Here is a 288,358-nt window from a genome sequence, read left to right on the forward strand (position 1 = left end):
ATTATTACCGACTAGTTCCAGGTCAGTAATGGCATTAGCACATGAAAGTGCTAGCTCGTTCACCACCATCCTTGACGTATACCACCAAAAGGTCAGTCTGTTAGGACAACTTCTCCAGTTCTCTGAACCAGTAGTTATAGACTCCATTCCAAGGGATCCGATTGGCTTCATGAACGTCAGTATTCCAAAGAACATGCATATGGTTAATTTCAAGAAAGAACAACATTATATCATGGTCTAGTGCAGTAGTTCCAAACCTTTGTACTCCTGTGGACCCCCACTTTATCATTACTGGAGCCCGGGGACCCCCACTGAACCTTTACTGGAATCCAGGGACAACCACCCTCCCCCATTGAGCCATTACTGAAAGCTGGGGACCAGATCTGTTAATATTATTTAATCATTTAATTTTCTAAGCAGTTACGGACCCCCTGAGGCTTTGCGGACCCCCAGGGGTTCCAGGACCACTGCTGCTGTACAGAGCCAAACTGTGGAGTCCCAATGAAAGCAAGTGAGGCTTCTGTGCATTTATCTTGCTGTAATAAGACAGCTCAGTGGGTCGCTGTGATTTCTGCAGAGACCTTATGAGTTCCACAACAAGACAAACAAATATGTTGGGTAACAGTTATTCCATGATAAACTCTGCAAAGTTTTACACACCCCTAAAGAACATTTGGATCAATTTAATAGGTACTACTGTTTTTCAAAAATTAAGCACACACGTTAATGCTCTAGTAACTAGGAAGAGGATGTTAATATTTCCAGCTTATTTAAATGGGTACATTCACATAGGTCTGTCTTTTACAGGTGTTTATGTTCTCCAGGGAACAAAAAATATTACTTCATTCCACTCCAAGTAAAGCACGATTTCTCTTCGCAAATGTTCTAAGAAATCCCTGGGTTATGGCAAACAACAATTATTGCAAGGTTAAAGTCAAATGGATTGAATTCCATACAATTTATTTAACTCATAGTTTGCTGTACATTCTTCATTGCAGCTTCAATCTCTTGCATTATTGGCATTGGTCCCTCGTAATTGTTTGTTTCTATAGCCTCCAGCTTCTTCTGATAATCCGCAGGCAAGAGATTCTGCTTTGCACCCATGCAGATAACCTAGCACAAAATTAAAGGAAAAACAGAGTTTATGTGCAATAGAGAGAAAAAAAAAAAAAAAATCCCCATACCTACATTTGTGTTTTAGACTAACCAGTGTACACATTTTTAGGTTGAAGCCTACCTGACAGCGCAGCAGTCTGCTTTGCTAATGACAACTTGGGGACATTTGGAAAGCTTCCCTGGGAATGTATCCCACCCATTACTTACCACTGGCGTTGTGGTTTGTTAGTCACATTTGCTTTCTTTCTATTGACTGGCTATATTTCTTTTAGGCTGTCCAGCTTAAGTTCGTCCCTTCCGTTGTCCAAACCTTTTACTGTATTCTTCCACCAGTGCTCGATTTCTGAAAAAAGGCCTTTACATTGTGTTCTCATCTAGTCACATTTGCTGTGCATTCAAAAACAGAGGTCAAATGTCAGGCTCTGCCTTCTAGATGGCTTGGTTTTCACCTTTCTTTCTCGGACTTCAAAGTGAGAGGATTTATGTGATAATCATGCTTGCTACTGAGGGTGTGCTTCAGGAAGGCTGTACCACGTTATTTCTTTCTAGCAGAAACAACATTTCAATGTCTAAAAATGAACTGAACAGATATTTCAGAATATATCAGAAATAGAAAAGCCCAAATGAAGCACTTTTTTGGTAATTCTGAAACGTAGTGGAAACAAATATTTTAACACGATCAACTATATAAATACTTTACATGATGACATTTCCAGACATTATCATGTGTGTGCTGCATAGTTTTATCAGTAAAACTGTATGTCTGTGCAAATGTAATGATCATTTCAATTGAAGACGTTTTGTCTGTAACTGTAGTATGCTACCACACAATGCATATTTCACTTTATACAACTCCACTCAGCACAACTCCATACCACTGCACACTACTATGCACCACTCCACCATATCCCACTCCACACCTCTCAACATTGCGTCACTGTACTCTACTCGGCACCATTCCACTCTATGCCTCTCTACTCTACACCACTCTACTCCATGGCAATGCACTGTACCCCACACTACTCAACTATGCACCACCGCACTCCTCACTGCACTCTATACCACTGTACTGTATGCCACTCCACCCTATGCCACTCTATGCCACCTGCTTTACCATGCACCACTCCACTCAACTTTGAAACAATCTACACCACTGCACTCTATTCCAGTCTGCACCATTCCACGCCACTGCACTCTACCCAATGCATTAAACACCACTTTACTCAAAACCAAAGCACTCTATGCCACTGCACTCCACACCAACTACTCTGCACCACTGCACTCTGCCACTATACTGTACATCACTATGCCACTGCACACTATGCTGTTTTACACCATTGCACTCTGTGTCACTGCACACTATGCCATTCTATTTCCCACCACTCCGTGCCACTGCACTCTATGCTAATGCACTCTACAACACTCAAATCTACGCCCCTCTATGCACTCTATGCCACTGCATTATACAACAATGAACTCCACCCAACTTTACTCAAAACCAATGAACTCTATGTCACTGCACTCTACACCACTGTACTTTTTCCACTTCACTCTAGGCCATCCTGTGATATTCCACTGTATGACGCTCTATTCCATTAAAATCTACTTCACTCTAACACTATCGTCCACTGTATGCCATGCTATAACACTACTTCCCACTACAAAGCTCTATGCAACCCCCTCAATGCTACTCCATGGCAATTTACTCCACTCTATTCTATGACACACTAGTCCACCCTACTGCACAACTCCACTCTACGCCACTCCGCTCTATGCTACTCCACTCTCCTACAATATAGCATTCTATGTCACTCCACTCTACGGCAATCTGCTCTATGCCACTGTACTCTACAACACTCTACTCCATTCCACACAACACCCTCTATGCGACTCCACTGTGCTCTACACCACTCCACTCTGACACTCTACTCCACTCTGACTCTCTACTCCATGCCCTTCCACTCTCCGACCCTCTACGCCCTCCACAACACTCTTCACCACTCCATGACACTCCACTGAACTCTACTCTAAGGGCCAGATGTATCAAAGGGTTTTTCCCATTCTGTGTCTATGGGAAAACACTGTAGTACATATGGCCATAAATCTCTCTAAGTTAGTTCATAACACTCCCCTCTACACTCCACGCTAATCTCCTTTACCCCTCTAGCTTTCAGACATGCCGAGCAGCAGCCACGTTGGTGTACAACATGGCTAAAACTTATTGGCAAAGCTAATAGCTCTTGCGTGGGTGAAAACTATTGGCTTTGCCAATGCTTTTTTCTTCCTAGGACTTTACTGTTTGCAACTTCCGCCCTTTGGAGCCATCCTCTTTTCAACTATGGTAAGTTTCTTAATCATTTCAACAGAACACAAAACACTACGGTTACCTTACACCTGGTGGTAATTTATGAGTCTTTGGCTAATTCATGCTTACTAAAGAGAAGTAACACTTTAGCAAAATCACCTACCTTCTAAGCTTACCTGCACATGTTGAGAAGAACTTTAAACACAAAATCACCTACAGGACATTCTACACATTAAGGGCCACATGTATAAAGCACTTTTCTAGTCGTAAATGGTCAGATTCCGCGAATCGGCCCGTTTGAGACTAGAAAAATGCGTTTTAGGATGTACAAAGCCCAAACTGCGATTCAGTACTTGTTACCGAATCAGAATTTGGGTTTTGCGATTCGGTATTAGGAAGGGGCGTGTTCAGGGTGTCCCTTCCTAATACCGAATCTAAATGGTATTTATGATTGTTTTGTGACTGTGAATGTGGTTGCAAAACAATCGCAGTGAACACCAATTTCAAATTGGTGCTAACCTATTCACAAAGGGGAGGATGTCCCCAAGGGACCCCCTTCGTGAATGCATGCGAAAACTTTTTTTAAGAGCAGGCAGTGGTCCCATGGACCACTGCTTACTCTTCAAAAATGAAACTGAAACGTTTCATTTCTTTCTTTTTAAACGCATCCTGTTTTCCTTTAAGGAAAACGGGTTGCGTAAAAAAAAAAAAAAGAAGGATTGCTTTATTTAAAAGCAATCACAGACATGGTGGTTTGCTGACCCCAGCAGGCCACCATCCCTGTGATTTTTCTGTGATTCCCAGTCAGTCACAATTTGCAACCTACCTTATTAATATTAATGAGGTAGGTCTATTTGCGACCCACCGGGAATAACAAAAGAAACTCAATGGGGTTTCTTCCATTTGAATTGCGATTTCCTAATTGTGATTCAGATGGAATCACAATTAGTAAATCGCAAATCTAAATGTTCGTACATGTAGCCCTAAATGTTGACAACTACCACTGGGATCACAAGGACAAACAAATTACAGGCCTACTTTTCTATAGCATGGACACATCCCTCTTGACCAAAGTCTCAGATTGCAAAATCCCATGTTGCAGGAAGCAAACTATATCAGCGCTATTTGCAATGAAGGAATTACCACTTGGATACATAAGAATGCAAAAAATCATGGCCCAAGCATCAGCTCATTACATAAAAAGCTTTAACGTTCTTTCCAAAATACTTCTGAACATCAAAGCAATCTAGTTCCAGAGAAACAGGCAGCAACCCCTCCAGCTAGGCCAAAAGAAATTAATAAATTCCACATATAAGAAAGTCCAGCAACATTTCCATATTCCTAGTACACTGTCAACCTGCATTTTAATGATAGCACAACACTCCACATCTCATGCCCTCCCCCTCACACTTCTACACAGCGCCACTACTACCATCTGAAAACCCCCAAACATGACCTGTGTAATGTCCTATGCATCAGATCACCCATCCACACCTTGCCTATCAGATCTTCACTCTCAAACAACCCCTCTCCCTACTACGAAGAGAGAGCCAGTCACCTGAACCTGCTGACATTAACTCCTCTCTTACCATTAAAAGTAAATACCAGGGCTGAACCCCTCTTGCCCCACACTCCCAAAAGTACAAGAGCCCCTCCTTGTATCTCGCTGTTGAAAATGGCCCTTTTTGCAGGATTATCCCAAAACCTTTTGCCATTCTCTTCCTATTTTTTTTACCATCTTTTTGTTGGCTTTAGGACTCCGGGCGCTTTACCACTGCTAATGTACATGTGCTCGCGCCCCTAAAATTTGGTATAATTGGCTTACACCTGTTTGGCATATTTAATTTACATGCAAGTCCCTTATAAAGTGGCATACCATATAGCCAGGACCTGTAAATGAAATACCACTAAGGGGCCTGCAGCGCTGATTGCGCCAACCACAGAAGTAGCCTTGCAAACTTGTCTCCCTTTTTACTACACCCAAGTCACCCCAAGTAGCCCTATAGGCAGTGTGCTGTATATATAAAAGGTAGGACATAGACTTTTATGTGTGACATGTCCTATTAGTGACAAACAGCCTATTTAATTTTTCACTACTGAGAGGGCTGCTCCTTTCATAAGTTAGCATTGGGAATTCCCTTATATAATTTTAAACGGCGATTTCTGATCTGTGAGGAGCAGCGTGGGCATGTTTGGGATGGTAGTGAGAAATCCTGCTTACTGGTGTAGATGGAGTTTTCATTACTAATTTCGAAATGTCACTTTTAGAAAGTTGACATTTCTCTGTGCGTATAACTTTAATGCTTTGCAGCCTGACTCCAAGTGATAGCTACACATGGTGCATACTTTCCAGACCGCCATTCCACAGGAGGGGCTGGGTGTGACAGAAGAGGCATCTGCATACTGATTGTAATCCTGGGCTTCGGAGAGGGAGGGCTGTTCACACCTTACATGTCAATAGACTGAATCCTGTCCTCACACAATGGGCTGATTACCCCTACTGATGTCTAGAGACATGGCTGGGTTGAAAAGGGGTTCCTTTGTAGACACCCCAGGAACAAATAATTTTTTTTAGTATAAATACAGGGGCTCTGACCCCATGATGTTTAGAGCACATTTGGAACTGGGACTCAACCTCTGCCAGAAGGACTGCTGAGCTGCAAAAGGACTCATCTGGACTGTTATCCTGTTGTTGCCCTGGTACCTGCTGCTGCTGGGTGGCCTAAAAGACCCACTGGATTACTTATCTGCTTGTTGCCCGGCTGCCATCTGCTCCCTGACTCTTGGCTCACCCAACATGACCAGGACTGCCAGAAGGAACCGCTACCCTTTATCTTTGATGTGCTGGCCTACTGCATCTCTTGTGCCCTAAATGTTCTCCCAGGGACCCAGCATGTGGAGTGCATTGGTTGTTGCCCATTGGCTTGTCACTATAGCGCTTGGTAACCCTTAGCGTTTGGTGGTTACTTCATTTACCCCTGAGTACTGGACTATGCATGTAGCATGTGGTGAGCACTGTATCTTCAATTGGCCCTCTTCACTAAGAAGGTAGTGCATGCTGAGCACTCCACTTTTGTTTTTCTTGCTGCACCTGCTGGGGGTATTTGCCCTGGACAGCGTGAGGAGTGCCCTCCTATCCACAATGAGGAGGGCACTGGAGCACTTTTCCCTGGGAGCAGAATGGTGCTGGGTGAGCGATGCATGTTTTCTCTCGAGTGAGGTGATTGAACTGCCCCTCACCGGCCACACTGTCAGAAACCCCTTCATGGCCCCCCCACCCACCCCCCCAATCAGCCGGACCGGCATGCTTGATACCGCAATGCCCACAGAAAAGTCCCTCTGTGCGGCCCTCTCCCCGAGAGATGTGCTACCTGCAACGTTGTTGGGTCTATGTTATATACGTATTTTTATGTAATCCTGTGTGGAGTCTATTTTGTGGTGTATTTATTGTGTCACTAGTGTGAATGTGTTATGCAAACACTTTACACATCTCCTCTGGAGATAAGCCTGACTGCTCTGTGCCGAACTACCAGGGGGTGAGCAAAAGTTATCTTTGATGTGTAACTTACTCACCCGGACTAGAGTGGCGAGTTCTGCCTGGCTTAGGTGCATACCCTAACCAACCAGAAAACCCATTTCTAACACTTGCCCATCCACATACTGCCTGATCCAGATTACTTCAGTGCTAAAAGTTCTCGGGATGTCAAATTCTTCCATTCACAAGAGAACACAACTTCACCCTGGGTTTGCAACCCTTGGATCAAATCAGTCTACTCATCTTATCTTCAAGTTTCATCTCATGATCCGCTCTTGTGCGGAAGTGAGTAAACACTTTACAGTTCCTCAAGAATAACCTTGGTATTAGGCACTACAGCTCGCCCTTTCTACCAAAAACATCAGAATGAACTGCTGTGGGTCCTCATCTGGGGTAAAACTTCCCCCTGAATAACAGAGCCTCCTCCCATCTGTCAGAGAGAAAGATACTGATGACTTACTTTACCTATACACTTCAGATGCATCTATTATACACTCACCCCTAAAGATGTCTCAAACATTCTCATTATCTGCGGTATCGGAAACTTTGAAGTTAAACCAATCTGTAGAAGGAGAATCTTAACTCAATTGTGATCCCAAACTCTCTACTCCTTGCTGCAGTCAAACTATACTAAAAATCTAAACTACATCCTACTTAAATGCAGATCAGCAGCCAGTCACAACGTAGAGATTGCAGACCTGTGTCCACCATTGACCTCAATCCAATATGGATTGAGGTCAATGGAAAAAAGTCGTGGAAGAAAGTTTAAATGTGACATGTCACAATGTACTGCTCCTGAATGCTCAACTTATCTACATCACATTGGGAAAATTGATGATACAGTGGCAGTCATCCATAAAAAATTTATTCAGTGCAAAGATGTACCAAACAATCAATTCCCCTCCTTCAAATTTCTTTCTGTAGAGTTGAATCCCTCAACACAATCCTGACCTAATTAAAACCCTCCTGGGTACAATAATTTAATTGTGCACCAATGTACGGACCTGATGACAATGATCTCAAACTCCAACAACAAATTCCTTGGGGGACTTTAAGCTGCAGCGGAATGAGCTGTCAGACCCTGGGGTCTCCCTTCTGTCCTCATCCCTTGTCACTGATCACCACACACAGCACTTCTCTGACCCTACTCACCTGAAAGATTGCACCTTTCTTCTTATAATCTCAAATAAAGCTGCTCTCACGAAAAGTCCTCCCATCCCAGTGGACTTGTCAGATCACATACCGATACTGTTCACATTCATGTCCTCTCAAACTATGATCAAAGGTCATAACATAAGACACATAGTAAAGGTAATAGATTACAAAGATTTCAACCATAAAACCATTGAAAATAAAAACACCAACTACTTTCAACATTCAGAAAGCGACCATGGGGTTTCATCACTTTCTACCTAAAGCTCCACATCTATGAAGTAGATCATGGAAGAATTACCAATCCCAAAACTGAAAAGGAATAAAATGAAGAACTCAGCATCATGGTTTGCATAAGCTTTTAATGTGGTGAGGAAATTGCTTACAGCCACAGTCCATTCACGTGAATATTAGGAGTTAGCAGGTGTGAAAATAGACCCAGCATTCATGCATCCCAGAAGTAGCAGTGAGCAGTATTGGTACTTCCAGATGTGGGAACACGGATGAGGGCACATAGTGTGTACACTGTGTACTCTTATGTAGTTTACATGCACATGTTTCAGGCTTCATAAGTCAATGCACGTTTAAAAAAAACAGATCTTGAATGCTATAAGGGAAGTAACATATTTGAGCAAAATCCGTATTTTGGAAGATACAGACTTGGAAGTACATTTATTTAAAAATAATCATCCAACTAGGGTTATTCTGATGTCTGTCTTTGATAAACCTATAACCTTTGTATTTTTAGTGCATTAAACCTTAACCCCACGACCTACTCTTCGGTATTATCTAGCACACATTATCAAGCCATTTCGGTTTTATTGATTTCACTGACATCTAGATTCATTTAACACTTGCTTTTAGGTGTGAGAGACATCATGCCAACATGGAACTAAGGATGGAAAGAAGGAGTTTCCGATCTGCACCAAGTAACAAAAGCATTTGGCAAACACTCAAATGCAGCCCTGTTATTCCTACAGGCCAGAAGTGGGCAAACTGAACATTAAGCGGAGTAGGCAGTGCGAGTTCTATCCCACATGCTCATCTGACCTCTATGCATGGGGGTATGTTTAGCTCCTTTCACAGAAAAATCAGAACTTCCCAATTTTCCACTGTACTGTTGAGCGTATCAACTGGAGAATAAAAGGATGCGCCTTCTTCACGATGATAGATCATCAGGAAGCCTTATGTACAGTGCCATGTTGAATAATTTGCCTGACGATAGCATCTTACATAAATTTGGGGCCACTAAATTGTTTTTAAAAAGTGCATTTGAAGTGCTTGAAGGCTGTGGCCAAAATGCAGTATGGGGTTAGATCACTCTTGGCGATTCTGTAATACAGCAAATTGTCACTGGTGTGGGATGCACCAGGGACCCCGGAGTGCTTGCAAGACAGCTTGGCAAAACCCCTGTGGGAATCTGGAATCTTGGACTGGGGCAGATGATGGAAGGGAAAAAGGGCCTATCTTCGGATGACCAAAGGAGCTGATTAATGAGGCACTTTCCAGGTTTAGGTTTTACCAAATGAATGCTTGGCTTAGAACTCAGAGGTGGGATGACATTGAGCCGAGCCCCATGGAAACGGATCTTCAGGATCCCAAAGAAAGAAAGAAAGGAGGTATCATGATTGGTACGGGTACCTTCTGGAAGCCGCGCAAGAAAAGAACAAGACCCCCGGCAAAATTAACGCTGAGGAGGTAAAGCAGAAAGAAAGACTATCACATTTTGCGATATAACGGACTTGGAGAAAAGTCACAAAGTACTGAAGCTCTTGCAGTAGAAACATTGTCTCTGGGTTACAAAATGAGACTCACTGCGACAAAACAAAATTAAAAAAGGACTTGAAAGGAATTGGCAAAACTGATGTAAAATGGCAAGAGTAAAAGGAGAGTACCTTCATCCTATAAACCAGGCCAAGCACACTGATCAAGTGTCAAAATAAGTATTTGGAAAAAGGATATCCAGTATTAAATGCAGTGGTTGCTTCCATCATTCAGGTGCCCTTTAAGTGCCAAGCGGGAATGAAAGTTGGAACCAGGCAACACGATTAAAAAAAAAAAAATTAAAAAAAAAGTACAATTCATTTTCCAGCTTTTCAAGAGTCGAGCTTGACTTAGAATAGGATTTAAATTCAAAATCAAGAAGGAGGTTAGCTGGCACAAGATTTCAAAATGTTGGTAGATGGAGGCTATTTTGTTTATGGATGTAGGTGCCTGAGCCAGTGAGAAAATGTTGGAGTTGTGGAGAGTTGGCTGCAGAGTCTTTCTAGCAGTCAGATAGCAAACATGAGGGGAATGTACAGCGTAAAGGTATGATTTAATACCAGTTGTAGGTTAAATTGGCAGTGTATTCCTATGTGGTATCCATTTGCATTCTAAAATTGTACACTGCATTTTATCTTGCAAGTATTGCCACTGGACCAGGGAGCAGAGAGTCTTATTCTGTGTGGTGTGCCGGGAGTATTAGCGATTGTGGCCATCAGGGACGAAATAATCCGTGCATTAAACAATCCATGGGTCATTATAGCTAGGAAAGGGGATACTATCCAATGGCTCACTAAGGCACTGAGGTGGAATTGTGTCCCATGTGGTTTGGGGCGATATAGTGGCCCGAGTGAGTATTGGGAGTGCAAGCTGAAAATTGAGCTTTGGATTTGGAAGAGAATTGTCATGTGGTAAGCAATATATTGAAAATGACTCAAAATGTCTTGTGGAGGGTGGGAGTGATGGTTTTAAGTACTGCCATGGGACAAAAATCTGATTAACCAGACTTAATGTTCGCTAATCCCTTTATGGGATTATCTGTTGAAACCTGCTGCTGGAAGGAGCACCAGGCTCTACTGGTTGTGAAAGGGCTAGATGCTAAGAGGGGAAGTCTTTTCCTACAGAGCTAGCTCATATATTGGGAGAACTCTGACCAGATAAACTGGAGACATAAGAAGGAAGAAGCAAGACTTTCATTTTGGAAAAGAATTCTAATCAGGCGAGACAGAGCTATTTTTCCTGATAGGCTGATGTACAGGGGTGACGTGTTCCCGGAACACTATTTCTTGTTTTCATTTCTTCTATCTACCAGGAATTGTCTTAACAAATAGATCTATTTCACTGGAAACCATACTGGTTCTGGAAAGCTCCCCATATTAGTTACCTGCTGATGGATGATCAAGAATATGTAAAAAGCACACCAGAAGGAAGTCAAGGAGCTGAACGTTTAAGGCTGAATATTCGTAAAGTAGGTCTATGCAAAACAGTTGTTCACATTCAAAACATTATAAATGTTTCAGCTTGTCAAGTATTTACTGGAGGCACCTTAAAATCCCTTTATTTTACAGTTTACAAAAGTTAAAAACTCAATGCTTTCCAGAGCTTTTGGCAAATATTCCATCCATTTCTATTGCTCATTACACTTTGTCAAATGATTCTCCCCACCAACAAGAGGTTTTTCAGAACACCCCCAAGTCCCATCCTCCCTCTGGGAATTATAGGATTTTCATGTGTGAAACAGAGCTCATGCTGTTCTAAATACATAAACTGAAGAATATTGCACTCATTTTCATATCTGTCTCAATCGTATCTTAGCAAGAAGCAGGACATCTTCTTTGCTTCATAAATAAATAAGTAAAATGTGAAAGTGGGTTGCTCAGTGAGTAAGCAGCAGACCAGAGAGGTGGTCTATCCGTTTTTGCTGAGAATCATAAATGAGAAAGGATTCCCTGGGAGAACCTCTACTTTGGTTTGAGCTTGATCTGTTGTAGTCTAGTCTCATGCTGCGCACTCTCCTGCCATCTAGTGTTGGGTTTGGAATATTGCAACATATACATATTTTTTTTAACAAAGCCTTTGTCCCAGTTTCAGATCTGCATTTTTCATTACACTAGAGTACAAATGTGAGGTGGACAAAAGCATGAAAGTAAGTTAGGTGGGCCCCCAAATTTATTTTCAGCTCATGAAGAATGTCAAAGACAATTATGTGACAGGTAATATTGACAGTTTTTAACTACTATTGGCCTTTCAGAGATAACTGAAGATTTTGTAAATTGTGTGTGCATTTGCTGACAGCAGTTTGGTAAGAATCTAAATTCGGATTCTTTGTAAATGTAGTAGATACTCCCAGAGATATAAACGGAGAGTGCACAGGTTGTAAAAGTGAAGAACTTTAAGTAAGTACAGTACAAATCTACAGTTGGCATAAACATCCCCTTCAGAAAAGAAGTTTATCAGCTCTAAAAAGACCTTAAAGGTGATTCAGCAACAGACTAGTACAACCTGCCGTAAAAGAGGATAGTAAGGTTGGCTCAACTAAATATCAGCATGTATTGAAAGGACAAGGATATGATTTGAAAAAAAAACATCAGGAGCAAGAAAGATCACTAGGAATTGATGTTTTGAAAACTATAACTTATTTTTAAAGTTATGTCAGTTGATGATGCTCATAATAATGAAGCCCATTTAACCTACCGATTATGCTGAGTAGCACAGCCGTAAAGGGGGTAAACTGAACAGATTCTGAGTTACATGTGAAGATATGAGTAGCTGTTTTTTTCTCATTGTTATTAATTTCTCAGATAAACTGATGTAGAAAGGTCTTTTGCAGATTCCTAAAGTTTTGTATTAAGCTTTCCTTTGACATACCTAATTATCATAAAAAGGGGTGAGGAACAAAACAGGGTGTTAACATCTAAATCACTTACTGGTAGTGTTCATTTCGCCTAACCCTACTTACGCTTGCCATAGTCCTTAGACCCTGTCCGTTCTCTTGCTACAGGAAACAGACTTTGGTCTAGTGGAGATTAAGGTATTCTCAAAAGGATTTTGGGATTCCAAGCTCAATTTATAATTCCAAGAGTAGGCTGGCTTAGCCGTAGTCTAAGAGAGGAAGAGTAGAATTGGTCAGAGTCACTAGTAAATAATCTGGGCACTAACCACTATTAAGACCAGAAGCTTTTTTGCCAAGAAGGCCATTCGAAGCCACCCTATTCACCTCCTAAGAAGCAAGCCAATTTTAGGTGAATTATCCAAAACAAGCCTAATTTCCACATGAGCTTCATATCCAAATGTGCAGACATATCACAGTAGTTAAATGTAGAGATTTCAAGCTGTCCAACTGGCTAGATAATCTCAGTATTCTTCGTGGAGGTTGTAAACAGTTACTAAGTTGCATCATGTTTGTAATGGTTATCCAACAAATAAAACAATAAGAAAATAATTTCTAATATAGTTAGAGGGGTAAGTATCTCCCCTTGCCTTTTTTAAGACATTACTATAAAATACTGACCTGCTTGTACTGTGGAGATGGAAGACTGAAAACATAGTCATTGAGTTGATAGCATCGACAGGTCAGTTCTTCGCCTGCTTCGTTGTGGACTGTGATCTCGATAGGGATGTAGACGCCACTCATAACACCTTCTTGCCTGCCGAAGATCCACAAATGTATGTGGTTAGTACAATGTTCTCAAATCAGCACTGAAGTAAGTTTTATAATAATTGCATCTTTTCTTTGAATTTATTTTTTGCTTTTCCCCCATAATCATTTCATAAAGCACTCCTGCTACCATCATGGATAGAGCTGATATTGTGTGTAGGATACTTTAACTTTGTAATTCTTTCTGCCTCGCTAACTGTTCAAAGCATAGAAATTGTATTATGTAACATCATATATACACAATCAGAATTTTATTTATGCAATCATGGAAAAAGCAGTTTCAAGTTTCCCAATACTTATAAAATAGAATTGAAGCAGTATTTTTTCCCACCAGGGCCTCCCTTTTTAATAAAATTACCTATTCCTCCCTCTCCATCCCCAAAAAATCATTTTTACTCTGACACCAATGAAAAAGCATAATGCTCATTTGAAAGAGAATGTGACATTTGCATTACTTTACAAATGTTCTTAACCTGGTTCAGTGGGATATATTTTTATAATAGTGTTCCTTCGCAAAACTGAGACTTTATTTAAATCATCAAAAAAGAAATGCATGTCAAACATGCTTTGATAAATGTGCTTCAACTTTATTTTTAATGCATGCCATTAATGAATTAAAGTCTGCAAGCACCTGCTAGCAAAACACTTTCCTCATCCGCTCTTTCCCAATGCAATTTCTGCAACAGCAGGTGGCTGTACTTTTTCTGCACAATCCAGGCTAGTACTCCCTTCATGGTCTTTTTCATTTCCAATTAACTTTCCTTCAAACATGGTCCATATTTTCACTTGAATGCTTCTGAAAGTGAAAATGTTCAAGCAATTCTGAGACTCCTTGCAACAAGGTACAAATGCAAAGATAGGGACCTTCAAGAGACAGCAGAGCTCTATTTCTAGGTTTGGAAAGAGTTGATGCTGCATACTCTTTCCTCCAGGGGGAGTAGCAGAGAGGGCAGATGGCAACATTGGATTGGTGAGCAGTGGTAGGGGTCTTTTCCACTTTTTTCACCTCAGTCTCCCTTTCCCCTACTTTATCTCATTGCGCATTCCATCGAGCCAACCCTACCAACAAGTCAATAAGAACACTACAAACTGAGCAGCTGCGTTCACGTGTCCAGACGTACCTCCATGACCTCGCTTCTACAGGAACCATCGGAGAGCCAGAATGGTGTGTTGAATGGCCACACCTATGGGGATTACTTACATCAATGAGACCTTTATACAAAGTGACTCAACCACTGCTTCTCTATTTTCCAAACACACTGCACCAGAATGATCAGAGTGGGGTGAGGCTACACACGGGCTAAGCACAGGCCAGTGATGGAGAGTTGGATTAATGCGGCAGGGATAGCACTAGATTCATTCAAGGATCTAATGAAAAAAAAAAAAAAAAAAAAAAAAAAAAATGTATACTTAATATTAAACACATCCACTGCTTGAAGTTAGAGCCGGACACAGAATAAGAATAACGTAGTGGATGGGAGTCATCGTCTATTGTGGGGTTGGTTGATGTTTAGTGCATGAGTGAAGATCTGCTCGTTGGGTTTTATTCTCGCCTCCTTTTTGTCTGTTTCTTACATTCATAAAATGGGATCTGAAGTCGGCTGAAATTAACACTATTGTTATTGTCTCGCCAAATTGCCACCCCAGTGGCATTTTGTAAGTGACATGGTACTTTGTGCGTATACATTATATTTGCATTTTGGGGGGATATTATACGAGGGTAATAAAGGCTTTACCGGTCTCCTGCCTAGTCCGGAAGGGGTTTGAGATTAAGAACCAACAGGACATGAGATATTCAGTGATGACTGGGGGAGGGAGTGATGAGGACAGAACGTTTTGCTGGCATGTTCTGTCCCACTGACGTACACTTAGTAGCAAGTGGCACACGGCTAGAGTGGAATATGCAGTGTCCACCTCTCCGATGTCCATGTTTATCATTGGAGGGATTACAAAATGTACACAGTTACTAAATGTTTTGTTTTATAGGAAAGAGCATAACCCGCAACATCAGTTTGAGAAACTCTTGAACAACCAGTTTGATGCAGTGCGCCAAACATAGGACCCTGAAATAGCCACAGTCTTACATGGCTTTGACTATGTTACTGCCATGGTCCGTGGCAACAAATCCAATTCGGAGACCTCTGCATCGCGGCCATTCAGACACCTTGCTGTTAAATTCGTCCAAGATGTTTTCAGCTGTATGTGATTTCTCCATGGCTAACATGGATACTGTTGCATGCTGCTGAATGTTATTAAAACTTTCTTTGGGGCCAAGACCTGAAGATAGCTTTTGCTTTACGCCCGGAAGAGATATCCAGTGTGCATTGATGAATATGTAATCAGTCTCCTGACAACTGGCCCACCCGTCTTTCGTCATGTGGACAGTGTGGATAACACTTTTCTCCAAAGCTCGTGCAACCAATTGTAGCACATCGTGATGCAGTGCTGGAACAGAATCTGGTAAAATAGGTCAGACTTAGAACCTTCCATTTCGGGCAAATGGCTGCACAAATTCTAAGAATCCCACTCCTACCACAAAGGAAAAAGGGAGGAGGTCCACTGCTAAGATTCTTGCCAGCTTCCAATTGCACAAATGTGCTCTTGGGTGGTTATGGTCATAGGGCCCCTCCAGACTATAAAACCCGTAATAGCAGCCTGGATTTCTTTCTTTTCTGGGGCCACTGATGCAGGCAACCTTCGAGAAGTAGGTGGTGATAGACTCAATGTGCATCACGGGGCAGTCACTGTATGCCGTGGTGTCGCCATCTGACTGAGTCTTCTTGTGCCATTGTGAGGTTACTGAGGCGGGTGATTCTGAGGCACTGCTGGGGACAAGATGCTTTGCATGAGGAGGTCACCCTCTCCTTCCTCACCTCCTCCATGATTGGACTAGCTGTAGGTGGTGTTTCCCAGATCTCCTCACCTTCCCCACCACCACCACCACCACCACCACAACCATGTTCAGCAATTGTTTAAAAGGTGCTCCTACCACCAGATTGCATTATGTTTTTTCATATGGGTCGTTTGGCCTCCAGTACCATAATGTGTACCAGGCTTACCTCGATGAACACTTGCGTGGCAAATTGAGCATATTGCAATGTTCTCCTCATGTTTGCTAATCATAAAAAAAATCCCAACCTGGGGAGGGGTACTTTCTTAGTGGGCCACTGCCAATGCCTGATGAAGAACTGGAGGTAGGTGGGTGTGTCATCAATGGCCTCTCTGCAGTGCATTCTTCTACTGAGGTAGGAGTTAGTGCAGGTCTCAGCTGGGGCTTTATAAATATGGGAGCTGGCAGTGCTACCTGTGCCACATCCCTCGGAACAGGTTGAATAGTATTGTCGGACTCCTCTGTGCCAGCTCCCACAATGACTGGCTTATTGTGGTCATCCTCCTCATCATTCCCTTCCATGATTCTAAAGCTTTCAGGAACTTTTATTTTCCCTTGCCTCTCCTGGCATCTCCCAGACTCTGCTGGGGTCCACTCCATGTGCCTATCATCGGCATCAGAAGTGGTGCTTGAAGAAGATCGTGGAGTAGTGCCCTTCCTTTTTCTTGCTGGTGATTTGGCAGACATTTATTCTAAAAGAGGAGGTTCTTGCTCAGCAGGAATCTTGACCTCTTGTTCTGTTCCAACTTCAGGAAGATCTACTATTGCTGGGTGTGGCTGCTGTCCACTTTGCTTCGTTTCCTGAAATGACTGAGTATTACTTTGCGAAAGGGACAAATCCAATTCAGCGTCACTGCTCGTCGCCATGATAGCAGTGGATGCCTCACTGATAGACATGTTCTTGGGTTTAGGATGAGGTGGTGCTGTTGATGCCGGAGTGCTGCTCCCAGGTTCCTCCCCGGAGGCCGGTGTGGCAGGCACACATATCCTGAAAAAGGTTGCGGTCGGCACGCCACCGGTAGAAAGCTGCTTCTTCTCACTGACCACTTTCTTCAGAGCAACTTTCTATGGGGCCATATTAAAGCTCTCAGTGGTACTTAGCTGCACAAGCGGAAGAGATTAGAGGACTGAAATCACTGTACAGGCCTTCTCTTTGGCAGTACGAGTGATGTCTCTTTGTCTCTTGTGCACCTAAAAGCAACCAAGAGAAACATGTAGTTAGTGAAACATGGCATTGTTGCAGGTTGAAATAGTACAGACAAATGCATTATTAGTGTGGTTGGTTAGTTATGTAATAAATACCAATTTATCCAAACATTGTGAAGTCAAACCACCATTCCATAAAAGTTCATTTCAAATCAGGCAACACAACATGCATATATAGCTCATTGCTTTATCTCCATCTATTTTGAACCGACACCTGTGGTACTCAGACAGAGGTGCATGAGTAAATGGAATATTCCTTTAAAAATCTATGACGCAAGGTGGTCCAGGGGAAATTGAATAATCATTACAAAAATGAATCATACTGCTGATGTGTCTGCAGTGCATCACAGCCAGGGTGTCTAGGAGGAAATTGAATTATACACCTAAAGAAACTGAATGCTCTAGCATGGCTGTGCGTCTATAGAGGGTAGATGGATCAAGGTAAAATGCTGAATTAAATAAATAGAAATAATATATATTTTTTAAATCGAATTTTTTTTTAAAAAAAATTAGAAATTAAATGCAGAAAACAATTAAAATGAAAAAATGTAAAAGTACAAATGAAAAAAGTAAAATAAAAAAATTAAATTGAACAAATGATCAACAATTGCCGATGTTTGTATGGGAGGACAAGAAGAAAGAAACCTATTTTGAGGAAAGGAGGTGCAAAATGAAAAATGCAAAAAAGAAAAGAAGGAAATAATATAAGCATTGTTCATCATCATATTCTTTTAGTACACATATACTACAACGATCCCCGAGCATATCATTAAACTGGTATCACATCCATCCGTGCAAGCCTATGGCAAAGGCACACTGGCTGGATGCACAAAATGGCCACCAGCTACATGGTCAAACAACAACAGCGAGCAAGGAGGCATGGGGAACAAAGAACACATGTAAGCCTATGGCAAAAACATACTGGCTGGATCCACAAAATGGAAGCCAGCCCCATGGTCAAACAACAACAGCGAGCAAGGAGGCATGGGGAGCAATGAACACATGCAAGCCTATGGCAAAAACACACTGGCTGGGTGCACAAAATGGCCACCAGACACATGGTCAAACAACACCAGCGAGCAAGGAGGCATGGGGAACAAAGACAACATGCAAGCCTATAGACATAGATTATTAAAAAATGGCCCCTGGCCGCATGGCATGGGGAACAAAGACAAATGGTGGCCGATGACAAACACACACACACACACACACACACACTAGCCAGAAAAAGGAGGCATGGTGGTAACACTGAAGAAAACACTAACATTAATTCAACAATACAAAACACAAAAATTAACTGAGCTATAAAAAAAAATTACAACAGCCCACATCCTCCTATGCCATCAAATATTATCCCACATATACACTTTTTTCAGAAAAAAAATGAAATACAAACAATAGCAAACATTTTAAATTTAATCCAATGCCATCCCTGCCCTAATTGAAGTTTTAAAAACATATCACAGAAACTTTTTTTTCATGCATTGATGACTAGTACTGGGCCTAATGGCTATATGGCTTGTTGGAAGTCTAGGCCACATAGTAAGATAAATGAATATTGTAAATGTAAAACATGGAGAAAAGGTACTGAGCTGTGCAACAATTTTCCTTTACAAAAGATGAAAAAAATCAATGAAATGCAAAAAAATAGCCAGGCCCCTACTTAAACTCCAGGCCACCCACCTCAATGAAATGTAAAAATCAAATTAAAGTACAGAGAAATACTGGTGCATGCCCAAGCAAACAAACAACACCCTTTGTAACTCAATTGTGTGATATCACAAAAACGAAGCCCTTAAATCCAAAGGTATATATCCAGGAGGCAAAGAGTGGTGCTTCCACCTCGAAATCCAAGTGAAAAGTGACCAAGAGATGGACAAAGCACTGGGAGGAGCCTGCTGGACAGGAACAGGAAGTTGAAGACTCTGGGGCACTTCCTTCTTTTGGAATGTTTTTTTCTTTTTTAAAGGCTTCTCACACTAAAAGACAACTGGAAGGCTCTATTGGGAAAGAAAATCCACTCAAAAACCTCTTTTTCACTAGATTTAGCTGCATCTCGAGTAGAAAATCTATTCCAGGTGCGGTCACTGGTGACACTGTTTTTGGCACTGTCGCATCTGGAAGCCGTGTGAGCGGGCGCAAAATCTAGCACACTTGCTAGTGGCCTCAGAGTATTGTGCCACTCGCGAACACCAAAAACAACAGTTTTGGGCACGCGCCATGTGAACGGAACTCTGCTTTGCACCGGATGGCAGACTTTGGGAACTCCGTGCTACTCTGTGTAGCACGAAGTGCCAGAATTCCGAAAACTAGGCCAGCAGAGCTGAGTTTTGCACCCGGGCCTAATTTCAATGTGACACACAATGCTGTGTTCTTTAAAGAAAGGAGATCACCTTAGAAGAGTAGACACAAAAATCAAAATGAGACATGTGAAATGGAGATTTTCTTTAATCCTTTTTGGGAGTACTCATTTGGTCCTCAGAGCAAGAGAGGCTGACAAGCAGAAAGAGACAAGGCCATGGCCAAGTTACTTTTCTGTCGAGAAAGGAACTGTTAAGATACCATTTGCTCAAACACATATCCCTCAAACAGAAACTGGATAACTTTGCTGAAAATCTTGTTTGGGGATGTTTGGCAATTTAAAAAGATTAACGCAGAGGTCTTCACAAATCAAGGGCTAGTTGTAGACTGTACATTGCTGACTATCAGCAGGCAGTGAAGAGGATCTTAAGAATTAAATATTTTCCTGCCTTCTGTTAGAAGACTACTTATTCACCAGGGTTTCCTTACTCCATAAACTGCCCTAGGGTAAAGAAATGTCTATCATGGTAAATGCCCTTTTTGCAACATGCTTTGCCAGTTTAATGTGTCAATGCAAATACTGGGTTGCCATAGAGGAGATTGGGTGGGATACGTTTATTTTTTTATTAATGACATATTAATGTTAATTGATTAATATGTTGATTGTGATCATTCTTCACTGTTATTTTTATTTTTTAATTTATATATTAAATTTAAGTTCAGGTTGTAGAGTTATTTGGGGTATCGGTGGATATTTTTAAAAATTATATATTGATTAATTTCATGGATTAATACGTTAAATTTGAAACGTTTAAATTGTTATTCATTTGTTTAAATGTTTTTATCTTACGGGTTAAAATTTTAATTCTGGGTGTGGTAGTTAATGGAGGAGTGGGTGGATTTTTAAATAAAACAATTTAAAACTTATAACTTTATCATATATTATGTTGATTTTTACATTGTAAATATTTTATGTCACTTCTAAAAATACCTATTTGAGTGGATTGTGCCATATTTAGTGTGTTTGACTGTGTTTTCAATAGTTTGTTATTTAAATATGAATATTTGTTAAAACAGGAACACTTTTTCGAAAATGTATTATATTTTAAGATAGACTTTTCAAATGTTTCTTTTATGGGGAAGTGTCGGTATAATGATTATTTAAAGAAATATTTTTAATAAATTACTTCCATTAAATATTTGTATTCCTACATGTTTGAAAAATGGAATCAATTTTTGTTAAAATATGCCAATGGCCTTTAGTTTTCTCAAATTTATTTTTAACAGGTAATTATATTATTTGGGTGTGGTGACTGTGATTTCCCCCAAATATATGCTCTTTCTGCAATGGTTGTTAAACTGGAGTGCGAATATTAGAAATGCCTTCCTGGCGGTCTGACTGCCAGGGGACTGCCGTCCTTGCCAGGAACATGGCTCCTGGCGGGCTGACGGCGGTCGGACTCATGGTCAGCCACAGTGCAGAGGGTGTTGTAGTGCCCTTAAGGGAGCCAAGACCAATACCGTAGCACTGTTTCCGGCTGACCGGCGGGTATGTCGTAATACGATGTTCCTGCCGGTCAGGCCAGTGGGAACATCATAATCCAACAGGGGTGAGACAGCCATACCCACAAGTTTGCCGGTCAGCTCGTCCAATCACCAAACTCATAATGAGCCCCTAAATCTTACCCCACTGTATGCACTCTCTCTAACGTTTTTTTAGATTGAAGCGAGAATAGCAAATCTGACGCCACCAATGTATGCACTTTCCACAATGTTTATTAGATTAGAGTAAATCTGAGCCCCATCTAATGTATGCACTTTTCTCAAGGTTTGTTGGGCTGGAGTACATTTGACCACAGTGTCTGTTGAATTGGACTTTGAATCTGACGAGTAATTGGTGCCAACCAAACTTTCTGATTTTTTCCTACATTTTGTAGGATTGAAATTACTGTAGTCTTTTTGAATAGTTTTAAAAAAAAAATGTTTTTGATCACAGTTTGGTTACTATTTGTTTTGCAGCATTTTAAGAAATATGTTGACAGTACTTAAAGTAAAACTTTATATTTAAAAAAATATATATATTATTTTGTTTTGATGTATAACAAATATTAATTTTCGTCACTGATTTCTAAAATGTATTTCTAACAGTTTTATAATTATATAGTATATTTTATGTTTTTAAATTAATAGTATATATGGTGTGTTGTATTATTTAAACTATAACTTTTTTTTTTTTTTAAATTTAGAATAATTAGTTTAGAATTAATTTAATATTGTATGTATTAATCTTTTTTAAATGTAGAATTTATTTTTACATTTACCTATATCTTTCTAAAGTTGTATGCATTTGTATAACTTATTTTGTTATAAATGTATTAAATTAATGTTTATGTGCCTTTTTAAAATGTTTTAAATTAATGTTAAATAAATCTAAATATATATACACCTATCTATTTAACGTCAGTATTTTGGGTCAAGATATTTTTGTAGTTGATATTTGTGTACTTTTCATTACAAGTATGTAAATTCAATATTTTGTTTCTTGATTTTCTTCCAACAATGTTAGTATCGCAATAGTGTTTATTCAATATTTGCTCATACACCACTATTAAGACAATCAGCATGTGCAACATGCAATTGGAAGTAAGAGGTTCCATCAATTTGGGGATATGAAATATGTGTTTGCACATATCAGTGCTGGGAATGAAACATGGGTACAGTCAGTGCTATTCTTCTAAAAAGCCTCTGAAAGAAACCCACCCAAAATGTTATAAAGTTACTCAGGACCCTAAATATGCTCTTTCAACATGAACACTAGTAAAGCATTTTTGCTGTTTGTCATTCTGTTCGGTCACAACATCTGACCATTATTCACAAAGGGAGAGTGTTGTCTGCACTCATCACTTATTAGCCAGCAAATGTATTTCTTCCTACGTGTGCTGGCATAGACGTTTGTGAAATTGGTTAAAAATGTGGCACACAAAAATTGCAGGACCACCAAGTGCTCAAAACATGCTAATTCTGCTGCATCACAATCACAGAACAAGGTCTATTAAAAGTTGTTTTTTTAAATTGAAAGATGGCATTTTTTGCATCAGAATATATCAACCCATATAAATTGGTGTAAATGATTACATTAACCATAAGCAATTATTAAGATGGCTGGTGCACTTGCCTGTAGACAATGCAATGTTGGCGGTACCACACAACAACAGTTAAGTGGAAATATGCCACTCCAGGAATCAAATGGCAGTATTTATTTCATAAAGGGATCATGTTACATTAAAAAACCTCCACCATAGTGTTTGTTTATCACTCACAAGTAATAGCAGTTTATGAAAAACACCGGTTCCCAGGGCATGTGAAGAGTAGCAGTACAGGGAGATCTAGGCACTTTAGCAGGCCATCAACTACCTCATATTAGGCTCACCTTTTCAGATCTGCCTATCAACTCAAATTCTACCGTCTTCTTGTGTCCTTCTTCAAAAGGTTGATAGAGGGGGCATTCTCAGGGGGATTAAGGAGGAGATGGCAGGTCACTTCAGAACCTGGGTGCACAGCAAGGAAAATGCTGGTTGCAAGACCGGGCTTTCTTGTTAGCTTTCTGGAATCATGACTAGGAGTAGATAGGCAGACCCATGAAATACCGATTTAGGAAGCATGAGTCTGCTTCACATAGAATACAGTGAGATTTGAATTTGGCAAGGGGAAGGGTGCATGGATTTTTAGAAGAAGGTTTAGCTCATACCATAAAGCTATAAACCTTCATGTTGATATATGTGTTGAATGAGGCAAAAATGTAAATGGACAAGCATTGGACTTCCCTCAATGTAAGAGGATGTGATGTCATGCAGCTTCAGATCAAATAACCAGGTTTGTAATGGAGTTTGGTGGGTTCTGCCACACAAGACAACAATCGTGTACAGTGCCCTCTGCCTTTCGGCTAGGATTGTACTCTGTAAATATCACAAACTTGCATACAGTAAACTGTGTTATGTGGGATTAAACTAAAGGTCACCATTCAGGTTTCGGTGAAGTTGCGAAAAAAATCTAAGGCTGTTGATGTCCAATAGTCTTGATACCCCAAGGTAGAGCTCGGTGTTACTGGAGTATTGATGGACTGGGTTTTCAGGGCTGGTCAACAGAGCACCCAAAGTTTACAAATGTATGTTGAATAAAATGGGTGTTAGGGTGTGTCCTTAAAGATGCCATGAGTGATGATTGAGGGAGTCTAAATGATTCCAATTGAACCAACTGTTAATAAGCAAACAGGAGGAAAAAATATTTAAGTTGGACAGATGCCTCCGCACGGATAGCGGATGGCCATGGCTTGGTAGAGGATAGTGACAAATGGCTACATAATCAGATTCTTGGAAAAAGGATTCTTTCTTTCCTACATCTGTATTGGAGGTTGGGTTGCAAAGAGTGCAGAAAGTTTCATAGTGATTGTGAAATTGCATTTGCAGAGCTATAGCTCTAAACAGGAACAGAAAAATGTCATCATGGGAGGTAGAGTATATGAAAGATATCCTAGAGTGAGAGGTGTGACGATGTGTCCGTTGATTCTGATGGAGTTGGTTTTATTGTTGAGAAAGGGGTTGGTCTCCTATTGACATCTGAACTGAACTATGAAGAATTGAGGTCTGAGATAAAAGTGATGCAGTGATTTACAGTTCTGAAGTGGGCTATATTCTTGTTTCCGGGAAGCAAGATTCTATGGCTTTAGGAATTAGATGTGGCTTTGATTATGACTTTTTTGCAGGTGTTACCAGCTGCTTTAGTGAGATGGGGTATGATACAGTGCCAAATCCTAGGCTTTGGGTAAAATTCTATCTCTATGGCTTAAAAGAGAAGTACACGGGTTTGATGGTTATGGTGCACAGTGACGGCCTTGAGAAATTCAACCATTAAGTGATTGTGAGTAAGTAGTTAACTCATAGGTAAGATCTTGAATAAGAAAGTCATACCGTAGAAGAGCTGGAGATGGCTCTTATGTGATTTAGTGAAGTGTGATATAGCAAAAGAGTTTCAAAGTGATGAATTCTGGGGTTTGAGTATGCGAAGAAGAGAGGCAACGAAAGCACAAGAGGTGATGTAAATTTCTAAACAAGTGGTAGAAGTGACACGATAAAGGATTGAGACATAACTAGAAAGAGGAATGATTCTTTCATTTTGTTAGTGGCTTGGTAACCTAATAGGTGGACATCTCCCGGCTAGGTGTTACATAAATAAACTGTTAAGACGTGCTCAGACTTTGGTGTACTGTGCAACCAAACGTGGGTTAGGGCCCTGAGGTCTGTAAATGAATGGCACTGATTTTGACTGAAAGTGAAAGGTTGGAAGATAGGTTTTAAGGGAGTTGCGCAGAGCGAGAGAGGGACAGCTGGAGAGGAGACAACACCAAGGCGAATATGTTGATGATGGTGAGGCCACCATCAGTATTTCATGATGCAATGTGGCATAGGAAGAACTAACCTTCTTAAATGAGTACATCAAAGACCAGTTCAGAAGTGAAGGGGAGATATTTTTCTGCACCGAAGCTTTAAGTCCAGCAGGTAGTCAGTGATGAGGTCAATGATGGCTGGTTCACGTTTATTCGGAGAGTGGGCAGGGCAGAGTATTACCAGAAGGGGAGGGAGTTAAAGGCGGACTTGGGGTGAGGGATGTGAACAAGACCGGCAGCGTTGAACCTGGAGAGCCTAAAGCAAATAAAGTCAGGTGCATCCATTCTGGACTGGTTTGGGTTTGTTGATGAGGTGAGGATGGTAGTGGCTGGTCCTGTTTTTCCAGAAAGACAACTCCACTTACCATGATGAATAAATGCAAAGGCTGTGGCCCACAGCCCTTCAAGCATCAAATGTAGCCAAATAGGAGAGTCACCACCAACTCTTTATGGTGTTATTCCAATGTCCAGAAAAGAACGTGCGGTGAACTGTGATAAAAAAAAAAGTCATGGTTATCTACAACCTATTGAGTGACGAACCCAAGCCATTCAGCAGGAGACAACTGTGAACGAAGGGAAGTCGAGGCTCGCCCGGGTTGTGGTCTGATCGACAGAGAGAATAATGGTGAAGCCCCTTTCTTAGTCTGGGTGAGCTCTGTTTCCTCAGACCTCGACTCTTTTATTGAACAACAGCTAGATTTGCTGTCGTTAATGCACTTGCAAGATTTTGAAATGATAATTCACCTACTTGTCCAGTGAACTTAAATTTTTAATGTTCATTTTCCAGACCACTCCCCACACTTCATCTCCTGGGCTTTGAAGAATGGTAGCCGAGCCCCCGTGCCAACGTCCATTTTCTCTTCCTCGCCGATTGCCAAAAGCCAGCTTAAAATCCTGCCAATGAAAACAAATGGAATTGCAATGCAATCAGGACTTAGGGAATGCAAGTTACAAACATAACTGAGCTGCAGATACAAAGCCAACTGTGTCACTTCAATTTAGAGGAAAAGAGACAGGCTAGCTAGCCATGGTGATATTTTTCTCCTCCCATGTTTTGTTACAAGGATGCTCTAAATTAAGTGCATACCAAATATACTACAGTGCACAACCTGAGCATTCTGGTGCTTTGTGACTCCAACAACTCAGTAGCAGCTAAAAGGCTCCATATTGGCATTACGTAAAACACCCAAATAAATGCATGTGACCTTTACCTATGAGAGTGATTTTGAGATTGGAGGATTCAGATGTACAATTTTTGAGAGTTCTAAGAGACTGCTAATCTCCCTCATGTCTAATGAGACAGATGCTCTGTATGAGATGGTGAAATAGATACATATGGAGAGTAAACCTTATGATACATACAACACCATTGATCTCATATATACTCCACAGTGTTGAAGTGATTATCATTCTGAAGAACAGGCCCCCAAAATCCAGGCCGGACTGCTCCAGAGATAAACATACCTTTATAGCGCCTCAGTTACTTTAAGTCCTTTTGCATTTTCCCATTTCAAATTGTGGGTATCTCTAACATCTAGACTGATATCTACTTTGTTGTAAAAGCTTTTAATTTAGAGCACTGCAATGGGTATGCAGGTGAAAGTCACAAGCAGGATGCTTACCCTTCCCTGGGTGTATGCCCACTAATGCCTGCTTCCCTCTCGAAACAAGCACTGGCAAAGCCAATAGGTCTTGCCTATCCAAGAGTTATTGGCTTTGCCAATGTGTTTTAGCCATGTTTTTCACCAGCGTGGCTGCTGCTCAGCATGGCTAAGGGTTAGTGGCATAGAGGAGAGGGGCGTGGAGTATCGTAGAGTGGAACGGTGAAGAGTGGAGTAGAGTGTTGTAGAGTGGAGTGGTCAAGAGTATCCTGTATTGGAGTGGCATAGTGTGGAGTCACAGAGTGGCATACACTGTAGTGGCATAGAATAGAGTGGACTGATGTGCAGTGGCATTGAATTCAGTGGTGTACAATGCAGCATCGTAGACTGCAGTGGCATAGATTAGAGTGGTACACAGTAGAGTGTAGTGGCACAGAGTGTAGTGGCACAGAGTGTAGTGGCATAGAGTGCAGTAGAGTGATGATGTAGAGTGCAGTGGCATAGAGTAGAGTAGCATAGAGTGGTGCAGTGTAAAGTGGAGTGATTCAGAAGGCAGTGGAACAGAGTAGAGTCGACTGGCATAAAGGGCAGTGGCGTGGAGTGCAGAGTAGACTTGAGTGGCATAGAGTGCAGTGGCCTAGAGTAGAGTAGCATATAATGGTGCAGAGTACAGTATAGTGCCATAGAGTGTAGTGGCAGAGTGGGGTAATGCAGATTAGGGTGGTGTAAAGTTCGCTGGCAGAGAGTGCAGTGTTGCGAAGCAGAGTGCAGTACAGTGGCGTAGAGAGCAGTGGCGCAAAGTACAGCGATGCAGAGTAGGTTGCAATGGAGTGGAGTGTCGCAGAGTGGAGAAGAGTGGTGTAGAGTAGATTGTTTCAGAGGACAGTGAACTGGCATAGAGCATAGTGATACACGGTAGAGTGCAGTTGCATAGAGTGGCATTGAGTGTAATGGCATAGAGGAAAGTGGTGTAGAGTGCAATAGCATAGAGTGCAGTGGTGCAAAGTAGATTAGAGTGGCGTATAGTGGACTGGCATAGAGTACAGAAGCACAGAGTTGAGTGTTACAGAGGAGTAAAGTGCATTGGTATAGAGTGTATTGGCATAGAATGCAGTGGCACAGAGTACAGTGTTGCAGAGTGATGTAGAGTACAGTGGCGCAGATTGGAGCTGTGCAGAGTAGATTGGTGTTGCCTAGAGTGCAGTGGTGTAGAGTACAGTGGCGAAGACTACATTGGCATAGAGTAGAGTGGTACGGGGTAGAGTAGAAAGGTATAGCATGAAGTGGCATAGAGTGCAGTGGGGTAGAGTGCAGTGTCATGGAGAGGTGCAAAGTGGAGAGGTGCAGAGTAGAGTGCTGTGGTGTAGAGTGGTGCAGAGTAGAGTGGTATAGAGTGGAGTATTCATGGTGTGGTAGCACACTGCCATTACAGACCAGACATTTTCAATTGAAATAACCATTACATTTGCATAGACATACAGTTTTACTAATAAAACTATTCAGTGCACAGACAAAAATGTGTGGAAATAGCATCACCTAGTTTAATGATTTGTTTTGATCATATTAAAGTATTTATTTCCAACACACTTCAGAAATAACAAAAAATGTGCTTCATTTTGGGGTCCATAATTCTGATATCTTCTGAAATACTTACACATAAACATTTTCATGTGCTAGAAAAAACAACTCTTTCTTACGCCCCAGTATCCAGCAAGATTGTCACATAAATACTCTCACTTTGAAGTCAAAGAAAGAAAAGTAAACAAGTGTCCTTGGAAGACAGTGCATGACATTTGACCTCGGTCTTTGAATGCACAGCAAATCTGGCGAAATAAGAACAGGATTTAAAGGCCTGTTAACAGAAACCAAGTTTGCGCAAGGATACAGAAAACAGGGTTTGGGCAATGGGAGGACCAAAATGAACCTGGAGAGCCTAAAGCAAATAAAGTCAGCAAATGGAAAGCTAGAAAGTGTGAGTTACAAACCACAAAGCCAATGGTAACAACGAGTGGAATGCATTTTTAGATCAACTCTTTGAAAGTCCTCAAGACGTCTTTAGCAAACCAGACAGTTGCACTGTCTGGTAGACTGCGACCCAAAAAAGGAGCCACTCATTGAACTTTTGTTAGCTGATACCTGGTTAAAGTCAGATCAGGAAGGAAATGGGGGATGATAATGGAAAAAATCAAAAGGACTAAGAGTGAACGTCACCATTAGGGTAGCTATTTCTTGCTCTGGCAGCCCACTTCATACTTTCAATGTATAGCTATATTCAACAACAATTGACTATAAAAAATGTGAGGGGGGAGGTAGCATCAAACAACATAGACCTAGACAAAAATGTAACATGGATACAACAAGAAGCTCTAAAATAATAAAGACGGAAGAAGGTCTGTAGGTACACTATTTAGCCACCCAGCATATGCTTCTAACAGGCACACGCCTTGAGAATGCCACAGAAGGTGTTTTATTTCTGATGCATGTGCTCATGCAGCATACTGAGGTTCAGCACCATGAAGATGTAGCAAAGGGTCCTACAGAACACAGTTCATGTGGCAACGATGGACTTAGCAAGTGTAAAGTTAGCATTGCTGAGTCCAAAAAATGTTAAGTCAATAGAAAGTGGAGCATTGGGTATGTCGAGATAAAAAAGTAAAGTGTGCCCAATATACAAGTTGTCCACATGCCTCCTCTGGGGAGGAGGAGGCATGTGGACTTGGAAAGAATGCAAGAGGGGGCCTTCTCATTTAAAAGGCACTCTTGCATTATGTTAGACATTGGTAGGGCGAGTCCTCGTGCCCATCTTCTTCTAGCTGAATTACTTGAAGGGTTCTAAAGCATATTGGGCTTACAGACATTGATGCAAATGGACAATGTTTGGACTATGAAAGATGTTGTTGATGGGAAAAACCTTCATGACACATGAGATCAGACCCAAAAGGTTTATGCATCAGTCAGACTAGGACTAGACTGACGACGCATTGTACCTTTTGACTGCCTCCTTGGTTCTGGAGAAGAACTCCCCACATCTGTTGGGGATTACAAAATTGTCACAAATGGGCTACAGTGAAGCCATACAAGAATGTCCCTGCCAAATCCAGCAGAAGGTCTCTCCATAAGTACTTCAGACCCCACTCCATCCAGAAGGTGAACCGGTCACAATAACTGGAATTGTGTTGGAGTGCAACCGAATCTACAACTGGGCAATGGAAGGCTTCAAAGATGGTGTCAACGACCTCCTAGTTTTGTTTCCACAAATGAAGAAGGCGCAGATACAGTCTTAGGCACTCTGCTCTGGTGTTGTTGACCAAGCATTTCGAGGGATTAGCAGAAACATGGTTGTTCTATTGACAGACTGCAGAAATGTAAAGAGTGTGTGCTCCCGTGTTTACTCAAGTAGAAGAGGGCCATGGTGTTGTGTGTGTGTGTGTGTGTCTCATTACCACTCTGGGTGGCATCGCTAATTGAAATGTTTGCTATACTAGAAATATTTCCTTCAGCTCCAACTCCCTCCCATCTTTGAATAGTTGTTTACAACCATAAGCTGCAAGTGGGTCAGGTCAAAAAGGCATCTCACCAAAATATTGAAAGTTGTGCCCACTGTTACAAGGATGGTAGAATTGGGATAGGCTTGTAATGATTGTCCAGCAACAAGTTGTAATTCTCTGCTAGATGATGGTGCTGGGAACAAATGTGTAACTGCATGGGAGACCACTACGTGCAATCCACCTGTAGAACAAGATGCCTCTGGACCCACCAGGCTAATAAGGTGTTCTTGCTGTAGCGGTACACCACCTGACAGTCAGTCATCATACTCTCCATGATGCATGGCATTTGCCAAGCTACAAACCAGAATTACACAAACTAAATGAATCTTATTGGAAAGCAGCTTGGAGGATTAGAGGCAGTCAACACAGAACCAAATTTGATGAGTGTTATGGCAAGACTGGACTCTATTTCCTCCTTTAGCACTGAGCTAATAAAACAGTCTTTCAGGTAGAGATAGCAGTTGTTGGCTACAGATGCAAAACAGCAGCTACCAAGGCTAGATCATGGTAATAAACATTGTGGGCTGTACTGAGATCTAAAGTCGCAGTCTTGTACTTGTACTGATAATGTCACACCCTAGATTGGAGGTGTCTTGTGTGTGAGTCAGCTTATCTCCAGGCAGACCTACAAAGCATTAACATCTGTTTTGATAAGTCTTCTCTGTTCAGACTGGGCTCTAGGCATGATTTATTCTCTAGTGGCAAATGAAGCATTGTAAAACTGCAATAAGGGTGTGACATGAAGCCCCAGGGGCCGCTCTAGAGACAGGAAATCCAAAAAGGTGTTACCATGTGCAGGAGAACTTATTTTTCTTGCAGCTTGTGATGTGTTATCAGATGACACCTATCATACCACAAAACATCGCTGTGCACCAAGAAGATTTAACCAATAGGGGGGGATGTAGGTTTTCTCCCCACTGAGGGCATGGATAAAAGATTCAGATGCCAAACCTGCAGAAAGCTTGGTTTAAGAGGCCATGTGTGGTGGGTACACTAGGATGGCATACCCTATCCAGAACAACCTTGTACCCATCACAGGAACATCAAAGAAAACATGGAGCATCCTCAAAAGAATTGGCACAATAAGATGTATCAGGAAAAAAAAAAGTAGGACAGAGAACAATAGTTTTGTCCAAGCACACAGCTCATATTATGAAATCAGCAAACACAGCAACATCAGCTGGCGTATCCTGACCCAAGCAGGCATACCAATCGCTTTAGACCGCATCCATCTTTCAGTGCTGACACTGAGGTACAGCAAGTCCTACTTTCTCAAGAAAAAGACACCTGTGTGGAATAACAAGCCCTATTGTGAGTGGAAACTGCTTGACGACATTGGCAGCACATTTAAGAGGGTGTCTAATCCCAAACTTGTGACTGATGTTTTAACTCATACAGTACATTTCAGACATTTTGTTTGTTTCAAATGTTAAAGATTAAGTGATGTGAGGTACACACCATTTGAAGTTAATACTTGTGATTAGAGTTGCAGTTTCATTTTTAGGTTGCAGCCTACAAGACAACGCAGCTGTCTGGTTTGCTAAAGACATCTTGGGGACTTTCAGAAGTTGACCTAGTAATGCATTATGCCCACTGATTACCATTGGCTGTGTGGCTTGTAACTCACATTTTCTGGATTTCTATTTGCTGGTTTTATTTGCTTTAGGCTCTTGAGCTTCAATTTGTCTCTCCCATTGCCTAAAGCATATTTACTGTATTCTTCCACAAACGCGCTTTCTGTAAACAGGCCTTTAAATCTTGTTCTTATCTTGTCACATTTGCTGTGCATTCAAAGACACAGGTTAAGTGTCAGGCTGTGTCTATTAGGGAGCTTGGTGTTTATTTTTCTTTCTCTGACTGCAAAGTGAGAGGATTTATGTGACAATCATGCTGGCTATTGGGGTCTGCTTGAGGTTGGTAAATGCCCGATCTGACACGTCTGGACACAGGCCCTAAGACTTGTAATGCAAATTTTATTCATCCATTTAGAATGTGCTCCATTGCATGTTAGAAGTGTATGCCTTTACCTATTATAAAGTCAAGCAACTGGAAGGAAATCTGTCCAAATTATGGAGTTTGTGACACTAATCTTAGGTGGAAAGGGGAAGTAGGTTTTTAAAGACATTACTAGATCTTAGTGCTGAAGAACAGAGAAATCTGAATCAGTATGAAATATGCATCTTAAAATTAGGTAGACACTCTCTTCCTCATATTGCCAGTATTATGGAGATACACTACTTTGGGTTAAAAGGGAATGGTCACAAAGAAGCAGTTGAAGACTATATTACCAGTTTAAGGAAACTTTGGTCAACATGTACATTTGGGGGAGCGGTAGGGAACAGGATTCAAGAACAAATTGTGTTAAAAAGCTGTAATGTTAAGGTAAGGTAGGAGCTCTGGCTAAAAGATGAACTCTCCTTTAGAGGAAGGGATCACTATTGAGTGGGTAAATGATAGGAAAACAAAGATTTCATAAGAAGTTTACAGGTGTGGCAGATCAGGCCGTAGAGCCAATGCTAGTCACGGTCCTGCCTTACATTCCAATTGCAATGTCTGTGCAAAGAAAGGACATTTTGGCTGCAATAGTCGGAATAAAAAAGAGAGAGAGATGGTTGAAGGAGGTTACTTAAGAAATTATTTTCTACGTTGATGGAGTAAGTAACAGTTCAAACAGCAATCACACAAGTGAGATAATGAACATTAATCATTCTGATGAGGTTTGACTCATGTTCTAAGTGGAAAATAATTTTGAAAGCAACATATGAAGAGAAATTTGAGAGTAATGCTACATTATGTGAGTTGGATGAATGTCTCAGAAGATTTGGAGGCATTCTTATCCAAATGATAGGATATTTTGTTGCATGTTTGGTTTTGGGCAACCGTAGCACACTAGGTGAGGGTTATGTTTCTATCAACGTTACAAGCACATAGCACATAGCAACATCAAAGACTACTATGTGTCAAACTCAACCCCAATGCTAATCCACAAGTAAAAATTCAAGAAATCGCAAATCTTCACACCGATTTTGAACATGAATTTAAAAACATTATTTGATGATTCTTCGGGTTGCTTTAAGGGATATAAACATCATATTACACTAAAGAGGTATGCAAGGGTATGCAAGAGAATGTGAACAAAGAATGACAGATGTTAATTGATCTAGACGTAATTGAATCTGTTGAAGCCACTGCGTGATTAGCCCTTACTTTGGTTGTTAATCAATCCAGTGGAGATATACATTTGTGCATTGATTTAAGAGCTCCTAATCACAAAGTTGTAGTGCATAGGTTTCCACTTGCTACTAAAGTTGAGATCGTTATGACGCTCAAGGATGCCAAGCTTTTTACGACGCTTGATCTAGCTTCAGTGTATCATCAAATTGAGCTAGATAGTGACTTACATGAGTTAACTGCTTATGTAACACCCATGACAGCATTTAAGTTCAAATGGATGCCTTTTGGACTCATATCGGCCACGTCTGTTTTTCAGAGGATGATGCCAAAAGTGTTACAGTATTGCAAGGAGTTCACTGCTATGGAGATGATCTCCTTATAACTTGGGAAAGTAAGAAAGAGCATGATTTTAGGGTAGGGTCTGTTTCCTGCTAAACAAGCTAACTGAAGTAAGTCTAACTGAGAAAAGACAAAGGCAAGTGTGGGGTTACTGAGGTCAGCTATCCTGTCATCACATTTCTCGATAATGAGTATCACCCAAGAAGGATCTGCTTGACACCACCATTAATTTGAAAGAACCAAGTAACAGAGAGTTACTTTATTTCTTGATAAAGTTGGAATTTTATAATAAACTTATCAAAGGGTAAAGAGAGAAGTCTGTCTGATTAGGGAAACTGTTGAACAAGAAGATTCAATTTCAGTGATATAAAGAGTGTTTAAAAGAGTTTGATGTCATCAAGGATGATTTTAAGAGTGGCCCTAATTTACAAGCTTTCGTACTTTGTAATAAGACCTTTGCGGTCACTGATGCCATCTCAAAATGCCTGGGTGCTGTCCTACTATAAAAGAGGAAACATGATGAACAATTGATTATGTGTGCTTCTTATTGTCCATAGGGTGCAGAAGTGAATTACTTAGTGATTGAGAGCGAGGCTTTGCCAATTTTGGGGCTTTGAAGAAGCTTTGAAATTTAATATGGGGCATGACTATAAAGGTTTGCACAGATTACAAACCTCAAAGAGCTTTTCTTGAAGAAAGGATTAGGCTCAATTTCCTCAAAAACCGAGGAGGTGATAATCTCTTTACAGAACTTTAATTTGACAGCGGAATATTTACCTGTGATTAAATGAATAAATCATTAGCCTGTTAACTGTTGATACCGTTTCGTTGAACTCGGGTGTGAGAATGTATTGTTTGATGGTGATCAAGATGATTTGGTTGATGAGAAACTAAGAGCCTGATTATGAGTTTGGCGGGCCAACCGTCGACTCGCCAGAGCTGTGGGAGGGAGACCGCCACAGAGCTGGCGGTCTCACCCCCATCCTAATTATGGTCAGCCCAGTGGAAACAGTGTGACAGCATTGGCTTCGGCTCCTCAGGGAGCTGAGGCCAGTACCGTCACACAGAGGGTGACCCCACCACCCCTAGAATGCACAGTGTCTTCTGTAGCAAACAGTGCGCATTCTGAGGCTGCTGGGCTGGGGACCCATGTGGCCCCCAGCAGTGTCTTTCCACCAGCCTTTTCATGGCAGGGACCCCGCCATGAAAAGGCTGGCAGAAAGTGGACTCGTGATCAGCCTGGCAGTGCTGAACTCAGCACCCCTGCGGCTGACCAAAACTCTGACCGCCGCCAACCCATTGGGTTCCACGATCCTGGTGGTGGTGGCAGTCCCTTGGCGTCTGACCACCAGGGTTGCAATCTGGCAGTCGGACCACCAGGAGTGTAGCAGACTGACTGCCACTGCGAGTTTGGCTGTCGCAAGACCGCCAAATACATAATTAGGCCCTAAGTGTGTGTGAGGTAACATATAGGGCAATAGCAGCTGAAAATGGAAGCCAGAATTGTTTAAGGATAACACGTTGAGCTAGGTCATTATTTGATTAGAACAATAAATGTTTTCTCTCTTGATAAGCTGTGGGCTGTGGTAAAAGATTAACTTACTGTTGTAACGGAATGCTGTTTAGGGGTGCCAGACTCATTCCTCCTCAGTTACTCAGGAGTAAACTGGTTTTGTTGGGCCATGAAGGTCACATGGTCATAGTAAAACTAAAGAAAGGTTGAGATTCAACTTTTGGTGACCTGGAATGGACACGGAGGTAGAACGTGCAGTGAGTGCACTGAATGTAGTAATAGTGACAAGATTTTAGTTACATGACACATACCAATGGTGTTTAGAAAACCTCCAATTCTTCCATGGGATGAGGTTGCTATATAGCTGGCCCTTTGAAAAGTAAAGATCACACACCCTCATAGTGTTGCCAGATCTGTATTCCAGGTGAGTTGAAGTGACATATGTATGTGATATTTCGTCATCAAGTGTTATGAGATTTTTAAGAGAAGTTTTCAAGAGAGAGAGTTTACCTAGGTCTGACAATGGACCTCAATTTTGTTCAAGGGAATTTGAACTGTTCATTAAGAAATGTGATAATTTGCACATGAAAAATCTCGATCTCCATTTATCACCCAGAGGTTGATGGAGCCATAGAGAGGTTGAATAAAACCTTAAATGAAAACTATCAATCTTGCTAGAGCTAATGAAATAGATTGGAGAGATGCATTGAAAGAAGGAATCACAGCTTACAGAATGACTCCACTTACTTCTACTTGGAAAATTCCTTTTAAAAACTTTTAAAGGGTAGACCCAATAACTTGCTCTGTCCAGGTTGGATGGTCTGGAATAAAGGTGTGAAGTTTAATGGTCTGGGTGAATGGAGAAAAAAGGAAATTGCTCATCAAAAGAGGAGAATATATTATTTTTGCCAAGATAAAAAGGAGAGAAAAATATCTTAGTTCAGGTGGGTGACTTAGTGAACCTGGACCATTGTGAGCAACCAACAAGTGCTCTCATTTTGACTAATGTACAAAAAGGGTTTTAAGTTCTTCAGTAATGCCATGTAAACAGAGGACGGATGGGCTTAAAATTTGAATTGTGTTGTGGTTGTGAAACAAAAGTAAATTTGTGTTACATCAGGCGAGGATAATAATAATTAAAATGGTTCAGTTACTTCATCTGGTAATGTACAAGACAATGTTGTGCAAAGAAGGAGTCTCAGAATACGCAAGCAGCTGAGCTATATGAACGATTTTGTCAATAAGTGAGTTGTGAAGTGTCAACTTGATCTCTATTGTAATTCTGCATTTTTTAAAATATATAATTACGTATGGTTAATCTTTTAACCAACATTTATCTCTATTTTAATTTATGAGGTTGCATATTGTGTATCATTGCTTAATTGAGGATTCATTTTTCTAGCTTTTATAACCTACATAATATCTATATTTATATACAAACACATATACACTGAAAAACAAAAGGGTAAAGGGATGTTTTACTTAGGAAATAGAGTTTAAAAAAAACATAGAAATTCACTTAAAAAAATAAAAACGGTTACAGGGACGTTATAGTTAGGCTCACATTTTAAACATACAATACCATGGAAATTCACCTGTTCTAGTTAGAGCTATCTCACGTAACTATAATTTGTGCCCTAAGGTAAGTGTAACTCGTGCCCCTGCCATGCAGTTTTTTCGTAAAAAAGTGTACTGCAAATATTACATTTATATTTTTAATGATGCTATCATGAGTGCCGTAATTCCTCTCCAACCGCTCTCAAAGAGTCTACCTCCCTCCTTTTCGCTCAGACCCCACCGAGATCATTTGCGGCATCCCACAAGGCTCCTCGCTCAGCCAGACACTCTTCAATGTCTACATGAGCCCCCTCGCCGACATCGTACGCAAACACAGCATCATCATCACCTCCTACGCCAACGACACTCAACTGATACTCTCCCTCACCAAGGACCCCACCAGCGCAAAGACCAACCTGCAAGATGGAATGAAGGACGTCGCAGAATGGATGAAACTCAGCCGTCTGAAACTGAACTCAGACAAAACGGAAGTCCTCATCCTCGGTAACACCCCGACCGCCTGGGACGACTCCTGGTGGCCCACGGCCCTTGGCACCGCACCGACCCCATCAGACCACACACGCAACCTCGGCTTCATCTTGGACCCACTTCTCACCATGACCAAACAAGTCAACGCCGTATCCTCCTCCTGCTTCCTCACCCTCTGCATGCTCCGGAAGATCTTCTGCTGGATCCCCGCCGACACCAGAAAGACCGTGACCCACGCCCTCGTCACTAGCCGCCTGGACTACGGCAACACCCTTTACGCTGGGACCACCGCAAAACTCCAGAAACGTCTGCAACGAATTCAAAACGCCTCCGCCCGCCTCATCCTCGACATACCCCGCAACAGCCACATCTCCGTCCACCTGAGGCACCTGCACTGGCTTCCCGTCAGCAAAAGGATCACCTTCCGTCTCCTCACCCACGCACACAAAGCCCTCCACAACAAGGGACCAGAATACCTCAACCGTCGCCTCAGCTTCTACGCTCCCACCCGTCTTCTCCGCTCCACCAGCCTCGCTCTCGCCACCGTCCCTCGCATCCGCCGCTCCACGGCGGGTGGGAGGTCCTTTTCCTACCTGGCGGCCAAGAGATGGAACACCCTCCCCACCATCCTCAGGACCACCCAGGACCACTCCGCATTCCGGAGACTCCTCAAGACCTGGCTCTTCGAGCAGCAGTAACCCCTTCCCCCTAGCGCCTTGAGACCCGCACGGGTGAGTAGCGCGCTTTATAAATGTTAATTATTTGATTTGATAATTTGTAGGGTAATTAGCAGTGCATGAAGAGGGTGCGAGTTATAGTTACCTTAGGGAACGAGTTATAGTTACTTGAGATAGATCTAACTATAACAGGTACATTTCTATGGTTCTGTATGTTTAAAATATTAGCCTAGCTATAACGTGCCTATAACCTTTGGCTTTTCAGTGAATTTCTATGGTTTTCTTAACGTAAAGTCATTTTCATGATCCAACCATGATCCAACCACCGCCACGTGCCATGTGCAGTGGCAGTGGGCCGTACGGCCTGGCCTACGGCCAACCACTATAACCACCCAACCATGCAAAGCGGACGGCTTCTGGCTTTGCGCAGCAGGGGTTGCCCACAGGGCCTGATGTGTGGCCAGATGCTGCGGCCAACCCCCTTAACCACGTGCTGCACATGACCTTTGTTGGTACACAGCAGGAGTTGGACACGACCTGTTTCTCTGGGTGTGAGTGTGGCTGTGAGAGTGTCTGTCTGGGTATGAGAGTGGGTATGTCACTATCTTATTGGGTCTGTGAGTGGGTGCTTCAGAGTCTGTGAGTGGGTATCTGAGTGTAAGAAAGATTGAAAGAGAGCAAAAAAGAGAGAGAGAAAGAGTCAGAGGGACAGAGATAGACAGTTTTTTAGGCTTTGATGAATTATATACTTAGAATTATATATTTCAGGACAAATTAAAAATAAAAATGTATTTGTCAATTAAAATGAGTGGGTTCACATTTCAGTATGAACCTTAATCTTTTGAAGTTTAAAAGAAATTAAAGAATGAAAATGACCACAGGCACACCTAGAGTCGAACCCTCACTGAAAAGTGTGAGGGTCTGTGACCTTAACCTTTAGGCCACAGGTGACCCCTTACTGTGATGTTTCCAAGCATACCTATGACAGTCAACTCACGTATGTGATTGTAAACAAATGTGAATGTTCCATCACCAGGAAGGTTTAACCATCAAAACACCAGTAGATAAACAAACACACTGCCAAGTGATACTAGGATTTGAACCTTCAGCCTACTCAGTGACAGCACAAGATCTTGACCATTAGGCAAGAAGTGCCTATGTTCTACTCTGCATCCAAACGTAACTATAGCATTTGTACTGAACATCATCCTAGTCTAATTCTTTGAAGTCAAGGCATTGAGAGACTATTGCAATGACAATCTCTCTCATCCCATGATGGGATGGATGGGATATGAGGGAGAGAGAGAGAGAGAGAGAGAAAAAAAAAAAAACTTTGCGGGGAGCCTCAAGGCCCCTGCGGTCCTAGCTGGCTCCCCACGTCTTGTGGTAGCTGGCATTGCTCCCCAAGCAGGGTGCTGCTTTTAATAGCAGCACCCTGCTTGCGGGAGCAATGTATTCATCTGTCTTCCCCATATGCATATTGGCGTGCAAGGAAAACAGATGAAAACTCTGCTTTCTGGAAGTGAACGCTGTTTGACAGCTCTCACTTGCAGAAAGTGGAGTTTGTTTGCTTTTGCTTGGTGGGAGCAGTCAGCTCCCACCAAGCAATATTAAACAGCTATGTCCTGGGGGTGGGCATCCCAGGACATAGCAGGAGCCGGCCCTGCGGTGGGGCATACCAAGGGAAATCATTGGCTCCTCAAAGGGGCCATGCGGCCCCCCTCCAACTGTGAATTTAGCCCCAGGAAGGTGCCGGTCTAAAACAGACCCCCTTTCTTTTTATTTCTATCTTTGCCCCGGGAGGTGGTCCTTTGGGCTGCAGGGAGTGCTGCACCCCCCTCCCACATTCAAATACAAGGAAGTCCTGGGGAGTTGGCGGTCCCCGGGTCTGGGGGGGCACATCCCCTGCATTAAAATACAATCAAGCCCCAGGGAGCTGGCGGTCCCTGGGGATGCGAGGTGGGGCACACGTCCCCCCTCCCTACAATAAATTTAAAATAAGCCCTGTGTAGGTGGGGTTCCCCGGGGCACTGAGAAGCCCAGGAGGGCGGCCTGTGCACCCCCTCCTCTTTATTTTTTTATGATGCCTCCGGGACCAGGCCCACCTGGGGGATATATAAAAAAAAAAAAAAAACACACAACACACACAACAAGCGCAGTAGCCCGCAATTGGTTTTTTTTTCCATTTTTTTGCCACAAATTTGCGAATTTCACGAATTTGTGGCAAAAAAATGCTAATACTTTTTTGATCTGGTGAGTCCCTCTGGAATCCCAGCCCCAGAGCTAAGGTTCAGGGTGTCTCTACCCTGGCCCCTTTTCTTGTTCATGCTTTTTATGTGGAACTCGGATGAAGCAAAGTCCCAAGATGGCTGCCAACACTTCCTGGTTGTTATGTTGGCTGCCAGTCAGAGCTGTGCATTTTCCTGCAGGAGCTTGTCATTATACGTGAAGTCATCGCTGCCAGATATATACAAATATGGCTTTCTTTAAATTTCTCAAAAACTACTGAACGGATTTACACCAAATAAGTAAAAGCATAATCTGCATACTGAAAGCAAGCTTTCTGCCAAATTAGGGTAATTCAGTCTAGTGGTTTGGGCTGTAGCCTTGTTCAAAGGTCATATGGTTACTAACATAGGAAACATAACTTTTTTGAACCCCCCACCCAGCTTTTTCTTGGCCCGCACTTGACACATCACCTTGAAACAAGAATTACTTGGGCACTTTTTTTGGAAAATTTTGGGAAGATTCGTCAAACGGTGCCAAAGATATAGGCAAGTCAAAAAAAAATTTTCCTACGGAAACACAGGGCCTCATTCCAGGTCCGCAATGGAGGTCGAACCGCCGCCAAAGCAACGGTCCGACCTCCCCATTATGACTGTGGCAGATCTGCCACTGTTGAACTGCCAACACCGCCAGGTTACCGCCAGCCTGGTGGTCTCAATCACTTTATGGAATACTAACAGGTCTGCCTGTATCCCCTGCATTAAAGTGGCTTGCTACTCTGTTGCTCCTCTGAAGCAATATCATGTCTTAGCTTGGGGTGGGCGAAGAATTCTGCTCTGCAGGTGGAGGTACCAGAGTTTTCCCCACTCTGCATGGAGTGTGGAGTTCGGAAAAAATACGCGAAGTGACACAGAGCGGAGATTTTTCTTTTGCTGATGCTCGCCAACGTTAAGTTGGTGAGCGCGAGCAAAATAAATTGCTAAGTTGGAGAGTGCGATTTCTGAATGCGAGCAGTTGTGGTAGGCATGAAAATATACTCAAGCAGCAAAAAAAAGTTAGAGTCCTCTGGTGCTCAGCGTGATGCTGTTTGCACTGATTTTACAGCACAGGAGTTTTTCAGCAGTTCGCAGAGTTCCGCGTAGCAGAACTCTGCAAAATCCACGCCCTAGTCTTAGCATGTCTGCCTGCAACCAGTTCATGTCTGTGAGTTGCACCTCTGTCGCTCCGGGTTACACTCTATGAAACATTAACAAGTATGTCTGTATCCTGTGCATCCTGGTGAATTGCTACTCTGTTTCTTCTCTATAGACTCTCGAGCATTACCATGTGTTACATGTCTGCTTTTAACCAGTGCATCCCTGGTAAAGGCTCTTCTGTCGCTCCTTTTTGGACTTTACACAAGATAACTATGTCTACCTGTATCCTGTGCCAGGAAGGCACTACTGTTGCTAGAATTCTATTTCTAACTCGGGTAGCAACGTAAACAATGCAACCACCAGATTTCCATCCAAAAGAGATTAAGAGGTTGAGGCAGCAGAAAACATGAGTCACAAGAAAGAAAGAAATCCGCATCAAGTTTTGTTAAGTTATGCAGGAAAATACACGAGGGCCCTTACGACAGCAGGCACAAAACGCAGGCAGTCAGGGGGGAGAACAAACACTAGTAGGCAACTAGTCACAGTCACGTCAGGCTAAATACATCTTGTCAAGCAGGATTGTGGTCAAAGGCTTTCAACAGCGACCTAGCAATTCTCTCTAAACAAAGGAAGTTGCAGTTACGAAAACCTCTCTGTACTGGCTTTCTGCACATGCGCTGTCCCAACCCCTTTCAATCCATTTCCTGTGAGATCCATCATGGTAGCCAATCAGATTGTCACCTCTTCAGGTGCCAGTGTGGAAGTCCCTCCTTCTTGCAGCTTTTACAGCAGGGGGTCTTCCGAGGCAAAAACCTACCTCAACCCGTGCCCACTGCCACAAGTTCTGATGCACCCTTCCTCCACCAGCTGCACCAGAACCAGGTGACTGACTACTACAATGCTGGAAGACCTGGATCTGCATGAAAGGGCCTGGTTGAGCCCTAACAATTTCTTACATGATCTCTGGTTGAACGTACAGATCACCTGTCATGGCTGGCAGGGGTTGCGCTCAGCCGCTTCCGGGCAGATGCCAAAGGACGTTTACCATGGTTGCCCGTAAGCCAATGCATTCCTGTGGGTATCTCCTCTGCTGATGAAACTTAACCAAGTGCCTTACCCATTGCCAGTCTAGAATGGTAAGCAATTCCACATGCCTTCTAACCCTTACAACTACTATATTCCGCTTCATGTACAGGCAGAGCTAACGACATAAGAAGCGTGTTCCATTAATCATGCATTACACTAAAATATCTCCTACAAGGGCCACAGACACACACAAAACACCAAAGTATGCACAAAACCCAACCTCTTCACCCACAGACCACACAGCAACTCACTCTTTCAACTGAGCACTCCCCACACCGCTGGATGCTGTGCTCCTGCAAATGCGCATTGGCAGCTTGTCTGAAGAACGTGCCACAATATAAACTCAGTAGCAACTGAAATCCCTTTCCTCGGCCGACTACTAAACTCCCATGTAATATCATTGCTGTAGAAGTCCCACGGTTTCTTTCGCCCGCTACTTTCAGTATTTTTAACATACAGTGGACACATCCCATCCCAATAGAAGGTGGCTACATGGACTGTAGCTGAATGTATTTGGCTGGAGTCACCCGACTCAGGAAAAGCTCACCTGATTTTTGCAAATGCTCAGAACAGGATACAGTATTTGGTTTTGAAAGGGAGACCTATATCTTATTCTCCTGGCAATATCCCACTGATATCTCCGTTACATTAATGGTCTTTGAAGGTCAACAACATTGTGACCGAGGCCCACTGTGATGTTGGCACAACACGATGGGTATATGTTCCCAATGGAATTTGGGGGTATGTGCTGAAAACCCTCATTGTTTTTACACCCCACTTGGTCACAACCAACCAACCAACATGATACTTTTCTAGTCTTCTTTCATTTTATAGAGTTACACACCAACAGTCATGTTTTGATTTGAAGAGTGTTCCGTTGACCAGAACTTGCTAGGGCTCAGCAATAAAGAGACATTGAACTGAGCCTTCTGAGGTCATCTGTTTTTGTCCTTAGCAGGGTTAAAGTAAAGATATGTACGTGCCTGACCGTCACATGCCACAGCTGCAACACGTGTCACCAGAAGTCCCCTTGGTGACATGAGAACGAAGTGACACAGTGGCGACAGTCATTCACCGTTGGCGTAACAGGACCAGAGAGATTATTTATGAATAAATAGGCCCTTCCCTTAGTTACATGGGCAAGCCTCTTGTGTGGGTGTCTTAGATACGCTTCTTAGGCCCCAGGGTGTGAAGCAGGATGAATGAGTACTGTTCCAACAAAGCACAACGAAGCAGCGTCCTTTGCTACGCAATCCCTATCCACTGACGCTACACGGTGCCTGTAGCGTTACGAAAGTGGAAGGCCACCCCCTGCACAGAAAATGCCCTCCCTCCCCAGGCTCCCGGGGCCTTTGTTACGCCCCTGCACTGTGCAACAAACACATGCCCGCATGACAATTCTGGAATAGAGCTCTCCACTCTCATGCATGAGTGGCTGTTGCAGTGAAGACTTTCTCTTGCCCTGCAGTATTTGTGGTGCTGAAATTATAATAAAATAAACAGGATTGCACATACTAGAATTCACAGAAAATACATGTAGCACCTACTCGTGAACAGAATCGGGAAATTCGGGCGCTCTGTAGTAGTAGCAACACTCCGAGCTGAGGAGTCAAGAAACAGACCTCTTTCAGATGAGCTGTCCAGGAGTGGGCACAATTTTACTGACTGAGCCCTGCCTGTGATGTGAAAACCGCACATGGTCTGTGTAGGAGAAGAAAACCAGGATCGATGTACAGGTTGTTTGTTATAATAAATTACCTTGTTAACTTACGTGCCCTCGTTTATTTACAACTGTGAAACTAGTGTGGGCATGCAGCCTGGTGAAGCCAGGACACAACTCTTCCTCGGTGGTAGCGGCTCTGGCCTGCAGTGCAATCTCTGTCACATTACAAGGTGGGTGGGGCACAGATGCAAACTGTCCGCGTGCCACGGAAACGGTGGCACCAGTGCTTAATTTGAGCAGGTGGTTGCGGGGGGTGGGAGTTGGACCTTTGCAGAACCGGAGGAAGAGAAGGAAAAACAAAGAGGAAAGAGGGGACGAGAAAGACTGAAAACCGCCACAAAGGAGGAAAGCTGGAACCCCAAGGGGTGAAATACAGGGATAGTGGGTGTTTGGTGGATTAAAGAGTCACGATGACCACGAGCCTTGGTATTCGGTTTGCAGTGCCCAGTTACACGGCCCGCGGGCTTCGGAGCAGAACTTCAGGAAACGGCACTCTCTCCTTCGCAAATTAAGCCCTGGTTGTTAGACCTGAATTTTGAGCAAAACGCACTCCTCGGGCTGAGATTGTTGAACCTAAGTTAATTGTGCTAGAGGATGAACTGCAACTCCCAGCATGCACCGTGCTGTTGGTCTAAAAGCCAGGACCAGCATCAGAGATCAGATGGCTGCCCCGGTGATGGAGGGATGCCACGAGTTAAGCAGAAGAGGGACATTCTCTCCCGCTAACCCCCTCCCCAGCCCCCTATGAGAGCTACACAAAGGTTACACTTTGACAACAAGGGGGTGTACCTGCAGCCTCCCCGTGCTGTAGAAGGTGGCCGACGGGTTCCTCAGCAGGATCCTCTCCCTCAGCAGGTTACTGCCATAGGCGAAGTACAGGAAGGATCCCTGCCCAGGGCGCAGGCCGGCATCCGATGGGCTCGGAAGGGAGGAGTTGCTGGCCCCCATGTCCATGGCCCCGGGTCGGACGGTGCACAGAGCCACCAGGCTGAGGAAGCACAGAGGATGCATGGCAGGTGCGCGCGCACAGCCCGAGGTCTATCCGCCCTGGCACTGAAGGGTGACTCAGGACCTGAGCTAAGCAGGTAGGCCACGCCCACTGTGAGCGCGCCCCCTGACGCTGCCAGCGTGAGTCAGCATCTTAAATGAAGCCGATTTAGCGAGGACCACATTGTGGGCTGGCTGGAAGCAGCCCCCCCACCCCCTTCTCTCGCTCTCTCTCTCTCTCTCTCTTTTTCTTTCTATTTTTGTGCAGTTTTATATATCACGAACTGTACCCGAAGGTACTGCACCGCTTTACTTGAGCACCAGTTACATTATACAAGGACAGTTTTTTCTACTGCAGTGTTTTAAAAGGTCAGCAGCGAGTTAATGTTTGTACCAGTGCTGAAGTCGGCAGGATCTGAGGGGCACGAAGTTCTCATACTTATTTAGTTCAACAAAAGCAGTTACCCTATGTGAAAAGATAACTATCCCTGGATGGTTAATTCCAGAGTTCAAATGCTTCAGCTGAAATATAAGATGGGGAGCCTTCCCATGTGAGAAATTGAGAGAGGGGCAGACAACTAAAGGAACCACCTTGCCTGGGTGCCTGCTTGCCGGAAAGAAATGTAAATCTGCACCATGGACCAATCTGCAAACGTAAAGGCGGTATTCGCTTTACTTGATGGAATTACTTGAAGCTTCCTGATGGCACAGATTATAATTTTTGAGTGGTATTTCAAGGGAGTTACCAGTTGAGTTGTGAAGTGTGTGCTTTTAAAGCACAGTTATAAAAAATGCACTATGTACAGTCTGGGTATTACTAAAATCTATATTTTGGAAGCACTTTGTTATTTTAAACCTTTTTGTGCATTTTTTAGCACTGTGTGTGTAATGCAAGTTTAAGATGAATTCAGTAGTCACAGTGCTTTATGTCACAGTCAGGGTCTTCTTTGCACTAAACATACACAACTCTCTGTTCTCCACTGCCCCAACCAGGATTCAATTATGTGGCTCTCTGGTTACAGACACAAACCTCTGCAGTGTATTAATTAATAGAGATTTCATAAAGTCTGATCATGCACAGTTCTTGAAATGGAAAAATAGAAGTGCAGGTACTCTCTACAAGAATACCTGCTTGTTTCTGAGAAGTGCACTCTCCAATTAAAAGTATTACATTTTTCTTGAGGAGTACAGATACTCTCCCTCTCAAAATAAAAAAGTGCTGGTACTCAGTACCAGACAGTACCAGCCCATTTAAACCACTGATTACGCATTTCCCACTGATTACCTTAACTTGCACTTAATTGTCATTTAAACTGTGCTGTATTTTATAGGTAATTACCTGAAGGGGAAACACAGAAAGAAGTTACATAATATTTTAGTTTTTTAGCCACACCTTTGACCCTGCCCCCCCATGCTCACTCATCCCCGCCTCTTTGCACACAGCACTACAGTTCCTATACTTTTATTTAATGCAATTTGACTGTTGGTTTGAGCAGAAAACACACAATTTACATTTCTGAACCATGTCCTCCGCCTTCTTACTAAATAGTGATTTATTAATGCAACAGAAATGCAAATGGAATGCTCACTCTTCAAACATAAATCACCTTTCTTGAGTGTTTCAAATGTTTATCAAACAGGCAGCCTCCTCTATTGAAGGGTGGTTAGGTGGAACAGCCCAGTTCTTTTTAGGTTGAGCACGCAAGCGCTCTGACGTGTTTTAATCTATTTGTGGGCTTTTAACCACTCCCACCTCATGCCCATCACTATTACTTTCTCATCGGCTTGCCTTGCAAAAGTCCTTTGTTATCTTTGGTAAATACTTTACGTTTGTCCCTCTTTGGGGCAGTTTTGTTACCACCTTGGCTACCGGCCCTATTACATGGATAATTGCATGTTTGCCGATACATTTGACTGCAAGCGAACTTCTTTTCCCTTTTATTTCCCTCCTTCGCGCTCATGCTCCTGGCGGCCTTGGAGCTTTGAATCGGCTTGCTTATGTCAACTGGTTTACTTTTAATTTTCAATTTATGCGGCAAGAAAAGTCCAGTTAGGAATTTACAACACCAATAGCTCTAACTCAAGCAAATGCAAGACCCATTGCATTCCAATTGCTTGTTTGATTTCTGGTACTTGTAGATCTGCACATTATGCAGCTAAAAGCAAAATCGCAAGTATCAGGATGCAAGTAGGTAATCTTAAAAACATAAACAAAGTTCAAGTCATTCAGTGTTTTTCTCCTGCATTCTCTAACCCAAGCACATGATTCCCCTGAACTTTGGCCTCCAAATTCCTTCTGTCAATGAACAATTTTAAAGTAAGGGTTTGGTGATATTTTCTCCTTTGAAGATTCAGTAATCCAGTACTTAGAAATTATGTCTGGTTTGGATGTTGCACTTGTTTCTGGTTTGTGTTGGTTACTCAAACCGAGCAGGTTGCGACTGGTTGTCGACAGCCCTAGATCTTGACCAAGATCCAGTCAAATACCAGTGACAAGCACAATGACTGATTGCTTCTGCTGCTTGATATAGTTTTAATTGTTTGGCATAGCTGAATAGTGGTCAACAGCTTCAAATAAACATTGATTAAAAATAAACATAAAATGTGACTCGTGGATGGTTCTAGGATTTTTGGGACCCTGGGAAGAAAGGGAAAGTGCTAGACACCGCTAATATGCATTAATGTGACACATTCCGGGATGTTAGCATCTCAATAAATGACCCTAGTCCTGAAGCTTCTTTGTGCAAATCCCCCTCTTAGGCAGCAACAAGCACCTACTCTTTTACAGCTCAGGAAGGGCTGAAGGTGTGAAAGCTGCTTATTATCTGAGAAGGGTAAAACTTCCGGGAGCTAAACTGAAGGACAATGGGCGTCCCCTGGTGCCTCTGAATCAGAAGCCGGCCTGGAGGCCTAATTGCAGGATAAACCTGCAGAATGTGTCTTCTTGCAACAGGGACCAGAGGAGGAAGCACCTTCCTCTAGGCCTTGCTGTGCTACACAGTGCTTAACTTGTAAATAAAAATGTGCCGGTGCCCAAAGCTCTCCTCTCAAACATGCAGCTGCTGCCTTTAAATGTGCAAGCACTGAATGCTGAGGCAGCGTCATTCTAAATCTATCTCGGGCCACTTTAATCTATTTATAGCCATTCCCTGCCCCTTCAGCTCACTCGTGCAGCTTTCTGCTTTCTCCCTTTGTGACGCTTTTTTGTTTATCTCTTCCTCCGTCTTTCCCATGTGTGTCTTTTGCTCGCAGTGAATGCTTGAGGCAGGAAAATAAGTGCCGGCCCTCAAAAATAAGTGCTGGTTCCCCGCACCGGAAACCACCGGCTCAAATTAAGAACTGGTGCTGCACCATGTCTGTGAGGTCCAGGAGAGGAGTCATTTCCCGGAGGGCCCAATTGCAATGAGACACCTTTCTTTCAATTGGATTGGCAAAGGGCAAAAAAGGACCTTTGGTATGCCGCTGTGCCCTGCCTGCGTTGCACTGATGCGGGCACACATGTTGGTGAGCTGAGTTCGAGACCCTGGGCAGCTGCCAGCATTGTCCATGCCTGGCGTTGGCCCTGATGTGACTAACAAATAGAGACACCCTACAATGTACACAAGTGTGAGCAAATGGGTATGAGACACTACTTGGAAAACCAGGATTCTAGCTCCTTCCTTTTGCATACTGGGTGGCCATTACCACAAAGGATTAACAAATGACCTACACTTTTGTTCCTACCAATATGAAAATTCACAAATACACCTAAGCAACACATTTTAATTGGGGAAAAACACACAGAATGTGTGTAATACCCTTCTTTTTTACACAGCATTAGTCTCCAGAACCATCTTTACGCCATTAACCTGTCAGATATCTGTATTTTAGGACCGGTTGACCACTGACTCATACAGCTGCCCCATTTTAATCTCCCTTTCATTAGGTGGGAGCCCTTCTTTAATTGACCACCACCATCCGAGACAGAATTTACCATAAGGCATTGACCACCGCAGTCATCAAAAGGAAGCGACTGAAAAGAAAGTTATTCAGTTTCCTTGAAGGCACCCTCTGGATATTGTTACAAGAGACGTATGAAGAACTGAAATTTCCTGCAACTGAACAAGAACCATAAAGTGGACTTAGAAATGCAATTGCATATCTGAACTTTCAGAAAGTATGGGCCCAATGTACAAACAATTTTGCACTTACAAAAGGTGAATTTCTCCATTTGCAACCGCAAGATGGCCTTGTACAATATACCATCCATATTTTGAAAGTCGGTATCCTGTTACCGACTCACAAGATAAGGGTTGTGATTCACAATTAGGAAGGGACGTTCTGAGAGTGTCCCTTCCTAATTGCGACCTGCAGGCTGATGTATGATTGTATTCTGACTGTGAATGCTGTTGCAAAACAATTGTAGTTAACAACAATTTTAAATTGGTGATAACCCATTCGCAAATGGGAAGGGGTCCCCATGGGACCGCTTCTCCTTTATGAATGGTAGCGAAAATGTTCTGAAAAAATGAAAAGAAAACTTTCCATTTTTATTTTTGAAATTCATCCAGTTTTTCTTTAAAACAGGCTGCATTAAAAAAAATTATTTATTGAAAAAGCAGTCACAGACATGGTGGTCTGCTGACCCCAGCAGGCCACCATCCCTGTGAGTGTGGCCATTCCCAGATAGGTTGCAAATTGTGACCTGCCTCATGAATATTAATGAGGCAGGTCCCTTACGACCCATTTGGGAATCGCTAACAGTATCTCAGGCACTGTTGTACATTACAAATTGCAACTTGCAATTTGTGACTCGCTCTCGTTTAGGTTTAAAAATGTTTCCAGAAATGAGAGGGTTTGTCATTGCCACCACATTCTAAATCTGTCCTGGGGTCTTTTGCAAGACTCCTGATGTGGCGTTTTGTGGTAAATGGACCTATATTAAAACCAATTTAGTACATTCCAATGATGGGATCAGTGTTCTTAGCTGGGCTTAAGCACCCCACGCCTGAGGATGCTCCATTAGCTAGTGAGTGGCGTTTGGGGTTTATCGAAGGGATCCATTTCCATGGAGAGCACTGCAGACTCATGGTCACTTTCAATGTTTCTGTCTAAGTTCAAATCAATAATGCAAACCATTTCCTAACATAAATAAAGTAATAATCAATGAGACGTCCTTCCGCATTACTAAAAAGTAGGACTGTGTAAAATAATGAATTTGTTTTCGAAATTACATGACGTGCTGGGAAAAATATGTGAAAAATTATGTGAGATACGCATTGGGGTATTTTACATGAAAAATTAACACTGGGATATCTAAAGTAGTCCTCCTTTAGTACTGTATAACATACTCTCACATGCATTTGTGTATTGGTCCCAAGACATCTAATTTGGGAGTATCATAGGAATGTTTATGTAGAGTTTGTACAAATAGAAAGGACCCCCTGAGCCGGCTATCAAGGCAGCTCAAGAGACCACTGGCTCTGAGCAGGGGGGGGGCAGGAGGCGCAGAAGCACAGTGCCAAGGAATCAGAGTCAGAGTATAGAGATCAGCGATAAGTAATCGAAGAGCATTATCTCATCATCACTTCCTTACCTCTCTCTCAACATCACCAGGATCTACCAAAGCAGATCGGACCAGCATTGCTTGTCCCACCAAGGCAGCTAATCAATGACATGTCCAGACACAAAGGAGCAAGAACTGAATCCAGAAAAAAGAATGTATATGAGAGTAGGCAAAGCATGCCCAGGGCAGACCAATCACCAAGCCCAACATGGATCACACAGAGAGATCATCCACCAGAACACACATTAAAATGGGTTGCGGGTACTAACAGGCACAGCATGAAACGGCTACATCAACCAGAGGAGCACACCCAGGCACTTCACAGCACCCACATTCCAAGGTCATCAGGCAGCCATGACCACAGGACCCCAGTAGAGCACTGGCAAAGCCACTAGATCTGGTTTTAATGTGCTACTGCATAAATCCATGCCTATGTTTGCATACTTTAGCACATTAAAAACCAGACGTATTGACTTTGGCATAATACCCAGGTCAAACAAATTCTGAAAGGCTGTACTAAATTAAATGCATTATTTATCCATATCAAATTCTCAGATTTTTTTAAAAGTTTGTGTGTTCCTGTTTTTTGTGTGAAATGTGGACAGGCCGGTTCCTATACTATTGATAACTATAAGGCTTCATGTTGCAAATCTAATATGCTTTAATTAAATTGGGTAACATACTTGTATAGTGATGTTTTACAATACCCATAGTACATACATCGAGCAGGCTCCATTATGCATCATGCATTCTTAAATGCACCTTTTGATAGTACAAGTAACAAAGAGATCGGCTACTTTTTATGGGCGCCTCATTGACTTTAAATCAGGCTTTAGATCGTGCAGAGCCATATAATCTAGGCTTCTAAACATTAGGATGCCCTTCTCAACTTGCTATGTCAAGGCATGCCCTGTACCTTACTTCTTCTGGAACTCCCCGCGGCATTCAATACTACTGGCCATTATGTTCTCCTCATTGGTTGAATCTGTCAGCTAGCATCCATGGAACTACACCATAATATCATTCTTCTTTCCTCCTACACCACGGGCATCAGGTCAAATTGAGCCCATTCCTCTCCAGATCTGCTGCAATCACCTGTGAAGTCCCGCCGGCTCCAATCTATCACCTATATTGTTCAACGTTAGCATGATCCTTCTCATCAGGATCCTTGACTCCTAAATCATAGAATATTATGTGTACGCTGATGATATGCAGCCATATAAAGCTTGACTACAACTCTCGGAACTCATTGAAAGACTTTCACTGCTTATCTGTGCTTCATCCTTGGATACAGAAAACCTGGCCATGCTTGAATGGTGAGAAAACCTAAATACTGCCGAGAACCATCTCTGTGATCCATCTTCCTGTCTTCTGCCCTGAGCTCTTGGAAACCAACCACCAGCCAGTGAAAAAAGCCAGCAACTTAAGTGACAGCGGTCTTGATTTTCATTCCTTGTATAAACGCTGTGACTAAGGTTGCCTTCCACCATTTGCCCTACTTTAAGGTGGCCTATCCCTCCATCACCTAACCCAGAAAATCGTTACCATATTCTGAGTGGTTAATTTCCTGCATTGACCATTGTAACAGCTTCTTCCATGGCCTCCAAAATAATAAATCTATATCTGAGATCCAACAGGTTCAGAATCACATACCAGTTTCCTGTTTGGCCTAATTCATTATGATGACATCTCGCCTACAGTAGATTACTTCCATAAGCTCCCAGCGAAGGAAGGAGGTTACGGCAAATAACTACGCCTAATCCACAAAGCATTGCTTGGCCATTCACCAGCCTGCTAGTCTAAGCCGTCCTTCCCTCATCTCCCATCCAGAAGTCTACAATCTGTTGACCACAACTAAACTATCTCTCAATTTAACTGCACTGATGGAAGACGTTTGGAGTCAGGACTCTTCACACACACTGATCATCACTATAGAACTCCCTCCCAAAACACCTAAATCTTTAACCCGACCACAGCAGATTCAGAAAACATCTACAAAAACTCACCTATTAAACCTAAGGGTTTTCACATCGATCTGACCCAGACGGGTTAGACGCCTAAACCCAGCCCAGACCCATAAAAGGTCATCTTCTATGGCTTTGGCATCTGGTTACTATTGTTGGGAGATTGTGGTTTAAGCTAACTTTCACACTCTGCATGTAGATCCACTTCTAATCTTGTACCTAAACCAAAAGCACCCTGAAGCCACCTTGCAAACCAGTGAAAAAGGCGACTCGAGTGCTGTTGACAAACGTGGTGCATAGTGTCACCATAATCAAGTGGAGGACGACATAAACACTTGCTAGTTACAGCTGAGGGAAACGTTTCCCATCCTTCAGACAGAAACAAAAAAGTGTCACCTTCATATGTGCATTCTTTCAGAAACATTGACACTGCTCCCCTCAACTGCTTCAAAAACAATACACGTTCTCCAAATAGCAAAATTAAAACTAAATAGAAACTGTCTCTACTTAGGTCAACAGTCACATTTAATTACTTTTTAAACTCACATAAGATCATATTGGAAACATGCAGCATCCTTTTGTTAAATTACTTAACAAACATGCAGAAGGAATGTTGGACATTAATGTGTAGTGCACAGATTGTGCATTCTACACTAACATCTTAGCAGTAGAATCGCAGTCCTGGGTGGTGAAACTAGAGCAGAGACCCTCATAGCACTTACATGTAAAGAAGAGGAGCTCAGCCTCTAAGAGAAATTATGTTGGCTTATGGGTGCAGAACAACAGCATTATTTGAAAGAAGAAATGTGACGTGCGGCTGCTCCTGTAGTAATTTAAAACTGCTATTTATCTCCCCAACGGCAGTTTAATGCTAAACAAAGCAAAGGGAGGCGGTGTAGCAAAAGTGAAAGACTAGCTTGCCTCCAACACTTACAGAATGAAGTAAACAAGCATTTGCAATGCAATGGGTCTCGCATTTGTTTGACTCAGAGCTATTAGCGTTGCAAATTCCGAAATGGACTTTTCTTGCCACATAAATTGAAAATGAAAAGTAAAACAGTTGACATAAGAAAGCCGATTCAAAGTGCCACAGCACGAAGGAGAGACACAAAAGGAAAAAAAGAAGTTTGCTCGCAGTCAAACGTTTTGGCAATCGCGTAATTATCCATGTAACAGGGTCAATGGCCAAGGCGGTGACAAAAACTGCCCCAAGGTGGGACAAACGTAAAGCATTTACCAATGATGACAAAGGAGTTTTGAAAGGCGAGCCCACGAACGAGTGATAGTGATGGCTGTGCAGTGGGAGTGGTTAAAAGCCCACAGATAGATTACATCAGGCCAGAGTGCTTATGCGCTCAACCTAAAAAACACGTTGCAGAGAGAAAAATAAATACGTAAAGATTACTGTGGGCATTTTGCAGATCCCAAATCTCCATAGCAGACCACTCACCTGCAACTCTGGAATGCAGATTTGGAGAGAAGGTGGCAGAGAAGTGTTTTCAGGAAGCAGAATGCATTGCGCAGCTCTAACCTACACAGCACAGAGAATACTGAATAAAAACCAGAGAAAAATATTGTACATTATCTAGTTATCCAAGTCACTTTAATAGATTTACAATGTCATGTGTGCCCCTGAAAGTTCAACCTAAGCCAGCTGGACAAACAAAAGGATCACAGCTGCATAGAGGGCAAGCACTTTTATGTGGAAACACACAACTTTGCCCAATCACAAAATGTACTCCTTGCTCCCAACATGTGGGGGGATCCAAAGCCCCTCATCTGGTGATACTCACATAATTGTCTGGAGACCACTGCACTGTCAAACCAGACCTTAAAAACTGCACACCTCAGAGTAAAGGACTTAATAATTCTAAAGGTTCTAATATAAAGAGAGGAACACTGGCAAACAGGTCTTCTTCTGCCAAGCATTGGCAATGCCAATAGGCAGGGCCGGACTAGCAAACCAAAGCAGCCCTGGACAATTTTGTCAGACCAGCCCCTATACAGTGCGTAGCACGTGAGGTTGATCACTAGAATGGAGGTGTAGGGTATTCTCCCCCAAGAAATATTGAAAAACAATGGCATAAATAGTGCATTCCACCACATGTTTCATTATATGTTCAATTGTATTAGCTTTTAAAGCATAGTAAATGGTGGCCTTACAGTGCGCCACGATACCTAGCCAGTTAATTATAATTAGGCATTTTTTCACATGTGTGGGTTATAGGTCCAATTAGAAAGTCTGCATATAAAACATCAAAGTGCAGTTAAGACTCGCTTTCAATGAGTCACGCTATCATTGTGCAAAAAAATACTCTGTAAGAAAGTCAAAAAGCAATTTCTGTATGGATGTATTAGCAAGGAAGACAACATTTGTTAATTATGTCATCCTCTGATCACACCACATTATGTACTGCTGTGATTTACAATATAAATATATATATATATATAAATATATATATATATATATTCCTCAATTACCAAATCATTAGGTGAGTAAAACAGGAAAGCCTTATAAGGCAACTTTTTCCTTCACACTGGCCGTTTTTACCCCCAGAGTCTCTGAGGTCTGATCTGGAAGACAACGTCACTGCATGACAATTTGCAGACAGGGGGCTTCTCGCTGAGAGAAGGTCAGGGACAGCTTTAGCCTGATGCAACAATCTTCGTGGAGGACCTTCAGTGATTCCCTCACTATCACCCTCAAACAAAGCATCTCTCTCATCTGTATTTCATTTGTTTTCTAGCACCTCTCATACTAGTGTAGGGTGTCAGCAACGTACATCACACACATATGCAGGAACAATCAGTGTATAGAAAATGTTACATAAGACAAAGGGGAACTGTAAGGAGCAGGGGTCACGTGTCATCCATTCTAGCAGGACATTTTTAAGAGTGCTTAGTCTGGAGAAGCACAAACTCAGGATTTAAAATGTACCAGAGTGATTGGGGTTGCTTTACTATTAAGAATTTATTTCTACCCAAACAAACCCCCTTAAGCAACATTGGGGTAGTGAAAGACTGGGAAAAAACATAACTTTCTAACCTTTTATGCAGTTTGCTTGCAGCTCCTTGATTGCAGATTGTAGCTCCCTGTGCTGTAATCCTCTGTGCTACTTTAGATGAGTCAAAACTGCCACTAGACATAACTCTGATCTCTCTCCAGCAGGAACACTAATCACCACAGGCACCTTAGATATCTTGACATTTTTATTGTTGCCTCAAAACTATTGGCTATACAAAGAACTCTGCACTGCGTGAATTTAAACCCATAGCAACTTTCAAAGCGCAGTTTCCCCAGGAAGCTGGAAGAGTAGGGTATGGGGGCCATATTGTAGCACTACTGAAAAAGTGGCACCCAGTACACAAAACCATTCTCCAGCACACAAAGCCGGCCCTCCACTCTTCCAGTCTCCCAGGCAAATGCCTGATGCTCTGTACGGTCTGTCCAGATGTGCCAATTAGTCTGTCTTATGAATGAAAGTGGGTGTAGGCTCTCAATAAGTCATAATACACACACTCTGTCATTCACATTCACACTCACACATTCATTCATCAGTACTTTGACTCATTCTTCCATTCATCCTCTGACACAACTGCAATAAAGGACACACAAACTCAACAGCACAAGCAAGACAAATTAAAAGAATGCAATTTGAAAAAAGAAAGCATGCTGCCTTCTAAACATGGCAGGCATATGTTTACAATAACAAAGCTAAACATAGCAGCTGGTGTCCATCTTGCAAAGATATTGCAAATAGTCTATTATTGTTTTAAAGTTCAAGCATGACAGCCATATATGGAACCAATGTGTTGGCCAGCTTGGAATGGTAAGTCAATGATACCTCTGGACAACAGCATTCCATAGTGATCACCTGATTTAGAGGAGTGGCTATATTGAATGTGGCTCACTGCAGATAAAATGAGTGGCAAGCAAACTACCCATCAGCACTGCCTGGAGAGCTGTAGTATCCTCTTAGGAAACATTAAAATAAAAAAGAGGAGCAGCAAGGAAATAAAAGGGGAACTATAAAAGGAGAAAATTCAAAACTAAACTGGTAGTTAGACAGCCCTGATACTTGAGTGAGCTCACTTTCACATGGATGTACTCTCCTGATCAGAAAACATTGTCATTTATAGGATAAAAGAGCCAATGACTGATGCAGACTGAACCATTACCCTGGGCGGTGCTATCACACATGGAAGCATAGCTTAAATGACACCCAGACAGACAAATGTCAGAACAGAGTCAACCAAAAGGCCAGTTGGCAGAGCAAAACAGTATCTCAACTAATGGATTACAACACATGCTTTACCATGAATCCTTCGCAACACAATGCCTTTTCCATGCATTACCTTGCATTTACCTTTACCACGCATGCCTTTAAAAGGCAAGGTAAGTCTATATAAGGTAAGCAAAAACCATATACACACACACACATAACCACACACATATATATCTTTGCCACCCAATTCCCTTACCCACTCCTAAACTCTAAAATAAAATAACCCTTACCACCCAATTCCCTTAACCACCCCTAAAAACACCCATACCACCCAATTCCCTTATCTCCCCCTAAACCATAAAAACACCCTTACCACCCAGTTCCCTTACCCACCCCAAACACTAAAAACACCCTTACCCCAATTCCCTTATTCACCTCTAAACACTAAAACACCCTTACCACCCTATTCCCTTACCCATCCCTTATCCCTAAAAACACCCTTACCACTAAATTATATTACCCACCTCTAAACCCTAAAAACACACTTACCACCCAATTCCCTTACCCAATCCTAAACCCTAAAATAAAATAACCCTTACCACCCAATTCCCTTACCCAATCCTAAAGACACCTTTACCATCGAATTCCCTTATCCACCCCTAAATCCTAAACACACACTTATCACCCTATGCCCTTAATCACCCCAAGCCCTTAAAACACCCTTACCTCCCAATTCCCTTACCCACCGTAAACTCTAAAAACACCCTTACTACCGTGCAAATCTTCCATACCAGTGTTAATCAAAGTACGGCCCGGAGGTTGCATGTGGCCCTCCTGACCTTTACATGCGGCCCCCGTGTCACCAACAGCACTAAGCTGCATTTTCTTTACTCAGCACTAACAGCAAAAAGATGTTAAATAAACAGCCAAGTATTTATTTAAAAGTTACTTGAAGTCACAGGAGGAAGTAACTAGGGTGTCCTGCACCACTTAACTTTAGGAACACCTTAATTTAACAAAAAAAAGTCAGTAGGCTTTAAATCGGAATAATAACAATCCATCTTTAAATTCCTATTGACTTTAATACATGCTTTTACCAATCAATGAGTCAGGTCTATTGCCATTATCCTAAATTTTCAGAATAAACATTCAGACATATAGCGTTTATCATTGGCGTGTCACCATTACCAACTTATGCCCATTGTATTGAGCATAATCTTTCCAACAGCTAAATAATCGGCATACAGTTATAAAAGTATTAATTTATAAAAACTTGGATTTGGTGATTTACTAAGCTGTCGTGTAGGCTCTCATTATCCTAATGAGACTACTGGATTTTGAGCAGCAAGATCGCCTGCGGTGTGGGAGACTGAGTCTGACCCACTACGGGTGAGACCTGTCGCTCCAAATCCGGGTTTTGCTCCGGCTAACTAGCAGTGCCTCATCTCTATCACGGGATAGAGATGATTGGGCAGCCGAGCGCATGACATCTTATACTTCTCAGGGAAGTCGTGGCCACTCAGGTCTCAGCCGGTTCTCTCACACACACTTCGGTCTCATATATAAATGACAAGAAAAAGCAGTATAAGTTTTAAGATTGGTTTAATAAAACGACTGCATCTTAGATAGCAAAGCGTGAGCTGCAATAACCAGAATGATACAACATGACAATATTAAAATGGTGACTAGGAGAGTGAAGCACAAGAATAATGCTATCATCTTGTTACTATTATGAGTGGACAACCTCCGGTCTAAATTATAATTTGAGCACAGCGTGGTAAGCTCTAACTCTGCCTTTCAGGGTTCCCCAGGATGACATCGACCCTCATACCTGAGCAAAGGCCTGTAGTTCACGCTAGCATCTGCGGCGAAGCGTTCAGCATTCAGCTCACAGTCGTGGTTCCCTGGCTGGAATCTCCCTCTTGATCTGTGCCGGGACTAGCAAGTGTTTTTATAATAACCCAGCTTACGTCCTGCAGAAATGTTCCTATGTAAGGACATGTAATGTCTACGAGTGTTGGAGACATAACTTCTACCACGTTCACCGACAGCGTACAAAACTATAGCCTTGACTGAAACACAGAGTGAACAAGAATGTCATGTTTGAGAACATGGTGTTGGGCTAGGCTAAACAATAGGATAAACGTAAACTAAAACAAGACCGTGAAACTGGCTATTGTAAAAAAAAATAGGTTAAGCCAAATAAAACATATCTAGGTGAGAGGGCGCAGCTGCTCCAGGTGAAGGTGCACAGCGGCCTAGTGTATTAAACTTAACGCGCAGGGAGATGTAACTAAAATGGCTCCGCAACACCCTCCCCTTTTCGGTTAAAGTGGTTTAAAAGCCAAAAAATATGTATAATTCTAAAAGCAATAGCTATTAAAAACTCAACCTAAGATATATGAAAGCCCAAGCAATTTAGACAAGTTAAAAAGACACAGAAGCATGTTACGTGGCAATTTAAAACATTAGGATGTGACTCCAGACCGAATTCTAAAAAATGTCAATTTAAAATGTTCCAATCTATGGACGTGTCATGGAGAATAGGAGGTCTTCCTATTCGGCAGATGTCAAAACCGGAAAGTCCACGCCAAGCATGTGTGTTCCATAGCCTCAGTACCAACCAAGGCGGCATCCCGTGAAGTGCCCAGTGATGAGTTGTCAGCAACTTCCTCCAGGAAGGGTAACTCATAAGTAGCTTCACGCAGCAAGCGCAGCCTCAGCGCGCACGTCTGGTAATGAACTCTGAGCAAGAACATCAACAGATCAGCGTCAACTGCTGGGGGGGCGGCCGTGAAAGTCAAACTTCTAGTGCAAATTTGAAAGAGCATCATAGACACCGAAACAAAGTAGGACCGGTCTGAATAACAAAGACCAGTCGCACTCCATTTGCTCCAGGAGGGTTGCTCCAAAAAGCTGCATCATACGCTCACGACACAGCTGCGCTGATGGGAGCGCCATCATTACTCCTTGATGTGGTGGGACAGCCATTGCGCATGAACAACAGCAACAGCAACAGCAGGATGCCAGCTAATAAAGCCAAAGTTACTGGCAATCCCCCAAAAATGCTACAGAAAATAGAATGGATAGCTGAAGGTATGAAACCGAATATAGAGGGGAGGGTGTGAATAAAACCAGAACCAACAGCTTTAAAAAAGTGTGCAATTCCAGTCGTGCTGGACGCATTAAATGTTCATCCCACAAGCTCACCAAAGTGTCCTGGAAAGTTCGTATTTAACAGGGACTGTATTTCTGCTGATGACCTTGCCACTTGAAGTGCGTAGGTCTCGCGTGCAGATGTAAGGGCCACATGCTTCTGAAACAACAAAGCCTTCAGTCTACTCATCTCGTCAAAATTAACGTTTGAAGTAGCAATGGAAGGCCAAATATCTGCTACCTCCTTAATTTTAGTAGGGGGAAACAGTGCATTCCAGCAGCAAGTAACGACCTTAAAGACCAAAACAACGTAAACTATTCCGGCTCACATCCCACAACAGTCTTCACTAGTGGGAAGGACGTAGCTGCCATTTGAAAGGACTTGAAACATTGGTCTAATCAAGGGGACTGGAACTCCCTTCAGATAACAAGCCAAATTTGCAGCCGAGGCATTACATGCCCCATGCAAAGACAGCTGCTTACAAACCATTGAATGGCTGACCAAGGTCTCACAATCACTGCTGCTAAGAAAGACCTCTTTCTTGCCATTGAAGCATTTGTATGAAAAGGCGAGCTCCCACACCTCATGAATGTAACTATCTCCCAGCTTTTCATATCTGCCTACCGGAATGTGTTTTAAACACGAGGTGAATTGTAATGTGGAAATAGGCAGATGAATAATCCCATGAATCAACCACTCAGCCAAAGGTATTTCGGCCACGGTAAAAGGCAATTTTTCAATCTTTTCGATGTTAAGCATGACATAAGTCGCTTCTTTCTTAACCATGATTTGTTGTTGTCGCGTCAGATTAAAAAAAGAAAATATCTCCCTTGCACTGACGTGCTGCCATGGAACGCGACCCGCCTTCAGTGTTTGAAGTGTCCAACCCAACTGCAAAATGGGCCTGGTCTGACTCTGTCCATGATATAAAGAAGACATACCAGATTGTATAATGTCTATAGCAGAAGGGACAATGTTGTTAATAGTATATATCCGGTCGGACAAGGTGTTAATCCCATTATCAACCACAGCTAATGCTTTCTTTAGATTTTCCTGATCTATTTGCCTTAACCGGGCAGAAAAAACGCTTTTGACGTGGCGTTCTAGGGGCTTGTAAGAAATCTTTTAAATCGGTGGTGTTAGACAGGAGACTGAGGTGTTCCCTAACCGCTTTCAGTGAGGATGTCCATAGCCAATGCTGGCATAGGTTTCCTACACTGTATGTGGTAATAATATCTGCATGATCTGGTGATATATAGCGAGGGTCTGGCCTATTCGCCTTAAAACCCCCCAATGAGTTCATAAAACAATGGTGACACCCATTGGTATCTATTGGCCACTATAACCACCCGCCCGGATGTGTCAACAAAGCTTTAAATGTACCATTTTGGACCCACTCATTGAGCTCATTTCAGTCACATTGGTGTACTTTCGCCATTTGGAAAATTTTGCAGGGGTAGGTATGCTGGGCATGTTTAATTCCCTAATTGTTGCTAAGCCCAAACAACTAGTCTGTTGTACAGTTTCATTTAAGAAAATCATTTGAACAGGAATGAGACATGCTCTAAACAATGCTTCCTCACCCTTAATTTGCCAATTTTTTGTCCCCCAGACACTTTTCAGATCAATTGATTTTGCCCAATATTCATATCCTTCTATTGACAACTGGGAAACAAATGAATCCGAATATATAAATTTCGTATTGGTCAATAACATGTGCATAACCTTAGTCGGGGCACTTTAAAATAATACGATTCAGCATTTTTTTGATTTGGCCCAGAAAAATACGCAAATTTGTCTGAATATGTTTTAGAGCTCCCATGTGGTGGTGTTGGGCAATGTTCCCATTGCGTGTAATTCAATGTGTTTTTCGGGCTGCTCGCTCTATGTATGAAGTGGTGCCCATAATAATTATAGCAAAACATATTACCATAATTGTCTTTAAACTGGTAAATATCTTCGTTCTCAAAAACTGTAGAATATCGCAATTCAGTTAACATAGAATCAACAGTTTTCACATCCCAATCATCAGAAACAATGCCTGGTATCACTATATCATTAATTGACAATTTGAACACATATGGTATTTGAATCGTTTCCTTGGGACCATATATATCAAACATTACTTTGTCCCACACAATTCCATCTAGAATCGGCACTGCGGAAATGTTCACAAATGATAAGTCTCTACGGACCATGTGCGAAGAAAAATGTGGTTTCAAAACCTCCTCCACCAGTTCAACAGTCGATCTCTCAGGTAAAAAAATTACCATGTATTAGCAAGAAAAAGGTGATCACAAACCCTATCCAAAGTAGAAAAGCTAGGACAGTCAAAGAAAGCCATAGGTAGTTCCATGGAAAAATTAAATACGTTTCTTTAAGCCAGTTTGTTAGCTTACGTGCTCTTGACAAGTCAACTGTCAAAGATGCGAATGAGTCTGAGAAATCATCGTTGAAGTCAGCAAAATAACCAGAAGCAGTTCGTGCAAGTGGCACGGATGTCGTCAACGATGGGGTCGGTGGTTCCTGCGGTGGCACACTATAGACTGCACCATCTGTGTTGTTTGAAGACAAGATGACTTGGTCAAATGTTTCCAGATTAGATGACGTTAGTGGAACTAATGCTAGATCATCTTCCACTCTCCCCAGGCTCGGAGAGGTATTCGTGTTGGTGTAAACAACCTGTAGAGGAACTTCTTCGCCAGTAGTGAGAGGGATTCTGGAACTACTGGACGTTCCTCTTGGTCGGCTGTGCAGGATCGGCCACATGTTGTAGTTTGACATTGTCAATGGACACAAATCGATTTTCTTTAGCACCTGCCAGCGGTGGTAGAATGACAGTTCTGGTACCGTGTAACCCTAGTACAGGGACTGGTGCTCGATAAGAAGGGCCAAATTCCTTTTTCACTGCGACCTTTTCACGTACAAGATCCCCGATTCTGGGAATCCATCCGGTAGATGTCACAGGCACATCCTTAATTCCTGTGGAGGCTGCACTTGTGGAAGAGTTATCTTCCCGGAACTGTTGCAATTCCTGTAAGACAGTGACACGTTCATTTATGTCAAAAGGTGTTTCTGCTGCCTCCACGCAAGGACCATCAAGCTCCGGAACATACATTTGAGTTCCAAACAGGCACTCATATGAAGTACGACCCCCCAGGGACCTTCTAGGCAGGTTATTTAGTGCTTTCTGGACTCCATACAGGTGATTAAGCCAACTACGACCCGTACCTAATACTCTGGCTGTTAAGGATTGCTTTAAATCACGGTTTAATCGCTCCAAAACACTATTTCCCTTGGGATGAAATGGAGACGAGTACTGGAGCTGGACCCCCAACGAAGCCATGGTGTCCCTGAATGCCCTTGAGGCAACGGCAGGGCCCTGGTCCGAATAGAAAGCCGCAACTGCATGTGTACCGATAAAGATTCGCAAATCTTTAATAACAGTCCGAGCGTCAGCCGAGCGTTGCGGCCACACCCATACAAATCTGGAGCATGAATCAACAGCGACTAAAATATATTTGTATGCACTATCAGGCGTTAAGGGACCACAATGGTCCAAGTACACACACTGTAATGGTTTGTTCGAAATCAAGAGGGGTGTCTGCGGCGGGCGCTTGACAGTAGAAACCTTTATTTGTTGACAGATGTCACAGCAAAGGACATACTGCTTAGTCTCCTTGTAGAGACCTGGCCACCAGCAACGGGCCTGCAGGATAGATATTGTAGCCGCCACACCCGCATGTGCAGATGCCACTCCGTCATGCGCTGCTTTAATCAATTGTGGTCTTACATCTTTATTAGGGATGTCTTGCACACCTACGCCTGGGATTTCAACTTCAGCGTTCAGCATACTACCCATGCGATAATGATATTTGTTTGGAAATCCTTTAGGATGGGGCGTACCGTCAGCTGTAGCTTTCACGGCAGTCTCAATGTCTGTATCTGGTTTTGAACTCGATCGAGTTACTGCAGCTACAGTGGCTACCCCCACTGCTGACTTTGCGGCTTCATCAGCCAATGTATTACCAGCAACATGTATTCCAACGCGCTGGTGTCCAAGTGTATGTACAACATGGACATTTGGTAGCGTCTCTTTTAGGTCAGCTACTTTCCCCCACAGGAGTCTGTGTTTAATGGTGTTACCTTTTGAATCTCTGAACCCATTTTGGCGCCAATAATGAAGATATTCATTAAAGGACTGGACACAGTAATAAGAATCGCAGACAATCAGCGTAGGCTATGCCGGATCCGTGCGTTCCAGTGCCATCAGTACAGCTTTCAGCTCAGCCAATTGTGCTGTATAATCCCCTAGTGTTTGTGTAAAGGTATGGAGAGGACAAAATTTATCTCCTTCCATATGGCCACTGACGACTGTGCAAGCAGCAGAATATTGATGCTTAGTACCAATAGCAGGTTGTGCTGAGCCATCAGTATACATGACTCTGTGGTATTGATCAATAGGCAAGGTATTTGCTGGAACCGGATATTTTACCTCATATTGCAGAAACTCCTGAGTTTGTAACTTTGGGTCGAAAATGTAGTCTACATTAGTGGCAGTCAAAGACGTAGCCCATTGTATCCAATGTGGATGTAATGCTTTTGCGTTCGGAACGCTAGCCTTTGTAACAGCCTCTAGGGCTGGGATTGGAGAAACAATAATGATACGTTTTCCTTGGGCAAGAGGTCTTCCTTTAATGACAGCCATCTGTACAGCAGTGAGAATTTTCTCTGTGGGAGCGAAGCGCTGTCCAGCTGCTGAATATAAATGTGATTTATATGCTATCGGGACTGTCTCACCCTCAGTGAATGTCACATAGGTGAAACCGATGGCCCCAGCTATGACCCTGATGACCAAATGTGTTTTGTTGTCCCTGGTATGTAAATGTTGTGCTGCAAGCATGTCTGTCTGCAGATCGCGAAGAGTGCATGTATGTTCAACTGTCCAAAATTTACTTGAAAAATCTGGACGTATTAAGTTATATAAGTGTTTTATGCGCGTAGCATTATCTGGAATGTACGTTCTGCCAAAATTAAAAAAAACCAACAAAGATTGGAGTTTTTTAATCGTATTTGGTGGTTGCAACTGTGCGCATTTTTCTAAGAATTGAGGTGCTAAGCTCTTACCCTCATTCGAAAGCTCATATCCTAAAAACAGGACGCGGAGGAAGGCTATTTTAGATTTTTTTAAATTACATTTGTAGCCTATTCCTGCAAATCCTACAACAATGCGCCATACCCGTCTTAAATGTTGTAGTAATTCATCGTCCATGAGATATATATCATCCACATAGGACAAGGCTTCAGGGTCGACCTCATGTAAAATAGTAGTTACACAAGCCGCAAACAGTCCTGGGCTGTTCTTATACCCCTGAGGTAAACAACAGAATTTTTTCTGAGAGCCAAGCGCGCTGAAACCTGTTAGGTCTCTACTCTCAGGCGCTATATTCTGGCAGAAGAATCCATTCGAGATGTCTAATGTTGTTTTGTATTTTTTACGCACAATGTTGCTCATAAGCGCTGTGCTATGTGAATTTTGTATAGCGTATGTGCGTGTATGACTGTTTAAATGTCTGTAGTCTAAGACTATTCAGTAGGAATGGTCTGGTTTAGCTACCGGAAATAAGGGGTTATTCATCTGTGATACACAGGGTTTAACTACACCCTGATACTCTAATTGCGTGAGTATTTCTCTCACTGGTGCTCTTGCATCATGTTTTATAGGATACTGCGGTTGTGGCTGAGCTTCACTTTTGATTGGAATTACAGGGTAGGGGGATTCTTTATCCCATCCTACATGGTTTCTGTACAAAGCAGATGCTTGTGCTAGAGCCCATTCAAGTGAATATGACTCAGCTAGTTCCTCCGGAACAAGGGGCGAGAAGGAAGGCTTAATGACATCCTCTCCATACGGGCAGGTACGGACAAAGTCAGACGGCCAATCTTGTTCGGCCAACAAGACATCATATACTTTTACCATGCGATCCCAAAAGATCGCATCTATTGTGCGTTCAATGTCCCCTTCTAATTGTAGCGTTACTTTGTATACCCTATCAGGTTCAGAGACACGATTGTCCGCAGTTTCTACTTGTATAAAGTCATCAGTTGCTTTCACCTCCAGATGCTCTAGAAGATTCTGGCGAACTATTGTGACCTCTGCCGCACTGTCTAGTAAAACTAGAGCCCATGTCTTGTTCTTCAAGAGGACCCTCTTCCTGAGTGGCATGTTGAACTGTGACTGCTGCCACCTTTTTCTTTTTAAATTGTTATTTTTGTTGTGTCGGTTTCTCTTCCTTTTTAACAGAAACCTGCACTGTGCGTTGAGTCCTGTCTCAGTTTCACGTACTCTGTTCTCCGCTCTGATCGCCCACCTCTCTCATTTCTCTTTTCCAAAGAGTCCTGAGAGGAACGAGATTGGCGTGTATCAGTATATTGATATCTATCAGGCGTTTTTACAGTATCTCTATTTCTGAGATTATACCTAGTCTGCAGGGTCTCCGTACGTGGAGATTCTCCCCTCTCTTTTTTAGGTGTTTGTTATTTTTTATCCCAGCGCTTCTTGTTGCCCTCAGGTTGTTGTTTGGTATTGTCTTTATTCAATTTGCCCTGTACCTGAATTTTTTGTAGTCTGGCCCCCAAGGCTATCTCGCCCGATACTTGAATACGTTTCCACTATTATTTTAGGCAGCTTTCGTTCCTGATCCTGTGTGTGGAACATCACGGAGCCGCATGCGCACTGCAAGCACGACTGCTTCCCCTTTAAGGTTACTTAAAATTATTGAGCATACCGTGGCAAAATTGCCTATCAGTTGCATCCCCAAATCTAGGGCTGGGGCTGCCCCGTATTCATCTTGAATTTGTTTTAGCACTTCCGGTAAATTAGCAAGTGTCGGCGTACTGTGTGCTGTTGTATAGAGCGCGGCAAATACCGTGCCCCAAGTGTTACAGTTCTCTACTGTGGGGACCTTTCCAAAGGGCAAGCACTTCGTTAATAGTCTATGTTTACCCTGAGGTCCCGTATGGAGAAATACTGCCTCCAGTGTATTTATTTTTTGTGCTAACCAAAACGGAGTATCCTCTCGTTTGGCGGGTACTTTACCCATAATCAAATGTACAGTCGCAGGGTTTATACCTAGCGTTATTGCATGTGGATGTGCTGGAGCAGCATGCGCTGGGTTTGTATTTAGTGTTTGCATCACACATTGTACTAATCATCTATATATTGATATTAATTCGGTGTATAACCGACGAACCTCAGCTACTGTTAAATTTGCTATCGCAGTATGTGGTGTATATGTGGCCAATAAAGGCCAGGTAGGACCATCATTACTTAGTGGACCTAACCTTACTGGTAATACTGTATGGGGTAGGGCGCCATCAAGCCAATTATTATGTTCTTGATAAGATAAAGGTATCTCTAAAGATGCGTATGCTCTGTATTGTCCAGGTGCATTTGCAAGTGTGTATTGGTGAAATGTATTTGTGTTCCCATCAACTGCTGGAAATATGACCCAAGAATAGAAAGTTCTGTTCTATAAGCTGCATGGGCGTCCACCACAAATGTGACTGGACCCCCCTAGGCCGTCAGGCCATTCACTAATAAATGTGCTGTGAGAGGCTGTCTCATATTGACAGCTATTTGTACATGCTGGGGATTCGCCATGATCGTAACCCTATGAGTTCAAAGAAGGTACACCAAAATGGGGTTTCCTTTTTAAAGTTCAAACTTGAACAACCGCCAGTTGTAGTAGGATAACCTACACAGCTGTGGTGGAAATCCTCAGTACCACGGACGTCTCCGCATACAGTATTGAGGTGTCATAATATATAATGAGACTGAGATACACCGGTGGACACAAAAATTAGAGCCTGACCAAACGTAGGCGGCGCCATGTCGCGTAGGCTCTCATTATCCTAATGAGACTACTGGATTTTAAGCAGCAAGATCGCCCGCGGTGTGGGAGACTGAGTCTGATCCACTACGGGTGAGACCTGTCGCTCCAAATCCGGATTTTGCTTCGGCTAACTAGCAGTGCCTCATCTCTATCACGGGATAGAGATGATTGGGCAGCCGAGCGCATGACAACTTATACTTCTCAGGGAAGTCATGGTCACTCAGGTCTCAGCCGGTTCTCTCACACACACTTCGGTCTCATATATAAATGACAAGAAAAAGCAGTATAAGTTTTAATATTGGTTTAATAAAATGACTGCATCTTAGATAGCAAAGTGTGAGCTGCAATAACCAGAATGATACAACATGACAATATTAAAATGGTGACCAGGAGAGTGAAGCACAAGAATAATGCTATCATCTTGTTACTATTATGAGTGGACAACCTCCAGTCTAAATTATCATTTGAGCACAGCGTGGTAAGCTGTAACTCTGCTTTTCATGGTTCCCCAGGATGACATCGACCCTCATACCTGAGCAAAGGCCTGTAGTTCACGCTAGCATCTGCGGCAAAGCGTTCAGCATTCAGCTCACAGTCGGGATTCCCTGGCTGGAATCTCCCTCTTGATCTGTGCCGGGACTAGCAAGTGTTTTTATAATAACCCAGCTAACGTCCTGCAGAAATGTTCCTACGTAAGGACATGTAATGTCTACGAGTGTTAGAGACATAACTTCTACCACGTTCACCGACAACGTACAAAACTATAGCCTTGACTGAAACACAGAGTGAACAAGAATGTCATGTTTGAGAACACGGTGTTGGGCTAGGCTAAACAATAGGATAAACGTAAACTAAAACAAGACCGTGAAACTGGCTATTGTAAGAAAAATAAGTGAAGCCGAATAAAACATATCTAGGTGAGAGGGCGCAGCTGCTCTAGGTGAAGGTGCACAGCGGCACAGCGGCCTAGTGTATTAAACTTAACGTGCATGGAGATGTAACTAAAATGGCTGCGCAAAAAAGCTATCTCTCCTAAGAGAGCCTAATAAGGATTACTATAGTGCGTACAATCATAAAACCAGAAATGTATACAACATTAGAGTTGGCAAAGAAATATACTAAAATATCTCTCTTAAGAGAGCCTAATAAGGATTACTGTAGTAACAGTTTATTCGGGTAGATCACCAACATCCAAAGGCTTGCTTACTATGGCAGTCTGTGAAATTCCACACAACAAAGCACCTCTTAGCACAGTGTCATAACAATCCATTCATAAAAGCCTATTGTCTTTAACACATGGTTTTCACAATAAGTAGATTAGGCCTACTGGCTTTGTCATAATGTTTCATAATAACCAGATCAAACCTGTGAAATCCGTCATGCTTTTCCAATGAACTGGTGAAGCTTTTACCCTTTATAACATTGGCTTTGCAATTTACCCAGCACCGGCCTATTCAAGTGCACATAAAATGGGAAACATCATGCATACAGTAAAAAATATTATTACAAATAACTAGAAAAATACAGCTGGGAAAACAATATATAAGCTCAACAGGGCCTAACAGGAATAATCACAGTGAAATCTCTGTGGGCCAACGTCAAAGCCCTTGCCTACTGTGGCAATCTATAGGCTTTAAATCAAGTAATAGCAATCCACACCTAAATGCCTATCGACTTTAACATATGTTATTCACTATAAATATGACAGGTCTAGCGCCTTTATCCTAACATTTCATAATAAAGATATCAGGCCATTAGCCATGATCATTGGCTTGCCGACATAACAAACTCAGTTCTGCAGCATTAAGTATAAACTTTGCCACAAGCCAAAAAGTGCAATGTGTGCAATAGTTTTACTGGAAGCACACAAATTCATCCCAAACAAATCCTGTATTTAGGATGACTAACATGTGGGTGGAGCCTAAGTCCCTCTCTCAGTAGGACTCTGAAAGCTCTCTTTTTTTGATCACATAGGGTCAGATGACAGTTGCATTGTCAAGCAAGACCTAAAATTCCATGTAGATTAATGACTACCTTCCTCCCATCTGTGCTGCTGCCAGAGAAAAACATCATAAATTATCTAGTGATCAAAAGCACTTTAATGCTTTTACAAGGTTGTGTATTCCCCTGAAACATCAAAGTCAGGCAGCTGGAAAATTAAACAAAATTATGACAGCTGCATGTAGGGCAAGCAGGTTTTGTGGAAGCACACAACATCTGCTCAATCAAAACATCTGCTCCTGGCTCCCAACATGTGGGCGAAGTCAGAGGCCCCCTCTTGGTGACTTTCGCATATTTGTCTTGTGACAGCTGCACTGTCAAGCCAGACCATAAAAAGATGTACCTGAGAACTTGAAAAGGTAGATGTGCTTCTGGAAGCTCTGGATTCCCGTATAACAAACACCAGGAGTTCATTATAGGTCCATGCGACCTCTGCAGCGCAGGGGGTGGGGTGGAGGCCCAACATTCAGGCCTTGGGTTAATCACAAAATATTTAATAAACCATTATTTAAGTACACATTTATTATCTAATATTTAATAGCCGATTATTCAAACTATGTTATTAAGTAGTTTATAATGAAATAGTAAATATGTACTATTTGTGTATTGTTAAACATTATTTTTATTTATTTATATTTTTAACTATTTTAAATAATTTAATTTAATTTTACATTATTTCTTATGGGGTTTTATTGTACACCCCTACCTCCATTATTTGCAATGAGAGGGTGATGCAGGACGAGTTGGTGACCATGTTTAGTGCTGGACTTACTACACAAGTGTAAGTTACTACAAAAGTGCAGTTTGTAAATACCAACAATTTTAAATGCACTCAAATTCTAAAGTTACTCAAAAGTGCAATTCCAGAAAAGCTTTTCTTGTAGCTAATGTCCTGAGATGTGAATAAAGTGAGATGTGTTGATGTCGACACTTTCCCATGTAACTTGCGTGTTTCCCCTCATGTAAGCAAGAACTTTTCTGTATGCTGGTAACCCGGGGGGGGGGTACACAATCGGCATCAGTGTCTTTGTGTTGGTATTTTGTGTGAACTATCCCAAACCACTCTTTCTAGTCCAAAGTCATGTGTGGAAATGGGCCCCAAAACTGTAAAGAACCAATGTTCTGTACATTCTATACAGGACTTTACATTTGCTTCTGCCCCTTCTGGCAGACCAAAGATCCTTAGGTTCCCTCTATGATTTTGATCTTCAAGTTCTATAGATCTCTTTGCAGGGTATAGACTGTGGATTTAGATCAAATATTTTTTTAAGTCTGACATCAGAATCTTGAAGCTTGCTTATTCTATCCTCAGTTTCTGCACCTTAGTATGCTATCTGCTTCATGATGTAACAGCTACCAGATATTTCATCAGCATTAAATCTGTGTTTGTTTTGGTGCGTTGCACAAGGTTTTGTAGACTTAACATATTTGTTTCTAAAATTGTTTTCATAGTGTTATTTGTGTCTGCTTTACCTTATATTGACAACTCTGGGTTAGGAGGGTCAGCTTGTGGAAGTTTCAGAGACAATTTAATCTCTTTCGGTGCCATTTTGGAATAGAGATTGTCTCTTTTTTCTTTGAATGTGATGTGTTTGTGTCTAGCTTTCAAGTCAGTTTTCTTGTGATCCCAATTGATCCCTGGTGAGTCAGATACACCACATATTATCACTCTTCACCCGTCCTGCATTTGACAACGACAGCTTGGTGAAGGCTAGTTTCCCGTACAAATCAAATCTTCATTAAGGTCTTGTTTCAATTTGACTTTCAGCTTTATTTTCCATTTGTCAATCATGACTCCAGATTTCCAGTTATTCTAGTCTGTTTGACTTTGATCTTGTGGGGATGTGTTTGGCGATCGGTTTAGTGGTCATACAGAACAGGTGTTCTCATATCAGCCCACATATGCACATATGGGGTTACACATGTGCAAAGTAATTGGTCTTACTCAGAACATAGTACTAGGACAAGCAAGTACTTGTACATATACAAGTATAAGAATTTACATTAATTTCACATGGATTATGGAACACTACTCATTACATATTGCATATGAACAACATATTGGATGAGCTAGAGTCACACTATAGTAGGCATCTAGTGACCTCTGTGGTATGTGTTACTTAGATCTGCTAGCAAATAATGGTCAGCGAAGCACCATGGTGACACTTAGTGTTAAAGTTTTTGAAATAAATTAAGCAGTTATATAAAGTTGCTGGAGAATCAATTAGGATGAAGTTAAATGGTTTCAGGATAGCTAAATGCCTTCTGAAACTGTCCAAAAACTTTCTTGGAAAGAGGCAATTTAAGAGAACTTTGGTGAGACTTGCTCCATTTTTCAGAGGAGGAAAAATATTCTAGTTTCAATCCTGAATTTATCACTGTGATCGTTGTAACTGTCCAGGAAAACATATTAAGGTCAGGCAGAATTAGGACACAAATCGTGATTTGCACCATTTCTCAGATGGAAGCAATATTCTAGTTGCATTCCTGAATTCATTATTGTGATTGTTGTGGCAATCCACGTAGCTATATTAAGGTCAGGCAGGATTAGGACACAAACCCTACTATCCTTAAGATGACGTCCAGGGATCAGGTGAAACATAAAAGTGTTGGGTCCCGACTGACTGCAAGAAAGGTGAAAGCATAACCTATACAACTGTTGCATGAGACTCATTCAGAAGTGAGGAATAGGCCAAAAGGTCTCAGAGCGCTATAATTATTTCAATATAAATGCCACCATCCAGTAGATTATAGAAAGTTAAAACTCACAGTGGATATTCCAATATGCCAAAAACAGTTTTTTCAAAACTTAGACCTGCTGGTTTAATCAATTCTGCAATTACATTAACATATACTGTATAATAATACATAATATATACAATAGGCAGGTGTGATAAAGTGAATCAAATACTCCAGGCAATGCAGTGCTCACAAAATATACAAAAGAACAAATACACAAAAATACATCCAAAAGGTTTCTATAATACACTGTACATTTCCCATTTGGTTTGTTTGGAGGAATGTCCATATGGTTAGTCAGCTGGAAAAGAAAAAGTGATTCATCCCTTATAACATCACTAGAGAAGAATAACAAAAACTGATAAACTTGGTGAAGAACAGCGACATAACAATCAAACCTACTGACAAGGGGGGTGCCATTGTGATTCAGAACACAAGATATTATAATGTGAAATTGGTAGGTAATTAATAGACCCTAGGCACTATCAAAGACTCACAACAGATCCCGTGAGAAACCTACAGAGAAAATGTATTTCTTCTGAATCTCTGGAGAAAGGTATTATTACTGACAAGGAATTTGCTTATCTTAACTACCCTTGTCCCAGAATTCAGTGATATACACTTTACCAAAGATACACAAAAAATGATCTGCACCCCCAGGCCAACCAATCATATTAGGTTGTGGTTTGGTCTTGGAACTTTTATGCAAGTTTGCAGACCAATACATTAAGTTAGAAGTCCCCAGAACACACACACATTTTAGGGACATCATGCAGTTCATAAATCTGGTAGAAAGACTTGATTATGACCATGACTACTATTGGTTGGTAACAATGGATGTTGAGTCATTATATACTAACATTCCCCAAGATGAGGCTGTGGCAGTTGTGGATAGATGTGTGATGCATATTGATATGGGCGATGACAAAATACATTTATTAACAAACCTAGCCCAAGTGGCACTTACTAAGGACTATTTCCTTTTCAAAAGGGATGTTTTCATATAAAAGAAGGGAATGGCGATGGGGACTTGTTTTGCTCTGGACATAGCTAACCTCCTAATACACGAGTTGGAAGAGAGAACAGTATATCGATCTAATCCATATCTGAGTCAAGTTATGCACTGGAAAATATATATAGATGATGTATATTTGATTTGGCAGGGAAGAGAAACAGAGCTAAGGAACTTTGGTACATGGCTCAACAACCAGTCAGGACCTGCATGTCACAATGCTACGCAGATGATAAGCAGCTGGCGGTCACACTGAGTGGGGACTCAGACCTGGAGGCTCCCAGGTTTTGTGATGGTCTGCGGGAAGTGGCTAACTGGATGAAATCCAACTGTCTCCAGTTAAACACCAAAAAGACGGAGATTATGGTGGTTGGTAAACAGGTGGTTTTGTGGGATGATAAATGGTGGCCTTCGGAGTTGGGTGTGACTCCCCTCCCAGCGGCAGAGATAAAAAACTTGGGGGTATGGTTTGATTCTTCTCTGAGTTTCATCTGTCATACCAAGAAGGTGGCGGCTTCTTGCTATGGCATCATCAGAGGACTTCGACCTATCCTCAAATTCTTTGATGCACCTACAAGACAGCTGGTGGTTCAAGCATCAGTGCTGTCTAGGTTGGACTATGCCAACTCCCTACTGGCGGGGATAAACCAGTCAGAATTTTGGTGGCTCCAGCGGGTTCAAAACGCTGCGGCCCGACTGGTGACTGGTCTCCCCAGGCGATGTTCGGTGTCCAATACTCTGCGCTCTCTCCACTGGCTCCCTGTGTAGCAGAGGATTAGATTTAAGGTTCTCTGTTTTGCATTTAAAATCTTAAAGGGTACTTCCCCGCAAATCATGGAGAAATTGCTGATTCCTTATGTTCCCTCTCGCACTCTTAGATCGTTAGGCCAGAACTTAGCAGTGGTTCCGCGCTTTAAGCTGAGCAGAATTGGGGGCCGCTCTTTTCGAGTCCTGGCAGCGAGTTGGTGGAATTCTCTTCCTCCACAAATCCGGGCCATTGATGAGCTCCTTCAGTTTAGGCGGGCTATTAAGACCTTTTTATTTGTCTAAGCTTATCTGTTGTGTTTTGTCTTCTTTTGCCCGCTTTTAGTGCTGTGTTGTGTTTACCTTCTCAAGGCGCCGGGACGCCCCTTTGCTGGGGCAGCTGTGCGCGGTACAAATAAAAATAACATAACATAACATAACAATGCACTATGACAAGAATTAAATAATTTTCCTGGATCTATTAGTTAAGTACAAAGAAGGGAAATTATACACTACCTTGTACAGAAAGCCCACGGACACCGATGCACTTCTCCGTTTCAATATCCACTACCTGAGGGCATTGAGAGACAATTTGCCATACGGGCAATTTATCCAAATACAAAGAAGCTGCAAATACAAAGATAATCATTTTAAGGAGTCTAACATCCTTAAAAAGAGATTATTAGAGAAGGGCTATGCCTGAAAAATATTTTTCAGGGCTTTGAAGAGAGCTTGGTTCTGTCCGTGGAAAGTGTTACTGACACCAAAATCTCATAAGGAGGACCAGAAAAGAGTAGTAATGGTCAGTACATCCCAATACTAATGAGGTAAAAAAATCACCTTAAAGTTTTGGCCATTGTTTATTTTTGAAACATTCTTTATTGTCATTTTTATCACGTCTGGCATCAGTCATGATTGAACATTACAAGAACACAAAACATAACAAGCAGTACATTTCGGCAATTCAATGAAGGAATGATTTCAGAGCCCCGAGCATGGGCAAGGGCAGTACATACATGCTGGATCACGTATCTACCGGAGCTGGGCCCCCTGCTTCGCAAGGCACAGCAGTGCCCAGGTGACCCAATGAACACACAGGGGGAACACCCGGCAACACCATTCATCATCAAATGTTACAATCATGAATAAAAAAGAAACACTGCAACAGTGTCCGCACATCACTTCCCCTCACTGGAGCTGTCAGGAGAATCATACCTCTGTAAAGTAGTGTAGAAGAGACCCACACAGCACTACAGCCTCCGATGCCCCCTGTCCCTGCCGGTATTACGCATATGCACTTCCTCCACCACTCCCCATTCAAGAAAATCCCTCTGCCATGATGCCTCCTGGGGAACCTGAGCACTCATCCAGCATATGGCTACTCGTCTCTTGGCTAACAGGAACACTAATTGGGCCATTTTATGAGGTATCTGTCGTCCCCTGGGTCTAGGTACCTCTCCCAGAAGGCAGGCCTTCGGGGTCAAGGGTATCTCTATGCCAGTCAGGGACAAAGGCAAAGATTGATTAAGTTTTAGGAAGGCTAGATTTCATTTTGGTATGTTTGATTTCCTTGGGTGTGATTGGTGGACCATGGCGTCCTGAGGAGACCTCTCAAATTATGTGAGGTCAAAACGTCGACTCATCTTCCTATATGGTTAAGGCTCTGAATTCTAATGTAAGTCCAAGCCTAATGTGTGGGCTATCCCATATACACATTCCTCCAAGAAAACCAAGTGGGAAATGTACAGTGTATTATAAGAACTTTTTGATTGTATTTTTGTGTATTTGTGAGCACTGCGTTGCCTGCAGTATTTGATTCAATTTACCACAACTGCCTATTGTATATACTATGTATTGTACAGTATATGCTAATATAATACCAGAATTGAACCAGCAGGTCTAAGTTTTGAAAATATTTTTTGACATATTGAAATATTCACTGTGAGGTTGAACTTTCTGTAATTTACTGGATGGTGGCAATTATATTGAAATAATTATTGAGCTCAGGAACCTTTTGGCCCATTCCTCACATCTGAATGAGTCCCACACGACAGTTGTATAGGTTATGCTTATAACTACCCCCATTCTGTGGGCATATTGGAGTGTCCTTGACAATATACAAGGAAGGTTGGTCATATACTTTAACATCTCATAATTTTGCTCACAGGCTAGATTGAGTAAGGACACGGGTCTCCACACACGGGGTGCTTACTATTCACTGAGTTAAAGCTCTGTTCTGACTCTCAGCCAATGCTGCTTTTGACACTAACACTATCAGGCCGATCTATAGACCTTCATATTGAGATCATATATGTTAATAGCTCATAATTTTAGCCATAAGCTAGACAGAGTGAGGGCACTGGCCTCCGATCATAAGGTACTGGCTATTCACTAAATCAAAGCTTAGTTCCAACCCTCGGTCATTGCTGCCATTGGCATTCAAGTCATCAGGCTGATCCCGTAGGCCTTCATATTGAGGTCTTCTGTATCAATACCAGCAGGGCTTGTTTGGCGAACAAATCTTTTGTGATTGAGTTCAAAGGAATTTTTCCCTTTCCAGATGCATTTCAAAGGGGCATCTGTGTGTGGAGATATTCTCAGATTCTCCCTCATAGGTCAGAGACCCTCATTGGCTATCTCACTATCTTCATTTATGACCAAACCATGACCTCCAGATCACAAATGTTTTAGGAATAACATGCAGAAACCTCTGTTCCATGAAAATGTCCCCCATGTTCTACCCAGTATTTCACAGAGAAGCAGAGAAAAGCTTTATGTGAAACACAACAATTTATACTTCTGATGGGATGGGTAAACCCTATTACTAGACACACCCCAACTGATAGAACACACCTAATGAGAGTCTATGTCTTTTTCATCATTAGTACTCCAATTGGACCTCAATTCTTCAAGGTTACTGTGTAAGGGGGTTGCCCTTGTTTCTTTGGATCTCTTTTGTCAAATCATAAATTCTAAACTTGTGAGCTCTTTTGAATAGCTACTGTTGTGACTGGTCCAGGTCTGGACTGTGGAACCAAAAGCAACCCTGGCAAAAATTCTCAAACACGCCCACTCTGTTTGTCTCTTCTCAGTTAGCTCTCTTTCCATCCATTCATTCCCTCTCACTCATCCCTCTCTCTCTCCTCCCTCTCTTTGATTGCTTTCTCTGTACCTCCCACCTCCTTCCCTCTCTTTCTCTCTCTCTTGCAGTCTTCCTGTGCCTACTGAAATTAATCTTTGGAGCTGAGGAGAGAGACAGAGCACCAAGAACAGCCCTTGGCTTTCAAAACCAGCCTCCAAAGGCTTCAGCCCACTGTGGACATGTCCAGTGGAATAAAAGCCTTTCCAGCCCTGCTAGGATCACTCCTTTTTTAACTATTGATTGCAATGCTCATTTATTAATGTTCTTGATACAATGGTTTATTGCCAATTGAAGACAATAATTCAAAGTGGTATTCCTTCAATGCCTGGGTGCAGCAGAGAATTACCATGACACTCAGTACCCAGTACGTATTCTAATCTGTCCGTAGTAATTTAACCATATAAATGCCTGTTGCTGTCACTTCCAGGCTGGCTTCCGTCCATGATATAACTTTGTGTAAAAGATTTTAATTGATAATTTTATTCTAATTAATTCCTTAACGTTATATCTTAATTCTCTCTGTATTATGTGAACAACTCATTGATATCAAACAATCTTTGTATCGTCTGTCCATTCGATTAGCATTTGCTTATAATTTATAATGCATTTCACGCTGATGTGCTTCGAAAAGGGAAACTTTCTGTAAAAGATATTCATCATTGCAAGAGTACCCCTGAATGCATTGCTTGCTAAGTCAGTTTGGTGAAACACACCATTAATATTATGCATCTTGTCGGCAACAATTTCAGTTACATAATTTAATGTAATTAATATTTATACTGACCATAACTACGTGAAACCATAAACAAATGATAGCTTAAACCTCAAACCCACTATTCAATAGGGAAGTTAAGCACTTAATTGTATTTATTATTTCTTAACCCCCCTGGGGAACATCCTTTAACTCATGCACAACGTCAGAAATCTGTCAAGCAATAGTGGTTTGTATATCAGAACATCCATGGTCATTGCAGAAATCAAAGTACTAGCCTATATTACTAGCTTGCTCAACTTTGAATTTGTATCCATAACAAGTACTTCTTCAAACAACTTGTAAACTTCCAGCTGTCATCTTAGGGAGAAACTCTGGATAAAAACAAGGATCATATACTACAAATCCAAACAAAGAGTTTATGATACAGATATTACAAGCTTTCTAGATCCACAGTGCTGACCTCCCAATGTGTTATGTGAAGCCTAGGTGAAATACCCAGCTGTAAATATTTCATATCAATAAGAAGCAAACCGACTAAATGAGTACTTCACTGATCTCTGTTTTCTAAGTTTAGGCTGTGCACCTCAATCCGATGTTCTAATGACAAGTAATCATTCTCCCACAATACACAATTATCTTATCAAATTATTTCCATCAAATCACAATTTTTGTTGCAAGTTTGCTCATGGCTCATTAACAATTGAAAACCCATGAACAAAATGTATTCTTAAGAAGATTCCTTAAACGAGCCCAAGTCCAAAATAAATTCACAAATCTGTTGTAAAAGGCAAAGCCACCCTCAGACTCACTTAATCGATTACAAAGACTAGACTGGAATTAAACTGCTTACTAGTGGTCTCCCAAGGGCAAAAGTCTTCAAACTGGCCTCAAGTGGTCCCGGGGGGGGGGGGGGGGGGGGGCGCCAAACTCTGCCCAAAAGAAGCATTATAAAGTTAACAGGCCTTTGTTTAAACCAAAAGCAGTTATTGCATTTTTAAAAAGGTAACAGTACTTAACTGCAATGTTTAAATAGGTCTAGACATATTTAAGCATTGCCTTCTTTATAAAATAATTGTGAAAAATTATGAAGTGGGGCCCAATGATTTTTATTTTTCAACTGGGGGCGCGGCATTAAAAGGTTTGGAGACCACTGCCCTAGGGTGACCACCTGCCATGGAGGCAAATTATGGACAATAGGTGTAGAAGGTCAGGAGAGAGGGTCAAAATTCCAGACAAAGGGTCACTTTTACAGACACATTGACGGAAGTCACGCAATATTATATTAAGTAAATAGATGCCTAAAACTAGTACAATTCATAATAGGTTTATGTTATCTGGCCTGTATAATACATTAACAGTAGTGAACACACATTTATATGTAACTGGGGTTATTTGAAGATTAAAACACTAGCAAACATGCACACTAATCAAGATTTGACCTCTGCTATAAGAGGCAGCTTTCATAGGACTCTGCCTCTTTAGCATGAATGTTGATACAAGAAACATCACTCTTTTATTGAACATTGACTTCTGGGCAGTGCCTCATTCTAAAAACTCTAGGGTGGAAGTAAAATATGAATGAAAACAACAGACCAATGGCTGCCGAGTGCTGGCTGAAAGGTTGATTAAGTATTATATACATTCTACATAGCAGACGTTATCTTTCCCCAGATCCATCTTGGCAGCAACAGTATAATAGGAAGCTTACAGTCTAGCTGCACTGCATTGATGGGCGTGTATTAAACATGATGGATTTTAAACATCAACTTAGAAACATGCCTGCACCCCTAGCATATTAAAAATGCCATGCCACTAATGAACTAGTCAGCTGTTATGATCAACCTATATGTGGATTAGGATCTTACAGGTGGAACAACATGATAGTCAGCTAAATCAAACACAAAAGGGTTTTGTACAGCACACTTCCTGAAATTACATATTGTAATTGCATTTAAATAGTGCTTACTACCTTTATGCCGGTAGGCATGCTGCTTCAGAACCCAAGGCTAGTGGTTAGTCCAGTATTATTGCTTATTGTTGGCTATTGGGATTGTTCTTGTGTGCTCAAGCAACACATTCCATGCATTCACTCAGGTTTCTTAGTGGGGGGATAAACAATTAGGAAGTAGTTGTGATCATTAGTGGAGGAGGGATATATGTGAGCCCTTGTCCATGGTTGGTGGTATTAACAGATGATCTAGAGAAAATTAGGTATTTTTGAGTTGGGGATTACGAATTCCAGAGGAAAGAGAGGATGTGCTCTTGTAAATACGTTGTGGGCATTAGGCAGAAATACAATAGTAGAGACTAAGGCAAACACCCATGTGACAGTAGGTTGTGGGCAGACAGAAGAGGCATGCCGAGGATGGAAGGGAAGGAGAGGGCCATTTTCAAGAAAATAAGAGAGGTGACAATCTAAAGCTTTAGCTAGAGGTCAGTTTTTAATGCCTGATTTTCAAGATACAGCAGATAGCTTTGAGCTGGCATGCAGTTTGAGGATGCAAGACTGTAGAAAGAAACAACATTATTTGCATGTGCTGATTGTGCTATAGTATTTTTTATAAACACTATAATCAAATTAACAGTCCGCCTGCTTCTAAGCTAATGTGAGACAGCCAGTCTAGGCAGGTAATTTCATCTGCTCAATGGCTGAAAGTGAAAAGTAATGGCTGGTCACATATGTCACAAAATATCAAGAGCTTTAGACTGCAGTCAAAAGAAGCAGTAACCTCAATATCATAGCAATGTGAGAAAATACATGGGCAAGTAATGTGCACATTGAAAATGAGATTCTGCAGATGCTGCAGAAGATGCCTTCTGACATTCATCCTCAAGTTTGGTGATCATTTTCAAGGAGAGTGGGATCCATTTGGGTGCCTCTGGTTGTTACGACTCTGTTTTCCCATCTCTAGGGGGTGCTGTAAAGGGACTGTCTGTAGCCAGGGAATCACCTTGAACACTCACCTAGAGTCCCTTTCTGATTCCTGTTTGTTTCCCTTTTCGCTATGGTATGCTTTTGTAGAATTACATTTGCTTCCTGGGACTGCAAATCCCATAATGCACAGCCTGGTAGTCGGGAAAGCCTGGATTCTGCTATACATTGTTTTCTATGGGAGAAGTCAAGTTGCTCCTTTTTACTGGATTCTTTCCTCCAGGACTTGCGAGTGTCTGAAACTACACACACCTGAGACCTCTCCTGTGCAGCCCAGTCATGTGATTCCACTTGGGGTTTGCTGCAGCCTGGAACTGCTTATAAGCAGCCATTTCCTCAAGATCCTTGTCGTGCATTGGAGTTCGATTCCTTTGTGTTACAGACCCCTTATCAGATGGTGTTCCATTCTTGTTCCTGTTCCGTTTCAGCCTGAACCTGTTACCTGTTTCTCTGCCCTGTTTCTGATTGTTCCAGCCAGAGTCTGCTCCCTATCTCTTAGCCTTGTACCTGTTTGTTTCTTCCAGAGCCTACTCCCTGTTTCTCAGTCCTGTTCCTGGCTTGTTTCGGCCTGAACCTGCTCTATGTTTTCGAGTCCTGTTTACTGCTTATTCCTTCTCCCTGTATTCCGGCTCTGTCCTTGCTTGTTCAAGTCAGTGCCTGCTCCCTGTTTCCCATTCCTGTTTCTGTTTGTTCCAGCCAGAAGCTTGTGCTCTGTTTCCTAGCCCCTTCCTGCCTTTGCTTCAGCCTGAGCCTGTTCCCAGTTCTTGCCCCTGCCTACTAGTTTGTTCCCTCTGTTTCAGTTTCCTCTTGGATATTTGTGTCTGCTAAGTGTTCTATCAGTGTTCACCTGTGTATAAGTTTTTTCCTTTGTTCTGGGATTGGCTCCTGGGTTCCAGGAGGCAATTCCAGCCCCCATCCTTTGTCTAGTGTTATACGTAGTCTTTAATGCCTAACAGTGACAGTGTGCTATTGCTGTTTTTCCAGGAATTGCCACTGTGTTTCCAGCTGGACCCATAAGAGAGTGTCTTGTGTATGTAAGTACAATCCTTGTTTGTGCTCTAAGGGTCCAGAGACAGAATCACTTCTGCTGCCTCCTTTCTATGGGGCTTGCGGGGTGACTATCTGCAAGAGCAAACTGCACAGAGGCATTGACATTCGCTGTTGCTGTGGGAGGTTCTGAGTCCTACCCTGTGTACAACCTTAGTGGTAACCCCAATGTGTTTGTCCGTTAGTATTCCTTTTCCTGTTTGTTCATACTAAGGTTGCTCTGCTTTTACTTTCCTGTTTCCTGTGCCTGTCCATAGCTGTCCTTTCCCGTGTATGCCTTTAGCTGCTCTTCTACCCCAGTGCACTACCTCTTTGGGATACTGGTTTGTATTAGCACAAACTGGAGGATGAGGACAGGTTGCCAGACAGTGGAAGTGTAGTGCTTGCATTTTAGTGGCAGGAGAGTGCTGACACAAGCACTGGGTAGATATTATTGGAAAACATTATCCTGAATTCCTGTGTTTTAAAAATTTTTACTACAAAGCATTATCAAACTGGAAGATAATTACGATCAATTTTTATATGTTCAATCAGGGTCAGCAGTAAGAATTTTGGCCTTGGTTTAGCCATCAGTATATTTTGTGGAGCAGTGTCAGACGTTTACTGGCATTGTCTTCAAAAACAAAATGTATTAAAAGGAAGAAGGTACAATTCCAATGAAGTAGTTACTTTCAATCTTATTTGTCGTTAAATATGCAGTTTAATTTATTACTGTCTCTAGTTGGGCTACAACTTTTGACTCTATCAGCTTGACTTTGTGAAAAATATAGGCCTTGCAAACAGTGAGGGCAAAGGTGAACAGGAGCTCATAGGTCAACTTGCCAGATGAACTAGACCCATCCACTAGATTTATGATACTACAAGGAAGGTACCTTTGAAATGGTTTTCAGGAGAAAATCCACGATAAATAGATTTTTGGTAAACATGTAAAATACAAATACTCTTTTTAACTAAGCACTAGAGCTACTAATAAATCACATACTGATCCCTAAACCACAATAATACCTTCAGCAACTTTAGAAAGCTAAGTTGCACCTCATTTGAGTAGAGTTTGAGATTATATAACCTAATTGGCATCTGGCAGTCCTTTAAACCATGAGCTTTTCCTAATATAAAGGGAACTGTAACTCACAATCCCAATGCACATCTTCCTTTGCTAACCCTTTGAGACATACATGATGTGCTGGTCGGACCCACAACATGGTAAGGGTGCCTGATATAAAAATACAATTTAAGTCTCTTAAGAATGGAGTGCTTTTTCAGGAAACTCCACAACATCAGGATTATAAATGTTGTAACAAGTAGCTCACTCCCTGGAATACTAGAACTTCAGCTTGGCAAACACAGAAATCCACACTGCCAGATAACATTTGTCTGTGCTTCTTCATTTTGCATGCTGCCATTTAGAAACATGTAGTAAGAATACGTTTAAGAATCCCACCACTTTTCTGCACACCCTAGTGGCCTGATTTAGGAAACAAACACCATGACTGATAGTTTTTACAAAACAGAACAAAAGGACACAAGATGTCACAAAAAAGGAATGACTAAAACTATTTCCTCTAAAAAAAGGTGAATTGCAGAACTTGCTGTAAAATAATTATACATATACATGGTGTACCAAAATGCTATGTAAAGGGAAAAATACAATTGTATTTCCAGCAGAGAAAGAAAGATATCAGTCAGTGCTGATATATGCCCTTTATCTTTAAAGAAGAACTGTATTTGTCTCACTGAAATATTTATCTCAGAAAAGCAGTTGTTCAGATGGACACAGATGCTGCCCTGAAATTCATAAGCTGGACTGGCATATTTGAAAGTGCTCTCATGTACCATAGAGGTGTGCTAGTCACTGAAAGCTCGAGTCAGGCTTGATCCAGATGCCTGGTTCTGGCTCAGCTAGAGATGTCCTTGTTTAACCTTGAGCCCAAAATGAGCCAAGCTTTCAAGTGACTTCAGCTTAGCACCCTCACTCTGACCTTCTGGGCAAAGAATTAAAATCAAAGCATTAACATTTGATTGAAAATGAAGAGAGAAATAAATCCCTATTTAGTGATTTATTTGAACAAATTGAAACCACAAAACCAGGGATTAATCCCAGCTTTTTGCTCAACCAAATAGGGTGATCTTAGGCAAATATTTTATTTTGATGATCATCTCTTTACTTCATTATCACATTTGGCATCACCTTCAAATATGTGAGCTTGGAATATGGGCTGTACAAAAACTATTGTGTTGATTTATTAGACTACAATATTGCCCTTTCTATAAGAATGTGGCCACATACTGGGTGCACAGGACAATTCACTTGTCTCTTAGGTCACTAATGCCATTGTCTCTGAGGTGCAGAAGTGGGCAGGAATGGTACAAAGTTCATATGTAAAAACAATCACTTTTAATAAGTACCTCTCAGTGCAGTGATAGACCTATCAAGGTCAAAGCTTCCGCATGTAAAGGAAATACACTTGTTTCAATTTTGAAGAGATTTTATCACAAATTACGCGATGCTTCCTGCATATGTGGTAAACAGTTTCAGGGCTATGTTTGTGGATGGGCACTTAGAGCCAAGCCAGACCCTTGGCTGTGCTCTCACTGTTAATTTATTGACTCAACCACCTGTAAAATACCACAATGATAAAGGAGGCCACTTCCATTAAAATATTTGCCAGAACATTTACAAATGTGCAAAGCCTGTTACTATAAGCCCACTTACCTGCACTGGATGCAGGGAAGTAAAAAAGTGAAGGTGTCATTGGCATACCCTAAAGTAACCCCTGGCCCAAGTAAAAGGGCAAATTAAAACATTCCGATGGTGAGGGTTAAGACCCCTAGGATTGGATGACCACATACAAGCCAATCCAGGTTACTTCACACACTGTAGCCACAGTCCTTGGAGGCTGTTGAAGGGTGAAATCCAGCTACAGCATTGGCTGTCACCCTATGTTGTACAATTACCGACAAACTGTGTCTGTTGGAGAAGCCATTACGGACAATGGACGGGAGTCCGACAATACGGATTGTCTGTGTAAATAACAGATGAGTGGTCAACCCACCTGTGACAGAAAGCTCTGTGAATGAGCTATTCCTTATTTTATTTGCATTACAAACAGCAAATCGTAGGCTACTACAAAATGGGCAAAATAGGTTTGAGATAAAGAAGTACCTCCAAAGTATAGATTTGTGTAATACATAGACTGTAATTAGTGCAAACATTTTTTGTAATTGTCAATTAAAAGCACTCAGTCCAGGGTTCTGCTTGGAATCCCCTTACAATAACTCTCAAAAAGAATAAATCTTTGTCATTAGGAAGCTTCAAGTGACTCCACCAATTAACACAAAAACTTGCTTCCCAGCAGTCTGTGCCTTTGCAGATTAATCAATTGCACATATTTACATGTCTTTCAGGCAGCTGTTAACTTGGCAAGAAGGCTATTTAGCAGCCTGCCCCTCCCTTAGCTGCACATGAGGCCCCCTTCCCTCTTAAACTGCGGAATCCTAGCTGTTGGATGTAACCTTTCTCTTTTTAGCAGAAAGGCTAAAATTACAGACAAATGCCATCCATTTAAACAAGAGTCATGGACAATGGACATTATGGCTAATTTACGGACAGTCGGTGTAAACGATGGACAGGTGGTCACCCTAGGTCTCCCTCGTCTCTTAACAAACCTTCACTCAGACTCACTCACTCAATCACTGAAACTGAACATGGTGAGTCTTTCACTGTTCTCTCTGCAGTGCAGTCCCCCTGGTATTGGTATATGTAATCTTTATGGTCACATTAATTCTGGTGTTGTTAATATGGTTGTGATGATAATCAAGATTGTTCAATATTATCCTAATCTTTACCCTCCGTAAAATGATATCTATGGCTATTTTTACAATTTTTATTCAGAGAAAACTTCATTTATTCTTTCAGTACAAACCATACTTAAACCACACAAACATTAGAAAATCTAAAGTTGTAGTTATAACTTTAATTCACAATTTACACACCACCTTCACATTGCTATAAATCACCCACCTATGTACACATTGTTACTAATAAGTTGCATTTTAACTTAATACAGCACCTTGAAATTACTGTCATGTAGCTTCATATACAGGGTTCTCATCTCACTAGCTGTACTACATTAGTGTGCTGTACAGCGGAGCTGTGTAAAGAGGATGATTGAACAGTGGCCTAGAGCGAAGTAAAATTTCATACAGTGAAGTACAGTTGAGTGGAGTTACGTAACGTAGTGTGGATTAAGGTATAATATAGTGTATTAGTATGTCGTAAATTGGCGTGAAGTTGCATAACTTATACTTGGAGTGGTGTCCCATACTGTAGAGTGCAGTGCTGTATTGTACAGTGTTTAAAAAAGTTGTTTAGTGGAATAGTGCTTTGTACAATGGAGTGTATAGGCTTAGATTGGTCTGTAGAGTTAGACAGTGGAGTGTACAAGGTTAAAGTGAATCGCATACAGTGCCATACAGTGCACTATAGTTTTATAGTGTAGTTCTAGAGAGGTGAGCAGAGTGTCGTTCAGTGGAGCCGCATAGAGTGCAGTGGTATGCACTGCCGTGACATGAAATGCAGTATTGTACAGTGGAGTAGCATATAGTGGAATAGCATACAGTTGAATACTATATAGTCTAATAGCAGACAGTCCAGTGTAGAAGACTGTATTAGTAGAAAGTCAAATAGAGTACACTGGTGTCTTGTAGAGTGGAGGGGCATATTCTGGAATAGCATACAGTGTAGTGGAGAACAGCGGAGTGGCGTACAATGGATTAGCATACAGTGGAATGGCATACAGTGTCATGGCGTAGATTGGAGTGACGTACAGTGTTGTAAACTGGAATACTATATAGTGGAGTGGCATACAATGGAGTGGTGTCCAATAGAATGGCTTAGAATGGAGTGTTGTAGAGTAGGTTGGCATACATTAGAGTGGTGTACAGTGGAGTGCCATAAAGTAAAATAGCATAGAGTGCTGTGGCATACAGTGGAGTGTCGTACAGTGGAATAGCATATAGCTGAGTAGCATACAGTGAACTTGGGTACACATGAGTGGCCTAGGCAGGATTGGTGTCCTTTGTAGTGCATACAGTGGAGTGGCATCCAGGGAAGTGGCAAATACTGCAGTGGCGTATAGTGGAATAGCATATAGCAGAGTGTCGCAGAGTGAGGTGTCATCCAAGGGAATAGCAAGGAATGGAATGGTGGACAGTGTAGTAGTGTTCATTGGAGTGCCATAAAGTGAAATAGCCTAGAGCGGAGTGCTGTAGAGTGGAGTGGCATATAGTGGAACAGCATACGGTGGAGTGGAGTAAAGTGGAATAGCGTATAGTGGAACTGAGTACATTGGAGTTGCATACAGTGGAGTGGTGTACACTGCAGTGGTGTACAGTAGAATAGCGTTAAGTCGAGTGGTGTATTGTATAGTGCCATAAAGTATAGTTGGGTACGGTTTGAGTTGAAATTTTGGAGGATTGTTGATAATGATGTGCAGATTAACGCAAGGAAATTACTTGCGCTGCATTGCATTTCTGTGAATGTACCAAGCAAAGCTGGTCGCTTTTTGTAGTTTTGTAAATGTTATGTAAGTATTAGGTTGTCCTTACAACACTCTAGTTAATGCAAGGGTAATGTAATAAAATCCCAAATTTGTCCCCCAGTGATATATTGTGCAACGGTATACCGTGGTAAGTAAGTGGTATACCATGGTACGTAGTGACAACAAGCCAGTGTATAATTGTCAAAGGTCTGCCTTTACAAATTTAAAAGGAAGTCATAATCCTTTTAGTTGACTTTTGGAGTGTTGTGGATTAGGGTCTTAAACATAGGTAAGCAGTAGGTTTGATTGTTATTCCCAACCTATTACCATTTTCTTTAAAGTGGAAATATGTATAAAAAAATGTATATAATTTTCTATATATTTTTTTAACTAGTTTGTGCAGTGCTGTGGTAGTACCTAGGACGTATCCTGTTTTCTTATCACATGTACATTTGTTTAGTAATTTTCAAAGTGACATTGCACATTTTAGGTATTACCACAGTAATGTGTAGACTTTTTTTCATAATTAAATGAGAATTGTAAAGAAGCTATAGTACACTACATTTGTGAAATATTGTGTATTTTGGTATTTTTTCAATTTTTATGCTTTTCTTTTTACATTTGTAAGGTACTATGGTACTACCTAAGTAGTACCTTGGTAGTACCTCAGTACTCCGTAATATTTTTTTCAAATATTTAGAAACGTATAGTTATATTTCCCTACCTACTACCACTTAAACTAACATATCAAACCTAATACTAACCAATATTTAAGGCCCTAAGCTAAAACACCAGGAAAGTGGCCTTAAAACAACATAGTTGCCTGTAATTTGCCTGCAAAAATGTAAAGACAGTCATTGTCTAATCAGATAATGACTTGTTATCGCTATGTACCATGGCACTACCTCACAACTACCTTAAAACTATTGTGCTGACAGATATCACTAAGTTCATAAAGCTAATAACTCTAAAATACTTGATCTTTTTAGTCGCAGCCACAAAATGAATCCTCTGCACACCATGATCTTCAATTCTGCCAAATTCCAATGAAATCCAACTGGTCGTTTTTGTGCTAAGTAAAATTTAAACGTCTATTTAAAATGCATTGGAGTGCAATTGTGTTTTGGGACCCCCCTTTTTTCTTTGCACCCCCTTGACCAAACAGGGACAAAATTTCAATCCTTCACCAGTGGAATGGGTGCAATAGGTCTGCAATGTTTTGCAAAGATTTGTGAAACAGGTGCGAAGACAAAAATCCAAGGAATTCCTAAATCACTGAAATAACCAAAGGTTGCAGGGATGTTACAGTAAGGTTCTGAATTTACTCTTACAGAACCATAGCAGTTCAGCAGTTATAGTTATGCTTAACTCAAGTAACTATGATGCACTCCCTAAGATAATTATAACTTGTCCCCCTGCAATGCACAGTTTTGTCATCAATAATTTTATTGCAAATGTTGCAGTGATAATATTGATGATGACTTAGAAGGTGTCATCAATGATGGTATGTGTGGTAATTAGCTGTGCATGGTGAGGGCACGAGTTATAGTTACCTTAGGGAGTCTGTGGTCTAGGGCCAACCCCCTATATCCACCCAACCCTGTGCCATGCACGGCCTTTGGCCATGGGTGACTGGGGTTAGCCGCAGGTCCTGTGGCTAACCCCCTATAACCACCCAACCCTGCATGCATAAATCTCTGAGTGGGTCTGTGAGTGTGTGCATGAGTACCTCAGTCGGTTTGTCAGTGGGTGCATGGGGTCTGTGAGTGGGTGCATGAGTCTCTAAGTGGATTTGTGAGTGGATGCATGACTCTGAGTAGGTCTGTGAGTGGATGCATGACTGTCTGAATGGGTCTCTGAGTAGGTATGTGATTGTCTGAGTGTGTCTATGATTGTGTGCATGACTGTCTGAGTGGGATTGTGAATGGGTGCGTGATGGTCTGAGTGGGTCTGTGAGTGGGTTTGTGAGGGTCTGAGTAGGTCTGTGAGTGGGTGCGTAAGTGTCTGAGTAGGTCTGTGAGTGGGTATATGAGTCTCTGAGTGCATCTATAAGTGAGTGAGTGCATGAGTCTCTTAGTGGGTCTGAGTGAGTGCATGATTCTCTGAGTGGGTCTATGAGTGGGTGCATAAGCCTGAGTGGGTCTGTGAGTGGGTGCATGAATGTCTGAGAGGATCTGTGAGTGGATGCGTGAATGTCTGAGTGTGTCTGTGAGTGGGTGCATGAGTGTCTAAGTGAGTCTGTGAGTGGGTGCATGAGTGTCTGAGTGGGTCTGTGAGTGAGTATATGAGCCTCTGAGTAGGACTGTGAGTAAGTGCATGAGTGTCTGAGTGAGTGTCTGAGTGGGTGTGTGAGTGCCTGTGTGGGCATGTCAGTAGCTGTATGAGTGACTTGGCCACAAAGGACCCTAACCTGCCCTTTTATCCAACAAGAGTCCACAGCTTTGCAAAAAATATCTACCCAAGTGGATTTCTTTCTGCCTCCTTTTGTAAGTGTTCTGAATGCATTTTACATTACAGTTGTGTAAATGAAGCACAAGTAAATGTCGCCAGTGCCCTTGTGTGTGTTTTGGCAACATGATTGTTCCTGATGCGCCTTTCTCTAGAATTCTCTGATTACATGCATCTTCCTGTAGAGAGGCCAAAGAGGCTACAAAGACGTAAATCTCCACCAAATCAGGGTCTTTCCCTTCATCTATACAACATGTGTGCTTCTTTGTTTTGTGGATATGTCCTTATATTCATCTGCATCAAGAATGCGCCACCAAAATTGGAGGGAAATGCACTGGGGGGCCCTTTGTTAAGCTGTCCATCATCCTGGAAAAATGGCGGAAGACCTTTGCATACTACTAAGGTGGATGGTGCCGGGCCAAGCGGGAGAAGCTTCCAGGTCATTTTCACATTTGCATTCTCTTAGCAATTTACAAGGACTCTGCTCTCACCATGAGAGGACAAGAAAGTACAGATTGCACTCCAATAGATCAACTATGTATTCAACTTCATGAAGGATTTCAGATTTTAATAGGGGGGGGACTGCGCGTCCCCCTCCCCACTCCGATTTTGGCCCTGGAGACCCCATTCCCTGGGGCCCAGCCATGTCTCTTCAGTGCCCCCCAGGGCACCCAGTCAGCAGCGTGGGGACTGCGGGGGGCCTGAATGTCACCGCGGTCCCAGCAGGCTCCTCGCCTCCTGTAGGAGGGGCATTCATCTCATAAACAGGGAGCTGCTAAACACACAGCTACATGTGGGTGAGAGAAATCCTTTCATCTATTTCCCTACCCGCAAAGACAGATGAAAACTCCACTCCCAGCAAGCTGTTTGACAGCTCTCACTTCCTGGGAGTGGAGTTCGTGTTTTTCTCTGACTTGACAGGAGCTGTCCGGGCTTCCCAGGACATACAGGAGCCAGCCTTTGGGCATAGTTGTCTACAGGGCTATTATTGCCCCCTCTTCTTTCAATTTCAGTTTCAAGGGCCTGAGCCGGGGATGTGGTGGTCCCCAGTGCCGAGAACAGCCCGGGAGGGTGGCCATGTGGCTCCCCTCCTTGTAAAAAATTAAGAAAGCCCAGGGAAGGTGGTGGTCGCTGGGGCTCTTGTAGCCCATGGAGGGGGGGTCTGCACTCCCCCCTCCTCTTTTTGTCATAAAGCCCTAGGGAGGTGGTGGTCCCTGAGCTTCAATTATCCCCAGGAGCCCATGAAGGTGGGTCCATGCGGCCTCCCTCAAATATTAAAATAAAGCCCCAGGGAGGTGGTCCCCAGGTGTCAAAGAGCTCTAAGAGGGGCCCTCCTTTTTGAAAAAACAACTCCTCAGGGACCTGGCCCACCAAGGAGCTCTATTCAAAGCAAGCGCTGGAGCCCTTGCTTTTAAAAAAAAAAAACATTTTTGCTGGATTCGCAGATCCACTGCAATTTTCTGCGGAAATTTAAAAAAATACTTTTTTGCCCAGGTGCGGTCCATCTGAGTCCCTAACGCCAGAGATAAGGGGTCAGGGTGTCCCTACCCTGCCCCTCCTTTTTTATACATTTTTCTGGGACTCGGCTGAAGCCTAGTTTCAAGATGGCTGCCAACACTTCCTGGTTGAAGTGTTGGCAGCCAATCAGATCTCAGCACAAGACCAGGAGGGTTCACGGAGTGATCAGGAGGTTTCCCGGAGCCTTAGTGTCCCTATATATACAAATTAGTTTTTTCTTTAATATCTCCCAAACTACTGAACTGAATTACACCAAATAACAAAACGGATTCTTTCTAGACCAAGAGCTACCTTTCTACCAAATTTGGTGTAATTCTGTCTAGCAGTTCGGGCTGTAGTCATGTTCAAAATCCCTATGGAAAAATGCAGATGGAAAACGCATTTTGGGACCCACCTTTTTCTTGGCCCCCGCTTGATGGATCACCCCAAAACTTTTCAGACAGCAGCTGAAGTGAAGGCCGATTGCTTTTGGAAAATTTCGTAAAGATACATCAACCACTGCCACAGATATAGGCAAGTCAAAAAATGCTTTTTTTTTGGAAAATAGGTCCTAACTATAGCTACCTAGTGGCAACCGCCACTAGGTAATGTATACATAAACATGTATATATATATGTATATATAGTTATGTTAGGGGTATTTGTAAGTGCACTAGGAGGTGTGCTTAAGGGAGGTTGGTTGATTGAAAACCCACGTCTTCAGCTTCTTGTGGAATTCAAGATAGAAGAGGGGGCTCTGATGTTCAGTGAGAGGTCATTCAACACTTTAGGAGCGATGTAAGAGAACATATCCTCCTGATCTGTATGCATGGGATGTGTGCAAGTAGGAATCCGGTGGAGCAGAGGTGCCTGGATGGTTGGTAGAAGGAGATGTTTGTAGATGGGGCCCCAGTTGTTTAGTGCTTTCAATGTGTGTGTGAAGTGTTTGAATTGAGTGCACTTATGTCTCAAGAGCAGTGCAGTTTCCTGATGTATAGTGTGATGTGAGTTCTCTGTGGGAGGTTGAGGATGAGACTGGCTGACAAGTTCTGGTTGGTCTGTTGTCTTCTCGTGAGTTGCTTGGTGATTGCAGTGTGGGAGCCGTTGAAGATATTCTGCAGCATCGTCACGGTGTGGAAGCAGAATGCAGTGATTGCGTTGATGTAGGAAAGTGCCCTTGTTGACATAATTACCCCCCACTTCTTGCCTGATACTGATGCCAACTTTGACTGAGAGTGTGCTGGGATCCTGCTAACCAGGCCCCAGCACCAGTGTTCTTTCCTAAAATCTGTACATTTGTTTACACAATTGGCACACCCCTGGCACACAGTTAAGTCCCTTGTAAAAGGTACCCATGGTACCAAGGGTCCTGTGGCCAAGGAAGGCCCCCAAGGGCTGCAGCATATGCTATACCACCCTGGGAGGCCCCCACCAAGCACATACACACTGCCTTTGCAGCTTGTGTGTGCTGGTGGGGATTTGGGGAGAAAAAAGGCAAAGTTGACATGGCACCCCTCTCAGGTTGTAATGCCCATAAACCAATTCCTGTGGGAAAGGTAAGTCACCCCTCTATCAGGCCTTACAGCCCTAAGGCAGGGTGCACTATACCATGGGTGAGGGCATAGCTGCATGAGCAATATGCCCCTACACTGTCTAAGTCCATTCTTAGACATTGTAAGTGCAGTGTAGCCATATTGAGTATATGGTCTGGGAGTTTGTCATTACGAACTCCACAGCTCTATAATGGCTTCACTGAATACTGGGAAGTTTGATATCAGACTTCTCAGCAAAATAAACCCCCACTGATGCCAGTGTGGGATTTATTGGAAAATGCACCCAGAGGGCATCTTAGAGATGCCCCCTGTATGTTAGCCAAACTGCTAGTGCAGGACTGACTAGTCTGTGCCAGCCTGCCACTTTCAGACAAGTTTCTGACCACATAGGATGAGAGCCTTTGTGCTCTCAGTGGCCAGTAACAAAGCCTGCATTGGGTGGAGGTGCTTCATGCCTCCCCCTACAGGATCTGTAACACCTGGCAGTGAGCCTCAAAGGGCACTCCAGCCGGTGGAGTTGCCGCCCACCGGACAAAGCCCCACTTTTGGTGGCAATTCCGGCTGGATAATTAGGGAAAGCAGGGAGGAGTGACCACCCCAGCTGGGACTACCCCTAAGGTATCCAGAGCTGAAGTGACCCCCTCCCTGCAGAATCCTCCATCTTAGTTTGGAGGACAGGGACCAATAGGGCTAGGTTTGTGTCCCCATCCCCAAAAGGGAGTGGACACAAGAAGGGTGTAGCCACCCTCAGGGACAATAGCCATTGGCTATTCCCCTCTGACCCCTGTAACGCCCCCAAGTCCAGGATTTAAGGGCTCCCCTGAACTCAGTTTTTCAGATTCCTGGTGACCTCACAAGAAGAAAGAAGAAGGACTGCTTAGCTGAAATCCCAGCAGAGAAGACGGAAAATGGAAACTGATTTACCCCCAGTACTACCGGCCTGTCTCCAGCTTCAAAAGCCCTGCAAAAGAAAGCAACGCATCTTGCAGGTCCACCGACCTCTGCCAAGCCTCCAGAGGACCGCCTGCATCACAGAGGACTAAGAACTCCTGTGGACAGCGGCCCTGTCCAAGAAGAATCTACATCTATGGACTCCAGAGCCTCTCTGGATCTGCGAGTCCTGACCACTCTGCACCTGACGCCCATGATCCGTATCCAGGTGGTCCAACCAAATAGAGATGATCCCCAGGCGATTCTGAGCAAGTGCCCAACCTGGGTTGACCTCTCCTGTCCTCCACGATGACACCCAGAAGTGTGAATCCAGAGGACCCCCCTGACCGCGACAGCACCGGATGAAGATACCCGTCGCCAAAAGGTACACTGCACCTGTAGCCCCCTGGCCTTGGAGAACAAGACCTCTGGTGCAGCAACGTTCATCAGGCGGCCCTCCTACATGTCCAGCCTGTGGTTTTCTGGAACCGACCCCCTGGACCCAGCCTGCAGCATCTAAGTGGCCCTGGGGTCCCCACATAGGAAAGCATTGGGAGCCCAACGCTGTGTTTGCACCCTGCGCCCGGTCGCCCGTGAGGGTGTGTGTTTGGTGCTTACCTGTGGCTCCCGTGGTGCTCCTCTAAACCCCCCAGGTCTGCCCTCCGAAGACGCATGTACTTACCTGCAAGCAGATCTGTCCCCCCCCCCCAGTCTACATAGGCGCCCATGTTAAATTTGCCTCATCTTTGACCTCTGCACCCAGCCGTCCACGTGTTGCTGGTGGTGGGTGTTTGGGGTTAACTTGAACCCCAACCTGTGAACTTCCTAACCACTGGAGACTGGAACTGTAAGTCGTGTACTTACCTACCAAACATACTAACTTTTCTTCCCCCAGGAACGGTTTCTGAAAATTGCAGTGTCAACTTTTAAAACAGATTATTGCCATTTATTCAAAAACTGTACAATTTGCAGACTCTAATCAAAGTAATATTGATACATATGTGAAATATTTATTGATGCAAAATATGTTTTTTCTATATAAAACAATTGGTCTGGAGTTGTCATTGAGTGTGTGCTTCTTCTATTGTCTGTGTGTGTACAACAAATGCTTTGCACTACCCTCTGATAAGCCTAACTGCTCGATCACAAAAGAGAGCATGAGTATTATCTACTTGACCCTCTGTTAAGACTCTGTGCACACTATATCTCATTTTGATAAAGTATATACAAAGCCAGCTTCCTACAGTTGACCTTGCAATCATGTCCAGTTTGCTGTTGATGATTATTTTGAGTCTCCTGGTGTGGGTCCTGGGTATGGGTCTGGATCGCAGGTCAGCTGGCTACCAATTGGAGTCCAAAAATTACTATTTCTGTCTTGTCAGTGTTGAGCATGAGACAGTTGGCTTTCATCCAGTTAGCGACTTCAGTCATGCAGGTGGTGAACTCGCTTCTTGTTTTGAGGGTCTTGTTCAAGAGGGAGAGTATGAATTCTGTGTCATCTGCACAGGAGAGGATGTTGATGTTGTGTGCACCGTGGATGACGTTTGGCCAGACGAATCATGTATGCATTGAAGAAGGTAGGGCTTAGCGATGAACTTTGAGGCACTCTGCACATGCATTTTGAGGAGTAAGGTGCCAGACTGACAGCTTGGGTTCCCTCTGTTAAGGAGCAGATCCAGCGGAGAGTGGGTCCTTGGATACCAATCTCGAGCAGGTCCCTGATGAGTATGCAGTATAAGATTGTGTCAAATGTTGCAGAAAGGTCCAGGAGAATGAGGGCTGCCATGCCTCCCATGTCAGGGATCATGTAGATGTTGTCCATTACCGTAGTATGGTACGGCCTGAATCCAGACTACTTGGCATCAAGGAGCTGGTGGTTGCAGAGGTGCTCAGTGAGGCGTCAGCTGATTTGTTTCTCTAAGACCTTTGCCAGGTAGGGTAGGAAGAATATGGATCTGTACCTGGAAAGCATGGCTGGGTCAGCGGATGGTTCCTTGATCAGGGGCATGACGCATGTTTCCAGATGTCTGGGAATGTGGCTGAGTCGATGGAGGCATTGAGGATAGGTGTTAGTGATTCACTGATCTGTAGGAGTCCTTTGGTGAAGGAGTGGGGGGGCAAGGGTCAGATGGAGCCCCCAAGTGGATGGTCTTCATTGTAGCAGCAATTTTTACAGTGGTGACAGCAGGCCAAAAGTGGATCCAATACATTTCTCTTCATTCATAGTAATTGACTAAAAGGGAGATTTTGAATCAGTTGCTAACAGAAACTGTTCCTGGTATAAGCAACTTTGTGGATAAATGCAACGATCAGTAATTAATATCAGCAGAAATTTCCAATTCCACCCAGGGAATTCCAAGAAGTTATAATATTGCCCTCAATCATCGCTTAGATACTTGTTGTTTTTATACAGGATTATCTACTATGAATTGATACAATTCCAAAGTTGCATGGGTGCTTCAACCTACTTTGGCTTTAGTCCTTTTCCTCCCCCCTAACCAAGGAGAGACCCTATACTGAGATGTCTTTCTTTTCCACTACTGCTGATAGTACTTCATCAATGCTTGTAACTACACTGGGCTCTCCCTGACGGTGCATTGTTTCCACTGACTGCCTCCCACTTCACCTGTCAGGAAAGCCTCCATGATCCCCGAAGTGCAGATCACCTATGAGTGACCGGACATCCACCCCAACAGCGTCCATGCAATCTCAAATGGGAGCACACCCCATTGGGCCATGAAATCCAGAGATAATGTCTTAGGTGGAATAGCCTAAAGTTCGAAAAAGTCCAGGTTTGGGTTGCTTTGGGAGCTGGGTGGTTGTGGAAAATCCATTAAGTTTGAAGAAAATGTTAAATATGGTGCACAAACCATATGTTGATTTTTTTCAGCCAGGTGCATGGTATGGTAGATCTCATTCCACTGGTGCATTTTACATCAGGCCCAGGAGTCCTCAATTAGAGGAGACCCATGATGGGGCATTCGCTAAAAATCTGTGAATGTCCCTTAGTCCACTCTTGTTTTTCTTGTTTCATTAAGTGGTTGAGAAATGTGGTTCTTCTGACTCAAAACTGCACAGCCAATAGTTCAGGAAAACCTCTGTGACAGAATCGCTGCTGCCACAAATTAAGTCAGAGGAGCCGCTCTACATTGGGTGGCCTGTAGGATATCATTCTCGAAGGCAAATGCTCTGTCTAGATCCATTATGTCAACCATGGTGGTCCTGGATAGAACAATCACAGAAATGTTCCTGAAGAGAAAACTAAGGTCAGGTGGGGGGTGTTAGTTATTGTTTCCAAATATGTACTCCTCCCCACAAACATAAGTGGCAATCGGACCTGTCAATACCATTCATTTTTCAACAGATCTTTCAGGGAAAGTTGTCCATCGAAAAAATGGGCAACACCAACTTTGTCAGGGGGCACATTCACCATACCACTCGTAAAGCGGCACGCTCACTGAAGCATAAATGATGTCCATGATCTATTTGCAGCTGGTTTCAGGAACAACACACCGTGTGGACTGCACTTTGGCTTGGTTTCTCCTCCTGCTGTATCACAGTTGATTTGCTCTGAGTAGGCAGAACTATGGCCCTCATTCTGACCCTGGCGGTCGGCGGAGAGACGGCGGTCGGACCGCGAACAGACCGGCGGTATTAAAAATGGCATTCTGACCGCGGCGGTCCCCGCCGCGACCGACCGCTACTTCTCCACTCCGACCGCCACGGCGGTCATGACCGCGGGGCTGGAGTTTGCGCACTCCGGCCCGGCGGTCGTCCCAAGAACGCCAAGGGTATTATGACCCTGCCTACCGCCGCGGTTTCTTGCGGGCGGGAACCGCCGTGCGAACCATGGCGGTAAGCACTATCGGGGCCAGGGAATTCCTTCCCTGGCACTGATAGGGGTCTCCCCCACCCCCCACTACCCACCCGAGTCCTCCCCCCACACCCTCCACCCCCCTGCCACCCCCCAGAGGTGGTACGAACCCCCTCCCCACCCCCACCCCGACATGCACATACATGTACCCCGACATGCACACACCCCCAACATGCACATATACACACCCCCTACACACACATACACAACGGGGACACATACCCGCACACATACATGCCGACATGCGCACCTGCCGAACAGCACACATTACCCATAGACACAGCAGCACCCCCCGCCCGCATACACGCACTCACACACCCCCTCTACACACTCACACGCACACCCCCATGCACGCCCACATCACACAACACCCCCCCACCCCCTCCCCTCACGGACGATCAACTTACCTTGTGCGTTGGTCCTCCGGGAGGCGACGGGAGCCATAGGGACGTGACCGCCAACAGAAGACCGCCAACAGAAGACCGCCACACGGAAATGTGGGTCGTAATTCTGTGGGCGGTGTTCTGCTGGCGTGGCGGTGGAGGTTGACCAGTCTCCACTTTCCCGCCGACCGCCAGTGTGGCTGCTGGCGGTTTTCCGGCGGAACGCTCCCAGCGGTCAGAATGCGCACAGCGGCACACCGCCGCGGTCGGCGGTCTTCACCGCGGCGGTAACTCAGCGGTCTTGCAAAAAGACCGCCAAGGTCAGAATGAGGGCCTATGTTTTTCAATCCTGGTTAGCATCAATTAGACAGACCTCTAGAACATCCTTTGAGATGCGGCTGTGCTGGACTCTGCAACTGACAGAACATTGACACGAATAGAAATTGCCAGTGGGTAAGATGAAAATGTGTGAGTAATTCTAAGTACACAGAGCAAGCCCAACTGGTGCAGAAGCCCACTGTGCTGTGGCACTTGAGTTCTACCCAACTGATAGCACCCAACAAGTCCGAAAGAAACATGAGTTTATTTGTGGCCCTGTGCAGGTGGGAGTGGCATTTCAGTTCGGGCTTGTCTGGCCACTTTGGTTGGATAAGAAAACAGTTGGTGCCTGATTGTCTTGGCACACTGAGGAAAACAATAGTGCAAGGTTTCCCAACCTTTTGACTTCTGGGGACCCCCACTTTATCATTATTGGAATCCGGGATCCCCCACTGAGCCATTACTGAAAGCTGGGAACCTAATCTGGTAATATTATTTAATTTTCTAAGCATTTGCAGGGCCCCTGAGGAGGCTTCCCAGACCCCCAGGGGTCCCCGGACCACAGGTTGGGAGCCACTGCAATAGTGCACTGTAATGCAGGCCAGAGAATTTACCAATTATTTTTTCCAAATATGTACTCCTCCCCACAATACCATAAGTGGCGATCGGACCTGTCAATACCATTCATTTTGCAACAAATCTTTCAGGGAAAAATGTCCATCGACAAAATGGACAACACCAACTTTGCCAGGGGACACATTCACCATACCAGTCGTAAAGTGGCACGCTCACTGAAGCATAAATGATGTTCATGATCTATTTGCAGCTGGTTTCAGGAACAGCACCCTGTGTGGACTGCACTTTGGCTTGGTTTCTCCTCCTGCTGTATCACTGTTGGTTTGGTCTGAGTAGGCAGAAATATGTTTTTTCAATCCTGGTTAGCAGCAATTAGACAGACCTCTAGAACATCCTTTGAGATGCGGCTGTGCTGGACTCTGCAACTGACAGAACATTGACACGAAGAATAGTTGCCAGAGGCTAAGAAGATAACTTGTGAGTAATTCTAAGTATACAGAGCAAGCCCAATTACATAACATTTTGTTATTCTCAGTTATATGTACCTGGGTGTCATTGATGTCTATGCAAGAGCCCGCAATGAAACTGTCAAGGATGTTGGTAGAGTTAAAATGCAGAGATTGAAAAGGGTCAGCAACAAAGATTGGTCTTGTGGAACCCCCCAGGTCACTGGAGTGGTTAGGAAGGAGGCTAGCTGGACTTGGAGAGATGTCGGACATGAACAAGGTGACCACTTGAGGGCTACGCCTTGATGCTAGAGTTTGCGGTGGTGCTGTATCCTATGCCACCGCGGCTCACCGGCGGATATGGCGCCTCGCAGAAGTTGTGTAACACGTACAGCCAGGATTCTGCCTTATGTGCTAAGCGTCCTAGAATAGAAACTTGCCTAACACTTGCCTCCCTCCTTCTCTATTTCATCACAGTCCTGCTTAAACTTCCCTGTTTTCTTGTGATGACTCTGCTTACTCTGCATTGCAATTATGTGGTAACGCATGCGGCTAGTTCTGACAGACTGCCCCATCTGAGGCACTCAGTAGAGACTGCAATGATGGGCAGTAATTCTCAATTCACTTGATTGGTACAAAGGACCTGGGGCCAGATGTAGCAAGGCTTTTGCGCCTCGCAAACAGCGAAAATTGCTGTTTGCGAGGCGCAAAAGCCACATCGCGATGCCCATTCCCATTTTGCGAGTCGGTAACCTGGTTACCGACTCGCAAAATGGGAATGCGAGTCGCAAATAGGAAGGGGTGTTCCCCTTCCTATTTGCGAGTCGCATCGCGATGCAGAATTGCTTTGTGACCGCGAACGCGGTCGCAAAGCAATTCGCAGTTACCACCAGTGTCACACTGGTGGTAACCCATTTGCAAAAGGGAAGGAGTCCCCATGGGACCCCTTCCCCTTTGTGAATGGCCCTGAGAACATTTTTTCAGAGCAGGCAGTGGTCCTATGGACCACTGCCTGCTCTGAAAAAATTAAACTGACACGTTTCATTTTTTCGTTTGTAATGCATCTCGTTTTCTTTTAAGGAAAACGGGCTGCATTACAAAAAAAAACTGCTTTATTTAAAATCAGTCACAGACATGGTTGTCTGCTGTCTCCAGCAGGCCACCATCCCTATGAGTGCTGCGAGTCGCAAGGGGGTCGCAAATTGCAACCCACCTCATTAACATTAATGAGGTGGGCCTTTGCGACCCCCTTGCGACTCGCAGATGGTGTCAGGGACACCATCCTGCATCCGGCTTTGCGACTCGCAAATTGCGAGTCGCTCAGACTTGCAATTTGCGAGTCGCAAAGCCGGAATTTCCTACATCTGGCCCCTGATTCTTAAAGCCATGTGTCCTACAAGTCTGATTTACTCCATAGTTTGATTTACGACAGCAAAAATCACTTTTCCTAATTTAGAAACTTACTCACACCGTAGGAGGGGACTGGGCGTTGGTGACCACCTTCAAGCACATTCGTTGGCGTTCACAATCTCATCTCTGGTCATATCCCATGCTGGAAAAGGCTGTCGATTTACTCCTGCCAATGGAAGGGGTAAGTTCCTTTTGTGCTGAAAGGAGAAAGCAAACCCCTAGAATTAGAAGAGGTGAAGGGGAGGGTGTTCACCAGGGTAATACATATTTTCAGCAGAAGAAATAAATGTTTTGCTGCTGATTTTAACGGCGAAAAGTTTTGTATGAGAAAATGTAAATCACAAGCCTTCAATGAGTGCACCTGAAACATACAACTGTCACAGTATTGCACTTAAATACTTTGTGAATCACTAAAAGTAAAAAATCAGCACTCATTGTTAAGTCATCTGAAGATTATTTTATTTTTTTGTGAATCAAGCACAATATTTGTCTCTGAGTGCCCGGAAATCACCTTTCTTCTCCCACCCTCCAAATAAAAGTACGGATGGTTAGTGTCACTGGCCCCATAAATAAGGAGATGCACTTCAATGACCTCATAGAATAACTAATTTCCCAAACCTCTCACTATGTAAATTCGTTCTATGTTGTCCTTTCAAACGTCTGCATCTCCCCACTCCAAACCATTCAGACAAACAGAGCATGAAAAGTCAAGAAATAGCCAGCCTTTCATCCTTCCAAGGTATACAATGCTAGTAATTAAATGTCATTTACTGCTTATTCGACACAGCAAATCAATAGTCGTATACTAGACTTATTTATTCTTACTTAAAAAAACAAAGGTTAAAGCCCCCCTAACTTCAGGATACTCCTTTCACTCTTAAGTCACCCGCCTTCATTAACGAATGAGCCTAGAAAAAACCCTCTGAAGATGTAAAATATGGTAAGAAGGTAAAGCCTTAGCCTCCAGGCTTCTCCCCCATGGTATCCCTGACCCCGCTGTGGTCCAAGGTGGGCCCCCCAGCTGGTGTCCACCACTGACACCGCCTTTCACAAGGATGCTGAAAACAGCCACTTCCCCCTTCGTGGCTCCTCAACTGTAGCCAAAAAGCGCCTGGAGGGGCTTCAGTTGGCGGTGCTGCGCTATACAAGATTGGTAATTTGTGATACTGTTTTATACAGCGCCAAAATATCGCAATACAACCACTTCAGGGCGCCAAGAGGCGCTGTAGAAAGGCCAATGTAAAGTAGTATAGAGAGAGCCCGCACCGAGCAGGGTTAGCATCGTTATTCAGAGGGCTGGGCTCTTAGAGGTGAACCTCTCTCCATGGTAGTCATTCCCTCTTTCACCCTGATGATACCCTGATCGGTGGGTGTAATGGTATTGTATTGTATTGTAATAGTATTTACATAGCACTTACTACCCCTGACGAGGCGTCAAATCGCTTTTTGGCGAGTAGCACGCTACTCCGGAACCCAACAAGAATTAGTGGTGGATTAGTACAGGGAAACATGAGTACAGTTTTAGTATTATTATGAGTTAATTTGAGCCGCGGATATGTGAGTTTGTTTGTTGGATTGACTGGAGTAATGGAGGGGTGGAGGAGGGAAGAATCCAGAAGTGTTAATTGGGAGTTTATAGTAATGGGATGAGACTTGGGATGAGTAAAGGGGAGATTGAGGAGGGAAGAGTCTACGGAAAGGGTGAGGGAGATCATAGTAGCAGGAGGGGTTTTGGATGAGTTAAAGGTGAGATAAATGAGGGAGAATTTAGTAGGGTTGTTTGGGAGATCATGGTAGTAAACTGAGGTTTGGGGTGAGCTAGATGTGGAAGAGGAGGGAAGAGCTTAGGAAGGGTTATTTAGGAGATGAAAGTAGTAGAATGGATTTGGCATGAGTCAGAGTGGAAATGGAGGATAGATTGATAGAGACATGACATATGGTGATGGGTAGACAAAGTAAAGCTTACAAGAGAGTAAAAATATAATATTTTTTATATATATATACATATATATATAATATATATATACACACACATTTTTGATCATTATTTGTATTTAATTTGTTTATTCTTTATTATAATTTATATATACATATATATATATATTTATATATATATATATGATTTATTTATAATTTGAATTTTATTTATAGATTTTATTTTATTTTTATTTTATTTTTTCTCTAGTACAGTAGGACTAGAGTAATAAATAAATAGATATGTCAGTACATAGTAAGGAAATATATCTCCAAGGAAAATAATAATGGGTATAATATAATGAACTGCATGGGACAAGGCACACCATCAAATGATGCTGAACTTTAGTCTAGAGGTCCTCTGAGTCTAAGTGCCTCCTGAGCAGGCATCTGGTGGGTGCTCAGGTGTTGCAATCCTCTTTTGGGTGGCTGTGGGTAAAGGTCGGTGGCTGCTCATCTTATGTGGGGCTGGGCACCTATGGCAGCTATACACTAGCCCTCCCCCACACGTGGCACTGATAGCCATCTTCTTTTGAAAGCTGGGCTCTCCTTTATCCTCTATGGTTGAAAGACCTCGAGGGTCATTACTAGGCCTGGGAGTAAATTTAATTACACCGGAGTAATCAGAGTAATTTCGGTAATTCTGTGTTACTCTTTGACGTGGTACTACCAATAATTTTGTGATTATGCCCGCTCACCTAACAAAGAGTAATTTGGGGTGGAGGGGAGATAAGCACAGAAAGAAATATCATGATGTTTTGCATTTTGCACTTAGAAACTAGTGCTAAATGCCAGGAGTAATGTGAGGGATAATCGTACCCCAAGAGCACATTTAGCGAGCGTGAGTGGCGGTTAACGCTTCTATTCATGTCCTATTGCATTTAGCCCTATTTCTTAGTGCAAAATGTATCCTCACATCCATTTTGCACTGAAGGGGTCATCTTTATACTAAGAAAATATCATTAGATGCAGAATTAATCTTCTTGCGTAATCTTGAGGAATGTGTAGGTAATTGCGTGTGATTCCGCTACATGAAATTACGAGAGTTACACCCACCCCTAGTTATTACAAACCTGCAGGTAATGGTGAGGACCAACAATCATGTCCCGTAACTGCTCTGCACCATCACAAGTATCTGGGAAAATTACAGAGAGGTAAAAATGTATTACCACAAGGTGTGCATTATTATTACTGTTTCTACAGTGAGTATTTACCTCAAATATCTCTGCATCCTATTGTTCCAGGAGGAGATGTGTAAGGGCCAGTGGAAATACTATTGTCATCATTTATTTACCAGATTATAGGCCAACCTGCTAAATATGATTGAACGGATTGCTGCAAATACTGGAGTAGCCGTCTCTGCTATATCTACTGGCCTAGAAATAACTGCGGTCCATATCTATCTATCTATCTATCTATCTATCTATCTATCTATCTATCTATCTATCTATCTATCTATCTATCTATCTATCTATCTATCTATCCATCCATCTCTTCAATAATCTGGTTTTTAAGAGTGCTCTTATACCGTTAAGGAGAGATTTTTTTTTTTTTAAATGTATACATGTGTCCTTTCCCATTCTCCTTTCCATATGATTTGATGTTTATAGTGGGCATTAAAGGCATGTTGTGCCCACCTCTGCTATAATGCTGACCATGGCATAAAAAGGGTGATTCCAGGCCTGTCATGAAACTCTATGGCATGATGATGCCCATCCGTGTTATACTGTAAGCCCTATGGTGCAGTGGTAATATTCGGCATATGTGTGGCATCCCTGGTATGTGAAGCTAATTAATACTCATGCAAGACAGCATCTATGCATGTAAGACAGTGGTACTCGTGGTACTTAATGCAAATGATAAATTGAAGGTTGGGAGTTAAACAGATTTACTGGAAAGCTGTTATTCCAAACAAAATCTGTATGTTTATGAAATTAATAAGTTTTGTTTGGAGAAAGAGGCATCCATTTATTTTTCTAAAATAAAATCATGTATTTTCATTAGCTGCCTAGCTGATGTTTGGGGACAATAAGTCTGAATTTTTAAACATGCATTTAAATCAGGTTTTCATGTAATAATCACAACGACTGTCTGAAACACACATTTGTAAAATTAGTGTAGCCTGCCTTCTATCGAGCCTGTAAGATCTATATAACTTGAGAGATAGCACTGCTGTCTGAGCAGGCCGATTGATGGTGTGGTTGAGGTGAGGGCGAGGTGAGGTGTGAAAGGGATGATGTTGAGCTGCGTAAGATCAAGTTGAAATGAGGTTTAATGTTGACTTAAGGTTGAAGATAAGCTATAGTAAAGTGAGACTGAGGTAAGGAGAGGTTAGCAGGGAAGACGTTGTATGAGCTGCTGCAAGTCCCCATGCCCATGTGGCATCCAAGCATCAGTGTGGGTACCACATCTGTGGCAGATCTGCAGTGCTGCTCAGCTTCCTCCTCAGGCCAACAACACTAGAGCCCTGTTGAAGGGACATATCCTCCTGGCAGACAGAGTTGACTTGCAGCCTGTGTCTCGTTCACCAGTAGTCACACCTACTACACCACTTTAAACACCCTTGAGCGGCAGGTTCCCTGCCTGGCCAGTTCCTGACACTTTCTACTCCGTGTGCCCTGCCAGCACCCAGGAGGCACAGCAAGGATGTGGCAGAGGATTCCCTTCTTGAGTCTGCCAAGCAAAATTAAAGTTTGCCAGAGTGGATGACACAAAAGCACTGCACTGCCCCAGCTGCCCCCCTCTGTCCATGGTTTGCAAATGAAAATTGAGGCAAAAGGGCCTGTTAATTTGCCAGACAGTGCAAGGGTTCCCCCAGAAAGGTCTTCTTCCAAGCATTGTTGGCTCCATTGATCCATCCATGGTGCAGTGCCACTTGGAGCATCACTTCTGCTCCTGGGCTTCGTCAATGAAGAATGTCTACAATGGAAGCATCTCTCCTGTGTGTGAATGGAGTGGCTCCTATTCCAAACTAGCGAAGCACCCATTTGCATGAAAAGCATCATGCCTACATAATATAGATTCTTCATCAATGAGTGGACGCACTGCTTTGGCAAAGTTGCGATATGTAAAGCATCCTCAAGCTTGTAGAAAATAGTTTCCCCCTCCACTAAGCCAAAATGTAACCAACAATTGCAGGGATTCGCTTCCTTGAGCCTGGAGATGCTGTAGCACTGCCTATAGGTGCTACAATACATCTAGCAATAAGTGGAGTAGAAAGAGCTACTGGTCACTCAAGTGGGTGACAGCAATGGAGGGTGAGAATCCAATGTTGTTGAGATGGTTTATCTCATTACAAGGCTTAGAATTCACTGTGAAGCACAAAGCAAGAAGGAATTATGGCAACACAAGTGGACATTCTTGCCAGTTTTGCCAATACTACAACCAGACTTCTCAAGCAGTGGAGTAAGGTTCGTGGCAGTCTCATCTGGGAGGGGTATCTGTAGGAACAGGTATGTCCCCTGCAGCATAAACAGGCATGAAGCCCTACTCTCAGTGCCCCACTGCAAATGAAACTGGTAGCCTGACTTTTTGTTTGGCCCTGGCAGCATGCTAATCTAATGTATCCGAGAAGGCATAGGCCTGTCTCTGGTAATGCAAGGTCTAGGACATATTCTGTGGCCAGAAGGGGTATGGAAAACATAACATTGTAGTGTGCATTCTACTACTCTTCATGCCTGGTTGAGTTGCATAAAGAAATGGTAGCGGGGTACCTAGTTTTTATTAATCTATAGGGTACAAAATGGGGTTATTAGTTGGGAAGGATGTGAATCCTTCACAAGTAACAAGTCTGCAGCTTTCTCTTTACTGGGTACCAAGTACCCCATTGTAGCACTGGAATCTCATGGTAGTGATGCAGAGTAGCCCTCAAAGAAACCTCCTTGGAAACTTAGGGACACATTTTTTGTGAGGCACCTGGTGCACACAATATCTTTTGAGCCCTCCCCAGGGCCCTCTGCTAATTGAATGAGCTACTTCTCTGCTCCAAGATGTCTTTTTTTAACATGTGGCCTTGAACCGCTTTTTCCATTTTTTGTAAGTACCCATTCAGATACCCTGATTTCGTCTTTTTCATTTGGGGGATTCAGGATGAGCCTTAATGCCCCCTCAGCTCCTAATGCAGAGCCAGGGAGCTGGCTTCATCTTCTGTGCTCCTGTAGGATGACCGGGACATCCATCCTGCCCACACTGACTGTGGGGGGTGCCCATCCCCTAGATGTGGGCACAGAGATTGCAATTAAAACCTGTTTTGTCTGTTGTTCGGCTCCCCAGTGCTGGGGGCACTCAGACACCAGGTACAAATGCCCATGCAGCATCCCCGGAGGATGGGGTCCTTGAGGGCAACAATGGTTCTGGGGAGAGGGAACCACACACACCTTCTCCCTTTTAAAGTTATTGAAAAGGAGGTTGTGTTGACTCCCAAATGATTAGCTCCACTCTGGGGATTTAGAGTTTTGCAGCAGAGCGTTAATTGCTGCCTTTCCTGCTCGTTAACCCCAACGGGCCAAGCTTCCGAAGCTGATATTGGTCTCAGTTTGCTCCTGGGGGCCAGAGGTAGCCCCAGGGTCATTTTCTTCAGACTTCCTGGCCTCAAAAGTGGACCTTTGCTTAGGAATTAGTTTTTTAAGGCTCCCTTGATTAGGCCTGCCGTCTGCCTGGCTACCTGATGCTCTCCCCTGCTTGGAGGAGTCTTCCACAGCCCCTCCACAGCCAACAACCAAAACATCCTTCCTGCTGCACTACCTAGGTCCAATGGTTTGGCCATCTCTTAGGCCATACATGCGTCAGCAGCGGAGTCAGTGGCCAGTCCACAGAGTGTCAGGGTACCCTTCAGGGTCCGTCTCAACAAAGGAGTGAAGCTAGGGCTGAATGAATCTGATCCGTCACTCCGAAGGGTAGGAAGATTTTTTTGGGAGCGCACCCCAAGGAACTTTAGGGATACACACTCCCAATATCAATCACCATCAACTCCAAGTATCCCTAGACCATTGAACAACCCTTATGGTCAATAGTGTCATAGGCCTAACCTCGAATGTTCCTTTATGGAAAAGATGTATTTTCTTTTTAGTGACCCTCACCCACTATAGAAGTGGCACACTTCATCATTGGGTCCACCCTAGCCCCTAAAAGCCAGGGAGGGCTCTACAGACTTGTGGGAGCTCTTACAAAGATCCTACCAGGGAGCTAAAGATTGAAAATACCTTACTGTTCACAAAGGTATCCCTTTATTGATGGTGACGGTAGCTATAGTTAAAACAAAAAGTAATGGGGGGTACTCTAAGATATTATGGTGGTATGACCCTCAAATTAATTTGTCGACATGCTTCAGCCCCTACGATGGCCTATGAGGACCCAGGCTTTCATCAGGATTTCTACTTCAGTATTGATCCTTGTCTGTAATATAACACCTCTTAGGCGAATATTTGATCATGCACAATATATTCAAAGTGCATGAAGTGAGTAAATTCATCACTCGCCTGAAAATAAAGTGAAGCACAATTGTGGTCCCAGTCTCAGGTAACCACTGGGATCCTCTCGAGAATTAGGGGGGCGTGCCCTGTAGTAAAACAGTCATCAAGGGAAAACACAGCTATTTGCACCTATTTGGACCTCTTGCCCCAGTCTTGTGTGCCGTTTGCGGTTCAGGGTCCCCAAACAAGTCCATTTGCCCTTTTGTTCCTCAGGGGGCATAAAGGGCCAGTGGCACTGGCCTTGGAGAAACTCATCCTAGCCTGGGTGCCATCTCAGTGGCGTCAGGTGGCTTCTTCTTCCAACGCAGCATACTTTCACCATCATCACTCCCAGGTCCAGTGTCTTCTCAAGGTTCCCTCCATTGTTTAGGGGTTTTTAAGTCCAGGAGACTGTGGGTTACTGCCCCCCTCAGGTAATGTTTCGCTGTTATGTGAGCCTGAGATCCTTGCACTGACATTCTGTGTCCATGTTGAATGCATGCATGTGCAGTCAGTGTGTGAACATGTATGGTAGTAGGATTCTGTGTGTGATGAGTGTCTGAGTACTGGGACTAAAAAGATGCATTCTGGATGGTCCCTGGCCTAGCATTGTACTGTACTGTAATTTAACCTAATAGTATTTATATAGCACTTACTACCCTTCAAGAGGCATCGCACAAGGCAGAGGGTGGTAACAGCTTCCCTAGACATGCAAGTGTATTGACTACATTCCTATGACCGGAGACGTAAACACTGAACTGAAGGAGAATAGAGAAAGGGCTATTCCTAGAAAATCCTTGGATATCCTTGTCAGCATAGCGCTGATGATTAGTTTTTCCTCAACACTGCTATTTTGGTAGATGCTAGGGGTCAGTGGTGGGACTGCAGTTTCTGTTGTTAAAGGTGAGAAACTTTCTAGGCAGTGGCTGTCCATTTGTCTGTTCCTGATCCATGCTTCAAGAAGGCTGAAGACAACCAGGAGGAGAGATCTCAATCTTGTTCTGAAAATGCCTGGTTGGAGCCAGCATCATTGCTACCCACTGTGAGAGCCATTACCTTGCACAGAGGCTGTGTCTGAGGAACAGTCTTAAAATAACATTTGAAAGACAACAGAATCAAACTTTTCTGAAACCTTCGACAGTGAATGCACATTGTGTGAAAAATGTATGCTAATGTTGGATCCAAACACCCCACTTTGTTCCAGTTCTGAGTTCTGAGCACAGCCGCAACTGCAGGGGTGGGACGACTGCACACATCTAGCCTGCACCTCCATACTACAATGACAAGTTCTAGGTTTTTCATGAGCATGCAAGGGAAGGCTCTGCACAGCGCTCAAAGGACTGCTGTGTGACCAGGGCTGGTATCTGCATGACAGCCAGTCTCACAGAGATGACAGAGCATCATCTGGCATTTACACTTTCTACTACAGGAGCTGAAGTCTTCATACAGTCTAGAAACCAGCCTTCAGACTGTTAGTTATTAGGAGTGTTCCTGGCCCCACAGGAGGATGGACTCCGAGGAAGAGAAATCCAGCCTGTTCCAAGAATCATTTGTAACCTGCAGCCTGACACAGGACTGAAAAATTGGTGCAGCTGTTGCCGACTTTGGAGTTGGGATACCTTGTCACCAACAAAGAGGGATTCGTTAACTGGCTAGGAGGAGGCAGCTGGTGAAGGCACCCATGTATTGTTGATCTGCCTGGAGGCCACACCTGCAGCCCCTTTGTCCCATTTGCACATCGCCTAGGGGGGTTGCTACTGCTGAAGATGAGTGATATCAAGGGAGCTGCCACTTTGACATCTCCCAGCCATCAAATTTTGAGCAGAGATGCCACTTCAGGACAGGAGTGGGAACACTGCACACATCTGGCCTGCACCATCCATACTACAATGACAAGTGGCAATGGCAAGCAGAATGAGAGAATGAGGCAGCAGACTAAGGTCTGATGGAGGAACAAGGGTTTTTTTTCTGAGTAAAAGTAAAGAGGTGTAAGCAAACTGAACTGTTGTAAATATCTATACCTTGAGGTTGTTCTTCATGAACTTCTTCTGTGTGTAATCACTAGCATGGGCCATTTTACCCACCAGGGATTTTATACGCTGGGTAACTTTGCTAGTGGATGGGGGTATTGTAGGATGCAGCATCTCACAAACAGGATTGCAACTCTATGTCTCTTTGTGCTATGTAGCATTACATTATGCTGTGTGAATGAAGTACTTTCTTTTAACCCAAAAGATGAGCACTGTGTTAGACTATAAATCAATGTCTCTGTTGACCGTTAAGGTCTGAGCTCTTGCCCCCTACACTACCACCCTGAGGAGCCTTGGTCTACCCACCTTCACCACCCTGTGAGTCAAGTGCATAAAGGGTTGTACTTGGCCCAGTTTGCAGAGCCATAGGAGAACGGACCACAGAACACCAGTGGCAAACAACCTCAACCACCACCCGTGAGGCCAGTACCCCCAGTCTGCCCTTTGGTCCCCTGAACGGGGTCTGACAGGGATATTTCCACAAGCTGTCCTTAATTTGTCAGTTTATTTTAAATAGCTATGGTACATGGAATGCATCTTGTGAAGTGTAATACAAACTTTAGCTGAAGAAAAGACTATGGTTTTTAGATCTTTGCTGGTGATCTGATACATTTGCAGGAGAAGAGGCAGAGGAGAGTGTGAGGGCTCATAAGTGACACACCCACTCATTCTGTCGGCTGGACCTAAAACGAAAAGTAGAGGACCGTGAAGATGCTAAGTTTTTTCGCTAAAAAAGCTGAGAGTTTAAAAAAAAACTTTGTTAGCTTTGAAAATCCTCTTTAAGTAGGAAAATTATCTTACAAAAATGTTTTTATGCAGAAATTATTCCACAAAAACTTGGGGCCAGATGTAGCAAACGTTTGCGACTCGCAAACGGGCAGAATCGCAATTTGCGACCGTGCAAAATCGGAAATGGGATGCAAAAAGCCCATTTCCGACTCGCAAAAAGCGATGGGACCCGTTTGCGAGTCGCATCCAGGTGCGACCCCATTTTGCGACCCGCAAATAGCAAGTCATATGCAATTCATATTGCAACTCGCAAATTGCGACTAGTCGCAAAAAGCCCAGTTTGCAAGTCGCATTTACCACTAACTCAGAGCAGGTGGTAACCATTACCAAAGTATAAAAGGAGACCCAGAAGGCATCTGGGTTACTCAAGATGGCGGAGATATACCTGATAGCAGTGAGGAGGAGAGTCTACGCAGCCCAGCAGAGGAGGAGGAGGGGCCACAGACAGGAGAAGATATATAGAACCAGGCAGACTCTTTTTCAGCAAACTGAAGAGGAGATCTATGACAAATACCGCCTTAGCAGCGCAGCCATCCTAGAATTAATTGATTTACTGAAACCACAGCTAGAACACCAGACTCTGCGTGTCTGCGCCATTCCTACGCATGTGCAAGTACTATGCTCACTGCGCCTCTTGGCCTCAGGGAGCTATCAGGAGGTCATTGCTGTGGCAGGTGGAGTATCCCAAAGTGCAGTGTCAAGGTTCCTCAGGGCCTTCCTAGATGCCTTAGTCACGCACATGTCTCACTTCATATACTTACCAAGGAATGAGGCAGAAATGAACAGCACCAAGCTGGACTTTTACCGCATTGCCCACTTTCCCCATGTCATAGGGTGTGTAGATGGGACACACATTCAAATATGCCTCCCTGCTAATCTGGAACACATTTTCCGCAACAGAAAGTGTACCCACTCACTCAACATACAGGTCGTTTGTGATGCCCATTATGTCATCACGGACATCGTAGCTAAGTTTCCAGGCAGTACCCATGACTCATACATTTTTAGGCATAGTGGGATACATCAACGCCTGGAACGTGGGGAATTCGGAGACGGTTACCTCCTAGGTAGAGCCACAGACACTTGCAGACATACACACAGGTCACTGTGCACGACAATCTGGACTTCCTAACAGTGTACTTTTTGTGCCCAACAGGTGACAGTGCATATGCTCTTAGGCCTTGGATCATGACTCCGTTTTTGACACCCAGAACTGAATCTGAGAGGCAATACAACAGTGCGCATAAGAGGACCAGGAACCTGATAGAGCGCACCTTCGGACTCCTGAAGGCAAGATTCAGATGCCTCCACCGCAGTGGAGGTGCACTCCAATACACCCCCATTACTGCATTCAAAATTGTGGTCGCATGCGCCATCCTCCACAACATAGCCACCCGACGTGGGCTACCTCTCACCCCTGCAGACCCAGATCCTGATGATGAAGAACAAGAACAACCACATCGCCATCATGGGGATAGGAGTCTAGCTAATCAAGGCAGACTGAGACGGGAACACATTGCAACACAATATTTTGGACGGTACGTGTCAACTCCCACCATACTCACCTATTAACCAAAAACTCCATTTGTTAAGTGGAACAAAAATAACTGTTTTATTACTGTAATTGAGAAACTATATACAAGTTGAAATTGTCCATGGGCAGGGAAATGCCAACCAGTCATGTGGCACATTAACACCATGTGCCACATTTATTGGTCCTGGGTGTCAACTACGTTCTCCTGCCCCTCCTGCCAGCCTGGCTGGTCCCTGCTGCGTCCGTGGTGCTGTGCCTACCACTCCTCAGCACCCTGCTGTCAGTGGCAGATACACTGCTCACTGTTGAGCCCTCCTCACTGTCTTGGGGTGTTTCCCCGGTGGCCCTTGACATTTCCCGTGTCTCCATAAGTTCAATTATGTGGGTGAGACGTCCCAGGCCCCTGGCAACATCCCCAGCAAAATGGCCCATCTCTATTTGCAGGCCAACTGTCCTCCTCGACAGGCCTGTTGTATTAATGGCTAGCCTGCCGATCGATGTGGCCATCCTGTCCAGTCGTTGCATTGTCTGGCGATCTCTGCGCTGCCCAGCCTCTGCCTGGCCCAGCAGTCCGCCCGCCAGTTCCCTAATGGCAAGGGCAATGTCCCCAGTGTTCTGGCACATCATGTCCATGCGTCTGTTGAGGTGCTGCATGCTTGCATGGTTGTGTCTAACAAAGCGGTGCAGCACACCACTAATCCTGCCCAATATTCTGTTCTGCAGGCGCTGACCCCGCAGCAGATGTGCCTCACTGCTGGTTGGAGGAAGTGTCCCGGATCCAGATGGTCTTGCCCTGCGACGCCTGCGCAGCGGTGGCTGCCCTGTGCTCCCACCTGTATCCTCCCTGCCTGTTGCTGGGGCAGCTTCTGGCGTGATTGTTGCAGCAGGCGTTACTAATGCAGGAATGCTGCTGACTGTGCAGGTGGGGGTGCTGGCGGGTCCTGGGGTGTCCTCCTGGGCCTGGGTGGTTGGGGTGTTGGGGGTGTCTTGCTGGAGACCTGTGGGACATGGGGAACACACTGTCAGTGTCTAGTATCTATTGCACAATTCCTAATAAACATTTGCCTATGAACTGCCTATTTGACTACATTTCCCATAATGCATCATTCTGGCTTTTTCTACCCTGTAATGGAGCTATCTTGGTTGTGCATGCACCTGTGTACATGGTGGGTGGGGTATGACATTGATTGGGGTACAGGCTTATCACATGGTACTCACCGGTTGATGTACTGGGCTCTGAGGTGTCCAGGTCCCCAAATCCACACACTGCCTCCTGCTCCAATGTTTCCTTCACCCTTTCTTCCAGGGGTGTGGGTGGTGGCACAGATGATGGTCCCCCTCCAGTGCCTCTCATCTCCCGGAGCCTTTCTGCCACCCTCTCCTTGGTCCGGGAGCGGAGGTCATACCACCTCTTCTTTATGTCCTCAATTGTCCTGTGGCTCACACCCAGGGAATAAATATTTTCTTGAATGTCCTGCCAGAGTTTCTTTTTGGTGGCCTCAGGAACAGTGAGGGCTGCTCTCCCAAAAAGCTCATCATGGTGCTGACAGCATTCCTCTATCAGCACCTCCAGCTCCCTCTCAGAAAATTTGAGTTTTCTTCTTCGTGGGGTTCCCTCCATGGCTGCTGCTGCTTGTTCAGTGTGAAGACTGGCAGTTATAAAAGGGTGTGGTCCAGCCTCCTCCCAGGTGTATTTGTTAACTTCCTGGCTGTGATGTCATCATCATGTGCCAGGAAGTGTTTACAGAGTGTTCTGGTGTGCTTTCTGGAGTGTTCTGCTGCACCTGTAAGCAATTTTGAAGGTAGTCGCAATTTGCGACACCTACTCGCTAATTGCGAGTTCGTTTTCTGCACACTCGCAAACAGCGACCTCGCAATCTGCGGACTCGCACACAGCGTTGCGAGTCCGGCTGCGAGTCGCAAAATCGGATCGTTTTTTTATCTGGCATTCCAAATTGCGACTCGCATTTTGCGAGTCGCATCAACTCGCAAAATGCGAGTCGCAATTTTTATTTTTGCTACATCTGGCCCTTGGTTGTCAGAATATACAAAAACCTTTGCAAACTTTTCAGAACTTTGTCATCCTAAAAAAATCAGAAGTTTCTAAACTTCGTAATACTTTGCAGGCAAAATTTTAATTTCACCCATTCTTTAGTAAAACAGTAGTGCAGTTGTTTAGGCTTTGCCAATGGAAGTTTAAAGTTTTGTACAGCAGCACCTACAAATGCCATAATTGTAGGTGTTCCTATGTACCAGATAAGTGAAGCAGTGCCCTGGTTCTAGAGTTAAACAAAGCAACAAACTTCTTCTACTATGGTCTCTGAAACAGTCAATGTGCATCTTGAAAGCCAGAATAAAGCCTAAATTATTGCCGAAAGTACTAACTCAAAAACAGTAAGGGTTATTTACAGAGGATTCGCAGGCTGTGGATCTCCATCCAGCAATTAGTGAAGAAGAGATGGTAGGCACCTGGTGGACCCCCTGGGAAATTATATTTGGAGGCACATGTTTTTCATTCTTTTATCCCACTATATTGACCTGCAGCATCCTACCCTAATTTCATCTTTTAGAAAATGTACTGTTGGCTTCTGTTTAAGCATGTACCTGGACATGCTTTGGTAGTAGGGGGGCAATGAGTTAGTGCTGTGCCCTTCATCTCTTTATAAGCATAAGTACATAATAGTGCCTTGTACTCTGAGGCGGTCCTGAGCGATGGTCTTCAGTTGTGCTGTTGCCTTGAGTACCCTTCACAGAGATGAAGTGGCTCTTTCTTCAGGGATCTGTCTGACTCAGACAGAGGTGACCCTCTGATTAGAACCTACAAGGAAGTTCTGGGTCTCCTGGCAGGGGGTCTTTTAGACGTCTAAAGTCACTTACAAAAAACCCTTTCTTCTCCCATGAATAAGAAGAGAAATCACAAAAGGCAAAAGGACTAGTCTTTTCTCTCTCTCCCTTGTCTTGATCATTCTCATCTGCTTAGGAAGAATGAGCACTGACAAGGAGAATTTGGGTGGAATTCTTGGTTATATCAGAGTCAACCTGGAGTTTCCTGAGGAGGAAGCAGCCTGCAGCATGAGTATTCATTAGCTGATGAAAGATCTAATTATGAGGGTATAACACCATACATCACATATTAACCTGCTTTAGGTTTTTCATGTGAGTGATTCCCTGGAGACCATTGTTCACTTATTGCCACTGCTTATGGAGTAGGTGGTAGAGATCATCCTTCTTGCACTCAGGAAAATTGTACTGGAGGGATGTCTTTCTACAGGATGAAGGCAGTGATTCATTCATAAAAGAATAATTGTTGGCCCCAAAGTTTTGCTTTGAAGGCCCTGGCCGGCATCATCAAATACAGGGATGTCAAATACCAATGCTGCATAGTCTTAATTTCACCTCATGTCTCTTTAATCCACCACCAGACACTCCCTGCTTCTTTATATCATTTTTTCAAGTTTATTTTCAATCCTGTTTCAGCCCTTTATCACTGTTTTCATGTGTTTCTCTTCCTTCTTGTTTCCCATTTTTGTGTTTTCCCCTCTCTTATTCTGTATTGAAGTCTGCTGAGGAACAATAAGCTCTGGTCCCCAAACTACATTATACGAGAAGCAGGGCACCCAAGAGGGGCTTGAGGTGCAGCGGAGAGGGAGAGTTATGCGGATTGGTAGGATTACTTAGTGAGAAAAAGCTATTTTTTTTGTGGAATTACCAACATTTTAGAAGTCTCCCCAAGCTCAGAGAGGGAGAGGGTGTGTGCGCCTTTTTGCCCGTGTGTGTAAAACTTCCTGGTGAAATCCGACAGGCACCGACTGAAAGCACCTGTACCCAATTATGTATCACAAAATACATTTATTAGTTGGGGTAGCACCCCAAATACCCCCTCACCGCTGAACCTGTGTGACTCTATGGGGGTTATTACAACTTTGAAGGAGGTGTTAATCTGTCCCAAAAGTGACGGTAAAGTGACGGATATACCACCAGCCGTATTACGAGTCCATTATATCCTATGGTACTCGTAATACGGCTGGTGGTATATCCGTCACATTTGGGACGGATTAACACCTCCTCCAAAGTTGTAATAACCCCCTGTAACTCTTTGGAATCTTTCTAGTCTTCCCAATTAGTCCAATTTGCCTTTTCAGGAATTAAAATAGATTCCAAGTTTCTATAGAAAAACCTGTTAATTAGAGAATGGTGTGAAATACATGCACAGCAGATTCCTCCTGGAGCACCCTTCCTGCACTGAGCTGCAGTCTCCTGTGTCCCCATGACCTTCCTGCAGGTCTGCAGTGAGTTAATTACTGAATGCGGCACGTGAGCCCCCCCGCTGACAGGGTGATTTATAGCCAGGTCAGCCCCAACCAGTTTCATGAGGCTTTATTTTCTGTCTCAGGGGCTGTGCTGCCCCAGCCAGGACAAGCCCTCTGTCTAGCTGCATGTTGCTAATGTATATGATGTGCTGATGGCTGGCGTCTCAGCCATTCTGTGGATAAAATCAGTTTTATGCATTGCATGCACAAGGAGGCCCTGGAAATGTTTAAGAAATGTCTTAGGTAAGGGGGCTGCAATTGACATAATTCAGGTTTCCACATTTCATAACACCATTTTTTACATTTCAGTGCTGTATTGATGTTTTCAAATCCAATTATAACACAAGTACAAATTATAAACCAAAATGAGAGCCACAGCAGAAGGATGGTTTGGTAACCTAAGCAGTCCTGAGGTAAGCATCCATGTATTTTTGACCATGGGCCATTCCCCATATAGCCCTGCCTTCGCTACCTTACTCTATCTATAGGTATGAACCTTTCTCTAATGCCTACCATCAATAAACAAACCACCCTTCCTACCTCTGCCTTATGTGACGTCTGGTATTGAGGTTCTCCCTACCCACGCCCTACATTCAGCTCATCTACTCCATATATATCTCTCTTCATATCCTCCCAAGCAGTCACCTTGCTTCTCCTCTGCATTAACTGTCCCCTCAGCCTAGTAGGCCAGTATACCATCCTCCCATCCAATAATCATTTTATGTCATTGCTTCTCCCTCCAGTATAGATCCAGCCCTTAACCAGGTGCCCAGGTGGGTGTGTTCTTCAGTCTCCATGCTTGCTTGCCATTTCTGATGGTTTCATCCCTATAAACCAATGTACCTCCCTTATTATACTATACTAACAGCATGAACTATGTAAGAAAATCTAGGTATGATGTGGTGAATTGATTGTACTATGGAATATCAAGTATAGGAAGATCGGGTATCAGAATATAGTGGATACAATATGGAGAAGTATAGATTTACTATTCTTAACTCCACATCTAGGCACCTTGAAGATATATATATATATAAATATATATTTGTAATATATATATATATATATATATATATATATATATATATATATGTATGTATATATACATATATATATATATATATATATTTATGTATATATATATATATATATATATATTTATGTATATATATATATATATATATAGAGAGAGAGAGAGTGTAGGTACATATATTTCAAGTCATGAATATAAAATATTTCACTAACCTTTTAATATTTCCCCTCAGTATTCTGTTGATGATTTTTCGTGCCATGGAGGTACCCGTCTTGATATTCCTGGGTCACACCGGCTCAAATGCTTATATCGTTTATTGAGGTGCGCACAGTGTGCCCTGAAATACATATGCTGTACTGATCTTCAGCCACTTACACTGAAAGGCAAAATCACATGAGAAGGAAACCGCCTCCTTTCCTGTCTGAAGTCACACCTTAGAGAGAGTACAGATGTGCAACATCTAAGTACGTATGAAGTCTCCACAGCTGAAAACAACTTTGTGTTCATTAACCAGTATACTTCACTACACAATTCTTGAGGATCTGTGCCACAAAAAAGTTAATTTGTTACCTGCAAGAGCATTTTTTCTATTTTTTCTCTTTGCATTGGATGCTTGGGTAGTAATACACACAGTGAGATGCTGGGCAGCTTCCACTCTGGGCCCCGATTACAAAAAGAGCAGTACATCTGTACAAGTATTTCTATGGACAGGTGCAAATCTGCTACTTTTTGCAATTCACATACATTGTGAGTAGTACACCTGGAAAGTGGCACCTGTTGCAGGTTTCCATGCTTAATACTGGTAATGTCATGTGGCATTTTTACAACTCTCTGTTACCCCAGCCCAGAATAATACGCACAACACAATTCTTCACTGGGGAGAGGTACCACTCTGTGTAATTCTATTTGTTTATATTTCTTTCTCTGCTACGCAGAACTCGCTGAAGTGCCGAAAAAACTCTGCTGCACTACGTGGAGCTCAGTGAGCAGCGGAGTTTGGGTAAGTTGCGCTGTACGTGCTGATTTTCAACAGCAGGGGTTTCTCCCCTGCTGTAAAATCAGCACGAACGGCAGTACGCGGAGCACCGGAGGGCGCTAACTTCTTTCTGCCGCCAGACGGCGCTAACTTCTTTCTACCGTTCTAGTAAATTTTGTACTCGAGCGGCAGCTTCCTCAATGTGAGCGGCAGCTTTCTCATCACGAGCAGTCGCGGTCTACCACGACTGCTCGTGTTCAGAGATCTCGCTCACGCTTGCCAACTTATTGATTTCTCTCACTCACGCTCGCCAACTTAACATTGGCGAGCGAGAGAAAATACTCTTCTCTGCGTCACTTTGTGGAGTTTTTTGGAACTCCAGGGGGAGTGTGGAGTGGGGAAAACTCTCCAAACTCCTCCGCGGTGCGGGATTCTTTGCCCACCCCTAGTGAAAACATGTTTTCCTGTGGCGAAACCTCTTTACCTTGCACCCCTACCAAGTATGTGGGTGTTCCGTTCGTGAAAGGGGATTTACGCCAGTCATTTGCTTGAGCAAATCTCAAATCATTTCCAGAATGTGAAGGGTGCAGAGAATAAGTTATGAACACACACAGCTTACAAGTTTGTGGGTGTTCACAAACTCTCACGACAAACCACGCCTTGATCCGCCCACTGTCCACCCCTTACATGGGGATTACCGTTGAGAAGCTGTATACAGCATTTATCCCAGTTAGGTATTCTTTCATGGATATGCTGCCATTTTCTGCCTAAATACACTGGCGTAAAATTAGCCCCCGCAACTCCTGCGGTGCGGTGGGGGGTGGTGTCGAGCTCCAGTTCTCCCCTCATCACAGTACACTGTGCATGGGCAGCTGGCCCCTGGCCTGAGAGCTCCTGTCTGGGTCGGTGGGGCGGGGCCAACAAGTACTTTGCAAGGGGGGTCCCTAAAGTTCTTTTATGCCACCGCCTAAATAGCTTTGTGAATAGAACCCTTGTGTATTCCTTCTTATTGAACAACTGGTTGGTGTGAGAATGCAGAACATGTACAGTGATGTCTGTAAGAATACTTTTCTGGGTTCCCATGTGCGCACTGTCACACATTTCATCCTCCTTGTCTAAACGTGCTGCCCATAAGCTCATACCATTTTAATGTGAAACTGCTCTCAACTTCGCTGCTATGTAGGAGACATATTCCACTAAAAATTGATCATTATCAAACACGTCATCATGGCGACCACGATGCCTGCGACGCCTGCGGAGTCGACCGACGCCACCTACCGACGCGCAAGGGTATTGCTCAAAGAGAAATCTCCAGATCCAGTCTGACGCCTGGGGAAAATTCTAAGGTAAGGAATCTGCAACTAGAATATGTCTATACCAGATATTTAATTACCGAAGGTAAGTAACTTGTACTTTTCATCCTCTCTAGTGCTGGTCGCACCATCTCTGTCTCCTGCAGCTATGTAAATGCAAGTGAAAGTGACCAGGTCAGGTGCAGACTTTAAAAGGCCCATTCAGTGCACCTGCCTCTATGTAGGGACTGTCTTGAAAGAGACGCTTTTGTAGAGATTGAATGTAAGTAATGCAAATAACAAGGATTTACAAGACAGAAAACACAAGGAGAAATTAGTTTAAAAGCGAGCACTTACTAGAATGGAAACAGTACGCTAGCATCAAAATGGCAATAAATAAATTAATACACCCTGTCTGAGCTAATGTTTGCAACCGTCTAGGCAGGAGGGAGGAACGACAGAAAATATTACTCCACCAGCAACTTCATGTACAACCGTTTTCCGGAGCCGAAAGAATGTGAAAGAGAAACAAAAAGAAAGTCTTTGCAAGGCTGATGTTTAAAAAAGAATGTTTAATGTTAAAAATAACAACTAAGGGGGGGTTAAAGAAAAACGTCATATTATGGTAGAAAACCCTGCAATTTAAAAAAACACAGGCTTTGTAACTGCAAAAAGACGTCACAATGTACTAAATTTACTTTGCAAATGTGAAATATCTTTCTGACTCGCAAAGTACACTTTGCGGCTCATTGCAAATTGAAATGTGAGTGTGAGGGAAACTGGATTACCGAGAATCCATCTGAATCGCAATGCCATGGATGAATGGTTTGCGATCATGATGCGAGATTTGATGTTCTTCACAGGCCTCCATCCTACATTCACAGCCCATTAGCTGGGATTTACACACAGGATGCTGCCTTGTATCATTAATATGGGGCAGGGATCTACGAATACAGCTGAGGGGTCATTTTCTACTGCAACAGATTTGTACATGCATCACGGTGCAAACAGAGTGTCAGTTGCAAAGCATTACTTGTGCAAAAATACCAACTGCAGTATGACTCGAGTATTAGTATAAATCAAGTGTAGAGTGATTTACGTATGTGCAGGCACAACTGAAACAGAATTAGAGAGCGCTTAATTTACTATTTATTAATGTTGCGGCGTCATATAGCGTGGAAAACTCAATTGCTGACAAAGCACTTTACATAGTAGCATGTTATATAAGCTGCCAACATAAAATACGCTATTGAATGCCCATGTTATATGTGATGCTAAGAAATGTAAAAATATATGCATAAAATTGTGTCTCACTGCAGTTAAATGTCATGTAACAGAAAGGTAGTAGTTTTTTAGGAGTAAGTGGGTGCAGGTGGGATCCATTCACCCCAGCAGGAGTTTAGTTATAGCAACCTGTTACAGCGCCTGGCTGGGCTCTGCAAGCAGGCCAAAGTCCAGGCGCTATATACAAGGGCAGAGTGTATAAGGGGGCAGGATTTATCCAAGTCATTCCATCAGTGTTCTTGTAAAGCATGGGTAGTCACCCGTGAGGGTCTCAAGGCGCTGGGTCGTAGTAGGGGTTCTGTCGAAGAGCCATGTCTTGAGGTCCTTCTTGAATTGAGGTAGCGAGGGTGATTGCCTGAGGTGTAGCGGAAGAGCGTTCCAGGTCTTTGCAGCGAGGTAAGAGAAGGATCTTCCTCCAGCTGAGTTCTTGCAGATCCTTGGGGTTGTGGCGACGGCCAGCTGGGCGGAGCGGAGGTGTCTGGTGGGTGTGTAGAAGGTCAGGCGGTGGTTGAGGTATGCAGGTCCGATGTTGTGGTAGGCCTTGTATGTGTGTATGAGAAGCCTGACAGTGATTCTTTTGTTGATCGGGAGCCAGTGAAGGTCTCTCAGGTGACCGGAGATGTGGTCGAGGGGGGGGATGTCCAAGGTGAGCCTGGCCGAGGTGTTCTGGATTCTCTGCAGTCAATATACCCGAGAAGTACAGCTCTGAAACATGGCTCTCTCTTGGGATCAGTATTAAGGGGTAATAACGTATACCTCCAGGGTCACAGAGGGCATAGATGCCTAAATTTACACACCTTATTTACATCTACTCTTGGTTGGGACTGTTCCCCTCTCTGGACAGTAGCAGCCACTGCTTGAGTGCGGCTGGTGAGATACATAGATTCAGAGTTGGAGATAGTTCCGTTCTTCTTCTCTCGCCAAAGGTGTGACCCACTGGCATCCTAATAACAGAAAACATGGCGAGGCCCAGGAATGCAGAGGCTGCACAGAGGTACAAAGCGGCAGCCCGGCTCATGTGAAGAACTATAGTGGGTAAGACTGTGAGAGCTGTGGCATTTAATATAGGGTTCCTGCAGCTCAACAGACCCGTGATGTCCTGCGATTGAAGTGCATTCACACAACCATCTCTAAATGTCTCAAAGACAATGTGATACAAATTTAAATGTGTGGCTTGTTTGTGACCCTGCAAATGTAACATTTGCTGAGATGGACCTGCCGCTGGTTTGTGCAAGGCCGGTCTCTGGTGGACGTTTCCGGATCTCTCCAGAGATGCTGACACATGCAGGCACGGCGCTGCTGCTGCTGTGGTCTGTTCAAATGTAGAACAACAATCATTGTTTCTGTCCCCGGCCCTGAAGGCGAAGCCCTTTGACAACAGAGCCATTAAAACTCTGCCGATTGGCTCCCGTTGGCTCCCAGAGAGAGCTGATTGGACGGGAATCACGCTTCTATCAAGGTTCACTAACAGAATATCGGAAAAAAATATGGCGTGGACAGAATATTGTGTCAAAAATATCGAAGACCAACATATCGAGCAGGTAAATGCTAATAGGTAAGTACAGATTTACTATTACCTCCACATCTACGTACCTTGAAGTTATATATATAGTCAAGGTACATATATGAGGAGTTATATATAGTAAAACTTTGCTTACCTATAAAACGTACCTTCACATTATTTTAATCCTCAACATTTTTGACACAATATTTTGTACACACGATATTTATCTTTATTAAAGCAAGTTCTGAACAGGCTGCCAGTCTCGCATTGGATGTTAGAGGCACACAAGAGAGCTATTGTCTACACCAGAAAACATGTGAAACAAGCATTGGCAAGGCCAATTTTCCCCTTTTTGACCTACTGGCTTTGTTTTTGCTTTTTGCCAATGCTGCACAGCATTGGCAACAAAAAGAAACAAGCATTTACAATGCAACGGGTCTCGCGTTTGATCATGTTTGAGCTGATTGCGTTGTAAACTCCTAACCCGACTTTTCACCTATCGGGCAAAAGTGCATTTATGTACATAACCCGAAAAAGTGAAATTAACTTTGTAAAGCGCTCGACTTCTGCCAAGCGAGATCGCGCTCATAAATTAGAGAAAAAGAAGTCCACGAGCCCGATGGAAAGCAGCGAGCCTCGCATGTTTTCTGTACTTGGTCGCTGCGCTCGAGGAGGGCTAGCCACCGGAAAAGGCATGACGTATGCGTGCCTTCGACTAATGAAAGCAAGCAGATTTTATTAGGCAGGCACACGAACCAATAAAAAACACTGACGTGAAGTTGACAGGGCTCCGAGACATTTTCTAAATACTAAAGAGTCTCGCTGCGATACGCATGCGCAAGCGCATGCAACGCAGGCTCGACCCTAAAAAGACATGCCTACATGACATATGCATGAACGTACACACATCCTGGGGACAGGTCATTCATGTGATGACGTCTGAGCTCATGCATCAGCCCACATATACACACCTACTAAATGATGTGGGCACTATTTTATTTATTTATTTTTATACTTAACGACCCAAGATGGCATATCCTACTTGGAACAGTAAATAAAAAAAATATTTACTGACACAAACAATGCATTTATGAAAGCGGCGTCGCCCGGCACCAAAGGGGAGCTCCCACGCCCTCCAAAAAATGCATTTTGCAGACAGCAAGAGATGGACAGCAACAAAGGGGCAAGTGGGGAAGCAGTGGTGAGTGGGCAAGGAGAGCAATGGATGAGTTTTAGGCTGTTAAGGTATTAAATAAAAAAAAGACGGATGTGGGAGAAACAAGTGAATTGAAGTGCAGGGGATGGGGTTTTTTCAGGTCTTCAATGAGAGCTGGGTGATGGTACTGGGGAGGAAGAAGCACATGAGGGAGAAAGCCTTAATTTGTAAAAGGAATAGGTGCCAGGCGCTCCTATAAACTGTTTAAAATGCATTTTAAAGACAATAAGGGGTGGGGAGCAGAAAAGAAGGGGGGATCACTTGTGAGTGGACAGGGAGAGCAAAAGCGGTGGCCGCTGCAAATCTCAGGGGGGTAGGAAGATGACGGGGACAGGGGAAATAAATAATAAAAAAGAATGTGCTCATTTACGATGCTGAAGCCTCACTCCTATTCTCTTCTTTTCTAGTGTCCCAGCATTCCCTGGGACACCAGCACAGGCTCACCTGCATTTTTCAATTCCTTGCTCTGAGGCACATCCTGATGAGGGAAAATAAATGCCAGTCCCCAAAAATAAGACACCCACTTGCAACATTGCCTCATATTACGCACTGGAGACAGCTGAAAAACACATGTACTCTCATGGAGTGCTTAAAGACAAAAATAAAAAATATTCTAGCAGTGAGCAGTGGAAGGATACAAGTCAGCCAATCAAAAGAATGGTAAAGAGACAATGCTACAGAGAAGGGAAAAAAACACGGATGGGAAGGCATGTCATAGAACAAAAAACAAGCAAACTGACAATGAAGCATGTGCAAGCCATGTGTAGCCTCTAAGCTTTCTGTAAGTTTTTAGTATGGTCCAGAAGCTCTCACCTATTGGTAGCCAAATGCTACAAGGTAATGGGAAAATGGGAAAAGCTGTCTCGTAGGCGAGAACTAAAACAATCATTGCTACAATCTGTGTAGACTGCAATAAAAAGGAAGTGGAGGTTAGTTGTGTGGGTGGTTGAAGAAGTTATTTTTGTCTAGACACAGAAAGGAGAGTCCCACTTGTCCCCAGCCATCTGGCATTTCATCTGCACCTGCTGCTGGGGTGATCTTTCATTCTCTTTCATCGTCTGCTCTTGAGGAGAGTGAACCTGGCAGCATGTGGTCTAGGCCTTGTGGCAGTAATTTGCACTAAGCGCATATTCTATCCACCCTAGGAGAGCCATGAAGACACTAGTTACCAAAGAAACATTGATAGTTATACTATTAGGGGAGATCACAGACCACCTTGAACAAGCCAACATTTCTGCTTACAATGTTTGAATATGTCTCTGTAAGTATGTGTGTGTGTTTATCATGAGTGATGTAACATGTAAGGTAAGAGCAGTGCGTCACAATGGTTTAATTCACACTTTTGTTAATTATGTATAACTGAGGAATTTCAGAGTTTTTTTTGTTTTTGAGTAGTAGTGCTTTTTCAGTGAATTTCTTAAGTTTTTTTTTAACATAAGTGAAAATCTTACTACCTTTCTCAGGTGTAACTCGACTTTATCCTTTATTTTTAAATGCATTTCTGTGGTATTTGTAGTGTGATATCTTATTAAAGTATATTTGCGGGTAAACCCCCTTCGGCCGTGGCCAGCAGTTGTTTGGCCTTAGGACCTGGCCTGTGTTCCCTGCAGACAACACTCCCCACAAGTGGCCCACTGGCCACAGACCCCCACTCCTGTGAGAGTCCTGTAGGTGCTAATGATAGTACACTGGTGTGCCGTACTGGCTCCTGTGGGATCTATATTTGCGGATGAATGGACGGATGGATGGATAGAAAGATTTATTTGTCGGATTGCTGCATCCACGTCAACCTGATCATCTGAAGGAAATAAAAAAGTTAAGTATTGTTGCAGCTTAGTTTACCCCTCGACCAGTGCTTAATTTGAGCTGGTGGTTTCCGTTGCTCAGCATGGGCACTTATTTGTTAACCCCAGCACTTATGACAGCCTGCCACATGGTGGTGGTGTTTGACTATATTAGAGATTTACACAACAGCTGTTTATTAATTCAATATACATTAAAAACGACTAACACCTCCAGTCCTTCTGATAGCTTTGGGGTCCTGGAATAGTCTGAATTGTCACACTTGCATGGCGTGGTGGTTAGTAGTTGCGTTGGTTCTGTCACTGGCAGAAACAGGTGGTGCAAGCTGCAGTGGCAGACCAGTCACTGCCTTCAACTGTGTCAAAATGCCATTCGAGAAAAAGATGCACTTGCAGTTTTGTGAACTATTACTGCTGAAGAATTGGCCTGCACAAGTTGTTTAGCTCTCCTAGGCAAAGGCTGCACGGCAGTAGCCACTAAAGGCGTCTGAATTAAAAACCGTCCAATCAAGCACTATATAGGCAAATACTGGATTACAATGGTGCATATTCAAAGCTCACAGGTCATCCCGAAACACCTGCATTCTCTTTCACAGTAAAAGTGATCCTAACAAAATATAGTGAGAGTTACTTTTAGGCTACTTACGTCTCCCACGTGATGTCCCAGACATTCAAACGGAGCCGACAGGGGCAGTTCCTCCATTAGGGCAGATAAGCGTCACCACCCAACCCCCTTCCCCCGCCAGCAGCAGCAGTACCTGCAAAACTTTAGAAACAAAATAACAATGAACGCTGTTTATTGTTTATTTTATTTCTAAAGGGGCGGGTCATGGGGGTGACGAGTATGGAAGTGAGTGCGCATAGTACTCTCCTCAGTGCGCATGTATGTTTGGCCGACTGCCTGCGGCCGGACAAACACACATGCGCACAAGGGCTCTCTCCAAACCGGCACTGTGTAGCCGAGTTGTAGAGAGCCGACATAGGCTCCCAATCTGCATTGGAGTGCCCAGCCAGGGCCCCCCAGCCAATCATAAAGCTGCTCTGAGCAGCGTCATGATTGGAGCAGAGCAAGCTGGGAGCCTGTGCCTGGAGTGCGATGACGGCGACGCAGGAGCAGCGTGGCGACAAGGTAAGTAGAGTTTTATATATGAAATGCCATGGGGTTTGAACATGGATGCAGAGTTACATAGACACTTATAGGAGATAAGAGACCAGAGGATAGGAGGTACTTGGAAGGAGACATGAATTTATCTAGATTATTTATCTTGAACCTTTGTGAAGAACGGACTAGACCTTAGAGACGATCAGTTTAAGTCATCATGGGGCTTTGTAATAAATAAGATCTATATGGGAGAAAAAATCCCCCCATAAAAATCTCCTAACAAACTGCAGAGATTAGTAGTTTCTTGCTTTGACTGTGTTTGATTATATAGACATTTGTTTAATTTGTTCTCATCTTCAAGGTACTTTACCGAGAGTCAATAACCCAATATGAGGAGAGATGTAAATATGATATATAGGGCCAGATGTAGCAAAGGGTTTTTCCCATTCTGTGTCAATGGGAAAATGTGTTCGTACATATGGCCCATAGTGCTTATTTACTAGTCTTAGGTATAAATGGAATTAATTCTTGAACCTCTATAAATATGTGTTGTTAAATAATGTAGGAATTGGTACTTTACCTAAATAAAGATAACTACATAGGAAAATAACAGAGATATAGGGAATAGAAATGCATATGCTGATATAAGTAAGACTGGTTAACAGATGTAGAATCATATTAAGCACATATATTGATTTAATAAGAAATTTGTATATTCAGGATAAATTTGACCTTCTTTTGAGACAAATGTACTAATTTTGGGTTACAAATTTACTATAAATGCCATATAAGTGATATAAAACGATTATGGATTTTAATTGGTGAAGGTTGGGTGATCACATGACTTAAATACACTGACTTCACAGTCAACTCTATGGCCAGTCGAAGGCCCAGGCCGAAATGCGTTGCCGTATCTGTTTGGATAGCACTGTGCACTTTGTACTTTACATGAAATAAGGAAATAAATTACCTTTCGAACTGACGGATGGTGCCGGCGTCATTCCTGCTATGAGAAGCTGGTAAATATTGCCTCTCGGATGCTTTGTAGTGATTTATGGCAAATATATATATATATATATATATATATATATATATATATATATATATATATAATGTGTGTATATATATATATATATATATATTTGTTTTGCCTCCTCCCGCCCCCGCCCATTTGATTTGCCTCCTCCCGCCCCCACCTGCCATCACGCTGAGTCGCCAGCCGAGACTGGGAGCCAAGTTAAAGTTTGCCTGGGGGACAAGAGATGTCTACCATGCATGACCAAGATTTACTTGGCATAAGTGGTTCAGGCTGTACACAGGGCCACTGGAAGTATGCGATTTTGCGGCCACAATGATTTTTTCATAATTATAGATTTGCTGCATTTGCCACATAATATATCATCTGCTCCCTAATCTGCAGATTTTAACCAAAACAATTTGCTTCTATCGCAAACGGTTCAAAAGTTACTAAAAATACAGCGACACAGTTTGCTGTGCACTGAAAGGTCCTTTGCAAAGCTGGACTGGCCACCTTTTTGTTGCTTATTGCTATATTTTGGTATATGGGGGTGTTAAAATGGCTCTAATGAGTTGCAACTAGAACCCAGACAGCTTTAGCAAGTTTAAAAATGACAAAACAATGAAGTACTACTATTTCGAAATGTGCTGTATTATTCCGCATAATTTGTTTTTTCTCGGCACATAACTTACTCAACTCTGCTTTATAATGTGGCCCTCTCCTGCCACATAATTCCAGTGGCCTGGCTATAAGCACAGCTCTTTAAGAGGACTACAAACTGAATACACCATGGAGCAAAAATTGTAGCTTTATTAGACAAACGCAAATTGCTGATTCCTAGTTTTCCAGATAATACAATTTTTTTCATTGAAGAGAAAACCTCCAAATTGGAATTGAAACAAGCGATTAGTCTGATTGAATTGTCTGCAAGCGTTACGTCATTAGTGTGGCGCGCCCTCTGGTGGCCCCCAACGGCAGAGTCCAGTGCTTCTAAAAGTGCTTAATACTTATGGGTAACCCATTTCCGGCACTTTCAGTTCGAAGACATAAGGCACAGCGAGGTGATGTGTCCCTGTCCATAATGTTTAGACAAGTGGAGAAGAAATGATTAGAGATCGGATCTTGTTGTAACAAATCAATAGCTGGACAACAGGTTTTCCTTAAAAATCCCACACACTCCTCTGGAGACAGATCTCTTCGGTGCTTAATTTGTGCTTGTTGTTTCCGGTGCTGAGCACCGGCACTTATTTTTGAGGGCCGGGGCTTATTCTTCTGCCTCAAGTATTTGCTGGGAGCAAAGACACATATGGGAAAGACAGAGGAAGGGAAAAACGAAAAAGCGTCACAAAGGGTGAAAGTAGAAAGCTGCAAGAGTGAGCTGAAGGTGCAGGGAATGGCTTTACATGGATTGAAGAGGTCCAAGATAGCTTCAGTATTACGCTGCCTCAGGATTCCGTGTTCACACATTTAATCGCAGCAGCCGCGCGTTTAAGAGGGCTTTTGCACCAGCACCTTTTTCTTTACAAATTAAGCACTGGATCTCTTTGACTGGTCAGTTAAGTTCATGAGACGAGCAGCGCTGCGAAAGAGGGCGACACACCCAGCTCCCCAATACAACAGTTAATGTTGAGACGGACTCTGGATCTAGGCCAGACCCAGTGAAACGTGCTGAACGTGTCCCGGTGCATCTTGACACTACTGAGGCGCACTGTGGTTGCTGCGTTCCGCACTTTGTGAATTTGTAGTGTCTCTAGACATTTTGCCTGTGTCAGTAAGAGTGCTTTCTAGAGACCCTCTTGTGTAAAGTTCTGCTGTTATATGAAACACAGAATTTTGCACTAACATTCCTTGTGCATGCCAAGTGTATGTGTGAATGTGTGTGTGTGTGTTTATGTATGCATGTGTGTGTGTGTATATGTGAAAGTGTGTGTTTATATATACATGTGCGTGTGTATATATGTGTGTGTGCGTGTGTGTATATAGGGGTGTGTGTATGTGTGTGTGTATATATACGTGTGTGTGTATATACATATGTGTGTGTGTGTGTGTGCGTGTGCTTGCAATGCACATATAGCACAAATATTTTACTAGGGCTCCGTCTGTTGTGCGAGTTTGAGAATTGGGGCTATTTTGATGCCCCTGGGCTTGCCTGGCAGAAGAGGGAGGATGGGGATAGTTTTGACTGACACCTGAAGCACATCGCCTGCATTCCTGTGGCTGGAGGGTGGAGAGTCAGACACCAAAGCAAGGAAGATGAAGATTGGACCCCTTTATCTATTTCCTGAAGTCCCTAATACAAAGGGCTGCTAATACTTTCTGAGCACTGCCATTTGGTGGATGGTACTGGTGAGGGGTGGGACTGCAGTTTCTGTTGAAGGTGAGGATGTTTCTAGACTGGGCCTGTACTTGTGTCTATGTGTGAATACTGCTTCAGGAGGGCCGTTGTCCGATAGGTGCAGAGAATTCACACTTCATTGTGCCTATGTACCGGATACTCCTGCTTTGAGCCAAGCCCATTGCTCCATGTTGTGTGAGCCATTATTTTGCTCAGAGGCTGTGTCTGGAAAGCAGTCTGGAAATCAGGGGTGGGTCCTCCGCTAAGGCGGAGGAGCTTCACCCCCTGGCCTGCAGAAGCAGCTGCAAAACTTTTACAGTAAAAACATAATTAGCTATGTTTATTATGTTTTTACTGCAAAAGAGCCTGGGCCACGGGTGTGACAGGGACTGAAGGGGAGTGCACAGCACTCCCCCTTAGTGCACATGTATGTTTGGCCAGCTAAACATACATGCACAGTAGGCTCTTTTCAACCCAGCAACGCAGTGCTGAATTGGAGAAAGTAGGCAGAGGCTCCCACTCTGCCTCGGAGCAGCCAGCCGGGGTGCTCCGTCCAATCCTACTGCTGCTTTCATGCTGTTAGCAGTGGTAAGACTGGACGCAGGGCAGCCTGGCACTGTCCCTGCAGATGAGGAGCGGTTCGGAGGTGGTGCGGTGAAACAGGTAAGTTTTAAAAAAATGTATTATTATTATTTTTGGGTCACTCTCCCTACCCCCTACCCCCACCCCGTGCCGCCCTTCCCCTCCTCCCTCTCGCGAGCCACGACTGCTGGAAATACCATTTGAAAGAGAAGCAACCAAAACTTTTTCTCAACCCTTAGACAGTAGATCCACATTCCCTGTTTGAATAATATGAATACAAGTGGGGTCCAAACTACCCTACTTGGATTGAGTTTCGAATTCTTTTTGACCAAGGAAGGGAAATGTTTCATAGGGTTCACGAACAGCTGCTGTGGAACTAGGACTGGTGTCTGTCTGACAGCCTCTCAGAGGTGAGGAGGCATCACTTGATATCTGCATGTTCTGCTGAAAAAACTGATGACCTGCCTAAGGAGTCTGTAAGTCATTCTGCCTGTTGAGAGATGGCAGGAGTGTGTCATGTGTGAGGAGAGACTGTCCAGGGTGAGATACCCAGCATGTCCAGATCCAAAACTCCAGTCCACTTATACTACGCTTCTAATATAATTCCAGGCAACTCCAAGAATTGGATGAAGTGGGCCCGGCAGGGAGAGCAGCAGAAGCGCTTCCACTGGCAACCCTCTCCCCCGGTGACATCAGATGATATCAGTGCTGAGGTCATCAAAGGTCGCCCGACGTCCTGGGAGAAACAGATTTGTTTCTTCTCAGGAAGGGGCGGGTGAGAGAGGCATCGAAGGAAAGAAAAGGCATAGCGATCGTGCAGTGGGGAATGCCCACTAGTCACCAGGGACTTTGTTTTTTTTGTAATGTGACATAAGGGGAGTGGCCCCTTAGGCAAGTGTCTCTTTCCATGGGGGCATTATACTTTAGGCCATTTCTGCCCTCCTTGGGGGCAGTACAGCCTATTTTTATCATCTGCCACCAAGGGTGGTAGAAACAACTAGACACAAAGGATTTAAAAAAATATATATTTTACATAATGGGAGTAGCAAGGTCACTTCCCATTGGGGCATATTATTATAGGCCATTTCTGCCCCCCTTGTGGGCCGATCGGGCTATTTTTATTATGCCCATCTGCCCACAAGGGGGGGCAGAAACCACTAGACACCAGGGATTTTTTTATTTTTTTATTTTACATAAGGGGAGCCTCCCCTTAGACAAGGGTCGCTCCCCATGGGGACATATTATTTTAGGCCATGTCTTGGGGGCAGATTAGCCTATTTGTATTAGGACCATCTGCCCCCAAAGGGGATAGAAACCAATAGGCCCCAGGGATTGTTGTGTGTGCGTTTTGTTTGTGGGGGCGGCCCATTGGGCAAGGGTCACTCCCCATGGGGCCACATTACTGTTGGCCATTTCTGCCACCCTTGGGGGGATTTCAGCCTATTTTTATTAGGCCCATCTACACCCAAGGGGGGCAGAAACCACTTAGGCACCAGGGACTGTTGTTGTGTGTGTTTTGTTTGTGAGGACGGCCCCTTGGACAAGGGTCGCTCTACCTGGGGGCACATTACTGTTGGCCATTTTTGCCCCCTTTGGGGGCATTTCGGCCTATTTTTATAGGCCCATCTGCCCCCAGGGGGAGCAGAAACCACTTAGGCACCAGGGATTGTTGTTGTGTTTGGTTTGTTTTAATTGGGGGGGGGGCGGCCCCTTGGCAGTCGCGGCTTGCAGCACCAGAAAGGGGCCGGGCGGTGCGTGGGGCGAAGGGGAGAAATAAACATTAAATTCATTAAATTAAAAAAAACACTTACCTTCTCTGCCTCCACTCCTTTTCTCCGTCTCCCCTGCTGCAGGCAGACACAGGCTCCCAGCCTGCGGCCAATTCTGATGCTGCTCAGAGCAGCTTTAGGATTGGCTGGAGCGCCCAGCCAGGGTGATCCCAGGCAGACTGGGAGCCTGTGCCTGCTCTTTCCAGCCCGGCAACACAGTGCCGGGCTGCAGAGAGCACAGTGCGCATGTGTGTTTGGTCGGCCCGAGGCGGCCAGCCAAATATACATGCACACTGAGGGGGAGTGCTGGGCACTCCCTCTCACTGCTCGTCACCCCTGTGGTCCCATTCCTTTACAAGAAAACAATAATAAACACAGTTTATTATCTGTTTCTTGTAAAGGTTTCGCAGCTGCCACTGCTGCCAGGGGGGCAACGCTCCTCTGCCCTAACGGAGGAGCCCCCCCCTACCCCTTGGGCAAGGGTCACTCCCCAATGGGGGCACATTGCTGTGGCCATTTCTGCTTCCCTTGGGGGGAGATGGGCCTATTTTTATTAGGACCATCATAGGCCCATCTGCTCCCAAGGGGGGCAGAACCCGCTTAGGCACCAGGGATTGTTGTATGTGTGTTTTATTTGGGGGGGACGGACCCTTGGGCAAGTGCTGCTCCCTTTTCAGAGGGCATTCATTTTGCCCATTTCTGCCCCCCCTTCCCCGGGGCAGATCAGCCTATTTTTGTAAGGCCCATCTGTCTCCAAGGGAGCAGAAAGCCCAATAGACACCAGGGAAAAATGTTTTTGAAAAAAAGAGGGTGGGGATATGGCCATACCACCACCCCAAATAAATGGGGACAAAGTCGTCCTGCCCACCGGGGGACATATGGGGTAATTACCCCCAAACCTCCCCCTGGGGGGTGGCAGAAAGCCCAATAGATGTCAGGGAATTAAAAATAAATTGGGGGGTGGAGGCTGCCAACAATTATGGGCATGGTTATGTCCCCCAGCCGAAGCAGGTAACAGTCTTTCAGCCCCCCCTTGCAAACTAAAGCATCTCATCCCAATGGCCAGCAAGAGGTCATTTGACTCTTTTGGGTGAGCAGCTGCAGTTTTGGGACTTTGGTACGGTTTTTGGCCACCTAGAAAAACCTACCAGACCTAGACACATCTGAAAACTAAACATCTGGTTGAGTCCAGGGTGGGGTGCTTCACATGCACCTGCACCATTTTCTTACCCACAATGCCCTGCAAACCTCCAACTTTGCTTGAAATCACGCATTTTGCCCACATTTTTGTGAACCTTCTGGAATCCTCAAAAATTCACAAAATTCCTACCACCCAGCATTGTCACAGCTAAACCAATACAAATTCTGCTGCACTTGTCAGCCTAAAAACATTTTTAAAACACTGCCTTTTTAGACCCTCTTTGGTTCCTCCTCAATTTCTACATGTTTTTGGCCCTTCCCTGTAACAGGCACTTGGCTCACCTACACAAGTGAGGTATCATTTTTATAGGGAGACCGAGGGGAATGCTGGGTAGTAGGAAATTTGTGCCACTTTTGGGATCCAACACAGAAATGTGAGGACAATGTGAATTTTTTAGCTAAATTTGTGGTTTGCAGGGAATTCTGGGTAATAAAATGCAGGGGGATCCACGCAAGTGATACCTTCCATGGACTCCCTCTGGTGTCTAGTTTTTGGAAGCGTCTGGATTTGGTTGGTTTCCCTAGATGGCAGCCGAGCCCAGGACTAAAAACACAGGTGCTCCCCTTGCAAAAACAGGTTGTTAATTTTGATGTGTCCATGTTGTGTTTTGGGCCCTTCTCTGTCGTGGGCACTAGGCCTGCCCACACAAGTGAGGTGACATTTTTAGCGGGATTCCAGAACTTTGAAGCATCGAAATGTGAGGCAAAAGTGTTTTTTTAGTCAATTTTTTAGGTATGCTAAGGGTTCTGGGTGACAGAACCAAGTGACAGCCCCACAAGTCACCCCATCCTGAGCTAGAGGTCAAGATCCACAGCTAGAAACTTTGCAAAAAACACATAGGGCCTGATTACAACTTAGGAGGAGGTGTTAATCCGTCCCAAATGTGACGGATATACCACCAGCCGTATTACGAGTTCCATAGGATATAATGGACTCGTAATACGGCTGGTGGTATATCCGTCACATTTGGGACGGATTAACACCTTCCTCCAAAGTTGTAATCAGGCCCATAGTTTTCGTTAGAAAAATGTGATGTGTCCACGTTGTGTTTTGGGGCATTTTCCTGTCGCGGGCACTAGGCCTACCCACACAAGTATAGTACCAATTTTTTATTGGAAGACTTGAAGGAATGCTGGGTGGAAGGAAGTTTGTGGCTCCCGTCAGATTCCAGAACTTTGCAGCACCGAAATGTGAGAAAGAAGTGTTTTTTTAGCCAAATTTTCAGGTTCGCAAAGGATTCTGGTTAACAGAGCCCAGCCCCACAAGTCATCCCATCCTGGATTTCCCTAGGTGTCTAGTTTCCCAAAATGTATAGGTTTGCTATGTTTCCCGAAGTGCTAGCTGAGCTAGAGGCCGAAATCCACAGATGGGCACTTTGAAAAAAACACGTCTGTTTTCACTGGAAAAATGTGATGCGTTCATGTAGTGTTTTGGGGCCTTTCCTGTCGCCGACGCAAGGCCTACCCACACAAGTGAGGTACCATTTTTATCGTGAGACTTGGGGGAATGCTGGGTGGAAGGAAGTTTGTGGCTCCCCTCAGATTCAAGAACTTTGCAGCATCAAAATATGAGGAAAAGTGTTTTTTTGCCAATGTTTGAGGTTTGCAAAGGGTTCTGGGTACTAGAATCCAGTGAGAAGCCCACAAGTCACCCCATCCTGGAGTCCCCTAGGTGCCTAGTTTCCAAACATGTATAGGTTTGCTAGGTTTCTTTAGGTGCCGGCTGAGCTAGCAGCCAAAATCCACAGCTAGGCACTTTGCAAAAAACACACCCATTTTCATTGGAAAGAATTGATGTGTCCATGTTGTGTTTTGGGGCATTTCCTGTTGTAGGCACTAGGCCTACCCACACAAGTGAGGTACCATTTTTATTGGGAGGCTTTGGAGAATGCTAGGTGCAAGAAAGTTTTTGGCTCCCCTCAGATTCCAGAACTTTGCAGCACCAAAATGTGAGGGAAAAGTGTTTTCGAGGTTTTTAAAGGATTCTGGGTGTAAGAACCCAGTGAGAGCCCCACAAGTCACCCCATCCCTGGATGCCCCTAGGTGTCTATTTTTCAAAAATTTACAGGTTAGGTAGGTTTCTCTAAATGCCGGCTGAGCTACAGCCCAAGATCCACAGCTAGGCACTTTACAAAAAAAACGTCAATTTTCAGTGGAAAAATGTGATGCGTCCATGTTGCGTTTTGGGGCGTTTCCTGTTGTAGGCACTAGGCCTACCGACACAAGTGAGGTACCATTTTCATCGTGAAACTTAGGGGAACACAGAATAGAAGAACATGTGTTATTGAAAATTGTCTTTCTCTACATTTTTGCCTTTGAGATGTAAGACAGTGTGTAAGAAAGAAGTCATTTTGATAAATGCCCTGTAATTTACATGCTAGTATGGGGACCCCCAAATTTGGATATGTGCAAATAACCATTGCTTCTAAACTACATATCTTGAGCCCATTTCGGAAATACATAGGTTTCCTTGATACCTATTTTTCATTCTTTATATTTTACCAAATGAATTGCTCTATTCCAGATGTACAATGAAAACGCATTGCAAGGTGCAGCTCATTTATTGGCTCGGTGTACCTTGGTTGCTTGATGAACCTACAAGCCCTATATATCTCCGCAACAAGAAGGGTCCAGCAGACGTAATGGTAAATTGCTTTAAAACATCTGCGATAGATGGAAAAAGTAACAGACGAAAAAGTAGACAGAGATGGCTGTTTTGTTTGCAACTCAATTTCAATATATTTTTATCTCAACTGTTACTTTCCATAGGAAAACCATGAAGTAGCTACACAAATGACCCCTTCCTGAATTTAGAATGTGGTCTACTTTTCAGAAACGTTTAGCTCTCTGGTATCCACCATTGGTTTCACACCCATTTCTGGCACTAACTGTAAGGAGGCTGAAAGCATAAAAAATAGTAAAAATGGGGTATGCCCAGTAAAATGGCAAAACTTTATTGAAAATGTTGGTTTTCTCATTCACGTCTGCCTGTTCCTGAAAGCTGGGAAGATTGTGGTTTTAGCACCACACACCCTTTTTGATGCCGTTTGCAGGGAAAAAACCACAAGACTTATTCTGCAGCCATTTTCCCCATGTTTCCCTAAAAAACAAATTTTAGCTGTATTTTGGCTAATTTCTAGATCTCCTCCAGGGAACCCACAAACTCTGGGTACCTTTAGAATCCCCAGAATGTTGGAAAAGGAGGACGCAAATTTGGCATGGAGAGCTTATGTGGACAAAACGTTATGAGGGCCGAAGCGCAAACTTTACCAAATAGCCAAAAAAGACTTGACACAGGAGGGGGAAAAGGCCTGGTGGCGAAGGGGTTAAAAAATAGACATCCTCCATTACCCTTATTGGATTTGTGTTATTTGATGTCATTTAATTTATTACCTTTTAACCTATTTTTCTAATTAATTTCAGGGTTTTTATTGTTCTGCATTTCGACTTTATCACTGTTTTAGTACTACATAATTACTTTACAGACTGTCTGTAATTTAAGCCTACCTATTCTGTGCCATAACCCCTGGGAGGTTCAGTTTAGATTAATTTGGTGACTTTAGTGGTTCACTCAAATGATTTTGGGTATTGCCCGACATTGGTACCTACCCCACTCAACTAATACCTGTTAGGCATGCATGTGATCAACAGTTCCACACTATGCGATGGAGGGTGAAGCGTGCCGGGTCCAAGTTGCGTGCCACACCCCCGGAAGCTGCTTGCTGTTCTAGTCTTTTGGCTGCAGCTCCGTTGCACATGTTCTGACCTGTTTTCCAGTGTCCTTGCGGTTCATGGGTTTGCTGTCGGTGTTGTCCTTCAGGTCATGTTGTATCCCCTCTCCTGCTCATCGTCCTCCAGTCGACTGCTTGCCGCATTGCCTCATTCCTGGAAGTAATGCTCTGGCCGCATTACTAGTGACATTTCTTCTTCTGCAGACCTGCAGAAAACATCAAAGAAAGAAGAAAAAGCTGGACTGGATCTGGTGGGGTAACGTGCTCACATGTTTTGATTTAGGTTTACTTAAGAGACTTTCGGCCTGATTTAGAGTTTGGCAGAGGGGTTATTCCTTCACAACGGTAATGGATATCCCATCCGCCGAAATATAAATCCCATAGGATATAATGGGATTTATATTTCTGAAGATGGAAACTTTGTCACCGTTGTGAAGGAGTAACCCCTCCACCAAACCCTAAATCAGGCCCTTAACAGTACCTGTCTGAACGTGCATGAACTCTAGTGTCTTGTGTGCCCTGGGCTTTTTCTTGAACTGCTCTTTAACCTGCAGGAAGAAACATAAATTACATTACTTCATGTTCTTTTTCTTCCTGTTATTTAACTTACCCAGAGGAGTGTTTAAGAAGTGTTGTACGAATTGCCTACTGATGCTATGAACCAATAATTTCACCATTGTGCCTGATGTAATGCTACAATTTATTTGTGTCATTTGTTTGTTCTTTGCTGCTGTTGTTGTTTTTTCCTTGTTATGTTTCTTCTCTTCAAACCTGTCAGGTACTTGTGATTCTGGCACTATATATGCATTGTGAAGATAGGCTACAGAAAAATTACCCTTCACAGTAGCCATTACCGTCATAGCTTACCAGAATTCTCACCTCCTGGTGTTTTTCCTCAATTTAGATGACGATATCACTATAACCATCACCCACCATCTTAGACAGGAGAGGGGAACTAAGAGATACTTACCATAACTGTATATAGGAAGACACATCAAAGGAGAATAGGGAAAAAATAGGTGTTTTACTTAATACATTATCTGCTCTTGTTTTAAGGAAGAGACGCATAGATGAATTTCCTTGAGAAGCATCTTCTGCAACGAGGACAGCCTACAAGCCTTCTGTTTTCTCTTCCCTTCCCCTCTTCCCCATCTGTCAGGATTGGCTTTGACTTTGTTAGGCCTTCTGAGCAGATTTGGAAGTTGGGATCTGTTGTTGTGACCTTGTCTCACTCCCGCAAAACGTTTCAGGTGAGAATCATTACAATACCCCAATTTCGTACATGGTGCACAAGCAGAATATGGTCATTTTGATGTAGAGAAGATCTGTGGCAGGTAGTGAAGCTATAGTACCCTTAAGCATCTCATGTGTATCTACTAGACTTCACATTGATCCATCAATTGTGAGCATGCTGAAGAGGCTGGGCTGAGGCTGCATCTTCACCTGCAGGCCCATCATTCCCAGATTCCCTGGCTTGGCAGAGTTGTGCAGACTTGGCGTGTCTGCTCTTTAGTACTGAAGTATGAGCCATGTGCTCCAATGCTGCTCTCTGTAGCCCGTTAGGACTTGGAACATTGACAACTTTGAGGCCACTGTGGATTACATCAGCACCACCATTGGGGTATTTGGGCTCTGCCCTGTGTGAGCGAGGTGCTCCACCACAGATACTAGAAATGCGTGCACTGCCATTGCAGTACCAGGAGGGTCATACATTTAGCAATATGACACAGTACTTCTTTAATGACATGACTGATGCCAATAAAGCAGTGCTATCTTGCTTAGGTAACTGTATTACCTTTGAGAGGACTACTTATTCAGACCACTCAAGCCACAGCTATATCTTAGAACTGGGTGTGGGGGAGCAGGGGGGTCTATGGTTCCTAGAAAAATATACAAGGGGTTGTAAAAGCAGTGATTAGCACCCTATCTATATAAACCTTTCTGGGATGCTAACAATAAACATCATCTGTGGTTGCCTTCGTTGGACTCAAAGTGCCCAAATAATAGCCCTAGTCTGAGCCCAAAATATTTCCCCAGAGTAGCTATACTTCATGGCCCTTCTCATCTGCTAAGTAGAATCTGTTAATTTCTGTGACGGATTTGTGGTCCATGCAGTGTCAGGCCTTCTTTTATGTCCCTGGACTTATGGGTCACTTATATTGTCAGAAGCTTCTAGGTCAGTGGTTCCCAACCTGTGGTCCGGGTACACCTGGGGGTCCGCAAAGCCTCCTCAGGCGGTCCACGACTGCTGAGAAAATTATATGAAATTAACAGATTATGTCCCCAGCTTTCAGTACTGACTCAGTGGGGGTCCCCAGATTCCAATAATGATTTAGTGGGGGTCCCCAGGTTCCAGTAATGGTAAAGTGGATGTCCACAGAAATGAAAAGGTTGGGAACCACTGGTCTAGGTAATTACCAGAGCTTCAACCTCCTCCTCTGGCTTACAACCAGGTCATACAAAACATACCCCTGCTCCATGTTCTCCAGTGCATTCAAAGATAGCATTAAAAAGCCCTGGCTCATACTGAATAGCACAAACTTTCAGTTACTACCTGGGGTGCTTTTCAGTGCCACTGATTTGTCATTCTATGATTCTATTAAAATGTGAGGTCTGGCTTGACAGCACAGTCGTCTGCATGACCTATTGTTACCTATTCTTCAAAATATACATAGACTGGGTTTTGGCTACATCTAGAGGAGTATTTTTCTTTCATCACATGCTATTGTCTATTTGGTATATTTCCACCTTCTAAGCAAATACCCCAGAATCTTGTGATTTTGAGATTTGCAAAAAAATCATTAATACGGACTCTCGTAAAACGGTCTGGTTTTCAAAAAAGTCCCTCAAATGCCCATAAAAGCATGGTGGTCAGAAGGCTGGCAGGCAAGAGAGATGTCAACTTCCTCTTGTGCCTGCCTTGCAAATGCACAGAACCCCCTCCTCTGCAATTCTCCTGTGGCCCACACCCACACATAAGTGGACTCTGCAGGCACTTAGATTGCACTTCTGCCCCCACACTCTAGTACACTTTGTCACTCCTTTTCCTCCCTTTGCCCCCTCCCTCTGCTTCACTATGTCTCCTGTCATCCCTCACCTCCCCATACCAGCTCTGATATCCCTCAACTGCCCTGTGGCCTCTCTTGTCTTCCTCCTTCCTCCCAGTCTACTGTGCCCCCCCCTCCTCCAACTGCTGGAGATTCTTTGAGGTTACAGATTGAGACATAGCACAGTCTCTGGCAGTTACAGAGACTAGGCAGTGCAGTATTTTTGTGCCAGGCACATTTTTGCCTATCGCAAAAATACCTCAAAACGTGAGGTTTCTGACTGCAAATTTTGCTTCTTATGGCTGCAAATTTTGCCAATGCTGCAAAATACTCAGAACTCTGGTAAAGGCCAGTTTGTTTTGCAATGTATGAGAAACTATTTTGTTTTTCAAAAATACACTGAATAATCACAGTTACATTTCTTATGTCACAGATACATTTTACACAGAAAACAATCATTTCTTTCTTTGCTTTTTCAGTACAAAGATTCCAAATAAGAAACTGTACATAGCGACTAATAAACATTCACAATTTGTGATATCTTTTTTGGCATGTACTAAAATAAATGCACTGACTTCTACGGAATGCATTGGTATTGTGCAAACCGTATGATGTATTAATTAGCTAGTTCACAAAATACAGAATCGTAGTGGTTCGCAATTTGACCTACCACATCAATATTCATGAGGGAGGTCGCATATTGCACCCCACTACAATAGGCCACAATCATAGCGCTATGTTTAAAAGAAAGAGGGGTGTGTTTAGAAAAAAAATGCAAAATTAAACAAACATTTTGAAGGAATAGGCAGTGGCCCATAATCCTAAAAAATGCCTTTGTCAAAATACACGAAGGAGAAAGAGTCCCCTGGGACCCCTTCCCATTTCTGAATTGGTTACCACCTCCTTTGACATACTGCCCATTATGCCGACTGGCATCTTGTGATGGAGTCTTGTTCTCTTTCGGTGGTGTGTCCTATCCATCTGTGGCAGTGGGTTTGGTGATAATAAGGACTCGGATGCTTGGGTGGGTGAGAAACAGTGATTTTATTTAAAGTTCTTTAAAGTTATATGCTTTGTTCAAAATTATATGGGTGGTGTGCTCCTCCTCATAGAATGTCTCTTCTCTCTCTTTTCCAGGTCCCCTCTTGACCGGCGAAGATTTTCTTCTCGGGCTCCCAGACGCACCGGAAAAGAGGAATGGAAATATAGGTAAGTCGGGGTTGTATAGAGGTAAAAGTCGTATTAAGAGTAGAGGAGAGAGAGAGAGCGAGAGAGCGAGAGAGAGAGAGAGAGAGAGAGACTCACCAGGGACGTGTGCTGAGTTTGAAAATAGCGGGTGCGTAAACAATCGCCTCTTAGTGTCCTCTCAGAATTAGATTTCTATCCCAAGTGCTCTTTAAGTCTGGCTGAGTAGTGTTCTTTGTTCTTTTGCAAAGTTAGGGAAGTCTTATGTCTTCAGCCTCCTCTTCACCTTAGTGCTGCCCTTCTTCTTCCTGCCCTCTCCAGATTTTTCCCTCCCCTCTCCCCGTACTATCCCTCCCCTCTCCTCTCCTGCCATCACTATCCCCTTTATGATAGAATTTGTCCTTTAGGAAGGACCGTACCTTGGTTAGCCACGTCCCTCCTGGGACGTGGCGGAGTTTGCGTCCTTCAGCTCTCCTCCCGGCACAAGGTTGGCCGTTTATCTCCAGGGGAACCTCGCTGTTCCCGTTCCTGTGCCCGTCTTTCGTTTCTTCGTTCCTCTCCTTCTCGTCTCTGTCGGCGTTTTTGTCTTTCTCCGCGCCCCGCGCGCAGAGTCCGTCGTCCTTTTCTGTTCTTTTGGGATCCCGGATATCCGGGTTCCCTAGGCGGTTTCCGGCGTCACCGTTGCCCTGGTAACTGGGCGAGTCGTCTTCCCCGCAGCAGGAGCGGAACACCGTTCCCGACCCTGCAGCGTCAGGAGCCGGGTTATCAGATAACCGGCTACACCATCTTAATCTTTTTCTCATTATGATGGGGACCATGTTCTCTTATGTGCATCAGGTGAGCAGTTCCTGGTTGGAGATGGTTTGCGGCCAAAAAATGCAGAAGATTCTTCTCAGGTTGCTGATGTGGAAGGCTGACAGTTTGGTGATGTTGCTTTTTGTCACCCTCCAGCTTTCTCATCCATACAAGAGTGTGTGCATAACAGAGCTCTGGTAAAGCCTCTGATTGGTGTTGCTGCTGTATTGAGATGACCTCCAAACATTGTTCAGCATCCTGAAGGCATTTCTGGCCTTTTTCAGTCTGCTCTTGATGTCACTGCCTGCTACTCCATCATGTCTTTTAGCACGTCCTTTGAGTTGATGATAAAATATTAATGTTTTGCAACCAAATTTCTTTGTAAAATATTATATCTATAAAATATATAGAATAAGGTTTTGTTTTTTGCATTGGAGGCCTTTAACATGCCCCTACCAAAAACTGATTCCTATTCGTTTCCTAAATCCATTCAATGATTAAGAAAACTTCTTAGGCCTCTGCAACGTAGAGGGACCTCCAACATTCAAGGGGGCTACAACCTTCTAAGGGGCCTCATTCAGCCAAGGCCAATGAATATCTGTGAGATATGGGAGACTCTGTGATTCCTCATCATATTCTGCAGGAGGTCATCATTGTGCTTTACGCCGCTGGCACATAGACTGGCTGTGAAGACCCTTGACTTACACATGGGATTTCTGCAGCAGCATGTGTCTACAGCACTGCTTGCATGGGCATGCATGCATGGACTTTCAAATACAAGCCAGTGCTACGTCTGTCCTGCACCTGGTCTCCCTAAATTCCTCGATATAAAGGGTAACAATTCGGAACTGAGAGGCTGTTACTGATGACACTAAGACATGTATCTGGTTGAAAAGCTGCCAAACCACTGTGCTCCATTATGCAGTGAGAACATTAGTACCACCCTCATGACGATGTCTGTGAACCTTTAAGACCAACCTGAGAATAATCTATATGTGCCACCAGCTCTGGAACTTTAACACTACTTTGGTCTATATTTGTAGCACCCTTGGCTCACTGAGCAATTTGGCTTATTTGATCAGTCTACCTGAAAGGTTAATATATTTGTGATAAGAACCGACCAACATTACATGCCTGGGTACTGATGCCACCTGTATGGATACTGATGCCACCTGCATGGGTTCTGACAGCACATACCTGGGTTCTGATGCCACATGCAGGGATTCTGACACCACACAAATGGGTTCTGACACCACATGCCTGAGCTCTGATGCCACATGCATGGGCACTAGTGTCACATTCATGGGTACTGATGACATATGCATGGGTTCTGATGCCACATGCATGGGTTTTGATGCCACATGCATGGGTTCTGATGCCACATGCATGCATACTGTCACCACATGCCTAGGTGCTGATGCAGCATGCATGGGTTCTGATGCCGCATGCATGAATTCTGATGCCACATGCATGGGTTCTGCTGTGGCAGGCTTCAGACCAGTGGCGTAACTATCCATAGTGCAGCAATCTGGCGCAAAGGGTGGGCTAGCGCCAAACAAATTGATATTAGCCGGTGGGGGTGGCGGTATGGGAGATGGTTGTTTAGCACCAAAAATTGACGCTAGGCTGATTAGAGTAAAAAAAGATTACTCTAACCAAATTAGCATCATTTTATGGTGCTAAACCTACCATGCCACATGACTCCTGCCTTAGAAAAGGCAGGAGTCTTGCCCACCACCCCAATGGCCAGCACAGGGGACAAGGGTCCCCTGGCATGGCCATTGCACCCTGTGCCATTGAGGGGGGCCCATTTCAGAGCCCCCCAATGGCACTTAAAAAAACATACTTACCTGTACTTACCTATACTTACCTGGGATTGGGTCCCCCATCCTCTGCTGTCCCTCTGGTGTGGGTGGGGGTGTCCCTGGGACCTGGGGAGGGCACTGCGGGCTTATTCCATGGTATTCCACCATGGAAATAGGCCCACAGGTCCCCTAACGCTTGCCTTGACCCAGGCGTCAAAAAATGATGAAAAGCAGGCTTTGGACCATTTTTTTACCCCTCCTCCCCCGTGCGTGATTTTTGCACTGGAGGATAAATAAGGAACTAGGGCCTTAAAGTCATTTTTTGCCCAGGAACACCTACCCTGCATCTCATTGACGCAAGGTAGTTTTCCACGGGCAAAAAATGACTTTAACTCCAATATTTTGGCACTAGACATGTCTAGCACCAAAATATAAATATGGAGTTAAGTTTGCGCCGGATTTCCATTAACAAAATGACGCAAATCCAGCACAAACGCAGTATAAATATGCCCTCTAGTCCACTACTGCATGCCTGTTACGCAATAAAATGGGCAATCGCCAGGTTCAGTTCTCCAAGCCGGGCAGTGGCAAAATAAGTTTAAATATCATCAGAATGGATTTGATAAGCAGGCTTTGTCAAAGTTGCATCCATCTTCTATAATATTGCACAGCACACCCAGAGGCAACTGCTCTGACGGAAGCATCTACAGAACAGGAACGTTAAGTGCATTTCGATCCAGCCAGTTTTCAGTTCTCCCATTTTATCAGTTGAACAGTTGTGCTCAAGATCACACTCTGTCTGAATTCCCTGTGCATGGAACTAGATTGCAACATCAATGAATAAGTAATACCTGTAACGTTTCTAGTGATTTACTCTCTTGACAGAATTGTTGTTTCCTGCTAGTTTAGAAAAGGAAGGCCTAGGGGCTCCCAGGCATGCAAACACATATCTAGTGCTTGCTTTCATGAAAGTTTCAGCATGAAAGCACTTGTGTGACGAAATGCCAAAACAAATCACCTGTCGCCTGCAGCATTCTCTCACACATTCTAAGGGTGTCTAGAAAAGATGGGGAACAACCAGAGGTAGGAGAACATTTCATACATTTACATTTTTGGGCTTTCAAACCACAAATCTTTCCTATAAAGTGTGTAAGTCTAATAAGCAAATCAAGACTGCAAAACCCGGTGAGGTTGATACCATAGGGGTAACATTGTTACCTCTCATTCAGCTAAAGGCTGGCAGAGGCATTGTCAGGACTTAATGGAAAGTTTGTAGTATTCCCATTAGCTCCTGTTAACTTTAGTAGTCTTGCTTTGCTACATTGTAGAAACAAACGTTCAGTAACCAGGTTACTGGAGCACAATGCCATCACTCAACGTGACTGACAGCCTGGCCACTCAATGGCTGTGCAGTGGGCTGATCCAAAATGTAAATGGTACTTTCTACTAAGTAAAGGCTTAAGGTGACTTTCCAGCTGCCCCATTCCAGGCATGCAGTGTGGTGGGCTGGTCCAGAATGTGAGTGACACTCAGACAAAGCAATGACTGAAAAGATATGACCAGAAGCCCGTCTTTGTGTTATTGTTTTACTATGCATTATTTATTATGTTAGGTATGGCTCTCAGTGAGAGACATTACCCTGAAATCAGATTCTAAATCTGATAATTCACTGCTGTGACATAACTGAAAGTTACAGATCTCATAACTCACTATTGCTATGCCATAAAGCACAGCATCAGAAGGAGAGGTAAGGGAAGGCACAGAGATGGTTGGTCTGGGTGGGTGCTAAGGGCCAGATGTAGGAAAGGATTTGCGCCTCGCAAACAGCGGAAAACGTCGTTTGCGAGGCGCAAAAGCCTCTCCGCGATGCAGAAATGCATTTTGCTAGTTGGATCCGACTCGCAAAATGCATTTCCGACTCGCAAATAGGAAGGGATGTCCCCTTCCTATTTGCGACTCGCAACGCTATGCAATTTCATTTGCGACCGCAAAAGCGGTCGCAAATGAAATCGCAGTTACCATCCACTTGAAGTGGATGGTAACCCAGTCGCAAACGGGAAGGGGTCCCCATGGGACCCCTTCCCCTTTGTGAATGGAAACAAAAATAATTTTTCAGAGCAGGTAGTGGTCCTATGGACCACTGCCTGCTCTGAAAAATACCGAAACAAAAGGTTTTTTTTTTTTTTTCTAAGTGCGGCTCGTTTTCCTTTAAGGAAAACGGGCTGCAGATAGAAAAAAAAAAACGGCTTTATTAAAAAGCAGTCACGGACATGGTGGTCTGCTGACTCCAGCAGGCCACCATCCCAGTGAGTGCCCATACTCGCAATGGGGTCGCAAACTGTGACCCACCTCATTAATATTAATGAGGTGGGTCTTTGCGACCCCTTTGCAAGTTGCAGAAGGTGTCTGAGACACCTTTCTGCATACCAAATCTGCATACCAAATCTGCATACCAAATCTGCACGGACTCGCAAATTGCAAGTCGCAATTTTCTACCTACCTACATCTGGCCCTAAGTGAGGTATTTTTTAGAAATTTGGGGCAGGGAGAAAGGCCACGCCATGTATTGCTCCTCCATTAGTCCTCTGCCCTGCGTAGTAGTTGAAGACATGGGCAGATGATTTGTGCAGTGGGGGTGTACATACATAAAACTATGGAGGGCTAAAAACTGAATTTCAGGGATGTTCTTTACCTTGGAGTTCTGAGTGACATCATTGACAACTCAAGCTTCACACTTGCTGTCTTTTTAAAGTCACTCAGAACCTTTTTGTACAAAAGAACAACCCCATAATTCACTAGTACCCATCAATAATTCTACATATTATTTACAAAAGACTGTAGCACATATCTAATGATGATCTCACAATACATGCACCCTTACAGTTCTTCTAGAATACATCAGTGTATGCACTCGATAGATCAACCCTGTGCCCTCTATCTTATGTAATGGAACCTCACAAGTGATTAAACGAGCCTCGATGCATGAAGATGTTTGCCTCGCTTTCCACAACCGCAGTCTCCAGCACTGACATATTCTAATTATATTTTCTCCTTTCACATCTTATTCATCGGCTGTTATATGCCTTCTGGGTACCGTCTCTGAGCTACTCAGCTGATTTCCATGAATGCAAAGTGCTTCCTTTCAGTTCACCAAGCACAGTTAACATCCCCCCTGACAGGCCCAGACCTGCGTTTCTTCACTCTTCAGCGGTTCTTCCTCTAACCGCGCGGCGGCCATTTTGTAAAACACTGGTCCCTAGTTCCAAACAATTGCTTATTCTGCAGAGGGGAAGCTTGCTCTCTCGATCTATGTACTTGCCAAAAAGATATTCTTGTGAATACCAATGGGAAATTAGCAAGTTTATTGCTGCATTTCAGCTGAAATATATTTGCAACATAAGATGGGTAAATAGAGGTTTCTTGAAGATGAAATTAACTATTCTCATGACACAATAATACAGCTGCTGCTTGGAAGAGTAGCCAGGAGACAAATCAGAGGAATGTGTTGCCAACGAGGCAGGAGTGGTACCTCTATTTTGTTCTGATAGATTCCTATTTGTAAGTAAAGGAGCAAAACTGCCCAGACTCAGGGTTGCCCCCTTAGACGTATTTTACTAGACTGACCACAATTTTCATGCCACGACAGAATAAAAAGCCGGGAAGTTCAATTTTTTTGACCCTCTTGGAATACAAACATGAAGCAGCACACACAGGTTTACAACATGGCAACATCATTTTAATGCTGAGTGGACTATTCCTAAATAGGTTTTAAAACAAATTGAGGCTGAATTGCTTTGTTAATAAATCAATACAGAGTATTGTGATCAAACTCTTATTCAAGCACCACTTGCTGGCCCTTCTGGAAGCCTAAACTCATACAAATGGCTGGTATTTTTATCTGAAAAAGTGGCACACCTATTAGGTCGTTGAAAAGAAGGCACTTCTACAGCTTGACGTGACCCAGGACGCCCGAATAGCCTTCTACGGTTCAACTTGGTTATAGTGTCCAGTTTTGTATTGTTATTTGCATTCATTATGAAACTATCAATATTTTATACAAATAATTACATTTTAATATTTATATATGTTTTTATAAAAACATTTATGAATACTTCTAGGTATCTGCCATGTGTTTAAAAAAGTGACGGGCCAAAGACATGCACCGCACATCCACATCACTGGCACCGAGAGTGAGCCAATGAGTGGATGTCCCAATGCTTGTTGAATCACTTGAAAGCCTATTTGAAGAGTCTTCTGTGTGCAGGAAGTACACTTTATGCCCCTGCACACCCTGACACCACACCCCACATCAGCTGGTGATAAATGGATCTAGAGGTGATCCACGCACATCAATGCAAAGGCAGATGATGGTGGGGTAACCTCACCCAGCCCTCCAAAGGTAAAGATGTTATGCTAGTCCCTGCCTTTGGCCTGGTTGTGATGCCATCACCACTGGCCTCAAGGTGGAATTTATATCCGGCTCAGCTTGGTCCTGCAGGACTATTTTTAAACAGTTGGAAAATAATGCCTAACTGAGATGTATTTAGGTTTAGTTGGCATGACTAGGCTGCAGTAGGTTAGCATGGTCATTCATTCATATTTACAAAAAAGAAATGCTCTTTTATTTTACATGAATGAGTTTCCACATCCGTGTTTTCTTGCTGAGTGTTTTTCCATTTCAGTAAATGAGCAAAAGAGAAGTCATGTTCACGGTCCTGTTTATTTGGGATGTATTCATTTGCTTTCCTCAGAAGGACGACTTGTCCAGGATGTTCTTGTCTTTCTAACAATTCCAGGCCATTTGCTTGCGTTTCTTGCATGGGCCATTCATCACTTTTACTAGCTATTGTTTTAATGTATTATGAGAGGCACAGTCACTCATATTTTGTTTATTAATATGCAGAAAAGTAGGTGTTCCAGAATGTATCTAATCTGATGTATCATCTGTATTGGAACAGTGATTTGTGCTTTTATTTGTAACAATGTTAGCCCAGTCCTATGATTTCACTTCACACCATGTCGACTCCGTGCAGCCTGCCTTAGTCTGTTTTTGTATATATACTTAGAGACTTTTACACTTGCTTGGAGAGCAGACTCTATGCTGGTCCATCAATTGATTAAACCCTGGACTATAGTCTTTAAAGAAGACCTTGTGTTGGTTGCCTCGTTGAACTAATCGTTGGTTTTGGCTATTTACTGTTTTGGGGTAGCCTTTATATTGACCTTCTCACATTTGCATTATTTGATTCATTAGTGACATAGATTTGAATTTGACTAAGTAACAACTTTTTGGTCTCTGTAAGGAGATTATATGTGAATAAACCTTTACAGCTTTACTTTGAATCTTGTCTCATGATGGTTTTTTAATTGGATAGGGATTAGCCTAACGAAGATTTAGAAAGCCACTTTCTCGCTACTCAACCCTTTTGATTTATTAATCAAAAGCATTGACAGTCCCTAGTATCAGCTTTGGTGTCTAGGTATGAGAGACAGTGAAAGATGTGTCCTAAATCAGTTGCCCCAGTTGCGACATGAGTCAATTACCTGTTTCTGTGCAAGACTGAGCGTAGCGGCCAGCATATGCACGTGACTAAAGATGATGTGAGAGACCCGATGATTGGCATGTGGCAACCTCCCAAGCTGCACAATCTCACTCAAGGAGATTCACCAGGATTGTTGTTAAGAGCCATGCGAGAAGCTGTGGAGTTCGCAGGAACCGTTTTCTGCTAGGGGGGCCCCATGGTAAGTATTACTGAATATGTCTCCCTTGCAAGACTTCCAGTCTAGGCTCCGGATGCAGGCAGCCAATCGCTGGTCTTTAACTCAATTCAAGTCATATTATTATAAAAATATATCTTACCTCATCCCAGTATCAAAGTAAAAAAATGTAGAAATCTTAAGTTCTCCCCAACTCCAATTCTAAAAGTTAGAGCTACTATAATCCTGTGTTTTTTAAACAATGAGATTGTGAGTACTAGTGGGTAACAGAGCATGTTACAGCATCAGAGTACCTTCATGTTATATCATAAACATTGCTCAACTCATGCTTTGTACCCTCATTAACATTCATTTCCAGAGTTCAGAAGCCAAGCTGAAAACTGGCTACCAGCTCCTCATCATTTATGCTCTAGCAGGTATGGTCAAATACATCCAAACAACTTTGTTAAAAGTAATCAGCATAAGATGCACTTCAAAGTAAATTGAACCAGCAACACAGGGTAAAAACTGACAGGAGACAGATTTGCAAAGTATTTTGGGGGTCCCCCCCCTGAAGGATTTTGGGTAAACTGAAAGGCACATTGTACATTTTAAATTACATGGGTTAGTGATAATCTAGATTAAACCTGGGAGTTCTCCTGCCACAATACATTTCACAGCACAGACAAGATGTACCCAGGCAAACAATAAGGCTAAATATTTGAGTCAATGTTAACGTGACCCACTACATTTTCCAGAACTTAACAGGACTTCTGATGTAGGTTTTGGTGCGGAAAAGTACTGTCCAGTTTGTGCTACAGTCATGCCGATTGTGCTTTTTTAAAGTTGGATATTAGTAAAAGACAATTATTTAAGAAGTTGATTTTAAAATAAATCCAGATATACCAGTAGAATCCCTTGTATTTTCAGAGGGTGTTATTGCTTGGGGACAGCTAGCATGCCTGACATTTGATTTTCCGTGCACCACCCCTATATATATCTTCAGAGATGTCACACTGTCCTTATTTGCAAAAGAGGGCAGAGGTTGCAAAGTTTTCTTAACTAAAAGCCACAAATGACTGATGGTGTCCTACACATAACGAGTCACTTGTCAACTATTACTGCTCCTGAGGGCCTAATTCCAACATTGGCGGTCAGAGGACTGTCAATGGTGGGATGGCGGTCGGACCACCGCACTCAAAGTGGTCCAACCACCACATTATGACCCTGGCGGTCGGACCGGCTAGGGAGCACTGTCTCCACAGGAACATAATTCTCGACGGGCTGATGGCAGTTGGAGCCGTGGTTAGCCACCTCGTTGATCATGAGCCAAGTTTCTGCCAGCCTTTTCATGGCAGGGACCCCGCCATGAAAAGGCTGGCGGATATATAGTGCACGGGGGCACATGGGTGTCCTGCACTGCCACAACTAGGTTGTGGGAGGTGCAGTAGCCCCCCTGCCCCGCACCCTAGGAATGCACACTGTCTGCTACGGCAGACAGTATGTATTCCGAAGATGCTGGGAGCACCCTCTGTGTGATGGCATTGGCCTCTGCTCCATGAGGAGCTACGGATAATGCCGCCACACAGTTTCCACTAGGCTGACCAGTGGAAACCTCTGATTTCAGAGGTTTCCACCAGTCAGCCCAGTGGAAACCTCATAATGGGCCTGGGCAGGGGAGACAGCCATCTCTACCGTAGTCTCCTCTCCATGGGGCATGGATGCCATCAGTCGGCCCGCCAGCCTCGTAATGAGGTCCTAAGCCTTTCTATGTACATAAAAGATAGTCTGTTTCAGAAAAAACATTGCAGCAAGCGGCCCCCTGTCTGGAGAGGCACCTTCATCTAGTCCTGGCATTTTAGCCAACACTTTCCCTCCTGCTAGTGCTGAGTTATAAACAAACAGTGTTGCCATCAACGCAAGATACCCCTGAATGTAGAGCACTGTTGGCTAAAAAACAGGATTTACTGGGCCAAAAAAGCCAGCTTTGCTGGAGAGCTCTGATGTGTGCTGCTGATTTTTAATACAGAAAAAAAACATGAAACCTGCTACTTCCCGCTAAAGAAGGGTAATCACCCAAAAACACAGTGTCCAGGAATATACAGAAATACCAGCACTGACTGCACCAATGGATGGTGAGCACTTCCCTACTTGTGAGTTACTGAAACTATCTTGAACTGCATTTACAAGAATTTAATGAGGAACCTTCGCTGCGAAGCCAGCAATGTGTCCCTCCTTCCAAAATTGAGGTTTGGTACAAATGTAAAAGGGAAAACACTTACCCGGTGAGGACACCAGTATTAATAATGTTTTGGCTGAGAAGAAATAGGAATGTTATATGTTGAAAGTCATCAGATGTACCAATGGCTCTGCATGTTTCATGAGAAGATGTTATTCTCTTCGCCACCCTTTAGAATGATCGGAAAGGTTTTGAAAGGGAGACATTCAGGCGTATCAATGGCCTACAGTGGGTTTTGAATGAATGCCTCTGTCAAGGCCCTGAAGTATAGCCCTCAGAAATGTGTCCTTTGGCTTCTTCATAGATTGACAAATTCAACAGCCTCACCACTAATACAAGATAGCAGAGTGGCTTTAGCTTTGGGGGATTTAGTAGGGGTGTGCTAAATCTGCGTAATTTGCTTTTGCGTAATTATTCAACATTTTTGAAACATTATGTGAACTAATATATAATTGCAGGAAATGCAACTCCATCAGTCAGACCTATACTTCAGTGCAAAATGCGTCCTTAGGCCAAAAATTGACACAATTATGCTTGTGTTCTGGTTGTTCATGATGGTCCTGCACTCCTGTATTATAAGTTTGCTGTGAACGTCAGCATAATTAAGTAATTGTGCAAATGGCAGCTAATGGATAAATCAGACTTTTCGTAACAAGACACCTGACCTCTCCCCTTTAGTGTCAGCCACTGTAAGATATATACGTTTAAGACCACCTCTTACAAATGTGCACCTTCCTGAAAATTATAAATTGACATTGTCTGTATATCCCCTAAAACCCAGTGCCTTGACCTCACAGGTTGGCACATGTGTCCCTGAACATATCTGAGCAAGCCTCCCATTCCTAATAACTTACAATGACCTACAAGGAATTACAAATGAAGTCCCTATCTATCACAATGTTCTAACATGAGACAATTTTGGGGATACTCTGTTTGAAAGAATGGACTTTGCACAAAGGGCCAGAATGCATCTCACAGGTTCACATAGAATATGTTGAAGGACTACTTGAGTAGGAGGAGCGTCACACCAGATTTTTATTCCAAAAGTCTGAAGACATACAGCCCCAGCTGAATGTTCAACCCCAGCAGGCTTGACATGTAGTTGTAGGTGTGTGCCTTGCATTGTCTTATCCCTCCATGAAGTACAACACAAACTCCTCTCCCTCTCCAGATGTGAATGCCATACAGTCTGTGTCCCTTAGAAGTACCTCTGGCTGAGAAAATCAAAACCCCATAACAAGTTAACCAAAGTGCAGCCCCAGAATTAAGAATATTGTCACAGAACTCCTAGGCCTTTCTGCTGAGTTCTGCAGCATATACATGTGGCCTGGTACTCTCTAACTCACAGAATTCTCACCTAATTGTAGTTACATCCCATTTATTGCCATAATCAATAAATTAGTTTAGCTAAAGTCAGTGTAAATAAAAAGTAGGCCTGGGCAAAATTTGAATTATGCCTCAGTAATTGGTGTAATTTTGGTAATATTGCATAATTTCAGAGATACATTTTAACGTTAGATGCCCATGCTGGTCATTTTTTAATGCAAGCAGTATTTCAGGCAGATTTGTTATCCCGTGCGGACCATTTGAATAATTTTTTAGAACAAACCTACAAATTTGAACGCGAACTGCAACATTATGATCTTGTGCAACCAGAAATCAACTCAAAATTATATTTTCAAGTTGAATGTTTACCTGAACGGGCCATTCAGGTAATTTTTGAGTGACGATATGGATTTCACGTAATTACGCATATTTTTTTTGAAATTTTGCTGCAAAGTAGGCCTGAAAGAATGTGACTAATTATCATTGGTGAGGCAAAAGCTTGACTGGGGGTCTGTGACACAGAGTATCTCTTTCAAGTCATTCTGCCTTTTGCACCGTGGGGGGTGAAATAAAATTAAAATAAAATTAAATCTGCTCTGTACAAATAATCACACGAATGGGTGCAGATTTACTACTTTTTGGAATTCGCAGACATTCCCAGAAGTATGTGTTGGAAGCTGCACCAGGCACAGGTTTCCAGGTGTACTACTGGGAATGTCATGTGACATGTTCCCTGGGCTTCCATTTTACCAGTGCATCAGTCTACATACTACAGACTTCAGAACTGGTTAAATGGCCCTAATATGCAAATGTACGTTTCTTTTTCTCTGCTTTCCTTTCCCCTTTCTTTTCCCTTTTTTCCTTTTCTTATTTCTTTTTTTCCTTTTCTTTTCTTTTTCTCCACAGGGAAAACATTTTTTCCTATTGCATAAACCCTTTTTCTTATATCCTCATCAAGTCTGGGACTGATCCTCTCGCTTTCCATCCTGGTGGAAAAGAGTCTGGTAGAAGTTTGTGAATTAACATTTACTTTTTTCGATTCTTTCACAGATGTTTCTTGGGAGGTGATTTCCCCTGCAACATCAATTTGCGCCAGTAATGCAAAGGTGCAAATTTATTGGAGATGGGAAATCACGGCTAATGTATATCTGAGATGCTTCAATAACCTCTGAATTTGCTCCAGAAGATATGTGTTTGAATCGACCAACAGTTTCAATTGCCATTGCATCTAATTTGACCCTTTAACCAAAATTCTGAGCATATTGTCACAGCCTTGCATTTTTTTATTGGTCAGTATGGCGCATGAATCTCTGTACACATTTTTTTCTTGCTGTACTTTGCACGGGTCCCTTGTACTGTTGAAATTCACTATGCTTCATTGAGAGTATACTCCAGACAGTTTACCTCATTTAGTTAAATAGCCAGAGGGACAAGGGTAGCATGATGATAGCCAATATAACAGTGCCAATCAAAAATTAGGCATTACAACTTCTGAAAGGACTGATCCTGTAATAGGATTACTGATAGAGAGTTTTGTCATATCATATTTAGGACTTCTAGGGCAGAAAAAGCTGCAAACGATATCTCCGATACTGATGTTGGAGTTTTCTTTAATTAAAAATATAAATGCTTATTAACATGAATCCAGTGCAATCGCAACAAAAATGCTAAGGTGTTTTAAAGTGTGTTTTCTGGCCTTTGCTTAACTAGGCATCAGTCAGGCCTCGAATCCATCATGTAAAACATGGCTGCTGACTACATAATAATCGTTTGCTTGTATTCCTCATTTGAAATTGCACGCAGCAAAATGTGTACGGTTTATTTTGTATGACATGTTGTTCTGAAATCACTCTGGGGGAAGCCTTTAGACACTTTCCAAAGGCTCTCTTTGCTAGTGCACTGTATTGCATTGATTCATGACTCTCTTTCTTGTTCATGTAACTAGTCTGTTCTGATGTCACCAGATGACTTTAGGTCAGAAGGGGCAAATCAATATTCGTGCAGATGGTTAATGCTAGGATAGTGGGATTGTATGATGTTTTAGAATGCTGAAATGTGAATTGCCAACCCTTTTCCTTGCACCGTGCTGGAATTGCATTTTCCATTGCTTTCTATGCTAGAAAATGGTACACGAGACCCTCAAAGCCAGACTCTTTTCTGAACCCCTAGGGATGCTGTCAGGTTCTCTGATTATTTGCTGCATAATTGGCACCTAGTCAATTTTTCTGATGTTGCTCTACATTGCTGCATCTATTTTGAATTACTAATTGCCTTCATGACAAATGATTTCTATGCCTTGTGACTGAATATTCACTTAACTGAGCCTTAAATTGCCTTTGTTTTGTCCTTAATATTACAATAAACCTTCATGGTTTTTCTTACATTTTTGATCTTAAACTCCTTTTTTGAGTCAGTCCTTTCTTTTTTTCTTTATTTGTTGACTGTACTTTTGGAATGCTATTCTGAATCTTATGCTAGGGGACACATTGCCGCATTTATTAAAGAGGATAACCCCGCCTCCGACCCGCCCTCTGCGCTACTATCATACTGATTACCTAAGAGATAGTGCACCGACAGAGCCAACAATGCACGATGAGGTATAAGACATTACATTACACTAGGGCCCATATGTATACTTTTTTAGCGCCGCATTTGTGTCCGTTTTTGACGCAAAAGCGCCTCAAACTTGCAAAATACAATTGCATTTTGTAAGTTTGTGCTGCTTTTGCGTCAAAAAGCAGCTCAAATGCGGCGCTAAAAAAGTATAAATATGGGCCTCGGTGTTTTCTCAATGGTGCAGAGTGGAGCGAGAGCTGATAATTAAAAGAAAGCACTCACCTTTGCTCAATTGTAAAGTGCCAGCAACTGCTTTACTAACAAACTATTGCAATAAAAGCTGAACTATCGACAAAGTGAAAATCTTTTTTTCTATACTTTAATTTACCATACTCATTTGCAAGTGAAAGACTACCTGACCCCATCTGCAGGTGGATGGCCTTATGGTCAGCTCATCCTAAACCTTAATTTTCTATCACTCATCATTTGCCACTCTGTTGATAGTACCATCTGTCATCTCATTCCTCTATGACCTCTAAGCGCCTCATCCACAGCAATTAACCCCTTGGTCCACATTGACAACTGCGTGCATCTATCCCCTTTCATCATCTCCAAAACCACATTTGCCTACTTTCTTCTCTTTAATATTTTACACGTTCTTCTCCCCTTTACATTTTTCTCGGTTAAGACATAAAGCCTGATTTAGAGTTTGGCAGACGGGGTTGCTCAGTCACAAACGTGACAGATATCCTGACTGACGTATTATAACTCCATTATATCCTATGGGAATCATAGTACGGCGGACGGGATATCTGTCACATTTGTGACCAAGTAACCCATCCACCAAACTGTAAGTAAGCCCCTTAGCCTGTAATCTAGTGCTGAGAATGATAAACTTGGTCATAGCCACCTCATTGGTACTTTCCCTCATTCTCTTTGAGAAAGTCCTCAAATCTGCCACAAGTACTCCAGGCCACTATCTTTACTCCACTTCTGCCTACAATATAAGCATCAACATCATTGATGGCATGACACACACTATTTTGCACAGATCATCTCAGTTGCATTTGAACTACCCCCTACAATTATTGGCCAGTCACCATCCAGTGGGGAGGTGCAGAACAGTCTCCATTGAGGGCAGCCTGTGTCCCTCCCCATCACTGGTACTCCAGCCTTGTGGATGACGCATTCGGCGACCTGGCCCTCACGTGAGATCATGGGATGGGATTGGACAGAGAGCTGACAGGAGGCCTATGCACTTAGGTGTGGCAATGTGGGGCATCACGCATCCTGTGAGTAGCCAACATGAGCTACCAATTATATCAACTGAGCTAGTGGGAGCAGAGAGCAAGACAAGAGATGGTGGCCTCTCCCAACATGCCCATCCCTTGGCTATGGTGTACGCCAAACAGACCTTCATTTGTGCTGGTGCTTGCAGATGTTGGGTACCATCACTTGTCTTTGGGACTGGGACATATTTTTCATCAACAGAATTTCACCTAGAAGTAGAGAATAAAAAAAGGCAGAAACCGGAGGAAGAAAGAAATATTGAAACATAGGAAAACAGTGACAAGTGGAGAAAGCAGGGATGAAGAGGTTTATGTAGGAGTGATGGTAAAGATGCCAGAAGTGTACTAGCGGGTAAGAAAGTGTTATGAGGTATGAAGTGCATAATTGTTACAGGAAACAGTGGCACAAGAACATGTGACCCCTTCTGTAATACAGAAGTGTTCTTTGGTGCAAACACTGAGATCTTACCCCTGGCTTTCAGTGATCCTTCATTCCCTGCCACAATCCCCCTCCACATCAGAGCTCCAGCGTTGATATATAAAACAAACTTACCGTCCTTCTACCCTCCCCCTCCTCTGTCTAAGCGAGAATATCCCTCTCTTCACATTTTAAGAAAGTATGTCTTCTTTTCTTATCTGGAGAATCCTTTCTCTTGTAGAAACTCCTATATGCATGTGTACTGGGGAGATATCACAGCTATTTACAATTAGATACTCATTTCTGCATAATTAATTAACACATCATCATTAATGATATGATAGTTTCCTCTGAAAGCATTAAAGTACCCAATGTTCTAAACATTTTATGTAAATGAAGACAAAACGATGCATACATCTGACATAACATGAATTAATGTGAGTTTTTTGTAGAGGCATACAATGGAGCATTTCACAAGAAATGTTATAAAATAACAGCAGAACACAGACCTATAAAAGTCTTCTAGGCAGGTACATAAAATGGGGTTTGATATGTTGGTTGATGTATGAGAAAGAATACAAGCCAGTGCACACATGTATCATGTATAAAAATATGCAAAATTACAGAGAGAGAATAGGGTGTAGTTCTGTCAGTTAGGACTCGTCTTGTAAGATGAGGTGCCTTGGGGCAGTTTTAACAGATGCTAGCAGAGTGACTGAGTGGATTTCAGTTGGAAAGGAGTTCCAGTGCCGTGGCCCAGCTACTGCGAGGTATGGCACCTTGGTGCTGCTTATCGAGGTTGGGTTTGCAGCTAGGAGGTGATTGTTGGGTGAGCATAGGTTGCGGTTAGGCATGTATCTACTCAGGATTACAGAGTGGTAGCTCAGGGGCTAGTATGTTATAGCTTTGAAGACCAGGATCAGTAGCTTGAACAGAGTTTGGTTATTACCTGATAACCAGCTAATTCAGCGAGGTGTGTGTCTAGGGAAATGCAGCAAAATCTTGAAATGTTTCCGGTGTGTAAAATGAACACAAAGTGAGACCTACTAGTTGGCTGCGTGGAAGGAAATATTAAAGTGTATGGGGGTCATCATGACCCTGGTGGAAGGCGGAGAACCGGCGGTAAGACCGCCAACAGGCTGGCAGTCTTACTTTGTGGAATTATGACCATGGCGATTACCGCCATGGTCATCCGCTGGTTCTCCGTTCCGCCTGCCAGGGCGGAGACGACCGTCGGCGGTATTTGGACCCGGCTTACCGCCGTGGATTTCCAGCGGTTTGAACTGCCATGAAATCCATGGCGGTAACCACTATCAGTGCCAGGGAATTCCTTCCCTGGCACTGATAAGGGTCTCCCCCACCCCGACTCCCTCCCCTTCCCCCCCACCACCCCTGCCACCCCCCAAAGGTGGCAGGGCCCCCCTCCCCACCCCAACCCCCAACATCACTTCACCCATACCCACACGACACGCATGCAGGCACCACCTACATACTTACACGCACACACGCCGACATACATGCCTACATCCACACACACAGTCATACACGCACCCCCACATTTAAACATACACGCACACATCCATACAGACATACCCACAGACATACACGCACTCATTCCCATACACACAACACTCCCGCAGGCATGCACGCACTCACACACCCCCTCTACATACACACGCGCACACCCCCATGCACCCACACAACACACAACACCCCCCTCCCCTCACGGACAATCGACTTACCTGGTCCGACAATCCTCCGGGAGGGGACGGGAGCCATGGGGGCAGCTCTGCCGACATCGCACCGCCAACAGAACACCGCCACGGCCAATCACAGGACGTGATTCGCTGGGCGGTGTTCTGTTGCCGTGGAGGTGGAGCTACCTCCACTTCCCCGCCTCCCGCCATGATGGCTGTTGGCGGCTCTCCGTCCGTAAAAGGACGGAGAGCTGCCAATGGTCATAATAGGCCGAGCGGCAAACCACCACCACTGGCGGTCTTCCGCACGGCGGTCCCTCAGCGGTTTTAAAAAAGACTGCCGAGGTCAAAATGACCCACTATAGCCCACATGTTTGATTATTGAATTGATGCGGCTGTGTCTGCTGTGGTTATCAACCTATAAGTGTTCACAACGCTGCTTAAAATAAATGTACCAAATGGTTTCTAACTGAGGAAGCTGTGGTCATGGTATCAGGGGGAAATATATAAGGTAGAGAAGGGAGGCAGGCCCCAAGGCTATGGGAAAGAAAATAATTTCAGATATGGAATATTTGAAGATCACTTAGAATACCACAATCCAGTTGTAGATGACTGGTGTTTGGACAAAATATTGAGCCCAAAATATTGTGTGGACAAAATATTGTGCCAAGAGTATTGGGGACAAAAATATTGTGAATTTAAGTTTCCATGGTTAAGTAAAGTTTTACTATACTTAACTCCACATATAAGTACCTTGATGGTATAGATATCTTCAAGGTACGTAGATGTGGAGTTAAGAATAGCAAATCTACACTTACCTATTTGCACTTATCTTCTCGATATTTTGGTCATCGATATTTTTGACATGATCTTCTGTCTACACAATATTCTTAATATTGATATTCTATCAGACAACCAGATGGCTATGACACATTTTGAGATCCGTGCCCATGTTTCTAGAAATAACAATAGGAAAGAAGAGAAATATTTGGGTATCATCTGCAAATCGATGAGGGGAAAGGATGTGATCATATTGCCAAACGATGGGGTGCCGAGTGTGAAGACCAGAGGACCCATGACTGAGCCTTGTGAGACACCAACTAGCAGCACTGTAGGGGCAGGGAGCACCAGGAGGCTGATCAAAGAGATAGGATGACGACCAGACGAGATTGGATCCTGCGATCCCAGTATTGGTGAGGATGGCTAATAGAGGGGATGGATTGACAGCATTAAAAAGCCGCTTGGAGATAGACGAGTGTGAGATGAGAGATAATTGTTATGAGGAGAGGTAATGAAGCTGGATGTGTGGTGGAAGTTAAGAACCCTACTTTCAGACGGAAAGGGTTCTAGCAGTTTATAAGTAGTGACGAATGAGGTAAGATAGGTCAAAATAAGTAATCCAAAAATTTAGAGAAACATAATAGAGAAACGGAACAGCAGTTAGTTTTGGAGGTGGCCGAATTGAATCAGGAAAAATAGATGCCCTTACTGAATGAGGGATGAGTGTTGTCATAAGTTGCCATGAATTCTCTCTTTATTTTGGGGGCTGTAGTTATCCTGAGCCCCAGGAGGCAAATGCGTAGCCGTGGCTTCTGCGCCGAAAAAGAAAATAGTCTAGACACCCCAATCTTCAGGCTGGACTCAGGATTTTTGAAGAGTATAGGAATATTCATTTATGTCTTTAACACTATTTCTGTAGCACATGTTTACTTCAGCTGGAATCTCTTGGTCCTTATGAAACGGCACTAGTAATCGGTGGACCGGTTATAGTCTACCCATAACCCGCCCACGGATAACAGGGTTTTTAGAGCGATTAAAAATTTGCTCATGCTTATAAGGGGTTCAGTTCTATACTCATCTACAGTACTTTCTTAGGTGTAGGCACATATTTCCTGACTTTCTGTGTTAGAAATTTAGAACCAGTGTCACAGTTCAATCCACGATTCAGGCAGATATGAAAAAGATGTGCTTCCATGATGGCAGCCAGTCTAATTGGTGTAGTTGGTGACAGAGTCCATTGTTTTAGGACTGAAGATGCATATGACTACATCCTTTTGAATTTTTTGTAGGCGAGATTTTCTTTTATTTTCGGGGCCAAGATAAGCAGAGTTCCTATAGTTAATTCTTGATTGGGTGAACCACAATGACTCCAAGAGGAAAGAACACAATAAGGAAAAATCCAGGGTAGGGCTACAATCTAACGTAGGCAGGTTTTAGTTATTTCTGGGACTTGGATATCTATGTTTAGACTTTTATGCAACTGCATAACTGCATCTCAAACTACCGAAACTGCTGTGGGGCAGTAACCAGAGAAGGGGCCCTTAGTTAACATCCCCAAAAATGAATGTTCCTGTGCGTCAGCAGTATTTCATTTTAGTTTTTGATGGATGTAATTTGAGGGATTTTGGGTTCACCCAAAGATTTGCTGTTACCAAAGTTGGTGTTATTTCGTAATGTGGTTCTGTGGTTCCTCTTTCAGATTTATACTCGTGTACAAATGAGAATCACATCCCCCTCTCCCCGCCCCCACCCCAAATCAGTGCACAAACACACTTTTCCTATTTTATAATAGTATTTATTGCTAATCTATTTATTTATTAAGGGCTAATCTAGTATATGCTAATTTAATCATATGTAGGAGAATTTATATCAGTAAGGAATCTCTCACTGATAATGGATTTTATGACAATGAAGAAAATATATACACCAAACATTGTTTATCACGCATCCAATTAGTCTAAACTCTTTATTTACCTATTGGAAAATTATGCTACCTTGATTCTGGGTCATGCAATACCCTGTGCATACCTGTTGTAGACTGAACGGGTTTTAATATTCCATCCTTTGCACCCAGCACGCCCCAGGTATTCCAGCTCTATCTCCCTTCTCACCGAGCGAGACTTGCAACTGTACATCCTAAACCCCTTGTGTGTTCTAAAATCCACAGCATCTCTAGGAAGCTGATGGGCGCCTCTCGCTCGGAGCCCCATGTTGGGCACGTGCCTACATCTAGTGGAGCACATTGCTTTGCATTAGGGGCACTAATGCATCTTATATTTGAAACACTGTTGGTGAGAAAACCGGAGACCCGTGGAGCTCTTTCTGCAAGTAAAGTGTTTACCGCCTGTCTGCTATTGACAGTGAGCCATGCAGAATATGAAAGTTCTCCTTCAAGCTAAGCAGTGTGGTTCAGAAGGCATGTTTCAATTTGCACTTAGACAAACAAATCAGAGAATATTATTCTGCTGACCCCTCGAACGTGAAGCAAAAGCCTGTGTTAAAAATCACACTCAACCTAAGACCTAGTGCAAGCCGAATGTCAAATTAATACATTCATACCCGGGGAAAATCTTGAGTCAAAACAGACATTAATGTATGTCAATGCCTGTAATGTTTATTAACACAATCTGGAACACGTAAGGGCAGGTTTACGTCATAAACTGCACAGGAAGAGTGCAAGCAGCAAAAAAGCAAACATCACTTAGAGTGGTGCAAACATCACTTACAAAACCCAACTGGAAGTAACAGTGAGAGCTTTTTTCAGACACAGAGGAGCCATTACCAGTGCAAGCTTCGCTCAGATACATATTTGGCGAAGCCAAGTTCAGATCAAGTTTTCAAGGTCCCATCACAAGCACTTCACACCAGTTTGTGCACCAGCGATGCAAGTGTTTCCAGACCATGGTGGATGTACCAAAGCCTGTTCGTCCTCACATATAATAGGCAGCAGCAAAACAAACCTCACTCACACAGATGAGATACATCAGGGCCGAGTACTGCAAGCTTCATTCCCCTGCAATGCTAGTTCTGTACATAGACACCAAGCAAGCTTTCTTCACACAAAGCGACAAAGTCTGACCAAATAGAGAAAAACAGCTATGCATCACACTTGCATGCTGAATGAGGACTGAATATTTATAATGTTTCATTGAATGTAATTAATATGCTTTAAACTTGCATAATAGGAGCCTCCGGTCTTGTCATAAAATGTAGATTTTCCTAGTTTCTGACAGAAAGTCTTAATTTTATTAAAGACACGGAGGCGAGTATTATCCCACCTCTGGTATAAACATTGTTTTTCTCCCTCCCTTTCTTCCAGCGCCAGTTCCGGCCACTCAACCAGCGTCCTAGTTGGACCTCCTTGCATCAATTGAATTCTCTGCTTCCTTCAAGTTCTGGATTGTATCCTCCTGATTTATTGGAACATTCCTTCCTTTGTAGGATTTTGGACTTTTGTTCTGACGTGTTTGCATTTCTTATGGCATTGTTTATTCTTTGTTCATTATTCCCGTTATTCATCAATAATTGACTTTATTCGCAAGAAAAGAGGGCTGGTTGCAGTCAAGTGACATCACAATGGCATGGAAGTATTTCCATTGGTTGATATATGTTGTACTACGTTTTTAATCCCATTGGTTGTCTGTGTTAAGCCTTATGGGATTTGTAGTTTCTTCTTGACTGCTGCTATTTATTAAAGCGAGAAAAGAAACGCATAATACTCGCCTCCGTGTCTTTAATAAAATTAAGACTTTCCGTCATAAACTAGGAAAATCTACATTATAAGGCACTCTTCTGGATGCTGCAGCAGCAAAGAAAGACGATGGACTGTGTTGCTGATGCCTTATATATTGATAAGGGAAAGGCTGTGATTGGATGTCATGGTGGTATCATGGGATAGGTAGTTTAAAGTTTTACTGTTTTTTTATTGGCTGCTGTTTTGTCAGTAGAAGAAAGAGAAGGCATAATCCGAAGCATCCAGTGCTGCCATAGAATTGTAATTGAGCACACTTCTCGTACTTTGTCCTTTATTTCACAAATATGGGAGGCATGCTCTTGACATCATAGGCGACCAGGGCTGCTGGGAAACGTAGTTGAAGCACCCCATTCATATTGTGAAGCTACATTGAAGCTCGTCATGCTGATTCATAGTTCACTATTGGGCTCAGTTTGAATTTAAAATTTACACAAACCTATACCGATTGGGTGGAAATTCCAAAACTATTTGCTCAACAAAAAGAATATTATTTTTTTCTTCTAAAATTGGAAACAGGTGAGCCATGTCCTTCACATCGGTGAGGAGCAGGGCTGCTGGGAAATGTAGTTGAAGCTCCTCATTGATACTTTCAGACTACACTAAGGATGGTTATGTAGAGTTTTATTTTGTTCTTTAACTGCCCGGCTTACACTTTATTAATTGGACTTTAAAAAAAGTACTACCCTAAAAAAATCTTAGCAGTTTCTTCAAAATTCTTTAATTAGTTGGAATGAATGAAGTTATTTACAAAAGCACAGTGACATCGATTATATTTTGCAGAAATCTCATTGGCCTAGGCTGCAAAAAAGTCACACCACTTTATGCTCATTAACACCTTGCTGTCTATAACACCTCATGTCAGTATTGTTTTGTAGGTTCGTGCAAAAAAAGAAACGGAGACAAATTCATATTAGGTGACAGATATGTTTTGGGGAAAAAGAATATCTCTCACTTATGTTCCATGTCGGGTACCCAGTGGTATGCAAAGTACCTGTAGCTTGAAAACAACCATGACATGGTCATAGAACCAGCAGACAAAGATGAAGCTATTGTGGTGATGTCTAAACCAGCAGACAAAGGCAAAGCTATTGTGGTGATGTGTAAGGAGAATGCAGCCCCCCCTTTCAACAATAACAGCCTATGAGGTATTGGAAACTGACCCCATTCCCAGATATAGGGTCACCATCCAAAACATTAGGGAAGAGGCATTGGCGCTAGGCTGGATTACTGGGCACGAGGCCAAATTCCTTTGGCAAAAAACACAGATACCACAATTTTACATACTTCCCAAAATTCCTAAAATGAGATTGCCTCCACTAGGGAGGCTCATGCTATCAAGATATTAAATACATAATAAAACCTCTTTCACAGTTTTGTGATGGTTTCTCAGACCCTTGATGACAAAAATGCCATTTTAACTGAAGAACACAAAGGATATCCTCTGCCTTTTACAAGACTTTAATGTAGACGAGATCAGTGGCCCCAAAGGCAGACACTAGAAGTGGTAGAAGATATTTACTTAACCCCACACAGAATACTATTACACCCCAGCTGCGTATTGTTATGGAGTTTGCCAGGATAGCTCTCACAGATTATGGGAACACACACTGCCATCCAGTTCACACATCAATTGGCAGTACCTTTGCCGCAAGCCTGGACTGCCTATATGTCCATCAATTTTAATATGACATGTTCAATGAGACAATTTCTTTTAAAAATCAGATAAAATCATGTTGCGGGTGCATCGATGATGTGTTGATAATCTGGTGTGGGGACACTAGGAAGGACCTAGACCTCGTAGAATTGGTGAACAATTGTCATCCATTTCTGAAATGTACTCAAACCAGTGACCATAACAGAACCACCTGTCTGGATCTGGAAATGGAAAGCAAAGAGGCTCATTTTGAAAAGAAGTTCTTTGAAAAGTCAATAGACCAAAGAATGGGCTTCTACTATTTGACAGTTTTCATCCGAGAGCCGTACGCGGGTACCTTCGATTTGGCCAATGCGCACGTATTCACCCCAATTGTTCTAGCATTGATACAGTCAATGAAGAAGCTGATGCCTTAACTCTAAACTCACAGCGTATCTATAGCCAAAGAAAATAACCAAGAAAGCAAAAAAAAACGGGCCTGCAAAAATAACGGAGATAACTTTTTGGAAACCCAGCTAAAGGGAACAATTGGATATGTTAACATCTTCTCACCAATGTCCAATCACATCACGAGTATAATTGAAGCATACTCCGAAAGCCTGGAAATAATTGTTCTTTTCCGACTGATCGTGTTTGAGCGCAGCAGAAGTACCGGGGACAGGCTGGTACCGCCCCTCCATGTAGTCTCTCTGAGAGAAATAGAACATGTTTAGCATTATCAATAGTCCGCAGCAGGTGGCGCTGTAAGCCCGTGAAGAAGTAGGCCATTTAGCAACAATTTTTTTTTTTTTATACTGAGTAAATAAATCTTGTTAATGAGGATTTCAACATTTGGGTTCTGAGGAACAGGCGTCTTTATGCTAATGTTTCTGAAGCCTACTTAGCCTGCCAGCTGTTAAACCACTTTTAGAAAGCAGTCGTCTGCCTGCGAGCATCAACTTCATTGCCACTGAGATGTGTTTTTGAATACAGCACACCCCGTGAATTGAATTGCTTCTGTGCATTTGGGCGAATTGCAAACCAATTGTTTTTCTACTAGGGTCATATTTCTATCCCGTTCCTATTTCATAAGATTCACAATCTTGAATGTAAGCCAACACACAGTTTGCCAACACAAATAGGAAAGGTAAGGAGAATATCGCTTTTGGAGTAGATTACATGGAAAAACAGATATTTTTGCAAATATGATATAATTGTTACAACCCATTTTATCTTTGTGATTACCTTGTCCCCAAATATGCTTAGCAGGATCCTATCATAGGTACGTGTAATGATACCAAATGTATCATTCATTACACGTCATCTAAAATAGGGACTTGGACTCTGTCAGCAGTAGTACTTAATTTGAGCTGGTGGTTTCTGGTGCTCGACACCGGCACTTAATTCTCAATACCAGCACTAATGACAGGCCACCACACTGTGGCGCCGTCTACCTAATTTTGAGATGAGCACAACATTGTTTAACAATTCAATCTCTATTGAAATGACACGTCTGTCCAGTTCACACCATTGTTATAGCTTTCGGTGGCCTGGAATGGTCTGCATTGCCACACCTGTAGGAATGTGATGGTCACGAGTAAGGCTGGTACTGTCATTGGGAGGGAGGGAGAGAGAGAGAGAGAGAGAAAAAGAGAGAGAGAGAGAGAGGGGGAGGGGGAGGGGGAGGGAGAGGGAGAGGGAGAGGGAGAAGGAGAGGGAGACTACTTTAATATACATGATTCTGCCACTTTTTTTCCCCAAGAAAAGAGGTAACTGTTTGCTGCGGTCTTAAGCCTGTCTAATTTATATATTTATTTCATTTTATGGCACAAGTTATTCGCATAGTATTAAATCTGCTCAGACTCAGCTGCAGAATAGCCTAAACAATGATGTAATTGAAGAAGAAGCTTTATTCGGTATGAGAAAATTCATCCATTACAACACATAATCACCAAAACATTGTAAAAATACCAATAAAAACCATGTATAATAAAAGCACCCATCATAAAAACAAGTACATATAATTATATATATATATATATATATATATATATATATATATATATATATATATATATATATATAAGAATAAAATACAGAAGAAGATAAAAACCTCGTTCATAAAAACTGGAGACGAAATAAGTAAAATCATTCTAAAAATTCAACATTTTTGCGCCAAGTAGTAGCTCCCTTCAGGAATGATCCCAAGCCCTTCCATACCAGTACGTCTGAGGCCATTTGCAGCCACATGAAAGCAGGACGGTATTGTACAAAACCCTTGGGCCTAAGGAGCGGTAGTAGAAATCGGGTTTTAAATGGTGCATAAAAGACACAGAACAGTGTAAAATGGATCAAGGTCTGATGGGACACCCCATCACAGGGGCAGAGTCTAATACAATTCTCCCCATATTGACCTAGGGGGAAGCACAAATTACTTCTAATGATCCCCAAGCGGAATCGAGTTATGAGAGACCTTTCCCTCACATCCTTGATTTCTGAGAGATATCGCTCCGGACCCACCCACATCTTTAGCATAGTAAATTCCCTGATTTATTTTTTCCTTAGAGCCTCCTCCTCCCTCTTGGTCTCCTGTATTCTCTGAAACCATGACCGTGACCCATTTCTTATCATAGCTAGTCAGGTCCTCGGGATGGTCAAACAATTCAGGCCGCCCCAGGTCATGTGCCATCTTCCTTATGTGCGACAACCAGGGAATATGCTTTACATTGTCGCAGGCCAAACAATCCCTTAGGATATCCCTATTAAGAGAGGCATGTTCGTTACTCCAAATTGAAATCCATAACAAAAGGGGAGCCAGCTGGGTAGTGTCCTGTACATACTCAAGGTCCAGTTCCAGGTGAAGGCAAAATCCAGGAATATTTTGTCCAACACCCAGAAGCCTTCTACAGAAACGATTTTCTTCCCCCATAAGGGTTCGGATATCCCTAAACCCCCACAGTGCTGAACCATACAGAAGGACAGGTAGGCATTTCCGCCTATAGATTTCAAGCAGGGGTTTGATAGGTTTACTACCTACCCTAGCCGCAAAGTCAAAGGATGCACCAACTGTTGCATGAAAAAGCACAATCCTTCTAGCAATACAAGGTTTCCAAGATCCTTTCTCATCAAAAATGACCCCTAAGTATGGGAACTCATGGACTCTGCTAATAATTTGATCCTCCACCCTTAGCTCCCCCACCCTACTCATAGGTTTACCACAAACCATAAAGTTCTTAAAATTGACCTCCAGTCCCAAAGCTGACATAAAAACGACATAAGCTCTAACTAATTGTTTTATTTGTGTTTTGCTGGTACCTTGATTTTGAAATATAAAAGGAATGCAGAGAACTTAGAAACTATATTTTTTGTTTTTTACTCGTTTTGTTCACTCCAAGCTGGAGCATCCATATTAATTGTATTTGCATGTGCCTTCCGCTACTAAATCAAATTACCTCTGAATCCGGACAATGGGCAACTGATTCACAAAGGAAAGCTTACACCTTGGTGAGAGTTTGTAATTTTTGTAAATTCACAAAGCACTTTTACTAGTAGTATTTTTAATGCTGCCTATCTCTTTATTTGCTGAGCCTCCGCCGTAAGTATGAAGGCTTTTCAGTTATAGAGATACTGCTCTTAAAATTCCTTTGTGAATTGCAAACATTTGTGAACTTACACTACAGTGTAAGTTTACCTTTGTGAGTAAGGCCTCTAATGAAGAGTTAGGATGCCCTTGTTTGTCCAAATATAATGAAGCTGCTACCTGCAAAAACTGGGTAAAACAACACATACCAGTGATGCAGACGCAAATAAAGACCCCCAGATATAATGGGGTTGGGCTGGTCTGACCTCAAGATGGCCACCATCCCCCGAAATCTCCCAACAGTAGGGTGCTCCTTCGCAATGAAACTTTAGGAGGCATCCATCTTGAGTTCAAGCTGTTTTTGGCTGAGACTACTCATTAAAAGGGCATTTTAAAGTCAGACTGGTAAGTGAGCCCTGACTAAACATAAAAATGAAGCCTTTTGGAGTCAAAAAGCAAAACAAAACATTGCTCTTTTTACACACTGCACGAAAGAGCTAAATATGTTAATATCAGTCGACTGTGTGAACTTTTTTGAAGTAAATTAGTCTCTCATGCATTGTCTTGAATGCACTGTTTAAAATGTTGGATGACACACTGAACAACCAAAGCCAGGAGGTGAGAGAGTACTACTCCCTGGGGGGCAGTCAAAGCTCGCTGCATGTGCACGCTAAAGTATTGTTACCAATACATCTACAGGCAGCTGCAGTATCAAGCCAGAACTAAATAAAAGTCAGAAAACTATTTAGCATAAGCCAGGAGCAATGATGTCACAGGGCATGAAACCATAGAAAGTGAGGTCACAGCCCCGGCAGCCCTTCACTATTATGGAAATAGATGTCAACGCTAAGATACAAACATTGTTATGTAACGTTAATGTGTACATTTGTATAAAATCTAATCATATGGAAATGTGTGTCTTTGTCCCTGCTCGTCTACGAATGCACAGCAGTGAATACTTTAGGGAATTTACGAATCTACATTTAAGTAATATTGAATACATTTGCAAACATGTAATGGATATCACAATATGAAACAACTAACAAATGTACGTACTTGCTGTGCTATTACAAATGAAAAAGGAATGCAAAACTTCTGCTAAGGGCATATGCCATTTACCATAACAAAACATGGGTATTTGTAAAGCATATTCACCACTTCTTAGCACTGAAGAAACAAAGGGGCATATTTACAAGCCTCTTGTGCCACCCTAGCGTTATTTGTTTTAATCTATGGCGGCGCTAATGTGGCTTTTCTGCAGCGCCATAGTTACAAAGTGGGGCAATGCTTGCGCCGTGCCACTTTGAGACCCCTTGCGCCACAGTATTCCTGCGTTGGGCATAATGTATGCAAGGGGGAGTTCTGGCCCCAGGGCAACCCGAAACAAATGTGCAGTAAAATTTACAACATTCCACTGCGCCATTTGTTCCGTCGTTTTTAACATCTGCTCCGCGCAGCCATTAAAATGACGCACCCATTATATTCAATGGGCCTCCCTGTGCTTTGCTGCACTTGCATCAAAATTGTTGACGCTGGTGTAGCAGAGCACCACAATAACATCAAAAATCGAATATTTTGACGCTATTGTGCTAACGACCACCATGGTGCGTCGTATTGTAAACATGGCTCAGCCTTAGTGTCGTTAGGTGCCAGTGGGGTGGCGCAAGAAAAGTGGTGCATCATCTATGGTGCATCACTTTCTTGTAAATCTGCCCCTATGTTTTTATCACACAACTAAAGTTACTAATTCTATCGACCTCAGAAGGATGAAGGGTTAAGACGATCATTTAACATTCAGACTGTTAAACATGATGTTAAATGCAGATTCCTTCAACACTCCTTGTATGGCAGACATGCTCACCCTACTCTCAGAGCTTCCACCTTTTCACAAACAATGCCTCCCTTGCATCAAGGGTACCCACCAGATGACAGCAGTCGTCACCTTATGCCAGGGATGCTTCTTTATGCCAAACATGCCCAGAGGAAACCCTTGATGGTTATTTTATTCCGAGAAGGCTAATTTTATTTCAGATGAACAAACTAGATGCCTATCGGGCAGTGCCACCTTATACCAGGGGTGTTCACCAGAATACATAGGTGGCTAAAAATAACCAGGTTTGCAAATTCAGACGAAAATGATGGCCCACCTATGATTGACATACGCGCCAATCTTTCTATCCCATTTTTTGTTTCTCTTTCATGAAAGCAGTTCCTTTTCAGGGTTCCCCTTGTAAAGATTTTTAATTTCCTAAGCACACGTGGTGGGGTGCACCATGCTTTCTTGGCTTCTTTTGCCTCCATCCGGTGGGTACTACACCACACCGTTTTCGCATTGCTGGACAATTTCTTCTTTTCATATTAAATAGGTTCTCCATTTATTTTATTTTTTTGTCTCCAGGTATCCCAAGTATTCTTTGGTCCTAATGAGACCCCCCATGTCACTTAGAGGTTCGAAACATCATCAACTGGGTCAAATTAACCTTGCAATTCGACTCTTTGAATGTTAAACTGGTCTGATCCACATATATATATATATGTTTCAGGTCGTTTGCTGTATTTTGGAAACGTAGTTTGTTTTGTTTTTCTGATGTATACCTTTGATGTACCACTTTTGTTTGTTGTGGGTTCCGTCTCACTTGGGACACTGTGCACATTTATCTGTAACAATATACATTGATTAAGGCTCAAACAATTGTGTCTGTCATTTTTTAGGTTGGCTCTCTCTACCTACATCCCACCACAGCTTTAACTGTGTTCGCGCCTATGTTTGATTGAGTATACCTGCGTTTTCAACAAGATCCGTTGTTTCTGATAATGATACTACAATATCTGTGGCATCCACCTCTAAGGATGTTCTCTTTATGCCAGGTGTGCACAAGATGGCAGGAATAGCCACGAATGTTGTGTCTGCTGGAGCTCGGTGATGCTGACTTTATGCCATGAGTGCTCAGCAAATGTCCATGAAAGCCAATTTATGCCCAGCGTCTGCAAGGAATGACCATTTTATGTCAAAAATGTCTAGTAAATGCCAGGAAGAAAGAACATGGTAGGACTTACAAGATAATTTCAGGGATGCCCACAAGGAGCCACAACAATTACGATATTATTCAGGTGATCACAAGATGTCAGGTGTGGCTGCCACACACTAGAGATTCCCAGTTTATAGACTGAATGGCCTTCAGATATCAGGGAAGTACACTCTATATCACATATGACCACCATTTACCAGGTCTGGACATCAATATTCAGGGCTGGCCACCTATTCCGCAAAGGCCACCTTCTTCCAGGGATGCACATCTTACATCAATGGTGGCATGAAGGTGCCTTAAAATTCCATCGATGAACACAGACTTCAGAGATGCCCACCCTGTGCCAAGGAGGCTCACCTATCACAAGGCCCAGCCACCTCTAGTCAAAGGTGGTGAGTCTGTAAGTTGGGTGCCTATCAAATGCTAGGAAAGCCTTCCAGACTGCAAGAATGATAATTATTGGCTAAGGGTGGCCGTTAGAAAAGCCTTCCATTGTACCAGGGTGACCACAGTCATTCCATCATGCCACCACGTCCTCACAATGGCCACCATAATGCTAAGGATGACAAAATCATGCATGTTACACATGCCCACCATCATGCCATGCCTACTCTGCACTGTGCACACAGAGTGCCACACAAGTTCACACACAAAGATGCATTAAAACATGCACTTTCACAATCTGATTTGCCTAATCTTTGGCTTCATAATGACAGCATCTAGTTGTGCAAAAGAGGCAGCCCTAACTCTTCATCCCACAGTCACTCATGGCAACAGTCAAGTCATCTCTGCCCATCATTGACCACTGTTGACCTCATATTTACCCAGGTTCCAGTTTGGATTGTTGCTAAAGTAATCTTCCATTGCACATTGCCCACTTAATCATTCATGAATTAGAAGCCTCTCTGAGAACACACACAGCTTTGAAAATTCATGACAATAAAGTCTCATCGTTTTTGCACATGTGGGATCTCCTGAAATCTAGCAAATTCAATTCTGTTCAGTTCAAATGATTTGTAAAGCGCCTGGCTACCCGGAACGGGCTTCCCTGCACTAAGATCATTTGACTCGGGTACAAAGCTTAGGCAAACAGATGGGTTTTAAGTTGTTTTCTGAATTAAGGATATAGTTCGGTCTGAGTTAGCAGTAAAGTTTTTCAGAGTTTTGGGCAAGATGGACCCAGCATCCGGTCCTTTTTACTCTGGGAACCAAGAGGAGACTCAGGTTGCGTGAACGTATTTCTTTGTTGACACAGTTTGAGTTGATCAGGTGATGAAGGAAACAGGGCCCTGCTGTGTGCCTTACATGGTGAGCTATGTAGAGTGCTTTAAAGTGAATCCTCATCCTTATCAACAGCCAGTGAAGCGTGGCAAGAGCTGGGGAGGTTGATTGAAATTTGGGAAAACCCAATAGTATTCGGGCTGCAGCGTTTTGAATAACCTGCACTTTTTTTAATGACAGAGAGCGGGCTACCCAAATAGAGGGAGTTCCCATAGTCGAGGCGGATTAGCATTAAAATTTGGACCACCGTTCTGCGAACTCCAACTGGTATCCATAATGGCATCTTCTTAGGTGCTCAAATGAGGCCAGAGCAGCTTTGCTTGGGTAGCCATGGTAAGTTTACCGTCCCATTTGACACCCGGACTTTTCATTTCAGACTTAGGGGACCGGCAGTCACGCAAGGAAGAGGGCAGCTTAGCTCGTTCCAGAGTGATGGGTTGTTGCCAACCACTCTGTTTTGTTCCAGTTTAACCTTAGACAGCTGGTAGCCATCTAGTTGTGAACCTGATTTAAACAAGAGTTTAATTGTTGTGAGATGGAGCCTGTGTTGGGCACGACGGAGACAATGATTTGAGTGTCATCTGCGTAAGACAACATAGTGAAGCCTATAGAGCCAATGATGTCTGATAAGGGACAGACAGATTAAAAAGCATGGGGCTGACTGAAGAGCTCTGGGGCACCCCACCTTTTAAGAGGTGGGTCGTTGAGAGAAATGGCCCCTCACTGACTTGGAAACTTCTATTGTTTGAAAACAGACAGTAGCCATTTTAAGGCATAGCCTGTGATATTGACCTCTTCCTTGATCCCCCCAAGACCCAAAGGCCATCTAGGATGCAGTCCTAGTTAAACCACACCCAAAAGCCAGTCCAGAGCTTGGCTACCATTACCACCAGTCAGAGTAAAGAGCTGCTAGACCCTGCATAGTTACTGAATTCACATGAGAGGTAAATGCTTTGAGAAGCTCTGTTTCGTCACCTTTTGACTGAATAATTCTTTAATTCCTTGTTCCATCCTAGGAATTGCTGACGTCATAGGTTGTTGACACTCTTGTCTACTTTCTCTTTAACTTTGCATTTTAGTCAGAAGTTCAGTCTTTCTTCACCAAATAAGTCTTTTTTTATTAAAGGTAGTGCACTGACCTCTGCCCAGCAGGTTCCAATAGTCAGTGCCATAGCTTGCTCAGTAAGAGTGGGGGAGGGGGTGAGCTTCAGATTTTGCAACAATGAAACCAGCACAAAATGTATTAAATACATTATACAGCAAGCCAGGTGCATGAGATGCAGTGGAAAGGTAGAGGAATGCAGGTTGATAGGAGTACTAAGGCCCATATTTATACTTTTTTTGCACCGCAGTTGCATCATTTTTTGCCGCAAAAGTGGCACAAACTTACAAAATACAATTATATTTTGTAAGTTTGCGCCGCTTTTGCATAGAAAAAGGATGCAAATGTGGTGCAATAAAAGTATAAATATGGGCCTAAGAGAGAAAACACATTGGCCCTCAATATGACCTTGGCAGTCAGGTGACCGCCACACTGGCGATGGCGGTAGTACCGTCGCCAGGCCAGCGGTAATGACCTACAAATAATGACCATGGGGGTGAACCCTCCCATAGACTGCCAATGTACCACACCAACCGCCAGTGCGGTGCGACCACTGAACACGGCGGTAGCCACCTACAGGCAGGCGGAAGACAAGGATCCACCCACCATATTATGACATAGCACACCGCCAGGATTTCCGGGGCAGTAGCAACGCCACCAAAAGCTTGGCGGAAACACATCATATAAAAGGAGACACTCACCTCCAGGGACATAGAGGAGTCCGCGGCCACCATGGAACCAAAAAAGCAAGTCTTCCTGATGCTGTACCACGCCATGGCCGTCCTGGAGCACTAACGCTGATGAAGACGACAACAGTGAGTACAGCCGCCTAGCACACAAAGGAGGGAGGTAGGGACGGGAGAGTGACACAAACACGCACAACACACACCATACACACACCACACACCCAGAACCAGCTCCAGAGTAAACTGACTGTAACAGGACCCAGGAGCAAAGGAAGCCAGAACACATACCTCTGTTTCAACCACTGTAATCCTGTTGGATGTAAAGCCCAAATCCAAGAACATACACAACTGCATATTTACAAGCAGACCCAAAGGCCAGTTCAAAGTCTCAAATGCCCACAGGTCAAAGTCCAAGCCCCAAGTTGACTCCTGACAACATCGGGACTCCACTGTTCAGGGGCATCATGTTGGAAATGGGCAGGCACCTCCGGGGACAGGGGGGTGGTGGGGCTTTTCATTGGGAGGGGGCTCAATGGCCACTGGCTCTGGATGGGGGTCCTTGCCCCCTGTTTCTGGAGGGGGCACCTTGGCCTCTGGAGTGAGGTCACGTCCTCCTGTTCCTGCATACAGGACAGGCGGCTGTCATTTTCTAATGCTAGTACACATGTACAGGTTAATAAGTGCGTCATTGTAGTCGAATGTACACACCTAGACAATTCCAGTGTCCAACATACAAGCATGCTCTGTATACACTGCTGCAGTGAGTTAATGGTTTCTGTTGTCACTCCCTTCTTACTTTTGGGTCCCTTAGGTACCAACCACTGTGGAGGAATAGGCGGAGGAGGCAAGCACCCGTGTACAGACCCCTTGTGGACTTGGCTACACTGAAGGACAGGCACATCATTCTCACCTATTGTCTGGACAGGGCCACAATTACAGAGCTGTGTGCACAATTGTAGCCTGACCTGCTATCCGTTGCACAACAGTAATACCCCCTCTTGTGCAGGTAGTCTCAGTGCTCCGTTTCCTGGCTCTTTCCAGGTGACAGTGGGCTTGGCTGCTAGAATGTCACAGCCAATGTTCTCTATTGTGCTTGCAAGGGTTTTGGCAGCCTTGCTCAAATACATGTGCAGCTACATCGCATTCCCCCAGGTAGATGATTTACCCACTGTGAAGGCTAGATTCTACACAATGGGACATATACCACATGTTATTGGGGGCATTGACAGGACCCATATTGCCTTAGTCCCCCCCAGGGCCAATGAACAGGTGTACAGGAATAGGAAGAGTTTCCACTCACTCAATGTCCCGATGGTGTGCCTTGCTGACCAGTACATCTTCCACGTCACTGCCAAGTATCCTGGGTAGGTGCATGACGCCTTCGTCTTGAGGAATAGCAGCGTCCCACAGGTGGTGGCACAACTACAGAGGCACAGAGTGTGGCTTATAGGTGAGCCTGAGTCCCAACCCAATGTATGTCAGTGTATGCCTTCAGGAGTCATACCCCATGTCATTGTGCAGGGCTAATGTGTGTACCTTACTTCTTGCAGGTGATTCCGGCTACCCAAACCTGTCCTGGCTCCTGACCCCTGTTAGAAATCAGAGAACAGGAGCTTGACAATAGGTACAATGATGCTCATGGGCGTACCAGGAGGGTTGTTGAAAGGACCTTCGGTCTCCTGAAGGCCAGGTTCAGGTGCCTCCATCTGACAGGTGGATCCCTATGTTACTTCTCTGAGAAGGTCTGCAGGATTGTTGTTGTGTGCTCATGTTGAATAATTTGGCCCTCAGACGCCATGTGCCGTATTTGCAGGACGAGGGGGGTGACAATGCAGCTGTGGCAGCAGTGGACAGTGAGGACAGTGAGGAGGAGGAAGAGGAGGAAGAGGAGGAGGATGTGGACAGCATGACACATATGATATAGCAGTACTTCCAATGACACTCAGGTAAGACTGTTGAACTAAACATTTCTCCATTTCACTGTTGTGTTGTGTGGCTGTAGCATAATGCCAGGCAATACCTTTGCACCCCAACTGACTATCCCCTACGCCTTCCCTTATTGCAGATATTGCTGTGGTTACAACAGTGTAATGCTGTGATGTGTACAGACTGCTGAGACACATTTGTTGGATGGATCAACATATTACTGGACATTTACACAGGATCATGCAGTTAATTACAGTTCAATACATTGTACATTACCTTCAGATGAAGCACTATTACTTAAGTTGTGTCCAAGGGTGTTTATTAAAAAAAATGATACAATGTAAAGTGCAATAGAGTGTGGTGATGGTTGGGAATAGTCCAGGGTAGTGGGCCAGTCTGTTTGTAGCACAGGTCCAGTGTCCAAGAGGCCATAGGAAGGTGAGCAATGGCAGTTAAAAGTGGACAAGGTGACACAGTGTGACACAAGGGGGACATTCAGGAGGGGCTCATTTCCTGGCAGTGGTCTTGGTCTTGGAAACTGTCTCTGGTGTCTGTGTGGGTCGCAGGGACCGTGTGCGGGTTGGTTCACCTTCTGCAGGGGGAGAGCTGTTGGTGGCCTGTGGGTCCTGTGGCAGAGCCTCCTGTCCAATAGCTGCAGCAGATGTGGAGGGCTGGTCAGTACACTGGCTAGTGAAGGGGCCCGCTTGTGTGCTGTGTAGTCCCTCATGATGCTGGCCATGTCACCCAGCACCCCTGCAATGGAGACCATGGTGGTGTTCAGGGCCTGCAATTCTTGCTTGATCTCCTGGTGGTGTTCCTCATGCAGCAGCTGGTTCTCCTGCATGATGTTTATCACCTGACCCATCTTGTTCTGGGATTGTTGGTAAGCCCCCAGGACTTTAGTGAGTGCCTCCTGGGCAGTCGGTTCCCTGGGCCTGGCCTCCCCCAGGTGCACAGCTGTCCACTGACCATTCCTGGCCTCCTGTGCCTGTGTCCCCTGAACGGTGTGCCCACTCCCACTGACTCCAGGACCCTCATTGTCTTGCCTGTGAGGTGTGGACTGGGGTCCCTGCACAGGTGGGCACACTACTGATTGGCGTGTCCTGGGGACAGAGGTCTGGGTACTTTCGGTGGCTGCTGTGGTGTTGGATACTGAGGGGGGAGGCTCTGTGGTGGACTGGGTGTGGGCTGGGGTAGCCGACTGACCAGTGGTCCCTGATGGGCCAGGGAGTTCATCCAGATCCAGAGCTCCAGAGTTGCTGTCATCACTGGGGGCATCTTCTGGTGGGGGATTGGGTAGCCGTGGCACCTCCTCGCTGCTGAGATTGGCTGGGGCACCTCTGGGGATGTAAGTGCTGTATTATGCTACATGTCTGTGACATATTCTGCATCACTAGCTTCCCCTATATTATTGCTGTTGCCCTGCACCTTTGTTTGTGTATGATCATGGATTGTGGGATTGTTAGTGCCCCATGCTGTGCATGCATTGGTGGTGGGTGTACATGCAGGGCTGGAAGGGATTTGCATGCAGTGGGTATGGCATGCAGAGCTTGAGATTTCAATTTGGTAATTGTGGTGGTGCACTGTGTGGGATGGAGTGGGGTGATTGGTGTCAGAGTGAGGGGTCGTGGTGGCATGCAGGTGTGGGGGGGGTGATAGGTAGTAAAGGTTGACTCACCAGTGTCCAGTCCTCCGGCTACTCCAATGAATCCCTCAGGATGCAGTATTGCCAAGACTTGCTCCTCCCATGCTGTCAGCTGTGGGGGAGGAGGTGGGGTTCCACCACCAGTCCTCTGTATGGTGAGCTGGTGCCTTGCTGCAATGGAACGCACCTTCCCCCTTAGGTCGTTCCTTGTGTGTGGATGTAGTCCCACGGGGTTTACCCTGTCTACGATCCTCTGCCATAGCTCCATCTTCCTGGCAATGGATATCTGCTGGACCTGTGCTCCATACAGCTGTGGCTCTACCCTGACTATTTCCTCAACCATGTCCCACAACTCCTCATCGGTGAGACGGGGTGCCTTTGTGGGGACATGGGTGTTGTGGGGTGTGTGTACATTTTACAGAGGGTGATGTGTTATGTGGTGGGGTGTGTGGTGCATGTCAGATGAATTGGTAGTTGTGATATGTGTGTGCAGTTCTCTTTTGGATTAGCGTTGCAAAGTGTAGCCATCTTCTCGTGTTAGCAAAGGATTGTGGGTGATATGGATGTGTGTTTTATATTGCTGTTGGTGGGTGTGTATGGTGTGTGTATTTGTGTCAGGTGTGAGTTTTTTGTTCTGGCCAATGTTGTTGTGTTTTGTATTTGGGTGGCCATATATGCTGGGGTGGTGTTCACCGCCAGTGGTTTACCACTGTTGAATGTCCGCTGTGATGATTCGTGGGTCATTATTTTGAGGGCGTAGTATTGGTGGCGTAACGGCATGGGTGGTAGTACCGACGTACAGTGGGTCTGGCAGATTTGTGGTTGTGGCTGTTTTCTGTCGGTTTTGTATGTATGTGTCATTATCTGGCAGACAGATGTCCACCTCCGTGGCGGTATGCTGGAGACAGTCAGCGTCGGGGTATACGGTATTTACCGCCAGTGTCCTAATGAGTGCCACAATTTTGTAAAATAACCAATGTTTATGAGGACTTTCAAAGCAGAGAGGGAGCGTGTGTATGTTTTTGTCTGTGTGTATATAAACAATTCCAGGTGAAATCCTACTGACATCTAACAATACCCAACTGTACTTGTACCCAACTATTTATCAGAAAATACATTTACTGGGGGTGAGGTGTGACACCCTAACCTCCCCCTCCATAAAGCTACCCCCCATCAGGATCACAAATAAGGAGGTAACTTTAGAGTGATGGGACTGTGACTTCCTCTCATCATGGCAGATTTTTTAATCAATGTTAAGATACTGCTTGTCCAAGCTGAGGTCACCAAAATCTTGACTAGCGACTTGACTTGTTTATCTCACGTATTTAGAGGCTCTTCGTCAGGGTATAAGGACACAATCAGGTAAGGAAATGGTGGGAATTCTTCAAAATTACCCCCAGATTCAGAAGTCACCCTGTTCTTTCCCTCCTCTCTCCAACCCCCTTTGCTTTGCTGGCCTGCCTGAGCGCATCTGGTTATACATGGATCAGTTTGGAAACTTAGGTAGGAGAGCGGTGGGATCTGGGGATTCCTGCAACAACCAGAAGTATTCGGGCGAGTGAAACTTGATCTACAGCAGAGCAGAGGGCGAGGTGGGCGGGATCTATTGGGAATGGCATTCCAAATCTTCTTTTAAATTTACCAAAACACTTCCGATGCTTTTTGTTAAAAGACAACCATTTCTGGGCATTTAATGGCAACCTTAAGTTGATGCCTCAGGCTGAAAAGGAAGGGAGTGAGCACTCTTCTGTTGTGAAGTGAGAGGTGGGACTGACAGCCAAAGAAGAAACAAGCCTTCCCTTAAAGGTGGTGTACCTAAAAGAAATGCAAATGTGTGCAACTGATTAATCAGCAAATCTAAAGGCTACTTCGGGGCTCTTATACGCTTCAATTGATACAATCATTTGAAGCTTCACAGTTACTTAGGGTTAGCCTTTTTGAAGGGTACTGCTGGGTTTGAACAATTCTAGACTTTTTCCTGTTAATGGAAACCTATCAAAAAAGTTGCACTATGTACAATCTGATTGTGTATTACGAAAAGTGAAAACACTTTAAGCACTGTAAGCACTTAAAATATTGAGAGCCAGTTTTAGAGTTTGACAGACAGGTTACCTTTGTCAGCCAAGCTCTCGGTCAGCCCACCCAATTGTGAATTGGGGTAGTATGTGCTGTCGGAGGTAGGCCATCCCACCATCTGCATTTTTTGTACTTATCATCATGTTGCTTGTTATGGGTGAGCGCAAATCGCTCCGTCCCATTCTGTAATCAATCTTTGGGCTTCCAACCACGCCCATGTCATTTCAGTCACTTACATTGGTTCGTGGGCTTGCCTTTTAAAATCTGCTTGTTTTAATTTCTGAAAGGCATGCATACGTCAAGCCTTTACCGTTGTTTAGCCCACCTACACAGCACCGGTAAACTACTAAAAACATACGAGGCTCGAAGTTTTCAGCATGGTGTCCAGACTACTTTATCTGTTTATTTTCCACGCAGCGCAATCACGCTGCATTTTACATAGTACGATTGCACTGCGTTTTTTTTTTCTTTACAATGCTAATAGCTCCAACTCAAGCAAATGCGAGACCCAATGCATTGAAAATGCTTGTTTTTTTACTAGCTATTGCTACCAGAAATATCTTGGTGGTGAGGAAAGTAAAAATAGAAAGAAAATACCACCACACAATGAGAGGGAACTCTTACGGTGTTGGGACCATTGCTATTTACTTTTCCAAAAAACAAACTCCACTTTTGAGGTTTGTTTTTTGGAAAAGTAAAAACATTTATAAGTTTGCTGTAAGCATCCATCACCAATGACGGATGCACACCAAACCTTTACATGCCTTTGCATGAACCTCCTTGATGGGGTTCATTCAAGCCATTGAGTTCACATCCAGGCCCTGCGCTGAGCTTTGGCAGGCAAAATAAAGGTAGGGTGGTGGACATCGGTCTGTCCGTCAACCTCTAATTCAAGCTCTGAAACTTTTAGCACATTTTATGATATTCTATCTCATACTGTGTCTAAGCTATCTTACAATGTGTGTAATTAATTTTTTAAACAGTGGCCGCTTATCTTGTACTGTGTTTAATACATGTTTAAAACTAACAACTCACATATTCACAATGCTTCTGTCACAGGATGGGACCTCATAGCACTACAAAAGAACGTGACACTATTTCGCAAAGCACAAACCAGAATTCAATCAACGACCCTCTGGTTTCTACTCAAGCAAGCTCTCTCACTCTCTCTTCACCTCCCTCTCGCCCGCTCTCTCTATAACACACGCACACAACCAACTAAGCTTTCCTAGCAGAACAAAGCAATTCCCACAGATTAGATTTACTTGCATTGCTTCCATTTAATGTGTTTACATTGTACTTTACACACAGGTACCAGTAGGTGAAAAGGCAACAGAATGGTTACAGAGTATTCTGTTCTTTTTAGCCATTTGTCTAGCCCCAGCCAACACTCCCTTGACCCTGCCCATTGTACTCAGGGTTCCCACACTTCAACCGCTGGCTAAGAGAGTAAAGGGGTGGATGTAAGTCAATCCACGAAGAAAAGAGAGAGACATGACCTAACTAAACGTAGAGCAGGTAAGGCAGAGTGACGGGAACCTTAATCGCATACAAAGCATATGTCATATGGAGTCAACTTCCATGGGGAAACAGCCTTAACAAAGCGGCTCGAGTCATGTTGTGCCTTTATAGTGCGGCCTGAACCACGAATGCGTCTTTACAACGCATTCCTTTACCACTCAAGTCATTACAACGACTTGCCTTAGGGAATGTGTTGTTGGACTGATGTTGGACTTTAAGTCCAACACTTTCCCTACTGTGGCGCTGACTGGAGTTGGAATAGTAAACTATATTATTCCAAAGTCCATCGCTTTCCCCAAGGCAAGTCGTTGTATTGACTTGCGTGGTAAAAGAATGCGTTGCAGAGACGCATTCGTGGTTTGGGCCGCGTTCTTAAGGCAGGCGTGCTAAAGACCTGCATTGTTCCAACACACAACCACTTCCATGTCCTGAGGAAGTTGTGCATCCCAGCAGCTTTGAGTATTTAAACACGCTGGAGACCTACTCTGTGCAAGGGTCCCCATCTCACCTCACTCTTCACTCTTCAGCAAGGACTCGCTTCACTCAGACCTTGTGATGAGTCACCGCCGCCACTTTTGTGATTGGCTCCTTTAAGTTACCGGGCCACGTAGATAATTGGGATGCACTTGTGCTCTGGGAGTGGTACAGAAACCTGAGAAGACTGTGAGCAGCATTGCCTGCACCCCCAAATTTAAGGTATTTCTCTCTACTGAGGTGTACTACCTCCTACATTTTATAAATCCTTTGGCAGGTCTAAGAATGACAAAACAAAGATGCAAACCATTTCCAGGACAAGGTTGGCACACAGACTAGAGCCTGCTGAAACTTGAAAAGAAACCAGAAAGTGACACATTCATTTGATAGATCTCCATAGCACTTGCACAGAAGCACTGTATCATTTAATGAGTTGGTGGGGGTTGTACAGGACACTGAAGGACACAAGCATGGATGGCTTATCACAAGGTAACTCCATGTCTACGTACCTTGAAGATATATATACATCAGCAAGGTATGTATAACTGGAGTTAGGAATAGAAAATGTCTAGAAGCTTGCCTTTCAATATTTTAGCCCTTGGTATTGTTGTAACAATATTCTTTTCCATCGATATTTGGGACTAGATATTCCCAAACTACACCCTCAAAATGCCTCAATTAGCCACACTGCGTACAGCACACAATTTACAGGTAAGAGAGGAAGCACTTGTGTGTTACGAAAAGGGATGATGAAAATTGCCTACATTTTTAAGAGATGAGGAGTAAGATCTATAAGAAATACCCTATTGTGTGATACCCGCTAGGGCAAACTATATGCTGGAAGTATATAGGTTCCCTCCATGAATGAGACTTACATTATTTCATGGCCCCGCTTTCTGGGTGAGCCTTGGCTCACAACGTACAGAGTAGGGATCGGCTTACCTTGTATCCATCCTGATAGCTTGTGATCCCCGCTGTATCAATGTACCTCATTCACTAGAAAACAACAAACTATGATGCATTACAACTACAAGTTGTGTGAGTGTCTCTCTATTGGGGCAGGTAGGGTAGGTTTGTTTCCGCTAACAACCCAGGTTGAGGCTCAAGTATATATGATGACGTATAGCTTACGTTAGACATATAGGATTGTATATCAGAATATTGTTGTTACAGTATTCTTGAACCACACAATACATATGCACACAAGGGTGAACTGTGAACTAATAAATCCATCTGCATACACAGGAAAAGGATGAGAGTTTATTTCTGTGCAGGTTAGCGCTAACCCAACACACCGGGGGAGGGACGGCTCATCTCCGAGGGGAGACCAAAGCCACTGTGAGATCTCAGTATTGTAATCTTTCTGGAACATTTGAAAAGCAATAATTTTATTGCCAGGAGTGGCTCATCCTCACCAGCCCAGTGTAATTGCATATACAATTATTTGGCAACACTGACAGGAAAACCTGTGCTTTGTAGAGCACTAGCTTCTTTTTATCAATGCTTTCCAAATTGTACACACCTCTTCCAACAAGAAACTAAAACTCAGGGTGGCTAAGTAACTTCAAGAAGGTGCTCATAGGTAGCCACAAGTGACATGGTGATCTCTATGGAACAATTGCTGAAATAAAAATACTAATAAATAAATAAATGCATAGCTAAAAAAAATTGACAATAATACTTACAACAAACTTAATGATAAATAAATGCTAATGTTAATAATAGTAATACTGCTAGTACTCTTACTACCACAACTAAAACCTGCCTAAGTTAGATTATAGCCCTGCACTGGATTCATTCTTTTTGGAGTCATTGTGGTTCCTCCAATCAAGGATTGACTATGGCAACTCTGCTTATCTTGGCCTCCAAAATAAAAGTAAATAACGCCTACAAGAACATTTTAAATGCTGTAGTCCTTATTTTGTTCGCCCACTTATCCGGCTTTCTGTGGGCGATGCACCCTTCATGGTCAGACCGGGTCCAACCATTGCTAAAACCACCATGTCATTTGTGAAGCCGCTGTTTAATCTGTATCCTATACCAGGAGGAAGCCGCTAATCGAAGCTGTAATGTCCAGTGCGTTGACATCTGTCCACACTACTGCGTTACAAAGCTAATGACCAACAGGAAATGTTTAAAGCAGATTTTAATAAGCTCTCTGCTTACAATGGAATCTAATTTACCCTATCAACATTGCATTATTGCAAGCTGCCCATTGTCGGTAAATTGCTGTATTCTTGTTCATTTGAATTCCAGAGTGGTCGCGAGCTCTCATATTACCTCATTAATGGTGCTTCCGACAACATACTATACTGACCACATTACTGGCAACACTAATGTGATCTTGTAAGAGCATCTAACAACCAAATCCCTAATCCATGCTGAGATCCGCCGCCTTCTTAGTGACACCGGCGTCGGTGACATGGACTCAGGCTATTGCTCTTATGTGCTTTCTGCCGCCAAAAACTATGAAGATAAAGGATGACAAGAGAATTGTGGTCCAGGAACATCATCCTGCCCCAGATGTAGAAGTAGCACTCATCTTGGATAGCAATAAAGGTGAAAAAAGCTGAAAAGAAGATCAACTAGGTACTTCTGTTTCCTAAACCAAAGCCCTAATGATGCAAAGGATCCTTTTGAATGATTTCAGCAGATGCCAAACAAATGAGCTATAAGAACATCCACCTAATAAGTGGCATTGAGAAATGTATTCCCAGTTCACTCGCCTACCTTGCTAGCCATACTATGCTATGATGATCATACGTGGTAATGGCTATAACACGCAACTTCGTTGTAGATGAGTGCTAGCAAGGATTAGAGGGGATCGTTGCGTAAATCACGACTTGCAAGTGTAAATTCATGATTGCAATTAGCAAAATGTGAATTTACACTTCATAATTGATTTACTCTCTCATAGGATTATTCTGGTTGTAGGTCAGAATTTAATTAGGAAACGTATCGTCTAATTGAAATGTTGGAGTCCTAAACATAATTTACAAAAATGTCGCCCAATATCACAGTGGGGGGATAATTTTATAAACAAAACTTATTTTGGTTTTGAGATTCTGGTACCATTCTTATTACAGGAATACTTACTAGTTCTATATGGGACTAAACCTGCTCTCAGGAGCGGGCGTTAGGCGCTCCACGGTGGAGATCGCATGCGGCGCTGATGAACACACACAAAGTAGTAAGTTTGTTGGTATTCACAAAAATGTTCACAACCCATTCCCAGTCTGATGCTGTCAGGTATTTACTCCCGCAAAAGGGAGGACTACATTCTTGTACAGGGTGAGAATGGGGCGTGAACACCCCAAATATTGGTGGGAGGAGCTGGAGGAAGGAGAAAAAGTATTTTCACTGTGGAAAAACCGAAGAAAAGGCTGTAATGTGGACATTTGCTTAACATGTACAGTATATATACATACACCTACATATCAAGTGTATTTATCATATGAAAATGCTTAAACGTGTGTACCCCTGGAAACGTTAACGTCTTCAATCACCTTCCAAGGTAGGCATTGACCAATGCATGTAAATGTACACTTTTATGAAACTTCAAGTCCAGAATCCCTTTCCCAAGGATGAAAGGGCTGTTTTATGCCAAATATCGTCCTTCCATAATATCATGGGCAAAATATTGAGGACTAAAAGTTTGAGAATATACGTATAGCTTTATTAATATTAACCCCGTATCTGCATACCGGTCAAGGTGCATACAAGTGAAGGTAAGTCAAATAAACTTATACATACCTAGTTATAGTACCATCTTGATATTTTGGTCCTCAAAACTTTGCCCACAATTGTGTGGCATGACAAATTTCAGAGACTACACTCTGGTGGAACACCACTTTCTTTCTGCTGTTGACAGAACCCTCCCCCAAATCATGTTTTGGGGCTATCAAGGCCAGTGAACGTGGTGGATCCTAAGAGAATTTCTTAACTTGTACCCGTGGTTCTGGGTGGTTGGCATTAACACTAATTTTTGGGGACCCATGCTCACCAACCCACTACAAATGCATGTTAATTGTTTTTATTTTCCAAATGTGTTTTACTTCACACGATGCAAAAAAAACAAAAACACTCTCTGCCCACACCTGTCTTCAAAAACGTGCCACATGGATGGCACAGCCAGGATTTCAAATCTGCTGGTGATGGGCACCAACATTCATTTATGGGGCTAGAACTTCTTTTCATCATCATCCTCTTTGACCCAGAGCTAGCTAGAGGAAGGCACAAAAGGGAGAAAGGTGAGAAAATGAATAACAGACTGACAAAGGAAAGACTTAACATAAAGAGGAAGTTTGAGGTGGTGGAATAAACAAGCCTGGGTGCAACCAAGGCCCTGCAGCTTTGGTATTGGCAAACCCCACTTTTCACACTTCCAGTATTAACCATGTGAGTATAAACTTTTGAGCTCTTGTAATCTTGTTACAAACTGTTGTTACAAATGATCTTACAAACTGGTGTGCAAAGTCACCTGACTTCACTTTTGCACGCTTTGTGACATACCAGGAAACCCGGAAAATTTGAAGAGTTAAAAACCATCAAAAACTGTCCCCCTGGCAGAATAATATTGCAAATACTGTTTTCGAGCATGATTTGTCCTACAAAAAAGATTGCCTCACAGACATTGCATGCACTTGTCCAAATCTGTTAGGAATCTAAATTTCGCACATTACATAATGTTTTCGCCTACATTCCTCGATGGCACCCTTTGTTAGTCAGGGCATGTTTGATTGACGTTCTCTGCCGCATTTTCATCACCTTACCAACAAATTCTTTCCTTCATACCTGTAATGGGGCCACGATTACTTCTTTCGGATTTGATATGCGCCCTTCTTTACAAACAGTACGTTTTGGGGGTGTTTGGTAATCCATCTTTACCACATCACAGCTTTGATGTTTCCCATGTCGATGCATGAGAACCTCTTCCACTCCACGTTTTTCTTTGAATTGTGATATTGGTAGGACAGATGTCCTAAGGGTATGAACTGAACTACAAGTACCAGAATGCAAAGCGAAATCCTGGCCTGGATGTGCTACTCATTTAAGGATCTCGGAAACTTGAGAACTCTATAACATGTCTTCTTGGGTAGCACAGTTCTCACCACTGAAGCGGTTTCTGGGCGCATCTAATAGACTTTAGCGGTAATCTGATTACATTTCCTTTCATCTTCTTTTCTGTCCCTCCAGGTGGAGACTGAGTAATTGCTGGGAAACGATGTCGCTAAGAACTTTATTCATTGGTATTTTTAGCTGTTATTTGTCAGATTTTTTAGAATCTTTTTACCCATCCCTTGGAGCCCTACTTTAATGCCCCAGCGTACAGAGGAACCCAGGCGCCTCAAGAGAAGTGGAGCGTGTATTCAGTTTCAGGATCTCAGTGCGCTGTCATTCGACTCTTACAATCCACACGTGCTGCACTCTCTGGGTCAAGTCATCCACAGTGAAAAAGGAATGAGTGTCTGTGGGCGAAGCCAATAATGAAAGGTTCGCCCAGGGGCTAAATGATTTTCGGAAATCGTGTCCCTGCAGGTCTTGTAAAAGAGGGAATGTATCTAATGGAACTTGGCGAGCATAGAAACTGGGTCTGGCTAGAAGCGCCGCTGTGGAGTCATATTTGCTCCGGGATTTTAGGAATTTTCTATGGGGGAAAATACTTTCTCTGTGGTGAACAAAAAAAACATGCAATACCCCCTCATTTACGTCCTCCTCGTGCTCAGTACTCGAAGTGGGCGGGATCGGGGATCGCGACCTACCGTACCTTTTTGATTTATGAAAAACTAGTGCTTTAAATGGACCGGTACTGTCCGGTACTGAGTACCGGCACTTTTCTATTTTGAGTGGGAGAGTACCGGCACATCTCAAGAAAAACTTAGGCCCGTATTTATACTCCGTTTGCGCCGAATTTGCGTCGTTTTTTTTTACGCAAATTCGACGCAAAACTAAAGCCATATTTATACTTTGGCGTTAGACGCGTCTAGCGCCAAAGTTCTTGGAGTTAGCGTCATTTTTTGGCGTGAACCCCTTCCTTGCGTTAATGAGATGCAAGGTAGGCGTTCCCGTCTTAAAAAATGACTCCGACGCAAATGCGTCGTATTTATACTCCCGGGCAAAAATCACGCCCGGGAGTGGGCGGGTCAAAAAAAAACGCAATTGCGCCTCTTTTTAACGCCTGGGTCAGGGCAGGCGTTAAGGGACCTGTGGGCTCAGAATGAGCCCACAGCTGCCCTCCCCTGCCCCCAGGGACCCCCCCTGCCACACTTGCCCACCCCAGGAGGACACCCAAGGATGGAGGGACCCAACCCAAGGACATTCAGGTAAGTTCAGGTAAGTATTTTTTTTTTTTGGGGGGGGGCATTGGGGGGCCTGATTTGTGCCCCCCTACATGCCACTATGCCCAATGACCATGCCCAGGGGACAGAAGTCCCCTGGGCATGGCCATTGGGCAAGGGGGCATGACTCCTGTCTTTACTAAGGCAGGAGTCATGTAAATGGCGTCTGGGCGTCGTAAAAAAATGGCGCAAATCGGGTTGAGGCGATTTTTTTGCCTCAACCTGACTTGCCCCATTTTAAGACGCCCTAACGCCATTTTCCACTACGCCGGCGCTGCCTGGTGTACTTGTTTTTTTTTCACGCACACCAGGCAGCGCCGGTCTGCTAGCGCCGGCTAACGCCATTCTATAAATACGGCGCCCGCATGGCGCTTCAGAATGGCGTTAGCCGGCGCTAAATTTTTTGACGCTAAACTGTGTTAGCGCAGTTTAGCGTCAAAAAGTATAAATACGGACCTTAATACTTTTAATTGGGGAGTACTGCCACTTCTCAGAAACAAGGAGGTACTCTAGCACAGAGTACCTGCACTTTATTTTTTCCATTTCAAGCACTGTGAAAAACCATTCCCCTACTTTTTGTAAAAAGACAACCGTCCTGGGACAGTTAATTCCAACAGTTTAAGTGCTTCTTCTGAAGTGTCATTCAGCATTAAAGTCTCCTCTGCTGTGAAACCGAAGCTGGGCAGACAGCTAAACAAGCCTTCAAGCCAGGGTGCCTGCTTGCCTCAAAGAAATGCAAATCTGTGAGTTAATCTGTAGATGTAAAGGGTCATCTGCAAATGTAAAAGGATGCTTGGGATACAGTACTGCCTTTAATTGATCAAATCACTCAAAGCTTTTTTGATGACAAAGATTTTTTTTTCTGTTTCAGTGGTAGTGCAAAGAGTTAACAATTGAGCTGTAAAGTCTGTGGTTTTAATTGTAAATGTATTTATATAGCGCTTATTATCCCTGGAGGTGTTAATGGGACGGTAATCTAAAATAAAATGTGCTATGTAGAGTCTGGGTATGGCTAAAATCTATATTTTGAAATCACTACTTTATCTTAAACCTTTTTGCACATTCTGTGGCAGTCTATTTTATTGTGTGTGCAATGCAAGTTTGAAATAATGACATATTCACAGTGCTTTCTGTTACAAGCTGTGACCTCATAGCACTGAAAATACACAAGTCACTACTCTCCACTGCACCAACCAAGATCTAATTCTTTGGCTTTCTGGTTACACACAGACCTCTGCAGACCTCTCAATTTTTATTTAAAAACTCTGATTGCAAAAATGGGAATAATACAAGGAAAGAAGGAGTGACCTATATATAAAAAAGGGCTTTCTAATGAAATTAAATGAAGTGATAAGGAACTAATTAAAAGAAAAAAGATGAAAATAAAAGAAAAAAATAATAAGATGCTAATTTAAAAAAATATATATATAAATGAGAAAAGAGTAGGGTGTAAGCACTAAGGAAGAAACTAGCGCATGACAAAAATAATTTTATTTTTGCCCACATAAAAGACAGCCACTTTAACACTCCGACCGCCACGGCGGTACAAACAAACAGCGCGGCGGTCACCGCCAACAGACAGGCAGAGGACAAAGTACCGCCCACACTATTATGTCAGGCCAATCCGCCACCTTTTCCGGGGCGGATTTACCGCGGATAAAATCACAGCGGAAACAGGAATTTCAAAGGGAAAACGCTCACCTCTACACACTCCATGAGGAACGAGGACACCATGGACCCGGAACTCCCAATTCTACCTGCGATAGTCTTCCTGCTCCTCTACCAGGAGCACGAACGCCGGTGGCGAAGACCATGGTGAGTACTGCAACTACGACACAGGGGAGGGGGAGGCAAAATACAGGGACACACACACACAACACCCCCACCCCCACCCTCACCCACTACAACACACACACTAATACATATCTATACATTATAGTTACACCCTCCAACCCCCCCGGAAGAATGCAAAGACAAAAGGAAATGAGTGTAACCATTGTAATATATTAAAATGCATTACGCAAAAATATACATATATACACTATTAACAAAATATACACCAAGAATAGTAGTCCAGGTACTGCACCATTTATAGTCCGTGGACCACTGGGCCCAAAATGCATGGGCGAGGCCCACACTCGATACCAGATCAAAACAGAGAGAACACTGCAGGGGCATCAGATAGAAATACAACAGGCACCTCAGGGGGAAGGGAAGGGGGGCACCTCAGCCGGATGAGTGCACAACGCCAGATCCACGAGGGGGCTCAATGCCCACTGTTCAATCCTGGGGAGTGCAAAGCCACAGTCTCTCAAGTCTCTACAGTGGGTGGCTTGCCCACTGTTCAATCCTGGGGAGTGCAAAGCCACAGTCTCTCAAGTCTCTACAGTGGATGGCTTGCCCACTGTTCAATCCTGGGGAGTGCAAAGCCACAGTCTATCAAGTCTCTACAGTGGGTGGCTTGCCCACTGTTCAATCCTGGGGAGTGCAAAGCCACAGTCTCTCAAGTCTCTACAGTGGGTGGCTTGCCCACTGTTCAATCCTGGGGAGTGCAAAGCCACAGTCTATCAAGTCTCTACAGTGGGTGCCTTGCCCACTGTTCAATCCTGGGGAGTGCAAAGCCACAGTCTCTCAAGTCTCTACAGTGGGTGGCTTGCCCACTGCCATATCCTGGGGAGTGCAAAGCCACAGTCTCTCAAGTGGATAACAGTCTCCACTGGTTCTAGAGGGGGACTGGTGCCCAGAGTGCATCACTCACCCCGTAACGCTCCCAGTTGCGTCAGTGCCCCTGCCGCTCATGGGCTAGCGGTGCTTGATTTGGCGGTGCCCTGTTCAGCGGTGCTTGATTTGGCGGTGCCCTGTTCAGCGGTGCTTGATTTGGCAGTGCCCTGTTCAGCGGTGCTTGCCCTGTTCAGCGGTGCTTGATTTGGCGGTGCCCTGTTCAGCGGTGCTTGAGTTGGCGGTGCCCTGTTCAGCAATGCTTGATTTGGCGGTGCCCTGTTTAGTCCGTAGTGTGGCCCTCCATGGCCATGTGGGATGCAGCTCCCTCGTGCTCCGGTGCCACTGCTCCTCCGCCTGATGATGCTAATGCACACAAGAACAGGGAAACCACAAAAAGGGGGGTGGACAGAATAAAGACATGTTGAGTGCATGGATTAACGCTACCGTTGGCGGACAAGACAGACACAGAAGCCCCCTGCACTACGCCGCGCTCTTGGGCTCTACAGTGCAATTCCTGGGAAATGGCCTACAAGGCTATGGATGACATCTGCACACATAGATGACACAGGGGCATGAATAGCTGTACTTGGCACTCTACAGAGGTGGGGTGGGGTGGCCACAGGGCCATGCCTTACGGAGGGGCCTAGCCTACGGAACTCGCCCTGGCATAGGGAAACCCACAGCCCTCCTCCCCCACCCAGACAACTCCACTGCGCGCAAAGTCAGCTGAATGAGAGTGTACTCACCGCCTGTCTGCTGTGATGCCCTCAAGCGCCCATCCAACTCGGGGTAGGCTACTGCCAGGATCCTGAACATCAGGGGGGCCATGGTTCGACGGGCACCCTTCTCACGTTGGGAGGCCATCCCCAGCTGAGCCTCCACCGTCTTCTTGCTCCAGCGGCGAATGTCCTCCCATCTTTTCCGGCAGTGGGTGCTCCGTCTGTGGTAGACCCCCAGGGTCCGGACATCCTTGGTGATGGCACGCCAAATATCTTTCTTCTGGTGGGTCCTGACCTACATGAAATGTACAGGGGAAGAAGAGAAGTCATTACCAACTGCACCGTCAAATTGAGTGGCCCCCATCCCTACCCTTGCCATGTGGCACATGCACCCACCGTCTTTCATGAACGCAGAACTCTGCCCCCTTCCTTCTTACATCCAGCCCTCTCCACAAAGGCATAGCCCATACAACATGCTCCCTGTGTACTTACCTGTTTGTCTGGAGGACCGTAGAGTAGCGTGTACTGGGGGAGGACCCCATCAACGAGCTTCTCCAACTCCTCCGATGTGAAGGCAGGGGCCCTTTCCCCTGACGCACAAGCCATTGTCTCTTCCAGACTGAGGTCACAGCAGCACTTGCAGTGTAGGTCCTCTCCTGTCGAAGATCAGGTATCGAGTGATTGAAGTGATAGAAAATGGCGGTCACGTCCACGGCGGTCACGTCCGCGGCGGTGCGTACCATCACCGCCGGCGTACATCATCATTGGCTCCTGGGACCCATATTGTCCAATGTTAACCAATACAGCATTGCGCCGCGGTCTCCGACCGCCTACCGCGACGGCGTACAACACCAGCGCAGTTACCTCACATCCCATTGTCCCACTTTAGAGGTCAGGCAGCCGCCATTTCAGGGGCCCACATGGCCTAATTTCCAACTGCGTCACACATACCTAAGCCTAGTCTCAACACACATACAGGCCACCTTTTGTGTATGATTGGTGTTCTGGGTAAACTGTGGATACGTACCTCTGAGTTGTTTGACTCTGTGGTCGCTGTTGTCCTTCATAGGCACCGTCCGCTGGGACATGTGAGGAGATGGCGGAATCCTCCGGTGTACAGACCGCTGGTGGACCTGTCGACAATGGAGGAGCGACATTTGATAATCACCTACAGGTTTGACCGTGCCACAATCCAGGAACTGTGTACCCAGTTGGAGCCAGACCTGATGTCAGCAATCCGCCATCCCACAGGAATCACCCCTCAAGTGCAAGTGCTATCAGTGCTCCATTTCCTTGCAAGTGGGTCATTTCAAATAACTGTGGCCATGGCATCAGGGATGTCCCAGCCTATGTTTTCCAACGTATTGTCCAGAGTGTTGTCTGCCCTGCTGAAACACATGCGGAGCTACATCGTTTTCCCTCAGGTGGAGGATTTGCCTACAGTGAAAGGTGACTTCTATGCCCTTGGACATATCCCCAACATCATAGGTGCCATTGATGGGACCCATGTGGCTTTGGTCCCCCCCCACAGGAGTGAGCAGGTGTACAGAAACCGGAAGAGTTATCATTCCATGAATGAACAGATGGTATGTTTGGCAGACCAGTACATCTCCCATGTGAATGCCATGTTCCCTGGCTCAGTGCATGACGCCTACATCCAGCGGAATAGCAGCATCCCTTATGTGATGGGGCAACTCCAGAAGCACTGTGTGTGGCTATTAGGTGAGCCCCTGGAAGCAAGACAGTGGGAATGGATGTCTGGGGTTATCCCTACAGGTTAGTGTGTGTCTAACAGTTGTCCCTCGCCATTTGCAGGTGACTCTGGGTACCCCAACCTGTCATGGCTACTCACCCCAGTGAGGAATCCCAGGACCAGGGCAGAGGAATGCTACAATGAGGCCCATGGGCGAACTAGGAGGGTGATCGAACGGACCTTCGGCCTCCTGAAGGCCAGGTTCAGGTGCCTCCATATGACAGGTCGATCCCTATTCTACTCACCAAAGAAGGTGTGCCAGATCATCGTGGCCTGCTGTATGCTTCACAACTTGGCTTTGCGACGACAGGTGCCTTTTCTGCAGGAGGATGGTCCAGATGGCGGTGTTGTGGCTGTGGAGCCTGTGGACAGTGATGAGGATGAAGCAGAAGAAGAAGACATGCAGAACAGGGACTCAGTGATCCAGCAATATTTGCAGTGAAACACAGGTGAGAATACATTCCTGCCTACTACATGTACTTTTACACTACTACCTCTCTACTGTCTGTCGTTTTCACCCAGTGTATGGTCACTGAGTTGTCACTTTCCCTTACGGTTTCACAGATGTGGGTCCCAACGTGTGTCATCTGCTTAGATTCCTCATGGACTAGAGCTGTGTGACATAGGTATATTGACATTATTATTTCAAGAACATTTTGTCACTGTAATTGCAAATACACTATTTCGAAATCACAGACAGACTCCAGATCATTTTGTGCTTTAGGTGTGTTTCTTTCAATGCAAAATATTGGAGGGGGAAGTTAAATGGTGAGGGTTGATGGCGGAGGAGTGTCCATGGCAGAGTCCAGTCTATTAGTCTCACAGGTGCATTGCCCATATGGGCATAGGAAGTGGAGCTGGGGCAGTTTAATTATGGACAGGGTGACAAAGTGGGACAGTGGGATGACAATCAGGGTGGTCTCATTTCTTGGCGGGGGTCTTGGCATCGTGCTCTGTCTTGTTCCTGGATCTCAGGGACCGTTTGCGGGGTGGTTCTCCCTCTGCAGGGGGTGGGGTGCTGGTGTGGTGGTCCTGTGGCGGGGCATCCTGTCCACTAGCGCTGGCGGAGGTGGTGGGCAGTTCATCATCCATGCTAGTGTCAGGGGCCCTTTGGAGTGCCACAGTGTCCCTCCTGGTGTTAAGTAGTTCCTTCAGCACCCCTACGATGGTGCCCAGGGTGGAGCTGATTGTTCTGAGTTCCTCCCTGAAGCCCATATACTGTTCCTCCTGCATGCGGTGGGTCTCCTGAAACTTGGCCAGTACCGTTGCCATCGTCTCCTGGGAGTGGTGGTATGCTCCCATGATGGAGGAGAGGGCCTCGTGGAGAGTGGGTTCCCTTGGCCTGTCCGCCCCCTGTCGCACAGCAGCCCTCCCAGTTCCCCTGTGTTCCTGGGCCTCCGTCCCCTGGACCGTGTGCCCACTGCCACTGCCCCCAGGTCCCTGTTGTTGTTGGGGTGGTGGGTTATCCTGGGTTCCCTGTAGTGGTGGACACACAGCTGATTGACGTGTCCTGGGGACAGAGGTATGGGCCCGCTGGGTGGGTGCTGTGCTGGTGTTTCCAGAGGGGGGAAGGTCTGTGGTGGCTTGTGCCTGTGTGAGGGGAACCGACTGTCCCGAGGCCCCCGATGGTCCGGGCTGGTCATCTAGATCCAGTTGGACAGAGGTGCTGTCATCACTGTGGGCCTCTTCTGTGGGTGGAGTGGACATGTCTAGACCCTCCTGTCCGGTGACGTTGGGTAGGGGTCCTGCAGGGGTGGAAAGGCATTATTATTGCATTTGTGTGTGGCATGGTGTGCAATGGGTGGGTGACCGTGTACCCCAGTGCTGGCATTCCCGTGTGGGAGCTTGTGTGATGATGGTTTAGGGGGGTGTATGGGTATGTGCAGTGGGCATGCTTTAGTGATGGGTGTCCATGCTTTGTGTTGCATGCAGGGCTTGGTGTTGGGATGTGTGGTTTGTGATATTGGTACATTTGTGAGGAGTTGGAGTGATAGGGGTGAGGGCGAGGGTGGGGGTATGTGATAGCATGCAGGTAGGGTGGGGATGTAATAGTTAAGATTTGACTTACCAGAGTCTATTCCTCCACCAACTCCTGCGAGGCCCTCAGGATGCAGAATCGCCAAGACCTGCTCCTCCCATGTTGTTAGTTGTGGGTGAGGAGGTGGGGGTCCGCCGCCAGTCTGCTGAACCGCCAGGTGGTGTCTTGAGACCACGGAACGCACCTTCCCCCATAGGTCGTTCCACCTTTTCCTGATGTCCTCCCGATTTCTTGGGTGTTGTCCCACTGCGTTGACCCTGTCGACTATTCTTCGCCATAGCTCCATCTTCCTTGCAATTGAGGTGTGCTGCACCTGTGATCCGAATAGCTGTGGCTCTACCCGGACGATTTCCTCCACTATGACCCTGAGCTCCTCCTCCGAGAAACTGGGGTGTCTTTGCCGTGCCATGGGGTGGTGTAGGTGATGTGTGGGGTGGTGTGTGTGGTGACAAGTGTGGTGATATGTAGTGGTGTGTTGTGTGAGGTGCGTGGAAGTTGTGTGGGTGATGGTGTTATGTGCCTGTGGATGCTGTTGTACTTGCTGGTGGTGTCTCTCTCTGTGCTTCGTTCTCAATTTTTGGTAGTAGGGGAGTGGTGTGTGTATGTGTATCAGGTGTGTGTATTTTGAATTGTCCAATGTGGCTGTGTTTTGTAAGAGTGTGTGTATTTTGAGCGCGGCGGTGTGTATGCCAATGGTATACCGCGGTTGAAAGACCGCCGCGTGGATTCGTGTATCGTGATAGTGTGGGCGTATTTCTGTTGGCGTGGCGGTGTCGGTTTGGTTTTCGCCAGTTTATCACTGACCTTTGGTGGGGCGGACTTGTGTGGGTGTCTGAATTTTGGCGGGTTCCGAGATGTGGGTCATAATAGCTGTGGCGGAATTCCGCAGCCGCGGTGGTGTGTTGGCGGTCTTCTGCATGGCGGTAAGTGGCTTTTACCGCCATTGTCGTAATGACCGCCTAAGTGACCAGCAGTCCCAAATACCAGCCATACTTTCTTTGTGTAGGGAAACAGAGTATGAAGAATATTCAAAGTGCAAATTGTACTTAGGCACTGGCAGTGCTTAATTTGTGCTTTTTGTTTCTGGTGCGGAGCACCAGCACTTATTTTTGAGGGTCGGCACTTATTTTTCTGCCTAAAAAATGTACTGCAAGCAAAAGACACATATGGGAAAAACGGAGGAAGAGAAAATGAAAAAGCATCACAAAGGGAAAAAGGAGAAAGCTGCAGGAGTGAGCTGAAGGGGCAGGGAGTGTCTTTAAATGGAGTGAAGAGGCCCGAGATGGCTTCAGGATTACGCTGCATCAGTATTTCGTGCTCGGACATTTAATTGCAGCAGCCACGTGTTTAAGAGGGGCTTTGAGCACCGACATATTTTTATTTACAATTTAAGCACTGGGCACTTGTAGAAAAATAGAAAGGTAAGAAAAAATGTCTCTACTCTTCAACTGAAAAAAGTATTTGTAGATAGGAAAGATGTATGACACTGTGGGGCAAATTTAGAAAGAACTGGTGCAGCATGGTGCTGTGCCAAAACCAGAAGCGCTGCACTGAGTCAGTTCTGAAATGCAGGGATGCACTGCATTTACAAAAATACAGAACATCCCTGTGTTTCCCCCTGCACCGGTGCAAAATTATCTGCCAAGCACCAACGCAGCCACCCTTGTGCCAAAAAGGAGACCTTCATTCCATGCACATGAGTCCCATGATCAACACACTCCCAAAGTTCAAAGAGACTACAGGTGTCTCGCCTTTGTTATAGCAGTGCATGAGGAGAATAAATACAGAGCTGAGCGAGCATTACTTGAACATCCTGCAAAACTGACTTACCCACACCTAGTGGAGTCAGTGATTGTGTAAAAACACAATCCGTGCCTTTGAAAATGTCACTCTGCTAAGGAAAAACATTCACAGTCCTGCGTAAAAAGGAATGACACTGTGAAAGCTGAATTATTACTAATAAATATTCATGTAGTTTGAGTTAAGAGTTTGCATAGAAATTTGCCTAACATAGAAAATAATGTGCGATTTGGAAAATGTGCCCACTTGAGTGGCCATTATTAATCATGTAGTGTCATTATTAAATGCATATTAATGCTAATTGAAGTGCTCATATTAAGAGGATGTAGTAATATGTTATACTAATGATTGCATGATATGGATTTGCTTTATTAATTATAGGCCTTAAGTTAGCGAGGTTTGGGCCTACTTGACCAGCCTCATATTAAGCTGCACTGTTTAATAAAATCGTGGGAATGTATGTCTAGAGAAATTAATACATGTGTTTTTTTGCTTTGAGTTGACCAAACGTCAGCAGATGTCTTTAACTTTCTCATGAGAACTGCTTGCTAGAAAATCTGGTATTAGGAGTTGATACAAGGTATAGTTTGAGGCATGAGACATCGATGTTCCCAGGAGCTGACAATGAATGCACTGACTGGATTACGAATGGATACAAACATTTTTACCTGACGAGCCTGACGATGGGAACAGGAGAAGAGGAGCCAATCATCGACATGTGAAAGACAGTTTAGTTATATTTTAGATTTCAAGTTCTGTCTTTATTGGACTAATTGTAAACGTATGATCCTTTGACCACTGGAAACGTGAGAAATCTTTATTGAAGTTGTTAATGAAATTGTGTTATATTTGAAACTGATGGTGAGAATTACTCTAAGCGTAGTCAAAAGGTTAATCGAACCTGTAACGCGTCCCTCATAAATTAACAATAAGAGACCAAATAAGGACGAGGAGCTAACAACACCTAACATTTTTGTGTGCCTGGCATGACCATTACAACACAGTGGCAGTGCTCATGTCTTATGGTGCTGGTGTCAATAAACAAGGAAACCAAATCATCTGGTGTCTGTAGTGTATACTGCACTGGCTGTGTGCTTTTTTTGTGGGTCTTTTTTATAGATTATAGTACAGAAACAATTCAAGGAGCAGGCAAACACTTACTCTTTGCTATTTGTTAAATCTAATGTGAATATAGGTGCATTCAAGACCACCGTTTCTTTCTCTTGGGCATTCCAGTTGAGGTTTGAATCACTTGCCTAATAGGTGCGTAAGGAAGGAGCCTCTATGACATGAGCCATAATTCCTGCACCCTGAGTGATGGCGCTGCTGCATTGGTGTATTATATTGAAGCACTGAAAGGAGCAATGCTTTCTACGCCTTCTGGAGATGCTTCCTTCTTTAGGAGGGTTTGAAAGGGGTGGTCAGAACTCCATAGAATCACGTGTCGTTTTAATGTAACTCTGTGGAATACCATGGAGTAAGACTCAGTGAGTTCCGCCCACCGCTAGTTTCAACATGTATTTGTGGTAAATGACAACAAAGAGTAATTTACATTTCTATATTTCTATGTCTCCTAGGATATCATGTGTTATTTAAGTAAGTCATAATGAAGGTGGTTTAAACAATCACAATAGCCACTGAAATGCTGTATCAACATGAATTTCTTTTTTAATTGAAGTTTCTTAAATTTGATTGTACATTAACTGATGTACAAACAGATATTCAAATTAGATTTTTTTTTTTAGTGTATTGTATGTTTATGGATGCACATGTGAGAAATATTAATGTATAGGAATTTTTTTAATTTCCATACTTAATTTTTACTGTGTTTATCAAAGATGTGATCTTTTGGTTTAAGAATAAAATAATTATTTTATAATAACACAGTGAGACAGAAATAATTTATACAATATTGCTTTATTAATTATTGAGTTTTATAGATTATTGTCTTTTTCAACCAAGACTACTAAGCTTTACTCAAATAATAGATGGTGGTTTAAGATCCTATGGTTACAAGTGAAGTACAATATAAGCTCAAAATGGAATTTAGTTTTGTTGTTTTAGTGTGAACTAACTTGTCTCTTTTGTGTTGTTAAGGGTGACTCTCCTTGTTTGTGGCATCTCTAAAGGTCTACATGCCTCTTCCCTTGATTATTTCCGGATTTTAGAATTTTTCAATGATGGGTTTTGGCAACTGTTTAGCCGCTCCTACCCTTGCTGCTCAATGGGCGGCAACCAAGGATCTCAGGATGGGAGATGACTGTGCTAAGATCACTCCTTAGGTAACTCATTTATTCTGCAGTTTTCGTTTGAAACGTCCATTGCTTGACAATACTGTATCCAATTGGGACCTCTCTCTGGTGCTTAAAGGTCTTCAACTGCATCCATTTGATCTCTTAGAACAGTCAGATATGATATCGCTTTCAGCGAAAACTGATTTTATGGTGGCGACTATGTCGGCCAAGAGGTTGGGTGAATTGAGTGCTTTACTGGCAACTTTTCCCTATTTATGTTTTTTTCCTGATGGAGTTGTTTTGCAGTTTCATCTGAAATGTATTCCCTAAGTTCACTCACAATTTGATTTGAGACAGCAAATAGTTCTCCTAGTTTTGAAGACTCAACATCTGAGATTCCATAATCTTTATATGTGAAAAGGGTCCTGACCGTTTATCTTCCCCAGACTAATGTCATTTGTTCATCTCCGTCTCGGTTTATGTTTTGAGGTTCAGCTAGTAAAGTGTAAAAAGCTGCAGCACAGACCATAAGTAGGCCATTGCACAGGCTTATACCTCATTGGGTGACCAGATACCTTCACTTATTTAGGATCGCTGTACGACAGCAGTGTCGACCTTTTGGGCAGAAGTAGGTGGAGCCTCTCTCCAAGAAATATGCCAAGCAGCACCCTGGAATTCTCATCTTATGTTTGTGAATCATTATAAAATGAATTTGTCAGATCACAATTTTGTTTCTTCTTTTCTAAAGTCAGCAATGATGTAATAGTTGATATTCACATTATAAGGTCTTTTCAGCATCAGATTGTCTGTGTTTTGTTTCACTTGACACATTCTGATTATGTTAGGATTGGGACTAGGAAGACATAGATGAGTCTTTAGCGCATATAGTAATTAGTTGTGTACAATTATACACAAATGGGCCTATTCAAAAAAGCCATGTTGATGTACCTAATGTAGCACACTGATTTAGGTACTCCGAAATGCATTTCACAAACCTTTTGCCGGAGATTTCTGCTTCCACCTCTGCTGTCTTTCCTGTATGAGAGCCCCACCCCAAAGACAGAGATTTCCACACACGGACATAGTTGTGGGGTTTAGTACTCAATTTAGGAAGGCCTCTGGTGCATTGGAAAGTGGTAAATAAATACTGTAACAAGGTATAGTTAAGGGAAATGAAGAAGGGGTTTAGGGAGGGACATGCTAACAAAAAAACACCCCCCCCCATCATAACAGTATGACAATGGCAGTTCACAAGCACTACACATGGCCAACAGCTGGTACAGCAACACACTCTCAAAGTAATCTATTGAGGCAGGGAATTATGTTAACGCATAGGGAAACATATCAAATGAATTAGAATAAAGAACATTTTAAGTTAAACTTTATTTAAAGTATTTATATGCTTACTATTATTATTTTAAGAATGCAATTACAATTTTATTTTCATTGAAATATATTATAAATGAAACTTTTTTTTTTTTAAATAATAAAAATAATAAAATAATAAAATCACAAATAAAATATTAAGTAACTTCCAGCCATTCAACACAAAATAAAGTGTAAGGGATGAGGAAGCAAAACATTTAATTTAATTTAATTCAGTGTAATTTAATTTATTGAAACAATATTTTAAAGAAACATAAAAAATAATTTACAATTTAATAATATTTTACATTTAAAACAGATCTGTTGTTTCTTCTTAACTTGTAGTCCTTGGTGAATAAGACTCCAGAAAATGTATATTATTATTTGCTAATGAAAAAAAGTCATCTTTTTTATTTTAAAATCAATTTTGTTAAAATTGCATATTACATTCTGTAGAGTGATCGCCACTCCAGTTGTAGAGATCTTCACAAACAGATGGAAGTTAGTAATTTTAACCTTCTGGTCATGAATTCAGTCGTAGAAGTCTTCACCCCCTCATCTCAGGGGGGTGGAGACTTGTACGTCAACATCTGGGATTAAATCTACTCATGTGATGGAGAATTTCATCCATGAAGAGATTTATACCTAGGTGCAGGTGTACATCTATGCTTGAGGAACATTACACATGTAGGCGTACCACTGAAATAGGGCCCAATGTGAGCAAATTGATATTCACAAAGGTTTCCCAGAGATACACTTTGAAACTAGCAAAGGTTTCCAGGAGTACCCTTGGAAACCGTTCCAAACTACAAATGTGCAGAAATCTGCATCCACGCACAGTGAGGAACCTGCAGTTGCAGATTTGAGACTTTTTCTGTAAAGCGGACCACATGTGATTTGAGGTGGGTAATATGATCCAGAAATCTGACTTTTAAGGTGATTGGCTGCCCTTTGCCTTGAGTGTGTGTGTGTGTGTGTATATATATATATATATATGTACATATATGTGTGTATATATATATATATATATATATATATATATATATATATAGGTTGTATGACAGAACCATGCGTGGCAGACCCACACATGACTTAACAACATCTTAACCATGCATGCATGCCTTTACCACGCATTCCTTTACAATGAATTTCATTGTAAAAGCATGCTTAGTAAAGGTATATGTAGTAACGCCATGTGTGGTTGTGTGATACAACCCACCTTCCCCTCACCTCTGCCCTAAACACTAAAACCTACCCTGTCTAAAAACTACCCCACCCTGTCCAAAAAAACGACCCCGAGCCCCTGCCCTAAATCCTAAAACCTACCCTGCCTTGTCCTAAAAACTAACCAAACCACCCACCTCCACCCTAAACCCTAAAAGCTACCATGCCCTGTCCTAAAACCTACCATGCCCTGTCCTAAAAACTAGCCCAACCACGGCCTCTGCCCTAAACCCTAACCTGTCCTAAAAACTACTCCACCCTGTCCTCAAAACTACCCTGACCCCCACCCCAGCCCTGAAACCTAAAATCTACCCCGACCCTATCCTAAAAACTACCCCAACCTGGCCTAAAAACTACTCTCACTCCCGCCCTCAGCCTAAACCATACCCTGTCCTAAAAACAACCCCACCCTGTCCTAAAAACTACCCACCCCTGCCCTAAAACCTAAATCCTACCCTGACCTGAAAGCTACCTCTCCCCGCCCTAAACCCTAAAAACTTCCCTGTCCTGAAACTTACCCCACCCTGTCCTAAAAACTACCCGCCTCCACCCTAAACCCTAAAACCTATCCCGTCCGAAAAACTACGCCACCCTGCCCTAAAACCTACCCTCACCCAACCTAAACCCTAAAATCTACCCCTGTCCTAAAACCTAACCTGCCCTGTCCTAAATACTACCCCGCCCTAAACTCTAAAAACTTTGCTGCCTTGTACTAAAAACTATCCCTCTCCACTCTAAACCCTAAAAGATACCCTGCCAGTCCTAAAACCTTTGCTGACCTGTCCTAAAAACTACCTCTACCCACTGCCCTAAACCCTAAACCCTACCCTGTTCTATAAACTACGCCACCTGTTCTAAAAATTACCCCGACCCCTGCCCTCACCCTGAACCCTAAAACCTACCCCACCCTGTCCTAAAAACTACCCCGACCCCCGCCTTTGCCCTAAACCCTAAAAGCTACCCCACCCTGTCCTAAAAACGACCCCAGCTCCATGCCCTAAACCCTAAAAGCTACCCTACCCTGTTTTAAAACTTCTCCGCCCCCACCCTAAACCCAAAAAGCTACGCTGCCCTGTCCTAAAACCTATCCCGCCCTGTCCTAAAAACTCCCGACCCCCACTCTAAACCCTAAAACCTTCCCTGTCCTAAAAACTTCCCTACTTTTTCCTGAAAACTACCCTAACCCCACTCCCACCCTGAATTCTAAATGTTACCCTGCCCTGTCCTAAAAAACAACCCCATTCTGTCCTAAAAACTCCTCCAACCCCCACCCTAAACCCAAAACGCTACCATGTCCTGACCTAAAACCTACCCTGCCCTGTCCTAAAAACTACCCAATCCCCCTCCCCTGCTTTAAACCCTACCCTGTCTAAAAACTACCCCAACCCTGTCCTCAAAACTACCCGACCCCCGCCCTGAAACCTAAAAAACCTACCCCACCCTGCCCTAAAAACTACCCTGCCCCACCCCAAACCCTAAAATGTACCCTTTCCTAAAAGCACCCCATCCTGTCCTAAAAGCTACCCGACCCCCACCCTAAACCATAAATCCTACCCTGCCCTGTCCTAAAAAGTATCCCGCCCTAAACCTAAAAGATACCCTGCCCTGTCCTAAAACCTACCCTGCACTGTCCCAAAAACTACCCGACTCCCTAAAGCATAAAACCTACCCTGTTCTAAAAACTACCCCACCCTGTCCTGAAAACGACCCCGAACCCCCGCCCTGAACCCTAAAACCTACCCCACCCTGCCCTAAAAAATATCCCCCCCCTAACCCTAAATCCTAAAACCAACCCTGGTATAGAAATTCCCCACCCTGTTATAAAAACTACCCCAACGCCGGGCTTCGCCGTGAACCCTAAAACCTGCCCTGTCCTAAAAACTACCCCACCCCTACCCTAAAGCCTACCGCCCACACTGCCCTAAAAACTACCCAACCCCCACCTGCCCTGAACTCTAAAACCTACCCCGCCCTGTCCTAAAAACTACACGACCCCCGCCCTCAATCTTATCCTGCCCTAAAAACTACCCCGCCCGCCCTAAACCCTAAAAGCTAGTCTGCCCTGTCCTAAAACCTTCCCTTACCTGTCCTAAAAACTACCCGCCCTAAATTCTCACACCTATCCCACCCTGTCCCTAAAAATCTAATCCCCTACCCACCCCAGCCCCACTTACCCTCCCGCCGAGTTCCTCTTCCGGCTGTTCCTCCTGTGTGCCTGAACCACGCAAATGCATGGTGCCTTAACCACATATTTGCGTGGTTCAGGCACATGCGTGATTCAGGGCAAGGATGGTAACGTTTGTGAGTTTGTGGCCTGCGTGGCTCCGGGCGTGTTGTAAATGCTGTTTTATATATATTTATTTATTTTACCTAGTGGCAATAGCCACTAGGTAGTTATAGTTAGGACCTAGGGCCAGATGTAGCAAATTTAAAATTTGCGAGGTGCAAAGTGCGAGTCCATGCGACTCGCACTTTGCACCTCGCAAATTGGTATGCAGTACGGTGTCTCAGACACCGACTGCAACTCGCTATGGGGTCGCAATGACCCACCTCATGAATATTCATGAGGTGGGTCGCAAATTGCGGCCCCATAGCGAGTATAGGCACTCACAAACATGGAGGCCTGCTGTCGTCAGCAGACCTCCATGTTCGTGACTGCTTTTAAATAAAGCAGTTTTTTTTTTTTTTAAGTGTAGCCCGTTTTCCTTACAGGAAAACGAGCTGCACTTAAAAAAAAAACGAAACCTTTTGTTTCGGTATTTTTTCAGGGCAGGGAGTGGTCCCTTGGACCACTCCCTGCCCTGAAAAAATATTTGTGGGTCCAGTCACAAACTGGAAGGGGTCCCATGGGGACCCCTTCCAATTTGCGAGTGGGTTACCATCCACTTGAAGTGGATGGTAACTGCGATGCCATTTGCGACCGCGTACGCGGTCGCAAATGGTATTGCATACCACTCAGACTCGCAAATAGGAAGGGAACACCCCTTCCTATTTGTGAGTCGGAAATGCATATTGCGAGTCGGTACCGACTCGCAATATGCATTTCTGCATAGCAAAGTGGCATTTGCACCTCGCAAACGGCGATTTTCGCCGTTTGCGACGTGCAAATACTTTGCTACATCTGGCCCCTAGTTTCTATAGAAAGAGCGTTTTTTGTTTTGCTAATTACTTTGGTGCCGTTTGATGAATCTTCTCAAACTTTTCCAAGAAAATACAATGCTCACTTCAGCTGCTGTCTGGAAAAGTTTGGGGTGATCCGTCAAGCAGGAACTGAGAAAAAGGGGAGGGGATTTACAAAACAAATGTTCCACATTAATTTTTTCATAGGGATGTGAACAGCGAAAACGCCCAAACCACTGGACGGAATTACACCAAGTTTGGCAGAAAGGTAGCTCGTGGTCCAGAAAAAGCCAGTTTTGTTATTCGGTGTAAATCCGTTCAGCAGTTTTTGAGAAATTACAGGAAATCCAAATTTGTATATATAGGGACGCGAAGGATTTGCGACTCCTCGCAATCCCGTGCTGAGATCTGATTGACTGCTTGGCTCCAAGCTGGGACTCAATTTCAGCTGAGTCCCAAAAAAAAGAATAAAAAAAACAAAAGGGGCACAGTACAAACACTCTGACCCCTTAGCTCTGGTGCTGAGGTCCCCCTAGTGCTAAAAATCAATTTAAATTTTTTTTTGCTGTGATTTGTGACAGATCCGCAGATCTCTGTGAAAAAAAAAAAAAAAAAATTGCAGGTTCCTGCGCTTTGTAATTCTGAAGGGTGGGCCAAGTCCCTGAAGCATTGTCAATATAATGGGGGGGCACCCGCCACCCGCCACCCACCCCGGAACCCCGGGAACCACCACCTCTTGGGGACTTTCATGAATTGAAAGGGGGGGGCACCCAGGCCCCTCAGAGCCTCAGGGACCACCATCTCCCGGTGGCTATTAACAAATTGTGTGGGGGGTGCATGGCCCCCTTGCAGCCCCAGCGACCGCCACCTCTCCGTTACTTTTAACAAATTGTGCACAGGGGAAAACGCAGCCCCCCGCAGACCAGGTGCCCACCACCTCTCCAGGGCTTGACTCCAATTCTATGCAAGGGGGTGTGTGGCCCCCCTGCAGCCCTAGGGACCTCCACCTCCCCAATGCTTTCAACAAATTGTGCGTAGGGGGACATGCGGCCCCACCGCAGCCTCAGGGTCCAGGACCTCCCCGGGACTTGAATCTAATTATATGCAGGGGCTGTATGGCCCACCTGCAGCCCCGGGGACCTCCACCTTCCCAGTGCTTTTAACAAATTGTGTGCGGGAGGACACGTGGTCCCCGCAGCCCCGGAGACCGCCACTTCCATGGGGCTTGAATCTAATTATATGCAGCCCTGGGGACCATCACCTCCTTGGGGCGTTTAAAAAATTGTGCGTGAGGGGGACGTGCGGCCTCCCGCAGCCCCGGGACCACCACCTCCCCAGGGAAAACACTAAAAATTAGAAAGGGGGTCCATGTCAGACCTAGTGGACCACCACCTCCCCAGGGCTATATGCCTGTGAAGTTTTGGGGTGATCCATCATGCAGTGGTCGAGAAAAAAAAAAAGAAGTCCCAAAATGCTATTTCCCCATGCAATTTTCCAAAGGATAGTGAATAGTGACACCGCAAAACAGCTGAACTGAATTACACCAAATTTGGCAGAAAGATCTTGGTCCAGAACGTGAGCTTTTTGTCATTTAATGTAAATCCCCTCAGCTGTTTTTGAGGAATTAAGGTTCAAATACTTTGTATATCACAACGGCTCGCAACGGTTGGGTTAGTCGGATGCACACAAGAGTCCCACAATCACGCAGCTTCAACTAAGAGAGAAATCTAATTGAGCAAGGGTCCTTGTTCCCCATCAGCCATCTCTTTCCTGTGGAAGCGAAAGGTGAACTAACTGTAAAGTAGCACGTAAAATAACTATGGGTTGATGCGTTTGTAATAGGATGTCCTGTTAACCCTGCTTTGAAAATGTGATATGCATCCTTCTGTCCTATAAATATCTCAAGAGTTCCCGTACAATCCATAGTGTAGACAGTAATATATATATATCAGTGGGTTAATGCGCAGACTGTAAGAACGACAATCGACTTCATAACAATTCTCTCTTACATACTCTTACATGGCTTAGTAAATCTGCCCCAAAAAGGCCAACTCCCTTCTTGTAAAAGTGCAAAGAAACTACAGTCTGTTTTATTTGTACTAATTGTATATGAAAATTCACTGTATATTCCCATTTGATGCCTACTTTAGGAGTTTTGGGTTCAATTCACAAAGGGAAGAGAGAGTATGTAAAATAGATATTACTTTAGTACTACTTTACACACTCCAAATTGGCCTTGTGAAAGGCTGCAGTGTGTCTTTAGTCAAACACAAACAGGTATTTGGCATTTACGTAATATATTTCCCAATGTATTTTGAAACAAGAAGCGACAAGTGATCATTGTCATGCTTGGATTATTGCTTCAAAATACTTCATCTCTCCCTCTCATTCTCTCTCATATTATCTTGGTCTCTCTCGTTGGAGGATCTCTCTTTCACACACACACACAGGCTATATCCACAAACAGTATCTCATTTCTAACTCCCACCCGGCTGCTTTCCTGCAAATTCTTCATCCCTTCGAAGATGCCTGCCTTAGAGCTATATAGTCACCTGTAGCTCCCATGGCAACTGCCGTTGCCTAGCAGCATGCAGCAACCACGGATATTACCAGTGAATCTATTTCGGATGCTGCAGCTGTGCATCTCGTGTCCACCCACTCACTCAGCATCTCACCTATCCTGGTGGTCTGTGAGCTGCCAGAAGATCAGACATTCAGAGGGAGTTTCCCTTCATGCTTTGCGCCCGGGAGCTTACTGACAGTGATGGCTTGTGCTTCTTGGAAAAGGGCTAGCTTTCCTATTGCTTTTTGTGAATGAAAATAATATTTTTTTTCATAACTTCAAGTTTTTAAACTCAGAAGATTGGCCTTAGTCTATAGTTAGCTTTACACTTTTTCAGTTATCTCACTTGCATACCTATGTACATTTACCAAAATGATTTTATGTACATCAATTCTGTATGAAAATAATCAGGATACCATCTGAATGAATAAAAAAAATCTGGAAAAGTCAATTAAAAGTTAAACCCCAGAAGAAGATATTTAAAACATAGCCCTAACCTCATAGCCCCAATTATGTGGGTTCCACCCAGTTGCATATCTATTTATTTAAGACTGTAGCATTTGACCCTACAACATGCAAGGGCAAAAGGCCATTGGTGGTAGTTGGCTACATAGAGAAGGGGCGAAGGTGATTGGTGATGAAATAGGACACATTGTAAAATATTTTAAAATGTACAATTTGCATTTGTTCGCTACAAACATTTATATTTTAAGACACAGTTCGCAGCAAGTTTTCCCACTACTGTGGAGAGTAACATAGCCACCAGACCTCATCTGTAGCAACTACCCTACCAGTTACACCTGCCATTACCCTAATGCACAGCCTAATTGTTAATTTTACCCTTAACTTAAAACTAACCTTTACTATTCCTTATATCTTTTTCTCCAACACATATCCAGCTTTAAACCTCTTTGTTACCCTTTCCCTTTCCCAGACTGAAACTAATCATAACAAAATGTAAAAATCTAAGGCCCTCATTACAACCCTAGTGGTCAGTGATAAAGCGGCGGTAATACCGCCAACAGGCCAGTGGTAAAAAAAATAGAATTTTGACCACTGCGGAAACTGCCAACACAGACAGCCACTTTAGCACAACGACCGCCAAGGTGGTAGCACAAAGCACCGCAGCGGTAACCGCCAACAGGCAGACGGAAGACAATGTACCGCCCACAATATTACAACTGGCCTATCCGCCACCTTTTCCGGGGCGGTACCAACGACATCAAAAACACGGCGGAAACAGTACACAGAAGGCAATGGATTCACCTCTGGAGACTCAAGGAAGAACCACAACACCATGGAGCCCGAACTGCAATTGTTCCCCATGCTGGTCTACCTCCTCCTACACCAGGAATACCAACGCCGGCGACAACAACCACGGTGAGTACTGCCGCCTAACACACAGGGGAGGGGGGAGGAAAAAGAGAGTGACACACACACACACACAACATGCAACACCTCCACCCCCAACACCATACACACAAACAGATGCAGTAACATTACATATTCACCTCGTACCCCTCAGGAATAATGCAAGGACAAAATGATTGGAAGAAAGTGAGTGTAATAAGATAAAATACTAGAAATACATCCTCAAAAATCAAAACAGTATTTACAGATATACAAATGAAGGGACACTGCCCAGTCTATAATGTCAGTGGGCCACAGGGCCATATCACATAGGCCAAGGCCCCACTTGACTCCTGCCTCAATACGGAGAGAACACTGCTGGGGCATCAGGTCAAAAATACACAGGCACCTCAGGGGGAAGGTGAAGGGGGGGGCACCTCAGTGGGAAGATGGTACAACGCCACTGCTCCTGGAGGGGGCTACATGCCCTCTGCCATATCCTGGGGAGTGCAAGGCCACAGTCTCTCAAGTGGGTGGTTTTCCCACTGCTTGGTCCTGGGGAGTGCAAAGCCACAGTCTCTCTAGTGGGTGGTTTGCCCACAGCTTGGTCCTGGGGAGTGCAAAGCCACAGTCTCTAAAGTGGATGGCTTCAGCACTGGTTCTGTAGGGGGCCTTATGGCCAGTGTGCTTCATCCTGGCAAGGAGGGGGTGAGTGGATGCCATCTTCCACTGGTTGTGGAGGGGGCCTTGTGCCCAGTGTGCTTCATCCTGGCAAGGAGGGGGTGCGTGGATGCCATCTTCCACTGGTTGTGGAGGGGGCCTTGTGCCCAGTGTGCTTCATCCTGGCAAGGAGGGGGTGAGTGGATGCCTTCTTCCAGTGGTTCTGGAGGGGACCTTGTGCCCAGTGTGCTTCATCCTGGCAAGGAGAGGGTGCGTGGATGCTATCTTCCACTGGTTGTGGAGGGGGCCTTGTGCCCAGTGTGCTTCATTCTTGCAAGAAGGGGGTGAGTGGATGCCATCTTCTACTGGTTCTGGAGGGGCCCTTGTGCCCTGTGATGCAGCACATGGGGAGTGCAAGGTCACAGTCTCTCACCTTGGTGTCAGATCAACAAGATTTGCTGTGGGCAGGATGCATGACACTCCATGGAGGCAGGACTACAGTCCATCCGCCGGTGGCGACGGCTGCACAGTGGTGGCAGTGCTGGTGCTGGTGCCGGTGCTGCCAGTGGTGGGGGGAGGGGTCAGCCCTTCCCGTGCAGCCTCGGACCGCTGCCCACTCGGGCTGCTGCTGCTGCCAGTGGTGCTTGTGGCAGTGCTGGTGGCGGTGCTGCCAGTGGTGGGGGGAGGCTCCAGCCCTACCCCTGCAGCCTTGGACGGCTGAAGCACCATGGTTGGTGGTGGGGGCTCAGATCCTGTCACAGCACCAGGCCTCCTGTCCCTCCTGCCTGCAGGGGCAGGACCTTTGCCCTTGCCCTTGGCAGCTGGTGCTGCCTCCTTGCCCTTGGCAGTTGGTGGTGCCTTCTTGCCCTTGGCAGCTGGTGGTGCATCCTTGCTCTTGGCAGCTGTTGGTGCCTTCTTGCCCTTGGCAGATGGTGGTTGTTCCTTGCCCTTGGCAGCTGGTGCAGGCACACTGCCAGTGCTGATGGGTGTCTCTTTGGAGCCTCTCACACCTGCAGTAGCTGCCGAAACTACAGTGGCCGTGTACTAGGTGACTGAGGTGATGGCCTGGGTTCTGCCCACCCTGGCCCGAAGTGAAGGACGGGGGGTAGAGAAGAGGTCAAGGGTGGAGAGGAAAAGCTTCTTAGGGACACTGGTGCGGGAAGAGGGTGAAGGTTTGGGAGTGGAGGAAGAGGGAGTGTCTGCTGTGTTTGGGTGCGGGTGCATGGGCTGGATGCTGTTGTGAGGTGGATGGCTGTTGGGTGTCTGAGTGCCTGCGTTTGTGTACTTTGGGAGGAGGGGGCACAGACACAGTGGGAGAGGACACAGGGGACGTGTGCATGGATGTGGGGGTGGTGACTGCCAGTGAGGGATGCGTACTGATGGGCGTGATGGTGGTAGTGGATGAGGATGTAGTGCATGCAGGTGTGAGTGGAGAAGCTACTGGAAGGGAGGTGAACGAGGAGGAGGAGCGGGACACAGTGGAGGCAGTGGATGTTGGTATGTCTGCTTCTGGATGGTGTTTGTGTGAGTGCCTGTGTGATGATGTGTGGTGCTTGTGTTTGCCTGAGCCACTCTTGTGTGCTGTCTTGGGTGCATGCTGGTCTGATTGTGTGCTTGGGATAAGTTGGGGTTCAAGAGAAGGGGACTGGGTAGAGGAAGCTGGAGGGGGGAGGATAGAGACAAGGACAATGGCTGCCATCAGGGAGGAGGCCAGATCCTGGAATGATCTCTGTTGGGCCGCCACGCCAGAGTGAATGCCCTCCAGGAATGCATTTGTATGTTGCAAATGCCCTGCCAGCCCCTGGATGGCATTCACTATGGTTGACTGCCCAACAGAGATGGATCGCAGGAAGGTCAATAGCCTCCTCACTCAGGGCAGCAGGGTTAACTGGGGCAGGGCCTGAGGTGCATGGGGCGAAGGAGATGCCCACCCTCCTGGGTGAGCGGGCACGAGAAACTCGCTGAGGGGCTGCTGGGAGGGCGGTGCTGGTACGGGGTGTCGGTGCTGGTACGGGGTGGCGGCTGTACCTGTAGTTGGGGTGGACACAGAGGTGTCCGCCACCAGCAGGGGGCTTCCATCGGAGGAGGTATCACTGTCCGAACTGTACCCTCCTGTCTCCGCCGTGGTGCTCCCCTTGCCCTCCGTCCGACTAGTGCCCTCACAGTCGGTGAATTCGGCCTCCAGGGCAATGTGGGATCCAGCTCCCCCCGTTGCCGGTGCCTCTGCTCCTCCACCAGATGTTGCTAATGCACAGAAGGACGATAGGGTGATAAAACAAAAAAGGGGGGGAGAGACAGAGGATACACTTGCTCAATGCCAGCAACAACACCACCGTTGGCGTACACAACACACAGGGGACAGCCCTGCGCACTAGGCGATGCACTACCACTCACAATGCTAGTCACCAGGCAATGGACAGTAATACCTAACGTCAATAGCAGCATACCTGAGAACCACAGATCCCTGCCCAGTAGTAGATGCCCACTAGCATGTTTGGGGGTGGAGTGCATCAGCCCCTGCCCAACATGGAACCTACCCTGCAATGTCCAGTCTGGCCTAGGAGCACCCACAGACTCACATCCCCCACCCAGAGACCACCCCACCACACGCAATTTGCAGATTTGGAAACTGTACTCACCCCCTTGTGGCTGCTGTGATGCCCTCAAGCGCCCATCCCGCTCCGGATAGGCCACCGCCAGTATGCAGAACATCAGGGGGGTCAGGGTTCGACGGGCACCCCTTCGTCGTTGGGAGGCCATCCCTGGGCCTCAGCCGTCTTCCTTGCCCAGCGTCTCAGGTCCTCCCATCGTTTGCGACAGTGGGTGATCCGCCTGCCGTAGACCCCCAGGGTACGCACGTCCTTGGCGATGGCAAGCCATATACCCTTTTTCTGATGGGCGCTGACCTGCAGAAAAATTAAAATAGAAAAAGGGATCAGTCATACCGTCCAGCCTGTTACACCCATGGTCCACCATATCCCTCCCATCCGGTTACACACATACATTGCCCACCATACATGCAGCAGCAGCAGGCTGCCCAGGACCTCCCCACCACCCCCACCTTACACAAGACCTTCACACACTCTGTCACCCTGTCCAGGAGAGTCTTATTTCCTGGCAGGGGTCTTGGCAATGTCCCTGGCTTCTGCCTGGATCGTAGGGACCGTTTGCGGGGTTGTTCTCCTTCTGCAGGGGGAGGGGTGCTGGTGGCCTGTTGTTCCTGCAGCGGGGCCTCCTGTCCATTAGCGCCAGTGGTGGTGGAGAGCTGTTCATTGGTGTGGCTAGTGTCAGGGGCCTGTTGGTGTGCCACTGCCTCCCTCATGGTGTTGACCATGTCTGCCAGCACCCCTGCAATGGTGACCAGCGTGGTGTGGATGTCCCTCAGGTCCTCCCTGATCCCCAGGAACTGTCCCTCCTGCAGCCGCTGGGTCTCCTGCAACTTGGCCAGTATCTGGCCCATGGTCTCCTGGGAATGGTGGTATGCTCCCAGGATGTTGGTGAGTGCCTCATGGAGAGTCGGTTCCCTAGGCCTGTCCTCCCCCTGTTGCACAGCAGTCCTCCCAGCTTCCCTGTTGTCCTGTGCCTCTGTCCCCTGAACTGTGTGCCCACTGCCACTGACCCCAGGTCCCTGATCGTCCTGTGTTTGTGGGGTTGCCAGGGGTCCCTGTAGTGGTGGACACACTGCTGATTGACGTGTCCTGGGGACAGAGGGAGGGGCCCACTGGGTGAGTGCTGTGCTGGTGTTTCCTGAGGGGGGAGGCTCTGTGGTGGTATGGGACTGTGCCAGGGTAACCGACTGTTCGGAGGTCCCTGATGGGCCAGGTTGCTCATCCAGATCCAGGCGAGCAGAGCTGCTGTCATCACTGTGGACCTCTTCAGTGGGGGACTGGTTATTGCTGGCACCTCCTCTCCAGTGACGTTGGGTGTGGGACCTGTGGGTATGTAAATGCAGTGTTAATGTTTCTGCATGTGCCATCTTGTGCATGGGTGTGTTGCCCTGTATGGTTGTGAGTGCCCTGTCAGCTTTGCCTTGTGTGAGTAGTGATTTTGTGGGCTAGGTGGCTCTCTCTAATGTGCATGATGCGGTGATGGGTGTCCATGCAGGGCTATGAGTGATGTCCATGCATTGGTGGTGCGTGCAGTGCTGGATACTGGGATGGGTGGGTTCTGATGGTGGGGTGTATGTGAGGTGGTGGGGTGTTGGGGTGGGGGTAAGGGTAAGGGTGGGGGTATGTGATGGCATGCAGGTAGGGGGGTGATAGTAATAGAGATTTGACTTACCAGAGTCCAGTCCTCCTGCTATTCCTGCCAGACCCTCAGGATGCGGTATTGCCAAGACTTGCTCCTCCCATGTTGTTAGTTGTGGGGGAGGAGGTGGGGGTCCACTGCCAGTCCTTTGTACAGCTATCAGGTGTCTTGCAACCACGGAACGCACCTTCCCCCGATGGTCGTTCCACCTCTTCCTGATGTCATTCCTTGTTCTGGGGTGCTGTCCCACAGCGTTGACCCTGTCCACGATTCTGCGCCATAGCTCCATCTTTCTTGCAATGGATGTCTGCTGCACCTGTGATCTGAATAGTTGTGGCTCTACCCGGATGATTTCCTCCACCATGACCCTTAGCTCCTCCTCTGAGAACCTGGGGTGTCTTTGTGGTGCCATGGGTGTAATGTGTGTGGTGTGTGTGAGGGTGTGTGGGGTGATGTGTTGGGGTGTGTGCTGTGATGTGCGTGGATGGTGTATGGGCGATGGTGTTCTGTGGTTCTGGTTGTGTCGGTGCTCTTGCTGCATCTCTCTCTAGTTGCAAATTTTGTTAGTCGTGAAGGGATGTGGGTATTGTGGGTGGGTGTTTTATAGTGGTGTGGGTGTGTGGGTGTGTGTATGTGTGACAGGTGTGTGTATTTTGAATTGTCCAATGTGGTGCTGTTTTGTGTATGTGTTTGTATTTTGAGCACAGCAGTATGTGCCGCCAATGGTTTACCGTGGTTGAATGTCTGCTGCAGTGATTCGTGGGTCATAATGCTGTGGGCGTAGTTCTGTTGGCGTAACGTTGTGGGTTTTGTAACTGCCATTTTATCACTGACCTTTGGGCTGGCGGACTTGTGTAGTGACGGATTGCTATGTGTATGTCATAATATGGGTAGCGGTATACCACCGCGGTCACGGTATGTTGGTGGCAGTCGGCATGGCGGTAAGCGGGACTTACCGCCAATGTCATAACGAGGGACTAAGGGGGTCATTATGACCCTGGCGGAAGGCGGAGAAGCGGCGGTAAGACCGCCAACAGGCTGGCAGTCTTTTTATTTTTTATTATGACCATGGCGGTTACCACCAAGGTCATCCGCCGGTTCTCCGTTCCACCCGCCAGGGCGGAGACGACCGCCGGGTCTCCAGCCCGGCGGCCGTCACTATACCGCCGGCGGTATTGGGACCCGGCTGACCGCCATGGATTTCATGCGGTTTGAAACCGCCATGAAATCCATGGCGGTAAGCACTATCAGTGCCAGGGAATTGCTTCCCTGGCACTGATAGGGGTCTCCCCCACCCCCCACCCCCACCCCGACTTCCTCCCCTACACCCCCACCACCCCTGCCACCTCCCAAAGGTGGCAGGGCCCCCCTCCCCACCCCGACCCCCAACATCACATCACTCACTCACACACGACACGCACGCAGGCACCACCAACACACATACACGCACACACACCGGCATACATGCCAATATCCACACACACAGTCAGACACGCACACCCACATTCAAACATACACGCACACATCCATACAGACATACCCACAGACATACACGCACTCATTCCCAAACACGCAACACCCCCGCAAGCATACACGCACTCACACACCTCCTCTACATATACACACGCACACCCCCATGCACGCACACAACACACAACACCCCCTCACCCCCCTCCCCTAACGGACGATCGACTTACCTGGTCCGTCGATCCTCCGGGAGGGAACGGGAGCCATGGGAGCTGCTCCGCCGACACCACACCATCAACAGAACACCACCACGCCGAATCACAGGATGTAATTCGGTGGGCGGTGTTCTGTTTGCGTGGCGGTGGAGGTGGAGCAACCTCCACTTCCCTGCCGGCCGCCAGTATGGCTGTTGCCGGCTCTCCGGCCGAAAAAGGACGGAGAGCTGCCAACAGTCATAATACCCCGAGCGGAAAACCGCCACCACTGGCGGTCTTCAGCATGGCGGTCCCTCGGCGGTCTTTTTAAAAGACCGCCGAGGTCATAATGACCCCCTAAATGTCTCCTAATATTTTGAAATTTGTTTTGACTGGCTGCTATATTTTTTTAACGTTTTCTAAACTATTGCCTTATGTACATATGTATGAGGTGGTGTTTATATTGCTTGATACTTGCAGGAATGAACTGCTGGAGGACACACATTTTTAGGGCTCCTAATGTTGTCCCTCCTGTGCACACTTCCTGTGTATAAATGGACTTGAAGTAATAAAATAGTGGTAAAAAAGTTGATGCATTCAAAATGTAGTTAACAGCTTACTTTTTGGAAATATTATTAACATCCTAAACGTGCCTGTATATAGCGATGGCTATAACTAATCTTAAACATATAAAATGCACATTACGGCATAATAAATTTTACATTTTGAAAATTAAGGACTGTTTTTTAAACATTCCGAACTTGCAAAAATGTTTTTTAAACATTTTCACTTAAAAAAGTGCTGAAAATGCTTAAAAAAGATGCAGTGAAACATAAATGATGTTTGTTTTTGTGAAATAACATATCTGATAGAGAAATCTGGTTGCAGATTCCATACCTTAGAATTTCCCCAAGCTTCAATCTGGATCCAGAGATTTTCCTCGTGCAGTACCCTTGCGCGCCATCAGGTAGCATCCGTCGACTCCCTGTCCATCGTCGGGTTCATCAGATATGATGTCGTGGGTCCTATAAAGGCGCCACCCCAGCGCACTGACATCAATTCTTTTCTTTCTGCGCCAGCCTACACGCAGATCCGAAGAAGAGCTACTCCTACAGTCAATTTTTGACTGTGCTTTTTTACTTTTGTGAAAAGTTTTTTTGACATACTGGTGCAGCAAGATGTCATCACAGGAGACCAGATTCAAGCCTTGTGACTCCAGTCACTGGATGATGTTCGTGACGGATCCACCCCTTATGTGTCTCTGGTGTTTGGAGCATGACCACGACCCAAAGTTGTGCTCCATGTTCCGGGCCATGAACCTAAATGCTTTGAGGGAGCGGTCCCTAAAGCTACTTGCGGCCTGGTGCTCTGCTTTCCATTGGTTGAGAGGAAGGTCTTGATTCCGCTCGCGGAGCCCCCATTCTTCTTTGCCCCATTCAAAATCTTCAGGGTGTTCAGGTAAGCACAAGAAAGAGTCGAAGAAGAGCAAGCTTTCTTCGACTTCACCCCGTCAGTCGGATGATGCAACGTGGGAAGGCTAGCGTCGTCATTCTAGGCACTCGTCCTCAGACTCTACTTTAAGGTCGGCTCCGCGCCTCACTGAGTTTCTGGGAGCTGGAGCCACCACTGCCCAATTGCATACGTTTTATGAGGCCATGCACCTCATCTTGAATCAGTCCGACCCTGCCGGAGCACCTTCAGGCCCCGCGGGGTCGGCAGGGGCCCCTCAGGTTCTGCGCCGGCAGCTTCGGCTTTAGCTCTGGAGGGCACCCAGGGATCCATTTCTGGACCTGAACTGGCATCTGTCGGGCCACCATGACCTTTCCTGATGATGGTTCCTGACGTCGCCTGGGCCCATGGTCAGCGTTGATCCCATACTGACTGCTGACTCTGACATGGAACCGGACCGATTCTGACTTCGACTGGGACCTTGCTCCCTAGGCCAGATCCTGACCCTTATTCTTATGGGTATGGGTACGATGAGAGTATGAAGGGGTCACTGGACCCTTTTGAATACCAGCTTGATGATCCCATGGACAGAGCTGAGGACCTGGGTGAAGCCAGTGGTCTGGACACTTCTCCTGACGCTGGCATGCTTTCTCCACCTACAGTGCCTCTAGAGGAGGGGGCTTCTTATTCAATTGTGGTAAGAAGACTGGCTGAGTTCCTGGGCCTCAAACTGCCTTCAGTAGCCATCAGAACTAACCTCCTGAAGAGGTGCTTTAGCCTGGGAATTCCTCTTCAGAACTCCTTTTGCCCTTAATAAGGTGCTCACCTGCTGGGTACTTTGTCCAAACCCAGCACAGGGGCTCCTGTTAATAGAATAATTGGCTGCCACCATGGGCCATGGCCTAATGACCTGGTGTTCCTGACACAACACCCTGTCCCTGAGAGCTTGGTTCTCCAGGCCTGAACATCCTCAGTTGCATTTCCTTCTGCACCTCTGGATAGGGAATCTAAAAGACTAGATCAGCTTGGGAAGAGGATGTTTTCTTCCTCCAGTCTGGCATTGTGGTACATGAACACTACATGCCTTTTGGGCTGTTACACCCATACTTTATGGGACACGGTTGCACCAGTGCTGCCACAGGTCCATGAGGAGGTCCGAGCCAATCTCTCTCAAGCTGTTGCTGATGGGAGAGATGCCGGCGAAGTTCACGATAAGATGTGGGCTGGATACAACGACTCACTAGGTAGATCGGTTTCATTGATGGTGGCCTTGAGATGTCATGCTTGGTTGAGGATGTCTGGCTTTCGGTGGATGTCCAGGCCACACTTATGGACATGCCTTTCGATGGCACCCGTCCATTTGGAGACAAAGCAGACTTGGCGCTCAAGTGCTTTAAGGAGTCCCGGGCTGCGGCCCAATCCATGGGCCTAACAGCTTATCCTCACCCTCCTCAGTCTGCTTTCCCCCCCTTTCATGGCTACGGAAGGGGTGCCAAACCACATCCTTTTACTTTCAGCCACACATTCTGGACAGCCTCTGTGTGGCTGGGGATGTGGGATCCAACATCCTCGTGGATCAGGGAGCCAGCGATCTGCCCAGTCCACCACACCTCCCACTGCAGCCTTCAAGCCTTTCTAGCCTGATGCTTCCCCATCTGGGACGAGCTTGAGGCAGGATTCATCATCACCTTCCCCACTGGCAATCCATGACGCCAGACAGGTGGATTTTGCAATTAGTCTGAAGGGGCTACTCCCTCTCCTTCGAGACTACTTCTCATCCATGCCACCATCCTACAATCGGATGATGGAGGATGATGGAGGATCACCTGGCACTTCTCCATGAGGAGGATTTGGCTCTCTTGGGCAAGGAAACCATAGCGAGGGTCCCTGTACCAGAAGGGGGTTGTGGTTGTTATTCCAGCTACTTTCTGGTGCCAGAAAAGGACAAGGGCCTAAGCCCTAACCTAGACCTGCAGGCCCTCAATCTCTTCCTGAGGAAAGAGAAGTTCAAAATGCTCAATCTGGCACAAGTCCTATCTGCCCAAAAGACTGGATGGTAGCATTGGACTTGCAGGATGCATATTTCCATATTACCGTCCAGCCTGCCCACAGACGTTACTTGCGTTTCACGGTGGGCCACAAGAATTTTCAGATTACTGTGCTCCCGTTTGGCTTCACAAGTGGCCCTTGAGTGTTCACTAAAGTGATGGCGGTGGTTGCAGCTCATCTGCTCAGGTCTGGGGTTTCAGTTTTCCCCTACCTCTCAGACTGGCTGTTGAAGGCGGACTCACCCTGGCTGTCGTATCCCACCTCCAGACTACAGAAGACCTCCTGCATTCTTCCTGGGGTTCAATATAAATGTTCCCAAGTCACACCTGACTCCCTCTCAGATGCTCCCTTTCATCAGAGCTGTTCTGAACACAGTGCAATGTTGGGATTTTCCTCCCAAGCAGCGAGTCTAGGATATTCAGGCTATAATTCCGATGTTTCAGCCTCTATCCTGGATTTTGGTGAAAGTGACTCTGAGGCTGCTGGGTCTCATGGCCTCCTCATCCTGCTGGTAAATTATGCCAGATGGCACATGCAGGCTCTGCAGTGGGACCTGAAGTTCTGGTGGGTGCAGCATCAGGGGAATCTCTCCAACATGGTCCAGATCTTGGAGGGAACTGCCCTAGATCTGCAGTGGTGCTTTTGAACCACGATTGGGTCTGAGGCAGATCCCTCTCCCTTCCCCAACCAGATCTGACAGTAGTGACAGATGCATCACTCCTGGGATGGGGAGGCCACTTGGGAGAGGCGGAGATCAGAGGTATCTGGTCTCTGACAGAATCCAGGCTCCATATCAATCTTTTGGAGCTCAGGGCAATCAGGCTAGCACTGAAAGCATTCCTTCCCTCTCTCAAAGTGAAAGTGGTCCAGGTGTTCATGGACAACACCAGCGCCAAGTGGTACTGCAACAAACAGGGCGGGGTGGGGTCGTGGACCCTTTGTCAGGAGGATGTGCACCTTTGGGCATGGCTGGAACATCGGGGCATATCCCTGGTTGATCAATATCTGGTGGGCTCTCTGAGGGCCAGAGCAGACAAACGCAGCCATCAATGCCTGGTCGATCACAAATGGCTTCTCCATACGGAGGTGGTGCAAGGTCTCTTTCAGCAGTAGGAAGAGCTTTAGTTGGATCTGTTCGCCTCCACAGAGCACAAGCAATGTCAGCTGTTTTGCGCATTGGAGTTTCCAAGGCGGCACTCACTCGGTGATGCCTTTCACCTTGAGTGGAACTCAGGCATTCTTTACACCTTTACGCCAATACCACTTCTGCCCAAAGTTCTCAAGAAGATCAAGAACGACCGCACCCAAGTAATTCTTGTGGCTTTAGGCTGGGCACTAAGAGTCTGGTATCCCGAGCTCTTAAGCATGGCCATTGATCCTCCGATCAGACTGCCCCTTCGGAAGCATCTTCTGTCACAGCAACAGGGGACAGTTCTCCACCCAAACCTGTCCAGTCTCTGCCTTCTTGTATGCAGATTGAGCTGCAGCAGTTGACAGCTTTTGACCTTCCTCCCAAAGTCTGTAATGTTATCTTGGCAGACAAGTATCCTTCCATGGTTTCACCTAACTTACACTTGTACCATGAGGTAAATATATGCCTGAATATCGCCTCAGATCACTAGTTTTCAGGAAATTGCATTAGAAGGAAAAGGAAGGATATCGTCAGCCTAGACTGCTTGCTTAAATTTTAAGCTATGAGCTAGTATCTCATGAATACCCATACTCCTTATTGTGCATGTAAACAATTCAAAACAAGTATAAACATAAAGTGGATACAAAACGACCTTGTAATTTGCATCTTTGGAGCCTGAAATATGAAAGGATGCATAATGTACGACAACACAAGCCCCTGGGGCATGTTAAAGAGTTCCAACTAGAAAAATAAATGTGCTTCTGTTGATGTGTTGTTCCAGGAATTGCACCAATCAGGCTCCTCTGAGTCTGAAAAAATACTGCATCACACACGTCCATGGTGCACCAGGAATCACTGTGGTTTTCTGCTTTATTGATACTATTAGCACCCAATCTGGTGTTAGCAGAGGCAAATATTTCCTCTTGACATAACCTGTTTGTTTTGGCTTAACTGAGAAGCAGAATAATGCTAGGATCTTGGCATGTAGTTTACAAGCAAGAGTGATCAAGGATAAAGTTTTGAGGGAGGAGGGGATCTTTGCTTGCTTCTTCTGTAGGAGTAATCATGGCCCTAGAAAAACAAAACTCATTCATGTGGGGAATTAATACAGGATACCTCGGAGCAGGTGGTAAATTAGGATAATGGACCAAAACACATACCTAAAATCATATACAACATATTCTTAACATTGCAAATTTATGAGTGACAAAACATATAAAAAGAATGGTCAGCCACAAATCACAGATGTGAGAACCACTTTGGACTCCTGCAGGATAGCAGCGAACACCTTACCTCATGAGGGACTCCAAGGAGGTGCTGAGGACTACAAATGCTGACCACGCCTATCACTATTACTTTCTGTTGCATGCAATGGAAATTGATGCCCAGTAAATCCTCCTGCTGCGGCAGCAGGAGGTTACAGTCCAGTGCAAAAGCTGTGACACCTACCTGGACAAAGGAGAAGGCCAGAGCTTCTTAGAATAAGGATAACCCTTTAAACAACACTCAAGCCACAGGCCTAATATTACGACTGGACAAGGACATCACCCGGCACCTGCTTTCTTCAATTGGGGATGCAAAGGCCCCTAAATTGTCAAATGGAGGCAACTCCTCCCCTCTTATAGCAGTACTGGCTGTGCTGCATCTTCTCAATCCTGATGGATTTCATGCCCAGTTTGGCAGTGTTAATCTATATCTCATCCATCACAGCCACTTTCAGGAGTTCACTGTAGTCATGAAGGCCCTTTTCAGTTTAGCCACTCACAGCATTGTATCGCCAAAAGACCCCACTTGGCAAATGTCATCAGAGCAAAGTTTAATGCAGTTGGGGGCTCTCTGACATTACTGCGGTGTTAACACCAAGGTGGCCCTGGTTACTCCCACTGAGAAAATTCAGGAAAATTCAGTATCCCATAAATGTGTACATGATATGTAATGTACATCTAGTCATTACACATTGCACTGCCCTATACTGTGAACCCACTCATGATTTAATGATTCTCCGGAACAGCAGAGTACCATATACAATCAAGACATAACACCCGCGAGGAAATGACTGCTAGATGAGGACACCACACACATGAACCTCATTTAATGCAGCATTGATCAAAGATAAGACAAAACACTGGGTATCATCTGACCTGACATTCAGCAGGGCAGACTTCACCTTGTTAAGTGCAGGCATCTAAAGACAAGAACAAAAGCTTTAGTATCGTATTTGCTGCAAAGTCTGTAATTTGTATTTCACGTGATATGCAGTGTTTGAGGGAGCATGTTTTGGGTTAGATAGTAGTGTACAGTATGAGAGTCTGCAGGGAACAGAGGGAACTCGCTTGATGGATCTGGCGGATGTTGCAAACATGCAGGCAAAATGAGAAATTCGATACCCAAAACACTCTTATGTACATGTTTCTGCACTATTGTACCATCGCCAATTACTGACCGGAGCACACATATTAACCAAAGAATTGCCATAGTTTCAAAAATGCTTAGAAGGATATAATCTGTATTGGACAATTAGTAATGAATACAAACATCTCACAGGATAAACATGGAGGGCAGTATATAGGTCTTAATCAAGTACTCAGTGGTACATGAATCTATGCTTTGTACCCTTAACAATGTTTAACCATTACAGGTTTGGCTGATGGCCCCTTTCCATGAAACAGCAACTGTATCAGAATGAACCTACAACAAAACACACACTGGGATGCATAATATAGGCCTTCGGTGTATTGGTGGTGCCTTGGCATAGATGCCAGAAAAATATGTCTTAAAATCCCTCCCTCTCCTGCATTCTGCATCACAGGAATGTTGAATGCCAATGCAAGAGGAGGAGCACACCAAATGAGGACTCCACATAGGATGGGGAAGAGGCAAACATGGAACAAAGTCTGCCACATGGGACAAAGATGCTAATGGCATCAAGGAGGAACTCAATTATATTTGATCTCACTACGATTGCTGTTATATGCGTGTACAATAAATTACTCTCCACACTAAACATCAATTTTTTTCAGATTTATTGTCAGACCCCTCCCCCACACTTCTTTGCTGTCCTATCCTACCTCCAACCCTAACCACAACCTTTCCTTTTTCCTTGAAGAACTATCCTACCTCTGTTACAACTCGACCAAACATCACTGAAAAAGAAATGCTACACTCATACTACTTGCTGCCCTATCCTACCTCTCACCTAACCCCAGCTACCCAAGAGACCATGTAAAGCATGCACGCCACTCACCGTTCTCTTGGCAGTGGTCGAACGGGTGTGCAGCATTTGCAGACATCTTGCATGGCCGAATGGGCAAGAAATGATGGGAGGGCCTCATCCATCAGTCCATCGTCCAATAAGATCGTGTTCTTTGGGAGTGCTGCCCAGGTGTTTGCAGATGTGGGGGGGGGGCTTCAACTAAGCTGTGATGTCCCCCCAGGAGAACTCCCAACCTCCAAGGGTTGTAGAGTGGGCTTCTGAAGGACTTTCCAGCAACTGTGCTTGTGAAGTAGGTTCAAGCATGATATTTAAGCAATCAGTGCACGTCACATCACACAAGGTTGCTGATGGGAGACCAAGTGTCAGGAATTGGGTAACATTTCTAGGGAGTGGAATAGACACAGCGTAGTTCCCTCCTTTCCTGCAACCAAGCAGACCAATGAATGATCACGTCTGACAGACCGGGATGAAGCTTGACCAAGTTCCACACCTGATGACATCTGATAGCTATATCAGCTTCTAAAACAAATGTCAACACTACTTAGTGCTTTGAGTATTTCACACGGGAGTATATAAGATAACACTGTGGCTCCCTTATTCACCTACCTAATGTCCCCCCTTCGCTTTTGTGGAAGACGCAGGTTCGTAATACTCTGGAAATCGTGTGCACTGATTCAAAGCAAAAAGGCAGACCAGACATTACTGAAACAATAGATAATATATAAGCTTAATTTTCTACACCTACCTATACTGTCTACTCCAAGAGCTACAATAATGTGTGTACTAACTAACTCAAAATTGCAACATTTATCATATCATATACACACACACAGGGACGTTATAGTTAGGCTTACATTCTAAACACACATAACCACAGAAATTCACCAGTTATAGTTAGAGTTACTTCAAGAAACTATAACTCATGCCCTAAGGTATCTAAGAGATTGAAATTGAAAGAGAGAGAGAGAGAGAGAGAGAGAAAGTGAGAAGGAAAGAGACCGCAAGTTTTTTAAGCTTTGATTTATGATATACTTAGAATGAGATATTTCTGCACAATTTGAAAAGTAAAATGTATTTGTTATTTAATAAGAGTAAGATCACCTTCCAATATGATCCTTAAACATTTTTACTTAAAAAAAATAGGGAAACGAGTCTGGCTGGACCTTGACACTAAGCTATTGAATTTATTTTTTCTAAACATTTTTTAAGCTCTTTATGGGCTATGTGGGATCGCAGGGGAGCCTTCAAAGGCGCCCCCACAGTCCCTGTATTTTTTTAATTTAATTTTGAAAGAAGCCCTTTGCGAGTTATTGGGATTGGAAGCCTCAGGGCCTCCCCCATGGTCCCAGGACATTTAAAAAAAAGTTTTATATGTTGCCCTTATTGGCTATCTAGGACCACTGGGGAAGCCTCAAGGCCTCCCCCGCAGTCCCATTCCTCCAGGAAGCAGGTAGCTGCTTTTAACAGCAGCTGCCTCCTTGCTGGAGAAAACCTTTCATCCCTGTTTTCTGCACACATATTTGCATGCAGTGGACAGAGGTGAAAGCTCGGTTTTTGACAGCGGGACCTGTTTGACAGGTCCTGATGTCAAAAACCAAAGTGTTTGCTGTGGCTTGGCCATCAGTGGATTCTTGAGTGGAGGCCGTGCGGACCCCCACCAACAATCATAGTCCTGAGGAGGTGGTGATCCCCAGGGCTGAAGGGGGTCTGAAACAGAATCCATGTAGGCATTTTTATTATAGCCCCAGGGAGGTGGAGATCCCGAGCAGTTCCCCAGCACCCAATGTGTTAAATGCCCTGGGGGTGGTGGGTCCTGGGGCTGCGTGGGGGCCTGAGCATTCCCCCTTCACCCAATATCTGAAATGCCCTAGGGGTGGTGGTCCCTGGGGAACGGGTGGGGAGGCTGTGCGGCACCCCACTCATATTTCAGTATAGCCCCAGGGAGGTGCTGGGCCCTGGGGCTGTGGGGGAGGCCAGCGAGCCTCGCCCACTTATTAAAAGCATTTGTGCCCCAAAGGGGTGGTGGTCCCAGGGGTATAGGGGGGCTGTACGGCCCCCTTCTCATATTTTACAATTCACCCCAGGGAGGTATTGATCCCTAGGGCTGTGGGGGCCAAGAGGCCTCCCCCTATTAAAAAGAAAAACGTTCCCCCGGGACCTGGCCCAGGGCTTGTTTAAAGACAAGCACGGGAGCCCATCGTGAATCAGCTGTGAAAATAATTTAAAAAATGCTTGTTAGTCCTAGCGGGTCCCTTTGAGACCCTAGCATCAGAGCTAAGGGGTCAGGGTGTTTGTACCCTTGCCCCTTTTGTTTTTTTTATATCATTTTTTCTGGGACTCGGCTTCAGCCCAATCCCAAGATGGCTGACAACACTTCAACGGCTCCGTTGTTGAAGTGGTGTCAGACACTCAGATCTCAGCCCGAGATCGGGAGGGGTTGCAAATCATTTGTGTCCCTATATTTACAAATTTAGATTTTCTTTAATTTCTCTAAAACTACTGAACAGAGTTTCACCAAAACAAAAAAGGTCACTTTCTGGACCAGGGCCTACCTTTCTTCCATATTTGGTGTAATTCAGCCCAGTAGGTTCGGCGTTATCGCTGTTCAAAATCCCTATGGAAAAAATGAATGGGGAAAAAGTGTTTTGGGTCCCCCCCTTTTTCTCTGCCCCCCTGGGTGGATGACCCTGAAGCTTTCTACTCGGCAGTTGGTGTGACAGGCAACCTTTTTTGAAAGTTTTGTGAAGATTCGTCAAGCAGCGCCAAAGATATAGGTGAGTAAAAAAGAGCTTTTTATATAGAAACTAGGTCCTAACTACAACTACCTAATGGCGACCGCCACTACGTAAATTTTATATATATATATATATATATATATATATATCACTCAGCTCATATGGCTCTAAAATGGTTATCCATATTCTTCTTATGCAGGCAATAGAATCCTGTCCATGTATACTAGAGCCATCTATCTGATTAGCAAAACAATAGCTTTTCAATGAGCAGGAAGGTTCAAACTTAAACAGACTAATTGTATCATTTTCTCATTTGAAGGTATCAAACGCTGAAATCACCATTTATTTCACAGTATTCCATGGGATAAGTATTTGAGTTTTATGTACATTCGTTTGTTACCATCCATAAGGTTTTGCTGCTTAAACATTATTTTATCTTTTCTCCTTTGTAGGTTCTGTAGGTGCTCCAAGGTTCCAGTGAAAGCAGCCAGAAGAAAACCAGACAAACCCTACACCTGCCGACAAACCTGGCACAAATCCTGGGGATGAGGATGCTAAGCGAGGTGAGGCAAAAAGAAACAATGTGAGGTGGCAAGGGAACCCCAACACAGAAGCCGAGGTGATCACAGGTGAGTGCAGGGGGAGGAACGAGAGAACTGATGACGAGCAGTCGTCAAGGTGCAGCCTTAAAGGCTGCACACTCCACCTAATAGCCAGCATGCCACCTAAGAAGTGTGGTGAGCTTGGCAGTACACCCCCCCAGGATCCTCCCCACAGGTTTGGTTTTATCCGTGTAACCCCTATGAAAAAAACGAACAAGGTGGGGCATGCGCATGACCCGCAGGTTCCCATGTGCAGTCCTCAGGTCCATGTCCTTTCCAATGAATCAAATAATATAGTCTGTGGCATATCCGTTAAGAGTCCAATATTGCTTCCACTTCATATTCCCACTCATTCTCCACCACGACAACTAGAGGTCTCGTGGGAAGAACAGTTCCAGTGGTTACAGATTTTAACAAAAACAAGTGCAAAACCATGTGTACTCGTATTTGTGGAGGTAATTCAATTTCATAACAGCATCATTAATTCCTTTAATGATCAGATAAGGACCAATATAACATGTTTAAACTTATGTGGCCTCTTCAATATGAGGTAATGACAGCCACACATATTCCTCCACCTGATATTTGGAGCTTGCTCTACATCTGCATTTCTTTCATATATCAACTTTGCCTAATCCAAATAGCTTTGTGCAGTTTGCTGAATAACCTTAAGTTGATCTGCAAAGGTCTGCACTGCGGGGACACCAGTAGTATGAGTAGAGGGGGGTAATAGGAATTGGGGATGTAAACCATGATTGCGTTGAATTGGTGTAACCTTGGTAGAACTGTGTTGTGTATTATTATAGGCAAATTCTGCAGTCCAAATAAATGTATACCATTCTTCAGTATCGCTCAGTACTTGACTCCTTAGGTAGTGCTCTAAAAAGTGATTTACTTCCTGTCTGACCGTCTGTTTATGGGTGATAACCAGTAGACAGGTGCAGCTCAATCTGTAAAACTCCACATAAAGCTTTCCCAACCTTTGAGATGAATTGAGGGCCCGATCAGATACAATTATGGATGGTAGTCCGTGCAGACATACAACAGATTGTACAAAGATATCTGCAAGTGTCTTAGTAGTTGGTAAACCTAACAATGGTGTACAATGGGCCATTTTAGAAAACATATCTACTGTGACCATAACTGTAGTATACCCAGTATCTGTTTTGGGTAATTCTATTATAAAGTCCAGGCACATAGCCAAGGTACCGCCGCTGAATGACCGCACCGCGGTCAAAAGACCGCGGCGGCCATTCAGACATTTCCTCTGGGCCGCCGGGCGCTCTCCAAAAGAGCGCCCGCCGGCCCAGAGGAAATGCCCCTGCAACGAGGACGCCGGCTCAGAATTGAGCGGGCGTAGTTGCAGGGGTGCGACAGGTGCAGTTGCACCCGTCGCGTATTTCAGTGTCTGCTTAGCAGACACTGAAATACTTTGCGGAGCCCTCTTACGGGGGCCCCTGCAGTGCCCATGCCATGGGCATGCGCACTGCAGGGGCCCCCAGGGGCCCCGCGGCACCCCCTACCGCCATCCTGTTCCTGGCGGAAGACCCGCCAGGAACAGGATGGCGGTAGGGGGTGTCAGAATCCCCATGGCTGCGGAGCACGCTCCGCAGCCATGGAGGATTCACAAGGGCAGTGGTAAACCGGCGGGAGACCGCCGGTTTACCCTTTCTGGCCACGGCTGAACCGCCGCGGTCAGAATGCCCTCGGGAGCACCGCCAGCATGTTGGCGGTGCTCCCGTGGTCGGTGACCCTGGCGGTCACCGGCCGCCAGGGTCAGAATGACCCCCATAGTGTACCATGGGTGTGGAGGAGTGGGTAAAGGATGTAGTAAGCCTGCAGGTGCATGATGGGAATTGTTATTCTGTTTGGTATCAGTCACAACTGTGGGCCAACAAAAATGATGCCTAACCAATTCTAACATCTTCTTTTCTCCTGGATGCACTGCCAGTATGTTGTTATTACACCAGTATAATGCTTGTTGCTGTAAAATTAGACCATTATGTTAATAATAATATTGTTTACTACCTTGCTTTCTTGTTTTTGTAGAAGCTCTTGTGCTCCTCTATTATGTTGTGCTGCAGCTACTTTTTCTACAAAGGGTTTGTCTGAAATCACAGCTCTTAAAATTCAGTCAGAGGAAATGATGGGAAAGCTTTCAGATTCTTGTTCATCTACTTTATGTCCTAAGCGTGACAGAAGATCTGCTTTTCCATGTTGTCTACTGGCTTGGAATTGAATAACAAAATCATAGGCAGTAAATAATTGGGCTCAGCGAAACTGTCTCATAGATAACGCCTTAGCTGACTTCAGAAACATAAGATTATGATGCTCTGTGAGGACAGTGACAGTACGCAATGCACCCATTAAATAATGCTGCCACTTCTCAAAGGCTTTCTTGATTGCCAAAAGTTCCTTGTCACCAACTGAATAATTGATTTCTGCTGGACTAAGCTTGTGAGAGAAATATGCCACTGGATGGAGTTCCCCTGACTCCTTATCCCTTTGCGATAAAACCCCCCAACTCTACCTGGAATGCATAGGCTTAACAAATGGTTGTGTGGTGTCAGGATGCTGTAGAACAAGGGCTTTCATGAAGGCCTTTTTCAATGTCTGGAAAGCCTGTTCTACTGTCTCAGACAATTTGAAAACTATCCCTTTTTTAACAATTGAGTTATAGGGGATACCAATGTGTACAAATGGTCTATAAATCGCCAATACAAGTTGGTGAATCTGAGGAAGTCCTGTACTTCTTTTACTGTATCAGGGGATTGTCACTGCAAGATAGCTGTCACCTCTTGTGGATCCATACTAGCTCCTCAAGAAGAGAGAGCATACCTCAAAAAGGTAACTTCAGAAGTATGAAACTCAAATTTCTCCAGTTTCACAAAGAGCTTATTGTCTCAAAACCATTGCAAGACTGCTCTGACCAATTTCTCATGTGCAGTCATGGATGAGGAGTATATTAATATGTCATCAAGGTAAGCCACCACACACACATCCAACAAATCCAGAAAGACTTCATTTATAAAAAAAACTTAAAGGCAGTAGGGGCGTGGCATAGTCCAAGCGGCATAACTCCATTCCCAAATCCTTTTGCTTTGACCGTCCCAGTGTGTGTAAAAAAGCTTTCCTTTCAGAGTTTGCCCTTTTCCCTACTCCTCTCCCACCCCGTGATACCCCTAAACGTTCTGTGTCCCTCCCCAAGTCTGGCCCTTCTACCTCCAAGACCTCCCCTGCCCCCTGCAACTTCCCATTCCCCTCTCCCTGCCAAGAAGTCTACCCATCCACCTAAAAGCCAACTGTCCCCTAAACCTAAGACCAAGGCCAAACCCCCCCAGACCAGATCCCAAAGGACCTCCTCCTAGACCTAAAGCCAACCACCCCACCCCCCACCAGATATCCGTTGAGGTGCCTGCCTGCCCCATAGATGCCCCTATGTGTGGAGGTTACATGGCAGTCAGTAGTCATGTTCAAGGCACACATCTGTGCACTGTGTTCATACACACTGTTGATCTAATTGACTGGCCTAGGACCTTTGTTTTTTTAAGAAATTTAAAACAAAATAATTACTTGAACCAACATGTAGTTGGTTTCCTGGTTACATCTTTGTCATGCATTTCTTTCCCTAGTATAGAGTTGTTCCTGACTGACATTGGGTGTGCGTCTGTATGTGTGTGTGTGTTCTGCTTAGGCTACGTGTGTTGTTTAGGCAGTATGTGAGGTTGAGTGCAGTGATTTTGTCTGAAAGTGGTAGGGTATGTGTTCTGTGATGAAAATGTGTGTGTTCAAGGGGTAGTGTTGTGTTAGTACTGTGTGTATTGTGATGTGTTTGTTGGTGTGTTGTGTGGCTCTGTGTGCTTTGACTGTGCGTGTTATGTGCATGAAATGTTGGAATGCGGAGTTCTTTGTAAGTCGATCAGTAAGTAGTTTGACTGTGTTATGTTGTGAAGTATGTGTGATGTGTCCCTGGGTAGTGTCCCCTGTGTGTCCCTGCCAAGTGATTAGAGATGGTGAGGTTGTGTTACGGTTACGATGTGTTGTGGTGTTGTGTGATACTGTGTGAGTGTGGGCCTGTGCATTATTTCCGTGCGTACCTGTGTGTGTTTGTGACATTTGTATGTGTGTGTTTGTTTGTGTGTGTGTGTGTGGTGGCCGTGGCATGTTTGTTGTGTATATGAGAGAGTGTGTGTGGCTATATGTGAGTTTGCGTGTTTGTGTGCTGTTACGTGTGAGTGTAGCCCTCGCACCCCTTTCCCGAATGTATGTTGTGTGTGTATCTGTTCAAAAAATGGCAATATACAACAGTAACAGGTAAGAGTGTGTACTTTTGGTTGCTGTTGTCGTCGTGTTCGAAGATTCAGAAGTCTTTGGGCAAGCAGGAGCAGTAGAAAGACATCTAGTTCTGGTTCCATGACGGCTCCTGACGAGTATGGCTTCCTGGAGGTGCGTGTCTCCTTTTATGCATTTGGTTTCCTCCTGGTTTCTGTGGTGGTGCGATTGCGGCGGAAACCTTGGCGGTGTGCAACCCCGTACTCCATCTGGCGGAAACATGGTCTTCGTCGGCCTGCAGATGGCTACCGTCGGACAGACCTCACTGGTGGTGCTGGAGGTGCTTTGGCTGTATTCTGTTGGGAATACCGCCAATGTCATCATTTGGCGTTCTTCTTCACCAGCCTGTTGGCGGTACGACCGCCACCATCAAAATGGCGGTCCTGGGACCACAAAACTTGTTTTATTTTTACACTCTTTTTATTGCGTTTGAACAACAGCAAATATCAATACAGCAGCATAGTAGACAATGTTGAGATGCAGTTTAGCCACGCTACTTCCCTCAGGAGCTCCCTGGGACCCATTCCCTCCATCCCATTCTCGGCACAGCCAAGTGTCACGAGGAGATACAGTTACGTCTGACCGCTTCCCTCCGTTCTTACACGGCTGGGCAGAGAGCACAAACCCCACTGTAGGTGTTCCATTTCCCCCAAGCCCCAGTCCATTTCCTTGGACATCCTTTACTCATGTAGATCACTCTTTCCACCAACATACACTAGTCTAGGCCCTGTTTCCAGTCTGCCAATGTTGGCGGGTGACACGCCTTCCACACTCAGGCTATGTTACATTTCGCTATGATCAGTCCCAGAGTCATCCACACCTGGTCCAGATGAGCAATATCCATCTCACCCCAGCGGAAAGCTCAACAACCCATCCCAGTAACTTTGTATGACCGGGCAGCTCCACAACATGTGGTAGAGGGTCCCATCCTAGCAGCAATTTTGTGAGCAAAGGGGGGTTGCTACTCTCCACATCTTCGCCAGTGTTGTGCAGGCATAGTACTTCGCCAGTGTTGTGCAGGCATAGTAACTCCTGTGGAGGATTTTCAACTGGACTAGATGGAATCTAGAGCACATTGCCACCTCTCTCAGGGAGGTGAGAGCCTCCTGCCACCCCCCATCATCCACCCCTCCCAAATCCTGTTCCAACTGACCCCTCAGGGCCCCAAAAGCATTGCAGGAGTTATTGATGAGCTTCTGGTACGTGAGAGAGATAGCCTTCCTGGGCATATAGTCGTAAGTAATCATTCTCCGAGCGGAGAAGACTCAGGGAGGTCCACCCTCCTGGGGATTGCCCCATCCAGTGTGTGTCGGATTTGTAGGTATCGGAATGTTTCCATGGATGCCATCTACTATTCTACCTGGAGATCTGAGAAAGAAAGGACCTAGCCATTTCTCCACCGGTCTCCCACCTTCGTTATACCAATCGTGTCACAGGTGTGAAAGGCTAGGAGTGTGCCCAGGGTGCTCAAGCGTGCAGTTTCCCACAGCGGGTATCCTGTGTGATCATGTTTTTCCAACCCATTGAACTATGTGTTTAATGCCAGATGGTGAGGGTCACCGCCGTGGGAACGAGAAATGTCCAGGGCTTCTTGCCTCCATACAGCGCCCGCCCGAAGCCCCCAGGTCTCATAGCCTCCTTGTCTAGCCAGTAAGCCAGCTCAGTCTCAGGGAGATAGACCTAATGGTTGATAGGTACCAATTGAGCTGCTCTGTATTAGGCCCGTATGTCAGGCAGCGCAATGCCTCCAGCGTACCAACTTCTAGTGAGCTTCTTAATGGCTATACGCGCAGGGCCTGTGTCCCAGAGCAGGGTGAGAATCGCCCCATCAATGTGTTTGAAATAAGACACTGGAACGGGGTACGGTGTATCCTGGAGAGCATACAAGCAGCGAGGCAGAGCCATCATTTAAAAAAAGTCTGTCTTGCCTAGCAACGACAGTGGAAGGGAGCGCCAGCGTTCCACGTCGTTCTGCAAGTCCACCAGCTGGGATGTCAAGTTGTGAGCTCTAAATGCATTCGGGTCCGTGGTGACATAAATGCCTAGATAGGGGAACCCTTCCATTGCTATGCGGGCAGAGCATCCAACCGGCAGTCTTGGGGCCATGCCACTGAGAGGATAGATCAAAGACTTTTCCCAATTGATGGTATATCCCGAGTAATAACTGAATTGCGTTAAGACATGGAGTATTCTGTCAAGGGTGCGTAAGGGGTCCACCACATGCAGTAAAATGTCACCTCCATATCCTGTCCTCCCAGTCCCCTGTCCAGTTCAGGCCTTGAATCAAAGGATCACCACATATCCAGACCGACAGAGGATCAAAAGCCAGGGCGACTATTAGGGGGGACAATGGACAGTCCGGTCTCGTGCCCCTAGGGACTGCCACAATTGTAATGAGGCCCAAGGTGTGTTGTTCTCCTGCCCCACTCTGTCATTGTCCCTGGGTCCGTGACTGGACCTGGTTAAAGGGCTTTTCCGCAGGCCATTTGGAAGGGGCGGGCAGAGGGTGTGACTAGTGAAAAGAGGAAGGCTGTTAAACAAGGGATTATTATTCTCATGCCTGAAAAACAATATTCCCATGAAGAAGGAATGGTTAGCCTTAAATTTATTCCTGCTGAAAAATGTCATCTTCCCACTCTTTGTAATCTGAACTCCCAGTCCAAGATGGTGATAATATTTTCCCTGTTATGTAATATCCTGCCTAAACGATATAAAATGAGACTTTGCCTTATGATGGATGGATCGCAATACAATTGCTTGCTTATTTTCCTTCACTTTCGTCCCCTAATTTAAAGCCTTTTTGTCCCTGTTGTTTTGGGTATTCAAGCAAAAAAATTGAGTTAAAACTACACCACAAATATTGAGTTTTTAATATCGTAGTCCTTAGGGCCTCACTACGAGTGTGGTGGTCTTACTTCTGCCACACTCCCCGTGCAGTCTGGACCGCTGAGGATGCGGCGGTCCGACCACCACATAAGAACTCTGGTGGTCCGACTGCCAGGGAACCACCAGCTCCACCGGGATCTTGGATACCGGCGGTCTGACGGTGGCAGAGATCCTAATCCGCCAGGGCAGCGCTGCCCAGCTGATTATGACCTTGTTCTCCGCTAGCCTTTTTGAAAAGGCTGGCAGAGAGCAGGTGCAGGGGGCCACGGGGGGCCCTGCACTGCCCCCTCTGCCCAGCACCCTCGCAATGTCACTGTCTGCTTTGCAGACAGTGAGCATTGCAAGGGTGCTGGTTCACCCTGCTGGCTTCAGCATTGCCACCGACTTGATTACAAATCAGAGACAATGCTGTAGCATGTTTCCCACTAGGCCAACGGGTGGAAACTTAGTGGGAAATGCTTAATGACTCCGGCAGGGAGGCCACCGCTTAGGCGGAGGCCACCCTGTCAGGAGTTTGGCGGATGGACTTTTCCGTCCGCCAAACTTAAAATGTGGTCCTTAATATCGTGGTGCAGAAATAGCGTTGACAAAAATATTGCTTCCCTAAGGTAAACAGTTATAAAAAATATAGTTTTTTAATTATCATTATGTATTTTAGTATATGATTTAATTGTATATGTTATAAATTGTTTGTATAGTTATTGTTAATGTTTTTCAATATAGTTTTGGAAATGTTTATTTGTTTTTAAATGTAATTTAATTATTAATTGTAATTTTTAGTGTTGTAGCCGGTTGTGGGGTTTGTAGGGGCACAGGGTGAGGAGAAAATTAATTATAATTAATTAGTAATTATTTAAAATATTATTACTTACTTAATTGTTAATTATTTAAGTAGACTGTGTAAATAATGTATTTTTAAGTTATGTTTTGGGTGCAGGTTGTGGGGTTTGTAGGGGTAAAGAAGGGGAAGTTAATAATAATTTTAATTATTATTAATTATGTAATTGATCATTAATTGTGTACAGAGTGTAATTAATATTTTTTTATTTATATTTTAGGTGTGGGTTGTGGGGGTGAAGGGGTAAAGGTTGAGAAGTTAATTAATTATAATTAATAATTAATTATTCATTAATATGAATTATTTAATTGATATTTATGTAAATTCTGTGATTAAGATATTTTAAAAGTTATTTTTGAGGTGCAGGTTGTGGGGTTTGTAGGGTTAAAGGGTAGGAAGTTAAGTAAGAAATTATTTATTGATAATTATTAATGTATAATTTATTATTAATGATTAATTATTTAAATTATAATTATGTTAATTGTGAAATTATCATATTTGTTAAGCTATATTTTAGGCATGTGTTGTTTACTTTGTAGAGGGATAGGGTGGAAGTTATTTAAGTAATCATAAATTATAAAATGTTTATTACGTTATTATTATAAATAGTTTTTATCACTTAATATGCTAATCGTGTTACACCTTTTTTATTTCATTAAATTATATTACTCATATTTGTTTTAATTGATAATTATTACAAATTGTAACAATTATGTAATTTGTTTTACTTATGTTAAAACTTAGGCATAACATTTTTATATTTAGGATTTTATATTTTTGGGTCTTTAATCGATTTGGTAAAATATGTCATATGTTCGAAGTGAATTACTCGCTCTCTACTGTTGCACTGAATGGAGTGGGAATAGTAAATTTTACCCCTCCTGAGTCCAACATTTTACCTACTGTTGCACACACTGAAGTGGGAATAGTAAATTTGACTCCTCCTGTGTCACACACTGGAGTGAGAATAGTAAATTTTACCTTTCCAATGTCCAACGCTTTCCCTACTGTTGCATCAACTGTAGTGGGAATAGTAAATATGACTCCTCCTGAGTCCAACGCTTTCCCTACTGTGTCACACACTGGAGTGCAAATAGTAATTTTGCCTTTCTGGTGTCCAACGATTTCTCTACTGTTGCACCGACTGGAGTGGGAATAGTTAAATTTACCCTTCCTGAGTCCAACGCTTTCCTTACTGTTGTACAAACTGGAGTGGGAACAGTAAATTTGATCTCTCATGAGTCCAACATTTTCCCTGTTGCACATATTGGAGTGGGAATAGTATATTTATCATTCCTAGAGTTTAATAGCTTTGTCAGTATTTTTTTTTCTTTTATTTTTTGTGTCCTCATTTGCTTCGTGTACTTCCATTCTGAAAACAGGGCCCACGTTCCAGTATTTTACCCTAGGAGGATCCGAGTATTCATGGTAGGAAGTCTGGGAAAAATAGGAGACGTGTCTATCTTCAAGACCCATCCACCAAGATGTCTCCATCCCATATGTCTTAATCATCAGACATAACTGGCCTATAAAGGTATACTTATGTGGAAAAAATACTCTGGTCGACCCAGCTCACCCATGGTCTCCATAAGTTTGCTGCGCCTTTTGCACAGGACTGACTAAGGTCGAAATTACATGTTTTAATACATCGGACAACCATTCAAATCAAGAAGGGGGTTTTGGAGATATCCATTGCCTACAGATCTCCCTTCTACCCAACAATATCAGATAGAACAACAAACTCCTCTTATAACCAAACAAATTATCTATCTTGGGAGACCAGCTCCAAATAGGATTAATTCTGGGGTGCACCCTAACTGTACATGTAATACTTTCCCTATGATTTCACAAACCTCTACCCAAAAACCCGAAATCTGGGGGCAGAGCACAAACCTATGAACATCATATGGCCCAGCAATACCACATTTCCTACAAGCCATATTCTCTTTAGAACTAAATGTAGCTATTTTTCTGGGATTATAATAAGCCCTATAGAGAACAAAAAGGTGGTTCTATCTCAAAGAAGCGGGTTCACTACTTGATAAAGAAGCCGCCACAAGGTTGACCATAAACTGGAAACCTCTTCACTCCGGGCTAGATCGACCCATAGGGAACCGGGGAAATCCTGGTCCTGATCCAAGATAAATAAAAATAAACTATAATAAGATGCTATCTCTTTCCTACCGAGTGGGCTATTAATCAATAACGCCTCCAAATCATTTGTATAAGTTTCTGCTTTTCGCAAGGAATGAGCCCAGCTTTGTAATTGATAATACTTAAACCTAGATAACAAGCCCTGTGTCACTGTCACAAATTCCTCCCAAGATTTTAGTTTCCCTTCTTAAAATACCTGGCCCCATTCCACAATGCCTACTTCCTTTAAAGGTCGAGATAGAGAATCCTTAAGACATTCTGGTGTGCCCAGAGAGTCCCATTTAGGGGCATAGACCCTGTAATAAGATAAATTAGTAATATTCCTTATCTGTGCCCATAACAGGGCAGCAGCTTGTAACACTTTTAATCTTATTCTTTTGAAAATCTTGGGGTGACCAAATTTATACATTAATTTTTGTCCGTCTCCCCCCTCACATTTCAACATGGCCCCCTTTAATTGACTACCCCCTTTCCCTGACAACAGATCTTTTGCGTTATTTAGCTGGCAAGCCCAAACATATAGCTGGATTTCAGGCAACGCAATCCCTCCTTTATCATATTTCCTTCTAACCATCTTCCTTGCAATCCTAATCCCCTTAGAGGCCCAAATAATGCTATAAATTTTTTAAACAAAACAAAACTAGGGGACAAGTGAAAGGTAAAGACATCCAAAACCCCATATTATGTGCCCCTAAACTCCTCCAAAAGAGTATCCACTTCCTTACAGTCTCTGAAGTTATACATTTTATTATTCCTCATAACTCTCAAGGTTGCGGGAAATTTCAATTGAATAGTTTTGTTAGTATTGTTTAAATAGTTATAATTTGTGTATTTAATTTTATATTTTTAAAATATATACATTTATGTAATTTTACCTATTCATAACTTTTTAAGTATAGCTAAATTGGAAATATTTTAAATGTTTTTGCAGTTTTTTTTATATGCATGTGTGTGTGTGTGTGTGTGTGTGTGTGTGTGTGTGTGTATATATATATATATATATATATAATTGTTCTATAAGCATATTTAAAAAAAAAAATATGTCTTATAATAGTTTCACATTATATACATGTCTATAAGCATACACACATATATATTATTGTTTAAATAAGTAAATATATGTTTTAATATTATTTAAAAAATGTGTTATATTAAATTAATTTTAAATGTTAAATTAGTTAAGATTTACTGTTTTTATCTTTACATATTTTTAAAGATATTTTGTATATATTTTTGATATTAGTGTAAAATAAATTTCAATATTTTTGTACTTACCTATATATGTATAGGAAAACAATATTTTTGTGATCAATATTTTTGACACAATATTTTTGTACCACGATAATTCTGGTGTCGATAATATATAATTGAACCGTTGTATTGCTCTACTTTTCTGCAGCTGGGTTCCTTGTTGGGTTCTCTAGTTCTGAAGAATTTATACTGGGCTCTTACTTCAGTAGTCATCATGCTTTGCTTATCAACCATCATCTACAATCAAGAATCAGAACATTGACCAGTAACCTTTTTCCCCTTTATGGGTTTTGTCTCCTAATTGGGACTATTTTAAGGAAACATTTGATACCTATTATGTGAAAATTAAGGGCAGGGAAAAAACATGGCTACTAAGAGGAGTCACCCTTTCCTTGAGCAAACAAGAAGGAACCTTGGGAGACATTGACACTGTCCAGTTCCTGATATCTAGCTGCAGACAGATTTAGCTACTAGACCTCATGGCACCACAACAAATAACAGGCCTTTAAAGCTGTCGATGTTTTGGTTGGTTTTCTTCTAAGATTAATTTAATTTTACCAAGGCATTTGTGAACAAATTAATTAGGGGAAATACATTTCAATTAAACACAGTTACAGGTAAGCTAGAGGTGATATTTTCGCAAAATGTCATCTGAATCTGTACAAAACGTTCTAGGTGTCTCAAGCAATCGAAAAGATGGGCGGAAGATAAACACTTACTCATGTAGGGTTCATTTTACTACTATCTCTTTAGTGAATGATATATGTTTGAGGAGCAATTTGCATCTCAGTTGGTCTAAGAACATACATTTCCAAAAAAACATGAGTTCAGGTACCTCTTCATTGCTGGGCAGGAAGGTTTTTCTGGAATTATAGATTCCATATTGATGCAATTTAATTTGAAGACCTGGTTGAGAATACTACGAAAGATCTTACTAGCACACTGCCTTTAGCCCTGCATACAGGGTTTAGATAATCCTTCAAGTTCAGAAGCGGTCAGGCTTGAGGAGTATGGAGGACAGAGACATTGATGTAGGGGTAATTCTCACTTCTGGTTTGTGCAAAGCATGTCTGGGGTCTTATGGGTCAGTGACCATCCAAGGGCAGTGCCGGCAGTGGGGTGGTGCCTGGAAACCGTACTCTGCTTCTCTCAGCTTGTCATTCGGTATTTGTGATATCTCACGGTTTGTTATTTTTACCCTTTTCAGCTCCCCACCCCTGCTTGTCCTCTGAACCATTTGGTCTTTATCCTTTGTTTTCAGTTTACCCTTTTGCAATTTGCAAATTCTTTTGCTCTCTTACCTCTGTGTGCTAAGTAGCACCCCTGTAGCATTTTTATCAAGTTTTGATCTAACCTTTGCAACTAACCAGCTTGCCAGCTCACTCCATTCCGGAAGTCCTGGATCCTCTCCTTGACACTTCAGCTCCAGGCCTCATTCCTGGCAGGACTGTAGCTAGTCACTGAATGTCCTCGTCGAGAAACAGGTAAGCTATAGATGTAATTGCTAGTGAGTTACAAAACCTTATACTATTTCTTTGTCTTTCTCTTTCGCTGAAATATATTAAAGCAGTGGTTCAGAGATGGTTCTGAGATGATCTAAGGCTGCTGTTGGTAGCATTCCGAACCAATGTTTTGGGTGTCTTTTCCCTTCTGCCATGGTTACCTTGGTTTCTAAGCTATGTGTAATCATTAAGTACCTTGCTTGGAACATGTTGACAATTGGGATTGTCGACTACATTCACTATTATCCTTAAATCCTGACAACTGAAATCATGCAACCTGTAGCCATGCAAAGTTTCTAGCCAGCTGGGGGGGGCACATTGTCCTTGTGGGATATTAAAGGAAGGATCTGGAGGCATTCCTGAAAAATGTACTCCTTAGTGGAGCCTTCTTATATGTAATGGAGGATGAATCTATGTAAGAGAGGCTTAAACACATATACCATCTACAAACATCTGCAGAGAGGAAGGAGATGATGAGCCTCGAGTGAGGCATAATGGAGGTACTTCTCCTGGTCAGGTAGGTCATATTATCTTTGTCCTTTAAACCTAAATGTATCGTACACACATAGCAGTCAGGTTTCTGCCCAGGCTATAAAAACAAGGATATACTAATATCCATCCCTAAGCACTTTCTTTGTGATTATGGCAAATGTTTCCTACTGTAATTTAGGCTGCTTTTAGGACTAGGACATTGAGCGTTCCTGGACTGTCCACACATACAAAAGTTGAGAAATTAAAAAATGCCCAGTGGTACAAGCCCTTCCTCTCCAATCCTAGGGAATGAAATCCAATCTCACTTGGGGATTTCACCCCCACAATATGCACTTGTCACGTGGATCCCTCAAGGGAGCACACAACTACTGCTTCTGCTCAGCAGCCAATGGCCTTAGTATTGCCCTTCAAAATGCCTCCGGCCAATAAAGGAATAGATGAACATAACCTGACTCAAGCTGAATGATGATAAGACAAAGGCTCCTGCCCCCCCCAAATTTGTAACCTGAGCCAAAATGAAATCAGTCAAGTCCTCACTCCCGTTATCAACCCTTTCATCAGAACGGCTACCATCTACGAAACCTGGAAACAAGCTAAAGTCAAGACACTCCTCAAAAAACCTACGGCTGACCCCCAAAGAACTAAAAAATTACCGAACCAACTCACTGCTACCTTTCCCGGCAAAAATCCTGGAAAAAGCTGTGAACCAACGACTCTCAGAACACCTGGAAAAATACAACTTACTGGACACCTCCCAATGTGGTTTCCACACCAACTACAGCACCGAAACTGCCCTCATCACCACAACAGATCACCTCAGATCCCTCCTTGATCACGGACAGAAGGTGGCACTTATTCTTCTTGACTTCTCTGCCATCTTTGACACCATCTCCCGCTACACCCTCATTTCCAGAAGCCACCACATAGAGATCAGAAACAACGCCCTCAAATGGATCCACGCCTTCATCGTAGGACACACCCAGAGAGTCTGCCTCCCTCCTTTTACATCACAACCCAAGGACATCATATGCAGAGTCCCTCAAGGCTTTTTCCTCCGCCCCACCCTGTTCAAGACCTACAGAACACCACTGGCAGAAATCGTGCGCACCTACGGATGCAACATCCTCTTATACGCCAATGACACACGACTTGTCCTCTCCCTCGCCAAAAAGCATGCCTACCCTGGAGACGACGCCTCCCGCAGAGAAAAATTCAGCAAATTAATGAGCCACGTAGCAGACTGGGTGAAAGACAACTGCCTCAAACTGAACACAGAAAAAACATAAGTGATCATCTTTGGGAACAACTCCTCTCCCTGGGATGACTCATGGTGGCCCTCTGCTCTTGGACAACCCCAGACCCTGACAGAACACACCAGGAATCTTGGCTTCATCCTGGTCAACAAGCTCACTTTCAGAAGACAAGTAAACACTGTTGCACGATCCTGCTTCCACCAACTTTGCATGGTTCGCAAGATTTTCAAATGGATCCCCATCAAAACCAGAAAGGTGGTAACCCAAGCCACTGTCACCAGTAGACTTGACTATCGAAGCGCCCTATACCTGGAACTCCCTGCACAACTCCTTCGCAGACTCCAGACCACCCAGAACGCAGTAGCAAGACTCGTCCTCGATCTACCCAGAAGAACCCACATCACACCCCACCCTAAGGACCTACACTGGCTGCCTATATACCAAAGATGCAAGTTCAAGATCCTCACCATTGCCTTCAAAGCCGTCCATAACATCGGACCCAACCTCATCAACCACAGACTCTCCTTTCACCAGCCCGCCAGAGAGCTCTGATCAACCAAACTCATCCTCGCCCAAATCCTGAGAATCCGTTGCACCCAAAGCAGAGACTACACCTTCTCATACATCACCTCCAGGAACCACACCCACCGTCGCCGAATTTAGGAGAAAGCTCTAGACATGACTCTTTGAGGATTAACCTTACCAGCTCTCAGCCATGACTCCCAGTGCCTAGAGATCCCCTGTGGTGATAAGTCGCACTCTACAAATCGATTTGGATTTGGCTCTCCTCCTAGGCCCTGGCACCTGTTCAAATAAGTTTATTTTAACTCCACTGAAGCACTTACATGAATGGAGTCATCTCCCAGGATCACTGACACACTATCGGAATCAGCAATATTGTGTAACACAAATATTGTGTCAATAATATCGTTTACAAAAATATTGTTTCTCTGTCCTTATAACAGTAAGTACAAAAATATCTGAAAAAATATTGTTTCACACAAATATCATTAAACAAAATATACAAAAATATTGTTTCTTAATATATAGTTTAAAGGCATAAATCTTAAATATTTAATATATACCATTAATATAATGTTAGTTAAATAAAGTTCACTAAAATGTAATATATTAAAATATAAACTTATATAAACACACATGCATGTATATATGTGTGTATGTGTACATACATATACACATATATATATAATGTAACATAATTATTAAATATATATATACATTTTACATTAAATTATTTGTCTATTCTTTAAATTTACTACTATAAAAAGTACATAGATTTCAGAATTGATAATATGAGTCTTTAATATCAAATCATGTGTATTGCTCTGCTTTAACATGAGGATTTACAGTTGTCTCAGTTCGAAACACTCCATTCAAAGATGGCTGACATTGTTTTGTTTTCCTTGAACTGTACTGCTCTAGACCATCAGAAAAGCTAGGGCCGAAAGACATTGAGTGGAAGCTGTTTAATAAACCACACATAGCACTCGAAGTGGGTCTGCGAGTGTTGAATTTAGCTCAAAGAAATGTAGAGAGAAATGTATGGAGCTGTCCGAGCCCATCACAGAAGGCTGCTGCAACCCAACAGAGGACATAGGGAAGTCTACGTTTGTGTATATATATATATCTATATATCCATATAGATATATATATATATATATATATATACATATAAATTTTCCATTGAGGGGAAAAAGGACAAGACTACATGTTACGCAGTCGGAAGGAACAATGATCTCCAAGAGACTAGTGGAGCAATCAAAAAACTTGATTGTAAATTTATCAATTTATGAATTGAATAAGGTAGAAACATCAGTATTACAGAAGGGATTGAGTTTTTTGTCCGGAACAACATCACAACTTTGTTCAAACAAGAATTGACTTATACAAGTTTGTAAGAAAATTGAAATTGGCAAAGTATTTTTCAAGAATGGGGCCTACAGTGACATCAGGAGCAAGCTCCGTCACAGATAATTTAGATCTAACCATCGAACAAAGCATTGATCTGAAAACAATGTATGATTTGACTCATAATTTGAAAGATGAAGAGTTAACTGAATCACAAGTATTGACTACATTGGGTATTGAGATAGATCAAAAGGTTAGAACAAAATTTAAACCGAAATCCAAGTTTTGCCCATCCTTGTCCCCAGGAAATAAAATTGATACATTCCATGATCTTGTCGTGAGTGATCTGGAAAAAGTACAGTCCTCTCAGAAACGACACATAGAAAATTTGACAAAAGACCAGCGAATAGCATTGAAGGGCCTGATGGACAATCAATCAATAGTGATCAAACCTGCGGACAAAGGAGGGAATATTGTAATTTGGAATAAGGATGATTATTTAGAAGAAGCATTTAGACAATTAAATATGAATGCAAACTACTGCAAATTGACAGAGAATCGTATCAATGATTTGATTTGGGACTTGAATGAAAGACTAGAAAAGTGGTACCTAGAAGGGTTGATCAGTTGTGATGAGAAATAATTTATGATGAATGACAACCCAATTATACCAAAGATATATATTTTTTGCCCAAAATTCATAAAACTTTAGATAAACCTCCAGGCAGGCCGATAATATCAAGTTGTGGCTCATTATATGAAGGTGTCTCAAATGATGTAGATTATTATTTGTCCCCCATGGTAAGAGATTTGAACTCGTATATACAAGATGCGGGAGACTTTTTGAGATCTTTGAATGGCATAGTATGGCAGCCTGACTATCTACTAGTAACAATAGATGTGGTCTCATTATATACTTCAATTTCACATCAAGTGGGGATTAATGCAGTGACATTTTTTCTATGGCAAAAAAGCATCCATTTCCTAAAACACTCTGAGATGCTATTAGAAATGATAGAATCATGCCTTAACAACAAAAAATTTCTGTTTAACCATCAGATTTACAAACAAGTCTGTGGGACAGCGATGGGAGTGTCCTTTTCTCCTAGCTATGCTAATCACACAATGGGGTGGTGGGAGAAATGCATAGCTTGGAGTCAAGAGAACGACAAACATATACATAAAGTGATCATGTGGTTACCATATATAGATGACCTGTTCCTGATTTGGCAGGGAACTGTGGAAGAATTTGAGGAATTCTTTGAGATTTTGAGTAAAAATGATGTTGGATTACAATTTACATACAAGATAAGTGAGAGTTCAATTGAATTCCTAGATGTATCAGTGTATAATGTAGTTGGAGAATTAGAGACCACATTACATAGGAAACCCACAGCAACCAACAGTATCCTGCATGGAACTAACTTTGACCCCAGATCATTGATCAAAAGTATTCCCTATGGGGAGTTTATTCGTATTAAGAGAAATTGATCAAATGAACAAGATATGAATGAGAAATTTGATGAGACCAGACAAAGATTCCTGAATAGGGGATACATATAGAATGGATTAAACAGGGAGAGATGAAGGCAAGAAATAAGACCCGTGAACAGGTGTTGATGAAGAATAGAAATGCATCAGATGAGTCTATGTTGGAAAAGAATGAGATTAGATTAATTCTTGATTATAGTAAGGAAAACCCACAAATTGTGAAAATATTGAAGAAATATTGGCATTTGATTAAAAAAGACAGTGACATTGGACAAAGAGTGGGCATCTGCCCCTCAATCACATATCGTAAAGCACCATCTTTAAAAGATATGTTAGTTAGAAGTCACCTACAGATACCGAAATCTCCCAATTGGTTATCAGAGGGCAGTGAGGGTTTCTTTTGCTGCAGAAAAATGCAAAGCATGTAGAATTGGATGCAATAAAAAAGCTGTAATAGATTATAGAGGCAGAGAAATTGAAATTAGAGCAAGAATCACATGTGAAACACCTTTTGTGTTATATGTGTTGGAATGCCAATGTGGTCTGAGGTATGTAGGGAGTACTGTATGCCCTTTGAGAAAGCGCATTTTGGAACATATAAGGGCGGTTTGTAATGAGGACACTACATATGGAATGACCAAACATTCACTCACAACTCAACTTCTTGTCCATGAAGTACTATGGTGGTGCAACAATACAAAAACATGAACGGGGCGGGGATAGGGTTCAAAGACTAAGACGGTACTCATAGAAAGAAGTGCGGGAGGCCATGCTTCTAATTTTTTTTAAACTTTTCAGCGGATCCACCGCAATATCCGCCAAAAATTAAAAAAAGAAAATGCTTATTTGCTCTGGGGTCCCTCCTGGAGCCCAGCACCAGAGCTAAGGGGTCTGGGTGTCCCTACCCTGGTCCCTTTTGGTATTTTTCATCTAGTTTTCTAAGACTCGGCTGAAGATGAGTCCCAGCATGGCTGCCAACATTTCCTGGTTGAAGTGTTAGCAGCCAATCAGATCTCAGCACAAGATCTGAAGGGTTTACAAATGTACAAATTTGGATTTTCTTTAATTTCTCTAAAACTACTGAACGGACTTACACCAGATAACAAAAAAGGTGCTTTCTTAATCAAGAGCTACCTTTCTGCCAAATTTGGTGTAATTCCGTTCCAGCGCTATGGATGTTCAAAATCCCTATGGAAAAATGAATGGTGAAAACACGTTTTGCCCCCCCACCCCTTTTCTCAACTCCCGCTTGATGGATCAATCTGAAACTACCCAGACAGCAGCTGAAGTGAGTGCCATTTTTTTTTTGGGGGGGGGGGGAATTACATGAAGATTCATTAAAGTAATTAACAAAACAAAAAAAGCTTTTTCTACAGAAAGTAGGTCTTAACTATAACTACCTAGTGGCGATTTCCACTAGGTAATATATAACATGAAATAGAAAACGTATATTTAATTCCAAAGCAATAAATAAATTACCAAACAATAAAATAAAAAAAATATGTAAAAAATCTACAACAAATTAAAATATAAACAAATATTATAGAATTTAAGTAATGAACAAATGTTAATAAAAAAAATATGTAATCAATTTTAGCAAATATATTGGAGAATAGGAATAATAGATATACTAATCCTACTCCAGTTTATGCAACAGTAGGGGAAGTATAGGGCTTCGGAGGGGTTAAATATATTATTCCCACAAAGCAAGAAAGGGGAAGTGTTGGACTTAAATGGGGTTAGATTTACTATTCCCACTCTAGTCTGTGCAACAGTAGGGAAAGCATTGGACTTCAGAGGGGTTCAATTTATTATTCCCACTTCAGTCTGGGTAACAGTAGGGTACGCACTGGACTTCGGAGGGGTAAGATTTACTAGTCCCACTCCAGTCTGTGCAACAGTAGGGAGAGTGTAGGGCTTCTGAGGGATAATAATTACTATTCCCACCCCAGTATATGCAACAGCAGGGAAAGCATTGCAATTCAGAGGGGTAAAATTTGCTATTTCCACTCCAGTCTGTGCAGCAGTAGGTAATGCATTGGACTTCGGAGGGGTTAAATGTACTATTCCCACTGCAATCTAAGTAACAGTGAGGTAAACTACTTCAATTCAAACACATTACATATCTGAATAACCCTATTAATTTAGAAAAAATATACAACTCCAAATATAAACAGTGTAACTTAATATAGTATATATATATATATATCAACAAAAATTACAAATATAAACTACAATTAACCAATTTCCAAAATTCATAAACAATTCAATGAGTCAATTAAAACATAATGGTTATTTAATTATTACTTCATTAACTTGCCAGCTTATGTCCCTGCAAATCTAGCATCCAACACATACAATATAACTAAAATTTAAAATTATAACACAATGTACATAACAGATAATCAGTTACATAATTAATTAACAATTAATAAATCAAAATATTAATTGTTACTTAATTAACTTCCCACCTGACAACCCTACAAACCCAGCAGCCCACACCTAAAATATAACTAAAATATATAATTATTGCACAATTTACATAATTATTAATCAATTAACTATTTACTAAACATTATTAATATATGATTTTACTTTTTACTTAACTTCCCACCTATACCCTACAAACCTAGCAGCCTGCAACTGAAATATAACTAAAATAAATCAGTATTACATAATGTACATAATTAAGAATCAATTAATAATGAATAATAAATTAATTGTTAGTTAATAATTACTTAATTAACTTCCCACCCTATATCTCTACAAACCCAGCAGCGTATACCTTCAAGATAACTAAACTATATGTGATAATTACACAATTTACATAATTAATAATAAAAAAATTATGAATAATGAATTATACATCAATTGAAAATTAGTTATTATCTAATTAACTTCCTTGCCTTTACCCCTACAAAAGTAGCAGAGAGAACTTAAAATATAAGTAAAACAAATCAGCATTACATAATACACATAATTAATATCCATCACATTATTACTTAATTAACTTCCCACCCTTCCCCCTTCCAAACGCAACAACCCGCTATGGCACTATAAGTTACTGTTAGCCATTAAATTAAACATTCTGAATCACATAACATTACAAACAATATTTGAAATAATTGATAATAATCATACAAACAATAATAATATAAAATGTATATATGAAATGAAACACTGTAAAATAATTAAAATACAATATTATTTACAACAATATTATTGAAAATGATATTAACAACAACAATGTTCTTAACAATATTACTTAAATGAAAAAATTGTATTCTTCACAACAATATTTCTGCATCATGATATTTTTGTATCACAATATTTTCTTCTACTATTTCTTTCTCCCTATATTTACTACTCAATCTTTGTTTTTAAAATACTCAACTCCCTCTTTCACCAGCTTTGCTGAATTCTCAACTTGTGTCCATTCACCCTCTGCCCTCTTTTGTATTATAAGGATAAAAGTGCATTTTACATAGCAGAATTGGTTACAGCAATAGAAGCCAAAAGTACAGTTTCCATGAAAACACAATTTAGACGAAGCACTTAGTAAAACAGGAGTGCAGAGTGCATTGGGGTGGGAGTGAAAATTTAAAGTAATGGAAATATTACAAATGGATTGCAGAGAGGCGATATAGGCGCATAGTTATAGACAACTTGGTGAATTCCAGTTTGAAGGGTCAATGGAATATTAGTTCATTATCGAAGTGCTGTTGCAGCAGTAGCCTCTTTAACTCATTTTGAAAAATGTGTACAAGGGATTCATTCTGATAGTGGAAGGGAAAGAGTTCCATACTTCGGGCCTCATTATGAGTGTGGCAGTCCAAGGACTGCCACACTTGCATTAACCGTTAGACCGCTGCATTCTGGGTGATCCGACAGCCCAATTTCAACCCTGGCAGGCCGGCCCGCCAGGCGACCGCTGTCCCTGCCAGGAATAGGGCTCCCGGCGGCATGACGACAGTCAGAGTTGTACTCAGCTAGGGCAGCGCTGAACTGAGCACCGCCTGGTTGATTACAACTCCCCTCACTGTCAGCCTTTCCATGACGATTTGGCCGACACGGAAAGGCCTACGGTGAGAGTGTGCTGGCGGCAACGGGGGGCCTGCAATGCCCGTGCCAATGGCATGGCCAGTGCAGGCCTCCCCCCGCTCAGCACTATTGGAATGTACACTGTCTGCTTTTTAGACAGTGTGGTCGCACCCTCTGTGCTACGAGATAGCACTTGGCTTGAGTGCTATCTCGTCACACTGTTCCTGCCGGTCTGACTGGTGGGAACGCTCTATTGCAATGTTTCTGCCGGTCAGACTGGCGGGAACCTTGCAATAGGGCATGGGGGACACCACCTTGAAGGTGGCGGCGTCCTCCCCGCGAGTTTGGCAGTTCCATGGTGGGAACCACCAAACTTGCAATGAAGCTGTTTGTCTGCATCCCTGCCAAGTGTCACTCATCTTGCGTTAGACTAACACATAATGGAACCAATCTCCACACTACAGCACTGAAATTAAATGGAACGTAATTTTAAAGTAACTCTCCGCTCAGGCTGTAGCGTCTCACCAATTTCCAGTATACATCAATTGTCAGAGCCGGGACTATAGGTCAGTCTGTGACAGCATTTAGCCACTGCCGCTAATGTAGTTTCCCTGGGGTCAAGGAGAGGTGGTTGTCACGGCTTACACGTCTGTGGCTCTAGACCCAGCTTTCCCCCCATGTAATCCTCAAGATGAATGGCCTAATGACTAGCTGTAATTGGTCACAAACTGAGCGCCTGAGATCAAACCTGAGAGGACGTGGTGGATTGCATAGGAGGAGTGGGATGAAGCATAAGAAAAATAACATGGAGAATGTGTTGAAAATGTGTAGTAAACAGGTAGCATAGGGTAAAGAATAAATGTGGCATCACCCAGACTCTGCGCACTCTTCTATCCTGCACCACTCCTGAAGACACGCACACTCACAGCGTGGAACCACCGCATAATGGTAGCACATCCTCTGCATCATCTTGACTGCAACCAGTGGAGCTCATGAGGATGCAGGTGTTGTGGTCATATTTCCTGAGGTTCTGACCAATCTGGCTGCTGAGTACAGTACTTGTTGCCTTGAGAGGCACTGAACAGCTGGTTCTGACACCACTGCTTGAACTGAATTTTCAAAGCATGGTTTGGAAATAAGAAAGACATGAACAGCAGTTTTGAGGGTATCAGTCAAGATAAGATGTTTATGAGGTACTATGAGGCAGTGGAGGACAAAAATGTCACATTTTGCCTCCTTGCTAACACCAGGAGTGGAAGTTGGGATGGGATCAAGGGTGAAACCGATGGACTGAACCGCAGGATAGGGTGAAGTGGAGAATCATTGAAGTTTCAGTGAGTCAAGTACTGAGATGTCAAATTTGCATTTATAGGAGGATGAAAATTGGAGGTATTTTTTTTGAGTCAACATGAAGGGCATTTGTCAAGCATCCAGACTTTTCAGGGAGGTGCACCTTCTTTTACCATGCAGAACAAACTGAATGCAGGACATTATGTCCTCAATAGGATGGCAGGCATATCCACATGTGCAGATACAGTTCCCTCTGCATTTTAACTCTCCACATGTAAGGGCAGCTACAACACTATAGCGAGAGGGAGAGTGCATTTCACTGCTCTGCATGCCTGGCACTAAAACAATTCCTTCACAGGCTATACCCACAGCACACAACCTTTAGTTCAGCCAAAACAATTCTTTAATGTGATGCACTTGTGTGTCCTGCTGTTCCTTCAACAACGTGCCTACTAGGTGCAGGACCTACGTGACGATAAATGCAACACTCTAGTCAGCCATGCATGGCACCAAAGCCCTTGGCGCACCCCATGCTGCAATTCAACACTATCCCAACCAAACACTCCAACACAATGCAGCATGCCACCTATCTGCTAATGCTCTTCGATGTCTCATCAGGGGGCATGAAGCGCTATATAAATGCAACTACAGTACAATTCAATAGAACACACTAATAACGTATAGCTGGCTTGATTTGAGAAGGATCCTTGGCACTGGCCCCTCATATCCAAACAGATGGCCTGATCCTGCACCTGAGGGTCAGCAAAGTCTTGCTGAACAAAGGGTGGTGTGCTGCCTGATGGGTGATAGATGGGTATGTCCATGTGGGTAGTGGTGTTCCTCTCGGTCGGTGATGATGGTTGTGGGACCTCCCCGTGCCCCACTCAATAATATTGTTAACTCTCTTCAATTTATTATTTATCCAAAGGTTTATTATTCCTCCATTCCGTGTAAAGTCAAAGGAATATAAAAGATACTGCTCATTAAAGCTCATTTAGAATGACTGTTTATGTTTGATCATGAACATGTTATGTCTGTCTGAATCACAGCTCAACATCTGTTGGTTGCAAGACATGTTGTTAACAAAGTGCTTACCATTCGTACCATTCGTTGGCTTCAGTGCCACAATTATTTGCTGGCTCATTGGTCAGCACGTCCTGGTTTCACTTTCACTTTGTTTGTTTTTCCCTTCCGTGGAGCATGGACCAACAACTGATCACTTCTTTTTGATTACTGACCTTCCGCTGCTCGTAATTTTGGAGGTTCCTTTTAGTAAACATGAGAGTGCATGTGTTTTCTTTCCCGTCCTTGTTGCTTGCCACCACATCCGTGTTGCTTGCCGCCTTGACATGCCCGCCGCCAGGAAGCTGTACGCATAACCCCCCCTTCACGCAGGGCCTTCCAGGGTTCCACACGACCTACTCTCACAAGCTGCTTTCCTCTTTTCTCAGGGCCCTGGGCTTGAGTCTTTTTACAGTGTTTAATACTTGGCAGGTGCATCTGCTCTAATCAAGATATAAATGAGCTCGGGAATCATGCATGAAACCCTTGTTAAATCTTAAAAGCTGACATGATTCTCTGCGAACACTACTTCGCAATGATTAAATACAGAAACGCCTTTTAATCTCCGAGCAAGGGTACAGCAATGGTTGCAACGTGCTTACAAGTGATTATTAAAGCACTTCTGACAGCGCTTTGAAGACATAAATCAAATAATTGTAAGGACAGCCAGCCACAGCGCTGCGGATTAAGCAGGAGGGCTAACTGCATTTAAAATATTTATAATTATAATATTTGTAGGCTGTTCTGAATTCCTTTCCTGCTGTGCTGTTTTGGTGTTTATGCAATACTGTGTCATTGCCCGGGGCTTGTCTGTGTCTAATGAACTCTAAAAAAGCTGTTAAACTCCAGGGCAGTTAGCTCTGCTCTTCATGTGTTTATAAGACTCGCTAATTTGGAGACAGAGTTCACTGAATTTGGCACAGTCATGTATGTATGTATTCATGGTGCGTGACCAGCAGTTGAAAGACGACTTCTCTGTGCATTATTTACAGAAAAAGCCTTCCAGCATCACACTATGCAGTGAACACCGTGGTTCTGAGCCCGGATGTGCAATGTCCCGACATAACCCGTGAGATGCCACACGTTTTATGCTCTAGACCAGTGGTTCCCAACTTTTTGACTTCGGTGGACCCCCACTTTATCATTGCTGGAACCCGGGGACCCCCACTGAATCATTATTGGAAGCCGGGGACCCCCCCACTAAGTCATTACTGAAAGCTGGGTACCTAATCTGTTAATATTATTTAATTTCCTGAGTAGTCACAGACCCCTTAAGGAGGCTTCGCGGACCCCCAGGGGTCCCCGGACCACAGGTTGGGAACCACTCCACTAGACAACTCGGCCTTGTATGCTTATCATCTGTTATTATCATTTTTTTGTATCAGAATCATTACGCTTTTGCAAAATATCTCAACAATGCTCTAACTAATCTATTCAGAAACATGGACCATATTGATGTTTTTTCTTTAAAAAACCCAAATGTTGTCAAATTAATGATTCATTGACAATATTATGGTTGTCTCTGTGCCGTCTGAGCTTTTTCCAGTTGTCATTGTCATTTTATAAATAAGCAAAATGAATTTGATCTGTGTTCTCCTTTCTACGGAGAGCTCTCCCGAATACTTCAGATTATGTTTTTGTATTTTTAAGATTTTTTAACCTCTATATTTTCGAGCGAATCTTCTCTGCTGGGGTTGCGGGTCCACAGATGTGGCTTTACAGCTAGAGCTGCCGACTCTGGAACTGGGGAGCGAGGTTGAAGTGCTGTAGCCATCTCAGCATCTTGTGATTCTGAGATAATCACTTGTGCCTTTATTACGAGGCTGGCGGTTTGACCATCTCATTAAGTAAATGGTATCCATGATCCAGAGGGCCTGGTGGTGGCAGAGATCACAATCAGCTAGGGAGGCGCTTCATTCGGAAACACACATCCTGGGAACAGTTTCAGGGTATCACCCTTCATCGGCCAGGCTAGCTTGAATCCAGTGGCACAGTGAGCAAGGGACCCACGCCTGGGCATACCCTTCCCACGTAGGGCAACTTTAGCAACACAGAGGGATGATAGATGGCGTGCTGAAACTTTTCAACCACTCACCCACAGTCACAGATCTGGGTTTAATCCATTGTTCTTTTGCTGTCCATGCCACCCCAGTTTGGACCCAGCCATATGCAAATCAGTCTTGACCCTGTTCCCCATGGGAACAGTCCAGACCGAACTGCCAGGCTAGATCCTCCCTGGAACAGAAACGAGCATCCTGGGACCGGTTTCAGGGTATCACCCTTCATCAGCCAGCATAGCGTGAATCCAGTGGCACAGTGAGTACAAGACCCACGTCTGGGCATAACCTTTCCACTATAGGCAACCTTAGCAACACAAAAGGATGATGGACGGAGTGTTGGAATGTTTCAAACACTCCCACCCCGTGAATATGGCTGAGTCCAAACTGGGATGGCCTGGTGGTCAAAAAAAATATTTGCATTGTCTATTATTCCATCCATCATCTGTTCTTTTTAGAAAACAAAATTGACAAAGCCAATAGCTCTCCAGTACCTATTGCCAATGCCTGTTATCTCCCAATTGCAGAATTGTACGCTCATCACAGTTCCTCCGTGGACAAAGCAGCCATACTGCAAAGTTGCACATTTTTTTCTTTTCTCGTTTTGTTACAAGGAGGAAAATATTGTTTCCCTTTGAAAACCACTTCTCCTAAACATTTGTAAATTTGAAGTGGTTCCATTCTCCTTTTCACCCTGCAAAAGCATTTAAACCAGGCCTTTTCTGCAGCAAATCTCCAACCACTTCCAGGGTGTCAAAGGGTCGCAAAGGAGTTTGTGAACAGCCAAAAACTATTGAGTTTGTGGGCAGTCACAAAGTTTTATGACCAAGCAAGCTCTGATCAGCTGCTCTCCGCCATTTCATTTTACACGGTCGCTGTGTACAATCATGCAGTAGTAAATATATTTGAGACTCCCGGCTGTCCTAAAATGGGTTTTCAGGTGTACATTCGGCCATTTTTGGTCTTAAACATAAGTTTCCAGCTGCAAATAGCTTTGTGAATTGGACCAATGGTTTCCTGACGACATGGAGTGAAGTGGCAATCCCAGCGCAGGACTTTGAGTTGTTACCCTATGGTGTTCTTTCTTATATTTTGAAAATGTTTTTTTTTTTAAACAAGCAAACATTGTGGACTCCACCTCTCTGGGGATAAGATAATAGTTCACTCGGTGCCAGACATCCATTAACTTGTCAATACATCTAATGCTGGTGCCTGGAAATAATGCTAAATTTAGGCACCCATTGAATGTGATTTTATTTCTACTTTGGTGTCTTCCAAATGTTATTCAGAAATACATTTAACTTTATTACGATTTTAATTACGATTGATCCCTAGTCTCGATGCTGATGCTTTTTTCCAGGACAGGTATATATTCTCTCTTCATTCAAATGTGCCTTGGGTTAAATCTAGCATTTTCAAACCTTTTCCGACCATATTCTTTGCCTGAGCCCAGGCATCTGTTCTGCAATGACCTGGTAAAAAGGTTAGGTGGGTCTTGGGGTAGTTCTGATCTCATTTGTTTTTTAAACATCTAGGGCGTTAAGGTTTCTGAATGAGAAGGGCCCTTTTCCCATAGCCTGTCAGCCCCTGGTGGTTACTTCAGCTTAAAGAGCCCAGAAGACAAATGGTGTACTTAAGGCTTTCGTGGAGCAGAATAGGTTGGTGCTATCACCCCAGGCTTGCTCTGGACTGCCATAGCAGGCATGACAGACGAATGTATGATGGAACAACGCATGCATCAACCACGCATTCCTGAACAACGCGGTCAGAACAACGACTGCGTTGTTTTCACGAACGCCTTTACCACGCATGCCTTTTCAATGATTTTTCATTATAAAGGCATGCCTAGTAAAGGCATGTGTGGAACGACATACGTGGTTTTCACATGCCATCCCCCACCCGCCCTAAAAATACAACTACCCCAATAACCCCACCAACCCTGAGCCCTAAAACCTACCCCAACCTCCCACCCGCCCTAAAAACAACTGACCCCACCCCCAAAAATAAAACAACACCGCCCCTAAAAATAAAATTACCCTGGCCCCCCACCCCCAAAAACAAACAACCTCACCCCCAAAAACCAAACTTCCCTGACCCCCACCCCAAAAAACAAACTACCTCGATCCCCTACCCCCAAAAACCAAATTATCCCGACCCCCGAACCCCTTAAAACAGTAACTACCCCACCCCCAAAAATGAAACTACAACCCAATCCCCCCCACACCCCTAAAAACCTAACTACCCCGATCCCCCCACTCCACCCCCAAAAGCCAAACTACCCCAACCACCACCCCCAAAAAAACAAACTACCCTGACCCCCACCCCAAAAACCAATAACCCCCACCCCCAAAAAACAAACTACGCCAATCCCCCCACCCCATCCCAAAAACCAAAGTACCCCAACTTCCCACCCCCAAAAAACGAACTACCCTGATCCCCCACCCCTAAAAAACAATCTACCCCGACCCCCTACTCCAATCCCCAAAAACAAAAGTACCCCGACCCCCTCGCCCCAAAACAAAACTACCCCGACCCCCCACCACCACCCTTAAAAACAGAACTGCCTGATCCCTGTCCCTAAAAACCAGAACTACCATGATCCCCCACTCCCGCCCCTAAAAAACTAACTACCCCAACCTCCACCACCCTAAGCCCTTAATCCAACCCACCACCCCTAAAAACTACCCCCAACCCAGCCCCACTTACCTGACCGCGTCCTCTCCCGATGGTGACTCCCTTTTTCTCTGCCTGAACCACACATGTGCGTTGTTCAGCACATGCGTGGTTAAGGCAGAGAAAAAGGGAGTCGTTGTTAACACAAGCGTGGTTCCGCTTGCGTTAACAACATAGGTCGTTGTTCCGGAGTCGTTGTTCTTGATGTTCCCCATGACAGACGCTGTCATGAAAAAAAAAAATCGGAAGTATTCTTTCAGGAGTTCATCCCAGAAAAACATCCAAATTATCCTAGGTAGGCCAAACAAACATGGGGGCATATTTAAGAGTCCCTAACACCTCCTTGTGCCACATTAGCATAATTTACTTTTACGCTACTGTGGCCCAAAATCACTGCGTCAAATTTATAAAATGATGGAGTGCATGCATTGCATCACTTTGTAACCCTTTGCGCTACATTATGCCTGTGGCAGGCATAATGTATGTAATGGTGCGTTTACCCGTTAGGGGGGCTGCAAAAATGGCAGAAAGAACTCTAAGAGATTTCTTTGCGCCATTGTTTTCCCACTTTTTTGACGCCTGCTCAGAGCAGACGTTACAAAGAGACTCCCATTGATTTCAATAGGCCTCTGGGTGCTTTGCAGGATTAGCGTCAGACTTTTTGACGCTAATCCTGCAAAGCGCTGAACTAGTGTCAAGAATTCTGACGCTAGTTCCCTATCTACCATCATGGTGGCGTTAGGAGGGGCGCTAAGGGATGCAAGAAAAGTCGCGCTGCACTAGATGCAGCACCACTTTTCATAAATCTGCCCCATGGTGTGTGCTCATGGTGCTTGCTCAATGTTCATCTGGGCCTTCTTTCCATCCACCACATCAGAGGATGCAATGAAAACACAGATCCCAGCCAGGTGTGTGGAGAATTTAATATTGCATGGGCTCCAGGGCCTCCCCTTGGTGGTTAGTACCAAGACCCATACATAAGACCCAAAGTCACTAAAACAAAATCAGAAAAAAAGGTTGACAGCTAAAAAGTATTGAAGCTTGCCAACTGGCCATTTAGGCAATTCAGAAACACTATTCAGTTCCTACAACCGGTTCGGGAACCGTTTGAGCCCTCCTAAAGAGTTATGTTTGTCCAAGTGCTAATGAAAACCTGTTTTTTGCTTCTTCTTTGATTGGTTGTGTGCCTTGTGGTTCTCTCTTAGAGCCAAGAAGCCATTTATTGATGATCAGCACTTTATAAATGACCAAAGGATTGACAAGGTTTGACTGGCCTGTAGGGCAAACAGGCAGTTCCCAATGGGCTGGTCTGGCAGATCAGTGTGAGGGTATTTTTTGATAGCAGTCAGTGGGCCTGTTTTATCACCAAGTGGGATGTTTGTTACTGTGGATGTCACCAATATTACAAGAAGCATTGCCTGCAACAAACACAAATGCATGGTGTCTCCCCGACTTGCAAAATACCCCTACAGCATCCCTGTACTAGTTCAAAACTGGTCTGATTTTCATATGTGGGGCACTTTTTTACCTGTCCCTGTTGGTCGGGGCCACTTTTATCACGGTGCCCGGGACGATTTGTTTGTCCCAGCCTGACACTGAAGTCTGACTTAGAGGAGGCTGGTCATGGTAAATCTTCTCCCAGAAGGAAAATGTTTCACTCCAGGAGTGTTTCCTCTGGATCTCTCATCCGCTGTGGAAAGAGGCAGAGTTCACACTCCCAGCCACTGATGGTGGACCAGCGGCATAATCTCAAGTGAATGATCTACGCCCATGTCTGGCAATCTTACATGTTACATATAATGTACATATTCAGTGTCCTCACATATTGGTGTAAGTTCCATTGTCGGGGATGGGGAACAGTGGAATATGCCTTCCAGTGGCAGATAAAGGCAGGGAATCCTCAGCAGCCTAGCTGGAAACCTCAAGTCTGGCATAATTCCCATCTTCTCAGCGATCCTCATTAAAATCAAAGCAAGCACCGATTTGGTCCCAGCTAGAAGAATATCTGGGTCAGTGTGTCAAAAAGAGGTTTGTTACCGCTCTAAATGGATATATATTAAGGTTTGCCCGGCATTCCACGAGTATGCTCTGCCTCTCTGAAAGAGTTACACATTAGGTGGCCCTGAGTTCTTCCTGTTGCATTACCAGTAACAGCGCCACTGGAATTATGTGATTCTGCAGCTGCTGTGTTCCCGCATAATTATGGATGCACTGAATTTTCCACTTATTCTATCATTTGCTGCGCAAACTGTAGATTTTAACTTAACAAAAATAATTTTGTTTCTAGCTCAACTGGGTCAAAAGTTACTAAAACTGCACCAACATGTTCCCGCACAGTAGAAGGCGCTTCACGAAGGTTGCTTTGACATTTCTCAGTTTTTCATTCTTCTTCTTGGATGTTAAGATGGTACTAATGAGGTAAAATCTTTGCCCAGACAGCGCTGCCATGAGTAAAAAACACAAAATAATGAAGCAGTACTGTCACGAAATGTGCTGCATGACGCTGCATAACTTGCCTTTTCTTGCTGCATAATTTACTCAACCCTGCCGCATATTTTGGTCCTTCCCTGCAGCATAATTCCAGTGGCTCTGACCAGGAACTTGCCCCGCAGCATCTCGAGATCACTGTGGCATTTAAGCTACATAACTTGCACTGACTTGTCAGCCTGCCTGCTGTGAAACATCCTGCTTAGGTCCCACCAACAATTGTGATCTTTTGCTCTGAAAGTGTCAAGGGGGTTTTCATAGTAGGAAAGCAGCTGATTTAATATATAGGTAAATTAATATTTTGCATCGAAATTCTTATGTTTCTTAATGAAATCTGACATCAGAGACGTCAGCCATTTGTGGTTTCCTATGATCCCTTAGCCTGTACAGGGCGCTACACTTACAAATGTTAGCTGAACGTTTTCTAGTAATCTATGTTCATCTCTGGGATGTGAGCCTTAGATAAATGGTACCCCTATTTTGAACAAACTTCATTTGAAGGCAGCATTCGGGTTACTTCGCCATTTCTCATCTGAATAAGCTATCTCAATGGACTTTGATGTTTGGAAGAACTAGAGGGACATCTGTCTAGTGACCCAGAGTGTCAGCCTGTTGGGGAGAGATGGCACAGTCTGGTTGTGCAGACTGTCTGAGATCACACAATGCTCGTACACTCTGACTGTCAAAGAAAAAGTGGCTTCAATAGGGAATTCTTACTATCCTTGGTAGCTTGTCTCAAGCAGCAAGGCTTTCCTGAAAGATGAAGTATCAACCAGCTAAAGAAATATACCAAGACGAAATAAAGAAATGAAAGGTCTAAGCCAAGTTTGGTAAATGACAAACACTTATAGAAAAATGTCAAACAAATTAGGAAAATCATATGTTAAGATCAAAAGTGAAACAATTAACACATCACACCCCTTTGGAAAGGACTGGACAAAGACATTCGATATTTGCAAAGGAAAATGTAAAAAAAAGGCGATGCAATGACTGCTTTCTCCAGGCGGACTTAAGCTTCTTCCGTGGCCAATCCACGAGGAAACATGATCTGATGGACGTTAGTGGTTGGTCTTGCTGCAGGTGTTTAGATTTGGACTTACACATTTTTAAGCAGGATTTTCTAGAGAGGCGCAAACGTGAAAGTTGTAGCTGTCCAGGGCGGAAGAAGGTCAAACATGTTGAGCAAGTGGTCCTGATGAAGCTTTGACGTTCCTGCCAAAAAGCCCAGAGTGGGGGTAAACAACAGAATGGAAGTCACAAAGAGTGTTAGGCTGTACTTTTTTCTAATTCCAAAGTTTTTCTGCATGATTCTAAACACCACTACCTTCAAGACAGGTGTTTAGATCCTAAGGACCGGCTCCTTAGACTCCAGTCCATTTTGTCATCATGCATTTGGATTTTCACATGTCTCCTTCCAGGTCCACAAGCAATGTCTTGTTCGACTTGTTCATGGGAATTCTTCCTGGCAGGCAACATCCCCTCGGTCTCTAACCACAGCGGTCTTTAACCCCAGGAGGGAGGATCCACAGGGGCAAACATGCTTCACAGGCAGAATCCTGGGCTCCTTCAGGTTTGTGGATCAGTAAGCGACTGAAGCCATCAGTCTTGCTGCAAACTCCTGGAATGCACTTGTCTATGATGGCGCTAAAGACAACTCTCTGCAGTGGTTAATGGTTACACAGACAGGCAACAATCTATAGTGCATCAAACAGGGGTTCTTCCATATTTCCCACATCCAGACATGCATCTAGTACAACGGTCACTTATATAGGAGCGTGAGAGGGGTAGCTCACAACTGACCCACAATATACATAAAAAGAGAATACAATCCACAGGTAATGGTACACCGTATGCTTAATATAATTAATTAACAGCCCTACTGCTATAAGAAGATGGTCCAAGATTGTCCTCTAAAGGAGCTTCAAGCAACAGCGGGCCCAAGAACAGATAATATCAGGTGCAAAGATGTAGCTTTCTTGAGTGTATGTGCAAAAAGCAAAAATAAGAAGCATTAGTAAAGGCTTCTCCAACAGGCAGATCGTGAGTTACTGGTAACTCTCCAGCTACTTGTGAGTAGCTCTCCTGTCTGCTGACCAGCCTAATAAGTTAGAAGCTTTTGCTTGGTTGAAATCATATATGTATACCAAATTTGAAAATCTTGTATGAATTGTCAAAATCTATTTAAAGCTGATAAATAAATAATGAATAATGTATCATAGGGGACACTTATTACCGATACTTATATCTTGGTGCAACTTGCGACTGTAGTGTTATGTTTTACCTACATGGAGGCACTCCAAATTGACAAAACCTTTTTACATCTCTGCTGCTAAAACCTGCACCAAAGTGATCACTGCTACTAATCTTGCATATGGTGATCACCGATGCAATTTTGCATGATGTGGTCACTGTTAAGACACTTAGGGCCAGATGTAGCAAATTGTTTTACCCATTCTGTGTCTATGGGAGAATGTGTTTGTACATATGGCCCCTATAATATTAGTAGCTCAAATGATTTTCACTGAAAATAAGTAGCTCTCATTGCAGAAAAGGTTGGAGACCTCTGCATCGTTATGTGTGCAAAAGTGCAGTAGAGGACCTAAGAGTGGGATTTCCAGATACTGTGCTTCGGGCTCCTACCAGGGGCTACCCTGGAAGCGCTGTGGCTAACCCTGAGAGGAAGTCAGGCTTCTAAATAATGCATCATGTCAATCTCCACGCATTATAGATGTATGAGGCTACCGGCCTATAGATGACCTCAGAGTCAGAATGGAGGGAGAATGACAGGGCTTTGTTTCAGTGTTTTATTTTTCGCTTGATAAGTAATGGCCTAAGGTGCTCTTTCCTTGCTGTCAAAAGACTTTGAGCAAAACTGCATTAAGGGAGGGATTCTTCCTGCCTTGCTTGCAGACAAAGTTGGCCAACCCCTCACTAGTTCTTTGCCAGATTTCCGTGAAGGTTTTGACCGGGGGATGCCCAATCTAAATTTAATAAATACCCTTTTCATGGCAGGAAAAGGGTTGTCCATGTAAGGTTAAAAAAATGCAGTTAGTTATAAATCGAAAATTGGATCGTCAAACGGTCTCCCACTTCAGCTCAGAGCTGCACCCGGAACCAATGATTGAGTAGCTGCGGGGTTGCAGGTATCATTGCTTTGGGGTGATTCCAATAAACTTTGCGGCCTGATGACAGAAGAGGTCTTGAGACGTGGTTGAACCATGGAAACAGTTCACTCTGTCACTTAGCCAGATTTCGCTGATGCCTTTTCGGTAGATGGCCAAGTCAGGCTTTGTCCAGATCCGTGCCCATTATAAGATTGGTTTGAGAGCTAAAAGTGATTTGGTCTCATACCCAGTTCCAACCTCAAAACATCTATAAGCAGAGGAGGTAACATAAAACTCTGTTTACCACCATGCCAAATCCCTTTGGGTTTTTGAAAGCCCAGAGTCCCTCGCCGGGGGTGCTTACTACTAAGGCTTTAATTTGATAGGTGCGGAGTGCTGGTGAAATGAGTCTATGACCACACTTACAGAATAACTTTTCTCTTGCAGTTTTTTAGGTTTGTAGTGTGCTTCATTTCTTTCCCACTAGTTTGCTGGCATCATCAGTATCTCACAATTGCATGCACCCAAGATCCAAAATGGAAAATCCTCATCTACATCAAGCTCTCTCCTCCCTTCCAACTCACTCCTGAGCCTAATTCTGTACTAATGGCTTTGAAGGAAATCTCATCTGACTCAGTCCAGGCCTTTTGTGGGGGCAGTGTTACGGGAGCCTATTGAGACACACAGATGTCCCCCACCTGAAGGCTCTTCTTTGTGATCCAGGGAATGCTGAAAGGGCACCTGCGGGAATCTGTCCTGTGGGCTAAGTGACGCAGGCCCTGATTTAGAGTCTGGCGGGCAGGTATGATGATTCCCATAGGATATGATGGGATCGTAATATGGCGGACTGGATATCTGTCACGTTTGCTATGGAGTACCCCCATTCGACAAACTCTAAATCAGGGCCTCAGTTTCCTACGGCCATCCCTTGTTCCGTAGCCCTGCTCTCGGTGATTATGGAGCTTTATTGCATGAGACCGATTGTTTTGAAAAAAGAGACGTAAAACTAGCCCTGGGGAGTAAACTCGTTTATAACAGTATGTGTTTGTTTTTGTATATATTTCATCATCGTTTCATAATTAGGTTTGTTGAGCGCATTACATATAATTAGCTTATGTATCACACGCAAACTTTTAAGCCACTAGGGGGTTTCAGTAATTGTTTTAGATTGTATAATTACCAAATGGTGGCTGCATGTGTACTTACAGCTTGGCTTGTCATTTTTCATAGTGGCTAATATAATTGTATGGGAGGAACACCGTAAACTACATGAAATTACATTTCATCTTACGACATATTTTTTTGTCCAGAATTCGGGATAAAATAAGGAGAAAGTGCTTTGTAGCTGCCAAACAAGAAAATGTCATAATTTTCTATATCATAAAGAGCCTCATGAAGAGGGATTGTGTTTTTTTTATTTTCTTCTCCATCAATACATTGTGACACTACCAGGCAGTTCTGGCTCCTTAGCCAACAGAAATGTGTATTTTGGGCCTTCTACATTTACGTTAGCTTAAAGGGGCAGCATACAAAATGCCAGTGCACAATATCCAATATCAGAAGAAGTCACACATGACAAGAGACCCATGAACTTTGCCCATGTGACAGTATTGTACTTAGCCCTGCTGCAGATCGCTATGTGTCACATTAAGGGCCTGATTTATATTTCGGGGGATGGGTTATTCTGTCACAATAGTGACGGATAGCCCGTCTGCTGAAATATAAATCCCATTATATCCTATGGGATTTAGATTTTGGTGGATGGACTATCTGTCACTGTCATGGCGGAGGGACCAGTCCGCTAAAATCTATATTAGGCCCTAACTCATAGACCCTGTGCTTCTCTGTGGCATTACACATCATAGTCTTACACACCACACTCATTCCCCTGAAGCCCTTGAACTGGTACTACTGTGAGGCAGATTACCCATTGCTTCACAGAGGCATATGAGTCAGTACAATCTATTGTGCTTCACCCTGTGCTGCATTGGCACACATCATCTTTAGACCCAGGTCCATCTACTGATGTACATCACTCTGTGACCCCTGCTACATAATTTTAAAATTAGCTGAAGGCCTGTGTGCAGTGATGTCTGTATGCTTGTTTACATATGGTTGGTGCCCATCTGTAGTGCCACAGTGGTTCCCATCTCTAGTGGTACAATGGGTGGGATTCAATGCAGGGTTATCATCAAAGGCTATAATGAAAGCATTTCTTCCATCACAACCATAAGTAGGACAAGTACGCCCAAATGTAGGTCCTGCAGCTCCTTGTATCATATGACTCAGGCAGTACCTCACTGATGAGGCCCAACAAGGCCATAATACACCTGGAATTGTTTGGTTTCACCTACAGAGAGGATGTGGGTTTGAAGATTGGTCTAGACTTTTCCTTTCGGAGCATAGCGAAGACTGATTCGCATATGGTTGGTCCCTGTATGAAGTGACATAGGCCCTCATTTTGACCCTGGCGGTCTTTTGACCAACAGGGTTAATGTGGAGGTATCACTGCTAACAGGCTGGCGATGTATACCACCACATTATGAGTGTGGCGGGTTGGCTGCTGCAACCCGCCACATCACCACTCATATCACCATGGCGTGTGAACTGTCGGGCCGGAGATGTTCATCTCCGACCCCTGCGGTTCACAGAAGACCGCAGGCGGCACTATGACCCGACCTACCGCCATGAAAACAATGGCGGTAGGGCTACCGGAGACCGGGAATCCCTTCCCTGTCACCGGTAGATGGCTTCCCCCCAGCAAGCACTAGATCCCCCCCACCCCCCCTTCAGCCACATTGTCCCTCTCCCCTACCCCGCCCCCCTTCAGTCACATCGTCCCCCTCCCCCCCAACCCAGCAATCACCTGACCCCCCCCTACAGTCACAGCGACCCCCACCGCCCTCACCGCTTACATGCACCCACATGCACCACGCATACACCCATTCACCTCCACTTTCAGACATGCATCCACTCACACACATCTATACACGCATTCACTCACAAATACTCAAACACATTCAGGCACACCTCCCCACTAACATGCTCACATGCATACACACTGACAAGCAGACACGTACTCACTGCAACAATCATACATGCATTCACTCACAGGCATACAACCACACATACACCACAACACTCACAGACGCATTCACACACGCACACATACATTCAAACACACAGGCAGACACCACACACAACACCCCCTCACCCCCAGTCGGACTTATGACTTACCTTGTCTGGCAAGGAGGTCATCCGGCAGGGAACGGGAAAGGTCACTGCTACTGCCGGCAGCGCCCCCCCAGCAGGACACCTCCAGGCCGTATCAATGGTCATAATACGGCTGGCAGCATCCTTTGGTGGGGCAGTGCAGGTGGTAGCACTGCCCAGGCGCCTTGACCACCAACATGGCTACTGTCGGATATCTGCACTAAATGTGGCGGAAATCCGGCAGTAACCATATTATGGTGGGTGGAAGACTGTCAACACTGGCGGTCTCCTGGCGCACGTGGCTTTGGCGGTCTCACTCTGAGACCACCAAAGTCATAATGAGGGGCATAGTGTGTAAAAAAAGATAGAATGTAATGTGATCCTGTATAACTACCAGTGGTTGAGATTAATTGGGGCATTCCATCCATCACTTTTTAGGTTGGGCCTAGGCAGCACACATGCGCTGTCTGCAAGATATGCTGTATTCAGTCTATGAACTTTAACCACGCCCACTATTGCCATTCATTCTTTGTTGTAATAATCTTAAATGCTTCCTTTTTTTTGGTATATCCTGTTACAGTGTGTGATGGACCCTCCTCCCTCCTCTCGTCTGTTTTTTGCAACCTTAGTGTTCTTTTGGTTGTCCATAGCAATGTCTTCACACCACAGCAGTGAAAACACTGTGTTTAGAAAGGCACCGAAGGTTTCAGGTTTCGTGTATTCTTGTGCCTCTCCTTGGGTATCCTTTAGACAGTGCTGCTAGCTGCTTCTCTAGTCCCAGTGGTAATTCATCATTCTAAGTCCTCTAGATAGTGCTGCTAGCTGCTTCTCTGTTCTCATTATAATATTGTTTACTAACTAATGAGTGCGGCATCAGTCGTGTTGAGATCAACATGTTGGCAGAATTAGATCACGTGTGATTCTGGTCCTTTTTTTTTTTTTTCTGTGGGTCGTGGAGGGGGGTTGATTACCATCATAGGTGGTGGTCCTTTTTGTGGTATTTGCCACCAGTTTGTGGTGCACATGATATACGTTAAACCTGTCAAAAGCAACACTTGGGTCATTTTTGTGTGTGAGATAATACAGCATATTGGATATTGCATACTTGCTCACTTAGGCCCATATTTATACTTTTTTAGCGCCGCATTTGTGCCGCTTTTTGATGCAAAAGCGGCGCAAACTTACAAAATACAATCGGCTTTTGTAAATTTGTGCCGCTTTTGCGTAAAAAAGCGGCGCAAATGCGGCGCTAAAAAAGTATAAATATGGGCCTTAAATTGAAAAGTGAGCAAGTATGCAATGTTTCCAAAGCAAAGCCAGGTTTTTAGTAGAGAAAGAAATGTTGGTATCATGTCTGCTTACTATCTAGGCTGACATATTTTATTATTTTCAGTTATGAGCACTGCCATAAAATCACGGACACTCACTATATTAGCCAAGTGAGGCTCATCAATTAGGGCAGCGGGGTACACCGTCTCTCCAACACCCCCTGGCTGCGAGTGCCACATACATGAAAAATAAAATGGTAATAAAATTAATTTATTACTATTTTATTTTTTAGTGGTGCCAGCCTGAGTAGAGTGTGAGGGTGGGGTTACTGCTACTGATTGGCAGCAGCAGGGAGGAGTTGTGACCACTCCAGTTTAAAGTGTGCATGTCATTTTGGCTGGATGCCTTGTAACATGCACACTTTAAACCTCTAAGGCCCAAGCTTTTTTAGACAGCTGGATGGAGGGTAGGCAAAATCGCCTAGTACCTGAATAATTTCCGAGCCAGCCCGCTCCAACCAATCCTGGCACTTCTCTCATGCTCGTTAATATCATAAGCAGCACAAGAGCAGCATCTGGATTGGTTATTGGAGTTGACTCTGGGGCCCCACATTTAGAGCCATCAACTGCCAGGACTGGCGAAGAATACTGAGGCAGTGAGTAGGTAAACTTTTTCTTCTAGACTAAAAAGGTTTTTTGACCCACTTACAGGCAGTATGAGAAACTCACACTGACTTCAGCCTCAAATCCAGAGCTCTCAATTGTGGCCCATTATAAACACAATAATGAATCACGATTCAGAACTTTGGTGTTGAGCCTAAGGACATTGCTGGTTTCTTACAGTGCCACTAAGTGAGTCAAATGTATTTGTCCCACCACTTTCACATGTAAGCAGCCGCCATTGGTATTAGCTGACATGTTTCTATTGTTTTCAGTTATAGAAGCATGTAGTCAATATGTGAATTGAGATGAAGCATTCATCACCATGTTTGTTTGGGATTGTTGATGCTTCAGTGCCTTCCAGTGATGTTTTGGGCCTACCACTGAGGTATTCATTACAAAGCCAAGCACAATTATAAAGAGGACAGGAGAGCAAGCAGTGCCAAATGCCCTGACCTTGCAATGACTGAGAAATCGAATTCAAACCTTCTACAGTATATAAATTCAATAAAGAAACCATATTAGCTAGAAAAGGAGAGAGAGCACTGCAACTGATGCTTCAGACAGTTAAACATCTAGAGGCTTTTAATAATACCTATTGTGTGGATTCTATGAATGAAGTGTCAGGTAGCATGATGTTTCATCTCTCAAAACCTAAAATAATGAAACACACAAAGCAAGGATTCATATAAACCTTAAATCTGTCCCCACATATTTTTTATGACTTCACAGAAATCGCCCTAACAATATCATCTGTGACATTTCATAACACTTCACCTGTTCATACCATTGGTCACATCGGGGGTCTCCAACCTTTTCTGTAGTGAGAGCTACTTCTGATCAGTGAAAGTCATTGTGAACTACTGAAGGCCAAGCAATTCACATTGTTATGAGACAGTCCGATTTGCAGCTGAATTACATTTAAACCCAACGCCCATGGAACCAGATACCTTGGCTTGAACAAATGCTTTGACTAGGGGCACTATGACAGGGCTGTCATGTCTGTCCGTGAGAGTGTGGTCTCTGGGGGATCTATGAACATTTGTGTGTGTAAATGGGATATATGTGTATGAGTGACTGAGAGCCTGTGTCGTATGTACTTGTGGGGCAGGACATAGCTTTCACCAGATGTGGCACCGGTACATGTTTAACATAAACATATACCCATTTTTTAAATGGGAGATCTTTAAAGTGTAGTAAAAATGTTCTGCAAAAATGTTCATAATATGGACATTTTCTGCACTTTAAATTTCTCCCACTTAAAATAATGGTTGTATTTTTCAGTTATAAATATGGCACTGTGTCTACCAGCCACGGGGAGGAAGATGCCTGCTGTGTGTAAAGGTGACACTAAAATGGGAGAAAAATAAATTGAATAGTTATCACAAATCCGTTCCCTAGCCCGGATCCAGTATTATTGGAATGATTGTGAGACTGCGGGGAACCCATTGCACCCCCTGAAGCCAGCGGGGGGAGCCATCTAGAGAGTTGGAGACGTTGCGGCCTATCGGAGGGGAGGAGCGCCAGCCAAAATTAGATCAGTCGTTGCTGAGGGGCCACGGTGGCGATGTAGTCTGGGGCGCCGTCTGCTACTGGGTTCGGCAGCCGCAACAACCAGTGGGGGTGGCACCGCCCCCTGGGACCGAATTTAAAGCTGGAGCGATCAGCTTGTGGTCGGCTGGAGTGGTCGCGTAGAGTGTGGCCGAGTTCTAAGAAACAGCCGAAGTCCAGCATAGTGCTGCAGCCCAGAGACAAAGTGTATCGAGCGACTGGTAGGACAAATGAGCCCCTCCAAGGCAACATTATAAAAATGGATCCTACGACAAGCCTGTAGAGGCCATTGAGTTGACAGTGAGGACAAGGGGCAAGCTCTATAGAGATAGGAACTGTGTTAATGCTGGCGACTGTGGGGTTCACCAATGGAATTATTTCTGATGCGCATGTTTGGGGTCCATGCTTAGACTTTCCACCCATAAGGAGTTCCAACCTTTTACTTTTGGGATCTGCGAGAGCGGCGCTTGCATGGGGAGAAAAGTGACAGGCCGCATGGCTAGTACCTTTTTGCCCACAGGCAGGTGGCCGTGAATACCCCCATAGCCCTAGTGCCTGATCTTCTTCTGCGCCCCCTCTGTAACAACATGACAGGTGGTAAAAGCACATGAGTCGCCCATCAAATGAAGCTAGATAAATTTACGCTGCCAAAAGATTTGGGACCCACAAGCAAGGTTCAAGAGCAAACACAGCCTGTGGCTGTATCAGCACCTAGTGGAGAACCCTTGGCCCTGCAAGATATTATGGAGGCGATCCAGTGGGTGCATTCTTCACTGGAGACACGCATAGACTCTGTCACCAATGAGGTACGGCTGTAGAGGGTAGATCTCTGCAACATGAGTTTAGAAGTCAAGGAAGTGGAAGAACCCAGCGCCCTCCTCCAAACAAGACACTACAGCCCTCAAATCCCAGGTCAAAGACCTACAGGCAGCAAACAAAATCATGGAGGCCCACCTGGAGGTTTATGAAGGCAGATCAAGGCGCAACAATGTGCGCATCCTGGGTGTCTCAGAAAGTGCAGATGGGCCAGAGGTGGACCCCTTTGTCGAGGACCTCATACTTAAGATACTGCAACCTCATGGCCTTTCCAAGTATTTCTCTATAGAGCGGGCCCATCGAGTCCCAGGAGGGAGCCCTAGACAAGGGCCCTTCCATAACCCATAATTGCCCGTATCTTCAATTTCTGCGATCGCGATGTGATACTTCAGATGGGTCGTAGCACTCCTCCAATAACCTACGAAAACGCAAAGATACCCTTGTTCCCTGACTTTACACTTAGGGTTCAGTTGCAACGTTGTAGCTTTTTAGAAGTTAAAAAGGAACTAAGGAGCAAGGCAATGAAATACTCAATGCTTTTTCCTGCTCGACTGAGAGTGGAGTCTGAGGGAAAAACTCTTTTCTTTTTAACTCTGGAGGAAACATGGGAGTGGCTGGAGGAATGGAGAATTGTATTAAGAAGGGCAACACAAAGGGACAGCAGCGGTGGAGACGCCGCTCCCAAGAATCGAATGAAAAGCAAGCCAGAGACTTGGATCCTGACAGCACGGAGGCATAGCTGACGCACGGCACATACAACTCCTACTAAAGCCAGAGTTGGTGTCTTTTGGTTGCCAGGGGTTGTAAGCTAAGATTTCAAGAAGGGGTTTGCTTATTGCCAATGGAAATACATGTTATCTACATTTAATCGACCATTCTTGCATGAAGGACATCTGCACAGAAAAGACACGTAATTACAGTGATATAGTGTAGACTGATGCTCCCCAGATATGCACACCTTAACATTGGGGGCCATGGGCAACATTCAGTTTCTGTGCAATGGAGGGCAGAGGGTGACGATCATGGAGGACTGCAGTCCCTTCATAGTTTTGAGTTGGGGTAGGGCGACAGGGACTCTGCAGAGTTTGGGGGTGGGCAGTTCCAATGTTCGTTATGCAGGGAGGCGAGGTGGGGGGATTGTTCTTTTACAAAACCGTTTTGAGATGTTTTGATAAACGGAGGGGGGAGAAGTATGGGGCGGAGTCAATTCATTGTTACAGTTTTCCAGTTTACATGGTGAAAGAGCACCAGCTCTATTTTACCACACCAGCTGATTTTGTATTTTTATATGTGGGTGGTCCATGCTTAGACAGGTTTTTGGGGATGGCCTCGAGACATGGAAGTGTGCATTTGTGGACTGTAATATGACCTAACAGTGGCTAAAGAGCACATTTCCAATGTCCGACTCTTATCGTGAGAAGTAAATGGATTGAGGGACAGAATTAAATGCGGGTGGTGCAAAAAGACACTCCCCAGATGTGATCCTTCTACAGGAGACACACCTCAAGGACAATGCTTGCAAGGCCTTGGGTTGATGGGGGTACAAAATGGTGGTCCATGCTGGGTTCACGACTGGTTCCAGAGGACCAGGAATATTACTTAAAAATCAACTGCCCCTTACTTTAAACCATTCCTGGACTGATCAACTGGGTAGGTAGACAGCCCTCCCTGGGACACGAGAGGGTGAAACAATGAATATCCTTTCCATATATGTCCCACCAGCTATGCATGGTGTCACCTTCCCAGAGTTGGGTAAACTTCTACTTCCTGCAGGAGAACTATTAATGGGGATAGATTTCAATATGACAATTTGTAATCACAAAGATCGTTTGCCCACATGACAGATGGTCCCTTCCTGAACCCAACTGATGGACTTTCTTTCAGCCAAGGGGATAGTAGACATCTGGTGAGTACACAATCTCGTACACAACATTTCACTTTCCATTCCGGGTCTCATGGTAGCCTCTCCCGTATCAACCTCATCCTAAAACTTACAAATTGTATTCCCCATTTCTCTGAGGTGTGACATCTAGCTAGCGGAATATCTGACCATTCCCCAGTATAGGCAATCTATGATATAGATAAGCTGCTGACCCGAAAAGTCATCACAGTAAGCCTGTGGTATCTTAAGATCCCAAGCATAAGGGATGGCCTGGTAAAAGCCACAGAATCATATTTTAAAGAGAACAAGGCATCAGTGGAGTTCTGTTAAACCTTCTGGGAGGCATATAAAGCAGTCATCAAGGGATGTGCACTTTCACTGATGGTTGGGCACAAAAAAGGGCCGTAGTAGAGAAGCTTGAAGGGGATATCCCTGCTCTTGAGGCTCAACTACGATTAGATAACATTGGTGACACTAAACATGAACTTAGTCTTAAAATACAGGAATACAGAGATTTGGAGATGGATTCGGCTAAAACCAGTCACCGAGCAACACAACATCACGTATATGAAAAAGGTGACAAGGCGGGAAAACTTCTTGCATGGTTAGACAAAAGGGAGAGAGTAAGCTGATGGGTGCTAGGCCTTTGTTCCAAGGTGGGAGAATTTCTTATGGATCCATAAGATATTACAAACACTTTTGCGGCCTACTATGCACACCTCAATTCTCCAGTCCATACGACTACTGCAGACGACTCTCGTGACCTCTTCTGGGACTTGCAACTCCTGACTCTCTCTACCGAGGACAAAACATTTATGGAAAGGGATCCCACAGAGGAGAAAATAGCTTTAGCAACCCGTAGCAAAAAATCTGGCAAGGTAATGGGACCCAATGGACTCCCGATTGAACTCTTCAAACTCACAGCACCCACTATAACCTACTATAACACCGTATTTAGTGAAGATGTATATGGAGAGTCATGAGAGGGGTATGCTCCTTAGAGATCAAAGGTCAGCCTCAATAGTAGTGATTCATAAGGAGGGTAGACCAGCAGAGAATTGTTATTCCTACAGACCTATCTCACTTATGAATGCAGAGGCTAAAATCCTGGCTAAACTACTAGCTCTGCGACTCATACAAATAATCACCAAACTAGTACATCCCGACTGATCCGGCTTCATGCCAGGTAGAAGCATGGCCCTTAATCTACGGCAGCTCCACAGAGTACTGGGAAGAACAGCGAGGATCCAGGAGGATGCAGTAATCCTGTTGCTCGATGCCTATATGGCTTTTGACCCAGTTGAATGACCGTGCGGCTTTGCGATGCTGGAGCGAATGGGCTTTGGTCCCAGCTTTCTATCTTGGGTGTGGATGCTGTATGCCGATCCCTTGGGTCATTTAGCCGTGAATGCTAAAACCTCTCATGTATTTCCCCTCCTGCGAGGGACCAGACAGGGCTGCCCTCTATCGCCCCTCATATTTGCTTTGATCCTGGAACCATTAGTGGTCTGGGTCCACGCAGATCCCTTCATCCACGGATTGTGCTGGACGGAAGAGTGGGCAGAAAGAATATCTCAGTATGCTGATGAGATTTTATGTTGTGTCCTGCACTCCTCCATCTATAGACTACTGGACATATTCACCAGTTTTGGTAAATATTCAGGCTATACTATCAATTGGTGTAAACTCCAGACATGCCATTGAGCTTTGAGGCACGTGTACTGTTAGATGATTTCTGTTACCTTGACAAATATGTCACTACTGATCCCAGTTTGTTCCACATTAACAACCTCCAGGGCCCTTTACCCCGACTCAAGGGAGACGTTTATCACTGGAGGTCTCATCTGCTCTCCCTGTTCGGACGAGCGTCCTTGTTTAAAATGATGGCATTGGAGGCATGACCAATATGGCGGCGGGCGGAGAAGTGTTTTCTTGCCCTCCGTCTCTGCTGCCCACCGGGCCCCACTGAAACTGGCGACCTGACCGCACTTGCCATTGCTGCGGCACCCAATCAACCACAGCCACGTAACACAAGTCCTTACCTGGGACCAAGTAAAATCCTAAGGCATGCTTGAGTCACCCAGAAGGCCCAGAGGTAAAGCACACTGGCCGGAAGGCTGTGGGCCCGCCGGGGATCAGCTGCACGCGCACAGCCGCTTGGGCCCAACCACTCGCCGTCACAACCACGGTACTGAGGAAGTCGGCCATCCGACAAATGCGACTCGTGAGGGATAGCGACTCCCGATGGATAGCACAGAACGCAGCAGGACACAGAGACCTACCACCAGCCACACAAGAAGTAAGCAGCGCCAACTGTGATGGGAGGGAGGACCCGCACAGGCTGCCATTACCGGGAGGGAGTGTAGCTGTGGCGCAGGGTGAGGACAGAGCACAGGAATTGGACATTGTGTGGCTGGTCCCTGCTGATACTGGTGATACTCAGATGGCTTCTCTGTCCAGACCCGTCCAGACCCAACTCAGCGAGGCCCAGCAGAATTCTGCAGGCCACCACTCCAAACATGCTCCAGGACATAACAGGCACCTGCCCTGCCTTCAGCGGGAGTGCTGCTAAGATGCCGAATTACCACATAGCAGTGACCGTGACAACAAGCTGTGCCTGCCCCCCTCTAGTGGGCGCCCCTCTTTGAGCATGTGAATTGATGTCTTCCCGCCGGCCCTAATGGCTGCCTGGGACTGCGAAAGGTGCCACAAAACAGAAACAATGCCATTGGATTTGTCTGGCCCCTTAATGGGCCCCAGACACTAAGGCCCCCCCAACATCTCGTAGTGCAAGGGTGGGTGTGCAGAGACTGAGTGACTCCTCTAGCCCAGGAGAAACCCGCCTCTCACCACGCTGTGTCACACCAACATGGCAGCAGACCGCAGCAAGAAAGAGCACTCTTTCAAAGATATGCTTGTTAAGGCAGCTACTCCTGATTGCTCCCTCCAGTCAACCCAAGACACACAGGTAGAGAAGGAAGAGATGGAGGGCCTGCTTAAACGCTCTTTTCTGGAGGCACTATTTGCATTGCTAAAAGACGATCTCCACTAGGTCAAACTAGAGCTGTCGCAGAGCCTAAAATCGGTCCAAAAGGACCTGGCGGAGATAGAATCTTAACCTTGAACAACAACACACCTCGTAGAGATGAGGAACTTGAGCACCTATAACAGGAGCTTATCTGCCTCAAGGAATAGCATGTGGAGCTCCAAGCGCATGGGGAAGACCTCAAAAACAGGTCAAGGAGTAACAATGTATGCACCAGGGGTGCCCCAGAAGCCGCATTGGGGGATGACAATGGCTCTTATGTCAAAACCCTCTTCACCCAGATATTGGGCCCCACAGCAGCAGAGGTCCAACTAGACAGAGCACACAGGGTGGGTTCTCCTCGTCCATCCACCTCTTGCCCAGCAGATATCCTGGTGCGCATACATGGTTTTCCAGTAACGTAACAAATAATCCACAAAGTCACGGAGCTACACCCCTTGCAATTTGGAGGTCATAGCCTAACCAGGTACCAGGATCTCTCAGCCATCACTCTTCAAAAACAAAGAGACTTCCACCCAGTGACACCTTACCCTAAAGAGAAAGGCACTACCTACTCTTGGAGACACTCATTTCGTCTCATCTTTCTCTTGGGTGGGCAGCTCCACGAGCTCCGCTTGCTGTCCGCTGCTTGTGACCTCCTGGGCATCAACAGAGATGCAGCCATGGAGGACAGATCCAACCCAGCGAACCACAGAGGCCTAAGCGAAACCACTGGAATAAATTCCCATCCCCTCCAGCGACTTAAAACCAGACCCAGACACTACGGTGCAAGAAAGGAGAGCAGTACTGGAGAAGCTAATGGGAGATTCTGACCTACAATGTCCAATTTGAGTCGAGCAAGGCCAGGAGTCGAGTACTTGAGGTGGCTTAAGGGCACCGCGGGGAGGGAGCGCAGGACACGAGGGAGAAAGGGTACTGCCAGACAGCGGTCACCAATCGTACACCCCGAAGGGGAGTTGTTGGCCCAGATACGGGTCTCCTCTTGCCCTTGGACACTGTTCTTGTTGTTGTTTACATTTATTACTGGGGATACAGATTTGGGACACTCACACTGATAAGATGGTCTTCTCCGGACAAAGCTCACTGACAGGGGGTACCACATGCCACTAACACATACCCTGAACACTACGGTCACACCAAGAGGGGACATCTTAAAGCCTACACAGTCCTTCTGTTACACATGATCCATTAAGAACATTAAGAATAGTGACTTTTAACATGAAGGGCTTCAACAATCCCATTAAAAGAAGGGCCATCCTCTCATATCTGGAACACACCCAGGCAGACATATGTCTCTTGCAGGAGACACATCTCCTGGCAAGAGACTGGCACCACCTGGAATCCAGGGCTTTCCTGGAACAATTCCAATCTTCACTAACAATAAAATGGCAGGAGTGGCTATTCTCCTCTCCAAATCCTTCAAGGGGAGGGTGGTGGACAAGATTGTGGAGATTAAGGGGCAGCTATTGGTGTTCCATATAGATATCGCGGAGCAGACCCTGGCACTCAGCTCTATATGTACTCCCAATGAGGCCCAGGAGCCTTTCATCTGAAAAGCAGTTGTGGAAACAATGATTACTAAGGAGAAACTGATATTGCTGCGAGGAGAACTTAACATGGTGTTTCAAAATGATCTGGACTGCTCGGTGGCCCGGCAGGGGGTGTCGGGGGAGCTCTCAAAGGAGGGCGCTCAATGCATAACTGAGATGGGACTACAGGATCTTTGGAGAGTGGCCCACCCTCAATCCAGGGACTACACCTTTTACTCCCATGCACATAAAACGTATGCCAGACTTGACCACTTTTTAGGCTCAAGAGAACTACAGAGTCTCGTTACTGATGTTGAGATAGAACCTCACTCCCTGTCATATCACACAGCAGTAGTGGTTGACCTTATCCTCCCACGACAACCTGGGTACACTGGTCTTGGCATCTAAGGGAGACTCTCCTTCACAGATCCAACGTGGTCAAGTAAGTTGACCAAGCCATTCACTCATACCTACTGACCAATGACACAGCCGATACACCTGTATCGATCCTGTGAGATGCTTTAAAGGCAGTAGTTAGATGAACCTTCATAGCAATTTCCGCTGGTGACAACAGGATACGCCAGGAGAAAAGAGAGCAGCTACAACAAAAAGTCAAGGAACTTGAGCGCATCCACCAACATACAGGTGCCCCTAGGATGTGGAGACAGTTAGAGGCAGTGTGGACACAGCTAGCACATTTAGACCTTGACAGAGCGGAATATTCTCTTCTCCGCCTGAAGCATACCTTTTATGTAGGAGGAAACAAGTGTGGGTGCCTACTGGCCAACAGACTCCGAGGCCATGGCCATTAAAGTGCTAACCTGAGAGGACGGCTCTGAGATCAGAAGTGACAACCATATTGCAGGCCAGTTTAGAGACTTGTACTGCAATCTATATTCTGCACAGGCTATATGCCGGGACATCATTCAGGAGTGTCTTAAGACCGCAAACGTATATCGTCTGACCTCGATGCAGGCTGACAGGATTAATCAACTCATCCGCACGGAGGACATCACAGTGGCCATTGCTCGCCTGAATCCCTGAGAACAGAAGGTTTTTCGGCAAGCTTTTATAAGACCTCCTGTCACGCATTGGCACTCATCTTAACCCGGGTATTCAATTCCATAGACGGTCCGCATATGCTGTCCTCAACGTTGAGAGATGCCTCTATAGTAGTAATCCCCAATGCTCACAAATGTGCTTCCTACCGGACGATTTCTCTCTTTAATGTTGATGCCAAATTGCTAACTGGTATCCTGGCGTCCGGACTGAACCCGTTGATGCCTGGACTGATTAGCCCTGACCAGGACGGATTCATTTCCTCGAGATAATGTCAAGCAAATCCTTCACATCATCGATAAAGCCGGTAGGTCTAAGCGTGAGGTGCTGCTACTAGCAGTCGATGCCGAAAAGGCATTCAACTGCGTACATTGGCCCTACATGGCAGCTGCACTTACTTGCTTTGGTTTCGGACCCAAGTTCCATTACCTGGATATGCAGTAACTGCACAAATCCAAGGGCTACAGTTAGAGTGAACGGGACAACCTCAGCTCCCTTGCCCATCGACAGAGGGAACCAACAGGGGTGTCCGTTGTCACCCCTGTTATTTGCACTCTACATGGAGCCCTTCGCTCAACGAGTATGGGACAACCCGAACATTACTGGGGTCCGCTTTGGGGCAGAGGAACACCCCATCAGTCTATACTCTGATTATGTCATTATAGCTCTTGACGATCCACGTTCGTCACTACCGGCGTTTTTAGAGGAGGCGGGACACTTTAGCACTGCAGCAGGATTTTGGATAAATATCTAAAAATCCCAGGCCCTGAACCTTTTGGTCTCTCTGCAAACGGCGGTGCTACTCTCATGTAGCCTTCTGATCCAGTGGACACGACCACCATTCCATACCGTGGAAACCATTTGGCCACAACAGTAGCTAATACTTCTACACTAAACTACGGCACCCTACATAGGCAAATCAAGCAAGATCTTGTCAGGTGGCATTTATACCCGCTCTCATGGCTAGGCCCAAATGCATCAAGTGCAGAGCTGTTGGTCCCTTAGAGAAGGGGGGCTGGGACTCCCAAATCCTAAACTATACTACCAAGCATCCCAGCTTCGCCATTTGATTGCATGGTCTAGGGAAGAGTCTGAAAAACCATGGATTTTCATGGACAGGGCAATCACAGGCATACAGCTATGGAAGGTGCCCTTCTTAAAAATAAATACAACGAGCCTGAGGACTATACTACTCCCCGACTACCAGGCCACTGCTCAGGGTTTAGGACACGGTGGTGACGGCCATGGGCTCCACCACTTTTCCTTCGCCCCTGACGCCCATACTTGACAACCTGGACTTTACGTCTGGCATGGACCAGCATGCATTCCACTGGTGGCAGAAGCACGGATGCCGCTCCATTGGACACCTCTTTGGGGATGACGGCGTCCTCCCCTTTAAAAGGCTACGAGAGGACTTCGGGATGCCGAAGAACAAAAGACTCCGCTATCTCCAAGTCAGGCACTGGGCTTCACATCTTACAATAAAACCCAGAGCCCAGAGACATTAAAACTTTTGAACAATGGTTCCTCATGAAGCTCACGGACAAGGGTATGATATCAGACCTCTATCAACTCTTACTTTAGGCCCCCCCTTCCTTGAAACCTCCAGGGCAGATACGACGGGAGTGGGAAATAGGTAGACAACTTAGCTGTAAGGAATGGGGGGAAGTACACTACAGAGCCAGGCACACAGCTCGCAACATAGCGAGCACAGAAACAGTTATAAAAATCACCACCTACTGGTATCACACTCTTCACTGCCTACAAAAAGATTACCCCACACGTACGGCTGATTGCTGGGGACAGTGCGGCCAGCTGGGCATGCTGCTCCACATACTATGGGATTGCCACAAGATCTCCGACTTCTGGGACCAGGTCCTACTAGACATAGACATACATCTTGGAACACAATTACCCCGATTCCCTGCCTACACAATTTTTGGCTTACCCAATCCTCTTACATTCCCGCTCAAACCTTGAAAAGGTTGCGGCGTTGGACTAGCCATAGGAGCGGCACATCAGACGATCCTAGCACATTGAGGTACGGCTACAATATCCACTCACTTGGCCTGGCTCCACAGAATCTGGCACATTCCATGGATGGGAAAGCTCTCCTTGGTCCTGACATCACAAGGGGACTCTTATGGAGAACTATGGAAACCATTCATTTCCCTTTTGTCCCAAGAACTCACGTGCCCCAAATACCTAAGGCTACTATGACTCTGGGCGGACCTTAGATCACTTTGACCCTGAATACACAATAGTCACACACCCTTTTTCTGTCACCTGCTTGAGTGTCCCTGGGAGCAGGAGAGGGAGTAGGGAGGGTTAATTTAATTAACAGATTACTGAATTCCTTTATTGCCTTTATTATATGGATGTACCTGACCAGTACGGTTGTGTACTTTCACTTCTATGATTAAAAGATTTCAACCATAAAATAATGCCACTGCCACGATTTCTATATGTGTTACAAAACACGCCATTCCTGGTTCCTACAACCTATTTTAAAACTATAGAGGGTGAAGTTGAAGCCTTGTTGGGGGAGGGGGGAGCCTCTCATATAGCTTACAACAAACTAACATGAGAGCGATATGATGGAGGGATAGCCCTACCAGATATCCAGAAGTGTTATTGGGAGACACAACTGGTGGTCATTAAACAATGGGTACATCAACCCACAAATAAACTGGCGTATTGTATGGACCATTATACCCTGCAACCTGGTGGCTATATGCGAGCACTATAAACTACTCTGAAACACTTACCCCTAACGGGACCAACAGCTCTCACATTCCAGATTTGGCATACCACACTCAAAACACTGGGTTGGGGAGGCAGGATTACCCAGGCCACACCACTGTGGGACTCAAAGTAACTGGGGATGTTGAGGGTGAGGCCAGGCTTTGATAAATGGGATCTCATAGGCATTTCCAGGGTAGGGGATCTCTGGTCCAATGGAGCTGTACTTTCATTTTCTGACTTGCAGAGGGAATATGACTTGGCCACCACAGAGACCTTTCAGTATTTACAGGTCCGACATGTACTAGAGGCGGCGATCCCCAGGGGGAAGGACCTTCCACAATCATCACCATTGCAAGATAGATTATTTGATGACCACATGAGCCAAAAGGCGATTTCCCTTGTCTATAGAAAACTGATGAATAATTCCCTTATACCCTCGTACACTTTCAAAGTCGCTGGGAGGCTGACCGGGGAGGCCTGACAGATGAGTACTGGCTGGAAGCCCTAGCCTCCCCTAAGGAGGTAGCGATTCAAGAAAGATTTAGACTGGTGCAACTCAAAATATTACAAATATTGTATCTATCCTGTAACACCATGGTCCGGATGGGTAGGAGTCCTGACTCTGTTTGTCGTCGACAATGTGGGTGAGAGGGGTCCTTTTTCCACGTTATATGGGACTGTACAGTGATTCAGGCCTTTTGGAGATCAGTGGTAGCTTGCATAAATCATGTTTGTGGTGGAGACTTATCTCCTTCACCAAAGTGGTGTCTTTCAAATGTGTGGGAAGCCACAGACTTGGGCTGCATGGAACAGATTTGGGTCACCCTAAGCATAATGTCTGCGAAACTAAACGTAGCCTGTTCATGGGGAGCGGTGTCCGCACCACTTCTCAAAGAATGGAAATGAGACATGGACTGGTGTATGATGGCAGAGAAGGTGTGTACGAGAGCTGGGGTACCCCTGGCAAATGGGGGACGATGTCAGGCAAGTGGAATGTTTATAGAATAAATGCATGCACTGCTCCCCTGAAAATGGCCTCAGAATCTAGCTTGAATCACAACATTACAAGTGATGTTCGTCGAGAAGGTAGAGACTTGTGATGCTGAGGCTGTACTTGTCTGGGACTGGCTCATGCTGTATATGTTGGATACATTTGCCAAATTACCCGGTAGCGGATGTGGTATCTTTATTTGTCTGATGTTTACTGTGTATCCAATAAAAATAAGTTATATATAAAAAAGATTTTACCATTTCCACGGCTCACATTTACAAACACCACGCATCTTCCGACTAGTGGTCTGTAGACAGGGTGCCATATTTATAACAGAAAAAACACAGCCATTTGTTTAAATGGAAATAATTTTAAGTGAAGAAACATGCTTCACTTAATGTTTCATAGTAATATTTTTTCCACTTTACATTTCTTACATTTAGAAAAACAACTGTAGTTTTCAGTAATAAATGTAGCACAGTCTCTACTGGCTGCTAGGAGCAAAAGGCCTGCTGCTTGTAAATGCAACACTTAGAAATGAGAAAATTTTAAATGAAGAGTTATTCATTAGAGTAACTTTTTGTTTTAATTTTGTCCCATTTAAAAACTTCCACGAACATTATTTCGTTCTCATATTCCAATATTGAGCTCACAAGGACATTCATTTAAGAGTTAAATGCCCCAGTGCTTCAGTTCCTCACCTCTGTGCCCTGGGTCATAAATCTAACTTGAACATTGCTCATTATTAGGCCCTGCTATCTGCGGCCTGAAGATAATAATGTAAAATAAATACAGCCCTCCCTTAATTTTAAAAGGAAAATGTGATCCTGTGCCTATTTTTAAATGAACTCCAGGCTGTGAGCTACTCTGAAGGTGTTGAGGAGCTACTGGTAGCTCTGGATCCACTGGTCGGTGACACCCAAAGAGTTAAATCTTGATAGCTGCTATGATCTACAGATTGTGACTTGTGACTTTTGATCCCTGGAAGTGCAATCCAGACTTGCACCCTTTGTGCATCTGGGGTTGGTAAAGGAGTCCCATTAGACTGGATAGGAGTATTACTTATTACATACAGCATTGGTTACAGCTGAATGTGACATGAAGCACTACAATAAAAAAATATTTTACAGATAGTTCCATGTCCTATATTACACCTGCACACATGCCCCCAAATAGCAACAGTTAGGTTAAATGTTTGTGTTAGAGTTAGGGTAGGGGCAAGAGGAATACGAAGGGTACAAAATTGGGACAAGTGTTAAGACAACAGTTATGGTTATGTTAGTCTTTGGATTAGAGTCAGGCTAAGACTAGGGCGAATTTAGGGTGTTTAGAGGTAGGGTTAGGCTTGATACATTAGGATTGATACCGTTTTGTCATAATTATGGCCTTCTTCATTATAGGTTCCTCATTCTTGTCAATATAATATAAACTGACAGATTCTGTAATTATTACTTCTTCATTCTGATTTTTGTCATTTTTGTATTTCCTCATTGTACTGTCTACATAGCTCTGGACTGCACACACGGTGCAGGATCTCATGCAGTCTAAGTCCACTCTTCCTCCTGTATATGTCTTTGCGTTTAAATCTGGTGCCTGTGCTTGATAACCACACACACTCCTGGGACACATATGCACTTTGATTGATGCACCATTACAAGTCATTAGTAATGAAAAACATTCCTCTTATGCATGTGTTCTCTGCACTCCATCAGCTCTTAAAATACAATTGTTGCAGTTCAGTGCTCACCAGCCCTAATCTAGATCCTTTCACATACAGTCCTGACAGAAATGTATGCACAGTTGATCCCTTCATTAATTTCATGCTTCCACCCATGCATCATCACAGCCTTTTTATGTTTCCATCTCATCACAATCATGCCAAGAGTGTGATGCTAAGAGAGAGAGGGGGAGAGAGAGAGAAAAGGGGTGGGGAGGAGAGGGCACAGTCCAGTTACATCAGTTTTGAGGGAAAAATATGTGTCACATGGACAATGGAAGTCGGCTAGCGTGTTTACCACTTTCCATGCAGCGGTACAGCGATGACAATCACATTTTATTAGCTAAGGGAGAGGAAAGCCTTGATTTTATAAAAGACAGAGGCAAGTGTAACGCTTTAGTATCAAGAGCTACATCCAGCAGATGTGTAAATACCCATAGGTCAGCAAATTAGCAGAATCATGTGGCTGTTCAAGATAAACCAATTGCCCAAATCCATTAAAAGGCAGGTTGCATCTGAATATTACTTGCCCACTCCACCTAAACTTAGAGACTCTCTGCCTGATTTAGATCTTGGTGGAGGGGAATACTCTGAAACAAACGTGACGGATATGCAGTCCGCCGTATTATGATCCCATTATACTCTATGGAGATTGTAATACGGCGGACAGGATATCCGTCATGTTTGTGATGGAGAATTCCATCTGCCAAGATCTAAGTAGGCCCTCTACCTTTAGGGATTTAGTTTTGAAATTCTTCTCTGAATGGATGGATAAGGAATCTCTCTCCCAGAAAGCCGGATCATCAAACCAATGGTGATGTGATGTCTCATTTCACCTAGTTGTCTTCTGACAAGGCCCTAAATCCTTTAGGCAGGCAATTCGCTTCTTCATATGTTTATTTTGCCATTTCTAGACACACCAAAAATAATCATAACAGTATTAAAAATCCTTATTTTCCACTTCATCCTAAATTGTGTGTGGTTAAATGTTTGAAAGCATTTGAACACAGGATGCTAAAACCAAGAGTACCTTCCACTAAGCAATTCCTAATATCTTTCACAAAGCTTTATGGGGCAATTATTCTACCTAAACTGCCTAGATGGGCTAATGAATTGTGTAATTTGTAGGCCTGGGAGAACTGCTAATTACGTCAGAGTAATTGGAGTAATTTTGGTAATTTTGCATTACTCTTGTGATGCAAAACTAACAAACTTCCATAATTAGGCCTACTAAAGTAATTAAGAGGAATTTGGGGCAATAATTCAATGGGAGGTGGACAAGAACAACAAACTTAGACAGCATGAGTGGCTAATGGCTGCTCTACGTGTCCTGTTGCATATAGCGCTATTGTCTCAACGCAAAAGGTATCCTCTGGTTCATCTGACACAAGGGTGCGTTTTGTACTAAGAAAATAGTGCTAAATGCAGGATAACGCCCCTCGTGTAATTATGAGAAAATACGCACATTTTTATGGTAATTACGCTACAGTCAATTGCCCCACTCCTAGTTATTTGCCTGGACGATCATACATAGGTTTGAAGGTCATTCTGCTAGAGGAGCCATGGCATCAAAGGCCTTTTGTGCTGATGCTCATTTTAAAGATATTCTTGAATTAGCCGGTTTGTTTAGTCAGTTTTTAATCCTTTATATTGCATACTGGTAGAATGTAGCCTTAAAACAAGCAACATGGAAGACTCCAGTCTTGTCCCACATTGCAGACTTTTGCAGCTAAATTTAAGGTAATTACAGATTATTAAAAATAAAGAGGTGATGTGATCACTATGTGGATTCTGTCTCTTCAAAATTATTATTCTTAGATAATATGTTCTATTAAATATTGCCCCTCTTTTTTAATATTATGCTTAATATTTCTATTTTTAAGACACTATGAAAATTCCGAAGAGAATTCACTCTGTGGTGCAACTTTTCTATTCCTGGTTTCAGCATTCCTGGATTTCTAATGGAGAGGAAGGCCAGTCCGGTCACAGAACTTCTTCCTTTCCTTACCTCTGGTTCCCTCCTTCCCACTCTTTTGTCACATGTAGCACTCTGAGAGGGCCACAGAGCAGCATAATTTGATGTACACTGTTGATGTACATTCAATAACACAGCATAACATAACACAGCATAACACAACACAACATGACACAGCACAACACAACACAACATAACACAACATAACATAACATATAACATAACACAACGTAACATGACACAACATAACACAACATAACACAACATGACAGCACAACACAACACAACATAACATAACACAACATAACACAACACAACATAACATAACATATAACAGAACACAACACAACGTAACATGACACAACATAACACAACATAACAACTTATCATAACACAAATCCATGTAAGGGTGCGTGGATATTAGGTGTTCTATGTGAACAAGTGTATGAGTGCCTGCAGGTCTGCTGGCATGGGTGCCTGTGTTTTTTACGGGTCTACATATATTTTTTGTTTGCATACTTGCATTAATGTGTCATTTTTTTCAAGAGGATGGTGTGTGTCTGTATGTGTGTGTGCAGTATACAAAAGTCAAACTCACTGGTGTTGCCAATGCTTGTTTTAATTTTTTGGCCATGCCAAGATAACATAGATTTTTGTTTCCTCATCCCACTCTTCAGGGACTGAACATAGAGGAATGATGTGTCCCAAGAGAATGGTGACGTGCTGAAGGAAGCGTGAAGGATGATATGATTACTGGTTTCGGAGCTTTCGGTGTGTTTTCAAAGTAAGTACTCTATAGTTACTGTTGTTTGCTATTTGTGAATTTCAATATTTCAAATGTACTTGCTGAGACCTGTGTGATAAAAAAATCACTTGAGGGAAAGTCAGATTACAGAATGAGATCTATCTGCGATCACTCTGACATCACTCTGGGTATATTACCCAGTGTTTGAGTAACCTGAATGCAGGAGGACACAACTTAGATTGTTTTTTCCTGTATTAAATCACAGAAATAGATGACACAGGTTACTTTGCTCTGCATTACATTAAAGAAACTAGAATCAAACTAGAGATAAACGTTTATCACTAGACCCTGTGCAAAATTACATCATCTTCAGTTTTGTCTTTATGTTTAGCTCATAAAAAACATATATAGAAATATTTTTATGTAATCTCTTAAAATTAATTGTTAATATCACAGTAAATACTATTTTTATAAGATCAAGTCAATTAATGTCATCCTTATAATCCTGAAAAATTTGATATCTAAATTGCATCAAATGTGGATAATATAACAAAAGGTTCTCTAAAGATTTAGTGCTAGTATTGCACATCTGACAGGATCAGTGCCTTAGCGACAAGCACTGTCATGTTCCCAGCATCTCTCACACAGGTAAGTAATTAAATCCAATGTTTATTAGGTTTCATATTTTTTTCAGGTTTTAACTATGTAATAATGCCTCGCAAGATTATTACCCAACTAGACTTATTTAGTGCCCACATTTTGGCAGATGTCTCTATTTGGTTCACAGCTGATGTTATTGTCTTCTTAAAATGATCTGCCGCGGTACTGATATAGTAGGACAAATCACTCAAATTTAACACTTTGGGGGTCATTCCGACCCCGGCGGGTGGCGGGCGCCGCCCGCCGGGCGGAAACCGCCCAAAGACCGCACCGCGGTCAAATGACCGCGGGGGTCATTTTAACTTTCCTGCTGGGCCGGCGGCGATCTCCAGAAGATCGCCCGCCGGCCCAGCGGGAAAGCCCCTGCAAAGAGGAAGCCGGCTCCGAATGGAGCCGGCGGATTTGCAGGGGTGCGACGGGTGCAGTAGCACCCGTCGCGATTTTCACTGTCTGCTAAGCAGACAGTGAAAATCTTTGTGGGGCCCTGTTAGGGGGCCCCTGCACTGCCCATGCTAGTGGCATGGGCAGTGCAGGGGCCCCCAGGGGCCCCACGACACCCGTTCCCGCCAGCCTCTTCCTGGCGGTGTAAACCGCCAGGAACAGGCTGGCGGGAAGGGGGTCGGAATCCCCATGGCGGCGCTGCAAGCAGCGCCGCCATGGAGGATTCCCTGGGCCAGGGGAAAACCGGCGGGAAACCGCCGGTTCCCCTTTTCTGACCGCGGCTTTACCGCCGCAGTCAGAATGGCCCGGGAA

General features: G+C 44.1%; 1 protein-coding gene and 1 long non-coding RNA gene across 2 annotated transcripts; one reads left to right on the top strand and one right to left on the bottom strand.

Annotated features, from left to right (window-relative positions):
• Positions 1–943: 943 nt before the first annotated feature.
• GGCT (gamma-glutamylcyclotransferase) lies at positions 944–45,537 on the bottom strand. Its single transcript, XM_069211946.1, has 4 exons — positions 45,229–45,537; positions 26,119–26,264; positions 13,384–13,519; positions 944–1,113 (listed from the first exon to the last, which is right to left on the bottom strand). The coding sequence occupies exons 1-4, from the start codon at positions 45,448–45,450 to the stop codon at positions 964–966; spliced, it is 654 nt and encodes a 217-aa protein (XP_069068047.1). The 5' UTR covers positions 45,451–45,537; the 3' UTR covers positions 944–963.
• LOC138262156 (uncharacterized) lies at positions 45,484–164,981 on the top strand. The gene is made up of 5 exons (XR_011199205.1): positions 45,484–45,524; positions 82,483–82,532; positions 142,635–142,706; positions 151,359–151,416; positions 164,604–164,981. It is a non-coding gene; the product is annotated as an uncharacterized lncRNA (long non-coding RNA).
• The last annotated feature ends 123,377 nt before the right edge of the window (positions 164,982–288,358 follow it).

The sequence above is a fragment of the Pleurodeles waltl genome, chromosome 10 (genome assembly GCF_031143425.1).
Source record: "Pleurodeles waltl isolate 20211129_DDA chromosome 10, aPleWal1.hap1.20221129, whole genome shotgun sequence".
Taxonomy (NCBI): Eukaryota; Metazoa; Chordata; class Amphibia; order Caudata; family Salamandridae; genus Pleurodeles; species Pleurodeles waltl.

Excerpts from the sequence above, each read along its gene's own strand:
- GGCT (XM_069211946.1), bottom strand. The coding sequence starts at position 45,450 with ATGCATCCTCTGTGCTTCCTCAGCCTGGTGGCTCTGTGCACCGTCCGA. Across the intron at positions 26,265-45,228 it reads ACAGCACGGGGAGGCTGCAG|GATTTTAAGCTGGCTTTTGG; the intron begins GTACACCCCCTT and ends TTTCATTGGCAG. Across the intron at positions 1,114-13,383 it reads CATCTCCACAGTACAAGCAG|GTTATCTGCATGGGTGCAAA; the intron begins GTCAGTATTTTA and ends ATTTTGTGCTAG.